Here is a 288,358-nt window from a genome sequence, read left to right on the forward strand (position 1 = left end):
TAAATGAACATATTTAAATGCCTAGGACCAGAACTGATCAGCCTTTGCAATGCCGTAGACAGGGTGCCAGCTTTGGAGCAATGCCCCAGGCCACCTGGACTCATGGGACAGTCCCTCCTGTGTAGCCACACAACTTGCATGAGGTCTCATATGGGACAGCCCAGGTCATAGCAGCCCAGCCCTGGCACATGAAGATCTCATTACAGGGACATTATATATTTATATTATTCCTCCTTACATAGATGTAAATTGCTTTGGGACAGGTGTAGTCACCTGCCACCTCTTCAGTGAGCCAAGGTCCTGCAGGGTGAAATTGGGATGGTATGGATTATTTTTGGGTCTGACTTCTGAGCCCATGTTACAGCTGCCACCCACCAGGCAGGGAACTGCAGATGAAAAGTGCCCTTTGAGCAAAGTGAAAATAAAGAGAAAGCAGTGCTGTTACTGTAGATTACATTTCTCTCTGTTGCTAGCCATGTGACAGACAGACTGTGTTTCTCTATTTGTACCTGGAACGCTCCAATTTCTCCCGATAGTCTTAAAACCTTATTTTTAAATCTTTCTTTTGACACTTATGGTGTGACTTGATTTGATAAATAAAACCTTCTGGTGCTGTTGTTCAGGTCTGAGATTAAACACTTGATGGTCTACATAAGGAAATGTTTTTGATGGGTGAATTTAATAGCTATTGGTTACTAGCCGGGCTAAGTTAATTGCAGAGAGTGCAATTCACAGGTGAATTGCAGTAGGACCACATAGCCAAGTCCGTGAACAAAAAAAGACCCCTCACTATGGATTGTCTCTGCTGAACATCATGTTTCATGCTGTTTGTGATAATTTGATGGCATTTTATTTATAAGAACAGAACAAGCAAAGTTACTTTTCCAGTAACTCAGAAACGACACAGACTAATTTTTCAAATTTATTGTGGAAGATATTTTTTATTGCTCTGGAGCAATGAGAGCCGTATCTGAGTCATCCTTCTTGCTGATCATGTCTAGTTGGTGAATAATACTGCAGTCTACCGTGCAAATTTTACATCTCAAAGCTCTTAATACTTACATCTCCAAGTATTTAAGGCACGCCGGTTGGTACACTTATCTCCTCGTTACAGATGTGGAAACTGAGGCATCTGGACAAGCGGTGTGCACAGCATCACCCAGCAGAGCTGCAGCAGAGTGAGGGTATAAATGCAGGATTGGACCACTTCCCATTTCAGCTTGCTGCTTGAGTTTGTTACTTTATTCATGGTGTTAATAATTATTTGCATGAGAGTAGTCACCTAAAGGCCCAAAAATGGACATATCTCCATGTGTCCTTCATGTGTCCTGTCTGGCCGCAGTCTGCATCCCAAGAGGCTTCTGATGGTGTAGAAAAAGTAGACAAGAGAAAGCAGAGGAGTGATGCACTCAGTTTTGTCTCTTGAGAGCTGGGTATATGATCCTGTGTTCTTATATCCTGCAACAGCAATCAAGCCAATAGATCATATATTCCAGCTCTTGGCCTTCTTGGTTAATGTAAGAATAGTGGGGTTTATTTCATTATGTGAACCTTTTCAACTGTTCATTTACCAAATTTCTATGCATTATGGCTTGTGTTGCCCTTTGTATACCAACTCTGCCGTCCCTTCCATGCAAGATTTGCCTTGTACTTATGAGGTTAGTTGACAAAGTAGAAATTATCCATAGCCCAGCAATGCTGAAACACACGTGCATGCACAACCCCATTTAAACTCAGGCTGGGAAGGTTAAATGCTATGCAGTCTGTATCACTGAGATACAGTAAATTCCTTTGCAGAAGTATGAGCTTGTCTGATTCTGCAAAAAAAATGTAACAGCATCAGAAACATGACATGCAAAGGTCAAGGCAACATTGATCCATGAGAACTATCTGCTACAGTCAGCTCTCTCCTTATGTCGGTTTCGATGAAGATAATTTATACTTTTAAATAGACATACATATGCATACATAAATTTCTATATAGTTTTGAGGCTTGTTACATACTGTAGTTGTTGCTCTTGACGTATGTTGGTGATAAAGATCTTTAAATCCCTGCGTGTTTTGGGTCTACTTCAGATACTGAATCTCACCCTAGATATGATCAGCCTGATGCAACTGCACTGATGCAGGTCATCTAATTTCTTAAATCAACTTTGAGAGTGGGTAGACTGAGAATAAGAGGAGAGAGGGGTGACCTGTCCCCTATCACATGAAGAAGGAATAAGTGATCGTGCAGCGGACCCAAGGAGTCCCAACTCTTATTGAGCTTTTGACCATTTTTGACCACCTTTTGTAAGATCCACTATGAACTTAGATTTTTACTTTCATATTGATTTCCCTGGACTTGGTCCCCTACTTTTAAAACTACTGAAGTGGTAAAATACCACCTGGCATTAAGGACAAACTTGCCTGTTGAAATGAATGCTCTTGATCAGAGATCACTTAAACTAACAACATTACATCATGTCACCCTTGTTAACCAATTTGCTTACCTCTGTTTGCAAAGACAAGGCAGGATAATGCTTATGGAAATTCCTGCGTTATAAATAATATGGGATGATTATAACTGTATAGATCTTGGCGAAAGGTCTTGCTTAAGAAACCCCATACTCAGTCAATTCCTGGAGATTTTCAACACAAATAATAGCTTACAGCATGTAATCGGCTTCCTGGCCTCTTGCCTGAACCATTCACAGTTTCTGTTCTGCTCATGGACTTCTGCATTTATAAGCACTTTCTTTTATCTAACCCTGAGAGTCCATCATGTTTTATTTACCCTTCTTTTAGCTCAACCTATGCATTTCGAGCTACACAAAAATCAATAAGTGCGTTGCTAATTTTATCTGGGGGAAAAAAAAAAAGAAAATTTACTAGAGAAGTAAATGCAGTTGTTTTTGAAGGCTGTTTTTTGAGGGGTTTTGTTTTGTTTGGGGGAGGAGGGTTTAGCTATCCAAACTCACTTGCTTTTTTTCTTTTGGCAATCAATGATTGGCACAAACATGGATTTTAAACATCTATGTATTTATGTTACAGAGCCAATATTTTTGCAACCATCTTGATTTGTACCTACCTTTTATAACAGATGCAAAATTAAAAGATAGCTTGGTTTTCTAGAGCAATTTGTCAATGGAACCTTGGAAAAGGTAGACAATTCCTAGGCTGGCTATAGGGAAGTCTCAGAGGGCCTAATCACATCCTCTAATGGAGTGGGGGGGGAGAAACGAGGTCTTGATATATACCCTTAATGCCGTTCCAAATGCTCAGAGATGTTAAGTAGATTGCAGCCATACTCTGTGCGTCTTTCCCCATATGCAGTGGCAGGTTTTTTTATATTGACACCATTTGCCAAGCAATGAGAAGATCCCAGCATGTCTGTGCTTATGTCTCTGCCTTTCCCTTCAGCATAAGTTCCACCTTCCCATTATTCTTGTTTGTCTACATCTGTGACATGGTATATTTCAAAAAAGATATGTATATATTTTCCTCATGTGTGTACCTAGAGAATAGTGAATGAACATGCAGCATAAATTTAAAAAATAAGTAAATTAAATAAATATTCCAGAGCAATCAGTCTGCCAGCAGAATCTTTCAAAAGCACTAAAGATATTCAGGGGAGAAATAAGTCTCAGTCCATTTGATTCACTCTTAAGAAAAGGGGGGAAAAAAAAAAATCATTTGCTCTTAATTCTGAATGGAAATGTGCTTTGGACCAGATCCTGCAAGATGCTGAGCTCTGAGTGTTAGCCTTTGGACACCTTCTGCAATGCAATAAGCACCTTCATCCTCTAGTGAATTTGGGGGGAATTGAGCATCCTCAGCACTTCGCAGGATTGTGCCTTTTGTCAGCAGGGCTTGGGTGCTTATTTGGAAAGAGATACTTCATGTGCTGGCATGATAATAACTAGATCTAGGAGTATCCCCCTGGAAGCAGGTACTTGCTTTAGATCTCGTAGACATTGTCTTAATTGTACACTAAATCAGCAGTAGATGGAAGACAGTTCAGCCAAAGGCGGCAGAGCAGGCTGCCCTGGTCTCTGGTGATACCGTGTATTATCTACCCCAACCAAATGCTTTCTAAATAAGGTTCATGTTTTGTGCCATAAACTCTGCTGGATTGTTACTCGGAGTGATCTGTTAATGCATCTTTAAGCTAGATTCCCTGTATTTCCTTTCTTCCTTCTTTTTCTTCTTTTTTTTTGGTGGATAATAATCAACTTGGAGAGGGTTTTTAAAAGGAGAAAAGGTTATTTCACTGGCATCAATTTTTGCATTAAATGTGCACTTGGCCAAATGCCAAAATATTTAATATCTTTGCCATCTGTCCCAGCTGAATACAATTTAAGATTTATTGATTTTTCTTTTCTGTGTTTTTTTTTTTAATTTTGGCTTGAGACAAGGTTAAGACTTTAAATTAAAAAAAAAAAAGAAGTGGTATTTTTTTTTTTTCCTCCAATGGCATCATAATCTTTGGCTAAGACCAAGCTGGCTTTTGACACGCAGCTAGTGCCAACTGTCTGGGGTTATAAATGATCTTTTTGGAAATTATTTTTTCCCTGGACACCTATGACTGTGCACATCATACCTGTTTGTGTCAGGAAGAGAGGTTCCTTCAGTCACTGGGAGATCTCATTAGAAATGTTCATTAATGTGGTAGGAATTGCAGTCTGTGCTGTTTTCAAACAGATCTGGAGCTTTCCAGTCCATCCTCCTCCTCCTCCAAGTTAAGGACAGCACCAGGGAGGCAATTCTGGAGCACAAGGAAATCTCAGTGGAGGTGCTCCACTGACCATCAGCTCTCCAGAGGAAGAACTGAGCTGGTTTGTGTGTGGCACGCTGCAAAAGAGGTTCCTAGGTGATGATAGGGATCTCTGGGCAGGAGCCCAACAGTGCTAATAACGAAATGCTTCAGCATTTGCTTGGAAGCTTCCTTCTGAGTGGTGTGGAAGAAGGGGAAGGTGGCATTTCCTAACGAGGCAAAAGGCAAGCCCAGAGGCAGCCTTTGCTGAGCCATGGGGCTGATGACCAGGCTTGCACCCTATAGCTGCAAGCCTGCACTGTGTAACTTAGCATTAATGGCTAGATTGCCACTTTTCTCCATCGTCTTTTCAGCAAATCCTTACCAAAGGACACAGAGAGAGAGACAAAATCTTCTTAAGCCACTGTAGTGATCAAGGTTCAGTCAAGGGCCAGACCCTCTCATTTTATCCTAGCTTGCTATTTGTTTTAATGACCTTCTGCTTTAGTAAGTTCTGCAGCTTGAGTTCAGCCACAGAAATTAATGGGAGCATTCAGAGGAGTTTGATTAGCTTCACAGTTTTATTCACATAACCCTGAGTATCACCCAAGGAAAATACTAGGTACGTTTGTAAGCAATTATCTGTATGGTGTCCACTCCCCTTCCCATCTCCGTAATGTAACCTGATTCACTTCCACAGGAACTCATGTTATTCAGCTAAAGTGCTCTTCCAGGAGCCCGACTAACACCACAGTGCTGTGCTATGGTGTTGTCATGTTCTTGTACCATTTCATTATTGTTTTAACCTTATTATGCTATGAGAACCTTTGCGTGGTTTAGTGCGCTGGATAAGTGGTGCAGGTCACTAATGTACCTCTAATCTGGTAATAGATAATTAATAACGATTACAGCTTCGCCATATGATCCCACTCCCCTTTGTGAACATTCCAAGTCACTTTATACCCTTTTGCCAACCATCTGTTCACATGCTCCGGTGTAAATGATGCCTTTTCCCACATCACCCCTACTGACCTTCACTTCCACTGATCATATGATCCGTCCATGGGTCCATCATGAGGATTGCACAGGCCTAATGTGGTCTGTGCTCCTGTTCTTGAAGTAGACAGACTAATCTGCAGTTCGTCATTTCTTGAAGCATATGCCATTCAGATTGTGCGAACAGAAAGGACCAACTTGCTGGCTTTGTAAATGAAGTCAGATGCTTGTTTGCAGTGCCATCCCTCTTTTGACTTCAACTGAGCTGTGCTAGGTCGCGTACACTGATCCAGCTCTGACGACTGTTCCTCCACCAGGCTGAAACCAGCAGCCTGCAGGAATCACTGTTTCCCACATATTTGGAAATTCAATAAGGTCATCTGTAGCATAGATTCTTGCACAAGGGCAAGTAAGACTTTTCCATCAGCGTAAATGTGTGTAGCACTAATACTAACAAACTTATCAAGCTGCGCATTGACAACCCAATCCCCTGTGGCAAGAAACACATGGCATCGTTTCCCTGGACAGAACTGAGCCATATTTGTTTTTCACCATTACTGCAACAGGAGGATTTCTTTAAAAAATATTTATTTTCTATTTTCCTTTTTTTTTTCCCCTACAAAACATTTCCCTAGGCACAAATTAAAAATAACTGCAGTGTTTTCTGATTGTTAGGAGAACTCTGAGCTGGAGCTTTATAACTAAGATGGGTCTTTACCATAAATCAGAGGAGCCCAGCCTTTACTGCAGGGCAAGCCATTTCTTCTGGACAGAGTCAGAAAAGGGCAATTTCTCCCTGAAAACCACATATATGCTGCTTGCCTAGCTCTCCCAGAGCACTCTAGATTTACTGAGCATGCAGAGCATATTAACTCTGCTCCTGCATGTACATCCAGCAATTTGCAGGCACATAGCTCTTCACTCAGGGGAATCCCCGTGAAGGGGCATGGCTGGAAGCAGGAATGCCATCGCTGCAAGATTTTGTGCCTAGCTAGGGGAGGCAAGCTGAGTGCTTTGCTCCACACATGGCTCCAGCACCAGTGCTGCTTGCCACCTCTCCCCCAAAGGCTCCTGGTTTGGTCAGTGGTGGGTGCGCATTAGCAGCCTGATATGGAAGGTGCTGGTGCCCCTGCTAGGAAAGAAGGGAATGAACTGAAGGCGGGGTGAGCTGTCCTGGCAGGTTGCTGTCTTTCTCCTCCATCACCATATTTGTGCCAGTCACAGGTGCAGTGAAAACAAAAGGCTGGGGGAGAAAGCACTACAAAGCTGCATCAGCAGCGTGGTTCATCCACCCTCCAGGCAGCCACAGAGGTGCCATGGGGAGCATCTCCCAGACCCACACACCCAGGCACCCACCAGTGAAATATCTGGACATATGAAACACCCATCCCTCACTTTCAGGTTTTTAGCCCTAACTGACTGTAGTAGATGCAGACAAAAGCAACAGTGTTGCAGCCTGCCACAGCTTTATCCATCCAGTGATGATGCTTTATTTCTGTTTTGGAACCATGGAAAGAGACGCATCCTTTCCACTTTATTTATAAATTCCCAAATGAGCATAATGCTAATTTTAAGTGTCCACTGGAATTTCTCTGAACCAAGAGCTGAGATGCTGTGGATTGCATTTTATGTGTTAGTGTTCAGACGGCCTATTGCTAAGTTAGTCCTTAAATAATAAATTGTCAGTGTTGCTATGAAGAATTCTTCACCTGCCCAACAGACAGGAGCTGCTCATGCACTACCAGTGCAGGCTATCCCTCTGCTTGCTGTCACAGGAGAGACTGGTTCTAAGGCCTTTTTTCTCTGGTCTGAGAGAAAATCCTGATCTTTGCAACTTAAGATACTATACTAAGCTTATATTTTGGTGTGGAAAGGGTTTTTGGACACTGGAATGGGGCCACCTATCAACCTTGCAAGTTCTGGATTTTTCAGTGCCAAGTCCATGTGCTTAGTTTATCACATGGAGCTTAGCCTCTGCACTTTGGGGGGGGGGGGGGGGGGGGGGAAGATAAATTTGATATCTTGTATTGATTTCAACCAGAAGTAAATACAGCACACCAGATTCTCTGCTGGTTTATACCTCCTCAATGCAATCTCCTGAAGGTCCAATAAGATTGCTTGGGATGTCACTCAGGCTAGAATATGGCCCTTTAATATTTGTACAAAATAAAAAAGAAAAAACCTTTTCATTATTTAATATCCATTCTGGAGTTTGCTTTTCCAAATGTGCAAATACAAATCAATAAATGCTCTTTACAGATGTTCTGAGATGTCTCTGAGTCAGAGAAACTCCACAGGCTCCCCACAGAGGAAAAACTGCCTCCATCTTTGGCAACAACCATAGGAAAGCAGAGGGGGAACAGCAATTCTTTATTCTCCTTTCTGCTTGCAAGCATTGCCTATAAAGCATAGGCAGGAAATTCTAGGGAGATTTTATAAAGTAATCCAACATGGATAGTTCCATTTAGTTTCCATAGAAAGTATGTAGGAAATGTTCTAGTAAATTCCATTGAGATTTCTGAGGGTAATGTATCACAGCAAATGGCCTTTTTAAAGTTTAGCAGACAGGCAAGAGGCAAGAGAGCACGTATTCCTTACGTTACAAATGAGGCCGGGGTCATATGTGTTTACAAATCAGCCCTTTATTAAAATCCTCTTTAATAGGGTTTTCCTTAGCACAGCTCCTGTTGAGATTAACAGACCTGGACACGAGAGGCAGCAGTAACAGCAGCGCTTTAACTTACTGCTTATGTGACTCTCATCGAGTCTGGAGAGACCAACTTCCACCAGCAGTAATGAGCCGAGCAGGAGGGCTCCTTCCCTAATACCGCTCTAACGTCCTGGTAACCCCATTGATCCCATCTTGGCTCACACTATAACATGCTGCTATTAAAAGTTCTAATTTGAAACCTCAAGATATGGTCAAGGATGTGAGGGCCAGGCTGTGGAGTCTCACCATTGGCTCCCGTTGAGTGTGTTTAGATGTCACACAGACTGTGTCTTCAGAACGTACAGGTTTTGTCCCATGTCCCAGCTCTTACCAAGCTGCAGCCTTTTTTCTTCCTCCCCCTGGAGATCTGAGACCAAGGTCCTTGGTGCTGGTGCATCCCTGTTTGCAGAGCACACTGCCATTGACTCTGTTTTTCTGCATGAGCTGAGTAGGTAGCTCCTGAGATCCTGACTCTTTCACATGCAGAAGGAGATAATTTAGCCCCCAATTAATTCTTTTATTCCAGAAGAGCACCAGGGAGGGTGACCCAATCAGCAGAGTATTCAGGAGACCTGTGTTTGTTCCCCATATCTCCTGCTGGATGATATTGTTCAAGACACACCCTTTTACCATGTCCCATGCGTGAAACTCAGTTAATGACACTGACCTTGCAGAGAAAGTGTTGTGAGAGCAGCAGTATCGGAGACCTAGTGGGGTTTTTTTTGTGATTGTGATCATTTAAACCGTGTCAACGTAGTAGCTGTCAACCAGCTACCAGGGAGCATGGGAGGCACCAGCTGCCTCCAACATGACTGTAGGTTGGCATTCAGTGAATGAAGAGGCCACCCATGCTGGTGTAATCCAAGTTTTATATGCCCTCAGACTTGCCCTCATTTATCAGTCTGTAAATTATTCCCTGCTCTGTTATCTTTGCATTTGGCTCATCAAAGCTTTGGACAAGTGTCTCACAAGGATGTAAAAACACACAAAAGCCGCTCACTGCCCCTACTTGCATTTACCCCCATGTCTTTTGGACATATGTTTGTACAACTCCCACTGCCCATCAGTTTGTGATCTGCTGAGGGGGTGTGCAGGGCCTCAGGCAGCTGTCATCTTCAAACTCCCCCTGTGTCACACCAGTACCTGCCCCCGTGTATCCACCTGCCCAGCTCAGCCTTGGCAATGCGGTTCCATGGAAGCCAATGGCAGATACCCACTCTGTGCCCAGGGATGAATTTGGCCCATTATTTACAAATAATTTAAAGCAATCCTGTAAATGTTTGTGTGCCCGAAGGTCTGGGGATGATTTACAGCTCTCTCAAATTGTGTAGACCCTTGATCCGGCAGTGTCATTCACAGTAATGGGATGTCTCAGCTGTCCAAACAGAGACATGTTTTAAATGTTAAAAATGTTCTGTGATCGATTTTCTCTGTTTATAGTAAATGCCTTGATTAGATTCTCTTGTAGGTGCATCAAAGGCAGACTCCCACACACAGTCTTCCCATATCATGAAATCTAGTTCTTTCTTTGTTCTACTTTTTATTTTTCCCTCCCTTAAATGAATTTAGTGCTTGAGAAAGGTGACTGATTGATGGCCTTGAGGACTGAGGCTTTCTGAAGCAGCGTCTAGGAACACTGTTCTGCTGCCTGACCTCCAGGCAAAGGGGTGATCTCTGAAGGCAGAGGAGCACGTGAGACATGGATCCCCTTGGGACGTAATGCGTACCCAAGCCTGCCCTATCCTGGCCTCAAAGTTAAGGTGTTTAGCTTTATGTCTTAATAAAAGGCAGTCAAATGTCATCTCTGTTTTACATAGAGAGCTGAGACTATGAGAAACCAGGTGATTTGCTGGAACTGGGAGAAATTGCAGAGTAGAGGTGGGAAGGACAAAAGATGCTCCAGTTGGGTACTTTAATCTCAGTTTTTTCCTTCCTCAGATCTCTGCATTTCTATTTAAAAAAAAAAAAAAAAAGGCAAGACAGGTTAAGGTATTTTCATGAAGTCTGCTCTGAACTGGATTGAGACCATCAATTCATTTCACATCCATCACTAACCAGCCATTAAACGCAATGGCTTTCATTCTCCCTATTGACCTGGTCTGTAATCAGACCAGAGACCTTGAAATGTGAACAACGCTCTATCCTATTAACAGACCCCTGAGCCGTCCAATCCCCCTGATAGTCATGTCCTTCTTTCTTTCTTTTTTTTTTTTAAATTTTTAATGGAAATGGCTCCACTTTAATCCATGTCTCTCTATTGATCAGGAGATCAAGTCTATTTGATGTGCACTGTGTAAGATAGTATGACGTTGAGAACATCTTGTGACTTAGTATGAAAGGGTCAGTCTACCTTTTACTAATTAACCTCCTCTTTTTAATATTAGTTAATTTGCACCTCACCCTTCTGAATTTTACTTCTTTCCCCTCTTCAGTAGAGATTATCAGCCTTCCTTCCCCACCTCACAAACTCTTCTTTCTCATGAGCCTTTTCACTGGCATATCTGGATATTTCATCTACAATGCTGTGATATCATGGACATTAAAACAAGTAACGTAAGCCTGTTATTTCTCTTGAGAATATCAGAGATATGTATAGCATGCAGTGGCAGAACAGAGAGTGGACAGAAAGAAAATTTCACTACATTTTTATTCTTCAGGTTTGGATGGTTAATTGGTGACAAGACAGAATTTCTCCCAGAACCACATAGTATAGGAGAGGGGAATGGTCTTGTCAGAAAATGCTCTTGTATTCATTTGACTTGGAGTCAAGGGGGTTAGAGGAGCTGTGTTAGGCTCAGAAGATGATTTCACACCAGAGACCAGATCACATGGAGAGCTCTCAGCACTCTGCCCAATTTTCCTTTCATGTACACCAGTTTACATATTAGTCTGCCAATACCACATTGACCTAGAACCTACATGAGAGAAGGCCCAGACCTTTTCACTGGCCAATGTGTTAATACTACATTTTTGATCGTCACTGTAGTGTATTGTGCACCTTCTTTCCAGCAAAGTTCAGCTCTCGGATGCCTATCACAGCTGTCCTGCAGAACTGCCAGTTTTCTTTATTAGATGAGAGATATTATCCCAGTTGAGCTCTGGGGGTTTCCTGCCCTGTCACGGGATCAAGTTGTTTCTACTCATGTCTCTGATTATAGAAATCACTCTGCTTCTCTACTAAATGATGGCTACTGTCCTTTCATACCCTTAAAAATAAATATGAGACATCAGTGATCCTCATTATTTAATTTCCAAGGACTATACATCGATTGTTGAATAAAGCTGTCAAGGGTGAATTAACAACTCATCTCCACTGTTACAAACCTACAAATTAAGTTGAAAGGGACCTTAGCTTTTGGATAGCATTCCAGCATCAACTGTCTTCTAAAGCAAACCTCTCTGTACCATCACAGCTGGTGACCTCTGCACTGTTCTTGTTTTGTTTGGATCATGTTTAACCCCAATTTGTGCTGAAGCAAAGCCAGGCAAAAGCCTTTCTGGATATTTGCAATCTGAGTACAGTGGTGGACAGACCCAGGTGGTAACTTCAGGCATGGAGAAGGGTTAGGAAACACATAATAAGCCCCAGTCAGATAGATGCAAATCTCTTAAGAGCCGAGACTAGTTCTAAAGAAGTACACAGTTAATGTGAGAATTAAGTCAGGGTCATGATGAAGCAGAAGGAATCTACTGCATGTTTGACTGCATTTGTGTGTGTGCCTGGAAGCGCTGCTCATATTCTGTAATATCTCTTTGCAATATGTATTTTGAATACTGCATTTAAACCCATTAAGTGTGAGAAGCAGTTATACACTGTAGCTAAATCAAGAAATTAACTCCTATTGAACAACTTCTTCCCATTAATTTATTTGTTTAGCGAAGTTTGGGCTAATGAAAGGACACGAGTTGGCTGTTCCTTATTTTGAGGAACTTTAATCAAGTAAAGATATGCAGCACAGTTTCTCCTTTGATACTTGCCCACCTCCGTGTGTTTGTGCTGTTCTGGGCTAACAATGTCTCAAAAGACCTCAGAAACCAAATGAGAGCAGCATTAACTCACCGCTGTCTGGAAGTACATTGCAATCTCCTCTCTGGTAACAAATTCTCGACATCTCATTGTCATGTCAGACCTCTGTTAATTTGTCTGATGTTTCTCTCTATGCTTCTCCCCAGCATGCATCTTCTCTCCTTGTTTCATTTGCTAAACATCATCAGGACTATATTTCATTTGTAGACCGCACAGCGTGGCGTTCTACGTGCCAGCATCACCCGCAATGTCTTTACAGATGAGCAAAAAGAGAGGCAAAATTATGCTGAAGTTATACAGTGTCACTCAGCAAGATCATAGGAGATGTAGAAGGAGAAATAGGTCTTTGGTTCACTATGACCAGGTGGACGTATGATAAAGCAAATGCATTTTGATCAGAATAAAATCAGAATTGGTGGGTGGATTTCCTTGTAGGAACTAACAGACACGGGTTCATCTGTATCTTTCTCCCCCCAAGCACACACTGGTTGAGCAGGAATAGAGTCACATTATAATTTGGCTGCATTTGCAGTCATTTGCTGCTAATTTTTTATTTTTTTATTTTTTTTTCCTAAACCTGAGCACTTGGCTTAGTTTGCTGGTGGGTCAAGGCACAAGGAGCCAGAATAACTGAAGTGGGGAAAGCACAGGTAGTGTGTCTAAATGGCAAATAGCTTCCGAGTTGTTGAAGATGCTGTCACTCAGGTGTCTCATCCTGATGGCTGCCTTGGGCCATTGTGCTGCCTGCAGGGCTGTGCTGAGTGCCCACGGGGACTTGGCAATGTGTCTTCCCTCCTCGAGCAGGAAGGAGGTTTGGGTTTACAGGCGGTACTGAGGCAGGAGAATAAGTTGACTAATAGTAAATAGAGACAAATATGCTGCTTTAAAGGAGAGCTCTGGAAATTATGGTGCAGCCAGACTATCACAAGGCATTGGCTGAGTGTGTTTAAGGTGTTACTGCCTCTGTAGCTGCCACTGCCCCACTGGAAGGGTACTGGTTGCCTATGGGACTTTTCACCAGGGCCATGCAGGGACACAAAAATAGAGTGTGCTTGTACAGTCGGATATAACACCTCACCTGAGAAGGTCCATAACTGTTTTTAATTAATTTAACTGCTGGTGAAGGTCTGTCCACATCCTTAGGGCAGACCTAGTGTATGGCAGCCCAGCACAGCAGGGTCACAAGAGGATGCTACCTCTGAATCAGCTTCAGGTGGGATGTAGGATGTGCCTTGTCCTTGTGTACAGGGAGTTTGATTGTGTGTAAGTTCTCTGAACCTTGGGTTTATTCAGCTTGACTGGAAATCTTGTGAGAACAGGCTTTACTTGTGAGATGTTGAGCAGCACTCTCATCCCTGGCTGCACGATGTCTTTTTAAGCACGACATCCTACTGTGCCAGGACAAGATTTGAAGGGCGTGCTTCCAAACGGCCTCACAACTGGGAAATGCTCATGTAGCAGGGCTATGTTACAAGCCAGTCATTCTCTTCCAACAGGAGCTTTCTTCCTGAAATTAGTCCCCTCTGTGTTATGTACCTGTCCTACTACATGACAGCGTTATGCAATGGGCCTCGTCACTATTTATTGTCTGTGACTGAACGTCTTGTGTGTGGCTGGGCTGGAACTTGTTTTTTTGCTGATGCTAGGAAACCATGATGCTTTGTTCTAGTATTTTATTTCTCAGCCTGTCTTCATTGCTCGGGCTGCCCTTTACTGCATATCCCCCTTTGTTCCCTAAGGGTCACTGAGGCATGGTGAGAAGGCCAGAAGTTTTGTGCAATTTAAAATGTCACATCAAAGTAAGGAATTCATCCTAGCCCTGAGACACAGGCTTGAGACTGCTTATACTTCATTCTTGATTATCTCTTAGGTCAAGGTCCCTGCTAGCAGGAATAGCATTTAGAAAGCTCCTTGGGCTCTGCCTCTGCCACTGACCTTCTCTGCAGCCTGAGGCAAGTCACTTCATTCTTCAGGATTTCTGCTTCCCCTTCCACCTTTCCTTCATGTGCTTGAACAGTGTGTGCTTGAGGCCAGGCAGTATTTCTAAGCACATATATCTTGCCTTGAGCGACAGAGCCCTGATTTCATTTGGGGCCTGAGCTACTGTAGCACAGAAGAATGAACTCATTCCCACCTCTGTTTCTCCCGCAAAGTGTTTTGGTACCAGAATGAAGTGGCATTTAATGAGCAAGCAACACTGTCTTGCAGTCAATGTCAAGGGAGAATGAGGGACAAGATGTGTCTACTCACCAGGTATGCCTTTCAGTTCATGCACGCCAACTCTGTATTTCTGGAAATAAAGGAGCAAGATTCTTGTCTGGAATCCCAAGGTGTTCATATAGCAGCAGAGCCTGTAGTCCGTGGATACGTTTGAGCACCTTGCAGTAACAGTTGGAGCAGTAATAGGCATCAAAGTATGCTGGGGGAAGAAGGATTAATAGAACCCAGTGGGAGACAAGTTGCATCATTATCTGCTGATGACATGATTAGGACATTTCAACAGAAGCATAGGTGTGTTCCAGGGGGGGCTCATCATCTGGCTTAAGCTCTAACCATCATTCAATCATAAAATATTTTCAGGTATTGGCAGGTGGAAAATAGAAATTTTTTTAAGGAAAGCCTTGAAGATAGTTTGAGCACTCTTAGAGGACAGTTGATACAGAGGGAGGTCATACTAATTGTTGAAATTAAGGTGATCTGAAGCCAATTGGAGGAACGCTCACAGTCCCGTACTGAAGTCCCTTTTATCATAGCAAGACCCAGTAAGTCCTGCTCACAAAGCATTAGACCATGTGCCAGCTCATGCAGCCATCTCTGAAAAGGATGCTTCAAGACACACAGTGCATTATAAATTGATGCCCGTATGAACATGCATTCCCACTCCCTGCAGTAAATGTAAACCCTGTTTTGCTAAGAATTCCTGGCAAGATTCCTCTATTTCCTTCCTGAAACCAAACAAGAAGTCAGGGGACTTACAGCAGTGCAAAAAAATATATTATATTCGCCTTATTTCAACAGTCCTTCCCAAAGTCACACACTCTGTATCCCCTAATGTTGAGAGGAGGAATAATATACATTTACCTAATGCGATCAGTGGAAGTTACACATTTTAATAGGCAGTGAAATGAGAACAGGAATTGTGCAAAGTCAGACCTATATTACAAAGAGGTTAAATATTGTGATAGCTTAACCAAAACAACACTGACAAAACCCAGACGTCCGACTTACATCTGACTGAAGTAATTCAGCAGACTGGAACAAGTCTAGGTTTGACTTTTTTTTTTTTTTTTTGTCCTGGAGCAGTACAATTTGTAAGTAAAAAACAGAGCAGTTCTCTGGAAGAGTGGCCACCCCTTTCCCTCCATGGAAGCTAATGGCTCATCTACCAATTCAGCAGGAGTCAGAAGATAGTCATCTTACTGTAATATCTTTTGTCTTTCTCCACCGACACCTCATTGATGGGCAATTTTTCTAAACAACAGCAAAATTGCAGTGCCTGCTTCTCTGTCAATAAATTCCATTATTTCACATGAAGGTTGGTAGCATAGCTAGAAAATGCTGAAGTGATTACATTGAGGAACTACAGATCTGTGGTCTGAGCAGTCTATAAATCTATGGACAAAGTTTGATAAAGCACATTGATACTTTATCTGACAAGAGCCTGTCTAGATTTATGGGGCTCAAAGCTGCTCATACTGTCATCCTTGATTCAATTAATGCAAAAGCACTTCCCATCTTCACACTTCCTTCTTGTTGGGCAAAATGTGATCTTGACATTCTTCCCCCACTTTAATGAGCAAAATATAAAGTGATGGAATCAGCCAAAGAATAATAGCATAGCTCTGGAGCTGGTAGGATAATGCAATCAAGTGCTTTCAGGTTAATGTGCTGCGATCCATTGAGGATTTGCTTCAGTGTTGGGGTGCCATCAGTTTTTCCGTTAATCTTTTGTAGTCCTAATGATGAGCATCAAAATCAGATGAAATTGTGGCAGATTTAAAAAAATGTTGTACTTAACTTTTTCATTTGTTTTAAAGTTGCTAGGATTGAGGCACAGAGAGAGAGAGAGAGAAAGAGTAGTTTACACTTCAGTGCATCTGGGATGTAGCTTGGGGGAGAGAGTCTTTGGTTACGATACCAGGGGCCAGTTCTGTTGCTATCCTGCTCTTGTTTTCTGGAAGTAACAGTGTGATGGAAAAACAGATTTGGTGCAAGGACTGTACTGCATGTAGCTTTTGAGGAACTATTGTTAAAATCTTGGTTTTTCTGTGGAAAAAGGACTTCTGTCTGATAAGTATGTCACAGCGTGGTTTGGTGAAGTATAGGGTTATAGCAGCCTGTCTCCTGCTCTCACTTTACGACAGATAGTTGCAATAATGTACTCCTGTAAGGGGCTCTGGCTTTGTCTTGATTTGGTTTATTGCAGGAATAGTGTCTCTTTAATGCTTGCTGTTGTACTGATGTTTCAGGCCCACTTTTACATCCCTTAAAGTTCCAGAATCCTGCTGGTGTGAGAATTCAGGACTGTTTTCCTGTTGGGATGCAGTTAAAGGAGTGCTAGAGTTGGAGATACTATCTGGCATTGGTGTGCATTGCAGTTTTCTGTAGAGGTAGTATCTTGCCATGGAGAAATCATGTCAAGCAATTGGCCTGCTAGATTAGGATGGTTTGCTGTGAATTCTGCCCAAGAAGGAGGGAGTTTCTCCTGACCATGCCTCGCTGAAGTTTGAGGACTGAAGTGACACTTGAAGTTGCACAGGCTTCATAATGACCCCTGGGGCAGGGACAGATTCACCCTATAGCATTGTTGCCCTATTGTGGAGATTGCTTGCTTTCCCCTGACATCGTGTAACTCCTCTGTGCTCCCTGACAGGAATACAATTTACTGCAATTTACTATAAATCCTCATAAAAGCCCTTCTCTTGTGACACACTCAGTCAGAAACCCTAAAAATGACTGACAGGCTCTTCATAAATATTTATGATCTCTAAAAAAAGATTGAAAGAAAGAAAAGTTAAATTCTTCCCTCAGTGAAGTTTGACGGTGGAGACTTTTCTGCAACGGCCAGGTCTATCCTTTCTCTGGCATGAGCTGCAGGAGCTGGGGTTGGCACAAGAGAAATGGCCTCACCCTGCCCAGCAGAGCTGGCTCTGCTCGGGGTGACCCTCATCCCCTGATGCACGTAGGTGCAGAGAGCCCAGCCAGCGGAGCTGCATCCCCACATACAGCCCTCCAGGAAGGCAGCCCTGCTGCTGCTGTGCTCGCTGCATAAAATCCAGAGGAAGCATGGTGAGACTTAGAAATGAAGAGGCCTTTAAAGACCTAAAAAATTGCCCAAAATAAGTAAAGCTGCTTTTCTGACTGCCTTTGCAGAGGGCTGCTGCACTTAGTCATTTCTACTCTTTTTGCCATGGGGAAGACAATCATGATCCAAAGAGGATCCTTCAAGGCCAGGTCTCCCAAGAATAATCAGCCACAGGCATTTGAGCCCATCCATTAAATCCTGTGGGGCTGATCAAGAGTTTATATCCGTTTTATTTTGCTACTTTGACTTCTGCTCTCGATCCGTTTATAAATAGTTATGACGTTTGGTAGAAAAAAAGCAGAATAGGTTTGAATGGAACAAAGTATCGGTCTTCGCAATGCACAGTCAAGGAGAGGAAATTTGAATACCACTAAATTACGAGAATGTTCCTCAGATGAAACTGTCTCCCAATCATAAGTCATGTGACGATAAATTTCAGTTGAGTGACAACAATATTAACAAACTGAAAAAAAGATTGATGTGCATCACAGGTCCATGAATGCAAAATAAAAGGGAAAGGCTTGCTAGCCTGTGATAGGCAAAGTATAAATATGTATCACTTGGTTCTAAAGTGAGTTATGATTACATTTTCCTACTTGTACCTGAAATCTGTAGAGGTTATTCATCTTATCCCTATATCAGCCATGACAGTTATAGCCATGCGGTGCATACGGCATAGATACCTGTTCAGCAGATAAATCAGCAAGCATGAAGGGACCTGTTGTTATCAATTTGATCTTCAGAATAAATATACAAATATGTGTACAGTATTGTTGTCACTGAGAACAATTTCCCTTCTTCTTGCCGATACATTTTTAAGAGGTTGTTCCAAGAGCCACTTTCCGACAATGCCAGAAGGAGATGGAGGGAAGCAGAGATCAGGCAGGAGAACTAGATTTATGGACTGTTGTCTATTTTCTTTTTTTTTAAAAAAAAAAAAAAACCCACCACACTTCTTTCTAGCATCACTTGTCCTCAGAGTACAATGCTGGCTGGATGCAGTGAGTGAGGGTAGGGAAGAGAGGCAATGGGGACAGTTACGGTCAGTGAACATCTGTAAAAGGAAACCATTCCTGATGAGGCCGAGAGTGGTATTGCCTCTCAACTAAAGAGCTAAAGGTTTTATGGTGCAGCAGAGACTGTAGTTTAATCCTGATTTACCACGGCAGTTCAGCGAGGAGAAGAGACTCATACAGGACTCAGCCAGGCGACTCGGATGCTGCCAGGACCTGCTCGCTGTGCACAGAGCAGAGAAGCTGGGGAGGGGGAGACGGGTTATTTCTTCTCCTTCTCTTGTAAGTCAGAGCGCAGCACCAGGCACAGGGATGTGGAAACGCTGGGACCATGCCACTGCATCACACTGAGCTGCACCTGAGTACGGGGGATATCGGGTCATGTTCGGATCTGAGCGCAGGATTTAGAGGAATGGTGCCCTGGAGGAGTCCTCCCTCAATGGGCACCATTTTGGCCAGACCACTTATCTCCATCGTTCCAGGGGCTAGTCCTGAGGATGGGGCAGGAGACAGCACTTCACAGCCCCAGCTTCAGTCAGCTGTAGCATCCTCACCAAGGTACCGAGTGAGGCAGTATGGTAGCAGAGACAGCAGCCTCTCCCAGCATTGGGGTACAGGAAGATCCCAGCAAAATGGGAAGGCAGCGAGAGTCACTCCAGTGCTATAAAAAGGCATCTGCGTGTGCACCTTGAGCTGAATCCTATGGCCCAAGCTATAAAGGTTCGCCCAGCTAGAAATGCTGATGAGTACTAAAATTAAGATGTTGAATTCACTCTCTGCCTTCCTTGTGATGATCGCTGTGTGCATTACTCCAGTTTTATGGATGAGGAGATGGAGTCTCTCCACATTCACCTGCTTAAAATCTCAGCAAGATGCAAAAGCAGCAGCAGCCACGCAGCTACTCCCTTGCCCTCATTTCATACATGGTACCAAATATCCATGAAGCTGATGACAATATGAAATAGTTACTGTCCTTGACAGCTACATTCTGCTCTCTTACTTTTTCTAAGTCTGGAGGGAAGAAGAGTTATTCTATACAGTTACAATTTCCAGGTAAGGCTGGAATGCAATCTCCTGGTGACGTCTGCCTCGGTAGCCCAGGGGGAAAAGTCTTTTGCTGAACTGTTTTGTTTTTTAAACACTGCCTCTTCTGGGGAGGCTTTTGTTACTTAATTAGTACCGATCATTTGGCTCGAAACACAACTGTGCTCAAGGTCCCCAGCACGGATAGAGTCCCAGATTTGCCAAGAGGTAAAAAATATTGTTTCCAAATAAAGTATTACTTGGATAGGTCTTTGATGGTTACAAATCATAACCTTCAGGCTCCATCCTATCTTACAGAACTTATCATCTCGACTTCCCTGTCAGGCAGCCTTGTATTATAAGGCTGTAACGCTCACAGACACCAGGCTGTTGCCTCAGATACACTGTGGCTTGGTACACACCCAGGTTATGAAGTTTTCTGACCCTCTGTCCTTGAGCTACAAAACCAAGACTGCGCCTTCCTTTTTACCAGCTGCAAATATTTCTTGAAGTATGACAAGGCTTTGATTTTTATTTCCCTGGGGAAACATCAGGGTTTACTCAGGAAAGCAGAGGTTAATAAAGATGTGTTTGATTGGGAAATGAGAAGGCAACATGGAAGTGCTGGGGAGCCAGGGGTCTGAGAGATGAGGGAAGCAGCAAACTTAACTCTGAAGATGGCTGAGGACGTCACCTGCAAGGCGTGCGAGATGCTGCATGCTGAGTGTGTTTAACGACATGTAGGGAGAGTAGATGAATTGTGTTGTTTTTTCTAAAATATGATACTTTAATGAAAAACAACTTCTGTCCTTCAGCCGTGAGAGCTATTCCTATTCTTGAACTGTGAAGGAGGAGGAGTGAGCAGGAAAATGCCATATGAAATTGTTAAGCTAAATTCAGAGACGGTACATTCTGGCCAACAAGGAAGATGTAACCGTATATCACAGCATTCTGTTAATGAGGATTCATTTTTAGCCCAACTTGTCTGTAATGAAAAACCCTAACGTTTAATTTCCATACAGCTAGAATTAAGGCTGACTGTAACATCAGTGTTCTCTACACATTAGGGTTTTGCTATGGTGTAAATCTACTCTGCTCAAATAGCAATATAGGAGCCATCTCCCTACCATAATAAGTGGGTAATGCTGACTCATAACTCATTATACTGCATAATTCCAGACCACAAATGTGCAGCTTCCATTGTTGGGGATACTGTTGCTAAAAATGTTGCTGTAGTAAAAGATCTGTGAAAAGAGACAATTTGTCACAAATCCAGACTTCTCCATTTGTATTGAGGTGGTGGTAAAAAGGATGTAGGTAGATACACCTGTTTTGTATCCACAAAAATTGGAAAAATTCTATTTTCCCCTGAATTTATTTCCAACTATATTAGTGACTTGCATTGCCATGGCAATTTAGGCACCTATTTTGTGTTCTCCAGTACCAAAATACCTTTGAAAATGTGGACCTTAGACATTACAGTGATCGTTTTGCAGTTAAAGCTAAGGCAATCCACTGCCGAATGAGATACAAAGGACAAATCTTGCGTCCCTGTGACACTCGAGCATACCTTAAATTGCTACTTTCACTCACCTGCAGGGTTCTTTTGCATCAGTGTAAAAACAAGAACCAAAACGATTGCAAATGAAAAGGGCAGAAGCTGACATGCATATTGATATAGATGAGTGAAAGTTGCAGAACAATACATCATTAGATGTGTCTCCATTTCATTCCCTGCCAAATGAAGACACCGTTTTCTTCAAAGGAGGGCTGTGGGGTTTATCTCCTGAATGTCTGGGAAGTGCCCAGAGGGTCTTGGATGGAAAATGCAGAGGATCATAAAGTACTGTTGCACTAGGGCTGCCTGGAGAAATTAGGAATCCTAATGTTAATTAGAGCTGCGTGAATAATTCATAACAGAACGTTTATTAAAAGAATGCTGCTACTTTTTTTCTGTTTGCAAATTGTCCATAAGCAGATGGTGATTTTTCTGGATTGCGTTCATTATTCAAATCTATTTGCTAAATTATTTGGGGGAGTAAGCTCTGCTATGTGTCTCATTCAGGAGGAGTTAGCTGGGTGTATTTAATGGTCAGAATTCACTATGACCGTGTTAGTTTTCGTTGGACATACTGATCACCTGGTGAGTTCCTGACTGGATGTGTTAACACTTAGAATAGGGGCTCCAGCACGAATACTCATACACTGTATTACGGCTTCTTGTGCTCCCCCATCTGTGTGCCACATCAACCCGCTGTCTCTCTGTTCAGAGCTTGCCTTTGCACAGAATTATTTAGAAATGTTTAAATCAGAATAATTATTCCTGAATAGCAGTCTCTGTGAGCACTTATTCTATAATAAGAGTGCTGTGTACCAGTTTAGTTTAATCTGCTTGAAAGTGAGCTAAACTAAACAGGAATAAGGCATGCCAACTGCCAAAGAAAAGATACCACAGAATTTAAATTCACAGCCTATCTCTTGCTTTTAAACACAAAATACCTTTTCTGGGTCAAAGAGGCCCCTGAGCAATGAAGTCATGGAAGCTGGAGTATTTCAGCAGGGGAGGGAGTGTTCCATAAATACCCTGTTCAATGCACCCACCGTTAGAGAGGAGACACTCAAAGGGACCTTGACTTTGACCCCAAGCAGTTGGTCTTTGGTTATCCGAATTAATTCCCATGTGCATACAAACCCTTTGGCTCAAGTACTCCCTCTGTTTTGGGGTTGTGCAGCTCCAAGCACAACGGCGCCCAGTCCCTGATGCGCAGTGGGGTTAATCACGTAGCATCATGTAGCAAGGGCAGAATTAAGATTAGACATCAGCATCCTACAACCACCTCCATACCTTCATTTCTAACCTCTGAATAATATTAACACATCAGTGGAAACAAACAGAAAGAAATAGAAAGACTATCAAAACATTGGTGGATAAATATTCCTTCTGCACTTCAAACTGTTGCTTACAGCTAGTATTTTTTGGGTAATGATCTGCTTCTAGATTTTCTCTGAGATGAATATTCCGTCTCTTTGACACTGTCTCAGCCTTATCTCTGCTCATGTTTTTCTTTCCTTAAATCTCTTTCTTTACCTTTAAAATGCTCTTTCCCCGAGCAGTTACAGACATATCATCACCATTGTGCTCCGAACAACCTGGGAAGCAGAGGGAGGTTGCTCATAGCACACGCCACACCCTGGATGCAATCCTGGATGCTGGTGACCCTCTGCCTTAAGCACCACCGTGTGCGGTGGCACTGCATCCACCCACGGTAGAGGTAGAATTAGAACAGAAACTAGCAGCAGGACACTACTTTTTTTAAAGGAGCTTAAAAAATAATAAGTTTAAAAAATGGAGAAACTTGTCCAAAAAGGTCTTTAAAGTCTCAAAAGTATGGATTTCATTTCTCAGGCTCGGCAGGAAGGCTCCCTGTGCAACCACAGATGAGATTTTCACAAGTGCTTAAAGCAGTTGCATTTCAGTAAGAGCCAGGCATCTGACTGCCACAGTGATAACGGGTGGGATACTTCTTGTCAAACCCTAGCTGCTTAAGTTTGGTACCAGCTTTACCTGGTGAGCTGAGGGTTTTTTTACAGCCAAAGGAGGGAGAGAGGCATCATCAGGTGGACACCTCAGCTAGAAGAGATTAGTTGCCCTCTCCTGCAACAACAAACCTGTACTAGATTCCTTAGTGAGGCCAAGAGGAAAGATGTCATGAAAACAGGAAAGGCTGCCTGGAAAAGTGTAGAAAAAGTGCTGGACATACGCATACATAAGAGGAAGAAATTCTTCCCTGTGAGGGTGGTGAGGCACTGGCACAGGTTGCCCAGAGAAGCTGTGGCTGCCCCCTCCCTGGAAGCGTTCAAGGTCAGGTTGGACGGGGCTTTGGGCAACCTGGGCTAGTGGAAGGTGTCCCTCCCTGTGGCAGGGGCGTGGGACTGGATGATCTTTAAGGTCCTTTCCAACCCAAACCATTCTGTATGATTCTATGATTAATTTAGTTCATTAAGAACAGTCTATCCCTTCTGAGCTTCCCATGGGCTGCAAGGAGGGGGAGTAATTAAGAAGAGTATGGGAAGCACAGAGTAACTCACCAATACTTCTGTAGCAGTCTTTAGTGGAGACAAAATTGTGTAGATACTGGGGGGGTTTGCAGGAGGTAAAATAAAAATTGTTTTTAGAGATAAGATGTCATAAATGATATTTGAACTAACAAACTTGAGAGCAACAAATTGTCAAATTACTAGGGGGACACTGACAATTAGAGAACAGGCGTTTTAATATGTGACAGGTCAGATATTAAGTGCAAAACAAGCCATGCTACTCTCACCGACAGCTCGGTCAAGGGCTGCACTCCACCACTGGCACCTGACCCTTTCGCATCCCATCACTGGCATCTTCTTCCCTCACTCCACACCCACACTCCTTTATCCTTAAGTTGTGCCTCTGCACAGGCTTGGGATAACTTCCTCTAGCACTCATTGGTTGCACTAGTCCTGACAGCTTTGCATCTCACAAAGGCTTAACAAGTGTTTAATTCAAAGTTTTTGGTACATCCCGGTGCCCTGATCCCCCTGCCTCAGTTTCCCTGGAGAGAGACAGTGCCAGTTCAGGCTTCTGTTTTGGGTCAGGGCACAGGAGTACGGTCCTCACTCAGTGAAGAACGAGGCAGCAAGGATTCTTGGCTCAGGTATACGCTTGGTATCCTGTTCCCTCCATTCCTACAAGGTGCTCAGCTCATCCCTTTCTGTGCAGTGGGTGACTGACTGACACGCTGAAGCCCCATGAAAGTGTCGGTGTAAAGCATCAGCATGATGCAAAGCTTCGTGTCAACTCTTCAGACAGAGAAGAAACATTCCACCCAGAGGCACCTCACACGGTTGAGAAAATGTCTCCCCAGAGACAACTTGAAGCCGAGCAGAGCCATGGCTCTCCCTGTCCGCATATTTTCATGAAGGTGTTTTCAGATTGCAACAGGGAGTTAAAAATGAAGTTCTGCAGGTCACTTGCCAACCTTCCCACAACCAAGTCTATAAAGAGTAGCAGCTAATGTTTCTTCTGTGCTTGTGTTTCCCAGGAAGGGTATGTTAATATAGCCTGTCTTTATTATCCTATCTGAAAAGATATTTCATTTTACCAGTTTTTACTACACAATCTCAATAACTGGAACTTGTTTAAAGGCTCACTGCTCCAGGAAAATGCATTACATCTTGGCTTTTAAATCCGCCAGCTCCCATTTATTGGTATTAATAATACATTGGGAAAGCTGTTCTTTTTATTTTATTTTGGTCCTCTGAATTATTTCTTTTTTGGTAGCTCTAAAATCAAATATTTAAAAAAGAAAATGTTTTCAAACAGCATTTCTGTATCCTAGAGGTAACCACGTTCTGTGTGTCATTAAGGAGCCATTTGCAGTGCTTAGGAAGGGGGAAAGGTGGAAAAAAAAAAAGTAGCAAAACTGTCTCATAATCATTTATGAGCCCAAAGTGTCCAGGGAAAAACTTTTTAATAATAAACAAAATACCTAAATTAGTTTCCATTTAAAGTTTAGGTGTCTTTAATTTATAAACGCTATTTAAGCAGAGAAATGTTGATGAGGGCTACAGTAATTACTTGCACAAGTGGAAATGCAAAACTTTGGTGCTTCTACACAGCTCATTCTACTTCTGTTAACTCCACTGAGTTTTTTTTAAGCTCAGCTCACCCAGGGAATTGCTGCCTGCATGTTTATGTATTTACTGTAGAAGATACTTTTTTTTTTCTTTTTTTTTTTTTTTGCTAAGCTAGTATAGGCTTTTTAATCTTTCACTCGTTTCAGCATTACTGTTGTGAAGGAGGATATTAACGGTCAGGCACTTCTCTCGGGAACGCTGGTGTAAAATCAGAGTAAATGGGCTGAAGTCAGTGGAATTTCTCCACTTCTTAAGTATAGCCGCATGTGACTACAGCCCCCAGCACTTGAAGGATCTGGTAACCTAGGATCACCTCGTGTTTACCTTCATCTCTCTCCTACTGCACTAATCAAAATGGGAAAGAGGAAGTTTGGCCAATAACAATTTTTTTTCTTATGCTGTATAAATGCAATCCCTGCATTATTATATTGAAGCTGGGAACCTCTAAGCAATTACTTCCCAGCACATTAGTGTCCATGTTCTAAATGCTAAAGTGTTTATTCAGTGCATTGCAGGATCAGGTTATTGCTGAGTCTGTCCATCATGCCAAGAAATTATTGCTATAAGTGCTTTAAGAGCATGGCCAGTACAATGGAGATATAACCAAGCTGAAGGACTGCAGTCCTCCTGCTCGATGTAGGGAGGTCAGGCATGTCTTTATTTAGAGGGAAAAAAAAAAAAAAAGGCTGCAAAAGTGTTCAGATGCACAAAATCTCATCATCAAACACACATTGCTGTAGGAACTGAAAGAAAAAAAAAAAGACACAACTTTATACTGAAATTGAGTGGAAATTGGAATAGTGAAGGAAATATGCTTTCTTTTTCAATTCCAGATGCTCATGCAGTCTTTTGCCTGGGATTAAGAGGTCACTTATTGCAGCCTTAAAGGATAAGGACTGGGCTAGATAGGAGAATCAGCATCTGTTTATTCTGTAAATGTTTGAATATGAATCAGGTCTTCCTTTTCAGAGCTTTGCTTATTACTTTTATTTACCAGGATAATATCAGAAGTCTAATTAATTCTTCCCACCTCTTTCAATTCTCAGTGTCTCAGTGCTTCAGCAAAGCTGGAACCCTTTGGAGCTTTCTATCTATTGAATAAAATATCCTTGTTTATAAGGATGGCTATGTCTTTATCTTTTCAGCTGAGATTGCCTTAAAATGTACTGGTGCAGAGCACACAGATAATGCTGGGGGAATAATCATTTCTCTTTTTTTGCATTTGGTTATCAACTGGTGGTTTATTTCTGTAATCGCCTTTATCAGAGTCCTTGCTACACAGTGGTTAATATTCAGGAATGATTCTTCTCTCTTTCAAAAGTTAGAAATATCAGCCTCTGTGAGACAAACTGAGGTCCAGGGCTGTTAAGTGGCTTCTCCAAAATCACACAGGGAAGGATTTTAAGGCTGGGATTCTGCAGACCTAAATGTGATGTTCAAAAACTGGTGTCTAGTCCTCAAGTACTTCTGCAGAGCATTTCTGGGGTGAATTGCCACTCTCTGGAGGTATTTCTGGAGACAGCTCTTAGACCTGCAACCCTAAAAGGGCTAAAGTCAGGTGTAGTAAGTCCCAGTCTACATATCTGGGCTTCTGCTGCAGTGGCTAAGCCAGAGGACCTGATTTGAGCTAAAATGCAGGTCTGCACTAACACGCCTTTGCAATTGCCTGATTTTGCCCTGTTTCAGCCCATTTCCAATCACCACCTCCCAGAGACAAGATGGGAGGAGAGTGGTTTCCTAGGACAAAGGTGACAGCCAGCATTTCACCAAGCCTGCAGCAGAGACTGGTGACTCCTGTGCTGCATTGGGATGGTGCCAAGGGTCACCCCGGGGCTGTGCACATCCCCGGGAGGAGGAGGGCAGTGTGCTTGATGCTCACAGTGATGCACCCTGCCTTCCCAGATCAGGTACCACTGCAACCTTGAGCTTCCCCATGCTGAGATGACAGCCCCCCCCTCTAAAGCCTTGTCTGTTTTGACTGTGAGCTCTTTAAGTTGGGTGTCTCTTGTAATACTTGCACGTACCACCCTAGAAAGGTGCCACAAAAACAGCCCTTATCTTGATGAGGGACTCAGTGTGCTGCTTGAGTACATTGTAATAATAATATCATTAGAAAAGTTCTTCATATCATCCAGCCCAAGGACAAATGAGATCTCCCTCTGTGCTAATTCAACAAGGATTTTGTTTATTCTTTATTTCTGTTGGTGATACTTGTATTACTGGAGTTTGTTCTGTTTGCTCACAGCACACACTCTGCTGCTAAAGCCTTTCTTTTTGTGTTTGACCTAAATGTTTCCAGTTTTTAAAATGTTTAAGTAATTCCTAGTGACTCCTCTTAGCTTTTAAGCAAAGCTTCTTCCTTGTTATGTCTCTGGTACCGCCAAAATACTTGTTCAGTAAAAATAGCTTGTGATAACATTGTGACACAAGGATGTGCGTGAGGGGACCAGCCATTTCTTAAACATATCACAAGAAGTTCTGTGTTGATTATGCATTCATTATTGATAATTATTAATTATATGCTGGTTATTACAGCATGCTCTTGTTTTATTGGCATGCTATGCATTTTATAAAGGCAAAAGCCGTTCTAAGAGAAATGGGTGACATTAGCTCAGCACAATGATTAATAACTTTATGATAATGATGTATATCTACTTATCAGTGAGCTCTGAAACACACAAGAAAGTCCTATGCAAGTTCATTCACACCCTGGTATGTGAAGGGGTGACGTTGCGTCCTGGTTTTGGGTGGGATAGAGCTTTGCCACTCCGACTGGGCCACTTCTAGAGCCAAAAGAAGGAGACGATAATTAGTCCCTGTTAATCAGTGGAGGTTGTCTGGGCTTGGGCCTCTTGGATTTTTGCGATGTGATTTTACACTTGGATTTTTGAGGGACTCTTAAAGATATGCCTAACCATACACAGTCAACTGGGCTTCCTCGAGCAGGCTTGATGTCCAAGAAATGCAAAGTAGGGAAAATTGTGTCCCTTACGTGGTCTCTAAAGGTTGACAACTAAACAGGAGTCACCTCTGAAAATCTTGACCCTTCTTCACCCGCATCCCTTCAAGCCCTTCAGTGATGGAAACAACCTGGGAGCACAGCCTCAGCTTTAGCGCAGCTTCTTCTCCCCTGCCCATCCAGAGCACTGGGGGCACGGGGGCAATCCACACCCACCCAGTTGTGCCACTGACAGATGCACTTTGGTGAACGAAGTCACTCAGTATTTACAACAGCATCTGAACCCTTCCCCTAATGTTTCTTTAACTTTGGCTCTGCTGAGCCAGTATCTGCTTTGATTTGCAACCTCGGTGCTACATGTGAATGTACAGTCAGGAACCCCTTGTTGGCAAATATGAGATGTTGATAGTTTCTGAAATCTATATTCCATCCTTGAAATAACAAGACAACAAATTTTTTACATCTTGAGGGAAAAAAAGTGACAGAGGAGGAGATCAAGGTACATGCAAGCAGGTGTCCCTGTCCCTCCATCCAGGATTCAATCATTTCCCCAAGCAGGATGACATAATTGGGATGATGGAAATGTCCTATTTCCCAGAGAGGGGACAGGAGGGAGGGGGCACCTCAGCATTGGGACTGGATTGATTTCCCTCTGCTGGAGCAATTACACTTCTGAAGTGGCAAAAAATAAATAATAATAAATGAGTAATAAACACCCCATTTGAATCTTTAAATGAGTATCGGATTTTAATTATAAAGGTTTAATTTTCAGAATGGAAAAGCTACTTTTGCACAATTACTGCATGCAACTTTTAATTAACTTTCAAGAACTTTTTCTTTAAAAAAAAAATCTAATTAATAATACTTAGGGAACTATTAGCATAAAATAAGTCATGGAAAGAGGTAGGGAAGTATAAAACATATATTGTGCAAAATTACTTGGGAGAAAGAGACTTGCTAATTCTCAAAACAAAGCCAAAGCTTCCAGCTTTCCTAATTCTGGCCTATAAGGAGCTTTTTGCTGAATGAAAGCATGAGAAAGACATGAGAATCATAGGATTTAGAATAGAAAATACTGCTGTTGCAGAGACCTGTAAGACTAGGAGAGATGATCTGTTTCACTCGCTAAAGTTCCTTTATTTTGGGGAAATATGACACTGGTAGATAAGACAGATCCAGGGAGACGGTGAATGAAGGGGTAAAGAATGGGTTGGGAACCCACACGATTGCTCCCCAAAGAGCCCTAAACCCAGCTGCAAAGAGAGGGAATGGAGCCAAGCCTCCTCGGCTGGGCAGGAAAATGCAGGCGAGGAGGCATTATGCTTGTTTGTAACCTGCCAGGAGGATGGGGATGGAGGGGAGCTGCAAAATCACGTGCAAAAGCAGAGTAAAGGAGGCACTGCACAGAAGGAAGGCTTGAGGGGACTCCAAAGGTCTGTATATGCAAAGCGGGCTGAGCAGAGCAGGCTCGGAGCAGGAGGGGGTACAGGGATATGATGTTCTGGAGCAGAAGTATATTACTGCAGGAACCAAGAGGGAAATTAAGTTAGGGTACAAGGACACAAGGGGGGGGCAGCCTGTGGTAAAACTTGTTGCTTCAGTAATGGAACAACAGCGAATGAGAGTCACTTCACAATAATATTTTGCCCAGGCCTTGTTCCAGCTGGGTTTTAAATTAACCAGTAGATACAGCTGTCAGCGTTTCTTTTATGAAATTGCTCCAGCACAAGAAATCCTCTATGGTCTAAACAGTGTGTTCTGAAATATCTGTGTTTGAGTCTATAAAGGAGGTTGAGCCTGTCTAATCTAGCACTCTGAAACATGGCTTTGACTCAACTAAATGTACCCTGAATTAAACTGAAACTTAAGAATTCTGGACATAGTGTCCTTTATAGCCATTTCAGTCAAGAACGAGCTTCCACCTCCATCTCCTTTCAAGAAGGGGAGGAAGGATGCAAAACCAAAGACTTGTAGCATTTGTTTTGACTGAGGATGGGGGGAAAACTGATGTTTGCAGCCCCTTCTCCTAATGAGCTCTCTGGCCAATATAGTTGAAAAATCAATGAGCAGGAACAAAGCACCTGGAACAGAAACAGTAAAACTTTGGATTGGGGACCTGCCTGAAGACCCCAAGGGCAAAACCACTCTGCTCTTTGCAGGCTGCTTTTGCAGAAAGCCAGTGGGTTGTGCCCAGGCTGCTCCCAGAGAGCATCTGGGAGCCAGAACATGGGCTGAATCCTCTGCCTTCCTCCTCCTCCTTGCCTGGGCAGCAGGGAGACATCCTCTGGGCAGAGCACCGACACGCCTGAGCAAGCCTCTTGCTGTCATACCACGCCGAGGTAGACCAGGTCCTGTATCACCTGGTTGGTGTTGTCTGGGTTTTTCCGAAGCAGGGCTGACACATCTGCTGGCTGGACTAGACCATGGTGACCACTGGTTGGTACAGGTTATATTGTTGGGACTCCACAGTCTTTGGCTAAGAGTTTTCTTTACTGTGATGATGTCGGTGTTTTTATACCGTCACTCCTGTAATGCATCCCATATGTATCTAGCATTTAGATGAAACATTTGTTGTAGTGTCCAGGATCCAGATTTCCCTTCTTTTTTCTTCTCTGCTCTTGTATTTTAGAGGGTCTGTCTTTGACGTCCAGTAGGAGAACAGGACTGTAGGCTCAAGGTTCTGTTGTGCTACAGCCCCACAGGGAGACAGGATCTCCGCCTGGCACTCTGTGCCCACACCAAAGGAGCAGCACGTTCCCCAGGAACTTAAACATGCAGCAAGCCCTAAGGGCTCACCCACAGCCCCAATAGCTGAACTAACTTTAAACCATTTACCTTGGGTTTTGTTGGCAGCTTTTTGGATTGTTTCACCACTTGTATTGAGGGCCAGAACCCAAAGGGGATAATTTTGAGCTCACTCAGGTGTGTCTCCCCCTTTCCATGCAAGCTGCAGTCAAGAGAAGTGACCACAGTGTGTGGATGCCCTACAACCGGAAAGGGGAGAAAGATAAGGGAGGCAAAGAGAGGAAAGCATCGACTTGAGCAAATTCACCTTTAAATCAGTATAAAAAATGGTGTGGTCCAGAGCCCCCGGGTGCATGGGTCATGTGCTGGACTGCACTTATCTCCACTCCTCTAGCGGGCTAGAAACTAGAAGATATGCTTTCTCTGGAGCTATGAAAACATGTCATAAAATCTGTTCCTTTTGTATTCCAAGTAATTTTACTTTGCAAGAAAAAAAAAAACCCCTAAGCTCTTGAAAAACAACTGCCACAACAACAACAACAAAAAAAGAAAAGAAAAAAAAAGTAACACCCAAACGAGTTTAGATTCTCACATCCCTGCTAGGATGTTCCAAATATAACCACAAAACACAGTTCTTAAGCCCATATTTATTACTATACAAATCTAGTTTAAAAACAGCTCTACAGGGGTTTGTGTTTAGCTGTAGCACTAGATCAGAGTAAAAAGGACATCTTGTTCCAGGCAGAACTGTAATGCTGCACTGACCTCCAGTGGAAGCTGAAGAAATACTCCAATTGCAGAGGCTTCTTCGCAGCCCTCTGGAGCCAAAATTTGTCTTGTTTCAGAGCTTTATGGGGGCATCAAATTCTTATGGGGATCAGGGAATTTATTGCAGATTACTGTATACTTAGGATAAATATGCTAAAATACTATAAGGGGATTTGTTTGGAATAACGTTTCCAGTCTAAGTTTAGCCTCATCAAATTTAAACTTAAATATGCAGGTATTAAACAGAGCTTTCCAAAATCAATCAGCTTGAGGGGTTTTTAATTGATGGAAGTGCAATTTTCCTCCACTTTTCCATTGCAGAGAATTTTCAAAGATGGTTAATTTCAGTTTTGCCATTAGAAAAACCTCTTCTTTTGGCTTGGTCACCTAACTAAGAAACTCTAATATTAGTCACTACGTGACATTTCCTCTCAGCACTTAGTAGGCGATTTTCAAGGTCAGACAAAGGTGATCAAACAACGGAGTGGCACTTCTCAATCTGTATGTGCATGATTGATTGCTCCAATCAGATATTAGAGCAGCACCGCTCGACATTGTGTCCTTTGATGTCCCGATCAAAGAAAAAGAAGTACATAGTATGCCCAAAATATTCTCCTGAGTGCCCTAATTTCACAATCCCAAGGTCAGCTGAAGGAAAACGTGGCATCTTTTTTTCTGGCAATCTCTAGCCATGGTGGCTCCACGTCTGTTGTGCTAGGAGCTGTACGTATGCAGAATAAAAAGTCTGTCACTGACACAAATAACTCACAGTCTGAATATTAGAAAAACGGTTTCAGTTTTAAAAGACAACCTTTCGTGAAAAAAAGTCCCTTTCCCCTGAAACAGCTAGAGGGCCCTTCCAGGTTGTTCACGAGTTTTCTCTGAAGAGCAATTAGAGAACTATTGTTCAAAGTGTGCTCAACAAGGAGGCAATGAGGACTTCAAAGAAAAGAGGCAGAGATTGATAAAGCCACTCCAGAAACAAGCAGGGGGGAGTCAGACAGGCAAGGGGACCTGAAAGGAGAAGTAGAACAAGAGAATGGAAGGCAGTGCTCTGGGGCTTTTTTTTGTTGTTGCTTTTTTTTAAAGCAAGATAAAAATATTTCCACCCAAAATATTCAAATAAGGGGGGGAAGTTTTGGCTTTGGGTTGTTTAACCTTATTTAACCTTTTCTAAATCCTTCATCCCAACCATCCTTTAAACTTAGGCCAAATCTTAAATTGAAATTGCAATTGGACAAGATGAAGAATTTGATTTCCTAAGCAGCCCCCCAGGTCCTTCATGGTATTTGCTCTGCACCCATCTACACACCCTATGTGTGATAAGAAGTAAGAGGCAGGCATGCAAGAGGCAAAAAGGCTGTGTATCGTTTACCATCTTACACCCCACCATGCCAGCAAGATCTTGTTTTGACTCAGAATCATGTAACTTAGCACTTGGGCTCCCAGGACATAAGCATTTTTTAAAATCTCACTCATTTTGCATGCCCTGCCTAGACTATAATTCGCCTGAAGCAAGTACCATTGTGTTATGTGTTTATATGCTGCCTATTACAATAGGATTCTGCTCCATGACTTGGGCTCTTGGTTACTGCTCTACATTAACATACAGGTCCTCAGGGTGTACGTACACATGACCACACCCGTCCACACACACAAGGAAAACTCAAAATTTCCTTGCTGCGCTGGCAGAAGCAGAGGTATATTTCCTTGGTTTAGATTTTGGAAGTGTATTTTCTGATATTTCAAAGCAAAGCAATCAGATACAAACTTGATTCAGGAAAACTGACAGCAAGGAAAATTTCAGCCCAAATTTTCCTGAAGTTTGGCAAAACTATATTTAACTGACAAAAGTGTTTTTATAATGAGAGGTGTCAGCAATTCCAATAAGTACATATAACCTATTGTGAATACGATTTCAGATATATGCCAAACTAGATACACAGTGATTTTGGTTTTGCCAAAGACTCTGATCCACCTCTAACAGAGTCTTCAAGGGATTTTATTTTTTTTTCCCCCCACTGGTATTACACAAGCAATAAAAAATTTCATATGAGATTCTTGATATTAGTAATATCACAGAGCAAAAGAGTAACGCACAGCAGGTGGAGAGACGCTGCATATGTAATATACTGCATGCTTACTGGGATTTTTTTTGTTCAACAGGCAGCTTTTGTATTGCAATAGGGTCAGTCCAGCTGTGACTTTTCACAGAAATCCTCCCCATATGGCTAGAGCAGCCTGAAACACCTTCTCTTTCACTCTGGATATAAAACCAGCTGCACTAGAAAAGCCCCGTCGCTGGATGAAGTCCCATTGAATGCTGTAAAAAGGAGGTACTTGTGAATGTCTTTGGAAGCTGCCAAGTTTTAATGCCTGTGGTGTATTATATCCTTGGGAATGCATGAAAAATGTCAGTTAGTGAAGCAAAGAAATGGGATCTTTAAAGAAGAAGAGGCAAAAAAGAAACAGAAGAAAAAGATCTAATTTACCTTCTAATGATGATTCTTTGTGAAGCTCCAGGGATCCACAATTTCTATTTGAAGATAGAAACGCATAAGCAGCATCATTTGGGGCAAAATTTACCTCCACCCAGAGCTGTGGTGTAAGGTAGAGGTAATCTTTCTGTTTTGATCACCAGCATGGCACCTGGGGAGACCCAAGTGCGGTGGGTCCGTGGCGTGACTTTGCTCAGGGTGCTGCTTCTGCCACCTGCTACATGTGCAGCCCCTGGCACGACGGGGGTGCTTGTCTCAGGAGGCAGCTCCATGCAAAGGCATCGCCTCGACTTCTACTCGCTTCTCAAACAGGAAAACCTTTCTGTTTTTAATCTGTTGCCACTCTCCTAGTTTCTACTTGCACGCTCATTGTAATGCAGTAAGTGTAGCAGGTTTCTATAATCTATCATATCTTAATTAAAAGGTCTGCAGCTTTCACTTGGACTTTGTTCATTTTGGTTTAGTATTACCAAACTAAAGCGATTGGACATTATTGAAAAAACATGTCTTGATGGCACTGAACCAAGACTCCTGACAAAAATGTTGGCAGAAAACTTCACAAGTGTGACTGTTCATCATGCTTTGCAATAGTTATTTATTTCAAAATGTCAGAATTTTCCACAGACCAGAAATTCCCATTCCTTTCTGTCTCTATTACAAAGTACCTCAGCCTACACTCCCCTACACCCAAATGCTCAGGCGCAGAGTCTGTAGGAATGCATAGATCAGCAAGACGTGCCAAGAGCTACTGAAAGGATAAACAAAGTTACTCAAATTATTCTTACAAAGCAGAAAAATATGGATGTAATTTTATAAAATTATTTGCTGAGTGTTGAACAATGAGATGAGCCCTCCAGCCCAAGTATATAACATCTCAATTATGCAAACCCTGGATTCATTATTCCCACTTTGATGTCATACTGCATACAAGTATATTGCTGTAATTCCTCCTATCACATGGCATTATGTTTTAGTTTGTTATGGAAAATGGTATTTTGGGTGTAGAAATTTAACCTGTCAATTAGCAGGAGTGTATGTTTTGATAATGTGGCAGAAGACTAAGAAATACTTTCTCCTTCTCAAAAGGCATGTGACTTTTTTTTCTTAAATATTTTTTCATCTGCTTTAGTACTTTAAAATCCAAACTGTGTTTATTTCCAGGGCCCCAGTTACCTCTATCACATTAGGTAATAGCATATACCTTATTTTACACCAGTTCACAGTCTTCAAACTCAAGGGTGGACTTTTTTTAAGAAATCTCTTGTTAAAGTTTCAGCGTTGATGCAGAGCTAGCTGAATGGTATTCCTACAGTCTGCGCTACGTGGTCAGACTGGACTATCAAGGCAGCCCTTTGCAGTCTTAAGAGCAGTTCTGGGAACTGGCAGACGTGTTCACAGCTGCAGTGACCTATAGGCAAACAGCAGAGACTATTTGTAGGAAACAAATTTCACTTGCATTCACATCAGAAATCTAATTGAAAGGATTAGATCATCCCATCAGAGAGCTAAAACAATATCCTGCCATGGATGCCCAATCAAGAGCAATCAACACAGCTCTGAATTTTGTGACTGCTTATAACAAACTGCCCATAAACAAGCTGCAGACCTAGGCAGGAACTTCAGATAACAAATGAATTTGAGCAAATCTCAGCAACAGCTCCTGGACAACTTGTGAACAGAGAGGAAACTAAATTAATCAGATAAATGATTTGCTCAGCTCTGGTAGAAAATGTCAAACACTTCAAAACTAACCTTTTGGCAGCAGGATTGCTCTTCCCGGATCTATTTAAGATTTCTGCCTTTTGCATTTGTCAACAGAGCTAGGAAGCAAGTGTGTTTCAATAAGGGTAAATGTGCCATTCTTAACACGTAGGCACAGACCCTCTGACTACCTGCAGTAAGCGTCCAAACTCCACCATGCAGACAGCACGGGCTAGAAAGCCAAATGCTGTTTCCTGGGCTAAGGGGAAATGTTTTTGAGCAGCTTGTAGCTAAGCCTGAGCAGAATATTTCTATCAGAACTGATTTTTCTCCAAAAAGCTTTTTGACTGCTGTTTTTTCTAAGGGATATTTCAATGAGATTTATCTGTTCTATGGAAATATTAATTTTGTATTTAGCAATTAGGCACAAAATTAATTTTCCTTGCTGAAAGTTAGTGTATTTATATTCTGAAAGGTTGTTGCAGTGCCAAGAGCAGCGATAGCCCAGCTGGCTTGTGTTACCTTCAGTAGCAGGGCTCCCCAGCTAAGCCTCGGCTTCCACGCTGCCGTGTGCTGGACCCTGGGTGCCCTCCCACCCCTGGCACGAAGCGCCAGTGTGCCCTGTAGGGCTGGTTGCCCATCCAGAAAGTTTTTCTGTTGGTGGTTGGTCTTCTTCCTCCAGAGCCAAACCACATCTCTTGTAAAACAGCATTGCAACACTTTCAGCTGGAATGATTGTGGCTTTCAGCCAAAAGAAAAAACTACCAGAAAACTTTTCTGTATTGACACAGACGCTGGGGGGAGCGTGGGGCGACAGACGTTTTGCAAAAGGAGATGAAGCATTTATTAGTACAACATAGTGGCACATCTTGCTTCATTTCAAACCTCCTAATGGCCGGGAGCAGCATTGCCCCTCTTGCAGAGGATCAGTGTAAAGTCCCTGCAGCGGCCAACTCCTGCTCCTCCCTGGTGCCTGGGATGAGCACAGCCCGGGAGCACACGCGGTATTTGACGCACAGGCTTAAGTTGGGCTGAAGCGAGCGCTTTGCTGAATCGGAGCGTGGATTCTCACCCGCGTGGTCCGCAGCCTTTCACTGCTCTGGGTGGATTCTCCACGACCGCAGGTGAGGAGACCTCGTTACACCCTGCGCACTGCCAGTTCTGCGGCGTATTGATTAGTCATGGGTACGTTTGGAGCGGAGTTGTCTCTTTACTAGGTTGAAGTACAGGGTGTTCGATGTTTATTGTGTTCTTAACAAAGTCTCTTATCAGCAAGTTTGAAGTTTGTTGCTATCTTCTAGCGTCTTAGACTAATCACAGTAATGAAGGCATTGAACGGAGCCCTTCTCAGGTGGCATTTACCATTGTTTGCTGCAGATAACATAAAGCTTTCTGATTACAGTCGGCTTTTATCACTTCAGAGCAAATCTACTCCACTGAAATGTGCTAATAAAACCCACGGAAGCAACAAACTGGAAAGAAGTGTTACAGCAATAAAGGAACATGAGGGAAAATGTACAGCTTTTGCCGCTGTTATCATTTTCAATTTATTAAGATCTAACCATTTTTGTAATATGGAACTATTGCTGGGGGTTAATTTAATCTTCTCTAATACCAGGCTCAGGTCAGTTTTCAGTGTCAATTTAGATGTAATGCATATTTCTGCATTAGAATTGGAGAAACACCCTCTGTGGCCCCATGACCATATGCTTTCAACAATCCAAGTGTAAATGTCCAGCACTTTACACGTCCATTTTATGAGATTATCTCCAGCCTTTAAACACGCAAGTCCCAATAAAAACACTTGGCGTTGTGGCTCCAAGGACAGAGTGGGCTACTTGCTGCAATAGAGAAGCACTGAGTTATGACCTGTAGCAACCCATTCTCCTGCCGCCTGTGCTCCACTCAGCCATCCGTCCCGTATTTATCTACTGCCTTCCACTGTAAAGGGTCCCAGAAGCAGATTAGAAAACTGCTGGGCTAAATCCTGAGATCTTCATTCCATCTTTGCTGAAGATAGCAGTTGTTTTGCGTGTATAAGGGTAATGTAAAATCCAGTAAAGATTTTATGCTGCCACTGGGGAGGCTAAAGACAGCAGCCAGGGCAGCAACCTACATAAAACATAGAGGGGAGAAAACTGGATCCAAATAATTTGGGTCAATGCAGGAGAAGGACCATCGATGTTGAATTTCTTCACTGAAAGGGCTATCAAGCACTGGAACAGGCCGCCCAGGGAAGTGATTTAGTCACCATCCCTGGAGGTATTCAAAAGATGTGTAGATGTGGAGCTTAAGGACATGGGTCAGTGGGACTTGGCAGTGTTAGGTTTATGGCTGACTTGATGATTTTAAAGGTCTTTTCCAACCTAAATGATTCTGTGGTATCTACATGTAGGAGACAAGGATATATAGAGACCTCATTTCTATAATCACACAACATAAATAGTATCAAACTTTGTGTTGTCTTTGTATGAGATACACTGAACTGCCTAAGATTTCAATACGTGTCTTTGTTCAAGTTACCTCTTGCAAATCAAGGACATCAAACCTCTTCCATATCCTACCCCCCTGATGGATACCTGGTTCAGTCTAGTCCTGTCCTATGGTCTCTTTTGTGGTTGTCTCTTCTGAAAGATTCAGCTCCTGCTTTTTCTCTTTTTGATGTGCTTCCATGCAGTTAACGCAGTCATCTCACAACAAGAGCTGGAGTGGAAAAGCAAGTTAGTAGAATACACTTCCTTTCTTTGGAGCCTTGTAGGCCTCTAGATTTCATTGAACATTGTTCAGCTTCTGTGGTTAGAGACTGCACGTGCTTGGATCTGTTAACATCCTCATGCCCACATACACGTTCCCTTAGAGTGGATGATTTTAAGAAGGGAGAAGGAATGGGGATTAAAGAGGAGGCAACAGATTTAACACAGGCATGAGACCATCCAAGAGACCAAGTCTCTTAAGACTTACAAGAGGCTTAAGAAGAGGGCTGAGCAAGAAGTGCTGACTGGTAGGAAACACCAAGTGCAAAGACTTGATGTGTCACAGTGCTGCCCCATGTGCCTGAAGGTATTCAAAGGACAGAGTGGTCCCACTGTCCCAGTCCTTATTCGATCCCCACCCTGCCTGTGCCCAAGTAGTTTATAAGCTCCAGTATGCTAAGCCTGACATAACTGGCTCCCTCTCCTCTAATGGAGCAGATAGAGAAATTGAATCTTGAAAGGATCTAGTGGTTTAACAAGGTTATGTAAGATAGAAAGGACAGAGATTGAATTTAAGTCTAAAGAACTCACATTCTTCTCGTCCTCTTTCTGGACTCTAATGAGAGCCCCAAACGTGGAGCCATGGATGCCAGTGTTACTAAATGGAAAGACAACGTATCAGTATTTTGTCAAAACCCTTGCACAGGGATCACACATAGTTCTGGCACCTCTGAGAGAGGCCATGCAGGAACTAGCAGCCAATTAATGAGACTTTCGAGTCAGTGGGTAAATTAGATGTCAGCAGAGAGGCTTCAAGCTTCATAAAGGGCTTGGGGTGAATGAGAAAGGTGGATGCAGAATTGCAACACAGCAGGGAGGGATGAAAGGTGTGCTACCCCCTCCCTCACCACCACAGCTCCTGGCACAAGCATCTATGTCCCTGTGCTGTTTAATCCCAGGAAATGCTGCAAGATGCTGTTTGTGTGGCTGGTGTGATAACGAACGATGTACTGTGCAGGGCTGAACTAAGTTACATTGGATTGTATTACACTGAAGTGGGGTGAGGAAAATACCAATCATCTATGAATCTCAATGATTGAGGGTGGGAGAGAGCGTGGAATGGCAGAGCCTTTAGATGCTCTGCCTGTGAGGTTGTGTGTCTTGTTTAGAGCAGGCTAAAAGGCATTTCTTTTTGTTGTATCAAGATTTCCTCTTAAACTCATTCCAGTAGCTTTCCTGTGTTTGCCTCAAGCCACCAGACAGATATCAGGGGTTGTTCCTGACAGAACAACTTTATCCTCCCTTTTGCAAGTGCCTCAATACTGCAGATGATATTGTGTGGGGTGGGGAAGGGCTGCTCAGTGGGGCTGAAAATGCTCAAGCAGCCATAGAATCCTAGAATCACAGGGTGGTTTGGGTTGGAAGGGACCTTAAAGATCATCCAGTTCCAACCCCCCTGCCACGGGCAGGGACACCTTCCACTAGCCCAGGTTGCCCAAAGCCCCGTCCAACCCGGCCTTGAACCCTTCCAGGGAGGGGGCAGCCACAGCTTCTCTGGGCAACCTGTGCCAGGGCCTCCCCACCCTCACAGGGAAGAATTTCTTACTTATATCTAATCTAAATCTCCCCTCTGTCAGTTTAAAACTGCTACCTGTCATCCTATCCCTACACCCCCTGATCAAGAGTCTCTCCCCACCTTTGCTGTAGCCCCTTTAAGTACTGGAAGGCTTCTATAAGGTCTCCCCAGAGCTTTTCTTCTCCAGGCTGAACAACCCCAACTCTCTCAGTCCCACAAGAGGAATCCCAGGTACAGACCAAGTATAGGCAAAAAGTCAGAGATGGACTTAATTAATTCATCCTCAACTCTGTGTTACAAAACACAAAGCCCAGGAAGGCGTGGGGGGACCGGGCGCAGAGGGCAAAGCAGGTAGGGCAGATGTGTCCCTTCACTTCTGTACTCTCTCAGTTCCCCAGAAAGAAGCAGTTCAGGAGTTGCATTGTGAGCAACTAATGAGATTAATGCAAATGGGTATACTAAGTTATACAACATATATATGCCCTTCACACAATGACGGACACCTTCTGCTACAGTTTATTTTTCTAGCAATCATCAGTAGCACTAATAATAATTAAATCTTAAAGGCTGTAATGAATAATACATAGCAGCATTCTGTTAGCAAAACAAAAACACTTTAAAAGATTTTCTCCTAAGCTAACATCAGTGCTTATTTCTTGCAATGATTTATTTTTTGTGATGTATTAAGCACCTTTAAAGTTTGCAGTATTGAAACATAGATAGTACTGAGTCACTGATGCACAAAGTCCTGGAAACAATTTAAAGAAAAGCAGGTGCCACTAAGCTGATCATTTTTATTTGTGCGTGTAACCGGGAGAGACAAGCAGCAGTCACAGCTCAAGTTGGCGCAATGGACAGGAGTGTAGGGGGCTGGGAGGGGACTGAGTGTAGCAGGGTTGGAAGCTTTCTGTCTGACCTTGGACACATCGATTAGGGATGAAATTCATCTCTTCCTGAAGTTGGGCATCCAGCTGAGGCTAATCAGTGAGGATTCTCAAAGCCAAGGAAAGGACAGCACTGCAGAGAACAGCATCTTCCAGGAGAGCTTCGGTGGCTGAGGTTAGATGAAGTGATTTGGGCCAGCGTTATCTGTGTAGGTATCTAACAGCATCATTCAGGCCCAACAACTGCTGCTTGGCACAAGCCCTACTGCCACTGCAGTCCTGCAAGCAAATACAAATCCTTTGGCCAAGAGAGCATCCCCTGTTCCTGGAACTGCAAATGACAGCGTGTTCCCTCTTACTGTTGCGTGTGCGGAGCTGGAGGAGCAGAATGACTATGTCAGATGTCCCTACTTACACCAGTGTGTAATGATTTGGTCACTCTCAGAGAAGCCTCCAAAGGATCATCATCACTTACAAAGTGGGTCTGTAACACAGTCATTACTCAAGGAATAGAATGTCTGAAGGTTGAGAATATGGTAGATCTGACCCTAAAAGTGTATGAGTGTCTGTCCCCCAGCTGCATTGGACACTCAGGCACTGCAAATTCATATGACAATGTTCATGTTACCACTGGACTCACTCAAACTTAAATATCTTGTCTCTAGTATGCAATATAAGTAGGCAGTATAGGATGTAAGACACCTGGTAAATGAAAGGGTGAAAAGCCCTGGCCATATTTTCTTTTCAGGTACTGAAGGGGTTAATGCATCGCATACCTCAGTGTCAGGGTCACCATTAGCCGGGGTCCTTACTTCTCCAGGCGGGAACAGAAACGACGCAACACCAATGTGATGATCAGGTCGTCCATCTTTTTTTTATATTTATATTCTACTAAGTTCCGTACACGCACTCATCTATCTTCTAATAGGCTACAGGTCATCTACACGTGCTGTTCACGCGCCTCTACAAGCATTTGCATTGGTTAATTGCAATTAGCACATAAAGCCCAAAACTTGCCAAAACTCCCTTATCTCATACCCTGTTTTGCTCAGACTTGTGTGCTTTTGCTGAACACAGGTGTTTCTCACTTATCTGCTGTCTTGTGTGTTTTTGCCAGCCTTATTTTGCTGGCCTTGTCTTCGTCCTTGCATTCTTCTGTCTGCACTAACTTTCTCCCAGCGCGGCCCAGACTCCTACACCTCAGTTGCATGTGGATGTCCTGCTACTTTATAAGTTGGAAATACCCCAATTCTAAGCAACCATTGGATTCAAGTCCTACAAGGGTGACAAGTCTGGCTCTCTGCTATGCACTGTACCCATCGCCAAAAGACTAACCAGCAAGGTCCGGGGGTGGTTGGTTTACTCGTTGGATTCTACCAAATGAGTAAACCAACTGCAGAAGAGAGCCGTGCTAGTCAGATCAAGAGGAATGGATTTGGAGCTGGCAGCAAATGAATTGCAAAAATAGATGACCTTACATAGCATATTCAGAAATTTCTAAGAAGAGAACGCCTTGCAGGAGTCGTGATGCCAAAAACAGCAGAACAGAGGCAAATCTGATGCAGGACTGGAGAAAAAGATTGGAGGTCTTTGTGCAGATATCAGCGAGGCCAAGCTTGTAAGCCCCATCAAGCTGCTATAGAAATGCCAATTTGGAGACAGAGCTGGTACAAGAGAGGACAGCCTCGACAGCGCTAACACGTCTTCACTGCTTGTGCAACCACTTAGAGACTCTACAGCCAAGCTCTCTGCTGGATTTACACTGCCAGGAGGTTTCACAGAGTCAACCAAAAGAAAACATTAATGTGAACCTGATCTGAAGAGCAGAGAAGGGACGATTTTCCTCTCTGATACTAGATCAGACAATAGAATAGCCTACCAAAAGGAGCAACTGGTTTAATCAGTATAATCAGATATCACAGGGATAAGCGCAAGATAAATAACCTGATACCACAGCTACGAGCACGGCATGAATAACACAATACCCTAGCAATGAGCTCAACATAAATAACCCAATACCACAGCAGTGAGCTCAGTATAAATAATCCAATACCATGGTGATTAGCTTAGCATGAACACTGCGATACCACAGCAATTAGCCTGGCATAAATAACCCAAAATCCCGGCAATCAGCATGGCATGAATAATCGTATCCCATACCAGCAACCACAGCATAACTAAGGCAGAAAGAGGACGGGTAGAAGAGCACTGATATGTGTTTATTAATACAGTTAGAGGTTTATACAGCAGCTTTGGAGCACTCCCAGTTCTTCCCCATGCAGCCAGCAAAGTTAACCCCTGCAGCCACCTACAAAATCAGATTCATGGGCTGTGCGCACCCTATTTCTGGAGGGGATGAAAACCTGTAGAGGAAATGAGGTGGATTTGGGGTATTTTTAAGGAGGTGGGATGAACCCAGGCCTGCAGACAGTATTCTCAAAGGCACTTGCTAGTTCTCCAATTCTGCTCCCACCAAAGCCAGTGCAACTGAAAAACCTCCTGTGGGAGCGACTGCCCCAGAGCTGAGCATCCTCTGGCTCTTCCCAGCAGCCCACAAGCCCCCTCACAGCTCCCCAACGTGCTGAGCGCAGGCAGAGGGGAAGGATGGTGCAGTGGGGCTGAAGCTCAGTGCTTCCTTCTGGGGGTCCCTACTGCCGTGCTGCCCCGAATCCCACTCCCCAGCCCTGCCAGCACTCCCAAGTCCTCCTCCAATTATGAATTTGGCAGCATTACCACCCAGAGTCCACTTAACGTATGAATGCTGAATTGAGATGTGAGTCACAAATACATCTTTTTATGCACTCTTAAAAACCAGAAACATAATTACTAAGGTCAATATATAATGTTTATTTCCTTTATAATAGACATTATAATTTCACTTTAGGGAAAAGAAACTGTATGCATAAAAATAATGACAAATATTAAAGTAACCAAAATAATGGAACCAGATCACTCTACTAATCCTAAATTTAAATGCATTAACGATCCCTGTAACATTAAAGGTCTGATAAGCCAAATTAGGTTTCTTGTAAGCATAATTAATCTTCTTTTTCAATGAAGATATTACAAGGGAGTTAATTTGAATCCCAAAGGCATTTCTAAAATTGAATTATATAGATAAAGCAAATATTTGACCTTTTACTGATAATTACTATAAAAAATCAACATGCAAATGAAGCTTATGAAAACCTCTCCTGAAAATGGTATTATTGGGGTGATAAAATTCTCTTTAACCAAAACCTAATAATTTAATGACTCAAAAGACAGGTAGCCCCTACCTTCATCTGTAATTTGGGAGTATTAACTTACAATAGCGGGGCCTGTGTTTATTAACAAATAATTGAATCGAATAAAACACAGACGATTATGTCAAATGCACAGATTATCTGGTTTCATTCATAGGTCATTAAATTTAAAAGACTGCTAGTTTTGGTTCACCTTCTCTTCTGAAATGATTTTTTTAGTGTCATTAAATGATGGTAATATTTATTGATTTAAATTGCCCTCTGACTGGAAGGTGCTTTTTCATGGTACTGAATTAGGATATTTTTTCAGAAAATTTCCACTCAATTCAATGGAAACAGCATTCACCCCTTTATCACAAATTGAAGCTTCTAAAATCTCACACAGCTGGAGACTCATTGCTGGATGAGTTTAGGAAGGATTGAGGCTCTTCCAAGGGTCTCTGATGGTGAGCGTGGTGCCCACAGGGTGGGATTTGCAGAGTGAGGCAGACTGGTGAGGATCTGCAGGATTAAACCGAAGGTCATCAAGCAAATAACAAGATCACTCAGGGAAAGCCTTTTTTGCCAAGGTTTTGAGTTAAAATGGAGGTTGCTAATGACCAGGACCACGTTTCCATGTGTTTGCACAGCCTTGCACGGCTGCCAGGTGTTGGTCTATTGATTATTGCTGCTTATAATCATATATGCCTGCACGGGCTCTGTAGTGCAGTAGGATAAATAAGGAGCAGTTTCTTGGAAATCTCTGACATTCATCTAAATTCCTGTTCCCTTTTGCCAATTTCAGAGTGTAGCTGCTGCTTGCCAAAAGGAGCATTTTCGTACAAGGACTAAGGTCTCATTGCATGAGCCATCTAAACACTTCAATTTTACTGTCATCACAGGCATGATGGCTTCATCCTTTTGTCCTTGCAGTTGTCTGAGCAAGATGGCCTTCCTTGTTGAGGTTCCCCAGCCTTGGTGCTTGGTGAGCAAGCTGGTATGAGCAAGGCTAGACCAAGAGAAGCAGTAAGTGTGCTTTGTTTTTTAGGAGCAGAGAAAAAACACTGAACTTCTCACAGCTGGGTCACTATTGTTGGCCAGGGTTTTTATTAGCTGGAAAAAGAAAGTACCAGAATAGATCCTTGTCACTAAAGTCTCAGCTGATATAACAACTAGGTTGAAATGAAACCTCAGTGTCACCTATAAAACCAGCAAGCTTCCTATTAGCCAACTTTTTGGTACGTGGGCAGGCCAGGAAGTAAAGGAAAATTTTTCTCATACTTAGTGTTGCTCCGTTCAGCCCAAATTTGAGGCCCAACAAAATGCTGGAACAGAACTAAAGCTCATATTGTAACCATTCTGCACCTGTTTTCCTGCTAAATTAAGGACTTCAGTCTTCAGACCTGTCAATCAAGAACCTCTCACAAGCAGAAAATTCACTTCAAAAATGTATAAAGAAAAAGAAATGCTCTGCTGACCCTGGCTGCACACCAGCTCAAGACAATGCATATTGTTATGAGCGTGGAAGTATTTCCAGTCGACGCCGAGGTGTATTGTGATGAGATCGCTCTGAAGCGATGCTGGCCTATTTGGGCTGAATGTGCAGTGAGTAAATGAGCTGCTGTTTCTGAGGCCAGTGAAAGGAATTTTACAGCTCTAACAGTAAGCAGTGTCACATCAAGGAAAGAGTGGTTGTACAGCCATGACTCCTAGAGTTTATTTCCAGCTGTGCCACTGATTTATCAGCCAACTCTGAGTCACTTAAATGTTGAGTTTCTCAAACATGATCTTGTAATTTGGCCCCTCCTTGATTTTTATTGTTGTTGAGTCAAGCACAAGTACCCAGCGAGACACTCCAACAGCTCTCAATATAGATGCTGCTCTGCTGACATGGTGCTTGGTGGGAATTTCTTTCCAGGAGAGTAGCTAGACCAAACAGGCTTTTGCAAAATGTTACCTCCAGATTTATTCTCATCATGCTTATGCGGCTCCAAGAGCCCTGATCCCTGCTCAGAAACTCCAGGCGTTACTGTAATACCAACAGGAGGCTTTGAACGTGCATCTTCAACGTTCTTGAACAGGTCAGTGTTAGGACTGAGTTATCAAGAAAGTCAAAGGAGCAAGTGAAGCTTAGATAGACCTAAGCTCTTTTTAAACTAGCTAGCTCAGGTGTCTGCAGCAGTCTAGCAGCACAGCTTGGGTCTCAGTTCAAGGTATAAAAGCCACCTACGATACAGTCAGCACCAAGCAGGCTAGCCAACAGCAAGCCAAGAGGCGGTGCAGTCACTTTGGGGTTGCTGGTTGGCCTTGCTGTCAAGTACTTCAGAGCCTGGGAGACAAGGCTCCTCAATCCTTTAGGCTCTTTTGAAATATCTGCCTAGGAACACAGAAGAACCTGCTTTTGTTCAGATCTGGTTTTGACTCGAATAGTGATGATGGAAGATGCTCTCCACTACCAATTTTAATCTGTTCAAGGTCATCGGAAGTCTGCAGAGAAGCATCATTCCTTTACCGAGAGACTTTTCCGAGACAACATTAGCCAGTCTATTCTATCTCAAGCCCCATGCCTTTAGATATAATTGCTTTATTAAATGTCACAAATGCTCATTTGACTTAGATGGTCTCTCTCTCTCTCTCTCTCTCAAAAAGAGAAAATGTTAATTTAGACACAGAAAATGGCCCATTTGCTGCTGAATTCAAGGCAAATACCCTGTCTCTGACTCAAAACACTGCCTCTTCTGTTGGAGTGTTTGCAGTAAGGGACATTTAAATGGCCTGAAACAAAGTCATTTTCTTTGTCATTATTACACTGGAGTTTTCTATCTCTCTGATTAGATTAGAATTGAATCTGGTTGAAAGAAATTGAATTTGTACATTTCCCTAATCATACAATCTTCAAACACTGAACTTTCTAGTACCAATTAGACTGTCCTGATCGGAACGAACCTTCAGAGATGTCCCTATTGATGGGAACAAGGAATGAAAAGCTGTTGATGAAAGTGATGATCGATTGATAAACTACCACCTGCATAAACACTCTCGTGCTCTTTTCAGGCGATTGCATTCATGGCATCTTCAGAGCTTCTCTGAAGATGGTGACTACTGAAAAACATGCTGTTCTGATCTGTATTTGTAGAAAATCCACATCCTTTATTCTCGTGGTCATGATCAGGGTGGACTTGCTGTGTCATGATATCCCTGACTTGCACTTGGTCAAATTCTGGTATTTTCACCTGGCCGGGCTGAGCAGTGGGAAGCAGGTTTAGCATATTGGGTCTTGTAAATCCCTTCTGCAAGCAGCTAACTGTCCTTGTGCTTTGTGTGCCTCTAGAAACTTCATTCAGGATTCTCTTGGACACTCATATCTAAGCACTGCAATACACATTTGTTGTAACACTTTAGTTTCTGGATGTAGGACTCTGTTTCCATCTGTCCCTGTTTCCAAACTGAGAAAAACCCAACATTTTTTTACCCCCATGTATGCCAATTGCCTGTCTTTTTGCAATAGAAACCATCTCTAACTTCAGACTTAACCCAGCTAAAGATGGCAAAGGGCAACTCAGTGACGTATCCTCCAAGAAGAAGCAGTGATTATATATGTGTGCACGTGTGAGCATGTCACACACAATGAAAAATTATCCTGAAAGATCAGTACCACTTCTCAGACTGTAGCCCCTGTCAGCTGTGACCCCACTATGGTGGGCATCACTGAGCACAGGAGAAAGCACCAGGGAGAGCTGAGGATAGGAGCAGGGGGGGAAAAGGAAAAATTGTTACATATTAGGGAGTTATCGATGGGAAGTTAATGGCAGGTATTCAAGGCAAAGGAGATGGCTTCTGACAGCCAACCAGAGTTAAATGATTGCTGAAGTGACATTAAATTAAGCTGTTTTTGACACAGATGTATTTACCTCTATGTAAGCAGAGAATCACCTCGCTGGGGCTGGGGTTTTCTTCAGGTGAAGAGCGGAGATATTAAGACAGTCTGCTCAAATGGAATGTGTTTTTATATTGAGAAGGGTTGTTTCAAGGAAACATCTATCAAAAGGGGAAACAAGGTTTCGGCAAGCAGAAGCACTGTTAGATCAAAACCCGAGAGATGAAGTGCAGGATCATTGTTAGTGGAAGAGTGAAAATAAAATAGGAGAACTCCAACTTTGAAACATTTGGCTTCATTACTCTTCATTTCTCAAACAATCAGAAGTGCCTCAGGTCATCTTCACACAGGTTTGTTTTTTTTTTTTCTCCTGTTTTGAACATTATTCCACAGGGGCATTCTCTGCACTACATCATGTTTGTGCTGCCTTGTAAACCAACATACTGTGGGAAAGGCTTTCTGTTCCCCAGAGATGAGACGTAGTGCTGTCTGGCCTGGCTCTTTGGCAGTGTATAGCACAGCAGTAGTATTTAAAAAATAATAATTAACTGTCCACATAAAATGAGCAGCTAGGCTCCATCTATAAACAACAGAGGGAAAGGTATTTCAAGGGTGTGACTCACCATGAGATATGTCTACGGTAAGAGTGCTCAACAGACCTGTCCTCATCTCCACGGACTATAGAGGAGCATAGATGAGTGGGATAGTGGTAGATGGCAATAATCAGATAAAATGAATCCATTCAAAGTGGCTAATCCTTTCCAGGTGGCTTAGGGGATGAATGGAAGTCCACAAAATTGGAGTTTCAGCAAGAAACCGGTGAGACTGCTGAACATCCTTTAACTTTATAGTTCATGGAGGAACAGGGACACCTTTAGAAAAACAGTGTGATGTGGTCTGGCAATGCCTCATGGGGCAGGACACATCTCTGACCCTCCGGGAAGATGTGGTCTGGCAATGCCTCGCGGGGCAGGACACATCTCTCACCCTCCGGGAAGCCCAAGAACAGGCTGGGTCAGCCCAGGTCTCACAGGAGACTGCTGAAGCAGGCAGCATCAGAGCATCTAGTGGCAAAACTCCTGGTTTCCATTTGTATATTCAGGCTCACCAGTGCCCCAAGACTTCGTCCCATGGATTCTACACAGAGGATGGAAGGTTGCAGCCTATGCTCTGCCTGATGCAGCAACCCAATGTTTAGCAGGCACCAAGAGGGAATTCTACCCAGCTTTCTGCATAGAGGCTTCTAGCACTCTTTCTCCTTGTGGTCCCTCTTGCGGGACTGCAACAATGCCCGTCAGAGGGAAGTCAAGAATGGCTTGTCCCACATCATACCTCAGTGACACGTATCAAATGATTTGCATGAACAGTGACTGCCCTCAAGACAGAAATACAGTGACACTCATTTTTCACATCAAACAGTGGCTTTGCAGAGGCTCCAGCTCAGAAGCTAATGAATTGGTTGGTCAAGGAAGTTATTTTTTTCCGGCTGTTGGCAGTAGTTATTTTGCCTTTAATTGTGCATTCACATGCCTGTGTCTGATAGCAGTGGCTACTGTAGAAAAATGTAGTTTCATGATTAATAAATGGTCCCTTAAAAAAACCCACTTTGTTTTAGATACCAGGAACCCCCTGAGCCGCTGTTGTCAGCTTTGCAAAGTCTGGTATTCACCAACATATTCAGCATCCTCCTGAATAATGATAATTCATCTGTGTTCACTTCACTAAACTATCATATTTTATGGAAGAAGTTAATTAAATGGTGATTTGCACTTCCGCTGAACATTAAACATTTAATGCAGATGCTCCAGTCATTGCCTGAGCTCTAAAGTGGGAAATGGCTTCAAAACTTCATATTTCCTTAAGAGGTTTAATGATGCTAGATCAGGCTATTTGCATACATACATATACAGGCATATTTTATACCAGCATTTATTGCAAACAAACCCAGCTTTCTTCTTACCATGTTCTCAAGAATATGAGGCAGGACATACAGATTGCAACTGAAGGGTTCTCTCTGGATGATTTGCCCCTGCCACCATTAAATTAATGGGCTCATTAATGAAAGATTTTCTAGGAAGGCATTAGAAAGGAACAGTTACCTACAGCAGGTTGCCTCTCCCATAATTTAGAAGAAGTTAATTGGTAATAAATTAAGAATTCTAAAAATTATTTCTTGTACAGCAGGAGTGGGGCTTATACGTGTTACCTTCAGCTGGAGTGTCACAGTAAATCCTTTGCAAAGTAAATAATTGTTGGGATGGGGGAGGAAGAAGAAATTAATATTAATGTGCATTGAATGGGATGCTACAGAGGTGAAATGTGAGGCAGCCTTTGAATGGTGTGCAATGAGTGTTCTTGCTTTCTGAAATACGAATCTTTGTAAGAGGTAGTAACATAAAACACAAGATACTGCTGGGTGTCTTCCATCCTTCATGCTCAGGGTGGCCCTGATAAATTATACCGCTGTTGTCCAAATGGTCCTGTCTGTGTCGCAGGTCACATTGAGGACCAGGCTTTCACTTGCTAAGCAAATGTATGGCTGTCAAACCTTACCTGCGTTTGTTTTTGCAGGACTGCAGTGATCATTTGTTTGCAAGAGGGGCTTAGAAGTGGGCCCTCACTTTACAGAACTTAGTATTTTTTTCCCTATTACCCCTCAAAAAAAAAAAAAAACCCAAACCAAAACAAAAAAGCCAAAAAGGAACTGCTTCTGTTTTGGAATGCAATGCGTAAAAGTGGAATAATTTCTGGGGTTTTTTTGAAGTCATATGTTTTCAAGTGAGGGAGAGATGGAGAGAGAGAAGAGATGTTTCAACACATCTTCAAAAGCAAAGAAGTTTCATTTTCTCCACCCCCAGTAACCATTTAAAAAAGAAAAAGACAAACTTTTCCTTTAAGTTGTTCCATTAATACCATTGTATCTTCTAAGTGCCAAATTGCTTGGGTCTTTCCCTCCTCCCAAATTTGTACAACCTCAGTTTGAAATATAAGAAGCTCTGATTTGTCATTCTACCCCAGGATTTTCAGATCTAAACTTCTTTTAGCTATTACACAATAATCTCTTTCTCAAAAAAAAGGGCTTAAAGCAGTTATTGTTGCATATAACAAATGCACTTAGAGTACCAGTTATGCTTTAATGTACATTAATTTTAGATTTGCTGGACCTTTTCCAACTAAGTCTGTGCCTAGAATTTTTTTTAGACTATGAAAAATTATTCACAGATATGCCATGCATTAAGTTAGTAAATGAATATAGGTTTGAATTCAATTTGTTTTAGCAAACTACTGTTATAAAGAGTCTAGTGTAGCGTGAATTATTATCCAGATTTATGCTTAGCATCTGACAAAATGTTAAGCTAGTTTTTCAAGTATCCACTAATTCTAAATAAAGGCGGAACTGTGCCATTCCTGCGTGGCAGTTCCCAATGCCAGCTTCACACTCCATCACATTTTTAACTTGATGGTGTTCCTACCATTGATATCTTCCATTTCCAGGTGCTTCAGCAGAGGCAGGATTTATTCAGAGCTTGATCCGTGCTGGCTAGTCTGTTTGGACAGAGGTGTGTGACTTTTCAGTATCAAATCAACTCAAAAGTGTGTTCTCCTCTGCTCCTTCTGTGTCCTACACGTGCTTCGGGGAAAAGGGCCTGATCCTGGGTGATTCTGGGCACACAAACATAGCTCTAAAGCTCAGTATTTCTCGGGATAAAAAGCTCTGCAGCATTTTTGGCTGGGGGAGGAGAGCAGCTCCTGCCAGGCGATGGCCCATAGCAATCATATCAGACTGGACCGAGAGAGACGCTTCCCCCAAGAGACACGGGAGAAACAAAGGAGCTGGTGGGTATTCCCAGGCATTTAGGGAAGGAAGGAGGGGAAGATACCACAGCTACTTCCCCTTCAGGGATGTTATCTAGTGTAAGAAACACTGTGTCTGACCAGACCCTTCCTCCTCATCAGGCAACGAAAAGAAAATGTGGGAGAACATTCCCTTCTCAGCAAGGGAGGATGCTTTTGCCTCCTAGAACTCAGTCTGGTATCAGTCTAAATCCAGGGGGGCTTAGGTGGCCTTTGCTTTGAATGTGGATCTTTTAACCCAATCCCTGGCATGTCTGCACTATCTATTTGCACGCTATCAATGAATGTGAGCTTTAAGCTTGACAAAATTGGGATGGGATGTGTCAGATGCAGAGCTAGAGGATGGGGACAGAGTTGCTGTCTATCACAGGCTTTGGGAGGAGTGACAAGACTAGCTCTTCATTGCCACATGAAGACAGGGCAGCTGACAGGAGGTGTCCAAAGGACTTTAAAAAATGATGGCTAAGGTTCATATCCTCTTCCAGATCAAGTTACATGAGCAAAGCTGGCTTACTCTCCTACTAGTCATGGCAGTTCAAGTGGTAGAAGACAGTCCTCATAGTTATCAGCTTCAGTCCCTGCTTGAGACCTATAAGGAGAAAAATGGTAGATTTACAATAGAGCTGTACTCAGGCCTTATGCACAGGACCGTATCTTGATCTCCAGAAGGGAGTCAGGCAGCAGCATAACACATCCCACACACCATTCACACTGCTCTTGTGGTGGGCCTGAACATCTGATTAAACATTCTCCAGGCTGAGCTCCAGTCTCACCCTGGAAAGAAGCCACCAGCACATCACACCAGCATTGCGAGATTTACAAGGAGCAGATGAAGTCGAGTCCTACAATAGTTCATTATAATTAACAAAGCTGGAATTGCACTGGGCTTTGAGCTGTATATCAATGCTAAATATCTCATTACCAGTGTAAAATATTTATGTCTCATGGTCTTTATCACAAATGCAGGCTCACAGTTAGTGTGTCCTGGTCCAGAAGATGAATTCTAAGGAGTAAATGAACTGCTTGGATTAAAAGGCTGGCAGCCCCGCAGGATAAAATTCCTTACTGCACATGACCTCAGTGATGGAGGGAGAAAAGACAGCAACGAGTGCACAGCCTGGGGCTGCAGAATTATGGACCATGTAGGCTAACGTTCTCCACTTTTCCCCCTTGCTGTCTCCTTAGGGCCAGATCAATCCCTGGGCTGCCACAGCTGACAGCAATTTGTTCTTTTACTTCCTCAAGGGCTGACAGGCACTTCTGGGTCCAGCTTGAGAAGCGGCAGCAATTGCTGGTGCACACGTGTCCATGAGTCTGGAGACCTTCTCTGTAGCACAGCCTGCTCTCTCTCCCACCTGAGCATCTTGGGGGATTTCCAGGTGTTGAGAGCGGGAGATAAGACTGATTGACTTCCCCTGATCAGAGTGCATCCCAGAGGGCTGGGGGTGTGCACCACCCAGGAGCTTTGGTGAGTTCCCTTAGGGTCTCCTTTGCTCTCTCTGCTGGGAAGGATGCAGCTCTGCAAGCACAGCCTTCCTCTGGCCACATCAGCACCCCGTGCGCTCATCCCCAGCTAGGGCAAGGCTTCAGAGCCACGTGTAAAGGAGAAGTAAAAGTTAATCTTTGTTACTCTTTTTAATCTTTTCTCTGGAGAACAAGGGTCAAGTCCTGGGCAAAGGCTGCAGCTCATTTTTGTTGACTCAGCACTGCTTCACTGAGGTCTTGAATAATTCGGAGGTGTGAATACTGTGCTGAGACTTGGAAGAGATGCTTCCCTCCCTGCCACAGGCTATCTGCACATCTAGGCAAGTCTCAGAAGCCTGACTCCCTTCTCCTCCTGCAAATGAAGGCAACTGAACATCCTTGTTTCTGCCTATGCCCGGCCTGTTTGTGTGGGGCTGAGCAGGTGCTGCCTTGTTCAGCGACAGGAGCAGGCGAGCCCTGATCTCCACCGGGACCTCCAGGCTCCGCTCTAGTATGAATAAACAATTTTCCCCTCTACTGCCTCTTACTCCAAATTTGTAAATAATTCCCAGACTCGCAACGAAGCTCAGGCGTGGAGGCTGAGCCACCCCAGAGACGCAGCAGAAGTGCAGCACACAGGCAAGGGTCTTAATACAGGGAATGAGCAGAGGAGCCCTTGTTCCTCCTGTTGCCCGTCCATCCAACAGGCAGAGATGTGCTGGGCTAGTGTCACACTCTCCGTGGTCCCCTCCAGCCCGCAGGTCCCCCTGCACCATCCCCTGTTCCCTGGCCTTGTAGGGAATTAATGTGCTGGCTGGGAGAGGGCGTGCACTGGAGGAGGGATGAAGGAGGGATGAAACGGTACTGCCAGCGGTTTTTAGCCATATCGACTCCCATTAGTGGGAGTATTGGTGTGATGGATCCCAACCCAGCTGGAGGAGAGCCAGGGGGATGGATTGCTTTGCTCACGCTAGCTGTCACAAGTGAGGTGCTAAACTGTTCGACTCGGCAGTGTTTAGTTTCCAAAAACTGGTACAGCTGTTGCCAACATACTCCAAAAAATGGGGCAATTTTTTAAATTCCAATTAGCGGGTGAACAGGTTTTGACAGAGGAAGTTGGGAGCATGGAGGCGCATTCTGTATACTTAGGACATCTATTTGGGAGATTAGCACCTCCTAGTAAATAGGTATTAACTAAAATCTGCCTGAATTATGCTTCTAATTACTATTTCATTTGCAGCAGTGTTGTATTTATTACAATAAGCTTCTTGTGTATTTATTGTATTATGTATTGGAGTGAGACGCTGGATGTTGAATGTATGTGCTAAATGCAAGGGCTCATAAGCATTACAGTGAGTATAACTGCAAAACCTTTGATAGGCGTCAAGTCATTTTATACAAACCTCGGAACCTTTCTCTTGCATAAAACCAAGAAATAGTCTAGGTGCCCGCCTTCATTTCCATCTTTATACATATTGCTCAGTCATCTTTGCTTATTATTTCTCTCTCTCATTTTTTAGCCTGTTGCCCAAAATGACAATCCTAACTTTTTTTCCCGATAATCTCTCTCTTTTGGAGTACAATTAGTAGTTAGATCACCCTGTGCTTTTGCTGGAAGTCCTGGAGGTATCACTTTGCTGCTATTTTTTTGGGTGGACTTTTCCCCTCCATTTTCTGCTGACTCAGCTAGGCTGCATCAATCCACATTTCTGGGCTTGCTCCTGTTTTTTAAGGTGATGACAACCTCCAAAGTGACCTAAGAAACAGCTGTGGATGGAGATCTACCTCTGAGGAGCCCGTTCCAGATTTCATACTATAATATATTGAGTCTTTACATAAACTCTACAGAGCCAGGACAGCTATAAATTATAGTTAGATGATTGTGCGTTTAATGTTTCTCATAAACATATAAAGTTTGTCTCCAGAAAGCTATAATGATGGAAAGCAAATTGAAGCCAGGAAGTGTCTTGTTAGTATGTGATGGAAATGTTAATCAGGAGTCTTTAAGGAGGATGTAATTAATTCCTCACACACTGCTGTGTGAGGTTCTTGGGGCCAATCAGGAAGGAAAGGGCAAATCAGGGGTAGATGGGGGTGAGGAAAGGTGATTCTTCTGTGGGAGGGGTGTTTGTCTGGGTGGTTTTCCCCATTTTATGGGTACTGTGGTTGACTTGGAGTAAGGACCTACCTGAAACCTGTCTTCAGTTCATGGAAATAGGTAAGTCATGTCATTGCTTTCTGCTTCCTCATCAGAGAGTTGAGGGTATTCATATGCACTCTGTTAGCAAAACTGTGTGACAGATACTGATAAAACAAGTAAATAATTTGAAAGTTCTTACTAAGTCAGGTTCTGCTGAATACCTGGTCCTCCCTCTTCTCTTCTCTTTTAAGTCCCTCTCCCAACTGCTCTTACACCTGTATTTTGTTTTGCTTGTGTGCTCTGCCCTATATTGACTAGAGTCTGGGTCAGACAGAGTCTCTGATCTTGTCTGTGAGATACAAACTAAATTCCTGGTGCTATAGAAATGTCTTATAATAGCAATAATTTTGTGTGCCATTAGCTCCTATTCTTATGGTGCATTCTCTACGCTTTGATCACAACGACCAAGCTCCCTGTGCTACAGGCAGTATGGTGCCTCTGATGCCCAGCGGTGCTGAGCTGGGCACGCATGTGTGCCTCTGCAGAGATACCTGTAACTCGCTCTGGAAAGCAGCTCTGCTACGTGCACGGAAAGTGGGATGGTGATTTCGTTCCCCCTTTGGAGTGGGTAGAGTAGCGCGTCTGGTTTCGGTGTGACCCTGGAGGAAAGATGCAAGTGCATGCAGCTGCTCCAGAGATCTCAGCTAGGGCTTGTCTTGGTCTGGGCAGCCTCTTTCAGAGTCTGAACTAAAAGGCTGCTGTGTTTTTCTCCAAATGAGCTTTATTTGTTTCTATTTCTAGTCCGTTCAAAGCAGAGCTTCACCTTGTATTCTGAAAATAGTTGTTGTGTTTTAAATGTCCCTCTGTATGGAACCTCTTGCATTTTTCCAGTGCAAAAGGCTTTCCATCTGAATGGAAAAAAAAGTTTGAGTTTATTCCCTTGGACTTAAGCACTTCTGTTAGTTACCACTTCTGGTTTGAATCCAAATTTCATCCTTGTTATTGCACTTTTCACACTCTGCCTGAGGCCTCAGCATTATAACAGAACAAAAATTCCCAGTCCTTGGGGATCTCTCTTGACTATGACTCTTCCAAAGTCTGGGACTCTCCCACCCCAACAGATTTGCAAGTACAGACAGACTTTATTTTACCGGCTAATATTGCAGAAAAGAATAAAACATGCAAACCAGTGAGACTGTAAACCAAACCCATTAAACCTGATTATTGTCAATTTGTGCCTAGTACCTGCAGCTTGTGGAAAGTTCCCGCCTGTGGTTAACTAGCAGTTGTTGTTGTTTATGTGTTTATTAACTTGTACCCAACATGTGCTTAATGGCTCTTCTGCTCATTTTTTTAGCTGTGGTTTTAATCTCTGTTTTTGTAAGACATTCTGGCCACAGCAGTCGCAAACTGTCTCTTCCCTGTAAGGTCTGCTGACCTTTTTGTAAGAGGTCCCTTTTCTGTCAGGTTTTGAACTTTTGTCCTCCTCTCCAGCACTGCTTTTGAATGATGAACTTTAAGGTAGAATACAATAGTGGGGAAAATGCCTACAACAAGAAGTCCTGGCTCAGGGCTAGTCAAGGTGGGATCAAGGCCAGACCTGTTGGAGAGAGCTGCTAGATCCAAGCATGATCTGGGCAATGGGGGAAAATACTCCAGCTGCTCCAGAGCCAGCTGCGTGTGCTGCTCTACCCATGGGAGAAGACCAGTTTGGCTTTGTTTTTAAGCTGGGTCTTCTAGCACCTGAAATTATTTATATGATGACTCTGGATGTGGGACTCCAGGAAGACATCTCCTTCAAGGATAATTTGGAAGGATTCAGATCCCTTTTCCTTGAGGTCATTGCCTGAAACCCCTGCTCAGCTGTCACCTATGCCTAGAGGTGCCTGAACCCTGTGTTTTGGGGCCCTTGTGTTTCCAGAGATCTCTTTCAGTAGAAAAATATTTCTGTGCTTACCCTGTCTCTACATCCAATTGTATCCAGGAACTAAGCCCTTATTTAAGTCTGAGGTGGCTGGTGTTTTTATTGCATGCATAATGAAGCTCGGAAAAATTGGTATTCCCACAAAATGGGAATTTCCTCTGTAGTCAGAGGAAAAAGTTCAGAGTGTGGCTCTCCTGGGAGAATCGGTGTCCTAGTGCAAGGAAGGAGTGTAGGATTTGTTTTGCAAAGAGAGCAAAGGACCTGCTGGCGCACAAACCAGACCTGGGCACTCAGACCTGAGGGTTTGCTAGTAGCTGTCTGCTTTCTGATAACTCTGATATTGGGAATACCCTAACTTTAGCCCATGGGCTGTCTCTCAGCTCTGCTCTTAAGTTAGGGTTCAGTGGTCCTCCCCCAGGCTGCCCAGCCAAACCTGGGAGGTCCCAACCCTCTCCTGTAGCAAGCCTTTCATGGTAATTGCAATAGCTGCTCTTTTTAACTAGAAAACCAGCGTTTCTGCTCACGTTTTAAACTGAGTCAGTAAGAAATGCAAACTATTACTTCAGTGACTGCCTTTCTCTTACGGGGCTGGGGGAGTGTTACCTTTACTTAGCTGGTAGAACAGATATATTCCATAACTCTTCAGGGAATTAATATTCATATTATTAAGTTTAACATATTGCTCTCAGTTCCACATCTTTTTGGTTTAACAAGCAATTGTAGATTCAAAATTATGAGCCTGGTTGAAAATGCTGCACCTCTCTTTGGGATCTGGGGACTGAGTTTTACCAATTAAAGTGGAAATATGTTTGAACTGCACAGTGGAAAATCAACATCCAAATTAGTAGCATGTAAGATTAAAAATACTACAGTAGGAGGACCTCACCGGAGACCAGTGTAACCCCCACCTCAGTGAGGTTGTCTGGGGAAGCTGGTTTTGCTCCCTTCACATAATGTTTGTCCTTGGGGAAGCTCATGGCTCTGACAGGGACAGAGCATCGTTCCTGGACAGTGCTGCAGCCTGTGTAACTCTGGAGGAGAAACACTTCTATGGGGTCAGTGCAATGGGACCACAGTGGCAGAGGGCCAGGTGCAGGTGGACAGAAATGGCAAACCTCCAGTACCTCTTGCCAATATCTGCAGCCAATCCTGATTTAGGGGTTTTGGTTGATAATTTTTTCCAAGCAAGCATGTCTTGGGAGAGATGTCCCACAGATGGAAGGCCCGAAGGTCCAGATCCTCACTTTGTTATGAGGCAGCTGAAGGTTTCTGCCAGAGGCATTCCCAAAAAACCCATTTCTGGGCTTTCTTTCTAGCCTTCCAATTTAATAGGTGTCTTCATACCTCCTGTCCGCTGCTGAAATACAATGTGTGATATGCTGGGAACTCTTTAAACCAATGAGCTGGTGATTAGAAAACCTCTCCCACACTTATGTTGGAAGACACCAAGGTTCAGGTGCTCCTTTAACACCAGCTCAACTCCTCCTCCCTCCCCGGGAATGATTGCCCCTTTGGAAGGTTGTTCTACCCAGCAGGATGGAAAAATACACCTCGATCACCTTCCTTCTCTGAGATTATTTTCTAATATGTTTACATTTTTTCAGCCCTCTGTCTCTGTATGAAGTTCTTTTCAAGAATGCAGTACAAAGATAAGCTTGTCAGGGAAAGCTGCAGTAACATCAGGTTATTTATTGGAATGGGCAGCAATAATCAATAATAGATGATTTGGAAGAAGTTTAAAGGTTTTTAATGAACAACTTATCAGGAACCTGCTTCTGGAACATATTTGTTGGGATTTTTCTACCTTAATCCCAAGCAGTGGCTGATTTTTTTTTTTTTTTTTTCTAATCTCTGGAAAGTACTCAGTGATTTGAATGTGATAGGAACAACTGAGAGACTACTTTTTTATTTCAATTTTTTAAAAAAATAAAATAAAATCTTTGAATGAAGCAACCTGTAAGCTGGGTTTGCTTTGCCCTGGGTTATTGTGTGGTACTGAATTTCACAGCTAAAGTCCACATTGCATTTCTAAAATATTTTTCCATCTGTGAGCATGGAGTTGTTACTCCTTCAGCGTCTGGGTGTCAGTGCTGCTGTGAGCTCTTCTGTCCTGCTTTTGCTAACCTTGAACGACTTTCATTTCTGAAGCTGATATACTCGGTCCCTTCCATCTCACCACCCATATGTATGCAACTGCATAAATAAAGAAATAATAAGCCTCCACACCATTAAATTCAGGGAACTGATGCATTTCAAATGCGGAAAACAGAAACAACTGAAAGTCTTGCTAATTTTTACACTAATTTACACCAGAGGGAATAAGAAGTCTCTTAAATCAGATGCTAATTTTGTTTACTTAACTTCCTAGTCAGCACAATGACCTTTCATCCACAAGTAGGAACAAATTAGTGCAGAAGTTCTTTGTGGGAGACAGGAGAACTTGCCTCAACCTGATACTGAATAATACCCAATTAAATGTACTTCTAAACAACTCTGCCTTCCCTCCTAGAAGGAAGTTTCAGATAAAAGAACAAAATGATATGCCTTTTATTTGCCACTTTACAAAATCTCTTCACGTAATGCAAACAACCCTAACCCTAGTGTGTCTGATAGAGGATTTGCAACGCTCTCGGTTATTGGTAAGAGGATAAGAAGCTTATTACTGTTTATTGGGGGAGGATAAAAGATCCCCTGTTCCCCTTGCTAGGAGGGAAATGGATTTCCGTGTTTATCAACAATCAGGGAAAGGTGGGTGGGAGGGAGATATTTGGGTAACAAAGCTGTAAACCACCAAAAAAAATATTTTTCTGGTAGGTGGAAGAAAGGGAGTTCTTCATATTTGGTAATGGGATAAGAGACATTGAGCACACTCTTTGGTGAGATAAGGAGCTTACGCTGAAGTGGAAATGCTTTTTGGTATCAATAGAGAGATCCAGAGGCCTCCTAATGATTGGGAGGCAGCTAAGTGGCTACCCAGGGATTTGCGAAGGGAACAGGGGGACTCTTGGTGTGGCAACACCTCTGGAGTGTACGTGGCTGCGGTGGAGAGAGACCAGCCACCTGCAGCTCTTTGTGCTTGGACGGATGTTTCCCCAGAGGCTGTGGATGGGGAATGAGCCTGTGAGTCACAGCTATAAGAAAGCAAATAGATGGCAGGTGCCAGCTGTGCCTTCGGTCACCACAGGTGTGGCGTGGTGCCAGTTGGGGGGCTTGAAAGATATTTGAGATAGAGGCATCTCCAGCATCATCTCTTCTGCCACCTCCTCCTGTGTCCAGACCACAAGGTCTCTTCTCCAAGGAAATCTGAGCTGCTTGTGCTCAGTGTGGGAGATGATGATGAGGCAGGAGGAAAAGCAGAAGTCTAGACCCACACTGTGTGTTCGAAGGGATGTCTGTCCCTTCCTCACTCTGGAGACGATGTTTCATTTCTCTAGCCATGCTCTTGTTGTTGGGTTGATGTAAATTTAATATCCTTGGGTTATAATGACAGAAAACCAAACAATTTCCAGGCATTTGTCACACAATAAAGGAAAAAGACAATGCGGCAGCAGGCAGAACATTTGATTCACTGAGCTGTAAAGGCAGCTGCCTGCAACACCACGTTCAAGTGCTCGTCGAGAAGAAAATTGAGCGAAGCAGCCTGGGGGAGGAGGAGGAGGGAGAAGAGTGTGATGGTGGGCCCCAACACTGCTTGGTGCATCAAGTGCTGAGACACTGCAGGGGCTGGGTGGGCATCAGAGGAAGTTAAAAGTCAAATGTATCTAAATGTTAAATCTGTGGCACAAGTCTTGTTTAAAATAGGCTCCTTCTATGGCTGGAGGTTGGCAGCATATTTCAGATATAAATGGCTTTCTGCTGCAGCTAGAGTGGCGGAGGGGTGGCCTCTAAACCAGCACCTGGTCTGTGCTAGTGGCACACGATGTCTCGAGCGTCTCTGGCACCGGCTCTCCAGCTGCAGCCGCCGTTTCCCATGTAAGTCGTGGCGTGCGCCTGGTTCGCAAGGAGCAAGAAATAGTGATGGGGCACCTGCGAGCAAGCCTGCTGCACTGGGGTCACCGGGAAGCCTTTGGGTTTTCTTCCCCAAATGCCCCAGATTGGGGCGTGTGGCTCAGGCTGGGCCAGGTGTGGGGTCGGCTGGATCTCCTCGGCTCGGCTGTGGCTTGTGCTTCTGTGTCGAGGCACAGCTGGAGCAAAACCCCATCAAAACTCCTTCACAGGCTCAGGGCAGCAAACTGCTCTTCTCTATCTTGCATGTGGCAATGAAACAGGAACTGCTGGCACTGGCTAGAAGCAATAATTTAGAATTCTTTTAATTTTCTTTTTCCAAAGAAACTGAGGATATTAGCTATGCAGTCCTAGGGACTCTTGATGAGAACAAATACCTAATTTCTCTCTTAGCTCTTTTGTAAATTTCCACCTCTGCCAACTAAAGCGTCTTCTGTGGTTCTTCTCCTTCCAGGAGCCATGAGAGGACCCAGGTCACAGCAGCAGCCTGGACTTGTCAGGACCCCAAGCACAGCTCTGATGGTCAGGCCAGCTCCTATTTTCCCTTCAGAGTGACTTTATCCATAAGCATGTATACTGTTATAGCAGTATGATTCCTGTAGCTGTGCTTCTCTAAGGACAGAAAAGAGACAAGGCTTGTGAGGAAGTTAATACAACTTTTTTAACCTGCTAATGCCACCAAGGGGAAGGAAAAGATGCTATGCAGCATACAAACCTTTCTTCAAACATGTAGTGCTATGCAGATGAGACTGTGCCATCTATCCCCAAAACTTCCTTATTTTAGAGCTTTGTATCAATCTTACACCCTTACCAGTCTGTGCTGATGTGACTGCCTCAGGCTAAAACATCCCAGGAAACTTCAGAGAAAAGCAGTGAGAGAAAAGAGATCCTTTCTTTGCTTTCCTTTTAAATCAGCTCTTTAACCTAGTAACTCTAATATTTCTTTTTGGTTGGTTTTTTGTAGTGGTTTTTTTAGTTTGAGCAAGGACTTTCAAGGTAGTAATGGTTCTCTGTGAAAGGAAAAAAGAAAAATAGACAAGAGTGCCATAATTTTTTATTATTTTTTTAAAAGTCAGTTTTCACATGCTTGTTAGTTTTTGGCAGTTTCATAGGCTGTCACTTAAATTAATTTTTCAGAAGTAACCACTAATTGTCTCTATTTTCTGGAGACTGTGAGGTACAGTGCTCAGAGCTGAGTGCTCTGCAACCAGGAGCAACTTGCATTTCCCAGCAAAGTAGGTTTAGGCTGACTTGTGACTTGGGAAACAGAAACTACAGACACAAGTGCAGCATGGGGGCGGGTTTCAGCTTTGGGTAACCCCCTCAGTTCCTGCAAAACAAAACTGGGCTTAAATCACAGAATCATTCAGGTTGGAAAAGACCCTTGGGATCATCGAGTCCAACCATCAGCCCTACTCTACAAAGTTCTCCCCTACACCACATCCCCCAACAGCTCATCGAAACGACCCTTAAACACATCCAGGGATGGTGACTCCACCCCCTCCCTGGGCAGCCTGTTCCACTGTCTGACAAATGAACCATGGTGAGGGGGAGTGAACTTGCCCTTAAGCTTGTGGCAGAGAAGTGTGAGCAGTGTGGGATCTTGTACTAAGCATATTTTGCTATATATCTTCTACTGCATGGCTCCTTTTTGGTCCCAGAGGGTGAAGTCCCACTGCCAGGTGATCTGTCCTCTGCTCTGGAAGCTGCTTCTCCCATTAGGACCTGAGGACCACGAGTTAAGGTACAGAGGGATATTATTTTGCAACCAGCGCTAGCTAATCCTATTGTATTTCTATCTCCTTTCTCCGGTGTCGGGATGAAGAGCCTGGGAGCCGTCTGTCCGTGCGCTGCACAGGTCACTAGGCTTCTTCCCTGGAGAAATGTCCGCTTAATCCTCTCTATTGCAGTAGGGCCAAGAAGCCAGCACAGCCCAGGACTCCTGCTGCTGTGCAGTGTGTGGCAGCCCTCAGCCCAGAGGGTTCAGACTGGAGGATTAAATCCATATTCATGGCTCTCCCTCCCGCCACGCTGCAGATCCGGGACTTGGGACTTGGGCTGCCTCCCTCGCAGATGGGAAGGCTAGCAGGATGCTCCTCGGGTCCAGATCCAGAGCTCAGGTCTTTTCAGATAAGGATTTAGGTTTGGGCTTCTCTCCAGTTGGGTACAGGCAACAGATTTGTGTGTTGCTTAGCCTCCCCTTGACAAACCCTCCAGCTCGGAGGATAAGCTCCAAGCCCAACTGGTTATCAAAGGAATCCAGATGCCAGCTAGCCGAGTGTGCTTTCTGGCAAGGACCAGCATTGCGCGTTGGCCTCTCCAAAGGACTGTAGAGTGGAGTGGCAGTGGTGAAGCTGCCCCAGGGGGGCTGGCAGTAGACCAGGCTGCCCGTGCATTTATTTATTGGCAGTGGAAACTCACGCACTAAGTCCATTGAGGTGCACAAGCCATTTTCCTCATGGATATTGCTCTGTGAATTGGGTGGGGTTGTTTATTTTTTAGAGCTGTGAAACATTGGCTTTAGGTAGGAGCAGAGAAAGAGGATGGAAACATGTCCTCTCTGAGCTCAGTTCCCTGTTGCTGCATGCCAAAGTTTTATGCTAAAACTCCCCCAAATCTCTAGGTTTTTGGTCTCCACACCAGGGCCTGAGGACCTGTGGTGGATCTGTGCTCGTCTGTCAGGACCTCAGTGAAGGGTGAAACAAGATGGGGGAACCTCCTGCTCCAACCAAGAGTGGGAGAGGGGAAGCACCTTGTATTTATTGCTTGTCACATAAATAAGAGCAATGTTTTGTGCGTTATTTTCCCCACTCACAAATCCTTGCAAGGGCCATGGTTCATCCTAGCCTCTGTGCTTGAAGCCTCTTTACCACCCCACCAGGAGTGTGACCAGCTGTAGATCCAAACCCTGCTCACCCGGGGGACCCGGGCACACATTGCCCACCCAGAATAAATCACTGGGACCCCCCCTTAGCCAGCTACTGCCCCAACCATGCGCCCGTGGTGAGAGGCTGCTGGTGAGGCTCTCCCTGCCCTTGGCCCACGGATGGCAGGGGAGTTCTTGTACCCCCTTTCCAGATGAATCTTTCTCTCTGGAGCTTAACTCCAGCAAAGGAATGATTTGCTCTTACAGCCTGTTAATGAATTTCTGAAATAAGGAATTAATTACCGTCTGTCTAAATTAGAGTTGTCCTATCCTTTGAGATCCATCTTTTTGATTCTAATTAATTTTAAAAATTACTTTTAGAGTCTTCAGTAGAGATTCTAATTTATTTTACTCTAATATTATTTCTCTGATAAGCAATTTAATTTTTAGATCAGAATCCGCCTAATCTCAAATTTGTCACACAAACTCTGCTTTCTAAGATACTGTTTACAGCTTTTTGGAGATGATAGATCACGATGCACAAAACATTCTTTCTTCTTTTTCCTTTTTAAACACCTGAATGTGTGTGTTCAAAGGAGATTAATTGAAACTCTTCACTGTGCTATGTTTAGGAAAGATCCTTAATATTTTAGAACCAAAAACAAATATTAGTTATAAAGCTTCTCTAATTGCACTTTTTCATGGAGAAAAATGCATGTCTAATTTGCTTTTTTTAAAAGAACATTTGCTTTATGGGTATTTGCTAGAGTTTGACAGTTATTTAACTGGCTGTTTTTATTAACTCATGTTCTCAGCATCAAGTGCAATGGCAGCTGGGGAAAATTCAAATATCAATTTTATGTTCTTATCAAAGCTGCCATCCCACAGGCTACAATAAACCATGTAGCAAACTTCATTCTGATTCCTGAATTTGTCCTGTTTGAGTTTTGGACTTCGGATCATTATTTTTGTTTATTGTGGGGATTGCAACACCTCAGCTGATGCTGCAGCTCCTGAGGTACCAACTGCTTCCCTCCCCCGTGTCTTCAGGCCACAAAGAAAAGGCTGGGGAGGGTGAGTGCTCAGCCGCCGGTATTTCTTGTCCTCTGCGGGGTGGCTGTAATGACACAGGGCCATGGCGAGGAAAGGACGTGTGTGTTTGTGAGGCCTCGGGATCAGGGAAGGTCAGCTGGTATAAAAGGCTGGGTCTCTGTTGTGATGGATGGTGTGTAGGCACACAGCCCTCTCCTCACCAGAGGAAACGACCAACCCGAGTAAAGTATTGAAAAGACACTGCAGCCTCGCCCCCACTATGGGCAATTCTTTTTTTTTTTTTTTCTTTTTTCTGTCAGACATGCTTAAAATTTGGTAGAAGGCTTAAAAATATGTTAGCAAGGCACAGAGACATAACCTGAAGCCTTACGATGTCTACCAAAATTCTTGCAAGCAAAGCCCTAGAGAGTCTTGGAAGTCTTTCTGTTGTTCTCAGGAGGGGAATGTGGATTCTCCTCGTATGCCTCATCTGTGGAGAAGACCACTGCTGCAGAGCACCCTGCTCAGCTGCTTCTCTGCAGCCCCTCAGGGTACGCTGCAGACCATTTTTTTGCCCTGGCACGTGTTGAGGAGCACTAGTGCATGAAGCGGACGCAGTTGCTTGGCTGTGCATCTGCTGGGTGTGTAGGGCATCCTGTAAGAACCTAACTTCCTGCATTTGTATGCAAGCTAGAAAAGAAACTCCTTAGTCATTTTGGACAATTTTATATTATAGTTTGTTTGGGTTTTTAAGCTCCTTCTATTTGTACTTTTTAATTCCCACCTGTGTGTGGTATGGATCTTGGATTCTAAGAATCCCAGATGCTTAGCAGATGGTTAGCTTGAAAAAATAATCAGAGAGGCAGCAAAATTCTGTGTTCATGAGCTCCTATTTATTTCAATCTGGTGTTTTGCCTCACAACAAGACTAATAAGCAATTACTCTAGCATCTCAAATGCTTATGCAGTGTAAATGCATCTGTCAACCAGATTCAACATCATCAATAAAGCTGCCAAAGCTGTTCATAATTCAATGATATATGCTTTGAGCATCTTTTTTGAATATAATTTAAAGATTGCAGTCCTATGATTCTGACATTATTTTCTATGTGTTTAAAATACCTCCAGCTGGAAAGATCCGTGTATGCATCACATAATCACCTCTGTCCGTGTGGACCACTAGAAACTGTGCCATTTGGCTTGCGTGCCGGTCTTACTTTCTGGCTAGTCTCTGACAGGGCTCCCACAAGGGCTGCTGGGGCTGCGAGAGTCTTTCTGGGATTTGCAGTATTTCTTTCCTCCTTTCTCTTCTGGTGAAATTCACCCCTGTGCAGAACTTCATCAAACTGCTCTAAGTCTTATGTGCTGCGCATGAAGGGAACTTGTTAACAGTGAAATTGTACTCTGCAACACCCGGGGGAAATTTATTTTTTTTTTAAATATCTTTTACAGCCAGATGTCACTAGGAAACAAGCTGATGTGATCAGCCTCTACATGTATGTATATACACATCTTAATTGTTCTTCTGGATTTCAACCCAATTTGACAGAGATGTCCTAAATATGTTTTCATTAATGCATGTGAACAAATCATGGGTGCGCTTCTGCAAACTGGTACCTTAGCTTTAAAATTACTTAAGACTAGAATCCAGCACAGGCATTGAGGGTCCCCCATGCTGCTCTCCCACCACCTCACACCTCCCTCTTCTTCCCTCTCCCTACCACTGCAGCCTCCTTCCTTCGCTCTGCACCTTGCTGCATGCCCACAAACATCACGTATCGTTATACCCCATCAATGCCTGTGCAGGCAGAGCCATGCTGCAGAAAGGTGTAATATTCATGGCTCAGCTGAAGAAAGAGCAGCCCCACAAGCTGAGCTGTTCATTAGATCCCAATGTGTCCATGTGGGAAAGACGTTTATGAATGTCCCAGCTGTGGGAAAAGCTTCAATCAGATCTTGTAGTCTGCCTTAAGACAAAATCCATGGGAAATGGTCCTTCATTAATGTCAGCGCTGGTGGGGCAATGCTTCCAACTTAAGCCACACTGAGAAAATACAGAGTGTTTTGTATGGTAAATGTGTCAGTTGGTCCCTGCAGGCCGCTGGTCTGGTGTGGGGGGACCAAGACCTGCCTGGGGTCCCAGCTTTAACTCCTGGCTGCTGCCACAGCAGGTGAACTTGTAGTTACCCATTGGCCATGGCGAGTTCCTGTTGTGCCAGGCACCATGCAGATGTGGAGATAAGCATCGTCCTCCTCTGTGCTAATGCTTGTACCAATGTGAACTAACAGGTGGAGAAATCTGGGGGGTGGAGGGGAGCCCGTTGCTGCCGGCAGGCTTTTGAGCGAGCTGGCTGTGAGCACAACTGGTAGCTGTGCACAGCCAAACCTGGTTTGCCACCTGCCTACCCGTTATTTTCTGATCGTGCTCATCCAGTTCAGGGAGTTTCAGCATCCAGAGAGTCATCAGCTCTCATTCCTGGATGAGATGAGGAGGGAGCATCAATTTTGCTTTGCCAAAAGGCCTCCCTGGGAAGCGCCGTGCTCCGCTTGCTGCAGGAAGGATTTCGCACGCTGCTCGTGCTGTGTCCGGAGGAGCTGGAGAGCTGCAGTTGAACTCCCCTGTCCCAGCGGTGCTGCGTGCCCGCTGTGGGCGCCATGCCCAGCAGCTCTCAGGGGCCGGTGCCAGCGAGGCTGGTAATTACTGCTGAGCAGGGTTTGTCACGCTCATGCCTTGGGGCTGCTCCTGCAGCCTCTCCTGGTGCTGAGCTTCCCAGCCCCCACCACCGGAGCTGGCATCTCACCAGGGCTGGATGGACCTTGCTCTGCTTTCCACCTAGGTCTTCCCTCTGAGGGACAGAACCAACCTTTTTATCATGTATAATGGGATTATTGTCATTTCCATGTTTACCAGCTTTCCTTCAGATGTCTGTGCATGGTGGTTTTCTGTCAGGGTGCTCTCGACTCTTCTTTTTCCAAGTGTGGTGCACATGTTTTCCAGCTTCAAGTAGAGCAGCTAATCAATTGCAAGAAAGTGATGCTCGCTGGAGTTTGGCTCTGTCTTATCTCTGCTGCCAAATTCACACAGACCCTCTTGGCCATAGGTTTTTATTGCAGCTCCGAGGAGGGATTGACTGTTCCTCCCATCAGGATCATTTTGTATGAGTCGAAATCCTCCGTTCACTTTGCACACTGAGCATGCTAATTTACTCTGCCTCTGTTTTCCAGCTACCCACCGGTGTGAGTTTCTCTTTCTTTTGGTTTGCATTGTGCCTTATGCCACAGTTAATGGAATACAGATTTCTGAGCAAAGAGAGATCCCAATGATTTTTTTAATTTTTTTTTTTTGTAGTCTCTGTGTGAATAAGAATCTGAGTCTATCAATGCAAGAGGCAATCCTGCACAGTTTAATTTCTCTGCTCTCTCAACTGTGTCAGTTCCTGAAGGGACAAAAAAAAAAAAAAAGAAGATAGTTAAAGCAACACACTAGGAACAGTAGTCCAAGGTTAGAAAAAGGAAGTGTTTTGAAATTGGTTCTTTGGAAAAGATATGTCTCAACTTCAGGCAAGACAGACCAGGGAGAGTGTGAAGGTCTGAAGGGGGAAGGCTTGGCGCAGGACACCTGCATGGCTCACATCCACAGATGATGCTCTGTGCTGCCCTGGTCGTGTTGCACGTGCACTACAGGACGTGATAGGTGTCTGTGTGTCTTCCCTCCTGGCCAGAAACCTCAGCCAAGGGCTGAGCCTGCCCGACTCTAGTCCCCAACCTGTGTATTCAAGCACTTTCTGGGGAGGATCGTGTCTCTCCTTGGCCCTCTGCCCCACCAAAAATCTGCAGGCAAAGAAGGTGGGGAGGGCAGGGCAGGTTTTAAGGTTACCACCACTGCAGAGGCGGTTGTGGGGTTTACTCAGGAATAATAGGGGCTGTCTAATGTACAGCTGTGTTATCCCCATTGCCAGCCCTGTAAAGCTTTCCTTTTTTAAGAGATTTTGGAGTGACCGCATGTCAATCTTATCCCATGTCAACAGAAAAACATCCTGGCTGAGGTTTATGCTAAAGTGAACGTATTTTGTTCTAATGTTAATTCCCTCATTGGCCCTCAGGAACAAGTCAAATTGCTTTGACTGACCTTAGGTTGGGTTTTGAGTTTTTCATTCCTAGATCCTCCAAAAATTAAGTGCTCATCTGATGAATGCTGGGAAGATGTCAGCTGGATTGTGTGCGCAGCTCAGCACTGGGCTGGGTTTTGGGGGTGTTTTTTGGTCTGTTTCCCTGACGTTTTGTAAATAGTTTCCATCACTGCTGGAGATGAGTCCTCCTGTTTCTACATGCACATGTGTTTGAATTGGTCCTTTAGAGTCTTCAGTAAAAATGGACTTAAAATCCAAGTTTGTCAGGAGCATCCTCTGCCTCTCTCTGTGAAACCAGTGAAGTCACCAGCCATAAACAGTGAATCTGGACTTTTACCATCAGACTCATAAGGAATTACAGGATCACTTCGGATTGCATATTTTTGCACAGGAGATCACATTGCATAATTTGATTTCATTTTATGCTTTCACAGCTAAGACTTTTTTTTTAAGAATAAGTGAAAAAGTGAAGGTGGCTTCCCCCTCCCAGCAAGCTCTGTTCAGCTGAGCTCTCAGCTGTTAAACTCAGCCTGGTTTTAGAGCCAAGAGGTACAAGGGAAAAAGATGACAGAAAAATTTAAAACACTTCATGAAGTATTTTACAGAAGAGTGATGTGGCATATATAGCCTGGTTAATAGTGTGGTATAAGTGTTTTACTGGCACTTGTAAGCGATGCAATTTTCACACAAGCTCATGCTAATAAAACCTTTAAGCGACACCATATTACTATGGTGTCTTGAGCCAAATCCTGTTGCCATCACTCCTGCGACTGATCCCCAGGGAGCTGGTGGGGCTCTCTGGGGAGGGAGCCAAGCCAAAGCCCCGAGAGGTTTCCACAGCTACACGCTAGCACTGTGCCAGCCAATGGGCATGGTGGGCTGGGCAGGTCCCCCACCCCATAAGTGGTGCAGCTGTAAAGCTTTGTTTTTCCCTAGGCTGGAATATGCTCTTGCACAAGATGGTGGTTCTTTGCGTTGAGGCAAAGTGTGTGGTTTCTGTAGAAATATCAAGTCAAGTAGGCTTGGAGGTTGCAGTCTCTGGTGGAGGAGCTGCAGCAAGGGTGGTGGCCACGCAATGCCTAAGGTGGCCACTCACTGCAGCATGGGATGGCCCAGAGGGTGTATTTAGACTAGAGAAGTTCCAGGGTTCACCTCTCCGTGTGGGAGAGTGTGGAGGTGGCTGGTGAGACTCCACTCTTTGTCTCGCTGAGGTTGCTGCCGGGAGGTCTTCCAGGGCACACGTCAGCCGGTAGAACACTGCTGACAAACTCCTGCAGGAGCTGCAAAATCACTCCTGAAAAGTGGAGCCCAGAGGGAAAACCAGCACAATGCAAAAGACCTTGAGGGTCCACGGAGAGCAGATCATTACAAAGCATCTCTGGCTGCATAAAATTTTCATGGTGTTTCTCAGTTTCTCTGTGTCAAGTCTCAGTGTAATTTCTACACTGTTTGTGGAGGTTACCAGGCCAGCTCACTTCATATTGATCTTTCTCTCTGCATTATCATCAGATGTAACTAAAAACAATCAAGGAGAGAGTGTATGCAAGCCCGCATTCAAGCGGACATAAATACAAATATTCTTCTTGTTCTGCAGGCTGAATTCCATCAAACAAATTGGTTTTGGGCTGGAAGTTAGCCCTGTTTCTACTTAAAGTCACATTTTTCCAGCAGAAGAGGTAGAAATGTCAGGTTTCAGGACCATATGCATCTCTGCCTTTACACCAACAAAAAACAATCAGGCTCCAATCAAAACTTGTCCCCTGTTATCTTGACAGTTGCTGACGATGATGGATGGAGACAGGTTTAGAAGATCAAATGCGAGACAATCTGTACTGCATTTCAAACCACCTTAGGCTTTTAAGTGCCAATATGACATCTGGTGGACTCAATAACACAAACTGCACTCTAAAACACCTCCCTGTCCCCATCAACCCTTATTTACCATTGTTATAAATTAATAGATTTCTCCAAGATATTTTAACTTATCCCACACACACATTTTGTGTGTTACTCTGCTAGGGATAGGCCACTGAGAAATTATAACTGCATGGTGCTTTTTTTCCCTTAACCACCAGTGGCTTGCTATTTTTTATTATCTTTTTTGCCTGGAGGAGTTCTAGAACAAAGTAACTTTTAAAATCACAGTATTTCTTTAATGCAATGTCTGGAGATAAGTTTATTGTGCTTTTACGGGATATAAGTAAACACATTTCTTAAATATATTCCCATCTACAAAAAAAAAAATCCTGTTGTGGCTTTAGGCAAGCAGAATACTGGTGGAGACTGTCAGAGCACCAGTGTGTACCACAGGCAAGACTGGTATGGGTTGGTGGGATGGTACAATCTCTTTCTACATTTTTTTTTCATGCCTTGAGCGCAGGAGAATATGGGCAGGGCTGCAGGAGGGGATGCTGCTGTATCTGTTTGCCAAATAGTACCTTGGGATCACAATGTGGATTTCACAGCAAGTGACACTGAAGGGAAATCATGAGCAAATGGGCTCAAATTATGCTCAGGGGAAGCGGAGAACTTGCCTCTCCCATTTGCAGCAAGATCGGTGCACAATGCAGTTATTTAATTTCATATTACATGACTGCTGGAGAATGCATAATTTACTCTGATGACTTGAGGCAAATCAGGTTGGTTTTTCATGTCTTTGACATCATTTTTCAAGGCTGCCAACATCATTTGCTGCCTTAAGGGCTAGCACGGTTCAGAGCTGAGCACTCAGATACCTGCCCTGGCTACACCTCGCGGGAGTGCTGGGCACAGCAGTGGGATGCTCGCCCCGGGTCAAACTGCAGCCGGGATAGGAGGAGAGGGGCACAGGATGGACCTGGCACACCTTAAATTGGTGTAGAGCCAAGCAAAGTGTCAGGGTGTGATTTCTCGGAGTTGTGCCAGCACTATGCAGCACAGGTATCTTAATGAAGCCCTAACGAACTGCTGCTTCAGTGCGCTTCTCCCTGCTGAACCACGAGCGGGTGGCGGAGGGCAGCGGGGATGGGGCGGCTCCTGCACTTCGCAATATCCGTAATGAACCACCTCACATCTTCTAACCCCTAGAAAGTTTCTTTCTATATATACACCATCTTTATATAGCGTAAAAATTTTTCCCTGTCAACTGAGATACGCTGTGGAGGTGTGATGAAAAGCTCAGCCTCACCTAGTTAGTTTACACAGCCCATCTCCACCACAGAAATCGTGGCTGAAGCTCTTGTATCCACATCTTCCCCTTCACCTGTGAGTGCGTGGGACATACACCAGCTAGCATATACTTTTTTGTTTGGTTGGTTTTTTTTGTTCTTTAACATCTTTATATCTGCCCTGGTGGGTGCCCAAGAGTCTTCCAGGGTTAATGTGTGGGTGGGCGCATCCCCAGCACATGGGGGCAGGGAGAGAGGAAAATGCGGTGTTGCAGCCTGGCCCTGCTCAGGGGTGGGATGTTAAGATAAGGAAACCCAACCCTGTGGCTTTCCACAAAACCTTTCTGTCCCCTCATGAAGCCCCGTGGCTCTGGGAAAGTGCCATATTTCTTTGTGCTGAGCAGAAGGGGAGACCATAAAGAGTGAGACATGGCCTGTAGGCAGTTAAAATTTTGCACATTTCTGAGCATTAATATCATGATTACACTGTCTAAATAATGTCCAGGCTCTGGCCGCTGTATTACCTATCCTAAACATGATTTACTGCTGTAATAAATTAGCCCCTAGGCCAAAGAATCAAAAATAATTGGCCTTATATCTTGGTCTCCATTTTATCCTTTTCCTTTTTCCTTTCCACATGTCTTCTTTCTCTCCCTCTTAGTCATTCTCTGACATTTTTTTTTTTCCCCTTTATTTCTTCTCAGGGGCCACTTTCTGGTTCTTTTCCACTCCTCATGCTCTTCTAGGGATTAACAGACCTGGTTTCTTGTCCTTCATTTTCTCCTCCAGCCGTTTTGAGCTGTCATGCCCATGAGTGGTACCCCAACCACAGAGCAGGAGGTTTCGCCTTCCCCCCGGTGCAGGGTGACCCAGTGCTGGCCATAGCCCATCCTGGGGAGCTGGAGGAGAACCCCTCATCCACCGTGGCTGCTGTGGTCCTGTGCAAGGGAGGTGATGGAGGTGCTGAGGGCTGCACTGCAGCGGAGCTTGGGAAGGGCATCAGTGTCACAGCTGGATTTTGAATGGGCTTTAAAATGAGCTACACATCTTATTGCTCTAAAATAATAGTAGATGACCTCCAAGCATGAAATACAGTGAGGCAGGGGGCTGGGGTAGCCTTGATGGCCTGTGAATTTTCTGCATCTTTTTTGTGTGCTTGTTTTATGCGTTAAACCCGAAGGCTTTTGACACCATGCTTAGCAGCATGTATCCTTAGACATTTGACCTTCCAGTGTCACCATATCCCCACTGCATAGAAAGCCATCTGCTCCCAGTGTAACTGGCCAAGGAGTCGGGCATCCAGCCCTCGGGCAGGAGAGGGTAAAGGTGTGTGTGTTGGGGGAGAGGTGGATCAGTAAGGGCAGGTCTGGTGAAAAGGCTCAAAGCCTTGGTGAATGTGGCCTTCGGGGTTTTGCCCAGAAACTTTGGCCCCACGACATGCTTCAAAAGCTGTTGCAGCACAGAAGATGTGAACAGGAGTGGCTAATACAGGCAAGAGTACACGCATATGTGTGTGTATATATACGTACGGATACCAGGAGGGCTGGAGAGAGCGGGCCTCCACCTAGGAGAGGGGATGTGCCACGTGAGCCCCATCGCTGCAGGTGTCTGGTGATGTTGCACCATGAACCCCTTTGGGCTCACCACCAGCGCTGCCCACATGTATCGCGCAGCTCTGAGACGGTTTATTCAACAGCGGAGTTTAAGTGGGAACAACCTGACTGCTCTTGCTGTTTAGCTGCTCTGAGCAATCCCAGCTAGAACAGCTTGAAAGAGTGGAGGTTTGGGTTTTTTTGCTTTCATTTAAATACATGGGCATTTTCTTTTTTCTTTTTTTTTTTTTTTTGAGCTGCTAATGTTCGTTTTGCGTGTGGGCACGTGATGCCATTCCTGTTTCAGAATGCACACAGTGGAGTGCAAAAATAAAGATTGCATCTCATGCATAATGCATGCCCCAGCAACCCGCTTCAACAAATTACCCAAGTAGATTCCTCCGACGGGGCTGGGGGGAAGGAGGGGAAAAAAAAATATTGTAACAAGTATCTTTCTAAAGAAATGACAAGATAAACACATAAAAAATAGGCATGCAGAGCTTTTCTCAAGAGGGGTCAATTCAAAAATTAAAGATAAAGATTATGTGGTTGCCAAGTGTGGAGCAGCAGGTCTGAGCACAGGATGGGGCTGGGGCAGCAGCGGGTCCCATAGCCCCTGGGTAGATGGGGAGAGCCCAGAGCTGCCTGCAGAGGGGTCTAAGGGCTTGAATTTTGTGCTGTTGGGAACTTACTAGGGGAGTGATTTCCTGGGTAGATAGGTAGGAAAAGGGGTTACTTGTTGATTTATTTATCGCTTTCAATTTGCTGGTTTGCAAAGACATGCTGCAACTCTGCGCTGATGCTTGAAGCTAGATTTTTGTGTTGCTTCTCTGGAGACAGGAGCAAGCTGTGCAAAACATAGATTTTATGTGTGGGAGGATGGTGAGGAAGGGGAGAGAAAGGTGGGAATAGGCCACTAAAGTAACTTGAAATCTTTTTTGTTTCCTTGGTGTCACCAGCCCAGGAGCAGCTTTGACTTCTCCCACTGTTGCCAGTTGCTGCTTTGCAGCCTGGAGAAGCCGGAGGATGCAGCTTCTCCCTGCAAGGGGCGTTTTCTGCAAACGTGCTATAGCCTTTCCCTCTGCAAAAAGGCATAAAGTCAGTGACCAAGCCCCTTCCCCATGTGTGCATCCTTCATTCCCTGCTAAATCCGACTCACTGCAGGACGGAGAGGCAGCAGCCCCCTGCCCCTCTCCCAGAGCACCTCCCTCCACAGCAGCGACCGTGGTCAGTGCAGTGTGAAACCTGGATGCTGAGCTGTGGGCTCGGTGTCAAACTTTGTGGTGGAGAAAAATGGCATTTTAGGAGCCGGTGGGGTTTGGTTTGCTTTTGTTCTATGCTGGAGGGTGAGGGGGTTGGCCCTGTTGCCCAAGCAGAGGCAAGTGGTTTGGTGCTGGACTGCCTGCAGCACCCTGCCGAGGACGAGGCACCCCTGAGCGCTTTTCCCCCTGGAAGCCAAAGCCTGTTGAGAGAGGCTGGGCGGGGGGGGGGGTTGCCTCGAGGGGAGCGGTACCACAGGCAAAGGGCAGCACCAAAACTTCAGGAAGGATTACACGTGCTGATCCACGGGTGTTATCGTCAGGGTGCAATTATTGTTATCACAGAATCATCTAGGTTGGAAAGGACCTTGAAGATCATCTAGTCCAACCGCTAACCCAGCACTGACAGTTCCCAACTCCACCAGATCCCTCAGCGCTATGTCGACCCGACTCTTCAACCCCTCCAGGGATGGGGACTCCACCACCTCCCTGGGCAGCCCATTCCAATGCCCAACAACCCCTTCTGGAAAGAAATGCTTCCTAATATCCAGTCTAAACCTTCCCTGGCGCAACTTGAGGCCATTCCCTCTTGTCTTATCGCCCATTACTTGGTTGAAGAGACTCATCCTCCCTCTCTGCACCCTCCTTTCAGGGAGTTGCAGAGGGCCATGAGGTCTCCCCTCAGCCTCCTCTTCTCCAGACTAAACCCCCCCAGTTCCCTCAGCTGCTCCCCATCAGACCTGTGCTCCAGACCCTGCACCAGCTCCGTTGCCCTTCTCTGGACATGCTCGAGTCATTCAATGGCCTTTTTGGAGTGAGGGGCCCAAAACTGAACACAGTCAGCGAGGTGCAGCCTCACCAGTGCTGAGTACAGGGGTAAGATCCCCTCCCTGTCCCTGCTGGCCACGCTATTGCTGATACAAGCCAGGATGCCATTGTCCTTCTTGGCCACCTGGGCACACTGCTGGCTCATGTTCAGATTCAATGCAGGGCACACTTTGAGACTGGGATTTATTTTTTTTTTTTTTTAATTTGAGTAATAAATAGTCAGTAAGCCCAAGCTCCAAATCTCATCTTTTTAATGCCATTCACACTAGTGAGCCCAGGCCTGATCCAGCAAGGTGTGTTTGGGTTTCTTTCAGCTTCCCATGAGCTGATGTACGAGATGGGCAGGAGCACAAGCCCAGCACAGCAGCAGCTTCATGCTGGAGGATTTGCGGCCGCAGGTACGTGCTGGGTTCTGCAGAGCTTCGTCCACCACCAGCTCGCAGGGCCATGGACCTGCTGCCCTGCCAGCACAACCTGCTCTTGCCATCTAGGGGCTGTCCCCAAAAACATCGGGGTGGACCTGGGGAGCCGAGGCGGAGTGGGAAGGGGCCACCCCGAAAGGGTCCGGATGGAGCCAAGGTGGAGGTGGATGAGGTCAGGAAGGGAAAGAGGGGAGGAGAAATGTATGGAGGGGTATCTGTGCTATTCAAGCAGCTTTTTTGCAAGTTGTTACATAAAACAGTCGCCAGGCCTTGCAGAGCACGCTGCTGGCGGGTGAAGGTCAGTGCTGGAGTTTATCAGCCTGAAAGGCCCAGCCGGAGCGTGGCACCCGCCGTGCGACACGGCTGCGTGTGTCTGCAATGTGCAGAGGCCAAACGCCCCCCGCCAGCAGCAGAACCCACACGCAGAGGTACAAATCCCCGCGCACAGGCACCTAAAGGGGGTGCTGGGGTGCACCGAAGGGCTTTCATATGAGTAGCAGTACGGGCTCGTTCGCACTGGAGGGGTTTGAGCTCGCGGGAGATCTTGCTCACAGCAAAGCCACGCGGCTGCGTCCAGGTTCGTGCTTTAACCCACGGCACACGCCGGCCCGGGGTGGAAAAGCTCTGGGCGCACACGGCTTCACGCAGCTTGTGTCTGTGGGTGACTGGGGCTCGGGCTTCCGCTGCTTGTAAATCAGGATTTTGGTGTCGATAGAATTCCAAAGAGTGTTGCTGCTTTCTTTTTATATTTTTCTTTCCATATTGTCATTTCTGTTGAATTTGGAAGTGATGACAGGATTTGCTTTCCGTCTAGTTCAGGAGTGTTTAAAATAAACCCAAAATGTAAAGACGGCGGGTTGCCCTCTGCTTGGCTTGTCAGGGCACAGCTGGCAGCGAGCGCTGTGCCCCGTCCCCACAATAACTACCCCGTCCCTCTCCCAGGAGCCCTGTGAGGACTCAGCCCTCTCCGCCCCAGCAGCCGGCAAAGCTTCACCAGCTCCCTCGTAAAAATGAAACTGGCAGCTTTTGTCGAGATTAAAATACCACACAGGGCTGCTGCGCTTTTGTTTTTAAACGCTTGAATGCATTAGCATTGATTTATTCTTAATACAACCAACCACCTGTGATTTTTGAATATTATTTCTATTTGTTCTCTTTGGCAGAGGTAATTACAATGTTGTTCTTAAGCTGCGACCGCAGGCTCCCAGCCGTGCTGCCCTGGAGGGATGGCACCGGGTACGTGTGGGTATCGGTGGTACGCTGCTCTGCCCCCAATGGCACGAAATAGTTCCTTTATTCAGTGCTCCTATGTAGCTATATATGTTCTAGGGGGCCTAAAGAGAAGGAAAAAGCCTTTTTTTTTTTTTTTTTTTCGTTTCCTTAATCATCTCAACTGGCCTTCAGCATCCTACAGGAGAAAGACTGTTTACTGCCTGCAAGCCTGGGAAAACAGCAGAGGTTCAAGGTCACAGGTAAAGACAACAGACCCACAGGTCTCCCCTTACCTACTCGAATGCTCATTCCTGAACTACCCTCCCAGTAATGTTCCAAATCACCTTGTACAGATAATGAAAGTACAGGCAGGACTCACTAAGCAAATGAACCCCTCCTTTAATTCCATTTGCTTACGCTGCTTATTTTTCTCTGGCATAATTATTTTTAAAGGAAAATTTAATTTTGGTTAATGGGAACAAGGTTTAACACTCCATAAGCTTTGTCTTCTGCAGCCCTCCATCTGGTAAGCTTTTTTCCTTTTTTGTAATTATTTTTAAACCGGCCCAGTAAATTGTGTGTGTTTAAGAGGCACTTCTCATTAAGATGAAATACTTTGATCTCGCAGGATCATCTGTTTTTAAAGAGGTAATGATATATTACATTTTTTTCCCTCCAGTTAACCAAATCTCGCTAGTGAATACGTCCCCTTGACCTGCCCAGCACACGCTCTGCTGTGAACTGGATGCAGCAATCGGAGCTGAGAGGAAAGAAGGGGTCAGGAGAAGAGCTCTGAGAAGGCACAGCAGAGACCATTAAGAAGTAACTGGCAAATCATGTCAGGAAAGGGAAACCTTTAATTTATTTATTTTTAAGTACAGATGGGGGGGGGGGGGGGGAGAGAAGGCTGCAAGACCAAGAGACATGGCTGTACTATATATAGATGTACAGCTGTTTCCTTCAGGTGTTGTAACTCAAAAACGTAAGATGATTAATTTTGAAAGTTGAAATGTATAGCAGATTCTGATTACATCTGAGTGTCTATAATTTAGCTACTTAGTAAAATTAACTTGACGTTTTTAGTGAGCTGTGAGGACAATAATGTGTGAAGAGCCTGAAGAACAAGTTTGACTGCATGCTCTTCCCTTACCTCCCCCTTTTCCAATTTGCAAAGTTTATTTTTAACTTTTCCACTTTTTCTGACTTCTTTCCTCTAATCCAGACAAATGAGTTTGCCTCCCCCTGCTGTCAGCTAAGGGCAACGACGCTTTGTTACTGAGTTTTCCTTTCCCGTGATGGAGGAGAGGTGCGAGTACTCGGCCAGCCCAGGTAAGGACCGTGGGTTGGGATCTCCAGGGAAGGGCCATTGCTGTGAACTTGCAAAAAAACAAGTCCTAGCAGGGACCAAAGCGGCACCCTGACAGTGCATGGCTTTATGTTGGTGCTCTTTAATAAAAACTCATGTGCACGAGGGTTGTGTGGGAGAATGGAATGTGACAAACCAGCCCGTCTGCGACCTGTGCGCTACCTCGTGCACAGGGGAGTGCAGGTCTGCCCAAAGGGAGGATGCAGCAGCTCCCACCATTTAATATCAAGCTGGAATTTAGAAGCAAAGTGAGTTAGAGCATCACTGTGGTATTCAGAGTTAGCTGAATATCACCAAACTGTTGGGAAACACAAGCTTTAGTGGAAGGAGGGGAGCTATTCGGGCTTGTCTTAGCCTTGGTGTGTTGTGTCTGTACTACCTGACCTGCCAGAACGGCTCCTGGCTGACTCCCTGGGGTAAGAGTTAGCTAGTTATCATCTAATCTGTCCGTCCATCTCCACAGCCGTGTTTCAGTGAGCACAAATTCATTTTTTGTGAAAGCCTCTCGCACAGTGGTTATTCCCTAGAGTGCAATATCCAAGGACCCAATATAACCACAATCCTGCACTGAGATTTCCCAGGCCTGGTGCTAACCTTCTGGGATGATGAGGGTGAGTTCATCATGAGGGGGACATCATCAATTTGGGGGGGGGGGGGAAATAACCACACTGTGAAATTCATTTAGTTCACCAAAGCCATGATTGTACCATAACATCTACTTTTGTAACCAAAAAAATCACTTTAAATTCTGGTCTTGTGAGGGTTAAACAAAGCTCTTTTCCCAGTTGATTGTGCCACTGAGGGCAGGTGGCAGGGAGTCAGCTCTGCTGAGGAACCGAGTGCTGGGGCAGCTCAAACCAGAGGCAAAACTGAAAAGGCACCAGGGGGGCTGGGTGGAGCACAAGAAGTCATGTTTTATGCTGGTGTTCTCTGGCCTTGCCAAAATATCACTATTACATGTATCAATGCGGGAGATAAAAACTCAGAGTAAAAGATCTTTTTAAATTTAAGAAACATTCTTCAGAGCTTTTAGCAGAAAATGTATTTCCAAACTGCTCAGCTGTGTCCCTTCCGGGGCCTTCGGCACTCTCGGGGAGGGAGGGGGGCTGGGGGGACACTAACATTTTGCCAACAACACCAGGGCTTTCGATTGTGGCTTCTTGAAAGCAGGTTTCCCACATCCCCACTTAGCCAGGACAAGCACTTCTGCCCTACGAACGCTGCAAGGAGGGCTGGATTCATTTTAGTTGAACTCAGGAAACAAACACTTCTTTGTTCAGTAAGCGCTCAAAGTCTGATGTTTTAAACAAAATTACACAAACATGTTTGTGACTATTTTTCATTTTAATTGTCTGATTCTAAGTAACATTTTCAGACCTAGCATCAATCTAAGTTTCTAATAGGGCAATAAGAAAGCTCAGCATCAGGCAGCTTCCAGAAAAATCTTCCAGATATGTTTAAAATGCTTTAAAATATTGAACATTTCTCACATTGCTACAAAACAATGACAACTGGCAGAATTATTTTTTTTTTAACCTACATTCTTTTAGCAGTAGAGAAACAGCTTGGAAGGTGGATCACATTCTTCATTCTTTCAGGACCTGTTTGACTATAACAACAAATAGTTTTATAACATGACAAGTACAAATATAAAATTTCAAATGAGCCAACTTTAAAAAAATCTGGATTTTTCTTCAATACCTCCAGTACCTTGCTTCTGTAATAAATATTAAAAACCATCTTTTACATTACAGAAAAAGTTAAATAAGTTATTTACCAAAAGATGTTTTTTTGTCTTTTTTTTTTTTGGTCAAAGGCTGATTCCTTTAAAAGAGCTGAACAAACATTTTTACATCAATAAATAGTAAGGCATATAGAAACAAACAACAATCACAGGAACAGTCTCTATTAGTCAAACTTTCTCCTTCAGAGAATCCTTTTTTTGCTGGTATAGGAAGGTGATTTTTGATTCTCAGCTGGTGGCACCTGGTTAGAAAAGCAATAATTATTACTATCTTACAGTACTTCAAATGCAGACAATTTGTCCCTACCCCTGGGTCATAATGCTGCAAAAGGATCTACAAATACAAGCTTCTGTGTTCAGATCTTCAAATTAAACTGATTAAGACTTCTTTAAGCAGAAAGACTTTTTTATATCATCACTTTCTAACTCAGGTAGGGCTGAGACAAGAGTACAGCATCTACCTTGGGAAGTGTTCAAGGCAGCACTGCTGATGGGGGTAAGGGAGAAGAGAGTCTCAGAAAAGGTTAGAGGAAAATTTAAGGAGGGGAAATGTACAATCATCCAGAGTGGAGGGGTGTGAGAAGGATGGGATTCAGGAGTCAAGAAGTGTATTACATCTCTGGGAGTAAAATCTGAACCTTCTGGGAGAAATCAAATCTGAACAGTGATCACTTAAACACTCAAACTAATTCAATACACTGCATTAGCAAAGAGCTGTTTGCAAAAGCTTTGCCTGTTGGGTCTATATTTAAAAAAAAGCACCACCACTTATTAACACATACACAAGCTTTAAATAAGGGTGCCTTTTGTGAACTTATTCCGTACACAGGTTATTGGACTGTGATCTGCTGAAAATAAACTACTGGAGAAGATGACAGACATGAATATTCATCTAGGGAAAGCATCAGAAAGGAGAGGGTTTAGCTGTTTACGTGGTCAGTCATAGAACTCTAATTCAAACATCAAACATTGCAGAATATTTATCATACTAAACTGCTGTCAGACTTGGTTAGGCGGCAAACATAAAGAAAATCAGACTAATTCTGCAAAATACTACTGACACAGCAACACGTATTTCTAATGAGTATATACCAAGGAATTAAATGCAAGCAAAAATTTTACTTACTTCCAGGTTTCCTCTAGCCTTCTTCAAGACATCATGAGTTAAAACCACTGGAAAGAAAGAGAAGATTAAAAAGAATACTGCAGTCTTTCTCCATTCCCTGTATTTGAGTTTTATGACCACATATGAAATAAAATATGAACTCACAGCTACAGGATGGGCCACGACCAGACAATCACACCCAGCCCCCTACCACCACTTCAACTTTCTTACTCACCAAAGCCCAGAACTGTTATTCCTGCCCGAGCCCTGCTCAGCAGCTCATGCTGATGTACAAACCTCCAGCTGCAACAACCAAGATTAAAGGGCAACACTGCACGAGCAGACAGCGTTAGGGAAGGGCAGGAGGAGCTGCTCAGGACCACAGGGCAGGTCGGAAGCAGTGCCACCACTGGAATGCCATTTCCTACCCCTGGCCTATGTTCCATGAAACACATCATCTGCTTTTCAAATCTAAACATCAGGGAAGTGGTTTTAAAGTTCTTTTACCATACCACAAACGATACATGTGAAAACACACATAGCTCATCACTGCATTTAACATCACAGATATGAACACCCCCCGAGATACTGATCACCTGGTTCACTTGATCTAAGTCATCAAAGGAAGACTTTCTGTTAATTTTAAGGGGAGATGGTGCATGCTCTAACTACAGTTTGATCTATCAGGTAGCCTACTTGGGCTGGGGGGGGCAGGCAGGTAGCTGGAGAGGGAGAAAAATTGTGCAGTGGAGAGGTTATGGGGGACGATGGGCTGGGAAGAGGACAGATGGCAAAAGAAGTCAGCCAGATCCTCCAGCAGTTCAAGGACAAAGCAACCTATATATGCTTAGGGGAAGTCATGTCAGTGGCTTGCTCTGAAGGGTTCCAAGTTTTCTCTATTCATCCAGCTAGCTTGCCTCTGTGGGGACAGCACAAGACCTGTGAAGGGAGGAGGGGATGCTTCTAAACAAAACTGATATTTAGAAATGTCAGGTTAAATATGTGATTCTCTAATCTGTGTCAGCTCCATAACTGCTGAAAAATACCATTCACAAGTACCAATTTAATATTCCAGTCTCAAAAATAAACAATTTAGCCATAATAAAAGATTTTTCATTACAATAATAAGAACCCAACAACTCCAAGGGTATAGCTGTCATGAGATAATTATACCCTTGGCAGCTTACTGCAATTTGGCACTGCATTGTTACATGTTCAGAGGTTCAGATGAGGTTTATAAGCAATGAGTTCTCTCGCCAGAGAAAGCACACAGAAGACCGAGCCACAAGAATGTTCCAGTCTCTGCCTCCAAATATATTTAGGACTGCTCAACTAAGTAACAGAGGGAACCTGAATATCCTCAGTGGAGTGGCCAGCTAACAGGATGTTTGGAGAATGAAGGCAGGCAAGGTCACCTACTGCAATGCCTTTGCTTTCTAACTAGCAAAAGGAGAAAGGAGGAAATACCAAACACAAGTGTAAGCATCCTAACAAAATCCAGCAGCTTCATATGATCCACCAGTTTTGTTGTATGCTTGGTCAGGAATTTGTGTACAGATGCAATTTAGAGACATTTCTGAAATTGCTCTTTAAGGCAAAGGTAACTTGACATCCATAATTCCCATAATCAATGAAACTTACAGAAAATCGTATCTAGCTCTTTCTGTGCTCTCTGCTCATAAAGAACTCTGCTAGTAAATTCATTTCACCTGGCAAACTAGATTTTTCTAAATCAAAAATATTAAATTCAGTACATGAAGAGAATTTAGAGGATGTGACACTAACAGCAAAGCTCCTGCTAGCCAGGCAGTACTTTGCATTAAGGAGATTTCAGAAAATGCAGGCTTCATTTTATTAGGACCTAGTTCAGATGAGGTTGAATGCCCTGGAAAGGAGCGAGCAAAACAAGGGGCAGATGTACTGTTTTCCTTCTGAAATATGGGTGGGTGGAGTGGCTGTGGTGATAACATTGTGGCCATAAGGGTAAAATCTCTGTTACAGATTTATGCTCTGCCCAGCCCTACTGAAATTATCGAGTATGTCTGAGATGGCACCGGGACCAGGAACTGACCAAACTAAACCAGTAAATCGACCCCAGGGATTTTATTTGGACAGACATAATAGAACAGCTTTGATTTTTATATGACAAGCCCAAACTGAGCTGTTTAAAACCTGAACAAAACATAATTTTGAATTTAATATAAGTAACTTGTACATCATTTAATGTAACAATTCTGAAAGAAGTGACCAAAAAACAGCCCATAAATGCTTAAAAAAATAAATCTGCAGATAGAAGATAGATGTGCCTTAGAAATAAAAATTACAGGCTATTGAGCAAAAAAATATTTATTCCTCTACATTGCATTTAAACAACTTGAGTAACTTATAGTATTATGGACATTTTCATAACTTTGTATGATGTGTAACATTTTACAGTCTTAGATGAACTACTGATACAAGTCATTTAGTCCCACCTCTCAAGAGAAGGCAAGGATAGATTTTTAAGAAAATTAAATCCTCCTCCCACAATACACATCCTGTCATAGCATGAAGGTAGAGAACTGGTTAGCTCCATTCAAATCTCTTCTGATGAGCGATGAAATCAGAAGAGATGGATCTCTTCAAACAGACACCTGGCTTAACACAGCTACAATATAGCCCATGTCCCACTTGTTTTCATGTTTCGCTAATTTTCTAGATACAGCTGCTAAGGGTAAAATATCTTTTCACAGCATGTCCCAATTTTTCTTAAAAAATGATTCATGGCAAGCTTTTGTTTCCCTTGTTCTGAGCCTTCTGATCTCTTGCACTTCTCAGTCTGGTGTAGAGTGACAAATCTCCTTTGCTGCTGCTTTGGCTTTTCCCAGTATTCAGCCATCTAGTGCCATTCACACAACAGACAGGCACCTCAGAAAATCTAAAAGCTTAATTCCACATTTATCAAGACGGAGGCAAAATCACGATTTTGAGAAGGACAATGTCAAAAACTTTGGCTGGAATGGTCTATAGCAACAGTAACTTTGCCTTTGCAGGGAACTGCTGTAGGACAGGAAAGTTGGGGAATGGCAGTACTGAAATGGAATAACTCAAGCAATTAGTGGCAATTAGTGGCAGCTGCATGGATTGACACATTCAGTGGGTTGTGTAGAACCATGAACTGCTGTTCATGATATTCTATGCAGCCTTTTGTAGTTGGGGAACTAACTTCCATTTGAATGAAGCTCCACCAGTTCTGTACAGTCTGAACCTCCTGAACTGTTTGTCACTAACAACTGAGAGTGCACAAGGAAACACCAGCCAGAGCACCTGCAAAAGAACAGGTGCCTATACTCGTTTTGCTGTTTCTCCAAGTTTAGAGGTGGTCACAGACTACAAAAATAAAATAAGAACTAGTAATAAAGCATACACTTACACTGGTCAATGATGACTTTCTCCATGTTTTCCTTCAGCTGGTTTGTGGAATGTAAGCGTTTCACTATGCTGTGTAACTTCTTCTCTTGCTCAGACAGTTTCTTACGTAATCTAAATATTTCTGCTTTCATTCCTTCATCCTAAATTTAGAGAATAAAATATTATATTATATAAAAAGTACTTTGTACATTGTGAATTGCTAAATACTTTTGTACAAAAGCCCTCAAGCTTCCTTAGAGTATAAACAACTTGAAGGAGTGAAACATCCCTGAGTGCCTGTCCTTCCACACTCCCATCCCCGATGACATATGATTCTGTGACAGCTGCCAAGAGACAACTACAATTCTTAGCTGGCTTTTAGTGCAATTAATTTTTCTGTTAGTCTGAGAAAAGTCTTAACACCAGTGCCTATTTTTGTTTCTAAACTTCTGTTCCTCCTCCCCCCCCGCCCCCCCAAACTAGAAAATATAAGGCAGGGCAGTGCTATGGGATCAGCAAGTATCCTGTCTGCCAGGTTCAGAACTTCCAGCTTCCTTCGCCAGTGTTCTGGCAATAGATGATACTGCCTCTGTCAAAGGGCTAAAAGGCACTGTACAAATGACCGGGACAGTTTTATTGCACAATTATTTGACAGTACCATTATTTAAGGTTCAGTTTTCACCACCATTTCCAACTAACTTATGGTTGGTATCTTTTAAAACAAGACTATGAGTAGCCCTGACAGAGTCTGCCAGTATCACTGATCTGGATCCTCATGCAAACTTAAGCTTGTACATTTTTCTTCTTGTTGTGCCACTTGTCAAATAATAGTATCTTCTGGAATTCGCCCCTAGCATTTAGCTCTTCAGAAGAGCTGATTACTCACAACTCCTGTGGGGCTGAAGAGAAGGCAGTGAGTGCTCAGTATCTTTTAGAATCAAGCTTCAAGAGATATTCTTTCATATACTGCAATTAAGATATCAGAAGCAATCTAACGTCCTTAAGATCTCAGGATGTTGGATAAAAAAAACCTCTAGAAAAGATTCTATTAGACTCTAATTAGGTGCCATCCTGGGAACTCAGATCCCCCACATGTTAAGGTCAGATTTTGAGAACTGATCCAGATCAAGAAGGTTTAGATCAGGATGACAGTAAAGCATTAGATGCATCACACATACACTGAAAAACCCGTGTGTGAGTGTATGTTCAGATACTGCAATCCAGGCCAACATATGGCTGTCTATATAGAATATACACATAAGGATAAAAATGGAAGTACACACACTTGTCAAGACATCCCAAACAGGGAGCTGAAACATCAGTGAAGTATATTAGACAGCACAGTTCGGTCTTACTGCTTTTGTCTTTTTACACATTTAAGGATGCTTGAAGCCAACAACAAAAATGTTATTAAAATAATATATAAAATGTTTGCTTTCCTAAAGTTGTTTTTTTCCCAGCAATATCCTGCCTCACTTAAGAAACATACAAAAATCTCAGTGAAAACACTTTAGATTTATTTTAAAGCTAGAGTTTGAAACAGTTTCATTACCAAGTGGTGGTATTATGACAGTATAGATAATTCATTCCTCATTCAGTTTACTTCCATTCATTTGCATAGTGCAATCCTTTTTAGTTAAAATGTTATAAAACTTGTCTCTGGGTTTTGTCACACTTTAAAAAAAGCATCCTATTTTACAGCTTAGGCATCAAAAACATAAAAGGAAAATGTAGCTCAGATTACAAAGTTGCTGAAGTTCCTGTTGTTACTAGTATATACATAATCAAATTGAATTTGATTCTGTAACAGAAGTCCAAATCTTTTCTTGTTGAAATGGAACATTTGCCACCTGCCTAGGTTTCCTGAATATCATGTAACAGGTTACAGAGCACATCTTTAATATCAAGTATTTTGTGAATGAACACCCCAGTATACAACATGACCAGGATAGAAAGCCAGCACACATTCAGCCTTTGCTTTCAGTGATGAGAGCTAACTAAATCCATGTGTCCAGAGCCTGGGCATCCTGGGTTCATGATTTTCAAAAGATTTTCCTCAAATTACATGCTCCTAACCGGTGCATCTTCCTTGACATATTTCAACACTTAAAAAAAAAAAAAACCAAAACAAAAACAAAACAACGAAAAACCCCCAAAATGAAACATTAACAGTACCTGAGTGCCATGAGTAGTACCATGTACAGCTTTCAGTGGAAGGGAAACTCTCCACAGAAGTTTCAGTAAACGTGCAGCCTCTTCTAAAATCTGCTGTACTGTGTGAATATTTGCAGAAAAGCTATGCAGTGATGCCTGGTCTGGTACCTATATCATAGGATTAGAGACATTATATTTGATGCTTAAAACATTATGAAAATGTAATCTTAATTAATGGTTTAAATGAGTTGGTACGATTTCATATTTAAGATGATGTACACAGCTATTGTGTGCCACAAAAGCTAATTTATTAGTTTACAAAGACTGCTGAATTATGCATTATCTGAGAATTTCAGGGAGGGAGGGGATTCATCCTAATCAATAACCATGATTAATAATAGATTATATTTACTAGATTTGCTGTGCCACACGGCAATAGTTGGCAACTCTCTTCTTTCTCCATTTGCATTTTGTGTCATGTTATTTGAAAGTCAAATGATTACAGACATCAATTTAAGCAATATAGATGTTTCTTCCTTAGCAGACCCTTTAAACTGTTCCATTTAATGCTAAAATAACTATCAGGACACACATAAAATGTTTTCCTCTGCTGACAGATGAGAAAACCAAATTGAAGAAATTGCATAAATGTGAAATAAAGGAGAGAAAGAATGCAAGGGAAGCAAATGAATTACCAAAGCAATGGTGATACAGAAGGGGGAAGGGTAATGAAAGAAAAGCATTCACAGTTCCTGCCCCATGCAGCATATCATTTGAATACTTATTTAGTATTGTTATCTAACCAGAATCCTCCTGTCACATAAAACATCCCATTTGCTAAGTAGTCTGAAACTTCAGTGATGTAAAGCTTGATAGGAAACTGCAAATTGTGAAACTTACTGCTTTCATCTTTACACCAACAAAACAAGTTAAAAACTTAGAGAGATTACTTTTTCAGTCATTATCAGTATCTTAACTAGGTCATTTGAAAATATATGATACTTCAGAGAGTCTTAAGTGTCATTCAGACACCATTTTACTGTGAGCACACATGTGATACCACAAAAAGAATTTCATAATTGTTGAAGACTGCATCTTCCAACAGCTTTACTAATTATAACTAGAAAAATAAGTAGCACAAAATTATCCATGCAGTTAAGACCTTCTGGTTTTTGAAGAGCAGTGAGCATGGTTTTTTATAACATTTATATTATCATAAAATCATAGGGGTGAAAAGGACCTTCATTAGTCACCTAGTTTTCTTTCCCACTCCAAGGCAGGAGAGCATTACATGTAATTTTTCAAATATTCACATAATCTGTTCTTACAAGCACCTCCAGTAACAGTGTCTCTGAGCAGCCTCCATTCCAGTGTTTCATTATTTTTACCACTGGTGTGTTGTTTAAAATGCCTGATCCAAGCCTCTCCTGTTGTGGTTTGAGTTTCTTAGTTCCTTATTAGGTGCCACAGACATGTACAGATCATTCCTTCCCCTCTTGTGGAAGCTTATAAGGCAGGTCTTATTCAGTCCACCCCAAATATGCTATCATTAACTGTATCCAGAAGTTAACAATATTAAATAAGAAAAAATTAGCATAAGTAAACACTAGTAGTTCTCCTGCTTCTAGAGGAAAAGGATGACATGTCTCCTGATTCTAGAGGAAAATCACTGACATTCAATACAAGGCAAACATTATACTGGTTTATGAATTATTATGTTTAAGACTACAGCAAAAGGACCATGACATCGCTGTGTCACACATGATGCAGAAAGGATGAGACACTATGTCTTAGGAGACAATATTTGATCATTAATGAGATATTCAAGTTTCTAGACCAGCTACTGTTATTGCTAAAGTGTTCAACTGATACCAGGAAGTGGAAAAATATTAAAAAGCTTCCCTAATATGAAACAACTTTCATTAGCATACATCAATCATTAATGTACAGTTATCACCTGGTGTTACTAAAGGGCTGAATACAAATAAGTGGGGAACTTTTTCAGCTGTGTATCAGATTTCTTTTAACTGTCTTGTAATGAAGGCTTGGGATAAACCCAGGAAATACAAGAAAAATCTCCTTAATTATTTTTATCCTTAGGTTACTGATACATACCCCTAGTTTAAGCCCTTTCTAAAGCATTTTAGAGTTTTATCTGGGGTTTTGGGGTTTTTTTGTTGTTTTTGTTTGGCTTTATCATTTCCAGTGTAACAAACACCGATTTCCATAGTAAAAGCAAGTAGTTTCACCTCATTTGAAGTTGCAAGTAAAAGCGAGATTGCTTATTAAAGGACTAGAATTAACTAATTTATCCATAGCCTCATTAACCCAGAATCACAAATAGGTGCCTGCATCTAGATGAAACTTGGACTGTCAAGGTTGAGGTGTTCTGACAGTTATTCAGTTAATGGTGCCTGCTGCACCGTTAACCTAGTTCTTTGTTTTTGTAAGCTATACATTTTGCACGTCTAGGTAAAATTCACCATCCTTTAACAGCTTGCACTGTTTACCTTTATTCCAGGCTCTTGCAGTTTCGTACCAGTGACCTCTCTTAAAGAAATCTCCATTTCTGCTAAAACCTGTTGCCCTTCTGAAATCTGTTTCCGTAGAGCATTATAATCCTCAATCAGGCCAAGAACGTGGCGTCCATTTTTGTCTGCCCACATCCGATGTCCAGGCACAAGACGAGGGGTACACGCCGTACTGGAAGATGAAGTGCTACCGCAGTGTGAAGCGCTCTCTAAATCGTCTTTAGAGGCTGAATGCGAACCTGGGACAGAAAAAGAGTTTAATTTTTTTCATCCTTACATGTAGAATTAATTGACACTAGACTTCCTCTAAACAGCAAGACTGGGATACCGATAACATGCACGTTCAAGATACTTCTGGATGTACCTGTTTGCGCTAGAGAAATACAACGTCCATGCTTCTGCAGCTCACAAATGTTTCTGCTGGCAGCAGGGCATTTGCAAAGATTTTCTATATATAAAAATGAGACAAGGAAGAGCCTATCAGTAGAAGTTAACGTGCATTAAAAAAAAACTTTCTAGCTTTATTTCTGTTCCTTTTTTTGGCTGATGCTGCACTTGGACTCAGGAAGGAGGGAAACACAGCTAATTTTCTAGTACCACACCATGTATCTTCCAGTATTTACCTACATTTATCTTTTTAGCACCTATCCAAAGTACTAGATATCTCCCAAAATCAAGTCATAGTAGAAAATCTAAAATACATCCTGATTAAGATATATTTTAATCAACAAACGTAAGCTTCCCATTAACTCCACAGAAAGTATGACACTCTCCAGGGCTATACCATACTAAAGATCATACACCCCCCCCCCCTTTAGACCTTCCAAATTCTGTAAGTACCTATGAGTAAAGACTAACCACAGTACATCTAAAAAACTAACAAATTCAGCTGTTGACATTCCAAGGAGTCTTTCTGGTTCGTATTAAACCAAGCTATTACAACATTTTCTTAAAGAAATACAAGCTTCTCCAGCTCCTATCTACTCTACCTGATGCAAATCAAAAGCAACATCTAGGATTCTAGATAGAAACTAATCAGGAACAAATGTAATTTGGGGATACTGGTGGTACAGATTCCCCACAATAGCTGTTCCACACCTACTTGATCATGACTGGCCATAAGGAATCATCCCATATGGAGCACATGACAGTAGTGTTCAAGTATAAAGTGCACAGACAATGGTAGCGACTGTTTTTTGCGAAGCTATTTGCTACATTCAACATCTTTATTACTTGTACAAAGTACCACAGAGTTAGTTATGCTCATTATGTACTTCACCTGAAGTGTGATTCTGATTGGACACGATGGACCCACAAAGGAAGGTGGTAAAACACCCTGTTGTGCCTCGCGAGCTCTCACACTAACCCTCTGGCTGGTGCTGCTTGCTCTGTGTGCTGCGTAAGATTTAGCTACTAGGCACGTTCAGGTGAAGTGTATGGACCCAAAAAGCATTATTATTATTATTGATTCCCATAACACAATGTACAGGCGGCAGGAGAGGTGGCTTTATGCTGGAAGTATGGAAAGCTGTTATTATGCAGAGTACTTTAGCAGCAAGGAAGAACATTCTTGTGCCCTCTGTATCCCATGTACATCTGTATTGGGACAATAATCTAACCCTGAGCATAAACACTACATTTTCCCTGATTTGCTAAAACAGTATTACTTAACAGTGATTGAAATAAAGGTAAAATATTCCTCAAGGTCAAAAAGGGGACAACTGATTTATACAAAGACCATTTAGTGCACTTATTGATCATTCCTGAGTAATACATACTCACCCTTAGAAAATGCTACAGAGCTCTGCATTAAAAAAAGAAATCCCAGGTAAGCAATATTTATGGCAATTTAATGTAGGCATCCTTCCATACCAGAGACTGTCTGCAAATGCTTTTCTTGAATGAAAAGGAAGTGACAGTTGGAGGCTTTAAGACGGTGCAGTGTGCATTTCACCTCCCCATGCACTAATAGCTCTAACGGGAAAGGGATCTGAAAGGCTGATGGGCAGCTCCCAAACCTACAGCTGATGTTGTGTAAGGTCTTAACAGCATCTTTAAAGAACAAGGCACAGGTTCTACGGTATAACAAAAGCATGTATGACACAGTACCATTCATTCCTGCAGACTGCTGAGATTCTTGTTTGAAAAGATAGTTGATATTTACAGCTGACACTGATCCCACTTCCTCTCTCTTTTCTTTTAAAAGCTGTTTCTCTAATTTTTCATGCAAAGACTTGTTTGTCTCTATGCTTCTTTCAAGCTGCACTCGCAAACTCTGTATTTCAGTCAAGAGTTCATGTAAGTCAAGTGGATTATTCTGATCTTTTCGGAATTCTTCTGATGCATCACATCTGGGATCTGAGACAATTTCAAAAGAAACACTTAACATCTTTAACAATTAAAATAATATTAGCCATTATCAGAATGCTGAGCAAGTAAATTATAGTCAGTGTTATCCTCAATATTAAGAATTAACTACAAACAGCATTAAGATAATGGTTTGACAAAAAAAGCATGTCTTAATTGCTTCTACCCTCAAAAGATTTAAAGAGCCGAAAATTATTTTTCACTTTGTCCATAAAAGCTAATAAGTCTCATGCCAAAAGCAAAAAAATATAATAAAAAGAAAATTAAAAGTATTTACAGAATTTGAAGTGCATTAATGCACAGTCTGGGGAAAGAAAAAGAAATGGGTAATCTTGGAGTGCGGAGGAGGGATGGAGTAGAATTGGGAGTTTAATTTTATACACAGAAGAAAAAAGAAAATAGTGATCACCTGGCAACCAGAGGAACAAATCTGAACCTGAAAAAAAGCAAGGGGTGTGTTCGTCTTTTCATAGAAGGAGGTCAGTACACAAACAATTCCATGTATTCTTTCATGCTGAAATCAAACTGTTCTCCAGACAGTGGGAAGGGGCTCAACTACATGAGGAGGGTGCTGCTACTCTCTAATTACATTACCCGTTCTGCAAGGAGACTTACTGCCATCCCGGAGTCAACTTTGGCTTAAAGCCTTATGCCAACAGGGCTCTTCTGCTGCAGCTAGGCATGAAATAGTGACTGCAGGGCATATTACTTAAAGTAGCAGGAAGAAAAAAACCAAACTTTTACATGAACTTCCCACGGAAGATTTGCTGGATCCTGTAACAGGTATGCAGCAATGACCAGCATTCCACTTTTTTACGTGACCCTACCAACAGCCGTGTGGTGGTACAGCTTCCGTAAAAGGGGTAGGAAGAACTCAACTCAGTCTCATTCCTACCCCTCACCTTTAGTGACAGAAAAGCAGACAGGAAATTATTAAATGTCTCATTCAGAAAGCAGTGCCAGCACTTCTCCCCAGCCCTAGGGAGAAGACACTACCCTCATATTCAGACAAGAGAAAGCACAAGCTACCTGAGTAAGCACTACCTGCAAGGATGCAGCAGCATGTATTTAGATGACAAGTAAATATCTAAGATCCCCATGAAGCTTATCCAGCCTGAGCCACTGAATCTTTAATATTTGTTTTCAGCTTAGCTAAAAAGATAAAGGAAACTTGGGTGTGCCCAGTCAGAACATATCACACATCTCAACCTCGCAGTTACACTCCTAAGTAAAAAGCAGCATTTTATCATCAAGTTGTCAGTTCTACTTTGCATAGCAGACACAAGCAGAAACAAAGAAACACTGACCTAGCCCTACTATCCTTTGACAAGATCATATTCAGAGAGGGAAGGGTTGCAAGGGCTAAGGGTATAGAAACAGTTGTGTATTCATACCTGTCCTCTTCCTCCTTGCTTCTTCCAACTTTTCATAAACCTTCATCTCAGTTCGGAGTGACTGCAGTAACTTCTCATTCTCAGAGAGCTGACGCTGCTTTACATTAATTTCTGTTTGCAACCTGTTAAGTCCCAATAAATGGCTGTTAAAAGTTAAATTCTTATATTTTGTTTCAAAATCTAAAATCCATTCCCCTTTCCTCCATAATTCTTCCCTTGCCTTTTGAATAGATCTATGCACCTTATTAATGTTAATGGCTATGGCTAAACACATGCTTGTCACATTGACAATTTTCTTCTCTAAATGAATGTCTAAATGTGGACAGAATCAATACCTGTTTAATTCATTACGACTGCTGTAAATTTGACATGTCAGATATCTGGTTTCATCTTCCTTTTGGCCAATTTGTTTTTGCAACCTTTCATTTTCTCTCTTGATGCATTCATAATCCTCATGAAGATGCTCGATGATTGCATTCTTTTTAGAAAGAGATTCTCTTAACTTTTCATTTTCCTTTTGTTTATCTGAAACAAGAAGAAACACAAGGCATTTGCAATGTCCACAACCCACTAAAGCTATGCTTTTTAACAAAACCAGATTTTTCAGAGACTGTCAGAAAACAACAGCTGCTCTTGTGAGTCTTAGGATTTCAGTATTGCAATTTGCTAATGACTTTTGCTAGATCCATTTTCTGTAACATGCAACATTTAACCCCCAGGACTCACAAAGGCTCAATAAAAACCTGTGTACAGCCTTATATGCCAAATGTCCCCAACACCTCTTGGAATTTGGTCAGAAGGATAGTATTCAACAACTAGAGGCAGCAGGATCTCAAGGCAGGCCCATGAATTTTGCTAATCCTCACAAAATAATGGATTTGACTTCCCTTTAGAAAGAAAAGAACTCAGGGGGATTGTTCTAGGGCATGTTGCAGCCATGTTCCTCTTTGTGTCACAGAAATCCCTCTGTCCTCTCCTTCCCAGCCCTATTCATCTGCCGAATGTATCATATCAGTCCTCCTTTCCTTGGTACAAGCTGTTTCCCCAGACTGGTTTTGTGACAAGGAATTGCTGATAGGGGCAACTGAGCATTTTGAGACAGCTGCAATCAGAGAGGCTTATGGGGACCCCAAGTTTTTTGTGACCCTACATTTAGCACTGGAAAAGGAGGCGGCAACCTTGGCAAAGAAACAGCAGGGAGGAAACATTCCATCTCCCAACAGTTAGAAAATCATTCCCTCATCTTCAGTAGTCTTGCTGAAAGCGTATGAAAATGGTAATCCCCACGTGCTGTTAGAAATGCACGTCACCAGCCTCTCACTACTGAAGGGCAAAGCTAAGACTACAGACAGAAAGCACCTGAGACCAAAACATGCAGGAGGTATCCCAAGAGGCTTTACTTTCTCTAGTGCACCCAGGAATAAAAGGAAAAGAAGGTCACAAACTCCAGAGATACCGACGTTATTTTAAAACACAACGGCAACAATGCTCTATTCATTATGGCTCTTATAAAAAAGAAACCCTGATATTATCAGATCATATTGTTAACCATGGAAACAAATAAAAGTGTGAATATATTAATTTGAAAAGTAGAACTTGAACAAACTGATAAGCACCAAGATGCACCAAAACAGATGAGAGAATACATGACTCTGGAAGAAGCACCAGTGCTTTTACACAGTCTGAAAATACAGAGACTTAGAACCTAATTGTGGCTTAAACTGCTTTTAAGAACCTAGTTGGCAACTTGTTGGTTTTCTTGGGGGAAAAAAAAGAAGAAAGACTTTAAAATTCTCTCTTCACAGGTGTGAAAATGAGGAAAGTTTAAAATTAATCTCAGAGATTACAATTACTTCCAAATGGATTCCCTCAGTTCTGTCCTCTTCTAAAGTGTTTCCAAAAAGAAGATGATTTGGTCTGTCCATTCAAACCTCTGTAGCAGACTTCAGAACCTAAGTGTAATTAGTTTGCTTCTCTTTGCAACTCTTCTGTACCGAATGGTTTCATTTTCAGCAATAATGCTACTCTATGGCTTTTTTTTTTTAAGAGGTCCTCAGAATGGACACATGGGAAAAAAGGAGCAAGAAAATGGTGATAAAAGACAGAGGGGGAAGAGGAAAAAGAATGTATAAAAAGAAGGGAATGCAAAAAGAAGAATGGAGAAACGGAAGTGAGTATCAAATGGAAAATGCTAGAAATAAACAGAAAGAAGGAGCATTACTGCTACTCCTTTATCATTGTCAACCCCAGTTTGAATGCTTACGGTTGAGCATGGAATGTCAGGGATAGGAAGAATGGTTGTCAGTTTAATGAATGGACTGTTAACATTTTATTGTTTTCTGATCTGGAATGAGTTGCAGTCTACTCCTGTAAAGCAGTTTTACATTTTTACCTCTGGATCCTTTTGCTAGCATTGCATTCAGAACTTGATTTTGCTTCCTCAGGAAATGTATTTCAGAAGTCAGGGAATTATGCTGCTCTGAGCCATGGATAAAAATGTTTGCAGAACCTATAAATATATACATAAAAGATGATTTATGAGTCATCTCTAGGTCATTAAAGATTAAACTTTCCAGACAAGAACAATTTAAAAAATTGTAGAAAAACATGTTATGAAAGATATTTCTCCCGTATATATTTTGAAGGTTATCCCTACAGACTAAAAGGCAGTTCAGGTTAATGCCAAGTAATCCAAAGCCCTGCATCACAAGTACCTCTCATTGCTGGGCAACCATTACCAAAATTGCCAAATTATCCCTGGCAGTCTTTACCTATCAACTAATATTCCAACAGGACAAAAATGCAGGAGTATTTTGTGACATTGCTATTCTTTAAAAATAATGCAAACTGTAGGAAGGTTTACCACATATTTCAGTCTTGCTGAATACTCTTGTATTTAATGACACCATTGCAGGGGATCATTAGATACTACCAATTAATCCATGGTGGTTAATGCAGGAAGTAACATAAATAGTCTGGTAATAGATTTGTTACCATGCCATGACCACAGGGATAAAGATTCATCCCTCTTAAATTCTTGTATCTAAAATTTAGATACCTGAGCCAGTGTTATCAGCCATCAATAGCCATGGGGAGAAATGGGCACCTCCAGAGAGTGACTCACCCAACGCATCCTCTACCCCCCTCTCTGTGGATGAGATTCCCTGTCCTCCGCAGAGATGTACTTCACCCAGAGCTTCTCATGGAGGCACTGGAGAAACTGGCACAGACTTAGATGTCTAACTTTTAGAAACTTACAGGTGATGAATCCTACTCTGAGGGTCTTACTGCGCTAGTCCTATGAATATAAGTGTTAAATGGTGTATCCAGTCAGTCAAATTCCAGCCTAGGTAATCCTCATAATGTACTGTATTTATGCTACTCATCCCACAGCAATGTGCAATGTTACAGTACAGCCTGAAAAGTGCCACATTCCGCTCTCAAGGTGGCTGCCTCTGAAATGCAAGTCAAGTGATTGTTATTGCCCTTTATAACCTGCTTATAGTCAGTAAAACACTTCAGGACCCACCAGAATTAACATTACTATTAGAAGTATTTCTCAGCTGATTGGTTATCCCAGTATGTCTCAAGCATTAAAGCTTGAGATAACTACATGAGTGTCAACTATTTGGTTAATAGAGAAATAACCAGCTGGCAAAAAAATTAGCTGAATGTATGAGGAGTATGCCTTTCAGCTCTGGCAGTTCAATTCAATTTGACGTGCTGCACTTCCTCTGAGTAATCTCATTTTATTGTAATCCCAATTGAAGCTTTTACCCACTACCTAACTGGGATGTAGTGTGCCATGATATGCACCTCTTGTCGTTACTGAAAGACTCAAAGGCTCTAGAAGCCTGGCACTAATGGCATTTTACTATCTATATGTTAAAGAGTTGAGGTAGCTATGTGAACTCAAAAGGCTTTTTCCTTTCAGATTTTAACAAAGCAATTCAACTTGAAGTGGCAAGGCTTGATGGTCTCATCTTGATTCTAATTTAATTTATTGCCCATCACCCAGCTTTATCCTATTTGAAAAGTTATGCTATCACAGTTCTACTGAAAGGCTTTAGAACGTAACTATTAGTTATCTTACATAATAAGGGATAATGTAGAGCCAGTGGTAATAAGGCCACAATCCTGCAATTTGACCCACTACTGAGACTACTACTTCTGTGCAGAGCCCTGCTGACATCAATTACGCTCTCCATAGATGCAAAGGTCCATCTAACCAGAGTAAAGTGAAGCATCAGGGCCTACAATTGCAATACACTTGAGTTTTCATTATGTTTTCTGCTGAAAAAGCGAGTGCTAAGGAAGCGTACCTTCAAGGTTTCAAAGGAAACACTGACTGAAAGATAGGCACTATTGAAAATCACAGCAGAGGAAGGAAATATTCATTCCCAGGTAAAGCAAAATAAAGGTATACTAAAGCTGAAGATAAGTCTGAGTAAATACATTGGTTACTTATGGGTTAAAAATGCAAACAAAACCCCCTTCATGTTAACTGCCGTTAATAACATTTGAAACCCATGAAACTCAAAATTAAACCTTTGATTTTATTTTGAAGCCTAACATTTGAAATGATGGAAGCAATTATTTTAGTTCTACTTGCACTGCAAACCTCAGCTCTAGAGTAACGATGTAGTCATTACCAGCACTTGAGTCATTTATAGAATACTAGAAGCCCAAAGGCATTTAAACACTTAGAGAATCTAAATACCAAAAATAGCATGGCAAAAATAGTGGGCATATGTGTATACATATTTCCATGTAATATTTACCAGACAAGAATAATTCTATGCATTAACTTTGGTTGAACAAACAACTCAATATCACATGAATTTAACAGGCTCATCAACAATTAAATATGCTACAACCTGGTTTTGTTTTTTAAAGGAAAACAAACTAAGGATATTAAGGAAAAAAATTGTTTTGAAGTATTGTCTCCCAAAGCTAAAATCCACTTCAACTTCACTTAGGAACTTCTTTTTACACTCAAAGTCAAAAAAAGACCATCTATTAGGAAAAAAAAGTAGCATCATTACAAGAAGAGAGAATATGCATATTTGATAACGTGAAAGAGATCTTCAAAACAGAGAAACAGGAAGCACGAAAGAACATAATAACAAAAAGGAGCTGCTCTAACAGGTAGTTGCTTTTTTCCTTTCTTTTCCAAATTTCTCCTCCATGCATTGGTAGACGTACTAAGGCAACAAGAAGACAGATGGAAGGCATAAGACAGTTTATAAAGAAAATATACTTTCACTGCATTAATGTATGCCCTTGCCAGAATCTTTATGAAGCTGTAAAAGAGTTGGAAGTGTTTCAGTGTGGTTATTTCATGAGAACAGTATGCCTTTCCAGCAGCGTAAATACTTCATGAATGAAATGGATGCTTTTTATACACCTTTCCATCACTGTAAATTATTCCTGAAAGCAAACTGCCATTTGCAGGTAGTCTCCATTTAAACAACAACAGAAATGGATCATGGGGATGACGTAAAACATAATGAATCTAATGTCAATATTAGTGAAACTGAGTAAAAGGAAAGCATGTATGTATTTATTGCCTGTTTCCAGTCTGAGTAATATTGCATATTAATCAACTGTCCTATGGGGGGAAATGTGGGAAGGAGAGCAAGAACAAAGTAAAGTGTAGGAAAGTATGCCTGGTATGGTGTGCTTGAAAGGTGCCACAAAAGTATCCTTAATGAAAGCCTTGTGACTTTCATTGCCTACCTCCTTGTGAAAAGTTTTGAACGCACCACAGAGCTTGGCTTTCAAAGATCTTAAACACTATTAGAGAGCAGTGACTCTGAATTTGCATACCTATTTTTAGTATTTTTCATGCACTGCTTTATATTAGAGTTTGGAATGAAAACCAACTCTATGTTAAAATTTCCATCAGTTTCTGTCAGGTATTTCTCATTAAAAACTCACGATGTCATTTTGTGTAGAACACATTTATCACACCAATCCATTCAAGTGACAAGCGGAACACCGTGGCCTAGGCTCTGTCTTACAGATATTTCGTCCCTGTGTATAAACACAAGCTGGCTTTAAAGCAGTCAGAAAATTTCAGAGAAGACACCTCAACAGTCCTGTTAGCAGTGGTGCTGTACTGACCACTCCAGGAGTAGGTATGGGAAAGCTAATTCCATAAAATTCCTACTTTGGATCAATAGCAGCAATGTGATTTAGAGCAAAGCACCACCTCCTATATTCATACTGGGCCCAAGTCCCACTGAAATTACATTGATAACATGGGCTTCCTCTTCTGCAACTGTCCCTGGCTGGACGTGGCAGAGAATTAAGAGGATGACATCCTAAAATCCAAGACCGTTACAACAATAATGATATCCCAAAGGCACAAAAGAAAGAAAAAAAAAGAAAAAGAAAAAAAGAAAGCAGGCTGTTTGCCAATAACAGAACTAGAAGGGTCTTTCAATTCTCTGTATGAAATTTGATGACAGCATCACCAGATGTCATAAAACTACCTGGTAGCCCCGCTCTCTTCGCAATATGTGCAGTTGCAGGTCTGAGGCTGTGTGTGCCCGTATCCCATAAAAGATTTGTGCACTGGATACGCTTCAAGCAATGGACTCAAGGAAAGGAAGAGGCATATTAGATCTGTATTTACGCCACCCTACAAGCAGCGTGGACAAGCTGTGTCTGCTGATGGAGCTCAAGATGCAGCAGTACTCAGAGAAAGACACATCATTTTCCAGCTGTAAATGGGTGGGATTTAGTCAAAAAAAAGCACACAAAACATCTCCAGCAGCATTTGATCCCTCAGGCTTTAAAGCAGGAAAGGTGAATTTAATTTGTCATGAAAGAAATTTTTACCTTGATCTAGTTCCTTGTCTGTTACTTGTCTCTCAAGCTGCTTCCTCAGTCTCTCATTAGTTTTTATGGAGTATTCTAAACGTTGTCTCAGGATTCTAATTTCTTGCAGATGCTCCATTAATAACTCTAAATAAACCAAAAGACCACTACTTATTTAAATGATTGTATTCCTTTACACTATGTTCTCCTGTCAAATCTAATGTATGTTAATACTAAAAAAATTATACAGAGCTGTTCAAAATGGCAGACATTAAATATCTGACTCCACAACAGTCTTTTTTCATATAGTTCCCAAACCGTTCATTTAGTGAAAACGTCTACCCTACATTTTAACTTAAACAATGGTCCAGTTTTAAGACTCTTTAAATTTCTTCTTCCTACAAAACTGTAGTAGATAACAATTTTATCTAGTTAAAACATTCCCCGTACTGGGAAATGAATCCAAAATTCTGCAATGCAGCTTCACATTCAGGCTCAACGCACCAATAGTATACATTTTTCCTTATAACAATAGGAAGCTTACCACAGTAACTCAGATATAAATGTGACTTTGACTTACACAATGCATACCATAATAAATTTGTTCTATCAAGTTTCATTACCGTACCTTTTCCTTCTTGCTTTGCCATTCTACAATTTTTCTTCCATTGGCTGTAAGTTTCAGCTTTACTCAGGAACTTATCTGTTCTGACTGTCACTATCTTATTTGTCAGTTTATCCATGTCATACACTCCTGGTTTACCCTGCAATATTTTTCTCTTGAACAGTACGTGCTATCTCAGCTATTAAATTTTCATCGCTGCCTATAACAAACTACTGCAAGCATCACTTGTGCTCAGTGAAACTATCCAGGTCAAACATGACACCACTTATTAATTATGCAGCACTTACAATTCTCAAGGAAACACAACACTGGCTTTTATAAAATTAGAAAATCTCTCTTTTTCAATGTAATAATCTCTTGACAACTGTCTATTTTCCCCTTATAACTTGTCTATTTAAAGATCGTCTGGAGTACTGTAAAAGATGATAGTCTAAAACAACAAAGACACAAAATAACACAGTTAATTTTGTTTCAAATGGGAGGTAGTTCAAATCGTTGTCATCTCTGTATGCCTTATTACTGAAATTGCAATGATTATGCAAGATACTGGAAAGCTGAAGCAGACAAACATTCTTCATTATTTCTTAATTAGTTCCCTTGTGTCTTTTTTATCACATTTTCCCAATATCTAGCGAATCTTCAGTGGGAAAAAAATTACCTGGGGGAAACTTGTTTGGCAGAAGCGCCAGTGTGCCATGCTGTCCTTCTAGGTCATGCCTGTGCTCAGGTGATGCAAGAGACGACTTTTCTGACAAATCAAAGTCAGACAAGCTATGAAGAGCAGATGGTACAGGTGATTCATCCTTCAGTTGCTGGTACATCGTGGTGTTCTTTTCATTATCCCTTTTGTGCCAAACAAAACATTTTAAAACATAAAAATTATTTTATTACTTTGGAAGCACGAACAGAGAGCATGGTGTCAAATTTACAGGACACAGGTAAAGCAAGTGAATTTATGCGACAGACCATGACAAACCACTACGCATCAGCGGTATATATCAAGACTGAAATTCAGACCTCACTGAAGTCAGCAGGAACGAGCAACGGACCTCCAGCCTAGTGGTCACGTTCCAGCACTAGGCAGTCACCTTCGCGTTAAGGGGACCTCAGGCTGCCTTGAACAGGCAGCTGAGGATTTCTGTAGCACAGAAGAATCCCAGGCTGGCATAAAACCAACATATGCAGCATAACAACACCTGCTCTCTTCACCTTCAGCATAAGGGTGTTTTGAGAATGAACTTCAACGCACTGTACTTCAGTGATCCTGAGCCAGCCCCCAAGGTCGCAGAAACAGAAAGGTAGTGGATTATCCCTCCTACCAGCTGCAATTAGGATAACATCTAAACATACACAACCGTGCATTATGGCACACGTTTTGTTTGTTCATGAAAGGAACAATCCTGGCAGCATGATGCTTCCTCTCAGTATCTCGGCTGTTTGATGAGAAGTGGGGAAAAAAGCCTTAGTGTGTCTTCTATGGATATTTTATTAACAAAATGGATATTGATGAAACAAGCAGCATAAGCAAAGCCCTCAAAAAGTAAAACAGTGGAAAACACAGAGCATCCTTATCAACTTGTCAAGCGTATGTTTGATAAACATCCAATCGCACTCTTACCTTTGAGCTAATTCATAAAGAATAGTAACTTCTGTACCTATTGATTCTCCTGCAAAGCAGAAATATCTGATTAAAAACAGATACTGAGAATTATAATTTTTTCCCCCTTCCTCTTAAACTATTTAAATATAGAATGGTAAATTAATGAGAAATTAGAGAAGTCAACAGATACTCAACACACTGTGTGTTAGTGTCAAATGCTGTACATGAGCCAAACTATTTATAGCCCAGCAACAAAGCAATAGATTTCTCTGGAGTTCAGAAAAATTACTAGGTACCACAGGTGCCAGATTTTACAGCCTTGATGTTTTAGTTAGCATACAGATGTAAAATACTGTGCTATATGGCAAAAGAATTAGGGGTACATGCCATTACTTCTTCAATAAAAATTACATAAAACCAATTCCATCACACTTGGATTTTGTCCACCCAGTGTCAGGCTAACCAGTTATCCTTAATAAAGGGACATACACAGGATTTTGTCTGCAGCATTCTCAGTGGTAGAGTATGTGAGCGCAAGTACAATTCAGTGCAAGAGACCTGGACTCAGACACTAATTTGAATAAAGAAATATGAGTTTCATGGTGTCACCTTGGCTCCCCCTGTTTTAAAATTTTTGTGCAATTAAGCAAAAGTGGCAGGCAAGAGTTGCACAGCTGAAATTTCAGGGGAATGAACTGAAGGTCAGGATGGAAATGCAGAGACAGACGGTTGTTTATGCTTCTTCTTTACAGTCAATTCTTAGTACGCTGGATGTTCTTTATAACCCTACAAACATCATTTTATTTTAATGTGTGATTCAATGCAACACCATTGTGTTAGATATATTGAATTGTCTCGGTTGTCAGTGACTTTTCATAGTATATAGGATACCATCTGTTGGTTTAAAGGCATTTAATGTTTATTCACTACACAGTCTTCTCATTTGTAATGCAAGGAATCTCTGTAGCCACTGAAATCATTGAATACACTCAATCTTTTATTACACTGTATGACATACTAGCCGTAATACCTTTTTCTCATATACAACTCCTTTATATGAGCAATCGAAACTGCAACATGCTGCCACTATCTTTAATGAAAGGCAGAATACAGTTCATCGTATGGCTGGGCCCTGAGTGTTTCTGAACAAAGTGATCTTCTAGTGCCAATTTCAGGAAGACGTCAGGGTCTTGCCCTGTTGGGGTCCCTATTTTGGGCCATCTCAAGTGTTTTGCTGAAGATGTCAGTTTTGCAGCTGACACCTGTGGAAGTATTGCTAGTTGTTTGGGTCAGAAAGAGCAACAATTGCGATGACAGGAAAGTCTTTCTGGCTGAATTTCACTCATGTTAGCATTCCTTTTCTATCACTTTGCTGCTAACTTTCTTCCAACTATGGACTGAAGGCAATATGCATGATAGACCCTTCAGGTGACAGAAGTTGATTTTGATGCTCATTTTACAAAACATGGTTACATTTTAGCTCTCTATTATGAAAGACAGCATGCTTTTCTGCACTAGCTAGACTATTTGGCAGCAAGATGCAGATCTCTTAAGAAAATAATGAGAAATGTTAGGAATAATACATCTGATATGGTCCTACTTCTTAAGATGTTTAAGGCTTTGCCTTTCCAACTTAATGCTTTGCCAAACACCAGGTGGGGAAACCGGGATAAACAGTCAAAGGACAAGAGCATTTTCAGATGTGTAAGCTCCCATTTTTCAGACAATATGTCAGTTCTCACTGATAATTAAAAGGGCTTTGCTTACTGGTACACATTACAGTGTCCTTTCCTGAGTAACAGTCCATTCAGCACTCAGCTTTCTCTAACACCAGGACAACTGGTTGACTTTTAGGACCCCTGCTCAGGAGGCTCTTGTTCTACTATTATGCCCTACAGAAACCATCAAATACACACTGATTTGCAATACCAGCCTCTCAAATTCATGAGCTACTCAAAATTCTGAAAGGAATTATTCTCTGCAATCTAAACAAATAGATCTTCCCTTTCTTCTCCCCCATTTTAATTTTCTACGTGCACCATTTGGGTGGGTTTCTCCATAAAGCCTACGGCTCTTTTTCTTGATGCATCCAGTGACAGATGATTTTACACCTGCATACAATTTAACTTGTGTTATTTCCACAGGAATATCACTCATGTGCAAATCAGCATGGCATTATCTTCCAACTGTCCAATGCAGGAGTCCTTGCACTGGCCATAGAAAATTTCCTAGATGGACTACTATATGATGATTTCCTCTTTCACTCTAACAGCACAGCCCAGATCTCTGCACTGCATTTACCCTTCTTGAAAATGACTGTGTTTTAGGGGAAAAACTTCAGGAATCTGTAATTTTTTTCTTTTTAGTTAAACACAGATTGTGTTAAAAAACAACTGAGAGCTATGCCCATGAGAACCCTTCAATGGAGATATCTGGTGCTTAGGCTCAACAGAAAATCCTGAAGCCTACTTGTAACTAAACTTTTACTAAACTACAACTGCTATATTTTGAACAGTTAAAATATGTATGTGCTAAGACAAACAACTCAAAATGGAAGGTGTCAATACAGAGGACAGCTACAAAAGCAAAATCCAGTCTTGTTGGAGCACTGAAGTTTTACCTTCTCAGACAGATCTCCCTATAAATCATTTAAAAGCAACCAAGAGGAAGTAAAGCTTCCTTTTCATTAAAAAGAAAAAAACCCAAACCTTCAAATTTCAAGAACGTTAATGTATCTCAGACAATAAGCACAAAATACTGCTACTTACCATAGAGGAATTTCCTTTCTAGCTTCTCAAACAATAGTGCACTTTGATTCAGTTGCTCACGGAAGCCTTCAGCAACATAATAATCTACATCACTGGCTTGAAGCAGTTCCTCAAAAGCTTTAATAAGGCTCGTCAGATGTTGATGGTAGGCAACACAACCACTGCGGATCTCTTTCATTTGTTGGCGTTGAACAGACAGTTCTCGAGCTTGTGAATGAACTAATGAATCATATCTGAGGGAATGAAATTATCTTTAAAGTAATTTTCTGACCATAAATAACATTTAAATATAAATAAAAAGTGAATTAAACTTATATTCCTAAGCTATAATTTTATGTGACTCAATTTTCTTTTAAAATGCTTTTACAGCCTCAGTGAGAAATGTATTGTCTCTAACTGTTGAGTTTTGTATTTATGGGCATAACTTGTGGGTTATTATCCTTCACTTAACTGCTTCATTTATAAGACGGGCAGAAACTAAGGTGATGACTTGTTTGTCTGGTTGGAAATAACCCAGATGGCATGAAAAAGTGCCAAATTAAAGTACTTAAGAGCGAATATATGAAAACAATTTTTAAGAATACACATATTTTTCTTGACTGGTTGTTTTTTTGTTGGGGTTTTTTTTTTCTTTTTTTATTATTCACTAGGGAAGAACAGACAGAGCTGTCCCTTCTTCTGAAACTTTATGTATTTCCTGCCAGGAGCACAATATTGCACTTTCTGAGCTGATGGTTTCACCCAGTCTCAAAATTCTGCATGTCTCTGCATGTTTATTAGCAGTGACATGACCACTGACACTGCAGTGACCAAACTCTTGCACTCCACAAGCCAAGATATAAATTTCAACTCAGATCAACTGAATTTATTCTGCACTTGCAAATACAGACATTCCCTTTATACTGACACTGTCTGTATCACAGATAGACTTCTTTCTACAGAATCATAACACTAGTGGAGAGGAAAAGGGAGAGGATCTGAAAAGATACAGGGAATCAAACAAAATACGGGGCATAAACAAAATCTATGATGGTGTGGGTTGTTACAGAATTTTTATTGTCATTTGTATAGGAACAGATGCATAACTCTGTTTTGGGTCTGTCACTCGTGACTCATGCAGTTGTCCTAGACAGAGGCCATAAAAACTTTGCAGCAATCCATACTGTCTCATGCCTTAATTTACAGTTAGATCTTCCTTTGTAAAATGGATGAGGTATATTTTCAAGGTATGTAAATTTATATGTACTATGTAGCACAATTGTGTTTTATGATAGTAATACTGAGAGATACACAATAGTCCACGTTGGTGGTTGCTCAGTGCTTCCAACTACTTCTACCCAAGCATTCCAAAAGCAGCCAAGAGACTGAATAACTTACTTTCTTACTCCTTCTGCCATTCTATAGGCCCTCAAGACAATAACAATATTAGAGCGGGGAAAAAAACAGCAGGGGGGGGAGTTTAAAACAGGTTTGGTCTTAGGGATCCCATTCTATGTCTGTGATTTGTATATATGCTAGCCAAAATGCTGCCCCCAGTCTTACCATACAAAACCCAAGACTGATACTTGCCAGCCTCCCATAAATGATTTTTCAGCTTATGAGCTTATGCTATAAAATTTCTTTCATTAACTTCTAGATATATCTACTTTCACATCCTTCAAAAGAAGGCATTATGGCACTCAACTGCAAAATAAGTTATAACTAGAGCATAAACTTCTGATTTTACACATGAAGTCTGGTCACACAAACAGAAGGGCTAGCATCAATCTGCCAGCCAACTGCCCACAGAAACATTTCTATCTTAAATGGGATGTACCATTTTCTTACACTTGTCACCTGAAAAAAACTGCAAGTGATGCAAAGCTGTAATACTTTAATTACAGAGGTCAGCTCATCTCACAGAGTAACCTGAGGAGATCTGACTTGGATGTCTTGCAGCAAAGACTTGTGGACCTGAGGTGTGGGGAGAGACACGGGTATCTGACACAGAATCGTTACTGAGGATGATACGAGCTTATCAGGAGCAGTTCTGTTGAGAGAAATGCTGTTTTGCACTTCAAGGCGTCTTTTAACTAAACATTTCAGTTGCTTTATGCTAATGTTAGTGAAATTTAGCCTTTGCTATAACAACATGCTCCTATGCGAATAAAATTATCTTCATATTACCTTCCTATGTTATTTTGTATTGCTGTTTACAAAAAGGAACCTGAATCAGTAACAGCTTTACTCACTTGAATGGTGATGTTTCTCTCAGTTTGTTCTGAAGATGATACACTTCATCAAGATGCATATTTGCCATTTGTTCTTTTTCAAGTTCTGCCTCATTTGCTGATAGTAGTTCCTTAAGGTTTTGTGCTGTCCATGTATCAGGTGCTTTGGAAGAGTCTGAATTCCTGTCTTCAGTGTGGATCTCGTAATCCATCAGCTGATGGACACTAGAAAATGTTTTGATTTCTTGCATAGCTGTATCTTGCACTTGTGTAACACGTCCTTCCATGGGCAAGGCTGTGTCACTCAAAACTATATTGGAAATACCACTTGATAAAAGCTGGTCAGAGGTCTGTAAATGAAACACGAACATTTTGTACTTTTCAAGCTCAGACTTCATATTCTTAATTCTTTGTTTCAATTCTTCTCTATCATCTATGACTTCACAGTCATCAAGTGCATCTGTACTTGTTACACTCAATTTGAGAGAACGCAGGCACTTGGAACCTGAATATGCAGTGGCTGAGTCAATGTCCTCATGTTCCATGGAATAAAACTCTTCATTTATCTCTTTTAATGAATGCTGGATATTCACGTTGCTAATCTTATGATGATTTTGCATTTCTGAAAAACAGGAGGCTTGCGTGTGAATGTTAATATTTCTTTATCTGACATTCTGTTCTTAACAGCACTAGAATGAATTAATTTACTTCTGTAATAACCAAATAAAAATGCAGAATAATTACGAACCACACAGTATTAGTTTTGGACTTTTGGCCTCCTTCTATAATTCACCCATTAATTCAACTTGCACATCAAATATTTCAAGCCCCTTATCACCTTTCAAATAAACAATACTCAAAATACACCCGCTTTCTTTTCCCAAATGATTGAAAATTACTTTTGCTATATGCAGTCCTGAATCAGACACTGATGAAGCCCAGACCTTTCTAGCCACACAGATGATAACCTCAAACATAAGGCACTGAGATTTAAAAGTAGAATCTATGACTTTAAATGGTTCTTTCTAAAACTTCTAATTAAATATTCCTTTTCTCCTCACTTCAAAAATCTATACAAAACCAATTGGAGCATAAAGTCAGTGGAATTTTAAAAAGATTATCAACAAAATAGTAAAATTTGAAAAAGGGGCTTTAATAACTTCTTTTTAAAATGTGTTCTAAACAAAATCCATAAAAATGTTCGGTGTTAAAGGTTTTACTGGCACTCATTTGGCATGCACATCACACCCTGTAGTTAACTTTGCCATTCATAAGTAATGCAATCACCCCAGATTCAGACCAATAAAAACTATATATTCCTACATCTATTCTATGTTTATAGTTCTGTGTATGTTGAGGGCTGTATGTGTAAGTATCTAGGAAAATGGTTATTTTTAGGTTACCAGTAAATTAAATTTTCCCCTTCTATTAGTTCTGCAAAAGATTACTACGAATTAGAACTTCCCTTTTGGGAGTCATTCATTGATCCTGCAGAGGTCTTAATACTTTCAAATTGGTTTCCATGGAGAATTCAAATGCCCAGGTTCAAGCTCTAAATCAGTACAAAATCTCGGGGGGGGCAGCTCTACATGATGGCCCAAGTCAAGCCCAAGTACAAGAAAATAAAAACAAATATAACCTAAAAGCTGGAAAAAAACTGAAGCTACAATACTGGGATATCAACATATTTGAAATTAAGGCTAGATGATGTTCTCTGCAGTACACAGATTGCTGCACACCATTACGTATGTCATTCGAAAGGTGACAGAACCACAGGACAAATATTTCCAAGAAAATGCCCGTGTATGAATTCAAGTAGACACATTGAATAAGGGAATGCAACACTTAAGTTTATTAGCTTCTCCTTCTCTAGGAGTTGGTTGCTGCAGTAACACAGATGTCAGAGAAGGTTGAGGACTGAGATGGAAAAAAGCCAGATACTAGATGAACTCAAACTCTGCAATCCTGATTTCATGCAAATGTTCCAGATAACAAAAAGAGGAAATAAAAACATATATTAGGGAATAAATATTTCCAATTAGAATAGTGGTTATAGTATTTAATGAAACACTGCCCTTTAATTAAAAGAGAACTAACAAGCTCTCTGTCCACACACACAAAGGGCACACACAGAGCACGACCCTCAAACCAACTGACCAGCTTCAATGAAACTACTTACACAAATAAAATTAATGATGTGACAAAGGATTACAAAACTGCCATATCCTCTCTACTCTATACACAACATGTTCACCAGGCTATTCCAGCCTTCCTGAAAAAGACTAATGGGTGATGCAGAAACACGTAATACACAGTATTAAGCCTATTTACATTTTCATTAAATGATTCCATTACGTTTCAACCTAGTTGAATGCCTTCAAATAATTCAGATAAGCAAAATTCTATCATTCAATTGCTTCATTTCAATAGTTCATAACTAGATGCAGAAGCAATAAGTAACAAACATTTAATTCAGAGTAGAGTTCAGAAGTGAGGACATTAGCAATAGAGATCAGAGTTAGGCATACAACTCATTATTTTTACTGGAAACCAGACTCATAAATCCCTGTGGCCCTTCTGAAAGCATAACCCTTAAAAGACCAACTTGGATTCTTAGAGCAATTAATCCATACTATCCAAGAAAACAAGATTTAAAACCCACAAATAATGCCAAAGGAGACAATTGCCTGCAGTAACTTACAATTTCGCACAATTCAGAAGAAACCAGAGTTCTAAATTTTTTTTTTTTAAATACTATACCATATAAATGCTCTACCTTGATAGTTTTGCTGATTTTTGTCCATCATATATTCATTCTTGCCTCCTGTACCCAGATCAACATCTTGCAACTCCACCTGGATTTCACCATTATCCAGTTTGAGCAATGAGTCAACTGGAGAATAGTGGCGGAAGGTATAACATAAGTCAGTAAGTGATTGCAAAAATTTAAGTCGAATAGTTAAAAAAATCCCCCACACCACCAAAAAAATAAACAAAAAAACCCCACCTCACAAATCCAAACCTGATTCTCTAACAATTTGGAACGGGAAAAATCATCTAAGCAAGAACAACTATTGAAAATGTAATAGAAACATCACTGGTCATATGGAACAGTGTTTGCACATATCCTCATAATTAGTTCAGGTATTTTAAAAATAACTACTAAGAATGTGAATTGCAAAGGATTCCTACCAACAAACGAAGATAAACATTTGCAAGTCTCCTTTGCAATGCAACAGTTAATCATTTTTTACTGCATTTTAAAGTGTTTTATGTTAAGCTTAGAGAAAAGACTAAAAAGTTTCTCCAATATGAGTATTGATCATAAACTAATCTTCTGCAACGTCCCATTGCATCAAGTCTCAGAATTACTAAGTGTGCAGTACAACTGCTATCCAGGGTAAAGAAATCAGTGTGGAAAGGAAATCACAGGACTGCGTTCCTAACAGGTTCTGATTCATTTCAGGATTCAATTCAAAAGTACTGCCCTTCTCAGAATTCTCCATGGATTCTGCACCTACCAAAATTAATTGCTGCAGTCCTAGCAGCTTAAGTATTTACAATAAAGTTGTGCCATATCTGTCTCTTACCACAATAATGTTATCATTAACTAAGTCTCTGCAACCTCTGCATTTGACAGTGGCTCACTTACTACTTGATTGAATCTTATTTCTTATATTTATACCTCCTCTCTCCCTCATCTATCCTTTAGATCTCCACTCAGTTTTTAATCTAACTGCTAAGCTCATTTTTATTTTTTTTTTTACCACTCCAAATCTTTATATAATACCCATTGTTCTCTGCCTTACAATTTGTCATACTTTGATGATCCAGACACTTTGTCAACAACTGATTTTATATTAAGCCAGCCACACTGGAAACAGACACAGATGACTTGACTGATCAGTAGAATATTGGAAAAACTTTTTTAGGCAGCATTAACAAATACAGTATTTTTATACTCTCCTGTCTCCATTACAGACAGTTTTCATTAGACTTGGCATCCTATAAAGGAAATTTTTCATTTACCTAAACATCGACATATACATGTGCATGTGTGGGCACCCTGTGAAACTGTCATTTATTATATACTTTATGCCACGTACACACAGCACTTTCTATTCCATATAAAGCTGCTTTACATTCTAGCGGCAAAGATAAAAGAAAAAAAAGGTGTTTTTCACGACCTAGACATATTTGCCTACCCAAGAAAATCATAAGATTAAGCAGCATTGTACAGACGTAAAAATGAGCTGGTTTTACTTTCTACTACAAGAAAAGAAGCCACTATTTCAAGCAGTATTACAAGTCATTATGTCTGCTCTTTATTTACCTCTCACTGATGTGCTTTCCTGCACAGGCTTTTCTTGAAGGTTTTCAGTTACAGACTCAGTCAATAATAACTCTCCGTTTGTTTGTGGCTGAAATTGTTTGGTTTGTATTTCACATGCTTTCAGACCTTCAGAAGGTGCTCTGGTACAACGCCGTAGGTTTGAATCTGACTTCTGCATACAGGAGTTCAGAGACACATTTCCTAATGGTCTGGATGATTTTAAGAGAACGGGCAGACGGGACTTCTTGGGCAGGTATGCAGAATCAGTCTGAAAAAGGCATGGAATAAAATGGGGAGCTGGTGGCTCACATGTAACAGTCAAGTAAAAGAAGTATAAGCACACTCCAGGAAAAATAAAAATTTTCCTGTAAGATCAGTCAGCTGTCACATTAGTTTTGAAAATAAGATTGCAATACCCTTGCATCATGAAAAGCAAACATTCAGAGAGAAAAAAAACCTATCCCACTGGTTCAATTTTCTATAACTGCTGCTTATGCATCCACAGGCACACAGTGAACAGCTTCCAGTTCATGAAGCAAGACAGCAAATTCACCATTGATTAGCAAAGGCTTTTAATCAGTAGGCGTATTAGTTAACTCTGAGTTTGTGCCCTAGGAAAATAGTTTCTCAAACTGACCTCTCTTAACTGCTACTTCCCACTCTCCTCTTTTATATCATGTCTGACAGTCCAGTAACTGTTTCCTTTAAATCCTTTTTTTTAATTGAGGATCCTCCTAATTTTTCACTAATTCCTCAATGTTTTTCCTTTCTTTTTTTTTTTGTCTCCACCCACCAGACCCTACTTCATACCAGCCCTCTTTCATACCTTTGAGAAAATCAACATAGTTTTGCATCAGCCACAGAGGAAATTTATTCTAGCACAGAGAAATTCTTTATGAACAAGAATAGCTTCTTCACCCATACACTCTATAAATTGCTTCCGCAGGATTCCCATTTCCTACTGTAACAGGCATTCCATCATTGGAGTTGTGGGGAGAAGTTAAATTTCTTGCTACATTTTAGCCTCTCACCTTTTGAAGACTGCATAAAATAAATGTTTCCATGTTTAAACCACAGAGCATAAAATAGTGCTCTCTCCAAAAAGATAAGAACATGCTATACGTTGATGAGAGTTATGGAATTGTGTGCAATAATAATAAAAATCAATAATGGCATGTTCAGATAGATTTAGTTTATTTTTTTGCTGTTCATTTGCTCCACCAGTGTCATAAGTCTCGTAATTTCTTTTACCACCCAATGTATTCTGAAATACCTTTCCACATTCATTTCTTAGCAATTATAGTCCTTACACAATGTAAAATAATAAAAAGCAAGTTCCATTTTCCTAATGACATACTCAATTCCTTTTGTACATACATGAATACAATATCATCTGCAGGCTGAAAAATAAATCCAGGCGGAATGAACTTCCTGCTAGTTTTACTAAACTGCACTAATAACATCAAACAATTTCCAGCTGTCTCAGGGCTGTTGTAGAGACATATACGTCACCCAGATTATCCAAAGTCCAGTTCAGCTGGATACATGAAATTATTTATAAAAGACATTCAGAAGCAAAAGATACACTGCATTAGTCCAAACAAGAAAGCTTTTAAAGTCATTGACTCAGAGATTGCATTGAGGTTGCAGCTGATTAAACTAGAGAGGACTCTGGAAACTAATGAATCAAAACAGTGCACTGAAACTCCAGAAACAGAGGAACTTGAAAAAAAAGATTTGCAGAAAGAACTCTAGGTAACCCTGTGGAGGGCAGACAGGCCTTTATGTGCCTTCAGAGAGATTGTCCTTCATTCCTGAGAAGTAAGACCAGCAACTCAAAGACATCATTAGAGTTCTTAAGCAAGCCATCACAAGTAGATCTTCATTAATAGACCAGCTAGGCCCTCAAACCCCTTCCCCCTCTACTACCCATCTTTACTCTTCCTGACTTCCACCTGTCCTCATCTCTTCATGTGCTCCTGGAGTCAGCTGCCCTGGATAGCACCAGCACGAACAGATGAGAAAGCACAGCCTCTCCTTTGTCTCAACCATCCCAAAGATGCAGGAACAGCTACCACAGCAGCCAGCCTGCCAAACACGACCACCCAAATGCCTAATAGACTAAGAACATTAACAACAGCCCAAGAACTTTTTCATTATTATCCTCTTTCCTCCCCAAACATATTTTTTTTCGAAGTAGAAAATTTATTGCCAATAGGGAAAGCTTAAAAGACTAAGAATGTACCCAAAGATACTCTGACAGATTTTGATGACATGTAAATTGTTTGGTGAAACAAGACATAGTTTTTGTGACTGACTTAGGTTTTGGTTTTTCACGGGTATCATAACCTATTGCTAAGACTGGCATGAATTTGCTAGGATGGTTGCCAGGGACCAACCATGCATATCAAAATCTCTTCCTTAAAATCCCAAACTAAACTGAGATGCTTATGCCTGTACAGAACAAAGTCTTGTCAACATCTCTTGGTTTACAAGACTCTTCCTTCAGAAAAATTAATCCAACAAGAACAAGGCAGAATAAAAGAGAATTGTTCCCAATTGTTATTTCACAGAAATCTCTTGATCGCTAAAGTCATGGAAACCATTCTTTGCAGAAGGTGCTACAACATTCTCTATTAGCAGTGCACAAAATCAAAAGCAGTACTCTCCTTTATCTGATCTGCAAGAGCTAAGATCTTCAAAGAGTTTTCAACTTCGCTTCTGTAACTGCTACTGAAACAATACATATGAACTCTTTAGGAGACACTGTTTTCCCACCTCTTTGGGATCACAGACTGCCTGCATACAAAAGGCTTGAAAACTTACCTGGCACAAGCAAATTATGTCACTACATTTAGGTTCCAAACAAATATGAAGAAATGCCCCCACAGTTTATAGAGTACTACTGGTCATACTTCTCTAGAAGCAAGATAGTGATAAGCCTAAAATTAAGATTTGAGTTTGTTGAAATCTACCACTAACTCTTCACCAGCATGCTCTCAGACATTATGCAAGTCTTCAATTTTCTAAAACACATTTGCCATTTAGACTTAATAAGCTATCAGTTCAGAATTCCCTGGTTCTGCATGTTACAAACATCTATGCAGAGATATAAGGTTGTACAAAATCAGATCATTATGCTATAAACTATCTCTTTTTCCAAAAACTACAATATTTACTAGTATCTGGTCCCGGTGAGGATTGAAATTCAATTAATTAATGTTCCAAAGCACACTGAAGTATGTGATGAAAAGCTCTGAACATTAAGAACAATTATCTAAAATATATTTGGCTTGCATCTCTTTTTCTAATTTTAAAAATTACACAAAAGCGAGATTTAATATTAGAAATGAAACATATTTTTTCCTTTTATACATCTATTCCCTAAGTACCAAAAAGAGAATCTTAAATAAACTTACATCATTTGTTCTCTTTGTAAGAAAAAGTCTTTCATGCTGTTCACCCTTCTTATACACATTTTCTTGCTGATGTTCTCGTTCTGCATTTAATCTTGGAAATTCTGGTTTTTCTTCTGAGGCTCCTTTTTTGCCTTCATGTTTGAATCTCATGGCATTACTCTCTAAAGTAATTGTTTGTGTAGCTGCATCTTTCAATTCCACTTTCAGCAACTCAATATCCTTATTAATCTGTGGCATTGCATCTGGATAAAGCTTCTCTCTCCCATCAAAAGTTGATTTCAATTCTACTTGCTGCTTTAAGAATTTATTGACCTGCTTGAAATGTTTGAGTTCATCTCTTAGTTGAATAATCATTTGCCTAAGATCTTTTTCATCCTTTTTCTCTATATCTTCACTTGAACATTCTTGCTCAGTTGTGTTCAGATGATCTAACAGTTCATTTACAATTTTCATTTGTTCTTGTCTGCTATATACAGGAAGGAGGAAAGAAAAGGCATGAATTTTATTTTTATTTAAGCAAATAAGAATACCTTCTAAGAAACACTTCTGCAATGTCTTGACATATTTGGAATTCCCAGGAGATTCTGTTTTACTCACTAATGAATTGCTAATGAACAGTTTTAGGAAACCTTTTCACATATAATGTGTTACATCATAAATTGCTTTTCTCCTACGTATGACTGCATATGCTCTACTGCCCCTTTCCCCATTCATGAACAGATACTAAACCTCTGGTAACTAAATCAATTGCTTACATAACATAGCAATAGAAGAAACAGGAAGGGATTTTCAAGAGTTTACTCTCTGATTTAACTACCTTAAAAATAAAATCCTACCAAAACCACAGGAGACTCTAGATGTCAAGTTTTTCTGAAAATCTATCCCTTCATGTATTTCTAATGTAACTGGGAAGATGGAAACTGAGAAAACAGCCAAAAGCCTGCAAAACAGCTCATTACAGACCACCAAACTCTCCCACAGATAACTAGCAGTCCACGGACAGCAGTCTGGAAAGCAAGGTTTTAAGTGAAAATTAAGCCAAATAAGAGACATTTAAAGCATAAGCAAGCCCTCAAATTCTACAGATGATTTCATACATCCACCAGAGAGCTGTTCGTGCCACTAAACATGTAAACCAGCATTTAAAACACCTGCATTTGTATAGCTAACATTTGAAATGGTAGACGCTAACTAGGCTTTTTATGTCTTTCTCTGGCATCTAATGTCATTAGTGAGGATTCAGTTATGCAAAGTACAGGCTCATCACCAGTCAATCTGGTCATTTATACTTGAACATAGAAAAGATTACACACTATAGTGCTAAAGATGATGGTCCCAGTAATACTCATTAGCAGACTTTTAAGTAAAGTTAAATAAAACAATGCTACCTATTCATCTTCGAGGAGATTACTATCTCCTCATTTACTAGTGCTTTGACAACTAAGACCATTTATGCCTTTTGGAGAGTTTTAAATAATAATGTGAAAATAAGGAATTGCTTTGCATAAAGTCAAGTGCAGTGCATGCTGAACACAGAAAACAGGATCTGACTTGTGTCCCCACAAGATACTCTGCTACCAGCACTGCTGAGCACAATGTATATGAAAGGTCATTCCCATTACTCTCCAGAAACCACTACAGCTCGCTGAAGGAACAGCACTGACGGGAACTGAAAAAAGTCACATAACACCGTACATAGTCATTACAGTGCGGAGAGAACTAGGAAAGGAAAAGGAAAGATCTCCTGCAGCAGGTGGCTGAGCTGCAGGAGGTGATGAGAGGCTGCGTAGCATCAGGGAGGCTGAGGAGGAGTCAGATGGCTGGTTCCAAGCACAGTCTGCAGTAGGCCCACGGCCACACAGTCAACACTCCCCCACCGGCACACAGGGAAGGGAGGGGGGGTCAATAATGCAGAGGAATGGAAGCTGCAACAGCAAGGAGCTGCAGGAGGGAGAGACTTCCCCCAGCGCCTGAGGTGCCCTTGCACAACCGCTTCACTGCTCTGTGGACGGAAGAGGAAAGACCTGTCCCATCAGCAGAGGCACCAGGGCTGAGCACGGCAGCCCAGTGTGCCCTCTGTATGACAACCAGAGCAACTAGGGAACGGCGATGGGTGATAGTCGTGGGCGACTCTTCTGAGAGGTGCGGAGACACCATCTGCCAACTGAGGTGCTCTCTGGAGAGGTGTGCTGCTTGCCAGGGGCTCCTGTCAGGGCTGTCATGGAGAGGCTGCCGAGCCTCGTACAGCCCACTGACTGTTACAGCTGCTGTTGTTTCACGTGGGCACCAGTGATCCAGCCAGGAGCAGTCTGAGGAGTATCAGGAGGGATGACAGAGCCCTGGGAGCAGCCAGACGGGACTCTGGAGCACAGGTAGTTTTTTCAACAGTCCTCCCAGTCAAAGGGAAGGGGTTTGAAAGGACCGGTTGAATCTGGTGAATCAACAATTGGTTACAGGACTGATGCCTCAGCCAGGGGTTCGGCTACTTCAACCATGGGACTCGCTTTGGGAAACCTGGTCTGCTGGGGGCTGATGGGGTCCATCTGTCAGAGAAGGGGAAGAGCATCTTCTGCCATAGCCTGCGAGGCTGGTCAAGGAGGCTTTAAACTAAAGTTGCCAAGGAAGGGGAACCTCACTCCATGCCACTCCTACCAGCTTGATGCCAGTGCCAGCAATAGATGCCCAGAGCTTGGAGAGGGATCACAGGGCAGCAGGAGAGCCCCCGAAGAGCACCACAAAGGAATTTCAGCCAGTCAGCTTCACAGGGTCCAACTTAAATGCCTCTATACAAATGCACATAGCATGGACAATAAACACGAGAAGCTAGAGATGTGCAAATGCCTGCAGGGCTGTGATCTTATTGGCGCCACAGAGATGTGGTGGGATGGCTCCTATGACTGGAGTGTTGGAATGGAAGGATACGGGCTCTTTAGGAAGGACAGGCAGGGGAGATGAGGAGGGGGGGGTTGCCCTCTATGACCAGCTGGAGTGACCAGAGTTCTGTCTGGGGATGGATGAGAAGCCAACCAAGAGCTTATGGGTCAGGATTAAAGGGAAGGCAGGGACAGGAGACATTATAGTGGGGGTCTGCTACCAGCCACCCAACCAGGGAGACCGAGCAGATGAAGCCCTCTACAGACAGACAAGAGCAGCCTCACATTCAGAAGCCCTGGTCCTTATGGGGGACTTCAACCACTCCGATACCTGTTGGAGACACAACACAGCAGGGCATAGGCAATCCAGGAGGTTCCTGCAATGCATTGATGACAACTTCCTTCTCCGAGTGATAGAGAAGCCAATGAGGAGAGGTGCTATGCTGGACCTTGTTCTCACCAACAAGGAGGACATGCACCTGCTCGAGCAGCTCCAGAGGAGGCCACGAAGATGCTCGGGGGGCTGGAGCACCTCCCCTATGAGGACAGGCTGAGAGCATTGGGGGTGTTCAGCTGGAGAAGAGAAGGGTCTGGGGAGACTTTAGAGTGGCCTTCCAGTACTTAAAGGGGCTACAGGAAAGGTGGGAGGGACTCTTTATCAGGGAGGGTAGGGATAGGATGACAGGTAGCAGTTTTAAACTGAAAGAGGATAGATTTAGATTAGATATAAGGAAGAAATTCTTTACTGTGAAGGTGGTGAGGCCCTGGCACAGGTTGCCCAGAGAAGCTGTGGCTGCCCCCTCCCTGGAAGGGTTCAAGGCCGGGTTGGACGGGGCTTTGGGCAACCTGGGCTACTGGAAGGTGTCCCTGCCTGTGGCGGGGGGGTTGGAACTGGATGATCTTTAAGGTCCCTTCCAACCCAAACCAGCCTGTGATTCTAGGATTCTATTCTATGATGATCTCCACTGAAGCTCTAAACCAGTTTTCAAGCAGGAGATTAAGTGGTTTAAGCATGAAATTTCAGGAAAGAACTAGTCAGGGTGTGGTTTTCCTGTACACCCTATTCTTGCTTGGTATTGTCCAGTTCCTATGGAAATGAGCATTTCAGCTGGGAATTGATCAAACCATAGTGTAACACACACACCTGAAAATCACTGGTTACACTAGGGCTTATACAGATTTAGTTACACAAGTGTTTTCTCCTGTATGAAAAGTGACCTAAGTACTTAAAACATGGTTCATCTCAGCACAGTCCTACAAGTGGTTACACTGGAATAACCAGTCAACTGCAGGACATGGGCCCAGACTCCTTAAACTGCTGCCAGAGGTCAAACCTCTGTCCAAGCAGTTCAGATGAAATGGCAAAGGCCACAGCGCGTACAGTAACGTCCACTAAAAATTAACTCTGTAAAACAGTCATTGTAACTCCAATTCCTCCATCCTCAGTTCCTTACACATATAATTTTTACAGCAGTACAGTATCATACTCTCCATCATACCACCTTCCACTGGCTTGTGTTCTCAGATATTTTATTTTTTAAAAAAAGTACCACCTATTATCATCTGAGCCCTTTACACTGCTAGACCCCATCCTGAAAACAATCAGTCCCTACAGTAAAGCTCCATCTAGCAGTAACTTTGGAGAGTTTTTTTCTTGTAATGGGTTTTTCATAAGGATTTCTACTGATAGTATGTTTCCTAATTACTTAATTGCATGATAGACTAAAATGGCTCTGAAGGCGCCTTGCCAATCTCTCAGGTAAATTAGACAGTGCCATTATCTAAATTCACTTTAGCAAAATCACTTTATTCTCTTCTCAAATAGAAACACTGTCAAAAGCAGTACATATCCCTCATACTTACGTAGATTCCAGTACAGATGTTCTATTTTCTCTTAAAAGAGATGTGAGCAAGTTCTCTTCTGTTTCATGTTCACCCATTTCTATTCTGCCAAACTGTTTGCCAGTTGTATCGTGTTCAAACTGAGGCTTATTTGGACTCCTGTAATGTCTATCTTTGCAGAAGCTCTCTGAATAGCCTGATGGAGTTATCTGTTAAAAAATTGCAAACATTTTTCTTATTACACAGGTATGTAATGTTCTATTAAATTCAGGGACATAATCTTTTTGTAATCTGGTTTAGTAATTCCTGATGCTCTTTATCTACATTAAGAAGCATCCACAGACATTTCACTTACTTTTTATTAATAGAAAAACTAATTAACATCTATTTCATATGATTAATTCATAGTGATCAGTTGTTTAGTAAGTAGTAAGTAGATTTCCCTGAAGGTCTTTATCTGTGAAGAGGTATGAAACTTCTGGAATGTTGCCTGAAGATTGCAGCTAACTTTTTATTAGTTCACCTTTGAATCATCTGCCTTTACAGTACAAACTCTGTCCTGGGATCTCCAGATGCAAGCCCTGATGGCCAGGACAGGATACAACTTGAAGTATTTACAAACTGCCAACTTTTTGTATGCAACACCGCAGATGTGCCTTAGGAAATTTCTACATGGGATCTCTCCAGTAATTCAACCCCCATTTAAAACAATGAAAGTCTTCTGACATGAGAATTCCAACTGGGCCCATTTCGATACAATTTCCATCAGTAGACATCAGCAGCGAGAGATTAAGATGTTTAAGAGTCAAGAGAACCTTTACAATACAATGCTTACCTGCTTATCCACCTCACAAGGAAAATCCAAAGATACTTGAAGGCATACCTAGTAAACAGAGCAACACAGAAATTATGAATTTTAAAGAACAGAAGATCATTATTCTTCAACATTACTAACCAAAATGCCCTGTTTCGTGTCATATTTTAGCATATTATGAATTTTAAACCAGAAATGTTCAACTTTATCTGTACCCCACGACCCTTTAAGATTCCTTGCAACCTGAATTATTTTATGATTCCATAATGCTTTATATTACATCATTTTTGAATGATGGAGTAAGAGGACAGCAGATTCCTGTATATATGACAATGTAGTCGACAAGTTGCCAAGATATGAAATGTTTCAACCCTGAAGAAGGATCTACAGTAATTTTTCTTCAATCATAACAGCAAGTGAATCTTATACAATTTGTACTACAGGCCTGACTGCAATGAAGGCTGAAGATCAGTGAGTGTGTATGTAAAGAAACACAGTTCCAAGGGAATTTCCGTCATCCCCATTAAGGAAGATCATAAGTACTCGAACAAGAGAAAACAAGGACCAGAACGAAAGCTGTCTTGACTGCAAAACCCTAGCAGCAGAAAAATACAGGAAAAAGCTTTCAGAAACTCTTTAGGATAACAATTAGTTGAAAGCAAAATCAGATACCAAGAAAAGTATGCTTTGTTTGCAAAAGACTTTGTGTTCTAAGAAAATAAGAATCTTCGAGTGCATGCAGAGAAAAGAGTACTGTAACAGCATGTACCCAGATTGGAGTCCTACCTGACTGACCCTCTCAGAAAATTGACTGTTCTGCATCTTCCTGTCATTGTCACCATCTTCAGTCTGCATCACAGGCTCCTCTGTTATTTCAAGACACTACACAAAGTATGGAATGATGTGAAAACGTAGCACAAAAAAAATACTGTGGTATGAAACATGCACAAATATGTCTTAAAAGAAAAATAAAAAAAGCCTGTAATACAAAGTAACAAACACTGAATTAGATTTCTTCAACAAAACCAAAGAAAATTTAATATCAAACCCAGAAATGACTCAAATATAGTGGAAATTTACCTTATACATTCCTTCATTTATTTAACTCTTTCTTCTCAGAATTCACAAAAAATATAAAAATCACTTAACCTCTTCTGACAAAGAACCTCTCTATTTTCAGTCATGTTCTCCTTGTGCCTAATTTATTTTCCAGTTCCCAGAATTTATTTTCATTTGCAACACAACTTAGGCTCTTCCCCAGCATCCAAGAAATAGATGCTTTTAAAACAAAGCACAATAGCTTGCTATACACTAAAAAGATTTACTGTAACACTGAAGGATACAATCTGCTGTGTCTTGCCTAACTTTGCCATTTTGTAGCAAATGGTGCCAAATAATTTTTTTCTCCCTGTTTTCCACAGAACCCAATCCATCTCCCATCACTTATATTTCCTGAGCAAAGAGGAGGAGGAAGACTCAGCTTTTTTAGTAGCAGAACCCAAGTTCCTGACATCAGCATTACGGACAGTGAGACCAGAATCCCTTTGGTTTGCTGGATGTTACATCCCAGCAACAGATCTGCAAGCAAGGGACGAGACGCACACGCTGCTCTCAACAGCAGCAAAGACCACAGCGAGCAAGCTGCACTTACACACGGTTCACAGAAAATATTTTCAGTTTACTTACAACTCACTTCCTTTACTCAGTTTGCTCTGGAGGTAAGGACAGAATTTAGCCTTGCCTATGTCAGTTTAATACTGATCATAAGAAAATCTCTTATTTACAAAGAATTATTATATTCAGTAGCCGCATTGTGGTACAGCCTGTCAGCCAACAGCATGAGTACAAGGACAGTCCTTCATCCCACTTTGGGATCCACCACAAGCGACCTGCAGTTACCACGTGCCACCACTCCCCTGTGATAAGACCAGATTGGACATTAATATCATCTTGGTTTATAGCAACATTTCCCAATCTAATAGAAAATGAACGTTACTAATAGAAAATGAAAGTTATTTAAGATTTTTGCTGCTAAAATCTCATTAAATAGTAGAAAAGTGCAAAAGCAAAGGTAAATATCAACAATGCTATGCCTAATATGCCTAAACCATAGGTAGGATACAGCACTGACACACAGGATTCAAACTGCATTGGGTAAAAATTTTAGTCTTAAAGCTTTGTGGCAATAATATAGCACTGCTGCGTGTAACAGTCATGTTTTGGTGTCACTTGGGCTAAAGAAAAATTACCTTAAGACAAGAAAAGCAGAATCTTGAGCTTAATTACCAAAAATTGAGATTATAGGTACAGAGACTCAGAAGACAGACTGGAAGGAAAGGAACTGGTGTCTAGGGGTCATGGCTGTCATATTTATAGCTTCGATGGATACAGAGCACAGTGCTGAAACTTACAGCATGAAAAGAGAAACCTCTTTCCCCAGTACCACATGCTGGAACGTCCTGGCTCACAGCATGTCCGTCCAATCGCAGACAAACAGGATTCTGCAATGAGCATTTTTTTTGCTTCCCATGAACCCTGGGAATTGAATGCATGTGTGGGGTCTGATTTTTTTTAATTGAGTATGCACAGAATGTATGCATATCTATATGAAATAAATGAGAAAAGCCTTTTTATCTTCCAATCCCTAGCAGTATAAGCAACTCTAATGGTTTTAAGTATGAATTTTAAAAGGCAGAAACCGGATGGTGCAGCATATTAATACATTTGCCTTTTACTCTTAGAAATCTCTATTGAAAACTAACTTCAAGTCATATTTGAATTATTTTGGTATTTTCACTCAGACTTGGTTTTCTAGGATAACACAAAGTAAAGACAATCTGAAAACCGGAGGAAGACAGAGAGGATTGTGGTATATAGCAAGGGCATGCATTATAAAAAGATCACTTTATTGTAATCTTAGGATGCCAAAAGTCCAATAATGCTAGCTATTATAAAAAAAAAAAATGTTAAGGTTTAATATTCCATATGTAGATTCAGGACAAACCCTGCATTTGTGTATTAAAAATAAACTTACTTGCACATATAACTTATCCACCCAATGCAACTACCTTTTATGACTCAACATTTTTTAGTACTTAGCTTTTCCCAGGCAAGTGTTTGGTTTAATAAGTGATGATTCTTAGAATGAAACTATTACATAAGACCGATAGGTTATAGAACACTATTACAACAAACGACTGCAGTTTGAGCCTGGTTCTATGGCCCTATGTCTGAGAGGCTGAAAAGAAACTTTCTGTGCTCCAAGGAATACAACCTAATGTTCAACAAAATATTAAAAGAAAATAAGTGTCTTAAGGCCAGAAAAAAAGTCTACCAAGAATAAGCTGCTTGTTTAAAGTATTTCCTTGGAGACTGAAAACCTTGAGAATGTTTTTCCTAAATGAACCACTGCTATGCTTGGTTTGCAAAGATCCCTGGAGCCCTGAAGGCTGAAATCACTGAGGCTGCTTCTCTCAGAGAAAGCAGATGTTCAGAGGACAGTACAAAAACAACCTTTTTCTCTCCTCCTTCTCCCTCCCTTCTGAACATGAAGCCAAGAAACAGAGTACTAGGGGCTGGGGCTGTCAGACCTTTGGGAGATGCCCTGCAGAGGCACCAACATGCAGATTTATCAGATTTGTGCTCCAGCTTTGTAAAGGAAAAGAAAGATGGGTTCATTTTAAGAACCCGAGGACACATCTTCCTGTGTCTGTCCAAATTCCCCTTATACCACATACGTTAGTGTCATCTCTGCACTACCTGCCAACAAATTCTAGCCCAAAACACACACAAAAAATAGAACTTAGGGGGTTTTGTCAATGGTTATTAATATGCAAAACACATTGTTGTCACAATCCATAATCCAAAATCCAGGTTGCCATTTATTGCTCAAGACTGATAAAATAGTACCTTTTAAACTAAAAACTTTTAATTTCAGATCCTTTCACTTTTGAGCTCCATAATACTATTATCATTCTGGCCCAGGTTAAAATACCATATTTTACTTCGCTCTTTCCTTTACCAGAATTTTGAGGTTTATTTATATTTTATAAGCTTCGCTCTTTGTCATTGTACATCTAATTTCATGATTTCATGTTGACAGCTTCTTAAGTAAGTAGCCCCATATGTACTTTTCATGCCGAGACAAATGCAGGAGCATACAGTATCTTGTCATGATGATCTTAGTACCAAAGGAATTCGTGTCCTGTGCTAACTATGGCATCCGTGGGGGTGCAGCACCCTCTGCAGGATGACGAGCCAAATTGCTAAAAATATTAATCTATAGAAAGTGCATGCACTCTGAAACAGATTGCCCACAAGCTTTTCATGCAAACCTATTACAGTAATGTTGTAAATTCATTATTTTAATAAAAGCCATGGGGCCCCTAAAGGTCAAGCTGTAATTTAAAACATATTTCAATTAAAAGTTGCACGAGTACGTCTTAAAAATGAAAAAGCAAGATTTTGTGACTTTCAATGATTGCTCCCAGCACATCTGCAGCACATACAGTAAAAGACATGACCCTTTTTCCAGAGTCCTGCAGAAAAATCATCAATATCACAGTTCCAGTTCTTGAATTAGACAATCCCTACATGTAACTGATTCAAACTATCCCAAATTTTCTGTTTGAGTTCAACTCAGAAATTCGAGACAGAAGATACCAACACCATCATTATTCCTTTTTGTATTTTTTCCATCCTATTCAATATGTTGTGCACAACAACAATGTAACTGAAAGCAAAAACCACAACAGAATATAAAGAAAAGTACTACCAGCCACATTTCAAGTGATACTTCATAACAAGCTAGAAGGTTCGCTAGAATCTACCATGGCCTCCTGAACATCTTTCATCATTCACACATAAGACGACACATGGGGACCCAAAACCCAAAATACTTCTCAGAGGAAGTATTTTGCCGAGACCTCTTCTTCTCCACAGCTAAAACCAGTCTTAGCTTTGGGTAAAAGAATGAAACACCCAACGCTGATTACTTCCTCGCACCTCTCAGCAATCTACCACAATGCCAGCCACTTCTTCATGTATTTCTATATTCTATATGAAGGAACAGCCTGTGTTTAAGTGAGCTGAGGTGCTGCTCTCCTTTTTTGGCTACAGTGAACCCTAGTTGTTTTGCAGATGCAAAGATACAAACTAAGCTCTTACAGAATTAGACACAGCGTGAGAATGACTCTTGAACAGTAGATAAGCAGACTTCCAGTAACAACTAAAATGTTATATAAGATATTGCTTGCTTTGTAAAATTAACTATTTCCTCCCCTTTCAATTGCCAAAACAAATAGATCACAGCCCCAATTAATATTTTAATGTGTATGTTGTTTCCTTAAAATCAACTTGACACATCACTGAGCACTTGCATTGAGCTGATTCTCTGTTGCACTAACATCTTAAAGTTGTTTACATCATTAATTTAAAAAGATATTATAAGGAATTAGCAAGCTAAGCCCTGAGGGTTTTACACTCATTCTGCACTGATGTAAATCACTCCACAAGGTATATTAGATGTGAGAGTCAGATCCACTACTTTAACACAGAAAACCTACCTCACTGTAGTTTAATACTTTTAGTGCTTCCTTCCCTTGAGAATTTGTTGTACAAAGTCCAAGCTGTTTTTTCTTAAGTTCTTGATTAATTGACTGCAGATCCTTAACCATCAAGAGAAGGTCAGTAACCTAAATAACCAAAGGAAGAACAAGCAAAACTGGTAACATCCATACTAGTATGAACACAAATGATGATATATAAATCTCCAGCTAAATCTAAACTGCAGAGTTGGAAAGCCCAAGCTTCTGTGTCTGCTCATGAGGCAATTTCTCTGTGTATGAAAACATGACTATATATTTGTGAGTTAATGTGCAAGAAATCTTAACTTGTAAGGCTGCAGTTTCCAGCCACGTTATTAAGTTGAGCTATCAAGTTTCACTCAGTAGCAAGAAGAAACCTGAGGGCACCTCACACCAACAGGCTGATTTGAGAAGAAACACTTTAGTGCAAGGGAAACCAGCATTACAGGGAAAGAGCAGCATTCAGAAACAACCCATTCTTCTATCTCAAACATCCTTTATAAGCCACTGTCTTTCCAAGTAGTTTCACAGATACAAACTCTGAATGGACAATCATGTTCAGAACTCTTGAACAGACATTACTGTCACAGACTCATGTAAGTATATCAAGAAGGCCATGTTTGTAGAAGAAAGTGAAATCTTATTAGACCAATTAATATATTTACAAAAAACAGATCAGCTTTCAGGTATACAAACCCCTTTTCATGTAAGAAATGGTTTATAAAAATCTTTTGTTAAAGATCATCCCTGAACGTACAAAAGCGAATATATTCAGAGATAAAGTGGTATAACCCCAGAATGGACTGGGACACAATCTGGGGCTTTTTTTATTGACACCTGTTCAGTGCCAGGCAAACTTCTTGCCTTCAGATTACCTAGCTCCATATTTTGGACACCTGCCTACGTTCAGCTGGCCATGAGAAATATAAAACTTCACTTATGTTCATTCCCAAACAACCATATTCAAAATAGTTCCTTATCATAAATTGGTGCATAGATCAGAGGTCACTGCACAGGATAAGGAGTCAGAAGAACTAGTTTCTGAACTCCAATACTGATGTATTGTAGGACAATGGTCTGCACATTTAGTCTCTGTGAATTTCAGTTCTTCCTCTGTAGAATGCAGACAACACTAACTTACCTCAGGGTTATTTTGTAACATACCACATTTACCAAAAGATTTGCAAATCCTGGGACTGAGGTGCTATACAGAGGTGTAAGTTATTGACACCACTACCATGTTCATGATAAATAAAGGTGCATGAAATATACACCGTAGGATACTTAATGCAAAAACTTTTCTTTGGAGTTGGTATACTTCATGATGACTAAAATATGGTATCGAGTCTGAAACTTGAATCCAGGTGCCTAACTATCATAAAACCTTTGCAGCAAGCCACCTATCTTTCAGCTGATTCTGAAGCTCATGTGGTATAACAAAAACCAAATAGTTCATAAAAGGTGGATCACAAACCACAGAGATAAGAACTTCAAATCCTTTCGAACTACCCAACTGTACCTAAATAAACCTTTTTGTGAGAGATACACAAACTAGAAATGAAGCAGAATCAAGCCATTAGAAATAGTAAATAATAAAAAAGATCAATACCTTTTTCTTAAGTTCTTCAAGAGTCAGATGATCTATCTGTAGGCTTAAATGATCTTGCTCTCCTAAACAGATACTCATATACGATGTTTGATCTCCACAGAAAGACAGTGTTTCATCTGTCAAAATAACCAAGGACAGGAATTATTTGAGAAACTCTATTTGCAGGAAAACACAGCATAAAACCCAAAGACAGGACTTTTTGAATAAGAACCTAGCAGTAAGTCTGTGGGAGGCCAGTTAAAATGTTTCATCCCCCAAAATAAGCTTTGTTTAATTGAACAAATTTCATCCTGATATTTCTTTGTGCTTCTGACATGTAGACATGCTGAATTTTCTGTGCCTGTATTTTCTGTGGTTATCAGCATGAGTTGTGAATTCTGAATTATAATTTGCATATTTAGCATTACAATTAGAAATCATTTTTAGGAAGGATAAGTAAGGCATGAATAGTTATTCTGTTTTAACTATATTTTTATTAACATGAACTCAAGGTCTCAAGGCAAAAAGCTGGGTTAGAGAAAGTTATTAAATTTATTTTGCTTTTGGGTCAAAAGATTGCACTAATTGAATTGAAAATAACTACTTATTAATTTCCTCTGTAACTGCAGAAATTATTTGTTATGTTTCAATAAACACCTGTTCATTTACAATATAGATGACAGTTAATTCTATTTCATTAGATAGGGAGAAAGCAGGACAAAGAAGAGACATCCAAACCCTACTCCCAGCTCTGACACTGATCACAGGGCTGCTGCAGGGACCCAAAGCTTCACAAATGATTACTAATTTTCAGAGCCTTCATTCCTATCAGCCTCGCCCTCAACACAACTGCTCTTGAGAACCCAGGAGTACAAGACCCTTTGGCCTACCCTGGTTGTTCATCATCTCTCTGCTTTTGAGGTTGGAAATTCTGAAACGGCAGCAGTTTACCTTTTGTCACTTATCATAGCTGTCAAGGGAGTGATGCTAAAATTGAAAATCTAAGTTGAAAGGGGTAAGTGAACAGGCTTTATTGTTATTTATATATCCCCTATGGAATAAAACAGATATATCTGTACATATGCAGTAAACTATATTTAACAACGTCCACTTACATGATTCTTTTCTGTATCTAAGTACATACTAAAAACACCTCCAAAGAAGTACAATAAAAAAGCTAGAAGGTAAGTTATATTTAAAAGCTCTACAATTTCTGAATTACAAAATAACAAAGCCTCTGGCTCTTTTTTCTTTCTCTGGAAATACTTCTTCTGTTAGGAGAAGTCTAGCCAGTTCCTGAGACACAAGCTCTTTACCAAAGTATTGTAAAATAATTCTATTCCATGGTCAGAAAATGATCCCATGGCCACAGATTTATTCAAAGCCAGGAATCTCTGGCTTCTGCAGAAAACAGTAAATTCTATGGGTACAAAACTGTAGGCAGCTTGAAATGATCACTGCAGTAGAATTGCCATAGAATTACTAACATTTTGCTGCATGGAAAGAGAAAAGCTGTCCCTCTGTATATGCCCTGATTGCTCAAAGACATTCTGTTACAAATCCCCCAAATAATTTTCAGTATAGAAAGCTGAAAAGAAGTCTTTTCACAACTTTTTCTACTCTCAAACATTTCTCCATCACAGCAAACTGACTGCAATAAAGACAGTTTTCTTTTGTGCAAGAAGATCAAGAAAAGGGATGGGCTGCACATGTATACAGACCTTGTCGGTTTTTAATGTCCTTAATCTGATCTTCTAAGACCTTCTGCAGATTCCGATTAGCTAAAATGTCTTCTTCTAGTTGTTTTCGCAACATGAAAATGTTGTTTAGTTCCGTCTGCAGGCTATTTATACTTAGGAGAAAAAAAAAATCTTCAAGATTCAATTCAAAACATTTTGTTGTGCACCTCAGCATCTTTTATACATCCGGGCTTCCTCAAAGAACCCATTTCACATTAGCCATCGCTGCTGTTCATCACACAGTTACATCATTTTGATGCATAAGCACAAACAAATCCCTGCCTAGAAAGACAAGACTAAACGTTTACATATATGGCCTTTTCTTGCTCTGTTGAGCTGTGCTGCTTGTAAATCAAATTAAACATGACAGATATATTCTGCCAGCCAACTTCTGTGTAATTCTTTTTAAGGATAATCAAAATTACTAACTTCTGAAAAGTATGCTAGAAAAATATCATTATCACATAATACTGATGGCTCTGTATATTCCATTATACAGTGACCGTGAAACTTTGTTCCCTTGCTACAGAACTGTACTATCTAATCTAATGCTCCACTTAGGAAAAAAAATTTAAAGTCGCCTTTCGTTGAAAGTACGACCCAGACACATCTAACTGGCTTATTTCTCCATTTATCCAACAGTCTGTAAAAAGACCTTTTAAGGTCTAAATTGTCTCAATTATATCAATGGGGTGTAAATACCAAAACTTAGAAATGATAATTTGTCAAGGTGAATTAATTCTTTAAGCAGTTTTCTTCCAAGGTGACCACTGAAGCTCTTTCTTTAGCATCAGTCACTGCCCCTCAGGCCCCGTGGCGTCAGCACCTCGAGCTGTTCCTTGCTAGACCTTCCCCATACCCTTCACAAACGTTGACAAGACAGTTCTGATCAGTCCATAAAAAGACTTAAGTACACTGAAAACCGATTGTCATAAAATGAAAGTAATTGGATTGAATAACAAATAAATAACAAGGTGTTAGAAAACTCATTGTATTATGTATTTTCACATTTACTTCGCCCAGAACCTCAGTTTTTTAAGATAAATTAAGCTGCTGTGGAATTTCCAATCCACTGCACTAAATGCCAGAGAATTCAAGAATCTTTAACAAAAATTTAAGTCCATCATACAAGAGACTATACAGGAACATACAGCACATCCTACTCGCATGAGAATAACAGCATATTGTAGAAACATGTTAATTAAAAGGCAGCATGTATGAAAAGACCCTCTGTCTTCTGACAAGTGTGCTGTTGTCAGTGTTTCCTACAGAATCGCTTTAACCAATTCTTCCTCATTCAAGAGTGTTTTTGAAGAGAGAGGTCTCTTAAATGGTCAGCAAAAAATTAAGATAAAAACAAACCAACACATTACTAGAAGCTAAGTAAGCACGTTTTCTCCTTTTCACAAGTTAAAGGTTTTATAAGAAAAAAGCACTGATTCCCTGTTTGGAGAGACAAGAAATGCCTCGGTCCTGACATTCAGTAGCTTATTTTGAAAAATAACCATCCAGATTGCTTAAAATAAATAATGCCTAAAAGAAGATATGTCAGCAAGAGAACAGAGGTTTGCCTAAAATCCATGTCACTGCTGATGGCAATTACACAAATGAGGAAGCTGAATTTATTTGCAGGGATTGTTTATCAGCTCCCCAGAACTCTGGGGGTTCAAGTCTTCCTTGACGAGATTTACAGCACATCTCAGCCCACAAAACTAGAGGTGGAGAAATAAAAAGTCCTGACTCCAACTTCCAGCTCTATGGTTGAATCTCTAAGCATCCTCTGCAAATCGCTGCATGACATGTAGTACGCTCTGTGCGTGCTGTAACTCCGTATCAAGAAAACAGAACTAATGATCCTGATCCTACAGAAGTTAACTGCAAAACTCCTATTACCCTAATGGTTATAACTACAGTTATAATTTTCCTCCTTTGAAAGATATTTTAAGAAAAACCAGTATCAGAGCTATGTTTCTTTGTTGTCATGACTATACAGAGTGTTGACAATCGCCTTAACCACAGAACATGTTCCAATGTCAGGTCACACCCTCCGTATGAAATATTAAAATAAATTGGCTTCTTCCTTCATTTGGTGATTGTTCAACAGCGAATTCGCAAAAGCCATTGCTCGTTTCCAAGAGATAAGAAATAATCTCCATAATCTGACTTCTATCGCTATTTCTAATGAAAAAGATTCTAGTATCTAAAACAGCTTCTGAGCTGTGGCCAAGGACAAGATGGCATGACTATTAATTCGCTTAATTCAAATACCAGAACTCATCTACTCTACTGCTATTCATTTTATGGTTTCCCAACTATAGTGGTCTATAAACCAACTGCAAAATACAAACACACATTCCCACAAAGTTGGCAGGTATAAGCATTGCCTTCAGGCCTGAAGAGTCAGAAGCTAGCTCAAATGCTGTCAATACCTAAATATTTGTAATTATAACCATAGAAGTAAATTTTTTATAAAACATTTACATTTATTTTACTTAAAGGCTAAAAATTTTCTTTATTTTATCATAATGTCTCCTCCTCATCTGCCAAGCAATTATAGGATACAAAGTAGGCCACAGATTTCTTTCTAAAATGTTGTGTTCTTCGATTTTAAGAGGTTAAAAAACACTTGCTCCTGCCATGCTTCTGATTGCTTTACATTGAAAGCATACTATGCAAACTTCAATTATTCTGTTTTGTTTAACCTTCTCCAAAATCTCACTGGCTTATGTTCTCATCAAAATTCTCACAGTGTCACTTTTAAGATAAGCATTATCTGTATCTTAGGAGTAAACCATGGCAAATCGTTCAGCACCCAGAAGTTCACTGCAATTTGATTTTTCCCCTATATTCCAACACAGGACACGTAACTCCTGAAAATATAGCTGATTACTTTGATACCTAAATGGAAATCTGGCTCATCTGAGATTCCAGTCCAAACAAATATTTTCAGAAATACTTAAGTAATTTAGATAATATAACCTCACTTACAGAAATATTTATCTTCTAAGGAGACTACTACAGCTAGTTTATGCTTTATGAACAATTGGCCAGTACAAAATAATCAGCACTCCAGTTAAGCTGCACCTTTTTTTCACAACTTCTGACTTTTGCCCTTTTGAGTTTAGATTATCCACCAAAATAGAAAAAGTACTTACCTATCTGATTCTTTGAAGGTCTTCACTAGAGTAGAATAAATATTTTGTTCTTTTCTTAAAGCAAGGATCAGCTTTTCATATTCAGCTTCCTTATTTTCCTAAATTAAAACAAGAACATGTTAAACTTACAATGTAGTTTTTAAGTTTGCACATCCACAACTATGTGCATACCCGTGTCCTGAAGATAACGTGAACAAAGCAGAAATCAAAATTTGCTGAACAGGACTACCCACCTCCAAAGCCTAATATGAATCTGGAAACTATTCATGATACCTAAAACCAGCTATTACTAAAGGAGGCAAATACTCTTTCACTATTTACCTACCATAAGTGAGTCACATATCTAAACAGTGGTTCATCATTTTTATCACAGTCTAAAAAGCTTTCCCCCTCCCCAACCCCAGGCATCCTCACTTCCAAAGCTTACAACTCAACAACGTGGCAGGTAGCTACTTCAGAGGAGGGGAAGGGAGAGAAGGGAAAACAGACAAGTCCAAGCTTCAAGCACACATTTTACAACATTGTCCCAACAGTCCTCTCAGTGTTCTGGATAAAATTGGCTTGCTTTGGGGGAGAGGTTTCTATAAATTCTGTCCCATTTCTGAACAAAATGAACTGTATCAAGCCGACAAATAAAGGATGAGTATGTCAGATACCTACTCATTGAGTCAGCTTTCTGCACACTCAGCTGGGTCACTACAAGCTGCTGCTTCACTTGTGCAAAGAAAAGAAAATTGTTTACCTGCAGTCTTGCTCACAGAAAGTATATTATTATTACTAGAATAAATCCAGACTCTTATGCTACATTCTCAGTACGGATCCACTAATTTCCCAAGACTTTTTTCTCTCCAAAACAACCACACAGACACTTTTTCAGCAGGAGGCAAAAAAATGCAGCTATTTAAAGGAGTATTTGCTTACACTTATTACATAAAAATATCTAAGGTATCAGCTGTCTCAGAAGAGAAAATAACTGGGGTATCTATAGCAAATACAGATGTATTAATGTCAGATATATATTCATTCTGCCTCTGTTTGAGAAGAATAGTAAGCCTTGTTGCTTCTCTCAGTTTTGATTTTCAACTGAAAACTGAAATGAAGAACAAAAACAGCGCCACAGCTAACAGGGAATCTCATCTAAGGGAACTCTCAAGAGATACTAAATCATTAGTGAACAGATCATTAACAAGAAAGAAATCTACACCCAGGAGTTTTAAGCAGCTGTTATTACTCCAATTGCAATTCCTAAGGAAGGAATTGCAACAAAAATTCAGCTACAGTAGAATCTCGTTAATTCACACTAACGATGCAAAGACTCTGTTAATTTGAAAAACTCAGTATTCTGCAAAGTAAACAGTACAAAAGCAAGGACAACTGTTGTTTGCTTTTAATTATTTACACTCATACTTCACAGTATGCTAGCAAATACGTTAAATAATATTTTGCAAGTGTAATCAAGTTTTGATCAAATTACTCCCATTAAGGTAACTGCGTGTCAGATCTTACTGCAGAAAGAGTAGCTTCTATGACCTAACACTACAGATTCTTTGAAGAAGTGACCTTGTGTTTGTACATGTGCATCATATTCAGCTACCCTCATTCCTAATGGTAGCTGTATTCTAACATATGTTTCCAGGTTCAATTTATACATTAAAGTGCAATTTATACATTAAATACTATTCTGCATATGAAGTACAAAATACTGGGCTTCATATCAAGTTTGTTATCTAGATGAGCAGAGGAGGAGCACACAGCAATGACTTCTGCTGACTTGAGTACTGAGAAAAACAAAGGCAAACAGATGGAGGTGGGTGATCCAGAGTCCATTAATAAAAAAATCTCACAAAAAAACCCATGTAAAAAGTACATCTTACAGCCTAATTTGGAGTCGTATCAATGTGTTGGAATCTCAGCCTTTCAAAAACAATCACTAAACATAAAACACACAGATTGCAATTTAACTTGGAAAAAGTTTGATCACAATGACACTTATCAATGACGCAGAAAGCAACAGGAAGAAATAAATCTTTTGACTTAATTTAGTTGGTTAACAGTCTGTTAAAAGTTCTAGTGAACTCTTCCATATGTCTGATACAAGCCTTGCAATTATTACTGAAGACACTACGGAACTCTATCCTAATTAAAAGCTCTTTCTGAAGCACTGGCAAAGTAATGTCACCCTGAAGAGTTTACGGTACACAAATTAGATAACGGTTGTCACCAATTGTTCAGGGTCTATGGCTGCTGTATTAACAAAGCAGTGTTATACACAGAACCATGCTCTGGTTTCCTATGTTTCTTTAGAGTTCACATGTTAATTTAGTTCTACCTTTGCACCAAAATCTCAGTAAGCTCATGAAATCCTCCCAACTCTTTTTTTTTTTTTTTTCCACATAACAGGAAACATGAGCGGTTTCTTAATTCCAAATGTCACAGACTATACACAAATTATTAAATTCTAAATTCAACTAGTTAGATAGAGGTTAGCAAAATCATGAAGAAGTGTTCTTGATTTTTGAGAATCTTTCATGAATAATGAGGATGAGAAGATACAGCATGAACATCATTTTTTTTTTGTACATTATTACTGTCATTTCTAAATAAAGCGTAGGAGTGAATTATTCCAATCAACTCCCCAACGGTACACAAAACATAAGGCAGCTCTGTAACTTAAATAGACCATAATGCTGTGGGAGTTAATGAAACATTAAACCTCTTGACACATGGTGTGAGGGAAAATGTGTTAGAGGAGATAGCTGCAAGACATCCAGGACCATATTGCAGTGAAAGATTTATATTCCCATGAAAGGAGGCAATCTAATACATTAAAGTCTATATTTAAGTCTGAAATACTATTGCTAAGCAGCAGCGGTGGAAAACATAACTTATTTTCATTAAAGGTTTCTCAAATTGTAAGCAATGAAAGTAAAAGGTTTATACCTCCACAATAAATAACTTATTGGCAAAGTCACAAGACTATCCAGTTGCCTCACTGAATTCTCTCTTGCTTATAACGACCATCAGGATTTCAAAAATCTCTTAAGGTTAGAGGATGACTGACTGAGAGAAGGCCATAACCTAACCTCATCACCAATCCATCCACCCATCCACCAGTACCAGAACTTGGTAATTCCTTCTAACATTGCAGTAAACTTTATGTATGGTCTACCATAAATGAAACTACCGCTAATAAGATTAAAATTGTTACAGACCACTGAGTCATATATCTAAAGATAAAAATTACTATAGCAAAAGACTTTGTTGATGACTTTTAGAAGATGTCATGTCAACCACAGAAAATGTCACAAAGCCGCTGGCTCTGAGGAACTTATGGCCCTTCTTGCTGATATGTGAGGCAAGACTAGTGGACTATATACAGATCTCCAAATACCACTTCATCAGACTAACTCCTTTAAGATGGAATTTCTGCTAATACAGAAATGGTGAGACACACCAACCACATCCATTCCCATCACCAGGCCATGCTCAGTGTACAGGTAAAAAGCATCATGTTTAAATTGTGTGAAGACATAGATATTGACAAAAAGGGTTGCTGTTTTCAACTATAAGCTAATCTCATCAAACCAGAAATTGAACTATCACCCCGTTTGTGTTCACAACATCAATTTCAAGAGACTGAAAGCAACAACTACAATGTACTGATCGCTATTTAAATGACAGGATATTTGTATTAAAACCCATCAACTTCATCACTTTCCCCTAATCAAGACTCAGCAACAATCTCGGCAGCTAAGACATGTCTGCAGTAATGCAACAATTGCACCAGTTCCAATTCTCACGACACCCATCAACTGCAATGCTGTGGCGACATCAGTAACTCCCATGCATTGACTGTAATTTCTCCAGCTGCAGCAAGTTACATCACAACTATTCTTCAGTTCCCTGATTGCACAGCATTAACTCCCTAAATACAGGCGTAATTATAACCAAAGTCAAATCATGTGCTGATCATACAGGAATTAGAAAGTGACTTGTGTCTGCAGAAACATCACACTTGCCTTGCAGTGTATGAGCTAACTACATTTCCTACTCCACCCTCAAGTGGTATATAAGTTCCCCCTCCCAAAAACAGACATCACAGAGAGGCTACATAACAGCAGATCCGATAATTATTTTTTACACTTAGAGAAATCATTTTAGAATTAAAACTTCTATCACTGTGGCCCCTTACTGCAGTGTATGCTGTGTGCGAGATTACACACGCAGCACAGCAGAACCCAGAAGCACAGCTCGAGGACTGAGCAAGAGCTGCTTTTCTCAATTTTGCTGCTTTTCTCAATAATAAAATAAACCACAAAGGTCTAAAAATCTGTGTTAGAAATATATTTACCTAACCAATGCTCCAACAAAAAGCTTTTTGTAAACATAGGAGTATTGGTTGTGAGAGAAGAGCATTAAAGCACAAAATCAACTAAAGTTTCCAAAATTATATGGAGTCCACTGCATTTGTAAATTCCTTGGCTCTAAAATATATTTCATTCCGAGACTTCACAGATACCAGAATCAGCAGTTGCATGACTAACCTAATTATTAGTGCCCTCGCACACTCTCTAGCCCATGACAGTGGCTCAAGAATCCAAACTCTAATTAGAAACTGTCATTTATCTTTTCTGGCCTGGCCAAGGCACCCAGCAGAGCTTTGGATGTTGGTTTCTTTAAAATTTATCATTACATTAAAATAAAGTAAAAAGGTATGATGAAAGAGAGAAAGTTCTGCATCTCTCAATTCCGTTTCTTCAACTTTAAAGATCAGTGAGGCTAGAAGAGCTTGGTTTCTGTTCTCTCTGGTGGGGAGGATCCAGCTGTGCGTTTGTTGAGAGTTGGTGCAGCACTGTAAAGTCATCAAAGAGTCCAAGGCAGGCAATGAGAGCAGAGCTCTGGATAATCTGTGTCCAAAAACTTCTGATTAATATGCCAAAGTGGGTTCTTACCGGAGATATCTTACACAGAGGTTGAGCTGAGAGGACAATGGGTTGTGATTAGGTATTGTTCACAATCACTAAGTGAATCAGCAATAGAGAATAGATTGTGATTAGAAGGTGGGTACTGGGTCATTACCATGCATGGCTTCGCTTGCCACTATTCTCTCTCCTGGTTATACACCTGTACTGGAATTGGGTGTACAGAGGAAAGTTAGTGTTTGATTTTCATTAATTCTGTATGATTCTCCATCACTCTTCGGTCCCTTTGTGACAGAAGTTACGTGCATGCACTGCAGTTTGTTTTACAGAGGCAGAATTTCTATTCAACCTTTCACAGACTTTATTTTCTCTGCATGTATATTCATATATACTTTGATATACTCTGCACTTGTACCCTGCAAACAGCAATGCAGCTCCTTTACTCTGAGCTTGTCATATAACCCGTGACTCAACGTCTGCTTCCATCTACCTTGTTTAGTAATAGTGCCCACAACATATTAACCATCTCATCACTAGTGTTCAGAACGTGACACAAGAAATAGCACTCGTGTTTCCTTTGCCATTGGCTCACTTCATTTTAAACTTCTTGAGAAAAATCTCATTAATGACAGATATATTATTAAAGAAACAAAATAGTTTTCTCCATCATTAGTACATACTAGTCTAATTCTTTTTACTTTGCCTGATGCTTTTGGAGACTAACATATTAGGCTGCAAACAACACAAAAAGACAAGAAATGTACCTTCAAAAGCAGCTTACTTGTTCAATAATCTTACTCAATAATAAAAAAATGCACTGATGGAGTCAGCAAGTGATTCAAAAAACTTAGCAGCACCTGAATTTTTCTTTATTTTGCTAGTACAGAAGTGGGAGGTGAAGGTGGGAAGAACTAACTCTACATTTTAAGACTTTGAATTTTGACCTCTGATTTCAGGTACTAAGAAGTCTTTTCAATTTATGGCATCAAATAAAATAATGGCATATATTGTCCACCTTTTTTCATATATATATACACACACATTTCTGTACTATTTCCTTTCTTCTTTGCTTTAAAGTAGTTTTCTCCTTGCCCTAGACGTATCTTCACACCCACCTATATTTTTTATCCTCACATTCCATATATCTCTTGTGGTCACTAGCTCTGTGCAATCTTTCCCCTTATCTATCAGAAGTACACAAACTCTCCTCTGCACCTCTCTTCAGAAACACAGATACCCTCCCACTCAGGGAGATATGTCTGCCCTAATGACCACAAAACTCTACCTCTTTATGGCAAGCAAAATATTTCACATGCTTTCTGAGAGTAAAGAGTTTAGTGATGCCATATAAACCCATCAGAGTACAACACTATGTACTCTAATGATGCCAGACCAGTACCACCACAGTCATACAAATCATATGACAACTATGAATAAAGCCATTGTTAACTTTTTAATAAAACAGAACATTTTCATATGGTACTGATATGAAGGAAAACCAGCCCCTTACAAAGTATATGAGTCCACACCTTTGAAGCCAAAGTCAAAATTCTCTTCAATTCGAAGTCAAGGTATTCATCTGCAAATGATCAGAGGTATGAAAAACTCACCTCTAACTCTCTGACTATCTTGATGATTGACTGTTGAGACTGTGCAGCACATTTTTCCTTTACTAAGCCTTCATTTTTCAGTTCAAGTTCTTCATTGGCTCTTAGAAGGTTCTTGTACTTATTCAGGAGCTCCTGCAATTCTGCATCCTTCTCTTTAACTGTTCCATCAAGTTTCTTAACAGAAGAAAACAATGAGACAGTTTTACAAAATTTACTCTACTGTTATACTGTAAAATAGACAAACAAACAAAATTCAGAAGAATATCCAAGGATGATCCAGTGCATGTTCTTTACATACCTCACAAAAGAAGAGCTCAATTTAAGATAATAGAAGCAAAAAAAAGATAGAACAGAAGCTTTCCCCAGCTATACAGTCTTTTAAGTATTAAAAAATAAGTCAAGGCATGCACCTTGGTCTCCAGGTATAGAGTACCTCAGCTATTACTCTTTGCATTGCTGGTTGAATACCGTCAGTACGTTTCAGGGTTATACCTCCAGTCATAAAAAAACTGAGCAGGGGTCCATTAACATTCAGGCAGCTCCCTTCTCACATATGTCATTTTGAATGGGCTCCAAAAAAAGATTAAATATTTCAGTATCTATACCTATTCCTCAACTTCTAGTTTCTGTACAATAAACTGAAAATCATAGGCACTTCAGAGCTTTTAAAATATCTTACCACAACAGTGAAAATTCTACATAAGTATTAGTAAAGCTTCCTTCCTCTTCTGTCCACACGCTTCATAAAAACCTAACAAGAAATCTTGTTGAATGCCACACACTCTATAATTACATGTCTGTTCTGCAAATACAGTATTATAAAAATTGAAGGATTATCATCAAAATCAACAGTAATTCCAAACACAAATGTGATTTTGTAATAATTCCTCATACAAAATCAAATTATAACTTTCCATTTTTCATTTCAACTTAAGTCTACCTACCTGAAGCAGTAGATCCTTTTGATTGACATTGTCTGTTAGCTGCTTGATAACTAGTTCTTGGCTCTGCAATTTCTGATTGCCTTCACTCAAAAGAATATTGTAATGATGTTCAACTGCTTTTTCTTTCTCAGTCATTTCACCATGTAATTTCTCTAGTTGATTTCTAAGGTCCTATCAAAAGAATGAAACTGAATGTTTAGCAAATCAACTTTAAAAAAAGTTTAAGCCTAACAACCCACATCATCAGCTTAACTTTCCATTGCTTTAAATTACTCATATCACCGAATAGTCTGGAGAATGCATTTAAGCCAGTGTCTTTCTCTTGGCATCAATGAATACAATTAAAGAAAGAAAACTTATAGATGAGGTGTCAGTATTGTCTTCTAAAAATCTAGGTTGTTATTGTTGAAATGCTTCCCATACAGAATGACTGGCCTGGAAGGCTGTGGGGAGTATCATGCACGTAGATGTTGTCGCTGTCAGAATGAACACTCACTTTAGAGTTAATTTACGTCCTTGCTAGGAATAGAAGGAAATTGGTTATGGGTGATTCAGTTTCTCATTTGCTCTTTTTCTCATCACACCATGGAAATTCTTGCACTAACTTGTACTACTAGTTACTTTTGCACCAAACAAAAGGTCAGAAATGTTAAAACATTTTCTTTTGACAAGAGCACAAACTTCAAATGACCAATCAGGTCAGTCTCATGATTAGAAGTTGCGCAGAACTTGATCTTGATTCTGGCTCTGTTAATTACTTCCTACAGCTCCAAGATTAGTTGCATCATCTCCACAGCTCCCCATCAGAGAAACACAGACTTGTCCATTTTAAAAGCTTCTAAAACACAGAAACAATCTCTTTCAATAGCCTTATGCAGTAGCAAGTCCGAAGGACTCTGAGATCTATTAGGATCAGCATGGACTCCTGCAATGTAAAAAGCAGTATCTCCTTGCTTGCAGATCACACACTTGATGCACACCACAATTATAGCTTTCTCCTCTGCCTTCCTATAGATGCAGTGCCACTGCACTTGAAAATCCCCCATCTAAAAATGTAGCTAAGGTTTCAAAGTCTGACCACCTGATAAAGCCTTGGGTTCCAAGCAATAACATCAAACAATTCCTATTCCTTACATTTTGCTATGAACTGGGATAATCACTATATCAATGGAAATATATATGCAATTACTAGCATGTAACTGTTCCTAGTTACAGAGCTGAAAACATGCAAGAGCACAGGGCAGTAGAAAAATTCGTAACATGTCTTCTCTATCCTTCCAACTTCTCTCCCACCACCACTGTTTGTGTCACTTCAAACTTTTTGCTGATTTGTTGAAAGTTTCAACACTGTCAATTGAAGGAGGCATAGCTTGCATATACACCAGCCTCATTTTAAAAGCTTTCACTCTGCAAGAACATCTAGAGCATTTACTGCATGGATCATGTGGAAAAACGGAAGTAGAAACTTGTAACAAAGGAGCTGTTGTCTAAAATTAAACAATTAAAATTTACAATAGACTTTATACTACCTAAACTTCTCTTCAGACCCAAAGAAGCAGGTAATATAGCCTACATTTTAAAATAAATGTTTTCCATTTGTTCCCAAAAAGGGCCCATTTGTGAAGTATCATAAGCCCTTTAAATAGTTTGCACATATGGTAGTCACCTATAAACTTTACACTTGCCTCCACTAGGATTTAAAATTCAATAGTTATTTGTTATTCTAAGTACAAAGAAACAGCACTAGTGACACTTTAATTGCAGTCTCTTTACAAACTGTTTTATGTCCTTTGCTTGACTTAATTACCTTGCTTCATGCAGGTTCACATCAATTCCTTAACATCATTTTGCTACTTCAGTTTTACTTCCGTTTATTTTGCACATTAAATACAAATTGTCATTTGCATTGCCTTTTGGTTTACTTGCTTAATTTTAGTTAGCTTCATTACTAGGAGTCAGCTAAGAAATCCCTAATAGCTCCCCAAAAAAATCTTCAAATGTTATTCAAAGAATGAATAAGCTTGGACTTCAGTTCTGCAACCTAATAAATGTAATTTTCTTCAGGACCAAAAGAACTACTTGCTTGACTAAGAAAACTGAAGAACTGTAGAATCAGGTCCAGGTTTTGTCTCCCAAATATGTTTCTATTTCTTCCTAACTACTAACTATAAATATAAACTGCAGTGTAGTGCATATAAACTGCAGTGGAGTGCAGCTCTTTTGGAAGTAGTGTAATGGTCTGATAACTGCAAAGTCTTTTGGCTTCGAGTTATGGAGCTCTTCAAGTGAGCCACATTAAGCCTATTCATACACAACACGTGAATTGGAAGCAAAGGATCAACTGCAGTGTTATGATTTTCACTGCATTGCAAAGTTCACTCCTTAGCTTTCTACTTTTACATTGTTTTTATACTATTACATCACCGAGAAGCTTTAAGTGAATACATTACCCATAAGGTAATTAAACTGATGTCAAAGGAAGACTTTTGACCTCTCCTATAACTTCAAGTGACCAATAATCTGTGACTTCTCTTTATCAAAACCATAAACAGCTTTAAGAACAAAAGACAGTAGACATGCACGGATAGAAAAGATGCTGCTGCAATAACAGTACTACACCCCCTATTATCTAATCTCAGTCGCCTTGGTGTACAACACTGCTCGGGTACAGAAACTATGCTTCTGCCTTTAAAGCAGCACGAACATTTATGGCTAGGCTTGCGGAAGGAGGTGAGAAAGCATACAATTGTGGAAAAAGCAAGAAAGCCTGCAAGAGACTTGCAATTTGCAGATAGTTTGCCTCTACTATTTCTGCCCCAGAGTTCCCTAAACCCTTCGCAAAACAAGCTAGAGTTGAGACTGAAAATTATCTTCTTTGCATGAGCTAGAATTCTGCAACACACAAAACTATCCATCACTGTAGCAGGTTGCTTGAACTCATTGACCACTCAAATTGTCTGGGAGAAAATCTATTGGTTTCTATACATTGAGTTGCAAGGATAATGTAGTACCTACAGTTCTCAGAGCATAAACTTTGCAATTCTTTCTGCCAACCTTTTTCCCCAAGAGACTTTCTTATGATTAATGATAGTTGAACTAAGAAAAATGAATGTGAAACACTATAATGTAGAAGACCGGAGCAGATGCCTCCCCCTCCTTGTCAGATGGAAAACAGGTTGGTGAATAATTAAGTTGTGAAGTTCCAAAAACTCCATCTCAGGCTAAACTACAGGTAGGAAAACTAAATAATAAATTCTGCCTAATGAGTTATTCTGCATCTCCCCAACCAACTGATCAAATATGAATACCTAGTAAATACACTCTAATTGTCTACATTTAGGCCTGGAGAGAGAATGGATACTTAAAGTGTTTAATCATGTAAATTTGAATAAACTCTTTGATCAAGAAGCACTGAATCTGTTATAGACACAGTAACATGGTGGACACAAGCAACATTAAGGATGAGTTGATGTTTATTCTTCATCAATTATATGTAAGAATATATGCCCAAAGCTTCTTGTTTCAAAGACCTTAAAGTGATGCTGAACTACTGCTTAACAGCAGCTTCTGGAAGCTACAGAACTCAGAGTTCTCGCTTTTAAAGTTGACCTAGTAAAAAGCCAGGGCACCTGGCCACCCAGGGACCTTGTTCAAGAACATCTACACCCATTGCTCCAGAAGACTCTTAAGAAGTGCTTTGATGACCAGCTCACATGTAGCAGTCTTAACTAATTTAGTTTAACCTTCTTCCATTCCAGGACAGTAATGCCCAAATCCTCTCCAGACAAACCAGGTTTACAACAGGGCAGAAGTACTTTTTCTGGATCTCTAAGATTCTGGGGGTTTTGTTGGGGTTTTTTTTGGTGTTTTTTTTTTTTTAAACTAGATTTATGCAAAAGTTTGGATTATCCCAATCACAGTATATGAAAAGTCATTGAAAATTTCCCTGTGAGGAGCTAAGACAGCTATTCATTACAGATGTTGAGGGCATTTTCCACAGTTTATTACACATTCTTGCTAGTTTTATTCTAACAAAATAGAAACACTGATAAATAGGTATCTTAGAGCATAAATAGAACAGAATTTTTAAGGCTGTCTCAAAAAGTTTTCATCAGATCACTGAAGTGGTTTTCTATTTGTCAAAGAGCAAAATATCACAGCATTTTCTTTACTCCCACATATCTACTACTTAATGGGCAACATTTCACAGGCGATGTTGCTATATCCAAATGTACTGGCAACTCTGAAATTGAAGCAGCTGTTCTGCAAGGAGTAGGAAATAGGTTAGGGATATAATTTTTATAAGACTGCTCATCTTTTGGCAGGAATGCTTTTCCCCAAGGAGCTAGTCATTTACATGAAAAACTTGGACATAATGGAGTCAAATAGGCTTCTGTAACACAAGTAACATTGAATCCCCTGGCAACTCCCTACTTGGTCCTATTTTTCCTGTCCTTCCTATACAGAGTTATATTCTAGCTCCCCTGAAAGATGAAAAAAGTTCTGAATAGAGAAGACAGTTAAATATAAAATACTTTAAATCAATAAAACATGTTCTTTATGGCTGTTTTACTGACAGGAGTGATCTGTTCTTTCTCTCCTTAACCTCAACACCCTGAAGAAATTTCAAAGCACACCAAAGATAGAGACTTTGTGACGGCAGCCTAACCACAGTTGACAAGCAACCAAAAATGCAAGTTAAATTGGGGGCAGAGAGGGGGAGAACAACTTATTTGTTTGTAGGTGAAGAGATCCCTCTACTGGTTTTAAGTGATATTGCAGGAACAGCAATTTCTACATATACCTGCTTTAAAGGTCCTTATTTAATAATTGAACAAAAACATCCACTGAATAAAGACAAGCTCATTTAATCTTTTATGTAATTTAATATAGCAGGAGACTAATCCCTAACTGAAGAGGACCGGACTTTGCCTACACACAGGACTCTACTCATTATGCAAATGTTGCCCTAATGGAAGCAATTGTGAGATGACTTTAGAAAAATCCACAAGACATACAGGTGAGAAGTATGTTCATGTCAAACACTGAGAAGAAGGTGCATCCTTTTTTCAAAGGAAGAAGAGGAGAAACCTGATCATTCCCTTTGTTGCATGAGCTGTGCGTGCTGGAAGCAAAAGTGCTTATCTAAATGCCTACAGCAAGGTAAAAAACCCTAAACAGAATATGAAGCAAGCAAAATTAATGAACAGATACAGCGCATCATTTTTATGTGGAATTGTTATCAACTAATCCCGTGCTTTGGGAATTTTACAAGCAGAAATTATTACATATACAGGGTTTACAGTGACCCTGCTATGATAGCAAAAAGCAAGCTGAAGTTTGGCTTAAGGTTGCAACAACTGGCTACTTCTGTTGTGCATTAAAACTTAGAAGAAAGTTTAATTTAAGTACTGTCATTTAAGATAATGTATAGACATGTAACAAGACAAACACAGCAGAAATAAAACATACACTGTTGTGCACATTAATATTCTCCCATCAGAAAAACTGAAGCCAATAGATACCATTTATCACTTAAAATGGCTAATGATTTTTTCTAGGAACTAAGACTATCAAAATTATATTTATTTTAAAATACTTTTCTGTGCAGACTATGTGCCAGAATTTTCCTCAATCTTCTTGGCCACATTCTTTTGAACGGTGGCTTTAGGCAAATGCGTTTAACCTTTCCAAAAATTATTCAAATTAAAAGGCTAAATTTATTAGAAAAGGCCTCACTAGAAGTGCTAAATTATTTTTAAACTTTATGAAATAAAAGAAAAAAGTGATAATAACATTAATGGTTTTGTCACTTCTGCTCTTCTGTAGTTGTGCTTCATCCAGCTCCTTCTCCATTTTCTCTCTTTCTAAATTCAAATCATTTAGCTCTTGATCAGTCCTTTTAATCCTCCTTTGTAGTTTACGATTCTCAGCATCCTTTGTAAGGTTTTCTGAACGCAGCTCTGCTAAGAGGGTCTCTTTTTCCATCAAGAGAGCTTGATAATCCTCAGCACCCTGAAACATAAAGCAGCATTCAAGTTCTATAAGGGTATTTCGTAGAGACTGGAAGTCTTTATGCCTGTTGCATCCAAACCCAGTTCCCCGGCACCTCTTTCCAGTATTTCAAAGTTGTGGTGCAAAAATACAGTGAAATGACAGTTATTCACACAACAGGGGAAAATCTTACACTGAAAATTTTCTCAACTCATGTAACAGCTTTCAGTGACATCCAGCACAGGATAAGATTCTTGAATAACAAAGAATTAGATAAAGGTTGACCTGCAAAGGAGTCCATAATGCAAATGGGATCATATTATTATTATTGGTTCCCAAAGCTGTTATTACAGAAAGCTTTCTACTTTTGGGTCAATTTGAATCCAGACTAGGTCAAGGAGTTACCAAGTCATAAGCATATCTTTTTTATATGAAATAGTAAGTCTGACTTGTGTTCTTCCCCGTCACATACTGTTACAACTGGCCTCAAAGTTCACAACAGGGATGACAGGAGTAGTGGGCTACGCAGCATGATCTACTCACAGAACTGCCTTCAACTCAAGTTTGTAGCTAAGTAGCAGATCAATGAGGAGAAAGGTTTGCTCTGTCACCCACCGTGCAATATGGATTCTATGGACAGGAGGGAGTAGTTGCACACTTTTTAAATCTAGAACTTTTCAAAAATAATCAAGCTCTCAAAAATGAAAGGGTTAAAATTAGAGTAATATTTCAAAGCAGGACTTCCATGGTACGAAAAACCAAACATAAGCTATAGATTCACACACAGGCCAAAATGACCTGAAGAAGAAATAGGACATACTTTTCTCAATAGCACACACTTAAAATTTGGGCTTAAGTGAAATAAATGGCTTTTGAAGAAATGGAGGTGCTCTGTGAGAAGTAAACATTACTACTCCATTAGACTCTGAAATCAAAAAACAGTACAGTCAGTCACAAAAGCTTTATGTGTGTACACTTCAGATGCAAGCGTATCAACAACCTCTTCCATTCCTGCTGAGCTAACAGACCAAGCGAATGTACAATCATCATAATGGAAGATTCATCACTGCCTCTAATCAGTATTAGTTAATTTTATCAGACTTAGTTTTAGGTAAGTCTGAAAACATTACAAGAGACATTATGTTGTCTATTTTAATATCAAATTCTTACTCTCTCCCATTTTACATTTTAAGACCTTTATAACGCACAAATTGTCATCATGAAGTACTTTCTCCTCCACACACATGAAAGCATTACTAAATCACATTTTCACAAACAACATTCCACTATTTTATAAACAGTGGTTTCACATTGATTATATAAACAAATCCAAACAAGCGTCTCATACCCAGTTCAACTCTGCTAACAGGAAGAGTGTGCTGTTACCATGCTTTTGGAAGAAAAGCCAAAACATTCTTAGGTCAACAAAGAAAGCTTGACATCATCTCAGCTCCATAACTATTTCTGTCTTTATTTTTAACTCATTTGGCTTTTAGACATTTCTCCCTTAATTCTCAGTTGTTATAGAAGAAAAAACTCAAGGAATCAGATAAGTAATCTGACATTTTCACAGTCTATCATTTAAATAATTTAATTTGGGCAATTTTTTTTCAAAGTAAGAAGAATTAAACATTTAAACTAATTTTCATTCCTCCACTTTCAAAGACACAAAGGACTACCCACTGTGTGGAATTATGGATAGAGGAAGCCATGTTAATTGCTTGCTTCTTACCTTGAATTTTTGGATGTGTGCTTTGTGAGTTGCCTCTCTTGCCTTAGCCAATGAAGCATTTAGATCTTCAATTTCTGAACCAAGCTCCTCGTTCTTTAAGTAAAGTAAAATGAATACTATGTAGAAAGAGTTATTTCCAAGTGATGGTGATTCAGTAACAGCTATCCCATCTCATTATCCATTCATCCAACTACACAAAACAAATACTTTAAAGAACAAAAACACCAAATACATCATAATAAATCTTGTATAAAGAAATTCTTGTTCTTATAGAACACTCACTAGACTGCCTATTGTTCAAGTTAAATATTTCCCATTCTTCCACAAAATCTGAATTTCAGCTGACGTTGACCTCTCCCATTTTAGCTGTCTTTACGACAGTTCCACTTACTCAGCAACATAAAATACTTCTCATACCTTTTAAGCAGTGTTCAGAGCTGTTAAAAAAAATCAGTGTACAACTGAAAACATTTTTCCTCAAAGTTCTTAAGGGAGAAAGTATCAATTAAGTATCTTTTTCCTCTATCGTCCAGTCCAAGACCCCAAACTTTAGATAAACAGAACTGCTTACAGATATGACAGCAGTGATTAAGGACCCACTAGAAGCTTCCTAATGGTTACAGTGAGATCAGTCAAGCCCTGCCACGTACACAACGCACACATTACCCTCCCAATGATAGTTCAACAAAACAGCAAGATCATAATCAACATACCTCTTTTTCCTTTGCTTTTAATGCAACAGTTAGCCCTTGAATGGTTTTATCCCTTTTCAAACCATTCTTCTTTTCAACAGCAAGCTCATTTTCTCTCTCTTGTAGCTCTTCTTGAAGTGACTAAATTAGATTATGTGAAAGTTGCATTAACTTCCCACTAAGAGATACTGTAACTGCACATTAATAAGTACATTCTCTCAGAGTTCGTATATCTTATTACTGAGATTACTAATATAAAATATAGTCCCAAAATGCAAGTCATCATCTTAAAGATGTGCCTGGAATACAGTATAAGAAGCCTCATCTCGTGGGCTGGCCATGAGTATCAGCTTCAATATTTGATGAGCGTGCCTATCAGCTTTACTGAAAGTTGCTTCAAAAACAAGGGGACCCTGCCAGTCATCCAGCATGAAAGAGAAGTTACCAGAGGACTTGCCTTGCTTCCTTTCAAGTCAAGGCCTCTCTGTATCCTTGAATGCATAACAACATGCACTGTAAGTGGTCGAGAAAACAGAAACAAAACTAGAACTTACCTGAATTTTTTTTTCAAAGAAATTTCTCTCATTTTTAAGCTCCATTCTAATAGCCTGTAAGAACAAAACAGTTGTTATGATCAAGTAAATTCATTCTAAACACAAATGTAACTCATTAAGCATTAAAATTAAGCAAAATGTGCTCAAAAACTTTTGGGGTGGAGGGGGAAAACTTCGTATATGCCTTTTGGCAGAAATATATTGAATCAGTTGCTTCCTGGAAGTCTACAAATCTACCTGGATACAGCATGAACCTGTCCAAATTAAGAAGGAAAAAAAAAACAGCAGACAAACCAAAAAAACCCACACAACACATTTTCCCATGAGACAGGACAACTGTACTTGCTGAGTTAATAAAAATGCATTTTTATATGACATTTATCTATGTCAGCAAGATGCTTTTAGCAAGGGAGATTTTAATTAGCACTTTCCCTTGGGGAGGTTACAGATTTATTTTTTTAAAAAAGTAATCATAAAACCAGAGTTGTGCAGAGGTATTCATCAGATTTTTCTCTCCAATATTGCACCCCAAAATGATCATACAGTCAGTGCACTTCCTATGAAATGAGTACAGATGACCCTGTTTTCACCTTGACACACAAATACTTCTGTGAAACCAGGGTAGATTTTCCTGACACATATTGACTTAACTGCAAGAAGACCCAGAACTGAAAAATTTTAGTTCCATAAAGTCCAAACGCAGAAGGTTCTCTTGTCTATGCTTGACATCAACAAAAGAAAGTGTGTAGATACTGATCAATATTAAGCTCCAAAACAAAAGGGAAGAAAATCTTTCAGAAGCATGACAGCCTCCATGACTTTCTAATTCTGCCAGCTTTACATTATTGTTTGAAAAACCAATGGGGGGGGGGGGCGGAGGAAGACAAGCCTTAAGACCAGTTTCTACATTTCAGCTTTCAGAATATCTGTCTTCCTGTTTAAGAGCAACATGAAATAAAACTGACTCTTAGCACCTTCTGTAAGCTGAAGGCTAGACTTTCACTTTATTTAATGAGATTTTTTTATGCCTACCTCCCTTACCACAGCTTTTTCTCCAGACCATCACAGTAAAGATACTTCCCAAAAACAAACTCTCAAGTCACATTTGTAACTTCTAAAGAAGTTACGTCATCTATTGTGGGATCTATTAACATCTAGCATTTTTTATATATACTTCTGTAAAGCAATTGCACAGTATCAATAATACAGGCATAAAGTCAATAGGAAAGATAACCTTTCATTGAATGAATGGTAAGAATGGATAATATGGATGAACACTCACCACCAAACCACAATATAACCAATGAATGTTAAGGAAATGGACAAGGGAGAGAGGGAGGGAATAACCAATTTTAAAGAATTGGCTTAAGTCACTCACATACTGTCATGCACAAAACCTTTAAAATCCTACACCACATGAGATAATATATAACTGTTCAGTTTCCTCACCTCTATCTCACTATCTTTTTCATGCCTCAAAGAAATGGTAAGTTCTCTGAATTTTTCTGCTGATAAGTTCCCATCATAAGATCCACTCTGAGACTTTTCCTCTTCAAGGTGTTGAATTATAGCTTCTTTATTTTTCAATGACAGATTCAGTTGCTCTATAAGTCTAAAATTAAAAGATTTTTAATATTAATCTTAGATCATCTACCACCAATTCTCCAGTCATTGCAGTAAATCTTGCAGACAACTTTCCTAGGTGAAGACTCCAAACGATACTTGAAAAACTTAGGGCAGTGCTTTCACAGCCCCTTCTCTCTCCAGAGAAACCAGAAAAGGGCCATAACTCTACAGGAAGCAACAAACAGGCTTGAGCTATCTGCAAAGTGCTCATTCTTATTTTCCTCCAGTGCCATTTCAAATGTCAACACTTAAGCTTCAATATTTTAGTTACATTGTCCTTCATAGCACACACAAAAAGCTTATCAATCTATTCCACTTAGCACATACAACAGCATATCCTTATGTGCCATCACTAAGTGCCCCTCAAGTACATAGTTTCATCTATATTTGTACCTAAGCTGGTTCTCATTTCACATAAGCAAAAATAAAAAAGTTAAGTCAGCACTACCTTCTTTGGTCAATACACATCGTGGCACTTCCAGTATTCCAACTGATAAAAACAACAATGCTTGAGTTTTCTGACTGACGTTAAGGGTTATAAGTGAACACTTCCTGGCATAAGATGCCAGCTGTGATTCTCTCAGTGTTTTGTAGATCAGATGATGAAAATATCTTTTTAACACAATATGAATTCCAGATGTGCTACTCCCAAACAAGTTTAAAGCATTGCACATTAATATTTGATTCAGTTCAAGAAGTCAAATATTCTCCTCTTCCATTTGCACTGTTTTTCTGGTCCTGTGAATACTCACACTGATCTACCAGCGTGTAATTATAGAAGATCCTGTTAACACCAGATCACAAGGCGGGACGTGGGGAAAAAAAAAAAAAAACAACAACAAAACTTTCTTCTTCAATACTCCACACGGCCTTCACTTCAGTGATTCATTTCTGTCAATTTGTTTCCACACCTTAAGCACTGTTTTCACACAAGCTATAGAGCTGGCAACTAAAGTACCTCTGAAAGGCCTGGTTTTATAACTCCTTCCCAGCTCAAGTCACTCAGAAGAGCAACTGTATTCAACACAGATGACTAACAGACAGAAAGAGGAAGACAGGAAAGGGAAAAGGGAAAGGAAGGAGATAACTTGAGAGCCAGGTTATAATTACTGTCATGGCACATAAGGTGCAGTATCAATTAGAACAGTTTCATAATTTTATGCCACTGTAGATTTCAGATTTGCAGTTTTCAATATGTATGCTTTTACAAAAACTGTCTGGAAAACACTGCAAACCTTGCATTGGTCCTACTGTAATATAAAACCTATGAAATTAAAGCCTCAGGCCAACATAACTTTCTGTTACTAGAGCAGGCCAGTTATTCAGTTACTCAGAGAGCAGCTACCTGCAGGGTTCAGTCACAAACAGACAGGGAAGGATACTCCAAAGTGTAAGGAATCATAACAATCTTTTGATCTCCACTCCGGGCTCACATGCCCAAATCCAACTAAGCTTTACTGGAAGGCTTGCCAGGCATGTATTTTACCTTAGTATCTAAAAAAAATAAAAAATCCTCCAAAGTATTGAGATTTGAGTTTATACATTTTCCCCACCTAACGTTATTGAACAACAAACACCTTTCCAACTACCTGCCAAACAAAGCAAAGCACAATCAAACCCACGAAGCTCAAACACACTACATTTCTCTTCCCATTAGATTTACCAACCCCAACAGATACATCACTGGGACTGAAGAGTACACAAACACCGTGAAAGCAGTAAGGGAACACAAATGGTAGAGACAAGTTCTATTCAGCAATGGTTCAAGAAAGCAGCAAGCAGGAGATAAGTCAAAGTTACAAAGATGCTTTAAAGTAGGACATGCTCATGTCACACACATACTGTTTCTTTTACACTTTCAGACAACTTTTAAAGATGATTTTTCTATCATGCAACATGTAAGCTCGTTGCTGTGTTGCTATTCATTTAGCAGCTGAATAGATAAAATGGCCAGTAACACTCACTCATGTATCTGAGGGTAGGATCAAACTATTAAAACCTATATCCATGTCGACTCTTTGCACTTTAGCAATAAAGAATTCCAGTAGTTAGAGACATCACCAGCAAGAGTTCTGACCTGTCTTTCTCAGCTCTGGTAATCATATCCACATCCTTTGCAGGAGCATTCATAATTGAAGAAAGTTTCTGCTCAGCAGCTATTCTCAGAGCTTTCTCCTTCTCTGTCATTGCAATGGCTTTTTCCACATCTTCTTGGGCAGCTTTAAGATTCTGTAATTAAAACACACAATCCTGACGCCTCTAAGAACAAAATGCTCACAAAAATGTTCACATACTGAAGTTGTTTCTACCAAACATATGTTGGTATGTTTAATTTAGCAACTTTCACCAAGTAGTTCAAGCACTTTGCAAATGCTTCTGAACACTTTGTATCTGCATTTTCAAGATTAATCCATTTCTGTGGTATATAAAGGGAAGTTTGTTTCCAAGGAATAAAACAAATACCCTAACTGACAGCAGAACTAGAAATGAAAGCGCCCCTATGCTATGGCTTTAGATTTAGCTATTTGTGGGGCTTTGTCCCACTGTCCTCCCACTATCACAATAAATAGCTACACTTAAAGAGGTTAAAGAAAGGCTTTTTTATTCAACCAGAGATAAAATAAATATTCACAGGCTCACTGTAGCTAACAGGAACTCTTCCCAACATCATTTATATTTTGCAAGAATTGATAAAGTATGAACCAGACATTTTTCTCTTGAACAGCAATGGAAACAAGAGGTGACACCCAGAGATTCCAGTCAACTTCCTCTAGGTGACCCAACTCATGGAAATGCAGAACACCAATAGAACATACTTGTCATATACTACATAAAATTTGTTTCAGGTCTTCATTTTTAATTGTAAGCTTCCCTGCTGTGCTCACTGAATTTTGCTTTCTATGAAATAAAAGCCCCACTGTAGCCTAACAAGTAATTCTCCCTTCTTTTTCAAGCCTATATTAAAAAGACTATCTCTTTGGGGGAGGGTGAGGAAAAGATCCTTCACCACTTGACTTCACCACTCAAGCCCTCTCCTGAAAAGCTGTTCTGTCAGCATCCATCTTTAAATCAAAAACTCTGAAGGAAATTGATCTCTGTTAGCATTATCTGGATCTATGTAATTATATGGTGCTACCTAAACAAGTGACTAATACTACTCTGCAGTGTTTACATTCATAAACAAAATTAATGTCAGAGGACAACACTATATTCAGGCTACAGAAAATACTGTACCACCATGGAATTAGAATATTTGCCCATCTACCTGCCAGATCTGGGAAACACCAGTCTGACTGGCTGTTTTGGTACAGAGTAAGTAGTTTAGGAACTTCTCTACCTATTCAAAGCATGAAGAATGCTTTGAGAAATCCCAATTCCACTACTGAAAAAAAGGTCATGGAGATTCCCCCCTGCTCCTCCTCCCTGAAGGAGCTCACTGCTTTAGGAATAGTGTTAAATCATCCTGATAGAAAATACCATCAGGAGTTGGCTACCAATACCTTCCATGACCAATTCAGTCTTTAGGGATGGGAAAGCAAATACTGGAATATACCCACTTGTATTTACTGTTCTATTTGCTATTCTATTTCTGTTTACTTACAGAAAGAGCACCAGACATCCATCCCCCTCACAAACACAAAATCCCACACCTCCAGACAAGTGTATATCATGATGCAAAACAATCATGAGCTTATGTATTTCTAGAACTTGACACAAACATTTCCACCACAGACCACTCACTACCAAATTTGTTCTTTACAAGAAACTGAACTTCTTGCTTCTGAGGAAGCATGTTATTCATAGAAATAAATATTCTTTTTGCCTTTACACTACAAAATGAGGAAACCATGAAGCAATTCCCTTGTAAAGATACCAGCAATGGCTCAACAATAAATATAGGCATAAACTGTCTCAACCACAGACAGCAAGGAATAAAAAAAAGACATTGTTAAGAAGAACTCTGTGGAACAAGAGAATGTTATGCAAAAAGGTGATACAGTGACAGCAGAAGCCAACAATATTTGGCAGATAAAGGTCAACCTAACAACAGGGTGTAAGGCATGCAGGCAGAATGCTGGTTCACCCAGCCAGAAGCTGCCATAAGTAGGTGGCCCCTCTCAGCCTGTAACGAGCACACAAGAGGGGAGACGTACAAAGCTACAGAATCTCAGACTGATACTGCAATACTGCTGTCCCCTATAAAGATGGGAAATTACAGGAGTGCTTACAGAGTGGTTCCAGCTATTTACAAAGCTGAGACCTTATCGGTAGAAGTGTTCAAAATCCAGCCCCTCTTCCTCTAAATAGAGATTGCAGTTCTGAAAATGTAGCCTCCTCACACTGGGATTAAGGAATCAAAGGTTTGTGCTGAATGTACCTAAATACCACCAACAGGTACAAATTTCCTGAAGAACTGCTATCCTCATATTGCTCCCTTTCATTGTTTTTTTCCTTTTATTTTTTCCTTGTTTCACACTGACTATTTTTCCAGGCAAGCTGAAACAATTTCAAAAACACAGGTAGATCACAGTATCAAATCTCAGACGACAGAACAAAAACAGCACTGATATCTCACTGTTTCTAACTATTCCTTTGGCCACTCACCGCTTCCAGAAAGTTTATTCGGCTAGTCAGGATTTCTTCCATTTCTTGCATCTTCTTTTGTGCCTCTTCTTTCACACGCTGTATTTCAGCATCACCACCCTGGGCCAAGCTTTCAACTGCCTTACTGAAAGACCATAATATAGACAGAAATCCCATTGCATATCAGAGTGGAAAACATTCAAAGTGCAAGTGGCTGATAGATTATGCACAAGCAAGTGCCTTCCACTTTATCTGTACCTGCCCTTAAAGGTTAAATACAAACATCTACTCACTATATAGCAGTTTTGGCGGTATAGTCCGGGAGTTCCACACATGAACCTTGTCACAGTGGATAAGCAAGCACTTGGTATGTATAATGGAAAAGTGTAATATTTCCTTCATATTTTTAAAGCTTCCAAAAGTATCAAGACTTTTGTAATGTATTTTCTACAGCAAGCAGCACTGGAATAAACTGAAGATACGTAGCTGCTGAGGTCTCTCCAACTGCCTTTTCAGTAATTGTTAATACCTTGTAAGAAAAGAACAGCTAGTGTTTCCTTACTAAACAAAGGATGATCATTTGTTTATGATTTCCCCCTGAATTTTGCTTCTTATTATGAACTTGTGCAAGGTTCCATTCAAAGTCCAGCAATACCCTTTGACAGTTACCTGGAGAGACCAAACAAATTAACCTGGTCCTCAGGATCTACTTGAAACTAGGCCCCTCTGAACTACTGAAAAAGACCAACTGGTGACAATTCAATGCCATGGGAGGTAGAGCACACAAAGAAAATTCCATTGAGACTGAGGCCCATGTGGCAGTCAGTAGCTGCCAGTCACTGCCAGCCTGGATTAGTTTTGAACCAGGCATCTAGAAGGAAGCAGTTTAACAGACTGTCAGCCCTATTCACTCCCCAAGGCATATTCCACCTTGCCCACACCATAAGACAAGGTAGCACTACATAATTTTTAAATAATACTTATTTAGAAAAGAGGTCCTAACAGAAAAGCAGACATTTTAAATGTATTCATTTTTATATCATTAAAACCCACAAGATTCATTCTAGATTAGTTCTGAACTGCTTTCTCAGCCTTACTGAGAAGTGGTTTGTGTAATATCTTCTCAATCCTGTGCTGTAAAAAAAGTCCACCTCTTCACCTGTTAAGACAACTAAGTTCTTAGCATAAAGTCTACAATAGGAATGCTAAGCCATTCACAACTAGGAAGTCATTTATTTACCTGAAAAATACAGTAGAATGAAGGATAATATCAAAGTCGCACCATCCAGTATAACTACATTAACATCACTGTGCATTTAAGAATTCACACATGTAATTTCTGTAATGAATGAAGCAATTTCTTGATAAGTGCCCTTAAAATACTACTTTGGTATCCTTATATTCCTAAAACATTAGGAGTAAAATGAAGAGAAGCAAAATCTTGGAAATCCTAAGTAACAGACATCAAGAAATACACGGGTACTTACGAGGCTTTGATAAGTAGTTTCTCTCTCTCTTGCAGATCACGCTTCAGACTTTCTATCTCAACTTTCAGCTCAATGTTCTAGGACAAAAGAATGAAAGTGTCTGGAGAGAATTCAGAGGTCACCCTACCCAAAAGTTATTGCCAATGTGTAGATACTTTTTGTCTAGACCAACAAATATAAAGTATCATTGGGCTAAGAATAGCATAGAGACATTTTAGGTTTTAAAGGACGTATTTTGCAAAGTTCTAGACTTTCAGAAATCTCAAAAAGCTTTTAGAACTACCGTATTCAAGCAACACAAACCCCCTACACACACACTCAACTACTATAATGGGGAGTACTGCAGATCAGCTTGGGAGTTTCTAGGGCTTCCATGCACAGTTTTAATTTATCTACGAGATATTTCCTTTTCTTTTAGAAACCTGATTGTATCAACTATTGAAGCATTTAATAATCTTTAAATTATTTTGTCATAGCCTGGGAAAACTACTCTAAGTACAAAGAACTACTTGGTCTGCAAGTTGACAGATACCATTTCAACACATTAGCAATTACAAGAAAGACATCAGTGTAGAAGACCAGGACAGAAGACCAATCAGCAATATTCAGTTGAAACCATGACCTAGCTAAACATAAATTTATGTACTTAACTGCTGTGACAAGCATCAACAGAGACTTAAATTTCTATCCTATTTCAGAAAAGAGAACCGATGCAAGCATCTGCATTACCAAAATTACTTGTTTTCCCTTCTAGAACACAGGTACCACCAAAAGGCATAAGAAATGCTTCCTATCATCTGCAAATGCAAAATAACAAGGATGCAAGGCAGACTACCCAACTCAAATCCTTCCTACAACTTATAAAGATACCAGTTTCGTCTACAGACTGACACAGGAATCAAACAGATTTCCTGAATTCTGTACAAATACACATTCTTTCAATTTAGAGCAATAAAACTAGAAGCTATACACAACCCTAACACAACTTTATCTACGTGCTTCAGAGGAAGCAGCTTTGAGCTGGACAGCCCAAACAACCTCCAAGTAGCTGTACTGACATCTGATAAACCCAGGAAAGAACAGAGGGGTGAAATGAACTGCCCAATAGTAGAAAGCAGAAAAACTACATACCAAATTCAGGAGAAGCATGCTGCTTCTTCTATTCCCCATATGATTTCAGTAGGACAGCTACCAAAGATTCATAACCACTTATAATGGTAGTTTTAATTTAGTTATTACCAAAAAGGATTAGGCCAGACTTAAATAAAGTTATCATACCAAAATTCCAACAACAAAAAAGACTCAAAAGTTAAGTAAAACAGGAAACATCCCCACAAAACAAACTCTTCAAGAAGATATACAGTTCTATTAAATTATTCTAGACGCATACGATTTTGTATATTTCTTCAGTGGGACCATCAAACTTCTGCTGCATTCGCTCCTCCAGAAAGTATATACGAAGCTTCAGGTTGAAGTTCTCTTTTTTCAGATCAGTGATTTGCTGTGAAATAAGAAAGAAAATGAGCAAATTATGTCATGCTTTTCAAACCAAGTAAAATAAAGAGTGAAAACTACTATCATTTGGTTTTGCTCTCCACAGTGCAAGATTAGAATTCAACCCACTGGACATAGTTAAACATATACATATGTGTGGGTGATATACACACACACATACATATTTTCAAATGGCATGACAGCCAAGTCAAAATGAAACATCCTTCCCTCCAAGACAGTGTCACCCAGGGACCTGCAAATACTCCAAGCCCTTCAACATGGTTCTATCTTCTACAGCATCAGCACCTATCACAGAACATATTTTTCTCCCACCATCCCAGCCATAACATTTTTTTTTCCCATCTCCATGCCTCACCCAAACAAGAAGAAATCCCACTCCAGCCTACCCCTTCTGAATGTGTTGGGATTTGTTCTTCAGTTCTTAAGATATGTACGCACACTGGCATACACACAAACTTTGTGTGTGTGTTTATAAGATGTTATCATTTAGCTTGTGGTTATTTTTAGCCATGCAAAACTCTGAAACACTAGCACTTAAGCAAATAACAATTACAAAATAGTATTGTTTAAAAATATATAATACATGCTGTTGTGCAGACAGCGCTCTTTAGAATATTCCTTAAGTACTAAAACATTGACTCTACACAAAAAGAATCCAAGAGTTTTTTAAAATCTAAAAACATTAAGTAGTTCTTTCCTCTATTTTATAGAACTTGAACAAAATACAAGATGTCATGTTGAAACAGAAGTATTTTCTTAGCAAAAGCTTGGGATGATAGCCTTATTCATGGGAAGGAAAGCACAAGCACGCAAAGCACGGGGGCCCAATCGAACACCAATAAAACCTTTATCCCATGCCATATTTCATAGTGCAATTCTCTGGGAAAAAATTACTTATGATTTTTAACCTTCCCCGTAGAAGCAGTAACATAGTTGATGGCTTCATTAATGAAAGGAGTCTCCCTCTAAATTTTTTTTAGGAGACTAAGCATAAAACATTCATCCAAATAAGACTTGCGTCCCCTGCCATCTGCTTTCTGCAAAAGGAAATCTAATATGTTACAGAGCTGCTAATAAAATATTTATGTAGGCTTTTCCAGAACAGTATAGTACCACTTGTAAAAATTATTAGCTATACAATTCTTAAAATATCTGGCTTGTGAAACCCAAGATTATTTTCTGTAGCTGCACTCAGAACTTGCATCTGCAAACAATTCTTCAGTTTAATAATCTCTGCTCAGCAAGATGCCTTGTCATTATTCACACAAGTAAATATCATCTAAGCAACTAAAATACGCTTGACTACATAAACTCTGTGGTCCATTCACACATCCTGAAGAAGCCTGTCTTTAGAAGCAGTAGCAATACATATATTTAACTTTATCTTTGTTTCCCTACAATTCCAATTGGATGATCGCGAATAGTAGTAGATATAAACTTGAACTATGCAAGTAATGGCTTAAAGCATGATACCTCATAAGTATCACAGGGTATATCTTGAGTAACTGGAATGACTATTTTGGAACATTCAAACAGATGTAAGCATGAAAACAATGCAACTTCGTAGTTCAAGTCAGAGCCCAATGCAGAATATGGCTCAAAACCAAAATCCTTATTCAGAGTAAGCAAAGAAATTAAAGATTTCTGAAACAAAGCAAGGCTGTGCTAGATCCTGCATGTCTTGCTGGCAAATTCAGTTCAATGTTCAACTGGTGAGAACAGGCCTTAAAGCGTTTGGTTTGGTTTGGGGGTTGTTTGGTGTTTTTTTAAGCTGTCAGTAGATCATTCCTAACAGTTAGTCTCTGTTTATTCATTCAGAAAAAGTTCAAGGGCCAAAGACACTGAAATTGTATCAGTTGAACTTCTAGTTAGTCTTCACCCATTCAATATGTCTGAGTCAAAATGAAAAAACAATTTCAAAAGAACTCAGCATACCTTAATTCTACTCACATGTATTTCAGTGGCAATAGAATTAAACCAAAGAGCTTAAGGGTACTATTTTCAAAAGGCAAGCAAAACAGACTACACAATCATAAACCAAGAAGTGAAACAAATGTTGTCTCTGACATTCAGTTTCTCAGAGGAAAGTTAATTCAGGCAGACTACAATTAAAAAGTTATAGCTTAATAAAAGACAACACGTAAAATGTGAACAAGTTCACACTGCAGAGAGATTTTAATGGCAATCCTCTCGACTTGCACATTTAAAGACTTGGTCTTAATTCCTTTATGCATTTTGATTTCTGTATTTAAAAAAGGAATGAAAGAAGAGAAACAGCACACACTTCTTGAGAAACCAGGACAATGCAACACACTCTACACAGAATATTCCACACCACGAACAGCATGGTAGCAAATACCACTTGCCGAGCTTGGTTTAGCTCCTTTCCAAGTCATAGAGCCACTTTTATGCAAAATGGCATCTGTCAGCAGACGCTGTGGTTTCACAGCGCAGCACAGTTTTTGCCAGCAGAGGCCATTTTACAAGACAGCAAAACTCTAAGTGAGTTTGGGAAGACAAGAAAAAACACACAAATATTATTACTTAGTTCCCTAACTTGATACCAATCACACTTTCTATTCACGAACATCTAATAAATCCTAACAAGGTTCTCAATTAGAGATGCCTTCCACTTTGCCCACATAATCACATTTTCTATCACAAGGTGGTTCCTCCCCATATTGCAAGAAAGTGGGACACACCGTAAATACTAAAAAAAAAAAATCTACACCTCTAATATTATCTAGCTCAGCATCTTCTCCACGTCTAAACATAAATGGACCTTTCCTACATGGATCTACCCTTTAGCCTGTTCAGGAGTCACTAGATCCATCCTGTTCTCTCTGAGCTGCAAGGCAAGGAACCCACTCTTTTTATTACTTCCTCATATCCTCTATAAATAACATAGCCTCAAAGATCAGCAAACTCATGCAGTAATATATATATGTACAACCCATCTCCAAGCAGGACATATCAGGAACTTTACCTGCTAATTTAGATTTTTTTTTTCCAAGTGGGCTAAGAACAGCCTTACGATGTCAGTCCAAAAGCGCACCTAAACATGGCTACAACCGAATGCTTGGTGAATAGTAAAAGGATGAGGAAAGTAAACACTCCCCTTCTTAAGTCTAGCCTTCCAGCTACCAGCAATCTTAAAGACTCAAAAACAGAAGTTATAGAAATATCTCTGTGTTTAATGGATTCTTCTTCCTTTACTTGAATGGATTTTTGAGCTTCATTATACTATTGGCATCCATAAGACCCTATGTAAGTTTTACAGCTGAGTTTAACATAAGGGGTCTGTACGTACCAGGAAGCCAGAGATCTGTGGGGAGACCCTTTCTCCTCTACATCACACAGAGCAAACAACAGATTTTTCCCTCCCTTCTACAACTTTTTCCCCTGTGCAAACAAACACTGCAGATAATGAATCACTTGCAGAATGTATATTCTAGACTGAGGTCTTTGGCACGTATCACAGTAAAAGATTTTCAGCGTATACTAATGCCAGGGCAGTGTCTTTCTACCCCATCAATACACAAAAGCAAAAGAGAAAGTGAAATAGATACAGACTGTAAAAAACATCCTTCACCAAGGCTTTCCAAAACAAGCTTTAAATTCTGAGCAAAGAGCATAGCTTGCTCCTCAGAGGGATATAAGGCCACAAGAAACTGAAAAAGTTTAGAAGAAACACTCATTTCAAACATAACAATGCTACAAAAGGTAACAGCAGTTACAGAAGCACCCTAAGAACTGCGGACACTTGAACACATCCTGAAGATGACATGCCACAGCCTTTATCTGTAGCAATCACCTCGGAGATTTTTGATTGCCTTCCCCTCTACAGTTTCTTCACACAACCATAAGCACTTGAGTTAAACAATTTAAAACTTTTTACAGGGAAGTTCTCCTGCAACCCCAACCAAATCATCATTCAGCAGTTATAAACTATTGGCTTCTTCAATTTAAATAACCAATACAATTAATATATTAAAAAAAAATAAATCTAATGTTTTCCTTTATATTCTAGTACATGCCAAAGCCAGCTTTATCTACAGAATTGTCACAATGATACTAGACCTTTACAACAAAAGTATTCCAAGCACAGTCATACATAATTATAAAGGTAAAAGGTATTATACAGCAGTCAATTAATTAAAAAGCCAAATCCTCTATTAGTCTAAAAGAAAATAAACTTGGTGTTTCCCTGAAATAAATCAACTGCAGACTTGCAAATCAAGTTCTTCTGTTTTCTGGTGATTGCACGAACTTTTGAGCAGAGGGTGCCAATTTTTGTTTCATAACTTAAGAGCAGAAGTTGGCTAGTCTCAACCACAAATTTTTGCCTCTGTTTTTAACAGCAATACTTAAGAAATGGAGGTTCAAAGCACAGATAGCCAGCTGGTCACACTTCAACAGATCTGTGTTGATTGACACAAGGAAGAACCTGACCCAGAGGGTCAACACTTTAGCCAGCATGTTAGAAATACCGTGGCTGTAAATCTGTCACCAAGTCTTATATTAAAAATCTGCTTACATTTTCATAGTCCTTCATGGTCCGAGCTCTAGTTGGTGAGACTGTATCTTCTGCCACATCTGGTAACACTAGACATTTAAGAAGACAGAACACGTTCAGACAGAAGAATCTCTAAGCTAGGCTTCAATCTGGAAACAGCAAAGGCATATGCTAATCTAAACATAATAAAAGTACAAGGGGCATTTTTTGGCCCCTTGTTTACATTACGTGTTAGTGCTACTAAGTAGTTAGTATCTAGATTTCTTTCTGATCACAGTAAGTTGTCTATTACTTAAGCTCCCAAATTCCTGTACCATCTGTTTAAACCAAGATGTAGACTGAAATGAAGCTCTGCAAGGTGCACTTTCAAGAATAAGTCCTCAGAGCAAATATCAAGGACTCCCGTATTAGAATTAAGTCCTACTAAACTATTGAAAAGCAGTTCAAATCTTCCACTACCTCAGCGGTCATGGGACAGGCCTCCACCTTACACTCAGGGAAACCACGGACAGAGGAAATGGCCAGTATCTATGTTCCTAAAATGTAATCCCTCCTGAATCTACACGTACTTAAACTTCAGTTTGGACACACATTCTGTAACAGCCACATTTAACAGGGCTGCATAACTTTTTTCCACTCAAATCTGTGAGAGTAAACTCTTAATCAGAATAACAAGGCTGCATAAAACATATAGCACATCATCTTAAATAGAAAGAAGAGGTAGCTGAGGACTCAGACTAACTAAACTAACTCTCACATTAACTAAAAGAAAATATTTCATTTAAAGTACTTCCAAAATTGTTATGCAACTATGTAGAGCAGTTTTGAAAATAACCCAAAGAATGCCAGCCAGTGGTTTTCAAACCTTCACACTCTAATTCATTTCACAAGACAACTTTCCTAGAGCACACGCAGAATACAGTAACATTATTTTGTGGCATGGGTATGTTTCTCATATTTGCTTCCTTTCGTGAGCAAACAGATCTTCTTGTTAAACCATCTAATTTGTCTTAGTTAACTACCTACGTCATCAGTACAACAAACTCAGCCAAGTTATGCTGCTGGATACATGCGTGCATAAAGAAAAATCAAAAACACACCCCAAATTTACAGAGTGGAACACAGAACAGTTAATAACACAGAAGGCTTCAAAATAGTGCTATTCAGCCATTTTACTTTAAAATAAGTGTTTCAAGCAAGTTTCTCACACCTGAAGATTAACATAGTTACATGATCATCATAGAGAAAAACATACTGGGCTGCAGCTTCTGTTCAACAGGAACTAGATAGGAAGGCGTCTTAATGCACAAATAATTAAAAGATACTGAGTCCAGACCAGGTCTTCAGGCAGGAAGTAACTGAATAGCTGAACTGGAAAACCTGATGATACGCAGCATACAACTTCCCCAAAAATAACCAGAATTTGAAACTAGTATTGCCTTGCTGGATATTCTACGTATCTTAAGTACATGCTCCACAAAACCGCTGATCATCTTATATAAGACTCGGAGCCATAATGACCACAGGCAACGTAGCAGACAGTAGTAATTGCAGCAGCTGCCGGCGTTTTAAAAAGACATAACTTACACAGAGCTGCATCACTTAAAGACATTTTCTGCCTTTTTTTCTTCAGGTACCAAGTTTTTTCCTCAGGTTCGAGAGCCGCACGAAGCGCCGAGCCCCCGGCAGAGGCGGGCGGGGCTCCGCCGCCAGCCGGGACGGCGCGGTGAGGGGCCGGGCCCCCCCGAGCCGGGCGGGGAGCCGCCGTGCCGGGCTGCCGGGGCCGCAGGGGCCTGACCGCGCCTCCCCGCACCGCACCGCGGGGCTCCCGCTCGCTATCCGGCCTTACCTTCGCCGCCGGCCGCGCCGGGCCGGGGGTCCCCGCGGGAGACGTCTGGCAGCTGGGAGACGCTGAGGAAAGAGGAGGACAGCGCTGAGGAGCCGAAAGCCCGGGAGAAAGGGGGGGGGGGGGGGGGCGGCGGGTCCAGCCGCCCCACATGCACCCGCGAGGAGGGGGACGGCGGGCCCCTCAGCCCAGCGCCCGCGGTGGGGCCAGGCCCCGCCCAACGGCCCCGCCCGCCTACCTGCCCTCAAACGCCACTGGCAGCGTCAGGTCTTCCCCCGGCAGCGAGTCCATAGCGGCGCCAGGCCGCGGGTCCCGCCGGCGGCCAGAGCTCCAGCTCCTTTGTGCGCGGCTTTGGCGGCTTCGCTGGAATTCAAACGGCCGCAATCGCTTCCGCCATCTTTGCGCCGGCGGAGGTGAAGCCGCTGAAGCCACAGCGGAAGAGCGTACAAGGCGGGCACAATGGAAACTGAAGGGGAGCCGCCATGTTTGCTCTGGGCGGTGGCTGAAGTTGGGGGGGGTAGGCGCCATGTTGGCTGAGGGCAGAGTGGGGCGGGGTATGGTGGGCACTCCCAGCTGGGCACAGGGGGAGAAAGCTGTCGGGCGCCATCTTGAGTGAGGGAAGCAACGGCGACGTCCGCCAGCCGCCATCTTTTATCAAAGGAAGATAGGCGACGCGCAGCTGCCATCTTTGCTGAGGGCAAGCTGAGCGCGCTTGTGGAGTCTATGGAGAGGCGCCTGAAGGGCCCGGCCGGGGCGGGGGACGGGGCTGCGAGCGGGGCCGGTCGGCGGCGAGGAGGAGCGGCCCCCGCCTCGCCTCGGTGCCTTCGGGCCCTGCTCCAAGAAACACACATTTGGAATAGGCTTTTGCTGGGGTGCGCCGGGACCCCGGGCTCCAGCCAGGCCTGGCAGAGCCGCTGGAGCTGATTGTTTCCATGTCCTCCGCGGCGCCACGCTGCCATCAGGCTTGGAAAGAGAAATAATTACGCTTTAGTTTCAAATTCTGGTCACTGTTCTTTGTAACTGGCAGAGGTGAAAATCCAGGAAGCCAGCTGCTGTCATAATCCGTCCTGCATTGTAACAAGCTGATTTTGAAACCATCTAAGTGTTGCAGCTCTCCGGCTTTTTCGGGGAGAAAATGCAATGATGCTGAACATTTCAGAACATCGGCAGTTGGAAATCTTAAAATGAATTAAATACTGTCACTGCTTCCCCTCCCAGGCACCGCTGTCCCTGCGGGTGAGCACAGAGGAGGGCCTGGCCTGGCCTGATGGCACTGGGAGCAGGTGGAGCTCCAAACCCTGCCATGCTTCTCACGCTCTTCACCCACTTTTTTAATTCATTATTGGAAACCTGTGAGTAGGATTGAAATACTTTACTGCAATATTTACAACCTCAACCGGCACATCGTACTAAGACTTACTCTCAGCATTACCTGTAACGTGAGGAAGCTCCGTTCCAGCAAGACACTTGCCTGGCTCTCACCCGCAGGAGTAACCATGGGCTTAAGCGTTAGATTTGGTTTCCTCTTCGGTACTGAGTGTGTCAGGTTTCACTTGCTTGCTGTCTCAAGGGGATTCTTACCTGACCAGGAAATAGGCCACAGATAAGGGCTGACCATGGCCCATGTTTATTTTGTGGTTTTATTATTCCAGATTGTCACGGTGCCCTCTTAGCTCCATTTTCTCCATGTACCTGCACCACCTCTGCTTCCTGTTCAGAACAGATGAAAGTTGTAAGCCTGTAAAATGCCCTAGAATGGTGGTAGTGGCCATTGCAGCCATGTCTATGGTCATGGTGGGCTTCCCATCCTGGCTTCTGTCTTTCAGTTTTATGTGTACAAGTGCACGATGGAGCAGCTGTTCGTGCTCAGACTGCCAGGAAATGTCAGGCACTACTTAGCACGACTAAATTCTTAATCTCACCTCCTATCCAACTGAACATGACTCATGCTTTGCATTTGGGGTCTGATGACCCTAAGAGATGTTTGGTCCCTTCAACTCCTCCATGGCCCTTGAGAGACATTTGTCACCTTATGTGACTGGGTCCCCTTTTGCAATGGCCTCACTTTCTGCCAAGCTGAAGTTAAGTTTGCAAAATCAGGTCTGCCACATGGCACCAAGATCTGATCAGACAGTCTGAAACGTGGCTTCACTTGTTTACAGAGCAGATCTTCATAAAATGAATGAATCCACATACTGAAAGGATGATACCAATTTGCTCTTGTTTAAGGTTACAGTAAGGCATTACATATTTGATGCATGCCATTAAATCAGCATCCATCAGCCACAAGTACAGCACAAATCATTCACTGCTTGCGTGCTATGGGCTGGCACGGCACCTCTGTGTCTGCAGAGCCATGGTTTATGTCCCAACATACTATCTTTCGAAAGGAAATCAGCAGGGCCCGCCTTGTTAAGTTTATCACTTCATGAAATGGTTATCTGATGGACAAAGTCATGTAGATATATACATGTATATACAGACTGACATGAAGGAAAATTTCCCTGGGTTGCTGCACTGCCCAATGTTTTAAAGTCTGCAGCAGCACCAAGAACCTGCAAAGGGCAGAAAGGGCTGGGAAACGTATTGTTTGGGAGCAGTTAACAACTTGCATTCTGATAATCTGTTTAATGTTGTTTAACCTTATCTTAACATTTGGGGAGATTATGCTAAATCCTTGTACTAGGAAACCATATTGGAATGACACTTTCCTACTTTACAAGGCAGCCCGAGATCCTTACCACCTCAGAAACAAAGTACTAAAGGGAGTCTGGGAAAAGAAATACTTATGGTGAGTGTAGCGGCATGGCTGAGTTGACCACAAACTCCCAGGGAGCAGGATGAAAGCAGCTGCTCGGTGTGCTGGGTCTGAAGTGCGATGGTGGCACGAGGAGGACGGATGTCACCGTCAGCTGAGCACGGGTCCCCCTTGCCGCCCTGTTCTCAAGTCCCTGCTCTGGGAACCAGGTTGAGCATTCAGTTATGTCTCCTCCTGTTACAGTTCAGAGCAAAATTCCTCCAAAGCGAAGTCATACACAATCAAACTGTTCTGCTAATGCAAATCAGGTCTCAAGAAACTCAAGAATTTCACCAGTGTGGTCCTTGTATAGCTCTGGCTCAGTTAAACATTTGAACAAACGCTTAAGTTTCAAGCGCTCGCTTAATTGATGCTGACTTAACATCTCCTCAAGTTCTTTACTTAACAAGGGCCAAAGAGTTAGACATAACATTCAGCAAAAAAGACTAGCCTTTAGCATTTGTATTTGCTTCTGCGCCAAAAAAATCAATTTCCTAACACCGACAAGTGAAAAAAAAATGCAAGTTTTCCATAGGTCCTTTTGCAGAGACTATCAGAATTGTTCAAAACTATTGACACTGCAGATGTGGATTTCAGAGTATCTGAAAATATAAATTTCCTTTGAAAGACCCATTGTGGTCATGAAGAAAAATCTGATACAATATCCTTTTCCAATTTCTAGCTTTGCTCTGTAGGTTTCATTTTTAATGACTGCATACATCTCTGACAAAATATATCCATGTGAATATTACAGACAATACTGCGGAAATACACATTGACTGTCTGGCCACCAAACATGTTAATGAAAGTAGCTGAAAGCTGGAATGGTTAATAAGGAGACACAAGAGATCATGGGGCTCATTTTTTAGATGGATTATCTGACACAGAATGTCAACTGTACTTATGAATATCTGATGTTAAAAAACATTTTTGTGCCATAGTTCTCATCTCACATACAGGGGTATAATGAAGGAATAATTCTCTTGGAACAAATGTCACTACTGGGATGAGAATCAGATTCAACCCTTTAGGTTTCAATCCAGCTCCAGTTGCTATCAGTGAAAAGACTCCTGCTGAACTTTAATGAACAAAAAACAAATGCAAAAATCCAAGTGGCATAGATACAAATTATATACATTTATTTTTATTCATTTTAAATAACATTCTTCTGTATAAATTCTGACATATATTCAAATCATACACTTTTTTTTTTTTTTTTAGAAATGCATTTGTAAGCATAGCATATGCTTAGGAGACTCCTTATTTGGATGTGTAGTAAGACTGATGGGTTTCAGTTGGGAGCAAGTACAACTTTTAAGGCCCACATTTTTCTTATTTTAATCCTTCCCTCTGACACATGAAGAGCAGAGTCCTGTGGGAGCTCATTTTTAAACTTCACTTTAAAGAGAAATGTATTTTTAGGATTCAATCTTATATCCTTTATTTAAAGGAGACTGTGCAAACTTTCTGCCACATTTACATTGCAAGTAACATTTGAGTTAAAGATGCCGTATAGCAGCAGTTAACTGGCCCAGGGTACCTGAAGGATGCTGAATACATCCCCTCCTCTTTCAGAAATGGCTTCCAGCGTGCTAAGTTTGCTCAGCCCGGTCCAAGGGAATTATTGTTCCAGTGGATGACATCTCCTGACAGCTCCCCAGGGCTCGCACTCCACGCAGTTATTTCTAGCTACAGTGGTTCATAAGATTCAAGATCATCATTCACATTAACCCAACCACTTTTTTGCACGTCTGTTGCATTCTGTGCTCACCAAATGCTCTCCTAAGTTGCGAGCCATCCAGGCTGCCCCATACCTTTGACACATCATTGCTTTTTGCCCTTTATCTGCTCCATTATATCCTCTTGCTTTCAGTTACTTGACTGTGGAACTGAACTCACCCCATCCAGACCAGCTGGCTCCACAGGGCCTTCACGACCTTGAGGATCGTGCCTTGAGAGCTGGCTTCCCACATTCACCCAGCCCTCGCCTGCCTTGTCGTACGTTCTCTCTGCTCTGCAGCTACCGTACCACGCCATCGGCTGCCTTTCTCCATGGCAGCCACACAGCAGCACGCCCAGTTAGAAGGTGATGCATGGTGGCCCTTCAGGAATGCTACAGGTATCTGTATTGCCACATCAGCCCTAGAAGTCACCTAGATGCCCCCCGCCCTTGTCTTGCCAGCTTCCCAGCTGGGCCTCAATGCAGCCCTGTAAGTCCATGTCTGGTTTAGCTACCCATACCCCAACGTGGCCTAGGGCAAACCTCAGCATCTGGGAAGCTTCATGACAAGTTATAACACATGGCAGGTCAGTGGTCCTGGTGGCCTTTAGTACCCTGGCACAGATGTTTGAGCTCTGCACCCCCTCAAATTACAGGGCCAGCCTAAGGCGATTGGACATATAACTAGCTCAGCTTCTTCCTCACCTCCTGTGGTGCCCAGGGGACAGCCGCATGATTGATGGAGAGCGCAAGGAGGACCTAATCTCGCATCACTAAAGTCAAACATGAAGCTGTTTATTCTTTCTTTGCTGAGGCATCGACCTCCTTTTATAAAGGTTGTTCCTCTGTGCCAAAGGCCTGGTTGGCTGGAGATGGCTGGTATTTTCCTGCCGAGTCATTCTGCCACCTGACAAGCATTGTCCCAGTGCCACTTCCTTGCTGAAGAACATCCTGCGCTTTCCTCTGCTGTCCAAACCCGGGCAGCCTGGTCCCCTCTGCCCAGCCAAGCTTCACATCACATTTGTGGGGGCCATCCAGATCCCTTCATCCCGATGTGCGACCCACGGACAACAGCATAGCTGGTCTGCTCTCCTTTGCAGACTGACTGTAAGGCATCCTGACCTCCTCCTCTTTTCAAACCCGAGGCATTTAGAGCAATTTGGAGGTCAGAAGCAGCACAGATGCAAACACCTCCTGTGCTGCGGACTAGGAGGGTTCAGCATCTGAACTCACGCCCTGGTTTTGCAGACAGTCATTATTTGTACAGCAAGAGAAAAATCAAAGCCTATTCCTGTTACACAGTAGCCTACAGTCATACAAAGATTTGCGGAAGAGGTGTTTTGTGGCAAAGATTAAAAGATCTCCTAAAATATTTTGGAAACATTAAAGTGAACAATCTGTCCTTCACTTTGCCTGCTAGCATTAGTCCCAGAAGCTAACACTTCCTAAATTACCTTTCCCCACCCTATGAAGTGACCAAGTGCAAGTGTATCGCTAAATCAGCACTGCTAAATAGTTACAATTTTTAGCAAACTTTCTATTTTGTCACCACTCTGCTCTTTAAAAGTTTGATGAGTAACTCAAGGATTAGCAACATCCAGATTTTCTCCTCCAGTCCTCCCCCGTTTTATAACTAAAAGTAACATTGCTCTGAATGACATCAGCCAAATTTATTACCTAAACTACGGGGCCTCACGCAGGCCCATAGCAGGCAACAGGAGCTCTCCATCAGCTCAGGCCTACGTGCAATTCTGCATTCTGCCGTGGCTGGTTTCCCTTGGTCATCCTCAGGCATTTTCCTTCTTACTTGCCATGCCCCATCTTTAAATCAGGCAGCAAGTTTTTGAGGCAGAAATGGCATCTTTGTGCATGTGTTTAAAGCACCTATTCCCCCCCTCCCCAGTCTCCAATGATAAGAAAAGCCTCCATGCAGCACCAGAAAGCAAATAAATAATCACCACATTCTTCCTACCATTTCTCATCTTGAGAAATATTTCCTTTTGCCTGGCTCTGAGGATGCATCAGTCAGCTCCTGCTGACCTTTAGCAGGTACTTCATTTATCCTCAGCATCAATCGCTTGCAAAGCACCAACACGCACAGCAATGCAGCTTTAGTTCTGAGGTTGATCATGAGTTAGGTGAAATATGTGTTTCACGCCCTGCTTAAATGTAATGGTATTGATTTTCACGGGTCAGACCTGGCAGCTCCCTGGCACAGGGAGGGCACGGTGCCTGCCTCGAGGCACACTGCAGGTACCAAGCGAGGAGCTCCATGCTGCGGCCTCCCCGTGCTGTGCTGCCCATTAAGTTGTTATCCCTCTGCTAACAGTCTGTCAGCCTCCCACAAAAATCAGGGGAATCTGTAAAACCTAAAGTCCCCTGTAGGTTTTTTTGACAGATGATTCCCCACCACCACCTTGTGCTACATAAAATTTCCTGAAAGCATCCATGCACTTTTAGCTTCTAAGCTTAGAAGCACAGATTGGCTCCTGCGACTCTTCGGCTGAAAGCCATTTCCACCCAAATCCAGGAGATTTTTGCTTTTGCCCTTCAAGAGGCCAGGAGGCTGCGATCAGCCCCCTGGCACGTCCCCCCCATCACCATATCACAGCACGGGGGAGAAGGCAGCGAGATCCACTCACATCATGAGGAGCCGCTTCGGAAAAACTCGGCCATCGAGATCAGGCTCTCAATGCATTCATGACAGTGTATTTGTGTTTTGTATAAAGATTTAAAAGCAAGTAACAGAATGGTACATCCGACTTTTTGAACCTACTAGGGCCTAGTCATGGCGACACTGGTATTCACTCTCTATTTAAAGAAATGGAAAATTTGACAGATGCAAGTAGGGAGCACTCACATTTTCTCTAAAAAAGAAAGTTATTCAATGACACTAGAAGAAAAGCTTTAAGCAGTCGGTGTTTGCCAGAGTCCCAGCTCCAACAATATTGCCATCTAATTTACAGTATTTTAAACAATCCTCATTTTTTTTCTTTTTAAACAACGCCACTAACCGCTGTACAATTAAAATCTAGATGATAAAATATGACTTGGGGAATAGGGGAGGTTGGAGAGGGGCTCATGGTTTTGTTGTTGGGGTTTTTTTGGTTGGTTGGTTGTCTTTTTTACAAATAATTACAAATACAATTCCAAGAAGATATATTACATTTTATATACAGAACACACCATTTCTATCAGGGTAGGGTATTAAGCCTAGCTTTTATTTTTACACGGCAACCCTGAGATGTCTTGTCGTCTTCCCTTGCACAGAAACTATACAAGTTCATTAACTCCTTCTAGAAAAAAAAAATGGATTGCTATGTGTTAATAGCATCATCACCCTGTATAAATATTCAGAAAGGGAAAAGCTTAGTCTTTTCCCTAAGTCCAATGTTTTAATGAATTTATTTTCCTGTTTTCTTGCTTAGTGGAAACTGATAATGGTGACTTTTTTCAAGTGTGCAACTCACTCCTCTACTTGCCTTTTGGTAGTACAGTCAACAATTATTTCCCTTTTTTTGTCCTCCTTTTCAAACAAATTTGTATCAGGAACTAATATGAAGCCTTTACAAAGGTCTATCTCCTGAAAACCCACTGTTAATTCATGAGCTACTTTTCAAACTAAAGGACGCAGACATCAGTTAGGTTGGTTGGAAATCAAGTAGCTTCTGATTAATCATGGGGTACTGCATTCTCCACCCCACAACCTCTTCATTAAAAAAAAAAATATTTCCAGATCAGCATAATCAAGTCCTTAACAGTGAATTCTATGGATCTTTATGGACAACAGGACACTGGATGCATTTCACCATATTACCTGAAACTCGGATGTACTACACTTTTTTCTGTTCACCTGCAAGCTACAGCATGCCCAGCATAAGAGTATCTGAAGAGCAAATTCCTCTGCGTGGAGCCTTGGCACAGATCCTGATACCCCTTCAACAAGCCCCGTAACTTTTTTAAGCCAACTTTGGAATAGCTGGATCACTTCTTCTAAGCTTTATAATTATGCATGGGAGTCGTCAGCGTTAGCTGTCCATTCGGTGCGACTTCGTTCCCATCGTCTTCCAACAGCCCCGAAACATCAGCGTTGGGTATGCTGTCATGGTAGCTGCTAAAACTGATGTTGTCCTCTTTGAGTTCAATGGTCCAAAAAGGAGCGTTAAGTTTTCTGTTTTGATACTCACGGTACATGTAGACAGCACCCACAAAGCCCATTAGTAGGACCACAACAATGATGATAACTGTCAAAATAATTATGTTAAACTGAGTCCATGAAACATCTGCAAAAGCAGAGGTACTATTGTCAGAGGAACTTAAAGGAAATATAGTCTGTATGGTTGTTGGTGACAAGGTACTGTTTATCACTGCTGTTGAAAATGATGTTGCCTTGCTGGCATTTGGAGCAGAAGTTGTAAACTCCCTTGTTTCTGGGCCAAGAGTGGCTTCTACAAAACAAATAAAAAACAATCAATAAAAATATGCTAAGATGGAATCAAACACAAACATAAGAGATCTGACATTTTTTTCACAGTTATTATGGCAATTAAGTCTATGCTGTTAAAGCTAGTATTTTTTCAAAATAGTTTACAAAAACGGTTAGCCAGGGTTGGGTTTGCTATTTATAAATAATTCTGTGTGCTAAGTGCTTATTGACTGTAGCATTCCTATAAAAAAATCTGGTGATGGATGGATAGGTGCAGTAGCCAAGATTCAGTGTTAGATACATGAGTTCATGATAGAAGCAAGCCACCCAGTCCAGCTCATATTCAGCCCATGAAAATGCGGCCCTACCAAGCTCAGCAAGAGTTTGGACTTTGAACCTAACAAAGGCAGAGTTTTGCTTGTTGTCTACATGGACTGCACCATCAGGACACAGCGACTCCAGGAGCTTAAAGCTTTCACAGTACACTAGATGTAGGATTTTGTTCACATTATTATTATTTCTGCCTTACCTGTGCAAGATGATCAAAATCAAAAAAATGAACCATGAGCTGTCACAGTGTTTAGCAACAGGTTTCAATATTTACATTGCTTTACACAAAAGGGCAAAATAATCCCAGTTCTGCTTTTGAATGATGAAGTCATACATAAAACTCACGGACACCCCCACTCTGTATAACCAGAAGCAGAAGGGAGCCAAATCACAACAAAAAAAAAAGACTGCGGATGTTCTTATGAAGCTTTTGAACACAGCAGAAGCCAGTTTGGATCCCGTTTTGGTTTCAGTGGCTGGCATATGTCCGCATATGAAGGACAGGAACATGGGAACTATCAGACCGTGCCACAAGCTCCGTCTCCTCTGCAGCCTGTTCTCAGGCACAAAATAGCCAAGAACCTGCCATGCTTCCAGCAGACGTGGGATAACTCCCTTCCCGCGCCTAGGAGTCAGCGAGAAGTTAACACTGGAGATCCCTCATAAGTGGGATGCAAATTCATTACTCCTTCTTCAAACCAGTTAAGCTACAGGCCTCAGAAAGCACCATAGAGCCTGAGTATTAGGCTCCCAAATCTAAGTAATAAACCATTTTCTTCACAGGAATAACCTGACAGTTTAGATTCTCAAGTCCAGGCAGCAGGAACCCTACAGAAGCTGAACCTCGATCAACCCAAATGTTCTCTTCACCTATTGCTCCACAGGACTCTCTGCACCCTCTTTCCCACTCTCTTCCATTTCTCCTTCTGCTATCAGAAATGCAACTTCATTTTAAACCCACTCACAGCTGCAGCAATTACAGCTGATGGTGCTGTGCTGTATTGATCCAGCTCTCCTGAAGAGAATGTCTACTAATTATGACTGAGGAGGAGAGTCACTTCCGAAGGACTAATTTTGCACTAAGTTGCATCTCCAATGGCAACAGGAGCTGGAAATATTCAGCGCGTCTCCTGCCATGGGCCCTCAGGGAAACTCCCACGAGTTAACTTTGGGCTGTCACATTCCCAGTTCAGGCAATGAAGAAAAACTCCTCTGAAGGGGCCATCACACACCTAATTTAGGCTCGTGCTCAGAGTCCCTCCCTGCAGCAGCTCCTCTATTCTCTCTGCAGGTCCTGCCTTAGGTTGATAAGGATACTCAGGATGCTGAATGCCAGGAAACATTTCTCTATGGGATAACAGGCAGAATTTTGCAGTAGGAAGCAAAATGACAGGAACAAGAGGTTTCTGGATACAGCTCTGGGAGAAGGGCATGAGGAATTCAGTCATCCTTTCCAAATTCCTTCATCAACACTCAATTCTTGGCAAACCCTGCCAGGAGCTATAATTAGAAAAAAACAGAACAGAGACAATGGCTGATTCACCAGCAAGGAAACAGGACTTTTCTGGGCTTTATTTGTGAGTCAGCATCAGCTAAGTGCTGGCAAGGGGGACATGGGTGAAAACATTTCCTGGAACTGATGGTAACGTCACGGCGAAACAGTGCCATGCTCTGACAATCCGTGGATCATGGCTTTTGGGCTGTGGCACGGCGATGCCTGTTTCCGCTCCCCAGGGCCGTGCCAGCCCTCCAGATGTCCTGAAGCAGCTCCTTGAGAGCGGCAGCTGTTCAGTCAATGGGCCGCTTTGGCAGCTCTGATGTGTCATATCCAGCTGCCTGATGGAAATGCAGTCTCTGCAAAGCTTCTGCTACCTCCTGCAATGAATGAGCACCAGCAGGAGCCGGGGCCGCGCCAGCAGCCCACGCGCCAGCTCTCGGAGAAGGCTGCGATGCTCGGCTGGGTGGCACAGTGCCACGCTGCATCACTAAGTCCTTGCTGCTGTGCCTCACCGTCGCAGCAGGAACACCATCCACCCAGGGGTCGAAAACCCTGACTTTGGTCATCCCACATGTCCTCTGAATAGGCTCTCCATCAGCCTTGAAAGCGTCAAAATCCTGGTCAGGTTTAAGGCTCTGAACAGCCCCTGTGGATACTCAAGGTTGGGTTTAGCTTTGCCCAGGCTGTACAAAACACGCTGTCTTATTTCAACCGTGACCACTTAAATAGAGTCTGATTGATGATTTCACTCTAGAAGCCATTCAAAACCAGGGCACTCAGATGCACTAGCGGTTTATGAAAGCCTTAACCTAAAACTAGTTAATGCAGAGTACCTCAGCATATCAATTTTTAGGCAAATTGTGTGTAAGAAACTGGAAAGAAACTGTACGCCTTTTTAATTGCTTAATAAAAAAAGGGAAAAAACAAGTGTCAAGGAAACAGGAAAGATAGAAGAGCATGTCCCAGTCCCTTTGAAAGGGGACAGTCTTTCCCCACATCGGGAATTGGCTACAACAATGCCATTAAAATAAAACATAATGGTGAAAACTGCAAGTATACAAGCAAAGCCATACATATAGATTTTAATGGAGCAAGGTCATGTAGCTCTTTGCACAAAGGCAGAGCTGTGCAGGGGGAGATAATGGATGACCTGATGCAAAAGTGCCGTTTCCAGCCCTGTAACGGCACAGTTACAGCTAATGAGCATTCAACTTTTTTGTATTGATCATCTCCCGTGCAGAGAAGGACTCTGTGATTACACCTCCAGAGAGCAGCATGGGAGTGAAAACCACATTAGCTCCTAATGGAAGATCTGAATTAAATCTCTGTTGGCAACAAGGATGAATTTGGGCCCAGATGCTTTCCTGAACTCTGGGTTCTCTTATCTAATACATAACACTGGTCATGTTTTCATGCACGGAGCTGGAGATCCACCTTGTGGACCAATCTCCTGATAACCGCTGAAGAAGCAACTTAAGAACCATTTTCTCTCATTTTACTACGAGTCCTCCTGCTGCCTAGTAGCCTCTCTAAGTACCAGAGCTAGTCTGGATCTGAGATGCTACATGCAGTGTCTCAGATGGGGACTGAAGACTGATAAGAGAACCCCAGAGCAGGTACCAGTAAATCCTTCCACTGACTTGCCGTGCAAGTTTGGATCTCACCTCTCTGAGCTTTGGCTTCCCCATTTAGAAAGAAAAAAAAAAAACCACCACCTAAACTTGGTCCAAATATTTATTGTTTGCAGAGTCTGAGGAGTGACAAAACCTATTAAAAACACTCTTTCTAAGGAACTATACAGTGCTATTGAATGGACTAGTCAATAAGGACAACTCGCTGGGCACTAAGAGTTCAAGTATATCAGGCAATGGAAATCTGAAAACCTACATTTAAATACACTGCAAATAGTTTTTGTTTTCCAGCTTGTTCACTAGAGGTGCCTGCCACAGTCTCGAAATCAGGGTGGTTGCAGAGCTAACTCTAAAACCCACATTTCAAGGCCAGTAGCCACCAATGTGTTATAAAGGTCTGTCTTCCTTCCCTGTACCAACAGGCCAGATGAATCTAAACCAATCTGAGCAATTAACACTATTCCCTCCCCTGCCTTCAGGCAGCCTGTGCCCACCTGAGCTGCACAGCAAGCTTCGACACTGATTGAGGAGCCTGTTTTACCTTTCTTGGTGCAGTTGGTCCCCTCGGGGTCTCGGACGTAGCCATCCTCACACTCCTCGCAGTGGAACCCGGCGGTGTGGTACAGGCAGCCGATGCACTCCCCGCTCTCCGGCCTGCACACGCTGGGGGACTGCGCTGGGTCCACGTTCCCGTTGCATTTACACCTTACGCAGATGCTGTCGGAGTTGTAGTAGCCGTTGTCGCACTGGTTGCAGTTCAGACCAGTGTACCCCGTTTTGCATTTGTCACACCTTGGGGCAGTTTCGCCAGGCTCTAAAGAATACAGAAAGCAAACCAGGTATTGCAGAGAAACACCCGCTGTGGGATTTGTTCTGTGGGACCTGACCACAAGTCACTATGACAAAAATCAGCAGCCACTGAGTATTGAACAATCTCAAATTTGAATCTGAAAATAAAAATTTTGAATATTTTCTCTGCTCCTAGGGAAAAAAAACCACCTTTGGGGGTTTCTGATGCCTTGTACCAGCATCACAGAGCACGCTCAGCACGTTGCTAAGCAAATAGATTATTACTCTTGAACATTTCCATCTCAAACAGCCAATTTCAGAAAACAGCTGGAACCATATCGGGGATGCTAGCAATCTGCAAGAACTTTTTGGCCCATACAATGCCTGAGATGGCTTGATTGCAAAACTGATTTAGGAAGTATCCAAAAAAGTTTTACGTATGTTTATTGCTGCTATGACTTCTCTCAGTTACATGAAAATAGAGCAGGAAGATTGGGGAATGTCTGCTTGGAGTCCCATGGAGGTGTTCAGAAGAGTGCTCACAGAGGTGTGGATGGCTACATGGCACAGCTGGGCATCTCCTGTACCTCTCCTGGCTGCCACAAGCTCAGCAGTTTCTCTCTGAAAAACTCCGCAGGTTCTTCAGAGCGGGCTGCAGCCTGTAGCGAAGCACTTCTGATGCCCTCCACTGCACAGATGCTCTCACAAGAGACAACACAAGCCCCAGGGAGGCACTGTGGCAGACGCCACTTCCAGCAAGGTGCCCTGGTTCCCACAGACAGGAGATTCACAGGCTATAAAACGCCTCGCTGGGCTGATGCACTCTGAGTGGCAATTTAATTGAAAAGAGCTACATTCATTATCTGAGGAATTAGACCAAAACGAAAGCCTTACGTATTCGGCAGGTGCCGGTCGATGCCACGGTGGAGCACGGGCAGCGATGGCAGGTGTGGGCAGGGTGGGCGCTCCTGTAGAAACCCTCCTTGCAGAGCTCGCAGTGGTTTCCCTCGGTGTTCTCCTGGCAGTGCAGGCAGGTGCCTGGGGGAATGGACAGGAGCACAAGCAGCCGTTCAGCAGCAGGAACTGGAGCAGAACATTTGGAGCAAGAATCTGCGTGGAGCACTCTCAATTATCAGAGCTCACAGGTGATTTTGGATACCCTCCGGCCAGAACACGCTCCTGGCCTCTTATGACCTTCTGATGATCATCCCCCCCCTCCATACACACACAAATAATGTGAAAAAGTAGGTAGCCCCAGCAGAGAGGCCCACAGCTCATCACTTTAAAAGGTCAGTGCAGGTAAACACATGCTATCAATATTAAACGGTCCTCCAGGAAAGGGGTTTCAGTTTGCATCTGTGCCAGTGAGCCAGGATCTTGATGCTTCAAAATCCCCCACTCCCACGAGGGGTCCCTCCAGTCTATGCCTTTGCCCTTTCTTGTGTGCAGCCTCTTCCTGCACCAGAGTTGGTGGTCAGGGGTAAGGAAGTGCCACCGTCCTGCTCTGGGGGCAGATGGCTCCATCCCACCAGCGTGGGGGCAGTGGCACAGGCACAAGGTAGCAGCAATTCCTGATCTTCCCGGAGAAACAGAGGGGACTGGGGGTTCATGTGAGCCACCTCCCCTTTCTGGGTTAGCCCCTGAATCAAAAAATCAGCGTGCTATGTCTTAGCAGAGGCTACGTCTTAATGGCCCTCTAAATTGCATTCTGATACTATTGTGACCAGAGAAAGAAAAATCTCCCTAGTTATAAAAACGCAGCCTCTATCAAAAGCCCATCCATCAACAAGAACACCCTGTAACTCAGCAGGCTCCTCGTGGAGGTGGCAGTGACCTGAGGGAAGCTTATATGATTAAATCCCATGTGCAAGGCTCTGAAAAGGCAACAGCCACCTTCTGACAAACCAGGGCAGCACAGAGCAGTTTATTAACTGCATATATAAGCACAGACAGGAGATTCACTGAGCTAATCCAGCAGTGCTGCGGGGGCATGGAAAAGTCTCATATCAACATTAACCACAGAAAAAATCCTGAATTAGGTTAATGCTGGCTGTTAAAAAAAACACAGCAGATTTTCTTATTAATATTGGAACAGTTTGGCTCCCTTGCGAGCTCCACATGCTGCACGGCTCCTACTCTTTCCAGAGCGATGACTCTGCAGCCGAGCATCCCCGAGCAAGCCCCGCGCGCCCTCGCAGCCGCCCCTCGTGCCGAGGACAGGAAGCAAACCCTGGCAGCTGCTGCTTTTGGGAAGCGGCTGATTCACGCGCGTGGTGGGGCTGGCAGCACCCCGATGACTAAGGACACTTGCTTGGCGTCAGCTCCCACACACTGTTTGCTCTTCACCCAACAGCTTGTCAGACACGAGCCAGTGGTTTTTGCGGGAGAGGTGTCAGGGTTAGAGGGCAAAATGATCTGCTGGGCTCGGTTTCTTCAGTAGCAAAACCTCAATCAGCTGCTTCAGCAGGATGCCTGGGACAGGCTGGCGCGTGGCAGGTTAATTTGCCCAATCAGCAGCAAGGGTGCCTTGAACCATGCTCTGCAGGTGTTAATGGTGGTAGGAATCTGGAATCACACCCGCATTTCCTGTACAGTCTTGGTCATTTCAGGACCAATGTCTTTCCCATCGGCGGAAATTACTCGCATTTATCTACACCAACTCTGCAAAATGGCTGTGTTTCCAGTGAGTCAGCAAGTTGCTCAGCCATGCAAACCATGTATGGGCTTGCAATCAGGTATCACTGTGGAAAGCCTTAATAATTAATAGCACTTCCCATCCTGATAATGCCCTCAGGAAGGATCGGACCTCACAGTACCCCAACTGGGAAGAAGCTACCCAACTCAACGCACAAACACAACACGGGGCACAAGGGTCGTGTCAAAGGAAGCGCTGTCGCCTGGGGAGCTCTGGCTGCCCAATTTCCAGCCCAATAATTTTAAATATTCCTCCTGGGCAGAGCAATGCTGAGCGAGGCCATGTGGAGACAGTTGCAGAGCCGGCAGAGGGAGCCCGAAGTACAGAATTAATGCAAAAGAAACCTTGAAAATGTGACAAAGACTACACAGAGTTGATGTAAAGCTGGGGAGGTCACACAAAGTGCAGTCTCTAGAGCAGGCTGAGTGCACTGCGTTACTTATTAGACGTCAGATCTAATTTTTAATCAACTGTTCTCTGTGCTGGTTTTGTTGGGTTCCCCCACCCCCAGCAGCAAATAAAGCAGATGGAGGAAAATTTTTAAAAAGGGATTTCTGTCAAATCAACAATAGGTCATTAGCCAAAAAGAGGGTTTTTCTTTGCAATGCTGCAGTCAGCACTGGACAACCCCAGCAGAACAGTTGCCTGAACAGCCCTATCCTGGAGGCAAGGTCTGTGCTGTTTTTTTTTTTTTTCAAAACTAAGAGAGGGGGAAACGTTGAAGGAGAAAAAGGAAGAGCAGATTATCTTACTCCTTCACAAAACCCACACACCCAGCTCCAAATCAGTAACACAGCTGATATGTGCACAGCTTTAGGTACAATCTTACATCCTCCAATATTGGTAGGACATAAGCTCATGAAGTTCCGTACAGGAATGGATGATGGATGCAGTAATTCATCCCCGGGGAGTGCAGATCTGGTGCCTGCTGCTACCCCGAGCAGGATCAGGGCATTGGCTGGGCACAGTCAGCACTGTGGCCACCCGTTCCTCTGCTGCAAACACACAGGCCCTGAGGGAACAGACACCGGTGCAGAAATTGCCCAGAAATACCTTATTTGCTGAGCTCTGCCTTGCTGCCAGCTATGCAAAAACTCTGCAACACTTTTTAAAATTATTACTCCTTTCTAAGCTCCTGGATAAATATTACAGAACTGCATTTCAGCCTGGAAGTTTTGATGAGAATTTGGATTTTGAAGTGTGAGTTTTGTTGCTAAAGTGAGGAGTGCGCAGGCAGTCACATAACATTGCTCCTGCGGGATCTCTCCTTTCAGTGGAGATGGGAAAGCAATCAGGGCCCCCCTGCCCTCCCATAAGCGATTCAAGCACAGGTGCTTCGACATTTGCACTCCATCAACGTCTGCACGAGAGAGATAGTCAAAGAAATGATGAAGGAAAATGAATGAGGCAAATTTTATAAAAAGTGGGCAATATTAATTAAGTGTTGCCAGTTTTTTCCAGCACTAATCATGTTATCTGTGGCAATAAAAGTCACATTACGTCAGTGCCAGTACAGTATATGTTTCCAGGTAAACAGCAGTTAAACAAAAGCTCCTGAAAAGCCCGTGTTGTGTATTTTGGTAAGTGCAGAGAACAATAGAGCACTGATTTCCAGTAGAGACTGCAGAATAAAGGCTCTGCACTGCTGCCTGGGGTAAATAACACAGCCTTTATTGACTTCCTTGAGAAGAGGACTAGCTCCAACCTCGCCCCGCATTTTAATTTCAGTTTTAAGGTAAAGATTCTGAGTACTCAAGGCATAAAGATGTAGATGAAGAGGATGAGCGCAGAGGTCTGCCAAATGAAAATGGCAAAAACCAGAGACAGAGGAGTCAAGTGAAGTCTGCACCCACCGTGGTCCCAAGAGGAAGGTTACCTGTTAAGCTGTCGCAGGTTTTGGAGTGGTTGTTGCACTGGCACGGCTCGCAGGTGGTTTCGTTGAACCTGTAGTATCCATCACTGCACCGGTCACACTTCAGGCCCGTGACACCAACTTTACACTGGCATTGCCCAGAGCTGCACAGAGAAAAACAAACAGTGAAATCTGGATGTGCTGGAAGGCATCCAAAGTACAAACCTGTGGTCAGTGGCTTGGACTCCCTTTCCAGAGCGGGGAACTCTGCGCAGAAACGCCTCCTGGAAGTGGGACATGAAACCCATGGGCAACCACTTCCAAAAAGTGATGGGGAGTTCAAGAACAGCTGAGTCTCTGCAAAACCAGTTGCCCTGACAGCAATTTACAGCTGGACATCAGAAATCATCACTTGTTCTTGTTTTGGCCCAAAGCCATCCCCATCATCAGCCCCCAGCAGATGCTTCGACAGCCCCTCTCCAGTCCCAGCTTCACCAAGCACGGGCCCCAGGCCCTGCAGGACACTGGGACGCCTGTGATGGCTACACCTAAACAATAAAAGAGCACCCACATGGATAATCACCTCCCCTCCACATCGGTGCTGAGCGGCACCTCCTGGATTTTCGGGCAAGCGGACAATTCCCTGCTCACCACCTGCCTTCCCAGCTCCCCCGAGAGCCGGCACAGCAGCTCCAGTGTCTCGCTCAGGTTTCTGCCTGGGCAGGCGTCAGCCACCTGCACTCCCTCCATGATCCTGTTTATCCCTTCCACGCAACATCTCCACAGCCGCCCAGGCAAAGCCCCTCTCTCCAGTCGACTTCTCCTGCCCAGTAAGAGCCAAGCAAAGACAAGAGAGGGTTTTTGCTTCCCCAGCGGTTTCCACTACGGCTAACCCCAGTCAGGAGCCTGTTTACTTGGGCACCAAGTCTGACTGCACCGCGGGTGGAGCTCTGCACAGTTAAAGTAGAGGGTATTGGTGTTAGCTGGCATGAGCAAATACCAGCAGGCTATAAAAAGCAAAGGTTACCCTCATTCCTTTGGCTTTCCATGCCAGTCTCTCCACATAGAGGCTTCAAATCCATCACTGTCCTAAGCGCCTTTATATACCAGCAGCATTTAGGCTCAGCTCTTGGAAGAAGCACAGGAATGGATAAAATGCTCTTTCCCATCAACCCCCCGGCACGGCGGCTGCCGGCCGTGGCTCATCCCACCTGCACACGTAGGAACTGTTAATGCCTGAGCCAAGGGCGAGAGCCACAGAAATGCCTCTCCACATCTCCCACAGCCCTGGGGCGACCTGCAGGAAACCTCAACCCCTGCGTGCTGCACAGGGAACCCAAATAAATCTGATTCGGTCTCCTCCAGGAGAAGGATTTATTTGCAGCTGCAGGATTTATTTGCAGCCAAGGCAGGTACCATCCACAGAGCACCCCTTGCACACCGCTGATGCACCCTCCTCTTAGCTCTCCCCCTGTATAACCTCCACCCCATTCATACACTTTTTTAATTCAGTATTTCAGGGTTCGGTGTGCCTGCACAAAGATAATCTATTGTTCTCCCTCACTCCTCCTGGGGAAGAGTGAGCAATGCACAATTTGCTTCTAAAAGCCCCTAGAAAAATCTGCTGATTAAAACTAATAGAGGCTGAGGCTCCAAATGGCTTGATGCACTGTTGATGTGTTGTTTTTATTTAAAATGCAGTAGATTGGAACGTTTTTGGGAAGACATTGCTTCTGTTAAAAATTAACATAATTTAGTATTTCTGTTATTCGTTTGCTTGCCAAAGGAAGACGAAATACTCAAAGGCACACGAAAATACGGAACTCAGCCCAAGTGGCTACACAATTAAATAGCTCCAGAATATGAAACTTCAAGCATATTTAATGGACTGATTACGAGAAGGAAAAAGAAATACGATGTTTTCTTGCTCTCCAGACCATTATCTGGAATTGCTGCAGGCAGATGCAGCATTCAAAGGGATGCTGTTAAGCAGCTCAGTATGTTTGACTTTTAAAGTGCTTTTCACAAGACCTAACATTAATCCAAATGTTGTCACAGTGTTTAAAATAAGAGCAAACAAAAAGCAGTTTGTTTTTATTTGCTTCTGACTGCTACCAGACAGATATTCCTGTAAGCGGGCAGGGGACAGGCAGAGCCAAGAAAGGAAAAGCAACTAATTTGGGGAGGAACTGATATTTCTGATATTTAGCCTGAAAACACATCTTCTGGGGATGTGCCCTATGAGTAGGACTTTACAGGACCAAGCACTAGAGCTGTATAACCTTCACCCTCCCAGGTTTCCTCCTGGAATCCAGGGTGCTCCATTTTACTCTCTCCTGTCCCTCGATCAAGCCTTTATCTTAATGACACCATCCTCTTCCTCCCAGCTGGCACCCTTCCATCCAGACTCCCACTTCATTTCTTTAAAGGAGGTTTATTTCCTCGATGACTCTGCTAAATCTCAATGCAGCATTTTGGGGCAGTGTCCCTTGATTTTACTTGTTAGTTTAAAAATAACAGGAAAGAAAGCTATTTAAAAAAAAAAAAAGTTTTGGAAAGTTTGGTTTTAATGCCTCTCAAGCAGACCTTTTCTCAACATGTTACACATGGCACAGAGCCAAGTTCTGCATGTGCAAGAATTAAATCACTCAGCAAATATAAAGCTTTGCCTGTGGTCATTGCTTCCATAGAATAAAGCCCCCTTACAACACTCCTTTTCATAGCTCCAGCCCAGTAAAGACTGTCAGACACTTTTTAAAGCAAAGGTCAATGATATAAATGCATTGAAACCACCAAAAAAAAAAAAAAGTCCTGTTAACAGACCGATTGTGCCCATAAAAATCCAGAAACTTGAAAGAAAAGACCCACAGTTTAATACTTGCACAGTGAGAACTGAACTGGATTTTGAGTATCAGCCAGGAATTTCTTTTTTGGGGGAAGTGGGGGGGAAGGAGGGGGAAGGGAAGAGGGAAACATTTTGATGCAGCAACATCAGTTGCTCAACTCCATTTCAGATGGTTATTAACTCCACTGAAGCCAGCCAATTTTTAGCTCTCACAAAAGAATTGATGGAAGGATGTGTTGGGACAAAATCAGACTTCCAGTAACACAAGTCTCCTGCCAGCCTTGGTTTCTAATAGATTTTTACAAATATACTTGCTTTAAAGACCATGTAGGTAGTGTATATCACCATCACATCATCCATCAACTTTATATACATTTCCTAATGATTAAAAACATCACCAGTACGAGAGATCCTGGCAGCCGGAGCAGGCAGCAATTAGCCAGCCAGGGGGGACAGGGGCAGAGCACATGCAAGGCTCGGATCCGACACCAAGTGATCCGACCCTCCAGGGGTGAGGGCTACAGGCGAGGTGTGGGACCCCCCAAACCAGGAGCTCATGCATCCAGTCGCCCTCAGACCTTGGGCTCCAAGTTATGCCTTAGGATCCGCTGCCTCGACGCCTGCCCAGTGATAGCCTGGGGCTGGACAGCACCCGCCGGCAGGATGCGGCCACCCCGGGCAGCAGCAGGCCAGCAGACACCGAGGAGGGGGCTGCAAATACAAGCAAAATATTGGGCAAGGGGAACAGCCTACACCCCAAAATGTGTCTGCAAAAGGCAAGTCTGATTTCACTTCCACCCCCCACTGCCCCCTTCCACTCCGCCCAAGGGGAACAGCCACAGGATGCTGGAAATCCCATCACTCGCCAAGTGATTTGTGCCACTAGTGGCAACAAAATGTTCCCTGTGGTGGGATTTTACACAGGACTGCAGCTTTACAGCTACAGAAGCTACAGGGATACAACAGAGACACCCCTCCCTGTGCATTACTGTGGCTACTGTTAAACAGAAGGATTGCAGATAGCTTTGACCTCACTTGAAAGTGTCCTAGGAGGAAAGCGAGGAAAGCACGGAAAACAGGTAACACCTCCAAAATCCTGCCTCACTCCTGGCCTGAAGCTGCAGAGCATCCTGCAGATAATTTTCTACCAGGTCTTGATGGCCGGGGAAGGACACACTGACGGGATGGGCTCCGCCTGGGAGCTCGGGCAATGCCCTAACCTTGCCCCGCTCAGCACAGGACAGCTTGGGAACTCGAGGCCTCGCCACAAGGGAAAAAAAAAGGTATTAAAATATCTGTGATCTGAGACAGATCACAATGGTCGCAATGTGCAGTTGCATCTGCAATGGCTCTCCACTTCTCCTCCACAGAAACATCATTAAGTTAGCAGGGACATGACAGACACGAGATGGATGGGAAGACAGAGGACCATAGCCTTAAGGACTGTTTGGAGGCATGCTGTGCACGGTTTAATGGTGTAACAGAAAACCCTTAGCAAGCTCTAATCGTTTATTTTCTTCTTTTTTTTTCCAAGGAGGAGGGAAGGGAGAAATTCATTTTGAATGTTTTCCCAGCTGCCAGAAAAACCTGGATGCCCAGCTGCTGTGGAGACTCCAGGGGCTGCCTGACCAAGTCGAAGCCAGCCAAAACGGTACAGCACCAAGCTTTTGTGCCTTTATTTTTAAAACATATAAGACTGGTAAGGTGTTGGAGCAGAGTCAGAGAAGGAGGGAGCTCCCACGGGTCTCAACGCAGGGCAGACCATGCGGATGAGCCACACAAAAGCCCCCACGGCTTTGAAGGAGAGCTTTGCCAAATACATTTACTGTCTTCACCTTGAAGCCCAGAGCGTATGTACGCACACCTCACACCACAGCATCTCCCAGAACCATCCCCAGAAGAGCCTGTGAGGAACCACACTGCCCTGGGAAAGCGGAAAGCAAGAGCTACAGCCTTCCCTGCCCCAGCAGCATCTCCAGCTTCGCCTGCCTCCCCATCCCCTCCCAGCCACCACCTTCAAATCCTCGGATTACAGATATGCCCATCATTCATCCCAGCAGGGCCCGGAGGTGTTCCTGTAACATACACAATTAACAGCAACAGCAGCGCTCCGTATGAATGAGGAAAACCGTGTTGCTGAACTACGAGCATCTGTAAAACAACCCTCATGAAAAGGCTTTGTCACACTTTGATAGAATAAGACAAAAGGATGCTGCACAAGATTAGGAGGATTCAGAAAAGATGTCGCTAAAAATGGTGTGTTTCTCCAGCGAGCCCAGCTTCTTTTGTGCTGATTTTCTGTGATGTCTGACAGCAGCCAGGGAATAAATCTCTCTTTAAATTTTTCTGGGCAATGTAGGAAAGTTAACATTTGAAAGCTAAACGCTCCAAGACACTTCCGTGGAAAACCAACACTGTTAACACTCATCCTGAGCAAACAGAGAACCCTCGTAACCCATGTGTTGATTTTCCTTTAGGTCAATTAATTTGAATATCAGCACGTGGGGAAGCAGAGAGCAGGAAAAAGCCCCACGTAGCACGTCGTTGGGTTTCACCTCCCCGCTCCCTCAGCTCGAACCAAAGCCACCGTCAGCCGAAACGCTTTGGTGGAAGGGTTAGTGCGACCACGGCCAAGCCCTGCGCCCGCCGCCCTGCTCAGAGCTGCCTTTGTGGAAGGCAGAAGAAGCGGGGCTTTATTGCGGCAAACATTGGGCCATTGTGCGCCACATTCCTCGCTTTGTGCCGGGGGACAGCATCTGTTTATATGGCAGCCCTCGACGGAGCGGGGACACTTCACAGCTCTGAAAGGCCATTCTGTAAATGTCAAAGGGCCACCTTGTCTGGCCACCGCCGCCTCCACGGCCCCGTCTCCCCCGCCAAGGATGCCCCGCGTTGCTGGGAAAGCCGGGGAACTCCAGCCCGGGGCTATGCTGTCTCCTCTGGGTGCCCTCCCAGCACCACCCTCCAGGACTTTGGTGGCTCAGGAGGGAGGAAGCGATGGGAAGACCACGATGGCCCTGAAGAGGGAGGTTGGATGGAGTCCTCTATGGTTTGGCATGAGGAAGAGCAGCAAAAGCCTAACTAACTGCAAAATGTCAGCCCCAAACGGTGCATCCTGACTTCCCAGAGCATCCCCTAGAGATCACGGCAATATGGGGATGGGACAGACAACCTCAACGCAGAGGAGGACACATCAATGGGGAAGGCAGGGAGATGGGGCTGGTCCCCACTCGACACACCGGTTTTGCCCAGTGTAGTCCCTCCATCCTCCAGATCTCTACAGATGCCTCTTCTTGGGCAGCAGAAAAAGGCACAGGCAGCAAGCACTGCCTGAAGTCAGGCTGGGCACCACCTTCCCCAAACCAGAATTCAGCCATAAGAGCTTAAAAAGTTGAGCCAATATTTTTTTTTGAGGGCAGTCAATGCTTACTAGAGCAGCAAGTCTGCAACAGACAACACAGGAATGGGAAAGCCTGCTGGAAAAATCAACAAAATAACAGGATTTCTGAGAAGCTCAATTACTGTAGGGGAGATGATAACAATCTACCTTTCCCTGCCGCTGTGTCCAGTCACTCATTCATTTCCCATCCCTGTCTGCAACCAGATAAAAATGGGTGCAGGTACAATATTTACCTGCTTGTGGGGGAAGAGAGGAGGAGAGCTAATCGGATGTAAAGGATGAGAGTCTGTAACAGCAGAGAGATTTAGATAATTAAAGCACACAGAAAAATATGCTCTAACGGGGTATTCTTCTGCTTTTATGACGTCCACATGTAACAATTTCCGCTACAAAAAAAAAAAAAAATCTGTTCTCTGCAGAGTGATGCTGACAAGGCATTACTGGGAGATAATGAGCCACTGCTTGTGCTCAGCCAATCTATAAAAGGGAGAGCAGTCTTTTTAAAATAGGGGAAAAGGTGGGGGAGACTGTGGTTTGGTTGGGTTTTTTTTTAAGAAAATAAGTCCTTGAGGAGTTGGGCTCCCAAGGCCTCATCTCCAAAGGGGAGCAGTGCCCAATGTGGTTTACTGGACTGATAAAATACAGTAGGATGGAAATACAGTTCCCACGCAAAGAAGAGACATTTCAGAAGTGTGATGACACTCTAAAGACAGAAAATGAAGATTTTCTGAATGCAAAATGAGAACTCCACTGCCTTCCCCCACATAACCTCCTGGAATTGGAATGGGCAGAAGCCCTGGGGGTCCCTCTCATCTCAAACCATTGCCACGAGCACCCTTCCTGCACAGGCTGGTCAAGCTCCACAAAAACCTTGAATTTCAATGGATCTGTATTTCCTGACTAACAAAAAAGCCCTCAAATTCTGCCCCATGTAGCTTCATACTGCATGATGCTCAAGGTGTGCCTAGTCTGTGACCCAGCTGGGTGCTTCCCAAGGCCACCAGGACCCCTGTTCCTTACCGCTTCCCCCCTCCAGGGGCTCTTTGCATCTTTTCACATCCCACCACCTCTGCAAACCCAGCGTGCGGCTCTCCCTGCCCAGCTCCCCGAGCTCCTTCAGAAACCCCAGCCCTTATTCAACGTCCTTAACAAAGAACACTGTCCAGTGCTGCTGACCTTACTCTCACCAGCAATGCTCTTGCAAATCCGTATGAGTAAGGGTCACAAGATCAGCCTCTCCAAAGAGAAGCCCACTACAAAGAAGGCTTACAGGGCTGGAGACTGCCCAGCTCACAGCACTCCTCTTTCAGCCCCGCAGCATCCCTGCTCCAGGGGACAGCCATGTATAAATGCTCTCAGGGACACTCTGCCTTAATTCTTTTTAATACAAACACAAAGCATGAGATCCCCTTGAGGGGGCAAAACGTCTCTGAATTAACACTTTTCCATTTATATGCATGCTTTATTTTTTTTTTCCTTTTTTTTTTTTTTTTTTAAAAATGGAAATGAGTGACAGGAGCTCTCTCTAACATGACTTATGCTGAGCCTGCAGCACAAACCATGCATGAACCAGGATCACACACTGCAGAGCTGTCTCCTCAGCCAGCAGTGAGGAAAGGCTGCTCAGTTAGTGAAGGAGCAGAGAGCTGCACTCTTGGGCAGTGTGTTTCAGTGCTGGACATGAACCAAAGCTGATGTCACCTCCTCTGCTTCCCATCACCCTTCTGCTTGTGGGGAAACTGAGGCACAGACAAGGGGAGCAACTTAAATTGATTCACAGACCCCAGTTTAACATGCACCTGTTTTCCTTAGGGAACAATGACAGTGTATCATGTGTGTTTAGTTTAGAGCTTTTTAAGGGAACTGAAAAAACCTAACCCAGATTAGATGGTTAATCCAGGTTTAGCTAAACCACATGGGAATTCTTAAATTCCCAACGTGCCTTCAGCTCTCCTCTTGCTCACTAGCACAATGGTGCAACAGAAGTTGAAGGCTGCATCACCTTGTCTTCCCTAGAACCAGGGTAAGTTAGTTTAAAACACAAAACCTCCCAGGGAAATAGGGATTCGAGGGCTGAACCCTTCTGCTGGGCAGAAGCATCTCATAGCACCTTCTCTGCTTTGCAGCCCTCCTCCTCCGTTCACATCCCAAATTGTGGGGTGCAAGAGCACCCACATGGGCTAAACACGCAGTCCCTGCGGCTGTGGGGCCACGCTTTGGAGAAAAGCCACAACATCCTACACGCTGGGCTAGGAAAACCTCGAATGAATGCCTTGCAAGAGGTACATCAAAGCAGTAACACCTCTCCCTCCCTGCACCAAGGGGCAGGGCTGGGCAGGGAAGCCCTGTGCCAGCACGCAGCACACTGGGTCACCCTGGGCCACCCTTGGCCAGTTTTTACCCATGTTTGCAGGCCAGTGTGGGGTTGGCCAGTGCTGCTAGCAAGGTTGAAATAAATAAATTAAAAAATAATTGAGAGTCATTTGAAATCTCCTGCTCACCAGCTGCGTACCACACAGTGCCTCTTTCAGGCTGGGCTCTGCCTGGGCGCAGTCTTGCTCCTTTAAATGAATCAGCCAGAGGACAGGTTTACACAGGAAAATTATTTCCGCGTGCGTTTCAATAGCTGTGCCTGTGCAGCTCCTCGTGTCGGTGCATGACTGCTGCTTTGCAGCAGAGAGAGGCTTCCCCGGATCCAAACCCCACTCCCCTCGCCCCGGGCAGTGTCCCGCCACATCCTGGGGCTGCCGTGGGGAGCGGCCGCTGTGCCGGCTCTCGCCCCGCCACCAGTCAGCTGGGGACACGAGTGGCATTTTGGGCAAAGCCACACTGCAGGAGGCGGAGGGCTGGGGTGTGCCGGGCACTGCAGAAACACTGTGAGGAGCCCCTGGCCAGGAGGGCTGGGGACCACAGTCCCCCCCCAGACTGTCTTTCCTGTCTCTGGCTTGGCTCCTTGCCCAGCCGTAGGGAGCAGGAGATGAGAGTTCAGGCACAGGACTCTGCTCACATAAAAAAAAAAAAGAAAAATAAATGCACAGGGGTGCAAGCCTGGGAGATGTGGGCTGACCAGCCTGGGCGTGGTGACCTTCTCCAGCATCATCACCTTCACCTTTGCCTCCTCCACCAGGTAGGGACGTTCTTGCTTCCTCAGAGGACAGACAGGTGGACAATGCAGCTTTCAACACAACGTGTCCAAAAGATGGTGTGAGATGCAGCTGGTGGGGGGGCAGCTCCCAGTTAGGGCCATGTCGCCATGGGCTGGGGCCACCACCAGCCACCCTCCCCTCCCAGGCACTGTCCCCAGGGGCTCTGCAGCAGGAGCACAGCCCTTCCAGCTCAGCCCCTGCGCCCACATGAGTCACTGTCCTCCTTCTCCACTACTCTGACCTTGACCCTTGAAACTTCAGCTTCTTTCTCCACCCTTCCTCTACGGACTATGAACACTTCCAGGCCACAGCTATCTTTAGCAAGCATCTACACACCATCCAACCCAGTGAAATGTGGTTTTATCTGAGGTTTCTAGGCGTTACCGCAACAGGGACAACACACTCCCCCCTCTCAGAGATGTGTCAGCCCTCTCCGCGCAGCCCAGGATTGCATCCAGCCCCGCAGCAGGCTCCAAATTCAACTAAACACAGCTTTTCATCTAACAAAAATCACCCAAACCAGAACACGGAAATCCTCTGCCACCCCAGAGGGGGATCTGTGTGGATCTCCCCAGATAATCAAATTTAAAACACCACCAAAACAGACCTTTGATTAGCAGCCGTGGAGTCCATTCGTAGCGACAACATGTCAGGTCAATGTTCACTCCCAAAATCAACTGTCTGCCTCAGGAAAGGGATTTTTTTATTTTTATTTGATGGTCTGCATCTGAGGTCTCATTAATAGTGTACTTGGGTGTGCCATCTGGCCGGCCATAGAGCACGCCTAGAAATAATACTAATAATCATCATATGGTGGTGCTTTAAAAGGCCATTTTACAAAAGCCTGGGGAAGCTGGTTGAAAGCTCTCAGGCACGTTTTGTGTGCCCCGAGAGCTCAGCCTTCAGGCAGTCTGCCTCTCAAATCAGACGCTGTCAAAAAGGGTCAGAGTCCAAAATTACGCTGCTGTTTTACTTAGAGACTCATCTGAACAGCGGTTGCTTTTTTCTTAAGCCAGCACACAGGAATTGACTTGTGCAAGTTAGAGCTGGACTGGTGCTTTAAAAAAAAATAAAAAAATACAGCTTACAGTATTTTGAATGTCATCGGAACAGAAGCTGGTTGCTGGTGCTGGGCAACGCTTGCATGTCTCATCCCAAGCAGGGCTTGCCCCGAGGGACACGCACCACTCATCCAGGGACTCGGCAGCAGGTAGACCCAGGGCTCCAGACCCAACATTTCCAGAACAAAAGCCAAAAATCTCATTCCTGGATTCACACACACATCTCCTTGCAATGCAGATGAGGCTCTCCCGCCCGTCGGGACAGACCCAACGCAGGGACACAGCCCAGGCCCCTGCCCCGCCAGATTTTGCATCCCTCGTTTTCCCATACACATCCCTGTGCAGGAGGCTGCCCATCTCGCAGCCATACTGCTGCCCCCAGCCCCACAACACAGACAACTGACCTAATTTTCTTCTTTTTAAACACCCAGAGGTCATCTCAGTCTGCAGCAAACCTCACTGAGCAGGGAAGAGAAACACAGAGCAATCTCTGTTAACATCAGTTCCCCTCTCCAACCTTCCTCCAAATTTTGCCCTGAGTTGCCTCTTCAAAATGCCCAAGGATCCACACCTCCCACATCCCTCAAGGCTGTAAATGGTGACGAAGAGGAGAAGCTAGGGAGGTCCCCTGCCATTTCTGGGTCCATACACGTTGGGGTTGGGTGTGATGGCTCACTACGTGCATGAACTCCACCTCATTCTCCTTCATGACTTGGAGCATCTCACCTGAAGTTCCCAAGGGCGTTTCTTGGCTCGCTCCACGCAGCGAGACGTGGGGAGACGTCACCCACGTTCACGCTTTGCCTGCTGCCTGGTGACTCAGTTGGGGCGAGAACACTCCCTCCCAGTCAACCCAGTTGCTCCAGCACTGTCTCCCTCCTCTCCCAGCCCTTAATGATAAGATTTGCCCCATCTGCCTTTCTGCCCAATTTGCATTTCCTGTAGATCTGACCTAACTCAGATTTTCTAGTCTGTGGCAAACCCTGATGCTTCCAGGCACATCTTCCCATACCTATAACAGCCACTAAAAAAAGTGAAAAACTCTCACTCTCCACCCCCAAGAATCACCTTTTTTAGTAAGAAGGTCACTCTAGTCAACTGGAGCATTGCTTTTAGGTTCTGATTTTTCAGAGCTTATGCAAGCAGAAAAACACAACATTGAAACAAAAAGGAAGGACATAAACAGAGAATTTCGGTGTTTGGAAAAAAAAATAATTATAAAATAATTACAAACAGCATGGCCCTGCAGAACATTTCGATTCTGACTCAGCCCCAGCCTTGGCAGGAAAGTGCAGGTGCTCGACTCACGCCGAGCCTGGACCAAACCCTAAAAGACAACAAGGCTGATGCCAGCACAAGGCAGCCAGTGCAGCAGAAGCCCAACACACCCGCACGCAGGTACCGCTTCCCTTGCGGGGCCCTGGAGAAGGGTCAGGGGCTCCGGGAGAGCCTTTGCTGCTCCTTTCTGGTGGCAGCAGGAGCAGGGAACCCGGGAGGGCTGGAAGTCGTTGCAGGGTGATTTGTTGGGGGGTATCCTCCAAGGAGAGACCTTGCAACTCACTGCCCTGTGAGCACGAGAAGGGGAGCCAAAGGGTCAGGCTGCTGCTCAGACCGTTCTTTGCAGGAATACAGACACCCTCAACTCAGCAACACAGCTCTAATGACTGACGGATCGCTGGCTGGAAAAAAAATAATTGCGCCTGGCTTATAAAAGGCAAGATGTGAGGGTGGGTAAGGTGAAATGAAGAGGAACACATTCATTATACAAGACCTCAAAGCATCAGCTACGGTGACTTTTTTAACACAGCGAAGGAGAGGAGGCAGCAGGGTTAAACACCAGGCGAGGCAGGAGCCGCTCGGCAAGGGCAGAGCACAAAGCTTCACTTGCCTCTGGTGTAACAAATATCCCTTTGGAAAACAAACCTCTGCAAAGCTCCTCTGCTCCCCTCCTGAACTCAAGCGTGAAGGCAGTCCCGTCTGATAGGGACTTAGAGGAGAGGTTCTGCTTCCATACAACTCACAAATACAAGTTAACTCCCTTGTGGGCTGCTGGGGCTTTTGCCACAGCTATGGATATTTTTATAATCCAGATCTTGAAAGAGAGGAAGAATATGCTTCATGAATTTTTATAAGGCCAGCTTCCTTCCTGCTTTTTCTTTTCTTTTATTTTATTTTTTTTAATACTAGCACCAGATGACAAGATCCACTCTTGCCTGATCTGCATCCCAAATCCTGAAATACCCCCAGATCCCAATGTCGTGCACACAGTCCCCACCCCAGGGAGGCTCAGCAAAACGCCGCCTTTACTCACTCATCACACTGGGCGCTGCTGGAGCCGGCAGGGCTGCAGCCGCAGGGACGGCACCGCTGGCTCCTCTGCTCCGGGTAGAAACCCTGGGCGCAGCTCTCGCACCGCAGCCCCGCGTAGCCATCGAGGCAGGGGCACTGCCCCGTCGTGCTGTTGCATTCGGCCGCGCTGGTGCTCCCCACGGCGCTGCAGTTGCACAGGACTCCTGCAAGGAGAAAGAGAAGCTGAAACCAGTTGTGCTGGGGGGCACGGCACCGAGCAAGACCCCGAGTGGGGCCAGCGTCACGGCTGCCCCCCCTTTGCTAACCCCATGTTGGAAATAGCATCGCTGAAAGGATGGTATTTGCTTTAAAATATTGAGGTGGTAAAGAAAATGTTGGGAGCACCCTGGGGTTTGAATCCTTCATGGTTCATGTTTCAAATTTCTCTTCAAAAAAGAGCTAGAAGATTATGGGTTTAACTACTTAAATACATATATATGTAGCTGTATATAATGCCTGTACGTATTATATACACACACACATGGTTATGTGACTCCAGGAGCTGACAAGTGCTAGCTGTTGTAATTAGGATAAACTCAGCAACAGGTGGCAAAATCACTAATTATAAGATCCTCCATTTCACACCATTGGAACAGCCCTGATTTACCAACAGGCTGGTTGTTACAACACAGGACATACACAATACACACCTACATGACGATGAGATGCTCCTGGAGAACAGACACGGAATGCCCTGACCAGGAGCCAGGGTTGCTCCAGGCATTTGGGCCGATGGCAGAGGTCCCCGCTGCAGCAGCCCAAGCTCCCCTGAAAATCTGCCCTCAGGGGAGCACTGACCATGTGAAAGCTGCTTTAAAAACTGGGGCGGCGGGGCTGGGGGCAGGATGGAGACCTGCCTGCTGCCCTTCACCACCTAAACCACAACAGGCCACCTTCACACTCCCCCCCAGGACCCACACGTGTGCTTTGGGGACGCTCATTTACAGGGGTTATGGAAAGCATGCACTGAGCAGACACCTTTGTAAGAGTGAAGCAAATCTTTTGATCAAGTGATGAATTCCCAGTCCCCTCGCACATTATTTCTCATAATATTTTAAAGCACCAAATGCACTGAAGAGAACAACCTCTCCCCGGCAATTTGTTTCTGCCAAGAGCTTTATCTCTGTTCCTTCATTGCAAAATATTTAGTGCCTTAATAATTTAAAGTATTTTTCTGCCAAGAGTGAATTATAAACAAGGATTATTTGCAGAAATAGTGCATAAAGCATTGGGGGCTTTATGCAACCGCTGGTATTTGTTATTCCCTGAGAAAAGCCGGTATTCAGGGCACTTCATGAGAGGGGTGGGGCCAGGTCCCCATCCCAAGAAAACTTGACTTAAAGCTCAAATCACATCAAGAAGATCCAACACTAATGCTCTAAGACAGCAGGAATATTTCACATGATTATTTAACATTTATATTGCACACTCGTGCCCCAATCCAATAGAAAGGACCTCAGCAGGTGCCTGGATCGAACCACACTTAAAACCCAGTGACTGAATAAAGATTAATTTCTGAATACGTCAGTAATCTGCTGAAGTCAGACCACACTGAAGACCTCAGAGCATCTTTGGAAACACAAGCCATAAGGTCCCCTGCGTCACAGCAGCATTGTAAAGGCTCCCCGGTGTCCGTCCTTCCCGGGGAGCAGCCCTCGCCCTGGGCACATTCGCTGGTGGGCTGGAGCAGAACGGGGAGGCAGATTATAGAGCAGTTTGCCAAAAACACATTAAATGAACATAAAACCACCATTATAGGTTGATTTTCCAAGGCACGCTACAAGCCAAGTGGGAGGAAAGATCGCCCTCTCCCCAAAAAGGGACCCTACAGACGCCGCAGGACCTCTCTAACCAACAGCCAGCCAGGCTGCAGCACCCGGCTCTTCAATAGCCCCCAGCGCTTTTACTTCTCACCTGTTTTCTTCCAACACACAAAGAAGTACCAGTTATTTATCTTTGTTACTCTATCAGTACATGCACAGTATCCCCACAGAAGTCATTTTGTACCTATACACCTGTGAAATTGCACTTAAATTTTCTTCAATCTAAACTAGCAAATAGGACAAACACCTCAAGATCTGCAATTATCTACTTCAGCAGCCACTTCACATAATGAACCAAATTCCCATCTCAATTATCCAAGCGGAACCTTATCGATTTGGGCACTTGGGCTTCTCCCAGCCAGCACGAGCTGTGAAAACTTGTTGAACAAAAGCACTTCGGAGTTTGTCAAACACGCTTCAAAACAAATTTACCTTTCAAAGCTCATTACACGTAGCGCCATTAAACTTGCTAGACTTGATTAAGAAAAGAAAACAAGCATGGTATCAGTTCTAACGGCGACGTGAGGCACTGAGGGCAGGTCCAGCACCGCAGCAACGAGCTGCTCTGCACGGAGACCACCCTTGTGCTCCAGGAACATCACAGCCAGAGCCACCACCGGCTGCACGCCGAGTCCATCCCGACGCTCCAGCAGCATCAGCCGAAAGCTGAACTTCTTTGGCTGGAAAGTGATGGGTGCTACAAGTCAAATTCCCATTCAAAATGCTGCCATCCTGCTGCACACATGCGATGGGAGAGAGTCCCTCCACACCGATGGGGACCATCCACAAGCACTGCCCCGCTCCTGCCCTCTCCAGCCAGCCAGCACTGATGGACGTGGCTTGCCAGGAGCCATCAGAGCCCAAAAGGGCACAGGGGCACAGCCAGTACCTGGACACATTGCTGTGAAAATTAAGTAGCCTTATGCACCGCAAGAGCCTGAAAGGCCCTTAGTGAGGCAGGGCTGTGCTGTAGCAGGTTTGATGAACTTGACTGATGAACTTGGGTTTTGTGGCCATGCTTGCACTAAGGGAAAAAGGACGCCTGTCCCCAAATATATTATACTGACAGGAGAGGGGAGAACTGATGTTGACAGCATACCACCTTCCAAGAAAATCAGCCATGGCAAAAAAGGAAAAACCAGAAGTCAGAGAAGAGCTGCGTATATTGGCAAGAGCCCATGCTTCTTTTGTCCTTTATCGAAGGGCCTCAATCATCCAACAAAAGGGTCCGGCCATTGCCAAACCGTGGTGCAGCTCATTGGGAACATCATCACAGCTTACAGGAGCCCCACACATGCCGGGCAGCAACGGGAGGCGAAGACAGGATCCGTCCGGACCCTGCTGCCTTATCTGAGGGATGCAAACATGAACAGCCTTGCTGCAAAAAACAGCTGACTTTGGGTTGATCTTGGCAATGGTACCAGCTATCAAACTGGGTTTTCCTTCCAGCAGCAGTACCATTTGTGCACTGAGACACTTTTGGAAAGATGTATGCTTTCCAAAAACACACACAGACACTTCCCAATGTCTCCCCCCGCCCCCCAGTCTTTGCCCATCAAAATTGCACAAAGTCAGGTCAAAACCTGGAGGTGGATCAGCCTCAACAGCCAAACTCAATGGCAACGCAGACCCCACCAGCTCTGCACACACCGGTTCCCCGGGAGAGCAAGAAATACTTCAATAATCCGAAATAACACAGGCAAAAAGCAGCTTTTTGTTCGCAGGCTGGTGGAGCGCCGGCTCCAGCTGCCTCGGCAGTGACCGGGGAGGCTGGTTCTGCTGCCGGTGGGGGTGCAGAGCTGAGCCTGGCTGCTGAGGGAGCGACGAAATCACCTCCAAGGGCACGATAAGGCACAACAGGGCAGATACAGAAGACATCTCCCAAAAGGGTCGTTTCCTTGTAGGCCCTGCCTCCTGTAGACCCCCCCAGAGATTTTTGGGGAGACATGGTGGCCCACTTCAGGGGAGCATGGTCCCCCCTATGCACCCCCAAGCCACCCTTATTGCACCCAGCTCAGCTCACACATTTGCCTGGCTGATGCAACCTGAAAACACCCTAAAGCCCCTTTGGTTGGGCAGCGGAGGAGAACCGACAGCAGCATTAAAATCCACTGCCCAGCACAGCATCAAGGTTTGACGTGATGAAGTACCAGACTATGAAAACCTGAGGCTTAATTTAAAAGAGACTTTGTTGTCCCGATGGCAGCCGGGTTGGAGAAGGTGAGCATAGTCCACAGTCAGAAAAGGAAAGCGATAATGAACATCTACCTCAGGCTCTGGGAACACAGCAAAGATGATGAGCACTACAGAAGAAGATTAGGGAACATTATCCTGGCTCCTGGCCAGAGCCTGGGTTTTTGGAGCCTTTATTCAGTTTTCTCAAGCAAATGTTTTGCTTTTGAAGGTAACCTTCAAAAACACCTTACTGAGAGCTTTTGCAAGCGCAAAGGAACAAACACAGGTGGATGAACCCCAGAGCTGCCCCGTGCTGGGCTGCTCAGCTGTGATTGGAGATACTGTGTTGAGGTTGGGATGACACCATCAGCAATGGAAGCCAAGGGCAAAAAACCTCGCAGGGATGGGGCACTGACCCAGGCTTCGACTCCTGGCTCTCCCCAACTTGCTGTAGTCACTCACCTTTGCTCTGCCTCAGTTTCCCCACCCACAGGGTGTCCACCCACCCCCCAAGGCCTCTGAGCCCTGCTCATCTCTGCATCTGCTTCCCATTTCCAAAACATCGAGGTTTCCCTTCCTTCCCCATAAAGCACCATGCAACTGCTCAAAGCACTTGGGTGTCAGTGATAAAAACCACCACCTTTGCTCGTGACGGTGTTGACAGGCTTTAATTAATTAACAGCCCGATGACGTTTTGAGAAGCCGGAATAGAGGCACTATAAAAGTGCATATCACTGCCACATGTTACTCCTTCAAGAAAAAAAAAAACAAACCACCACTCCCTTCATGAGCAGCATTTTAACGTTTACTTTTCATTGCTTAGAGTCAGGTAGAGTAAGAGAAAAGGTTTACAGTTTGCTACAGCAAGGGACATGCTGCTGTATGGGCAGATTTAATACATAATTTCAGTTCGCTGCAACCCTGAATTGATTAATTATTATGCAACAGTCATGGGTTACTAATAAACTAGAGAATAGTTATTTCTATTTTTTATTATACTGGCTACAGGCCGCGGATGGAAGTGGCACAAATACAACCAAGAACGTGCCTGGTTTGCAGGACCCAGGGAGCGCGGTGCCCTGCGACCCCTCGGCACGGCCGCGGGCTCCCCGGCTCAGCAGCGCCAGCCCCTCCAGCCCACACCCCCGGCGGGGATCTCATTCCCCAAATCCCAGCCCGATGCAAAGCCCTACCCTGCAAACCCCAGCGACATCCCAGCCTGAGCCAGGTCTGGTGTGACACCGCGTCCCTTCACCTCCCATCCCCTCCTAGTCCTTAAGTAGGGCTCGTTCTGGTGTAAAAATAATTTCTCGATTATTTTTTCACATCCTTTCAGACCTATGGTGTTTTAAGTCTTTGCACGTATTTTAAGCATGATTCCTTTTCCCATTCAAGCCACTTAGTGAATTATTTAAAAACAGGTGAAATATTTACAAATGGCAAAAAAAGAAAACACTGTGAAACACACAAAGATGTCTATATGAAACCGTATTTGCTGGGGACATCCCGAAACAGTGCAAATCCTGAATGAAGCCACCTACTCACTGGGAAGCAGCATGGAAAATCCAAGATGCGCATTTTTTTGTTAGAAGAACGCACAGCTGAAAGAGCAAGCTGTGAAGTCAGAGATGCTATTTATTGTCCTGATTCAGAAACATCCCCAGGGAGACAACCATTTTCTATTCTATAGACTAAATGAAGGAGAAAAAAAAAAAAAAATATATATATATATAACCTGGAGGTAGTTAGGTTTTTGGGTGCTAGTACTGGCCTGACAGTGCCGAGAGCCAGAGGTACAGCCCAGTGCTGCAGGGCTGAAGCCAACAGCCCCACGTGAACCATGCAAACACAGCTCAGTGAGAACCTCACCTCCCAAATACCCCATCAGGTATCCTGCAGGATTTAAAACAGCAGTAACAACGCCAGGCTGGCAGCATCTCCTGCGGTTTGATGGTAGAGGCAAAGCCAGATGTCCTCACCCCCTCCCTTCCATCATCTGCACCCTAATTCCTGCCCCTGCACCTGTGGCTCGGGGTGAGCAGCCCAAAAGCTCACCCAGTTCAAGGCTAGAGGCACTGGCTTCTTGATTACCAAATGCTTGTAGTTACACTGGGTTTATACCAACGTAATCCCATTTCACACCAGTCTGCCCTCCCAAATATAAAACAGCACCGACTCAATATCCCATCCTCCCACAGAGAGGATGAAGCTAGTGTGTTCCCCACACACAACAGCATCCCATTCCTGGAAAGACTCCATTTTGGTATTAATTTAGCAGTTTGTACACACACACACACCCCCCGCCCCCATTTGGGAATATTTTATTCCCAAATTCAAGCCCTATCTTCTTTCCCTTCTCCCTCATTTCCCCTTCTCAATCCCTCTCAAGGCACCATTTCTGACAACACAGGAATAAAGGGATCAGGCAGCAGGTTTAAAAATCTATCCAAGGCCATTTCCTTTCCCCTTGTAATTAAATTGTGGAACTCATCGTCAGGGGATGTTCTAGGAGCCAGAAATACCTATGGCTTCAAAGGAGGACTGGATAAGCTCATGGAGGACAGGTCCACTGGTAGTTGTTAAACACAGGGATCTGGAGGAAGCATCCTGATGGGAAAGTCCCTGAAACACTGGCTGCAAAAAATCAGGATTATGTCCTGTCCTCCTGGCATCTTCGTCTGGCCAGTCTCGGATGGGTGAAGCTTTGCTCTGACCCAGCCTGGTAGTTTTGATTTTCTCCTTGTTTCCATGCTCAGGGACGGCTGCAGCTCCAGTCCTCCCCTCAAACACAAATCCCCCTTAAAGAGTCAGGCACAGCTATTTCCAGTGGGATTTTTTTCTTATTACAGCCAAAGGCACAGCTGTGCTGTACCGCTGTTCCTTCCCCCTCACCTCTCTTTCCCTTACCCCCAAGAAGATATTTCATCCCCTCGGTACAATTCACCCGTGTGCTAAACCTCCCCCAGCAGCTGGACAAGGGTCAGGACAGGGGGTCCCAGCACAGGATAACGAGAGCATCAGTGAGCCTCGCCACAAGCTGCTGTCTGTTAAAAGAGAAGGTCCTGTTTAACTCAGCCCTTGTAAAGCAATTTACTGAGCTCCAGCTCATCCCCTCCACATCTCCAATGCCACCACCTCAATGCATCAACTCTTTTTGACCAAAACTGGTTTTTGCATTCAACTCCATCACTCCTCACTTGGGTAGCTGGGTGCAACCAAACTGACACCATGAATGCAGTAGATTTACTCCAATATAAGGATGCTTTTGGCTCCAACCACTGCAGGCAACACACCTTCAGCCCATGGCTTGTGGCTGATCTGAAAGGGTACAGGCTGGTTGAGCTCTCCTGCAGGGAGCTGAGGAACATCTGCCATGGACTAAAAGCTCCTGTAAGAACAGGATCAGAGATGAGCTGATGCTCTGTAACTTCTTAAAGAGAGGTGTGCTGCCAAGTCCTAGGCTCCATTCGCATCTAGGCAGCACTCAGCACAAAGTAATAGTCAACTCTTGCATTACGAAGGTGCATTAAAGCACTCAGACCTGTAATTCACTCTCACTTGAGGCTACAATGCAAAGCCAAAGTAGTAGGAAGAGGATCTTTGCCTACCCCCAAAAAATTTATATACATATATATGTCTTGTTATTTTGCATTCACTTTATTACTGAGTGCCTCAGGTTCAGGGCACTTACGGACTCCATCAAGCTCAGGGTGCTGCAGAGTCGTGCATGCTGCTGGTGAAGAGAACATCATCGCTCACATTAATGCTGTTAAAGCTTTACACGAGTCACTTGTGTTCTTCCATAAAAGGACTGTATGGGTCAACAGGCAGGAAAAGACACGGATTTCTCAATGCTTATACATCACTTGTAATATCATTAAAAGATTAAACAAATTTGTTGAGGAGAAATAAATCAGATTAAGTCTCTCTTATCACTTCGAAAGAAATACAAAGCCAAGGCCCCAACTCTCGGGGTCACCAGCAGCCACACCAGCACTTTTGATCAGCACGAAGCAGGCAGACTTGGGGTTTCAGCCAAACTCTAGCTCAGCCCTGAACATGACACCCCTCTGCCTTTTCTTTGCATTTTCAAAGGGATGCAGCATCACTCCCCACTTTGGTTCACAGCCCTCCCACCTTACCAGCCATGAGCAAAGCCACTGCCCTGCTCCTTTGGCTAACCACAGCCAGGACTCTCAGACCTTCAACAAATGCAAAGGCTGCTTACTCCTGGGATTAGTTATTTTTATTTCTTTCCTGCACCTGCAATCAAACATACAGGCTTTTAGTTTCTGAGGAGTTCCTGAAAGCTCTTCCATGTTGCACCAAAAAATTTTGTTGCTTTCCCTTCCTTTTTGATGCTAAACAAGTTAGCAACCTGCGCAGCAAGCTTTGAATCACTCATTCCCCAGGAAAAGTGCGTCAAAGAAGTCAGACTCACAGGTGTAAAGCTGTCTTGGGAGACTAAAGGATCAAACACCGTAAACATAAGCAAAAAAGAGTAAAACACAGATTCTCATTAACCTCTTATTCCTCTGGCACTGGGAGACCTCCAGCTCATGGCACCACCGGGACTGACAGCAGGGCAAAATACCCGAGGTAAAATCTCCCATCAGCGAGACAAGAAGATGTCAGGAGAAGCAGGAGTGGTCCAGTAGTTATTAAGAACCAGGTTATAATGCAGAAAGCTGTGCAGGAGGGATTACACAGCTGCACTGAAGAATTATTCCTATATAACAATAAGTTTCCATATGCAGACAAACCCTCTGAGTCTCTTACTAAGCAGACTGCACATAAAGAAAAATGTGGCCCTAAAATGTTTATGATACAAGAAGCTACAGTAACTTCAAATAGACCAAGTAAATGCTTGAGGATTAAAATTTCAACAGTTAAAAAATGGATCCAAGCCTTTTAATTAATTTGAAAATAGTTTTGTTGGCATTTTACTTTAGTTGGTTAGATTTTCCCACTAATATTTCCACAAACGTCTGCAACCATATAAATATTCCTTGTTTCTGTTTGAAAATCTCCGTATTTTTTACCACCCAGCGTGTGACACAGCCAGCCCAACTCGGGGTTTAGAGATAAACAGGATGAAATGTAACTTTGGCAAATACCTCCACAACAGCACACAGCAGCCCTGGCAGCTCGTACCCTCCTTACAGACGTACTTTCTGCAGCACCTCTCAGGAAATTTAATCATTTTGTCAGCAAAATGCTTTCGTTCGAAGATCAAGACACCTCACACGGGACAGGGCTGGGAATTTATTAGCAGACTTCAATTTTAGTATCTATCGACCATGCCCTAGCAGAGAAAGGGATTAAAAAAAGCTGCATGAATAATATGAACTATAATCATCTGTTGAAGTCTCCATGTGCTCAGATCCCTGCAAAAAGTAATTAAAATCACAAACTTTGCTCTGTGCTTTGGGGAACTGCAGCCAATGAACGAACACGTTAATTTATACAGGAGCTTTAAAGGCGCTACGGAGAAAAACCCTGAGCAAGAATCGTCCTTTCAACTGTTTATATTTGGGCTATAAAGTTGTGTTGCATGAATAACCAGCAAGAAAACAGGGGTTAGGAGATGAGTTGGAGGAGGAGCTCGGATGAACCCCGCTTTTATCACCTCCCGCCCTGCCCAGCGAGGCTCCCAGCACGCAGCCAGGGCTGGTACTTGCCTGGGCGAGGGAAGGGGTCAGGTTATGGCTCCGGCTGGCTCCTCCAGCCCAGCTCCAGGCTCCTGCATGGGCTTGCACATACGTGAAAACCCAAGTTACTTTGCCTTCGCTGCTGCTGCTTTCCTACTGAAGAAAGACAACTGCAGGGCAGACGCCCCCCAGGGCGGACCCTGCAGGGCAGGATTTAGGAGCGTTAATTGGATATGATGGGGAAACTCTGCCCTTGCTGCTCAGCAGTCAGGGAAGCCACAGGTCTGCAGGGTCATCCAGGGGAGCATCTCCCAAGCCACCACACTCACCCATCTGGAGATGACAGCAATGACCACCCCTTGCTCCCACTTCTACAGCTGAGAGAAACGGGAGAGCCAGGCCCTCCCCGTCACTGACCCTGCTCTGCAGGAGAGCCCAGAGAGAAATCACCCTGATGAGGAGAAGTCCCTCGCTCCTTATTTTTGGCCCAGATGTGGCTGGAGCAAAAGAAGGAGGAAACTCCCCAGGTACGTTTGCATTTCAAGCAGATCAGCAGTGCACAAGCCAAGACACTACCATGACATTAGATCTTTGAATAGAAGGCTAATAAAGCCTTTTTAAGCCTGCAACTTTCTATATTAAAAGAATTAATCTATTTTCTTTTCCTCAACGCTACTATAAATCAGCTAAAGCCCCACACAGTGCTCATGCTGAGATAAAACGGGCAGGTGACACCAGCCCAGGCTCAGAGCCATGCAGAAGGAGGTTTGCCCTGGCCCTGGGGACGTACTCAATTCCTTCCTCAGTTTTCAAAAGCCAGAAATGTTTAGATGCTTCTCTGCAGTGAATGTCCAAACCTTTCAAGAGCTGCCTCCCTACAGCCCTGAGATGTGCTGATGTGCCGTGACATCCCAGGGGGAAACGCCGCATCACCGTAAGTTAAGCACAGAAAAGGATTTGTGCATCCTGCTCACGCAGCGACAAGCTGCAGACTCCTCCGGGTGACATCTCGGAGAGGGTACGGTAAAGCCTTTTGTTTAAATAACAGTTGGGTTCGCTACTCAAGCTTGTCGCAGTAGAGATAAGCAAAACTTTCTGTTCCTAACGCACTCGACAGCATCTACTTGCCCAGCTGCGGCCGGAGGCAGCCCTGGCACCAGCCACCGATCCTCCTTTGCAGCCACCCAGCCGAGAGCAGATAGATGCTCCAACAGGACAACCCTGCCTGCACAGCCACCCTCCTCCTCCTCCCCCCCAGAAAAGCTGTTGCAGATGTCTCTCCTGAGCAATTCACACCCCAACAGCATCAGCACTCCCCCAACACCTTTTGCAGGCTCCCAAGGTCAGGTAGCAGGAACAGCCAGGTGTGGAGTTTAAGACACCCCCCTCTGTCCCCTTCCCTAGGGATTAGTTGACCCAATCCATTGGTGCTGGTCCTGGACCTGCAGAATCGGGCTCACACACCACTAAAAAGGGGTCACAAGGTGCTACACTGGGGCAACGGGGTGGCCCCTCCAGCATTGCAACTGGTGCTGCTGCAAGGCGAGCAGTGGGGGATAAAGCAGCTGAACAAGGCAAAGTTAACGGGAAAGAAATATAAAAGCAAAGAGCGGGATATAAAATGCAAAAGCCAGCAAGCTGGCGGGAGGGGGGGAAAGGGAAATCAGTTCTGCAACACCCATCTTCCACCACTACAAAGACAATTCTGCACGAAACCATCTGATCGCTGCCTGGCCAAATACGCCGGAAAGCTCAGCTCAGCGTTTGGCAAGCCGCGCTAGCCTTCGTGCCCAGCTACACTAACTGCTGAACCAGCAGGACCCGCCTGACCCTGCCGAAAGCCCTGTGATGCTGCCGGGTCTGTACAGGAGAGCTTCATCCTCGAGCCACCTTCTTCTGGCATTAATTTACTGTGACTGATTCAGACACTGTTGATGCTGGTACGAACCAGCGCAAAGCACTCAGGTGTCCTCAGCCAAGGCTCCCAAGGGCTCTGTCTTATTAAAAGCATCCTAACAAGTTCCCATCCATCACCTGCCCACCCAGGATGGTGGGTGAAGCCACTGGCCTCACCCCACAGCACTGAACAGGTCTCCTGCTGAGAAGCAGGGACCTCCAGCAGAGGATGGAGAACGGGCAGTGGTAACTTCTTAAACCATCACAGCTGGTCTTGCTCTAGATGACTCCTGTAGAGGAGAGAACTTTCCTACCAAGAACCATCAACGAAGGTAAATCTTCATGCAGGTGGCCACACAGGAACCGGGATATGAGTTTTGACCATCTGAGCAGCAATATAGAAGATCTGAAGACTGCGTTCTCTGCCTTTGCTCGTTTATGTCAGGACAAGGCTCACCCACCAGCCATGGTATGGAGATGGTACCAGTGCAGGGGTGAAGAGCCCAGTCTGGAGACTCATACCGTGGGCTGCTGCCTTGCTCCTCCTTCCTGACTCCTCCAAGACAATGATCAACCCCTTATAACGGACCAGCTCACCACCAGCGGCTCCTCCCAGCTCCCCTGGCACAGCAGCCACTCACCACACTGCGGCTGCCATCACCCACAGAAACCCCACCGACAGTGTGAAACAAGGCTGTCCTTCCCCAGCTGGACACGGGGATGTTCACCTCACAGATTCATAGAACATGTAGCATTTGTTTATTTTGATTTTTTTCTTTTTTTAAAAGCAGTTACCACTGCAAACAAGGCAGCTCCACACAACAGCAGCATTGTAGCTAGATGAGCCACGTTGACAGTGAGTCCTTGCTGGACGCTTCTGCCTTTTCCCTGCACACCCGCCATGCCAACAAGATCATCCCACTCCTCCGAGGCTGGGACACAACTCCTGGCCTCACCTTCTTCCCCTTCGTGTTACCAGCTCTGACCATCACCCAGTGAACATCAAGACACATTAAGGCAGCATCCTGCTGGCAGGAGAGGTGTGTGCTGGGATGTTAAACAATACAAGTTATTTCTCCTTGCTTGAATTAACAAATAAAAACTTCCTCACAAGGAATTCCAAGAAGATGCAGATTACAGCCACTAGATACCTTAAATATATAGCAATTAAGAAAGGAATCACCAGAGACGTGCACTCTCCATGTCTCTGTTACTAAGATGGTTACAAACTGAAAGGCAAAAAGGGCAAATCTTCTTCAACCCCAAAACCTCAGCACATAGAGGAGGACTCCTTTGCTCCACTAAGGAAGCCAGGGCTTGCCAACCCCACTTTATCCAAGAGCTTTTTTGCACAAACACAGTGGTTGTTGCTTGTTCATCCCACCCCAGACTGCCCACGCTGCCAGGGCTCCGCTCCCAAGGAAGCTGCGCAGGCTGCAAAGCAGGGACTTCATCTGGCTTGCAAGGAAATAATCTGCCCAGCTACAGGAGCTGCCTCCTGCCTGCACATTTGTCTGACACAATTAAGTTACTTAAAACCAAAATACACTGCTTGCAGGGCGTGCAGCCTTCCAGAGCCTTTTCCCCTCTGGACCTTGCCTGCTGACAACTCTGCAGATGCAATAGCTCCTCTTCTCCCAAGTCACCGCAATTAACTCCTCATGCTCTCAGTGTCAAATTCATCTTCGGCGGGAAGGGATGCGACCTCCAACCTCCTCCTTCCAGACCACCCTGGACCCAGCTCAGCACCAAGCATCCACCAAACTACCCAGCCCAAGAGCTGCGTGGGTGCAGGCGAGCAGGGCCATCGCTGCCCCAGGTCCACAGGTGTTCTCACACTGCCTTTGAGAAGAGAACGGCCAAGTTCAGGCTGCTGTAAAGCCACTTTTTGCTTAGTACAGAAATCATAGAATAGGTGATAATGCATCTGCTTCAGCACCATCAGCTGCATGCATGGGAGGTGAGCTGCTGGGGACCGTCACTGCCTACATCCTTCCACATAGGTACAACACGGTACGAGCTGCAGAGCTTGGAGCTCTGGGGAGGCTTCCCGGTGAGGCTGCAAACACACATGGCTGATCTCACTGCAAAATGCAGCTTTTTTTGATAGCAAAGACATAACCCAATTTCTTTACACCAGATGTAGCCATGGTGTAACCGGGTGCTTCATGGACGTAGTAGAGGGAGCTGCAGCTTTCCCTCACCACCGACACCAGGCAGAGCTACCAAAGCTCAGTCCGAGGTAGGATGGGTGTGGTAAGAAGTCATCCTTTCCTTCTCTCTCATTTAAAGCAGTCACTCTTATACTGGGAGGGAAGACAGAACAACAGCGTGGAGATGCTAACATCAACGGCACAGGTGTGCAATCAAACCAGAATTCAACATGAAAATGCTGGGAACCGCGTCCTCCCCCGGCGAGGCGTTGGCGAGAGGCGAGGAGCGCTCTGCAACTCCTGGAAGCAGCAGATGCTCCCTCGGATGGCTGCCACGGCCACCCCGCCAGCTCTGGGGCACACACAACCTCTGGAGAAGGCCTTCACCTTTTGGGGCAGCACAAGTATCACGCCCAGGTTTCTCTCCGAGCGAGAGAAGCACTTTTTGAACTGCTCTAATAACTCCCCAAGATGAGAGACACATTCAAAGGGAGACTTTGGACATCCACGAGAAGTGGAAGACGGACCAAGGGGGTTCACGCTGCTGTAAGACAAGAAGCAAGGTCAGACCCTGAGCCCCACCTCAGGGCAGGACCCACCTCTCCAACACACCCCATGGACGACGGGACCAGGCAGACGTGTCTGCTCTGTGTCACCAGATAACCCCCCAGCTGCACGGGCACTTCCATGGTGGACCACAACACCCCCTCTCCGCCCAGCGCCCCGCTCCTCCAGAGCGGACATCCCTCCCATGGCAGTTAAGATGAACAAAAGCCAACAACGGTGGAAGCAACTCTTGAAATCCTTTCAAGACAAAATTGCACATTTTCTCAGCTGTTTTAGCATAAAGTGATGCTCTCCGCAGATACAGGGCAGGGAGCCATCGTGCACAGCTCTGCACGCAGGCAGCAAGAGGCATTTTTACAACTTTTTTTGCTTTTTTTAAGGAGGAAGAGAGGGCAGACTTGCTTTAGAGGGTTTTAGGCTATTTTATGTTTAAGCCTGTGGAGAAAATCTGGAATGAAAACTTTCATCAGTAACTCCAGCAGGTGCCCAGGGCAGTTCCTTTTAAAATTCAGCTCCTCCACTGGAGGAGCAAAAGGACAGACCCGTTAACAAAGGCTTCTTTTATCCACCGTGTTAATAAACACTTACTGAAAGTGTTAATAAAAAGAAGCTTTACAGAGCCTGAGCTAAGACCCCCATCCATCTCAGCTCATTGCATTTTCAAGCTTGGAGATGAAGTAAAGCCCCAGCATCACAGGTTTCATTCCCAATACGCTTCCCTAATTTTTCTCCTACTCTAAATAAACATATTTAAATGCAGACTTTTATTCATCACAAACAGCAAAGTATCTTTCTTCCTCTCTCATTCACTTTAAAGACCATGCAGAAGAAGGGAGAGGGGACTTGAAGAGAAGAAAACCTTTTGGGAGTCTGAAGCCAGCAGGTCCCGATGCTCTCATTGCTCCCGAGCTTGGTTCCAAGCTTAATAAAGGTATTTTGTCTCCTTGCTTAATAAGCAGAATTACCATAGTAGAAACTCCAGCGGGGCAGAGGGATAGCACGAAGCATGAGTCATCACAACTGGTTTCAAGCAGGTTTTGCCATTTGGGTCCGGTTTCAAGGTTATGATGACATAGTGCTACGGGCTAAATTGGAGTTACCGTAACTCTCGCCAGACAAGGAGTTGTAAGTTATAACGTGCTGCAAGCAGGGAGAGCTGCTGGGAAGAGAGGTTTCCTGCCCTGTGTTTTATTCCCTTATTTTCTAATGCAGCCTTGTGCTTGCCCTGCTACACTTTGCACAGGACACAGTGATGTATTTACCTCCAGCTTACATCAGGTGACTTAACTCCCTCTTTGAGAACTTGATTCACCTTTGCTTTCATCTAGCACCAGCCAAACTGGGTTACAGATCTGGTCGTGAGACAAAATTTGCTGGCAAATCCACGGAGGAGAAGTTGACCTTTCAAAGAGGGAACTGATAGGGGCCAGGGTACGTCATGGAAAAAGACACCTGGATGGAGAAAGCTGTCACTTTATCACTGGAAATGGGGAACTGCAGCAGATCTGCTGTCAGCTGCTGGGGACCTGCTGAGCGGGAGCAGACAGCGGCAGGGGACATCTCAGTGCATCTAAGCTGTACTCCAGACCTTTCTCCATCAACTGCAGTGACGGCAGAAATTTAGAGAGCATAAATCCCCCCCCGCACAGAGCAGGGGCAGAGTCCACTCACAGGGAGCTTCTGAGGGCAGCTGCCAGCCCCTGCCTCCTGCTCACCTTTGCTTTAAACCCCTGAGCCCTGCAGCAGATTAACGACTTCAATCAGGGCTGCACACCAGCTTTTAATTTCTCTCTCCTCAGTCACCGTGCTGCTGCCGACACTGACGGACGCTGTAGCTCCACCCAGTCCTGGCCCCTGCCTCAGCCACAAGGTATTGCCTGTATTTATTTCTAGCAACAGCTCACCTTCAAAAGGAAAATGTTTCCATTAAACAGCAGAAGTTCAGCAACCATAAACAATGACTTAAAGTCTAAGCCAATTCTCTGAAACCTCCACAATAAATACCAGGCCATCCAGTGGAGCACAACAGGCAACAACCCTGTCCCACAGAACACCCAAATCCTCTTTAAATAGGCAAAACCATTAAAACCATGACGGGAAGGATGGGGGCAGCCAGGCACAAGGGTTTCAGGCATCCTGTGCAGCGCTCCCCATCTCACCCACAGGTCCTAAGCTAAGACTAAGTCTGAGCCAAGATCCAAACCCAAACTGCTGATTTGCAGGGTCAGAGCCGAGCCCCCCAGCAGCACCACACCACTCATGTCTTACAACTGGGATGGCATCACCAAGGGAGAATCACCCTTGGCAAAGGCACCACACTCAGTTTTGCATTGGCAAAAACAAGCCTGATCCCAAGTCAAAGAGATGCTCAAAACCACAGAGCTTCCTCTGTAGCCAGTGGGTCAGCTAGAAGAGGTTTGTTGATATTTCAATCTTGACCATTTCCCAGTTTTTGAGGGCTTTATAATAACTGTTTTGGCACTGCAGGAGGAAGAGCGGGGCCTCCTCTTCCACAGGCTCTGCAGCCAAAGAGAAACTCTGCAAAAGGAGCAGCCCAGTCCCACCCACAAAGGGGCATCCAAAATCCTACCAAATCCAGGGGAGCGGCGGGTACCCGACACAACCCTGGCAATGCACAGGGAGGCTCTAGTTCAATAGGGCCAATATGCACACACTGTTAAAGATATTACCCGGTATTACATGTATATATAGATGGGAGAGGTATCAGCTCTAAGGCAAAGGCCATCTAGGCACGTACATACGTGACAGTGGACACACAGGAGGTCCCTAAGAGAGATCACCAAGTGAGGGTGGTGGAGCAGAGAGAGGAAAGCATCGATTCCCCAGTCCACAAGCTTGAACACACATCTATACACCTAATGGAAAGCTTTTAAGAGGTTTGTAAACCAAAAAACAGTGACAGCCATGGCTCCAGGAACCCCCTGATGCCAAACTGGAGTGCTGGGGGGAACGGCCCTCTCCTGGGCACAGCAGGACCACTGCTCCATCCATCCCATCCCAAAGCTCACCACCTTCTGCAAGGAAGCCTGCATCGCCTTCGTACCCAACTGCTCTTTCAGAGATCAGTCCATTTCTTGTTTATTTTTCATTTTAAATGGATTAGACAGGCACAGAAGCCTCCCTCAAAAAGAAACAACCAAGATGTGAAAAGGATGGGAAGATCCAACTGCGAGGCGTCAGCGCTAATCCGCGTCAAAGGGCACGCTGTTGACAACTTACTGTAAACTTCCAGGAGGAAAAAAAAAGATGCTCAGAATAAAATAGTTAAGTACTGATAAATGTTTGTCATTCATTATCTGGAGTCAAGCTTGGATTTCTCAACCACAGCCAAGCCAAAGCAAGCATGTTAATAATAAAACATCTTTTACAGGGAGCTACACGCCGGGCGTGCAGCCTGCCCTTGAAGGGAGAAAGGCTAGAGGCAGGTGGAGGCTCTGTTTGCTTTTCTCCGATAACAGGTATTTAGTTCTCTACGTCACTTCGCTTTATCGTAGCCTGAAACCCGGCCGAGCAGCCCGGCTCCACCTCCCCATCTGCTCCCTGCGCCAGCTGGCCCCGCGGCAGAGGGGACGTTGTTTGTGCAAGACGCGGCGATGCCACACAGCCCACCGGCTCCCCCTGAACCCAAACTGCTCCCCCAGCCTTGCCCGGGAATTCGGGGGCATTGCTGGAAAACCCAGCAAGACAGATCTTAACACAATGCAGTGGTTCACGGGGAGGGGAGTGCTGGGAGATGGCGTGGCTGCGCTCGTGTCCAAGTCACCCGGGGAGCTTAAAAACAAGGCAAATCCCCCCAAATCCTTCCTCAAGCACTGGGACCAGGAAGAAACCCAACTGGTCACAGCAGGGAAGGGCAGAGCATGAGCTGGGGAGTCTCCAGTGAAGACATCTCCTGTATTGGCACAAAGTGAACAAACACCCAGCCCAGGCAAGAGCCAACAGGTCAGCGTGCTCCACTTCAATTCAAATAACCTTTTTGTTTTGATAAAACAACCTGGAGCAGATTCTCCACCTTCTCTGGATGTCCTGGGGTCCTCACTGGAGCCCAGCCCAGCTCCCCACACCCCTCGGGCTGCAGTTTGGGGTAGGAAGGGGCGCATGGACACGACCCCCCCCTCCGCAGGCTCTGCCAGCTGCGGGCATTGCGCAAGGCACTGTGCCCTCTTTCCCCATCCAACAGCACCACGAAGGTGTGGGTGCCTCTGCCCCATTACTCACGCGTCTGCAATCGAGACATGTTTCAGGGAAGCAACGCGGTTTGTAGGAGCCGTATCCAAAAATCCGGCCTGTTCCCTTGGTGCCTGATGCAGTTCAATCCTCCTGATTTTCCCCCTAGATAACTGGCTCGCTGCAGTGCTCAGGTTAGCACATCTCCATCTTGGGGCAGGGGAGGAACTGCTTTGTTCCCAGTGACAAAAGGCAAGAGTTATAGCTGATATAAAAATATATTAAAAATATTATATATAATATATATGCATATTTATATACAACTTATTTGAAATAGAAGACAGCAGGAAAACAGAATTACTGAAATTTCTAATAGACCAGGGAGCTTTGAAAAATTTGGAGGGAGGGAACAAAATGTCAAGTTTAAACTGTTTTCAATGGAAAAGTCCATTAAAGCAAAAGGGACCTTTTGCAGAAGGATACCCATTTTGCTGATTTTGACAAAAAGCCCTGTTCAGAGGAGGGAAAAAAACCTCTCTTCAAAGGTTTTCAACTAGCATTGCTTTGTACCCTTACAGTGCTGTTCATGAAAGCATCCTCGCAAACCTGTTATTGCTGGAGCATGGTGTGCCCAGGGAGAAGGTGTGTCTGGCCACACGCTGGGTGCGGGCAGGGGTTTGGAGACAGCTCTTGCCTGTGCCATGAAAATGAGCAGGTGCTATAAAAGGTGGGGGGGAAAAAAACGTATTTTACAAAAATCAACTTCCCCTCACTCTGTTCTGCCCCCGGGGAGGGGAAATGCTGATCCTCCAGCTCACAGATGGTCCTCCTGGAACAACCTCCTGGTTTCCACCCTGTTGGCCACATCTGGTGATGGGGCAGGATTTTGGAGATGAAGGACATCAGACTCCCTCCCCAGCAGCAGTACCAGGAGCACTGCACATGCCGCGCACGCCACAGGATGTGCCACAGGATGCGGTGGGTATTGCCCGGGATGAAACCTCGCCTTCACCCACCGGTGCCTCCCCAACCACGACCACATCTCACGCCGCAGAGGAGGAAGCTGCGGGTCAAGCACACACCTCCCCAGCAATTAAAGTCATTTTCTTAATATCGACCGGTCCCAGCCATCCTGTGACAGGCCACAGAAAATATTAATTATACCCCCTCCAATTTAGACCGGTTTCTTTCTCATTCAAGTGTCGCTGGACCTGAATCACAGCCAAGCTGGGATTCAGCAATTGCACACGAGGAAGGATTGAGCATCATCTAAATGGTTGTTTTTCCACCTCATATCTCCGCAAAACTTCAAACAACAACACACACAGCAATGAATTTAGAGTAATGCCACCAATGAAACGCTCAAATTAATAGCAATAAAGTGTAAATGCTCCACGTGATAGCGGCAGAGCCATGCTTGGGAAAACGATCTGCGAAAGCTTAAAAACCAGCACAAGATGAGACCACTGGGGAAAAAAAAGCAACAAAACAAACAGTCCATTTCAATATCCTTTTCATAAGGCACTGAAATGAACCCAGGAGCACATCAGGGAATAATCATTTAGCACAGATCAAACAGCAGAACTAGCACATTAAAAATACATGCAGCATTAATCAGCTACGCAGAGTTATATGCCATCATTTCCATAAATAATACAGGATCAAAGCAGCCCAAGCAGCACTATCAGTTAATATAGTCAGCTAGTCAGTCAAAATAGAGTAAAGCTGCCTGAAAACTGCAGCAGTATAATTTGCCAGGAATAAAGCAGATTCATCTGAGAAGTGGCATGACCAGTTAAACGGGTAAAGGTTACCGGCAGCCTCTTAATTATACAGAGGTGATGCCACAAAAGAAAAAAAAAAAAGGAAAGAAAGGGTTAATGCAGCTTCAAAAAAATTATTTTTTTTTCTTGTAAAAGCTTGGAGAGTATCAATGTATATCTTGTCTAGTTATAACCCCCCTGAACAGCCAAGGTGCAGGGAAGAGGTGGGAGGACTTGACCCCACTGGGAGTGTCCCCAGTGGCACCAGTCCCATGTCGGGGTTGGCTGGTGATGGCTGGAGCAGGGGCAAGCATGGGGGTGCAGACTAAACCAGAGCCCCTTCCCCGGAGTCAGGGCAGCGCCGGGGGCTCCCCTTTGCCCAGGAGAAATATCCCAGCTGCAGAAACCATCCGGCCTGCTCGGGGTGAAGGCTCACCACCAGCAGCCTGTAAATATACACACATCTATCCATGCATATAAATGCCTGTGTCATTAAGCCTTTTGCTGAAAGGCTGCAGAGCCATTTAGCTGGCTGATTTTTAAAACAGGCATGTGGAGCAGTGTGAGCTATAAATAGCAGAGATGCTTGCCTCGTCATGTTTCTGGAGGCTTATCTATAAGGACAGTGGGCAACTGAATTAAAAATGGTAAAAAGAGTGACTTGGGCTTCTCTCTGGTTTCAAGGCGAAGCTGCCTGAATAGAAAAACCTTCGAGGTTTTGCTTTTTCCTTTTTTCTGGCAAAAAGCAAACGCCCATCTCTCATGCTCAGACTCTGAATCGGTTACATTTACAAGGCAAATTTTAATTCATACAGCAGGTGTTCAGAGAAAAAAAAAAAAATCCTACTTTAAGCAGCACAAGACCAAACTAAGGCTTCACATTAGTTCATGCAGTTCCAGGGAAGCTCCTCATTTACTGAAATAGGGCCCATGTGTGTATGAAACAGAGCCAGAGACCCCAAAAATCTGTTCTAGAGGAGGGGGGAATAGAAGTCCTGAAGCAGGTTGAGCAGAACTATTGCCAAATATGAGAGCTGGCAGCCTGTCCAGCATCACGACCCCACTGTTTTGTGTGACGAAGGGCGATAGGAATTTTGCATGGGAAGATCCGGATGAGCATCAGCCAGAGGAGGAATTCAGCCTCCAACAAAAGAGCCACTCTGGGCAGCTCAAAGCATCCCCGGCCGATTAGCGCTCCAGCAGCATGTTTAGACGGTCTATTCTTCGCAGGCAGCTAGGCGCAATCCAGAAAAACCACATGAACCGAGCACCCCTCCTCTGCACGCGGGGCCTTTATTAAATAGCTGGTGAAAACAAGGGGAGACAGCCAGGCTGTCCCCGACCCACTCAGCCGTGGGACCCCAGCCTCTTGGGATGTAGGAGAAGCTGGACCACTTTTCCAGCATCCCTGGCTGTGAAGCAGCAGGGAGAGGAGCCATGGGGGTGTGAGTGACCCCATCAAAAGAGGCGACATCCTCCACCGCTCCTCTGGGAGAGGAGGCTGAGGAGGAGCCAGGACCAGCACTGTTGGGAAGTTCCTATTGAATTAGGGGGGAAAAAAAAGTTCTGTCTAAACAAATGAGGTTCAATTATTCCAAGTCCAGAATGTCTTGTTCAAAATGCTTCCAGACTGACAAGCTTTAATGCAATAAAAGACCCTTCCAGACAAGCCCTGCCAGGATTTTGGGAGAGTTTCCCCCGGGCAGACACCCAGCAGTCCCCAACTCAACACTGGGGATGGATTTAGCCCCAAGCACAACGAGGTCATCAATTTTATGGGACAGCCTCAAGGCTCAGGACCCTCAAGCTTACTAGACACATAAGCAGAAGCAGAGCAAGAACAACTATTCCATTTCAGTCTGACCCAACCCAAAAGTCAAATTAAAAAAAGCAAATAATTTCCTGTGAACCAGAAATCCTGGTTTTCAGCCAGTTTAATGAGACTGAATTGCAACTGGTTCTGTTTTCCTGGGGTGGTGGAGACACACGACCCCCCAAGGCAGGACAGATGGCTAGATTGCAATCTAGCCTTTAGCTCATAAAACATATTAATATCCCCAACCAATTATAAAGTGCCAGACTCTGCCCCCCCAGCCCCCTGCTCCCACCAAGCGGTGCCGCGCTGCTCCAGGCAGCTCTGTTGAGCTCAGACACACAGCACGAGCCGGGGCAGCAAAGCCGGTGGGTTTCCAGGACCTCTGAAGCAAGTCCGAGCCCTTGCTGCAACTTCATTTAAAAGCTCAGTGAAGTCTCAGGTGCAGTCTACATGCTGCACAGCAACCCAGCTCCTTCACATTTTTTTTTTGGTTTTATTTCAAGTGCTTGTCAGAGGTAAAGCAGAAGGAGCCTTCCCTTCCAGCCAGACGGCTGCAAGAGAAATCCCTGCCTTCAGCACCCAGCATAGGCATGAGTTTATTTCTAATGATAGCAGATGCATCACGCCACTGCTAAGATATTGGATGCTTCTTGGAAGCACCAGCGAGCACCTCGGATCTGCAACAGCACTTCCTGACAGTCAGCTGGACTTCGCTCTGCAAATATTAGCAGCAGCACAATGACTTAGCCCTGCATATTTATAGGCCATGGGCTCTTGTCAAAAAAAACTCTGAAATCTTTCCCCTGACTTCAGCAGACTCACGTCCGGGGCCTCTGTTCCTTGAGGACAGCTTGTTCTGTGCTTCTCTGCCCACAGCCACGGGGTGTGGGAAGTCCTGGATGCCCCTGTCCTCGTGCTGCTCACCCGCACACAGCTGGTGGGGACAGACTCGGGTACAGATGCCCACTGTCACCACCACCCATCTGAGTAGAGCCCAAGATGCTGCAGCCACCTCCAAGGCTGCACTGGAGTAGCACAAGGACCACAGTCCCCTCCAGGATGGAGTTACTCACCCCCCGAGGTTACACCTTGCCATAGCCCATGAGCTGAGCTCTGCTGCCAGCCCAGCACCACTGCTCCTTACTTGCAGTAGTACCTTCCCCTCTGGCACAGCCCAGTGCACACCAGGTTGAGGACAGGACCAAGGCCAAGGTGCCTCTCCAGGATCAGGCAGCCCTGGGAGGATGCTCCAGGGGCAAAACCAGCCACTGGCTGGGAAACCCACGCTGACCCACACATTTCCCAGCTGTTCAGACAGCCACAACCCTTGCACCCCATGCAAACCGCAGTCTGTGTTGCAAGAGTCGTCCCCCCCGGTCATATTCAGGCACCCTGACCGCTGGGTGCTGCCCCTGGGGACCACCACCACCCTTGCAGAATGCGGCGGGCCGCTGGCTCCACGAGCGGGGCTGGGACACCGCCTGCCCACCACAGAGCTGCAGGCAAGCCACTTTATTCAGTGTTTCAGCAACTTTGCCTCCCCGCAGGCTGGTGTTTGGGTAATACCAAGACAGATAAATAACTTCAACACACCACACAGTAGTTGTCCTATTTTACATAAAGTATTTTCCATTAGCAGCTCAGTGATGTGATGATTTCCAAATCTCAGCTATCATTTAAAAAAAAAAAGCAAAACCCCAGCACCGTTCCCCTGCGGAGGGAAGCTACAAACAAGACCTTGGATGCTGTGTAGATCCTCCCAGAAATATCCTGATTTTCACGAGCATCACTAAGTCCAAGACTCTCAAAATCTTGAGTCAGGACAGTTGGATGCATCTGATTCAAGAATGACTCAGACGGGAGCGTGGAGGCAGGGAGGAAGGCAACGGAATGACATTTTCCGCTGTGGACAACATCCCTTTATTTTAAGCTCAAAGATACAAACCCCACAATTTATTACTTGATTGAAAAAGGGCTCTCTCTGCCCTGGCTGCTCTCTTTCTCATCCCAACTAACAAGATCATCCTCCTTATTGAGTTACAGATGTGAAGGCTGAGAATTCCATAGAATCACAGAATGGTTTCGGTTGGGAGGGACCTTAAAGATCATCCAGTTCCACCCCCCCTGCCATGGGCAGGGACACCTTCCACTAGCCCAGGTTGCCCAAAGCCCCGTCCAACCCGGCCTTGAACCCTTCCAGGGAGGGGGCAGTCACAGCTTCTCTGGGCAACCTGTGCCAGGGCCTCACCACCCTCACAGGGAAGAATTTCTTCCTTATATCTAATCCAAATCTACCCTCTGTCAGTTTAAAACCATCACCCCTCGTCCTATCCCTACACCCCACTGATCAAGGGTCCCTCCCACCTTTCCTGTAGCCCCCTTTAAGTCCTGGGAGGCTGCTCTAAGGTCTCCCCGGAGCCTTCTCTTCTCCAGCTGAACCCCCCAACTCTCTCAGCCTGTCCTCACAGGGGGGTGCTCCAGCCCCTGACCATCTCCGTGGCCTCCTCTGGCCTCGCTCCAGCAGGTCCGTGTCCTTCTGACGTTGGTGCCCCCAGAGCTGGACACACACTGCAGGGGGGTCTCACAAGAGCAGAGGGGGGGAATCCCCCCCCCTCGACCTGCTGGCCACACTGCTCTGGATGCAGCCCAGGGTACAGTTGGCTTTCTTGGCTTCGAGCGCACATTGCCAGGAAAGAAATTTCCATTTCTTTAAAAAATTTAAATCCCTCTGACATCCTGAAAGCAAGCTATCTCGGTAACCACACTGAACACAATCCCAAGCCCTCAAACGAGGAAAGCTTAAGATGCCTCCCCAAGTGCTGAGCTGTAGGACAGCCCCAGCTCACCCTCCCCGGCTCCCCCCACGTTGGGTCAGAGGCAGGGCAGGGGCATTCAGGCAGGTGCCTGCGTACAAGCCCAGTGCTGAAGGGCAGGACCTGCACTTGCACCTGAAGAGACGGAGGGTTTTAAGGCTGCAGAGGTCCCTTGCAAACATTTATTCACACCTACTGCTCAGCCCCAGCCTTGGAAACCCAACCAGCTGCACGGGCGTTAAACATTTATGTGCATCCCTGTAAAGAGTCCTGTGTCACGCTGAGCACGGGGGAAAAGCTGATGACAGGCAAACCTGACTGGGAAGACCTCTACGGAAGGGTGTAATGGCTGGACGGGAAGAGGGATGGAGTCACCCAGAGCTGAAAAAGGGACCAGTCCTGCCAAGATGTCCCAAAACTGCCTTCAGCAACTTGGCTGTTTCTGTCCCACCAGGATTTGAGAGCTCCCAACCCCCCAAGGACCACAGCCCCAGTGTGGCAGGGTCTGGGTGTTGACAGCTCCATGTCTTGGACCAAAGTTTTTGCCCTACAATACTGTCAGTGTTGTAGGGACCCCTCCAAGACCTGTCCCCATAGTACCTCTTGCACACACAGGGTGTGCAGACCTTTCTCCACACACCCTATGCAAAAGCAAAACCCTCCACCTCTCCAGCTGGATGATGAAGAAATGAAGTCAGTGCTCACGACCAGGTCCACTCCTTGCCCTGCTGCCTCCCCTGCACTCAGCCAAATAGTCAGGCCATCCCCATTGCCCTGGGGATTTGCCAGGCTCCTCTTTATAAGCTAAACCCATCAGCTAATCCCACCCAAAGCCGAGCCACCACCCATTGGGGTGCTCTGGCTACACCTCCTCCATCTGGGCTGCGAGCACCCCAGCAAGAGATGGCCCCATGCCAGAGGCTTAGGGCCCATCAAACATCATTGCACACCCTGACTCAGCTTTCACCCATTTCCATAGCATCACGGGACACCTTCCCGTGGTTAACTGCTCCGAGCCACCGGGCCACCTGCATTTCCTGCCCTGTGGTTGCAGCAGAAGTTGCTCGTTGTCCCCTCCCAGGAGGTGCAGAGGTGAGGAGCCAGACTCAGGGTCACATCTGGGACTTGGCAACCCAGGAAGCCAGATGGAACACTACAGAAACGGTGGGGAGGAGAGAAGGCAACAGCTTTCAAGATCTGAAACACTTAGTACAGTCTAAAAAGGCCTCCAGAGTTTGGGTACAGCTCTTCTGCTGACCCAGCCACGGCATGGGCACAGCAAGGCTGTGCAAGGAGGTTTGGACTTTTAAGCCCACCCACCTGCAGCGAATGGGGCTGGAGGAGAGTCAGAATAAAATGTCCTTCAAAGAGACCCATATTGTTCAACACCACCCTACAGAAATGGGTGGAACAGAGGAGTTTTGTTCTTTAGGCAGGGAAAGTCCAGCCAGGACTATGCTGGCCACAGCAGCCGCATCTCTGCTCCAACATCGAGCATCCAACCAAACAGCAGCTGTCCCCAAGTCAGCTTCCCCAGCAAAGCTCCAGATTTGCTTTAAAAACAGACTATTGCATAAAAAAGGAAGAGGCAGAGTCTCCATGGCGGGTGTTAGAGGATTTGGTGATAAGGCAGGGGATACTTCTAAGCTTGTCTCCACAAACATGAGGATTAGCAATTTACTTCTCCTAAAAACAAAATCGGGGATTTTAACATGATCACAGCCTTGGAAAGAAAAATAAACATCGTGAAACTGGGAAAGGGAAGAGAATGCGAGTGGAGCAAGCAGGCAGCTCAGTGGTAGCTGAAGTGCTTCTTAAATCAGAATGAGAAAAACACATTGAAGTTGGAATTTAAATCTTGGTAGTGCTGAACAAACACTGGATGTGAAGATTCTCACACCAATTTCTTATCACTAGGAATGCCATCAGCATTAAAGGAAGCCTATCTAATAGCATGCATGAGAAAAGGCCCATTTGTTTTATGCAATAAAGCATATAATGAATTAATTACCTTTTGAATTGAAAAAGTAATGTTGAAAACATGATTGAATTAAAGCAAAAGGAGAGTTTCAGCTAAACCCATGGCACCCACTACATTTACTGTGCCTTCGGTGCTTAATGCCCTTTGAGAGCAAACCTCTGTGCAAGACTCCAGTGACACTCGGCAGACAGAGCAACACAGAAAAGGCCCCCACAACACCCACAGAGAGCAGCTCCCACGCAGACCACAGCTGTACCACCCACCCGTACCCCCCCCGCAAGCTCCCACGTCACTCAGGGGGATGCTGCCGAGCCCAGCATTTCCTCCCGCTGCCACCTCATCCCCCCCCAGACATCCTAAACCCCACCTGACCCACGAGCACGCCAGCAATCCCCCCTCAGCCAGGGTTAAGCTCAACCTGCCACACTAACGAATAACAAATTAGCCGTTTGAGGAGACATAATCTGCCTATGCCTTCCTACCCTGCCCATCACCGCAGAGTAAAGGCACCAGAGAGCAATTTTGAGATCAAGCGGCTGTGGCCATTAATAATTAGCACTTTAAAACTTCAAAGGGTGATGCTAGCCTCCACAATAACAACGCAGCACACCCAGGGATGGTGGGGAAGAGTTCTCATCATCGGCGCTCCCATTTCCCAAGTGAGACCCAAAACGCAGAGGTGAGGGCAGCCCGTGGGGGGATCCATGGTGGCGCTGGGATTCGACACAAAACCTCCCGACTTGCACCCCTGACACCTCCTGTGGCAGCAGACATAAAGGACGTTATGTGAGCTCATACTGGACATCCGAGAGCATCCCAAAGCTGCTGCTAAACCAGTCACACCTCATGCCTTGCAATACCCTCGCATGACATGTGTCACTTGGCCCCTATGAGAGGGATGCTCTTGATGAAACCCTTGGAGCCCAAGATGGGAGAGGTGATGCCTTCTGACACCGACAGAAAAAAACACAACACACAAGGTCAGACAGGGAAAATATGTGCTCCACACAACTCAGAGCAGGTACGTGCATCCCCCATTTGGCACCCAGAGGGTTGCACCGCACTGCCCACGCCAGGCGAGTGGCTGAGCCGATGAAGTCTGCTCATGGCACGATAGAGAAAATTGCTTTTGCTTTAAGAAAACTGAACCCCTCCTATCTTTATCAGCAATTCCTAATCTTAAACCATTCTGTCTCTTCCGGAGAAAGTAAAGACAGAAACCTCAATGGAAAAAAGGAATTAAAGTCTGAAAACAAGAGACTTCAGATCTTCAGCTGATTATATTTCTAGCCAAATAAAACAGGTTGATTAATCCACTTGTTCAGACTGCTAAAGCTACCAGAACAGCAGAATATATCCCTTTCACATTAGAAGAAGCTCAACACACTTAAACCAAACACCTTCCAGGCAAGGAGAAAAAATAAATACAAAAAAAAAAAAGGAACGAATCAGTGCTATAGCATTTGTGTGTGTCTGAACATAAAGCTTTGGAGAGCAAAGCAGAGTGCTCCAGTACAATAAGTGGACAAAGCTCCATCCACGGACTCCAGCAGAGTTTTGTCTACTTATATATTAAGTAAACTGGAGTCTCAGCTTCGAAGACCATCAGTGTTTTCATCTCCTGGCACCGTCACTCAGCACTACACCCAGCGAAAGCTTCACCTGAAAGCACAGCCCTCCAGCCTGCCCTTCACCTCTTCCCTCCTCACGCTCTTGATGGATAATTCCATTTATTCCCATTGCCATAACGGGTCCTCAGCTCGGTACGAGCCCCCCAGCTGCGACAGGGGCAGCATCAGGCCTCAAGTGGGCTGCACCCAGACGCCTGTTTCCCAGAATAGGAAAAGCCCACGGCTCTCTTCTCCCCTCGCGCACCCGTTGGGTCCCACACTAGCGTGGGCTCTTCCCAACACCCGCCAAGCTGCAAACGTGCCTCCAGATACCGGTGAGGACATGGGCTCCAGCAACCAGTTACTGCTGTCCCCGTTCTGCTGCCGGCACGTGGCGGTGGGACACCAGGGAAAGCTTTGATGCTCACAGAGCAACTCTGCCGCCAAGGTACCACCCGGCGCTGCTCGAGGCCAGTGTCACCTTGTCGGACCCTGCCCCGATGCAGCGGTGATGGGAAGGAGGCGCCTTCACCTCCTGCGTGGGGAGCTCGGGGCACGCCGGGGGCGGCTGCCGTGAAGGATGCTTTGGGGAGCCAAGGCCAGCACTCACCCCGCCGCTCCCCAGAACCACCAGTAACCCTATAACAGCACCGACACCGCCTGGGCACCCCTGCACCGCCCCCCCAGCCCCCCACCCGAGCCCTGAGTGGGGGTCACTGCCCCCCGCCTCCAAGCCCCAGCCCAGCGCCGGGCACATGGGGCTGGTGAGATGCTCCCGGGGGTCCCACGCCGCTGGGGTCCCCCCGCTCCTGCCCCGCACGGGGGTCGCTGCAGCCGGAGGGGACCCGGGGAGCCACCGCCCCCTGCGAAGCCACCCCCGGCCTCGCCTTTGTCCGCCCGGCGGAGGGAGGGGGGGGGGCAGCCCCATCCCGCTCCCCGCCACAGCCGCCGGCCCCGCTGCCGACGTCCCCCCGTCATGGACACGCGTGGGCCGCTCACCTGCGGGGCCGCTGCCCGCGGCCGCCTCCTCCTCTTCTTCTTCTTCCTCCTCCACCGCCGCCGCCACCTCCTCCTCCTCCTCCTCCTCCTCGGGGGGCGGCGGTGGCGGCGGCTGAGCGCTGCCCCGGGCGGGCGCGGCGGTGGCGCGGGACCGCGCGGGCGGCGCGGGGCCGGGGCTGCCCTCAGCGGGGCCGCCGCTGCCGCTGCCGGGCTCGGGGGGCGGCGCGGCGCTGGAGGGCAGCCCGGCGGCGGCGGCCAGGAGGGCGGCGAGGCAGAGCAGGGCGAGCCCGGGCGCGGTCCTCGGCCGGCGCCTCATGCTGCGGCGCGGCGCTCCGCCATTCACTCCTCATTCATTCATTCACCCACCGAGAGGGGCCGGCGAGCGGCGCCGGGCGGCGGCGGCTCCCTCCCGCCGCCTCAGCCGGCCATGCCGCGCCGCTGCCGCTCCCAGCGCCCCGCAGGCGGCTCGCGCCGCGCCCCGGCCCGGCTGACAGCGCCCCGCCCCGCCCCGCGCCTGCCGCCGCCAATCAGCGCCGCGCACGCCCCCCCCGGCGGCCGCTTCGGAGCGCGCTGGGCGCGGCGCAGCCAATCGGCGGCCGCCGGGGGCGGGCGGAGGGGCGGGGCGAAGCGCCGGGGGCGGGGCCGGGGCGGGGCGGTGCGGCATTGTGAGGGCGGGGGCAGCGGGGGGGCACCGCCCCCGCCGGGGGGGGCGGTCCCCGCCTTCCTTTTTTTATGTGTCTAGGTAGAGCCTCTATTTTTTAATATACAATTTCGAAAAATTTATATTTTTATTATTTTTAATATTTTTATTGTTAATTTTTTTATTTTTTTAATTTTTAATTAAATCCGCCTTTCCACCCCCCCCCCGCCTCAATTTTGCAAAACAATGAGGAAGGCGCCGGGCTGCGCAGCGGGACACAAAGCGGGTCGGCAGCCGGGTCCATCCCTGCCGGAGCGACCCTCCCTCCACCCCCCGCTGCAGGGCTCTGGAGGGGGTCACCGCCCCCTCGGCACGACCCCCCCCCTCAGCCCCCTCTATCCATCCCCCCCTCGCCCACCTCCAGCACCTCCACGTCCCGTCCCCACGCCCGCAGCGATGCCGTTCCCCTTTGTGCTGCTCATCTTCGCGGCTGGGAGCTCTTTCCCACCCAGCACGATGCAACCCGGGGACCAGCCATAAGGACAATGAAACCTGGGGGGAGCATCCAGGCTGCCCCCCACCCCCGGTGCTGCTGGGGCCGGACACTGGTTGTGACCTTGGCCAAATCCCCCTGTCCCAGAGGAGCGATCGGCAGCGCTGGGAGGAAGCACAGTGACACATATATTAATTATTCACGGTACCAACCAGCGATCGCTGGTTCACGCGTTGAAGCAAGACGCGGGTGTACGCCGCCGGCCCTGTGCGGTGGGGAAAAGCTGCTCGGAGCAACACAAAGGCACGTGGCTGCACGCCGGGGTGTGCCGGAGCAGCCGGGTGGGCCGCAGGGAGCCGTATGGGAGCAGCCGTCCCTCTGTATCCCACCGTGGGAAGGTGCGGGGCGGGATGGTGCAGAGCGCCGGGGACACCCTGCCCGTAGGTGGGTGCCACTGCCAGGCGAGTGTTGGCATCGTCTCTGGTTCCTGCAGGAGCCAGCGGATGCTGACAAGTGTCTCTTCGGGATTAGACAGCCCCACCTTCACCCACCTCATGCTCCAGGCTGCAAGTTCTTCTCTAGCACAATATTTAGGGGTCGTCTACAAGGGAAACGCTGCCTGACATAGCTGCTGTGGGCTAATTATTCTGCAATAACTCATTACTCTTCCCCCATATCCATCCCCTTCTCAGAAATAAATGGGACCTTATTCCTGCATAATAATATAATTATTATTCCCCAGCAGCTATGCTGCACCATTTCCCCCACTGAGACAAACACTCCTGAGATTTGTTTTTTATAATCATCGTCAGCCTGTCATTCCCCACCGGGACCGAAGAGTCCCTCCGACCAGGGGGAATACAGCTGGCAGAGAGGGAGGATGGTTTGCTGATCAAGCCTCTCCGCCAGCAATTCACACAAGGTTATTGTCTACGAGAACAGGAAGGAAGAAGTCAAGCGGAGCAACGATTGCTAAGGAAAGAGTTACCTGGAACAAAGAAATTCCTTGGTTTTAAATAAAAGCTGCGCAGCCTCAGCAGCCAAAGGGATGGACCCTGAGCCCATCTCCCAGCTCAGGGCTGCTCCCCACAGAGGCACGAGAGCCCGCACAGTGCAGGCTGACAGATCTGCTCATCTGATTTCCAAAATATCATATTCTCCCTTTCTGCTTGGGAGGAGCAGTGAAGCATGTCACAACCTTCCATCTCTTTACGCTCAGGCAGCCCCGTGCTGTCACCCCGGCACAGGAGGGAGACAGGAAGATCCTGCCTGGGTCAGATGTCCTTGGGGCAGCCTTGTCCCCACAGGATCCATGAAAGAGGACTGGCCACCCCTTGGAGATGGGATCACATGCCAGAAGGAGTCTCTGCCTTCTGCCCAGCTGGCTTATTTCAGCGCTGACTTATCATGAGAATCATTATAAAGAGCTGCAAAAATAAAATGGACTGTCTCTGCCACATCAGTGGTACACACAACGCAGAGCCATCGTGGTAACACCACATCTGGGTGGCAGCAGGGGTAGAAACCCCAAGGGGTGAATTCGCATGTTGGTGGAAATCACCGCCAGCCCCCAAAGCTGCCAGCTGGCGCGGCAAGGGCCGGGCAAATGCTGGGACAAAGGCTGGAGAAAGGCCATGGAAGATGCTGGGCGAAGGGGATGGAGGATGCGGGTGTCATGTCCCAGGCCCTGCACAGGGACAGCTTCAGCAGGACTCACCGCTCCCCCTGTTGATGTCAAATATAGTTGCAAGTGCCCCACAGCCCTGAGCACCCAAACCATCCCCAGCCAGACCCCGAAAAAAACAAGCGCCCAAAAAGCCGCCTGCTGCTTTCAAGGGCATTGAGCTGGGGATGCCAAGGGCGCAGAGCAGACCTGTGCTGGCACCGCGCCACCAAAATTTCCGTGCTTCTCTTCTTTTTATGTTTTCATTTTGCAGTAAGAAGGTGCGAAATGCACGTCTGAGCAGGATGGATCCTCGGGGAAGGAGGAGGGCTGACACAGAGCCCAGGTTGTGAGCAGGCAGCCCAGCCTCTGTGCCTGCTTTCTTTGTAGGTTTTAAGGGTATCAACATCCTCCCCAGAATTGTTCCTATTCCATCAAATCAGCAAGATTTTCTTCCCCAGTGGAAAGTTTCTATCAGATATTTAGCAACCAGCTCTTTCTCTGACCTATTTGCAAGCCCCAAGCCACTCTCTCCACCACCCACTGCTTGAAAGCTTTGATAATTCGATGAGATGTTAATTGTGACAACCAGAATAACTCACAATACAAAAATTTCTTTTTTTTCTTAATTATCATTACTTGCAATGCAGGAGTAACGAATCCTCTCCTCAGACTTAGTTTTCAAAGCACCCAGCAGCATTTTTCTGCACAACTCCCATTAAGTCAACACGTATTAAGTGGTTTCTGATAATCCTGTGTGCTCTGGGGTAGGCAGAGCCCAGAAACAACGGGGCTGCACAAATCTGCCACGGGGACCGAGGAGCAAAGCGAAAGTCACAGCCTGGCCAGTGCGTGTAGGTGCTAGCATAGGGCTGCTTAAAAAGCACGCTGCAGAAGGGCACTGACAGTTTTAAGCATGTCAGGATCATCTTTTGAGGCAAAATTATGCTCTAAATGCAAAGGGTTATTCATGAGACCCCATGTGCTTTATCAGGGCACACAGCCTGTGAGTCTGAGCTGCACATGATGCTGGAAACTTTTCCACTTTCATTTAAGAGCCCGACCCAGTGGGAGTTTACAGGACCCTGAGGAGAGTACCCTCCACTCCCGTTGCAGAGCTCTGTCAAGCATTGCCCTGATTTAGGGGAGATCAGCATATTCTTTAGGCTGCACTTCCTCAGTGAACTTTTTCATTATTCCACATGCATATTTATCATTTGTTTAAATTATCAAATAAAGAGTGGTTTAGTCAAAAGCCGCAGGAGCATCCCTGCAAACCTGTGCACAAGATGTAGGGACTGACTTAAAACACAAGAAGTCATGGCTTTATTTTCACTGTTGGAGGAAACAGCATGTGTGTTGGGAAGCAAATAATTTTCTAAAATCTTTCTGTTTTCATGACCAGGCCAACACTAGCAACAAGAAGATGACAGTTAGAGTGCAGAGCTCAGTGTCTTCATCCCTTTCTCCACATATTTTAAAAATAAAACACCTTCTATGTGGTTGTTCTGAAATGGCAGCCTTGCCTTAGCTGAAATGTACGCCTTGCCTACATTTATCCTCTGATTTGAATATAAATGAAAGTGAACGAATTAAAAACAGAGCCTGGAGAGTCATCTCTGCAGGCGCGTGGCTGGTGGTGGAGGGGCTCGGTGGGCAGAGGCCAGGAGCCACATCTCGGTGCGCGGGAAGAGCATCTGCAGCATCACCGAGCCTCTGTGAGGTGACAAATTCCTCCTTCTGTGGGGTCCAGTTGCCTCTTAACGCTGTTCTCATGGGGAATTTACCTTCGTACACGTCTCTGAAACACTGATGTTGCTTTAAAAGTGCCTTTGGCTGACTGCTCTGGGCATGAGGCTCCGGTAGCCCCGTCACCCAGTGCTGAGCATCCCTCCCTCCTCATCCCCAGCTCCTGGGCGCAGCGAGGAAGGGGCATCCCTTTGCCCCGGCCATGAGCCACCCCGCAGCCTCCACAGGCCTCCCACATCTTTTTGATTTGCGTAAAGCAACTGCAGCGATGAAATAACAAACGTCTGGCGTCTTGCTTGCAACTTCCCAGACAGCAGCAAAAGTCACATCCCCGGACAACGGGGCTGCAAAACGCCGCATGCCACAGCGGCCACTGCTCCTACCGTGAGCATAAACAAACCCGGCGTTAGCACAGGTCTGTCGTCATTTCAAATAAATGCAATTAGCAGCCAGACCTCCCTCTCTTGCAGGGGGTGAACGCTGGCAGCAGGGAGCGGGACGCGGTGGTGGTACGTGCACTGCTAATAGGTCCCATTTCTGCACACTCTTAAAGAGCGGCTTAACTTTAAGCACACCAAGGTCATGCAAATGTAAAGCTAAGCTCCTTTTCACACAAAATATGTCCTACAAATGCAAAAGAGTGAATAAATTGGCTAGTGTGTATGTTTATCACTGCTCTCCAAGAGGTTGGATGGAAAGGGCTGCACACGCTCTGCGTTGCTGACTCTGATCACTCAGAAACTACAATTTCTCTTCCATGGGCAATTGTGGCACTTTCAAACATGTTTTCTTCTCCAAATCCTATCGTCGATGCCAAGTTACCTGGAGAAGGTTTTCATAAGCACTGATTGGGAAGGGCTGCGTTTGCCGTGTTAATTGAAACCCAGCAGCAGAGTTGGGTGCCGGGGGTGCAGCTGGGGCGCAGCGTTGCCCTGCCAGGGTGCAATGTGGGAACCAGCAGTTCACACACGTGGAAGATTGAAATGATAGCAATCTGAGTGGTAACATCAAAACTAAACTGAGCAATTTGTTGAAATGAAATGCTTTGGAAAAAAATTATCCTCTGAAGGTCAAAACGAATGGTGCAGATTTTTTTCCCCGTCAATAATTTCCTACGTGTTCCCACAAAATGGTTTGATTGCAGCAAAACTGCGCTCGCCAATAACAATCACTTCCACCGAAACCCTTTCTAGCCTTCCTGCTGCCAGAAGAGCTTTGCCTGTAGCCAAGCTTCCTGCGGAGCTGCAAATGGGGGCAAGATCCCTGGGGCTAGTCTGTCCCTGGGGGTGCTGGCCCGGGTGCACCCCCCAGACACGGTCCCGGGGAAGCTGGGTACGGCTGCAGTCACACCCGCGTGCAGCTGCTCCGGGCTCCCACACACAGATTTTCCTTCCCTTTCCCCTCTTGCACACACCTCTCATGAGCACACACGTGTGCACACCCCCTCCCCTCTCTCACACACCCAGTCTCCATCCCAAGGTGGGACAGGCAGCCCCCCACACGCACATTTTCCCACACCAGACACACACAGACAGGCTGTCTTTGTTGCACACCACAACCAATTCCCTCTTCACCATGCACGCCTTGTCTCACACACAGATGTTTTTTCATCCCTCCAACAAAGCCTGAAACAAGCCTCTGGATATTTTGTCTCCGATGCAGCCCCTGTAGCCCCCAGCATCGCCCTGGACCCCTCTCCCCAGTCCCTGGCTCCGGGGATGCTGCACTCATGACTTCGAGGGGCATCACTCCATAGCAGGTGCTTTCTGATCCCCTTTCTATTTCTAACTATTCTGCAAATGTGGGGCACAAAACAGAGACAACCCTGACACTTGGTAGGAGCAGAGGAGCATCCCTTCAAGTAAGATTTAGAAAAGCGGTGTGGGAAGAGTTTCTATAGTGCACATCCACAGAAGAGAGGAGAAAATCCTCTCGTCATTTGACGGGCGATCGCAGAGGCAAGTCCTTGAGCGTGAGACACTGAGCTACTAGGGATTATACAGTTCCTTTGAAAAAGGGCCAGATCCCTTTAGCAAATCTCCCGTTATTACCCACCCTAAAGCACTGGTAACACTTTCAATCTCTCCTGCTTTCTGCCACAGACATACATTTTGCCTTTCACTCCAGGGCTCGGGTTTTTTTCGTTGAATATTGAAAGCGCATTATTGCCTGGGACGTGGGGTGGGAGGGGATAAGGGATTGAGGGGCCTGTCCAAATTAAACAGCTATTCCTACATTACCTAATGCAGGGGACTGGCCACACTGAGCCACGTGCTCTCCCCAGAGCCCAAGCTCCCTCCCAGAACACTCAAGGCCAATTTTGGTATTTGACTGTTTTCACATGTTTGTTTTAATGAATCCCCAGGAGGCTCCGTCCTGGCTGGGGCTCGTCCCAGCTCGCGGCAGGGACCTGTGCTGCAGCACTGCACAAGGAGCGGGGCTGGGGGATGCGGCTGGAGTTGGGATCAGGCTGGACCAAAGCCCAACTAAGCGCAGCATTTGGGATGAGACACCATCAGCGTTTGACCACTTCAGCTGCCAAATCCTGCATCCCCTGCAGGATTTAGGGAAGTCTTGGTGTGAATGCAGGACAGAAGGTCCTCAGTAGTCACGAGACGTGCAGGTGGGACGTTTAGTGGCCATTTCTGCTCTAACTCTGGACCATCCATCATCTGACAAAGCAAACCTCTTATTTCTGCTTCTCCCTCAAGTCCTTGGGACTGAGCTTCATTGCTACAAGGAGAAGCCACAACCAGGCACCACCACATCCCAAAACCCAACTGTGCCCAACAGCTCTCAGCTGCCAGGAACTAGGGACGCAGGCGAGCGGGTGGATGTAAGGACCTGGGAGCAGGCAGCGGGATCTGCTGAGCAGGTGGGAACAGGGCCAGGCGTGGCAGCGAGAGCGGGAGCGCAGAGGAAGGGGCCTTCCTATTGTCCAGAACAAAAGACCAGATGTGCGCCCAGGGTAGAGAAAATCCCACCCTCTGAAAGCCAGATCTGGCATTTCCACTCGGAAGGGCCTCAAGGCTGTCATTATGAGTATGTTCTACACCAGCACAGCTAAACCCCTTCTTCAACAGATTTCATTAATTCAGGACAGCTACTCATCCACCCACTTACAGTGAGTTATTCTGACTGGCCGTACCCTGGCCAGCCGCTCCACACCTGCAGATGTTTGTGTCAAGGGAGTTGCTTTTGCTTGTCTATGATTTTTTTTTTTTCTCAAAAGCCAATAAGCAAAATATAATCCATGATGGATTTTTTTTCCTTTCTTTTCTTGACTACATCCTTGTTCCAGAGTTAACATTCTTCATTAGCCCTGCTCAGAAGCCTGGTGGATAAGCCCAAACATATGTGCTAATGCATCCTTTTGCATGCCACTGCAACGCTGAGTGTATCCATACACTAATTTTAACCCAATGATCTCCACATTAAGCCCTAGCTATTAAATGTTAGCTTGTGCCTTAGCTAACACAGGTCTTTCAGAAAAAACACCAGTCTTCATTTCAAGACACCAAGAATGAAAAAAACAGTTTTCCTTTGGATTTGTTCCAAAATATTGGACCTGTTGGGGTTTTTTTAAACAATGAAGGTGATTAATATCCAGTTTGACTACATCTGGCTCTTGCTTCCAGCCATCCGTTTGTGTTTTTTCCCCCCTGCTAGATTACAGAACCTGCAATGTCCGCTCTTTTCTCCCTGTGAAGGTATTTATACACTGTCATCAAGTCACCTCTCAACCTCTTTTTTTAATAATGCAAACAGATGGAGGTCTTTAAGTTCCCCCCCCCCCCCCCCCCCCCCCGTAAGGCTGTTTCTCCAGTCCTTCAATCATTTTTGTAGCTCTTTTCAACACTCCCCAACACCCTCTCTTAAATGCAGACACCTGAATTGGATGCAAAATTCCCAAATCAGTCTCCCCAGTCCCATAAAAAGGTAAAATCCTCTCCCAGCTCCTACTCACTGTTTCCCCTCTCACACATCCAAGAATCTTGTTCAGCCTTTTGGCTAAACCATCACACATTGCCAGGAAGCTTCCATTGATCTGGTGCTCCACTACAAACCCCCTTGAGTCCTTATAGAGAACCAAACCAGCCCAAAGTACCCCCTTTGCTAAGGCTGGAGCTCCTTCTTCCTTCCTAGGTGTTCCTCATTGAACTGGTCTGATTTCACCTGTATTCAGGCCATAAGAGCATCTTTTGGTCTTTTACTGTAAGTGCATGGTTTGCTGATTGCTGGATACTGACACAGAACCTGGGAAAAGGGAAATTTTTTTTGCCTTGCATGTTACAATTTCCCTGTTGTCCCTTTTCTCCTGTTCCCTGTCATCACCAGTCTTGGGTTTTGGTGCTCAGGGGTGGCAGACATCCATCCACGGCTGGGCTCAAGTCCAAAGACTCTTGCAGAGCAGAGGATCGAGCCAGCTGGCCACAGCTGGGTCATACCCAGGTGCCATCTGAGCTGACATTACTTTGACCTTGCGCTGGGCAGCACGGTGACAGCACTGGGCAGCACGGCTGGCAGCCAGGGTAGCCCCAGCCTCACGCCATTTCCCTGGCCAGGTTTCAAAACAGATCAGCACTGACAAAAGGGAGAGATTTTCAGCACAGGCACCCAGTGTGGCCAAGCTCTTCTGAACAACGTAGCTGCCAGCATCACACCCAGAGCTCCTGGAAACTGAAATATCTGAAACTCTGCTCCTCCCATTCTTTTCCTTTCCCAGTTCAGCATTGCAGCTATAACACATACACACACTTTTCCATCTGGGAACAACTGTCCATCAGTATCCTCTGGGCTGCAAGCAGCACGGTCACTTATAAGCAGTATTATGGAACAGTTTTAAAGAAATCTAAATAACATGCTGGAAGAAAATGCTTCTTGCTGGAGAGCTGCTAACAATTCCCTCCTCTTCAACCAGCAGGTGATTTCTCTGTGGCAAATACCGCTTTTGTGGGAGGAAGATTACCAGCCAGGATGTTTTTTCCACTGGGAAATAGCTAAATTCTCAGCAAGCGATGTGAGGCTTGGCCTGCGTCCATCCCCCTGCTGTGGCTGGGCCGCGGGGTGGGCAGGGGGAGGCAGACGGAGATGACAGCAGCCGATCGCAACCGCTGCATGTCAGTGTTGCTCCACGCAGCGCGCACAGCTGTGCAACATCTGCCTCCCTCACTGCAGCCAATCTGCTCTCACCTAAAGCACTGCGTTACTGGGGGACACGGGGCTCCGAGGACGATGTGACAGCACTTCCCGGACAGAGGGACAGTCCTGTTTGTGTGGCACAACTGGGCAATGGTGCTGGCCTCAAGGTGGGGGGGATTGCATCCCTGGTGCAGGAGATAGTGTCTGGCCATCAAGCAGGTACCCAGAGGACCATGGCCCTGGGCTGGAGGGACACATCTCACCCTCCTCCTGAGCCCTATGCAAAACACAGTGGCCCCCAAAATCCCACCATAGGGTCTAGCTCAGCACGGCTTCAAGGATAAGGGATCACCTATAGAAACTCCTGGGTTCTATAGGGGTCAGGTTCAGAAGTCAAAGCCAGCATAAGGCTGGGCAGGCGTGCTCCGGACATCGCCCTTGTTCCCAGTGCTGTGCTGGTGTAACCCTGTTGAACAGCAGTGCCAGGACCCGCGGGCCCGCTGCTGGGCTCCCCAGGGCAGCATCCTCCCCTCACAGCTCAGCCGATGCCTGCAGCAGAAGGGATGCTGTGCAGAGCATCCCCCTGGGAGTCCGCATGGCTGCCCACGAAAACCCTCCAGTAATGTAGAAGAGAGACAAAATCCCTACATGATGAATAATTATTGACAGAGTTAGCGGTGTGGGGTACACCAACCTCCACACCAGCCTCATGCAGCTTTCGATGAATTCAGTAGTAACTCATGCTTTTGACTCCCCCCCATCCCCCCCTGGTCCTGCCGGAGAAGAAATCTATAATTTGGGGCCTGGATTTTCCATTGCCTTGGTAATGTGTTTCCGTGTTGTGTCCATCACCTCGAAGAAATATATACTAAAGGCGTGAGGAGAAAGGTGAAAAGTGACATGACTGCCAGAGGAAACACATTGTCTGGGAACCTAACGTGCTTCCCACCTGCAGACTCAGGTCTATGATTAACCATGCAGGTGGCCAGGGCGGACCCATGGTTTCATGAAAAGGGAAACAGAAGATAACCATTTTGCTCTGATTTAGTGGAATAACAGTACTGATGGTGCCTCATGCCAGGGTAGAAGGGAGGCTGGATTTATATAGTAGGAATCCAGCTGTCCAGAAGTGAACAAAGCTCTTGCTGATTTTGGGGGCAGAGGTGGGTGCTGAATTCAAAGGCTATAGATTTGTTGTCTGCATGCCTGAGTCCTACAAACAGCCAGGAAGGCTTGTCCAGGTGTTTCACCAGGCATGACGTGAGCTGGTTCAGCTCACAAGATGTCCTCTTCCTCCATTCAGAAAATCCAGCACTGGGCTCTGAAGGAGAGGCCAACCTCTAGATCAGCAGTGCTTCTCCATGCATTGTTTCCTGATCTCCAAAAAAGGAGGGGGCAGGAGATTTTCCAGACTTATGAGGAGGTCCTGAGGATTTATTTGTCAAATCTTTCAGTGGTAACATTTCTCTAATACCTGCCCCACCAGATCTCCAGTGCCTGCAGGTGAGATCAGCCCCTGCAGTGAGCTCCTGGGAGCCGTCTGGACAGCGCGAGACTGCAGCCACCACACCAGGGACATTGGCCAAGGGACATGGACAGGGATTCCGGGGAATGAGCAGGAGATATCAGCTAAATAGCTTTGGGCTTTTTCGTGTGTAAATTTAGTTCTAGTATTAGAGCTTGTTATATGACATCATTTGCTGCAGAGAAAGAATGGCAGTTGCTGTAGAAATTGCCCCAGAAAGTGTCATGATGCCCCACCATGCTCTCAGCCACACAGGCTGTGCTAGAGGAGGGTTAATCAGCAATTTTTTTTTTTAAAACCCATTTGCTAGAGCAGTATCCACAAAACGCTGCTGTGCTCCAGGGAGATGACAGGCCAAATCCTGGCTCAATTCAGGCCTGAGCCCAACTGGGAGCAATCAAGCTGGAGTTGTGAAGGCAGCAGTAATTCGTGACCCTGTTCTGGTCGGCTCAAGAGGCTCCATGACCTGCTAGGGAGGCGCCAGGGCAAATTACTCACACCGCAAGTATGAGCAAGAGGGGAAGGACAGCCGTGTAGGGCTGCATCACTGAGCTAGACATTGAAGGCAGAGACAAGGAAAGCCCGTGGAGATGCTGGGAGAGCCCCTCAGCACATGCAGGGCCCCCTGCATCGTGCAGCCCCGGCAGCACCCAGCACCCAGACCCTCACAAGCAACTGCATAATGGGCAAGACTGAAAAAAATTAAGTCCTGGGCATGTAGTCCTGCAAGCCTTGCTCACCTGGACCCTTGATGAGCTTGACCTGCATGAATCCTGCAAGCATCAGCTGTGCAGTTAGGAATTAATTTGCAGACTGCCTCACAGGTGTGAAAAAGCAAACAGGAGGCCCCATCCTGACAGCTGCTGGAGTACCGGAGTGTTTTTGAGGATCAAACCCACATTCTGTCTGCAGCTTGGCTCACTGTGCTCTCTCAGCTGGATCTGAGCTTCCCCTCCCCAGCTTTGTACTACACGGATGTTTCTGTGCAGCCAGGAGATTTGCTTGGTGACTCTAACATAAACTTGGGAAATATTCCCTCAGCCAGGAAGTTATATAAAGTGCATTCCCTATAATGCACGATTTCTCTGTTGGTGCCATCATGCCTATGCAAGGAATATCCATGGTGATGGTGCCCACAGCATCTCGCCTGTACCGCCTGCAAATAGCAGAAATGCAGCTCTGATTTACATAGGTGCAGGTGCTTGGAAAACCCACTTAAACAGAGTCATTATTCTGTTGGACAACGCAAGCGTGTCAAAATGAAAATTCCAGAAGATCACAGCCATTTCACAGAAATATCATGTCAGGGACAGAAAGAGAACCACATTGCTCCTACCGAGTCACAATATCCTCTTCTCAAACTTTTGGAATGAGTTATTTCGAAACAATTTTTAATATCTAATATTAGAATATAAAATAAATCATCATGAAAACAAAAATGTTTTCAATTATTAAAATCTGTTTGACCAAGAACAAAATATTTTTTTCAGCCCAACTCTCACAGAGAATTTTGAAACTTTCCAATGTCTCTCCCGGCTGGAAGAAAAGTCCTCGCCAGATCTCAGCTACCCAACTGGTCTGTCCACAGCAGACACAGAGAAGTTGTGTGAACACAGCCAACAGAGCGTTGCATTGAAATCCTCTGGCTCTGCTACCAAGACTTCACCCTGCGAAGGCTGAGGTACGATGAAATTCACGCTTTTTATGAGAATCAGCACAGGCCACGTGAGTTATGTTACTCTTCAGAGCTCATGAGGCACCGAGGTCTTGGATGGGTGGCAGCACAAGGGTCATCATCAGCTGTTCACCTGAAGAGGAGGTCCTGGCTCAGAAGTGACTTTTACTGTTATAAAACATCTCCAGTACCTTGTGCTTGAAGCAAAACCTCCTAAAATGTGGATTCTTCCTGATGCTGTCCCAAATTTCCTCTGTGACTTCAGAAAATCGTTTAATCTGGATGCCCAACCACGTGGTGAACCGGGCTGGAGGAGAGAGAAGGGGATGTTATTTCCAAAGAGTGAGTGGGCGCTGTGAATGTGCTGGGGCACAGGATTAGCCCCTTTGCCAGCCAAAACTCTCATCAGGGTCACTAACATGAAAAGCAGTCCCACAATGCCAAGAACCTTGGCTTCATGGACAAGTAGGAAGACTGCCTGTGTTCATGGAGTAAAAAGTGCATGGATGGCATTCCCAAGATTTTTCCACGTTATTATTATTTACTTTGTGCATCCACGTAATTAGGGCTTGCAAGGAAAAAAGTGAAAAAGGATCCCAAGGCATACAAAGTACACCAAGAATATATACAGGTATATGGCTCAGCTGCCAGCCCGGCAGAGCGAGTGTATGGCCAAGCCACCAATGAAGGGGAGCAGAAAGACAGCTCGTGTGTCTGGTGACCCACTTTGGCCACGAGAGCCATGAAAACAAGATGGTATCTCTCCTGTCACTCTGTTTTTCTGCCATGCCAAGGAGTGCACAGCACTTTCTCCCGCCTCGGCCCTTCCCCATGTCTTCTGCCTGTGTCTAAGGCAAGAACAGCAGCCCTGCCTTCTACGGGGGTGTTGTTATTGAACACCCTGAGTACAGGACTTGCTATGAGTTATTTGATTATTACATTCAAGTGGTTGAGGGACTCAAGCCATCGAGTTGGTGATGGTTGAGCTATCCCCAAGGAAAGAAGGAAGCAGAGATTTCTCTTTTTAAAACCAGGGCTTTGTCTTTCTGCTTAATGCGAACACAGGGCTCTGCCATTCCCCTGGATCTGAGGCTCCCTGGTGGGTTACAAGCTCAGGATGTTCACTGCCCAAAGAACAGCAGCTTCCTTCCCAAATACACACACCCAGAGAGAAATCCCCCCTTTCTGCAATAACAGGCTCCTTCGCTCGCCCTGCAGTACATACATGCATTAATTCACCCAGAGCCACAGTCTAGCCACATGTTTCTGAGCAAATCCAGCCTCCCCCATCAGCAGCCAGTGTTTCCAGCACTCTCTTATACATTTTCCTCTGCTGCGGACAGGATCGCATGTTGTTTCCCAGCTCTTTTGGAACGGTCTCCCCATGGTTACCTTCTCCTTCTCTGCCTTCCCCAGCTGCTCCCACCGCGCTGCTCCCATCCTCATCCCCTGCAAAGAGCACTGCTGGAGAGAGGCACCAGCCAAAGAGCTCCACCAATTTTTTCCTCAGCCTCAGAAGCAGAAACTTTTGTTGTTAAATCTCTTGAAATAATAACTGAAACTTTTTAAACACCATAGGAGGAAAAGACCCGTTTCAAGATCTAAGCAACATCAGGCCAAATAATACAGAGGGGCAGGAGAGGGTTACTGTGCCCAAAGGGCAAATGAAGGGGGAAAGGCAGGGGAACACAAAGGAAAATGCTTCATTAACTCCTCCTGAGGTTATCTGCTCAGTTTAAAAGCTAATGCCTCCTCCAAAACAGTACAATGCATCAGCTTGCTGCCCAGTTCATTACAGAGCCATTCCCTGCAACCAGGAACACTTCTCCTGGGGCCTCTCTTGGGGCTGTCTGTGACCAGAGCCACCGGCCACCCCGCAGCCAAGCCAATGATCTGCCCCTCTGTTATGCTTGTAATGTTTTCTGAAATCACCCAGCTTTACGATCCTGTTCCCCATTATCTAGGAACAGATCTGAAACTGAGTGGCTGCAGTTTACAGGGGGATATTTTTCTTGTGCTTCCGCAAGTCCTTGAGATTTTTCACTAGACCGAGCTGTTTAGTTGAGCATGGCGACAAGTCTTGGTGTGGCAGCATTGGAGAGAAGAGGGTCTTATGAGAACTGAGGTGTTCCAGGGAATAAAACCCCCTGGATGGAGTCCCCTGAGGCTGACGGCGGCCTCCCTCTTTGACAGGGACATGGCTGCACAGCATCTCTGCCACTTGGCTGTACCCAGCAGGCACCAGATACCCCAGCACAGGGTTTTGTTACAGCTCCAGGCAGCTCGTTCCTGCAGGGTCCTGTCTCAGAGCCCATTTCTTCCTTGTCTCTCAGAGCCCATTTCTTCCTTGTCTCTCAGACAGCTGTTTACATTTTTGTTTGCGTGAATAATCTCAAATATGAAGGCTTTGCTTTGCTTTTCACCCCATTAGATAATATTAATTACTTTAGGGAGCCAAGTAGCTTGGAAAAAGGGCAGGAAAAAAACCTCTCTGGAAAAGTTGCGGGCCTTGCAAGTATTTAAAGGGCCATCTGCATCTCCTCCAAAACTGTGAAGACAAACGAGAGCAGCAGTAGCGCATATTTATTCAGTAGACATCACGGCAACATTTATGCTCCTGTCTCAGCCAAGAACTAGCACCAGAAATGTAAGGCTTGTTATTCCTCAAGCTCTCATCTCTGTTGGGAATGTAGCAGAGAGGTTGCTTGGACGCATGGCACGACCCGACCTCTGGAAGGAGTCACCTGGATTTTTGGGTCAAATGCCAGCTCTGCTCTCTGCCTCCTCCCTCCACATGCATCTCACCTTGTGGCTTCCCCTTTAGAGCTGCTGCATGTCTTCTCCTCGTAGGTTTTTGGGTTGGCTGGCAATCAGGAAAATGCTTGACTTAAGCAAACAAGCAGTATCCTCTGGTGGGCAGGGATGCAAACAGAAATGCAGATTTCTGATCCTTACCTACTGCCTCATACGCACGGATTCCCCTCTGTGCATCTCTCGTCGGGGATTTAGGTATCATCCCTGAGAGAAACGTCTCCTCACTTCACATCTGGACACAAATATTTGTTAGGCATAGTAAGGAAAGACTGAAATCCATTTTAACATGTGCAGTGAGACAGGCTGTTTAAGAACAATAATAAATAACAATAAGTTTATTAATAAATCATCTGTTTCAAGCAAACATCTTCTCTAGGCAGTCATTCCTGCCTACTGCCTCTCTGATATTAAGCAGGGCTACTTAGGCCTGGCCCTGATTTTTCGTTTGGATACCAGCCAGCAAAGCCTCCAGGTGGATGATGCTGATTTACAGCCCATCTACCTTTGCCGCTATATTTACACTGGGTTGGGGTTTTTTTGTGAATTACCTTTCAGGGCAGTCATCAGTTTTGAAATATAGGAAGAAAATAGCAGCAATCGGAGGAAATCTAAACTGAAATTCAGTCACAAATCTTGTATGTTAATTCCTGTTCCATCCCTCTACTTCCCCAGCACTTGCCTTGGGAAGTCATGCCTATTACTGGCATGATTTTCACCAGAAATATTATATTGCTATAAATGTCAGACATTTGAAGAACAATACTATCTATTAGCATGTAAAAGAGTATTATTGTCTGCAAGTTATTAGGTTCAAAGGCAGCATTGTACTTGGCAAATTGCCGTCTGCAGCTCCCAGCACACACATCTCCTAGTACCCGGCTCCCGGAGCTGATGGCTCAGAGTAAGGAGAGAGAGAGGTTCTCACCCAGCCAGAAACACAGTGCTTAACAAAAGGAGAAAATTAAGTAGGAAAACTATGCAAATGTCTTAAATACACTTCTGTTATTCTTTCATGTAACTATTAACTTTCCCTTTGAAAGTAACCTCAACTTCCAGATCTTTCCTTCTCCTCCTATATTAAAATGATACTAAAATGAGAGAGACCCTCATCTAACCTAAATCCTCTGCTGCTAAGAGGAAGCTGCTCGGTCCCCAGGAAGGAGCCAGTTTGAACCATCGGACCATCTGACCATTGACTTGTGGGGTATGGTGCTCTCACACCCCAGATGTTCTCCGTCTCACAGGTGGTAGATCACCTCCGGTTGCTTCTCCAGCAGCGACTTGTAGCTGTTTTCCATCCCCAGCACCTCTCAGGAGCTCGGGGTGGGGTAACGCAGAGCTCAGGGTGTCGCATTTATGCTGCAGAGTGTATGCAAAGGGGCTTTGAACTTGGGTAGAAATGGCATCTTGGCATGCTCTGGAGTGCCATGTATAAATAGTGCTCAACTCCTACAGCCCTGCTGTCACCCATTAAGCTCAAAGCATTAATTAAAGAAGTGTGAGTCATGCTTTGTCTTGCAGAAAGGAGGCTCTATTTCCCTGGCCAGTAACTCCACAAGATCTCAGCTCTATGGGCATCTCTGCTCCTGGGCCACCCAACTCGCCCTGACCCTTCCTGCAGCCCCATTCCTCCTCAGCTCCCATCTGCTTCTTCCCACTCAACTCATTTGACGGAGGGAGTTGTATTTGTGGGTGTTGTGCCCACACTTTAGACTTGAAATTTGACTGTAAGATGCATAAATAGAAGGCAAAATCCTTGCTGTGCAAAGCATGACAGTAAGCACCCAGCACCAGCGTTGGCAACTGGATGTCTTGGGTGGGAGCAGATGCCCCAGAAGAAATCACAGGGTTTGCTGCCAACTCTGGCCATGTTCCTGTTAGAAACAAATAATTGTGGGGAAGGATATATGGCTGGGTACAAAACTATATGCCTAGATGCAGTGATTTATCCAAAAAATCACAGCAGCACAGACACCCCACAGAGCTGCACTGGCCCCTCTCTGCACCTCGCAGCAAAGCGCGTGAATTTGGGCAGAGCACAGCTTCAACACTGGTGGCAAAGTTTGTGCCCATGAGCATCTGGATTAGAAAAGGGCAATAACCCCAGTGCCTTGGCAGCAGTAGGCTCTGAAGCAGAGGAACTGAACCGGCTTTGAGGAAGGGACTTGGGGGAAGCCAACACAGAGCAGGTGGTTAGAAACTACATTAACAACCCCGTTAACAAGCACTGCAGATTAGCCCAAACAACGGCTCATCAGCATTCAGTCCAAAGGCCACAGGCTGCAAAGGGAAGAGAATAGAGGAACAACAAGAAGGAGGGGAGATGAAAAGAAAGCAGAGATGGGAATTGGGTTTAATAATATTGTTTCCTAATTACAGCACAGCACAGCGAGCAGATGCAGCCTGCTTTGACGTTTACAATTCAGCAAAGGACGTGCTGAAAACACGGTGAGCAAACTGCTAACACGAGGGAGAAGGCAGCAGCACCTGCGGCGGCAGCGGTGGTGCAACGTGGGGGGAGCAGGCGTCCGAGCATCTGACTTGGGGATCATGCCACCCCATATGAGCTATTGCTGCTGCCTAGCACCCTGCTGGTGTTTCTTTTGATGATACAAAATGCAATTTAAGGGTTTCTCCTGAACTTGGTCAGGAGGTGTGCTGGTGAGGTTTGCAGGGAAGAGGTGGCATCTTCCTCAGGGCAACTCATGCACGTATCACCTGCTGGGGAGAGACATGTTTCTCCACAGCTCTGTGCAGTGGGGCTGGGCACACCTCTTAACAACTGCAGATCCATCCTCCCAGCACAGCGGGAGCCTGTTGCTTTCCTCATTACATCCTGAAACTTCTATGACGAGAATTCAGTATCATTACCCCAATATGAGAAACCAGGATGAATTATTGCACAACCCAGCAGGCAGCACAGCTGGGACTGTGGGGCAGACCCCTGAGCCTGCCCCTCATGCTAACAGCTGCCTCACAGCAAACCGGGCAAGGATGGGCACGTATGGGGCAGGTCTGGTCCTTCCCCAGCACATGGGGATGCCCAGGCCCCATTTCTCTGAGCAGCGTGTGTATAGGAAGGAGACCTCAAACTCCTGAAAAACTTTCCCCCAGCTTGGCACGGCATGTGTAAGCCCCCTACACTCATTCGAGCTGTACGCAGAAATCCACAGGATGAGGAACACTAATGCATGTTTTGGTCCCAGTCCAAAATAAACGCCGGCTATAATAACCCTCATGGGAAAGCCAAACAGAGGACCCCTTTGTTAGGGACAACTCAGCACGTTACGCTTCATTTGGGCCAACAGCACTTCCAGCACGAGGCTCGGGGCACCATCTGCTTGATGTGGGCAAGGTGGGCTGAGGCCAGAAACCAGAGAGAAAGGGGAATCTCGGGACAGGGAGCTTCGGATGATGCCTCTTGTGTCAGCCTGGCCCATCAAGACTCAAAAAATCTTGGAAGAAGAGGGACTGGCAGGTATGTTGGGCCCATTATGGTCTCTGCTGGAGGTAATGGTTTCGAATGGGTCAGGGAGCAGCAATGGTGTCTCCTGTCCCACTCTCCTTTTGTGCATGTGTATGAAGAGTTCCTGCTTCAGAATCCTCTGTCTCTGGCTAATTCACGTTTGGTTCCCCTCAAAAATAGAGACAAAGGAACAACAGCATTGGATGAAACCCTATAGCTCTTTGCTAAGCCCAGCACAATCTCTGGTCATTTGTGGAAGCTTCTTGGTATGAGTGTGATGAAATATCCTGACCTGAGGGGGACAGAAGGGAGGGATGACCTGCAAGCTCCTGCCAGAGCTCCAGCAAGAGTCTGTGGATGCAAGGTGGTAACAGAGCCCACACCCCATGTCCTGCACCTGGCAGAGGTGCTGATGAGTGGTGCTGGCCCCAGCTGGGACATCATCTGTATGCTGGCCGGGGTGGGAGGGGCTCCAGGAGGCAGGGAGATATCTCAGCTACTCTCCTCTCTGAGGTGTGTGCCAAGTAGAGGATGTCATTGTTGTCCCAGATGCCAGGTAGGGCCATGTAGTTGAGGTGAAATGAGCTCTGTGTGTTGCAGGGAATGGTTGTGTTTGTGGGGAGCATGATGCAGGGGCTGCTGGGGTGAGGAATGCCTGCTGCCCCCAACCTAGGGGGTGCGATAACGTATCTCCTTTGGTGGGATCACTGAGTGTGGGCTTTTTAGGAGGTAACTGCCGACATGTAACAACAGGCTGGTCCTGAGTGTTTTATCCCAGTGCCTGGTGGGCTGGGGCAGTGATAACCCTGGGTGCTCCAGGTGTCTGTCTGGGTTAACTGTAATTTGCTGTCTGAAACCCAAGACAGTACCTGGGGGTTTTAATCTCTGTGTAGAGTCAGAAACAGCCTTTCTGGAGCAGGTTCACACCAGTTGCAGTTTATGCCCTTCCAGGGAGTGGTCCCTGAGGTTTGCCCACCCGACAGAAGAAGTGGTAGTGGTCCTGGGAGTGAGCTGGCCCAGGAGCAAATATCCATACTGGGCACCCCACATCGCATCAGGTCTGTCTGTTGTGTGTTGGACTCGGGTTTGCTGGGGAAAGCCTTGTTGACTTCCAAAGCAATAAAAGGAGAGGGCATGAAGCACGTAGGGAGTGACTGTGATGGGCTTGCAGCTCAAGCTCCTGCGAAGTTAATGTTCCTCAGCTTATGGGTGAGGTCTCTGGTGTTATCAAAGTAGAAACCTAGATATGTTTCAATCTTATGGGGAAAAGCAGTCAGAGGTTTATTTTTCCAACAGCTCGCTTATGATGTACAGTCATCTAGCAAAGCAATTTTTATTTTTTTTTCTTCTTATTTATGAGTGCTGAGGGAGTGCAGTGCTGCAGAAAAACTCTTATTTGCAGCCAGGATGCCATCGTTGTTGCTGGCAATTGCTGCTGATGGTGGGGTTCCTGCTTCTCCTCTCTGCAACCCTGGTAGCTGGGAGTGGGGGTTTCTGCAGCAGGCAGGGAGTTCAGACTCTCCACACGTTGCTGTCTTCGTTGGCATATGTGAAAATTTCATTGGCTTCTCAATGGTGATTAGACCACTGAATCATGTTGTTCAATATTGAAGCTGTGGCTCAAGAAGAGAGTAATGCTTACGCTGGTTTCGGGAGAAAAGTAGGGGAGAGAGGGGTTACTGCTGTTTTCTAGTAGATATGGCTGCCCGTGGCTCTTTATCGGGTGGAGCTGGCACATAACAGGCCAGCTGTGAGGAGCCGTAGGAAATCTGTCTGCAGCTCAGGGATGTGAATGGTGCACATGAGGATTGGGGCTCAGGCCCTGAAACTGCAGCTTCCCAGCAGCTGATTTGAGCAGCAGAGCAGCGTTCAGCATCTGCGGGTGTGTTGTGCTCCTCAGCAGCTCTGGGGAATGATGAGGTTTGTTTCCTTTATGCTTGTAAAATGCTCTGCTAGCCTGGAAAAGGAAGAATTGGAGATGTGCAAATAATTAATTACTAATTAATTGGTAGATTGGTCACAGGATACAGCCAGAGGCTAAGCAGTTCCTGCAGAGACCATGGAGAGTGCTGCAATCTGTGTGGGGTCTGCGTGGTGGGTGCTGCGATGTCGCTGTGCCTGAAGCTGCAGCAATAGGAAATACCTGGGAGAGAAAAGAGAGGGGTTTTGGGAGCTGGAAAGACGAACAGATGGTACTGGGGATGAGGGGATGACAGAGTACCCTTCAGGAGGATGAAAGCCTCTGTCATGGGCATCCTGAATCCACCAGTGAGGATCGAATTTCCCAAGGGGAGCATTAAACAGAGCCCCCATGGCTGCTGTAACAGAGGAAGGAGTGGAGACTCTTCAGGGGAGAGCCAAAGCTGTGAGTGATGATTAGAGGTAAATTGCCACCAGCTGAGTTGAGCTGGAGGTGGGTGTAACACCTGTTTCTGAGTAGTCACAGAGTGAGATGTGTCCTGGGGAGGTTGGCTTCTCTGGCAGCCCTGCTCCAGCCATCATCTTCCCCCCCAGCAGGACTATCTGGGGTAAGTGTGGAGGTTTTTGCTGTGGAAACTGGCGTGGGGGTACCCTGGCTGGGTTGAAACTGGGGTAACATGCACTGGTGCCAGTATGGGCCCTTCTCCAAAAACAGGGGGTTAGTGAAGGGCTCAGGCTAACAGGTCTGCAGCGGGCAAGGAGGCAGAGGTGCAGGCTGGTGGTTGGAGCACCCTTCTGCCCTGGCTGAGGGATTTGCTGTGGGGTTGTAGGGAGTTTTCTTCCTCTGTGGGAATGCCCATTCCTTTTACACCTCTGAGACTGGGTCAGTGGTTGCTGGTGCCACTAAGTGTAGCGATGGCTTCTCTGTCACCTTCACCGGTCTGTTTGCTTTATTTATTGAAATCCTTGATGTTGAATGAGCTGTCAGGCATTAAGTTAAATCAATACCAAATAGGTGGTGAAGATACAAACTTGAGGCATTCCCAAATTTCTTTTTTCCCCTTTAACTGCCCCACTGGCCCCTTGGCTGTGCTGGCACTGATGGCTGCAGGGCTGACCCATGATGGGGCTGAGCAATGCTTTTCCACCAGTTATTTTAAATCCCCATGGCTCCTGGCCTCATTGCTGGTGGAGGAGGATGGAGGGGATGGCCCTCGGGGTCATCGGGCAGCAGCTGGCATTGCTCCTGTTTGACAGAAATCACCTTCCAGATGGGCCTTTGGCTCTGGTTTAACTACATCAGTCCTGAAAAGATTTATCAGTGAAATATGCCCAGTTCCTACTTTCTCAAGCCCTCTGAGGATAGCGGTTGCTTGGGTCTTGAGGGATGTCCTCAGTGTCTGAAACAACAATAAAAGGTGTCGCATCAATGCAGAAAGAGTTAATGCTCTTGTGTTGAGGTTGAGTTGAGGCTGCTCACATCAACCTAAACAAGGAGGTCTTCCTGTCAGGAGCAGTGATGCAGCTTCTTCAATATCAACATGGGAAAGTGATAAGGGGAGGCCCTCTTCCCGTCCAGCTAATGAGCTGCAGTAATGAGAGCTTGGCCTCAGTCTGCTCTCCAGGCTGAGAGCGAGGGCAGGAATTAAAGCAGCCAGGCCCGGGGCAGCTCGTGCAGCTGGGTGGTCCTGCCCTGGCAGGGAGCGTGTGCCAGTGGTGCTGAGCCTCCTCCATGCTCCAGCGTGGATGTGGATGAGAAGGGAGTGGGGATTTTGGAGGGGAATAGGGGGTCCGCATGGGCAAACCAAGCCCTTCCGCTGGAGGGTGGCACATGGGGGAACCCAGCAGCAGTTCCACATGCAGCTGGCGAGTAGCTCATGCCACCACTCCCTGAGACTGGCTGGTCCCCAGCAGACATACCTGCTTTGGGGGATTTTTTGTTTGTTTTGCCTTGTAGAAGTTCAATTTGCTGCTTTTCCAGTGAGGCTCTTAAGCTGTGGTGGGTATAAATCTCAGGAACGCCCATGCAGACCCAGGTGAAATGTGTCCCTCAGCAACTGCATCGCGTGGTGCAGCATCAGCTCAGCTTGGGGGTGGCGGTGGCTCCTGAAATCTGCCATGTCCCTGGTCGGGGATGCAAGGAACCAACTAATGTTGGTTGTTTTTTTTAATTTGTGCTCGGTTCTGACAGACATCTCAGTGGATAGTAACTAAGGTTGTAAAGAGGTCCTGCCTGTACTGGTAAAAGAGCACTGACCCTGCGTGATGCCTGGGACATGTTGAGGTCCCATTAATGTGCTCAGTGAGGTTTGGAAAACTAAGCTCCAGTCTAAACATGTGAGTGATTGATTGTGATGTCTCGTTTGGTTGATTCCTGGGTGAAGCTCAGAAAAGAGCCACCTGTGTCCTCGTGATGGGATCTCAGTGCTGTGTACGCAAGAGAGGAGCTGCTGGGTGGATCTATCTCTCCATACGTAGCTGCCTGCTGCTGTTCCATTTGTTATGGCACATCACGTGCATCTCGTCAGGCCTGTTACCTTTCCTTCTGTGTGATCAAAGAGGACGGTGCCTGAATCTGGGGAGCAAGAAATGCCCCAAGGGGTTTGGACCAGAGCCCCCAGCAGGAGATGCTGTTTAGGGAGATCATTTTAAGGAAATCGCATGTGAACTCACCTCCTCCCTTGGCAAACTGCCAGTGGTTTTCCCAAACTCGCAAAACGTGTGTGGCATCGGCCAGCAGATGAGGCACAGGCTTGTTCCTCTGTGTGCTTTTACCCCTGTGCACTGGAGATGGCAGCAGAGCACTCCTGGCTCCCATGCATCTCAGGTGTTTAAATGTGCTTTTTCTCCCTTTGTGTCAGACTGCTAGAAAGTTGGGGTATTGATGGCTTTTTGAAGTGCTTGGAGTGCTTGTGATGTGCTAGTCAAAATATGGATTGGCTCTTATGTCTTAACCATTCATCAAATTGCGTTTCCATTGATTTTCCTGGGATTGTTGTTTTTCTGAAATTCCAAGTCCAATAGCCTCAAAGCCAGAGGCAGCTATTAAATCATCTGGCCTTACCTAGTAGGCAACACAAGCCATACAGCTCTGCCCTTTGGGCTCTGTACTGAGCTGACATTTCATTAAAGAAGGTTTCTCTTTGCCTAGAGTCCGTGTTATTTTGGGAATGGAAAGCTACCCAGTGACTTCCCTTGCAGGCTTTGCTGCTTTAAGTGTCTCACACTCAATCGTGACTATAACTGAAATGTGCAGACTTTGTTGTTTTTAATCCTGTGTTTCTTGGTTGGGTTGGTGGGAGCTCACAGCAGATGGTTGAGTGAAAATCTTCTGGCCCGTAACAGAACCAGTGAAGGGCAGGAAAAAAGGGGTCAGGTGTGGGATGTCCTCAGGGTTGTCCGGCAGCACCCTCCCTGGCGGTTGTCCGGCAGCACCCTCCCTGGCGGTTGTCCGGCAGCACCCTCCCTGGCGGTTGTCCGGCAGCACCCTCCCTGGCTTCTCTAAACCTGGTGGCCATTGCTGGAGACAGAACACTGAATTAGAGATCTCTTAGGTCCAGCTTTTGCGGTTGTGCTGCAGTGAATGATCGCAGCTGCAATCTGGCAGCCTGTCCGGCCCAATGATGGGGAAAACATCCCCTGGAAGCACCTATAAATTTGAGATTGCATACTCGGTACAATGTGCTGATTGCAGTGGTATATCGCCTAGCAGGTGAGGAACTACATGCAGGAGGCCCAAGACCCAGTAGACCCAGTATCTGTCATCTCTTGTAGAGATGTATTTAATTCGCTTCTAGGTAGTGCTGTGAATTAAACTCCCTGCCTAAGTGACAGATTTGGGGGAGTCTAACAACCATCAGCATTATCGATCTCCTACCCTAGTACACTTACACTGCTGAGTGAAGAGAGCAATATTTCTATTTGAAAACAAATTTTAATTTAAATCAAGAGCCAGTCCAATAAGAGATGAAGTGTCTTTGTAAGTTGAAATGATAAAAGTGAAAACAAGCAATCTTTCTTTGTGGTACAGCATTCCTTTTTGGTTTGAAAGGATCTAGTGTTTCATAGGACTTATTTGGGGAGGGACAAGAATAACTTTTTGGTTCGGTACTTGGCTAAAGCAGTGTTTGTTTTGATTTGTGTTTTTTTTAAAACAAACTTTTAAATAGTTTTTGGCTTGAGTTTTTATTGGAAATCCAATCCCCTTACACATAGATTTTTTTTTTTTAATTGTTTCTATGAAAACCAGCATTGAGTGGAAGAATGTTGTTCTAAGCTGTAGAACGCTTACAGCTCAGCTCAGCCGACTTCAGCCGTCCATCTGTGCACCACTTCGAAGTGCTCCAAGAAGGTAACTGAGGAAAAACAATTTATTTCAGTAGGTCTGAATGCATGATGTAGAGATCTGTGCTTTCAGTGTGGGAGGGGGCTAAATATTGAAAACTTCTGCAATGTCTCACTTAAGCTGGACCACAAGAGGGCAACCCGAGGCCACAAATCCTCTGCTCATGCCTGGGAGAAGCTGGTAGGAGCACCGGGAAGGGATGACAGGCTGGAAAACCCAGCCACCATCTCCATGGTGTGGAGTGGGACCTGCTAGAGGAGGGTGTTTTGTGGGTGTCTGCACGACTGCATGCAGCAGTGCTAATTGCAGGTAGTTCTCTCAATGGAGAGCAACTTGATGGTATTTGTTAAACTCCTGCCAGGTGCTTCTCCAGCTTGTGGATCAAGGCAGAGGTTGCTGCTATCAGTGCAGGTTAGTGCTGTGGGAATCTGCCCTGTTAATTAATGTTTGCCAACATCCAAAGCAGCAAAGTGGCTGAAATTAAAGGTGTGAGATGCATTTCCTAGAAGAATTTAGGCGCTGTTGCTGCGGGTCTTGAGGTTTCTGTGCAGTCAAGATGTTTTACCCCATCCACTGCAGAATAGCCATGAAGGCTCCAGTCCATACGCAGAAGGCAGCGACACGGGGCCCCTGGCCAGCCTACAGCCCACCTTGCCCAAATGGCATTGCAGCAGTGGAAAAATGCAGTCGGGTATTCAGTAAAAGCCCTCCCTGCGAAGGGTGGCCAAATGCTGAAGTGAGGCCTGGAGACATGGTGGAGCACCCCAGGCTGGTTGATGCTGCGTGGAGCTGGATGCGGTACCCTGCTGTCCTGGAGGCATCTGCTGCTTCATGGCACCCTCCTTCTGCACTTGGACAGCAGGTGATGCCACATGAATGCAGCAGAATATTGAGCTGAAATTGAGAGTCCAGAAATAATTCCCAGCTCATCAGTGCCAATGTGAGTGGAAATGACCCTGTGGAACCAGACAATGGTTTTAAACTCTTCTGGCATCACTCTGGAAGTGGGTGGAGTAGGGTGAAAAATACCTTAAAACTGGTATAAAATGGTTGGATTTTCAGAGGGGGGGTTTTGGAATAAAGTGTGTCCACTTGTGGAGGGATGAGCAATCCCTGTGCAACAGCCACACTCCTGCTGGGAAGGGGATTCCCTACTGGGAGGAGATTGCTGCCTGGCAGCCCCTGGGCATGCCAAGCTGAGCTGTGCCAGGGCTGCTGTGTTCATGACCTGACTCGGAACAAGGGCTTATTTAAACAGTAGCAGGAGCTCAGTTAAAACGGAGACACTTTCAATTTAAAAGTACGTAATGGCAGGAAAAACAACCCGTGACGAGTTAAAGAACTGAGTCAGGCCAGCGAAGGCCAGTCCTGAAATAGACCTCGAATGGGGCTCGTTGAAAATGCTTCCATCAGAACAGTTTCCTGATGGAGAATTTGGCATTTCTACTCAAAGAAATCTTTCAAGAAAAGCATCTGCTTCTGTGGAAAATTTCATCTTTTTGGGTTGGAAAAATGGAGCATGTGAAAACTGAAATCTTTCAGTCCAGCGATGCGTCGTGCCAGTTTCAGGCAGACTCCACCTCTGTGTTGAGCTTCACTTCTCATTCCTGTGGTGCCCTACTCATCTTTACAGGAGGGAAGCCCCCCTAATTATTAACTCTACCTGTCCCCATCTCCCCGTTTTTCTTAGCAACTGTCATGCACACTGTTAAAGCCTCCCCCTCAGTGGGGAGGACCGTGGGGTCAGCTTTTGGAGCAGTATGTGTGGCAGCTCCCCTGGGGACACCAAATGCTCTCTGCTGATTCCACACCCTGTCCCTTCTGACATGGGCTTCTGGGAAACCCATCTTCATCTCATGCTGATGATTTGTGCGTCCTGGGAGGTGGCTGTGACTGGACAGCCAGGAAAGACAACTCATTTTACTGGGCTTATTTGTGACTTTACTGAATTATTTTGCAGCAAATTGTTCACTTTCCAGGTGCTTTTGTATCTCCTTGTTGGTGCCTTCCTCATTTCTGTTCTTACCCCTGACCACCCAACTCCTGATGGAAATCTAACATAGCAGATGGAGAAGTTGCCTACCCAGATCCATGCAACAGGGTCAGAGTTAGTCCTACAACCTGTGTTTGTTGAGTCAGGATGTGTTGCCCTGCAGAGCAAGCATTGTTGGACTTTATTGTGCCTTCCTTCAGCAGCAGGGAGAACTTACTCTTCAAAAAACACTCAAGAAAATGGGAAGGGATGGGAGGGAGCAGCATTACTGGGTAAAAGATCAGGGTGAGACCTGAGACTGAGTGTTGAGGAGGAGGGCTCAGAAGAGGCCTCTGTGTTACGAGTTGTAGTGCCTAGGACAAACACGATGAAAAGGAGGGAGATCAGTTTATGCCAGAGATGGAAATAAACAGTTTAATTAAAGCATGTAAATGGTTTAAAACCTGTTAACTGTGTGACTGCCCTTCATAGCAGCTCTTGTTGCCCTGCTATTGAAAGCTAAGGTTGCTTCTGGAGGCAAGGTGTTGAGCTCCAGCAGTGCACAGTGTTTGCTGTGTTTGGCAGTTCCTGTGTTTCCCAAGCTATCTTGTACTGGTATGTTGAGCTGGAAAAACCATAGGGCATGGGGTGTTTTGTTTTTAATGGAAGTTCTGCTTCTGCATTCAACTGGGCCCAAGAAGATGAAGCAGTCTTAAAGGTGTTAGAGGCCCAGAAGACAGTCTGGATGTCACAGAAGTGTTGGTGTAAGGTTTGGGCAGGGCAGGGTTGACTTGCTTTTCTGCCACGATTCTCTCCATCTGTACAAAAGGCCAAACTGTAAAAATGAGGTACATCTAGACCTGGATGAGACCTCCAGAGGAGAGGCTGGTGCTTTCGGGTTCTCATTCCAGTTCTCACTGTCACTTCTGCCTCTTTTTCCCTTCCTAGTCACTGACGTGGGCAGACTATGCTCATCTGACGGTGCTAGGATGTGCCACACGCCTAAGACTCTGCAATGCTTTGAGGACCTTGGGCAGAAGGACTTGCAGAAATGTTGAAAAGAAATAATCATATTGCAGGATAGTCATTATAATGTGGAGTAATGCAGGTCTGAAACCTTAACCTGATACAGAAGTGCTTCTGTCTATTTTTTAAACATTGCCTTCAACACTTTTCCAAGGCTGGAAAAACTACAGTACACTTGCTAAAACAGATACTTACATTCGTACTTAAGTGCCCGGTCTTGAAAATAGCGGGGGGAAATGTCTTAAATACTATGTTTTCCAGAGACCGCATCAGCAGCAGGCTGGTGGAGGCTCTCTGCAGTCGGCAGAGGGAGTGCCTCACGTTTGTGTCCCATCACCTGGAGAGCTGTGCCGAGAGGATTGCTTTAATTCCTAGCAGCCCTATGCATGCAAAAAAGCTTCCTAGAAAGGGGGTTTTGTGCATGCACGTGGTTGTCCAAGGCCTGAGCATTGTCATAAGATGGTCTCACTGCTGATGTGAGCAAGGGGCTGAGTTGAAAACCCGCCTGGACCCTGGGACGAGTGTGCTTTTCCCACGTGAACTTTATGAAAGGACTTCTCAGTCCATTTAAGAAAACAAAAAAGTGTTAGGAGCAGAGGCTTGGCCAAAGCTTGGGGTCCCGTCGTGGAGACTGGAGGGAACAGAAAAGCCTCAGTGGAGAGTATTTTCTAAAAAAAACAACCCAGGTACAGGCCAGGCTTGTGTTTCTGTGCTAGCGCAGGGTCTATTTACCAACCTTCCTCTGCCTGTAGAGAAGCAGGGAGGCATTTTAAAGAGAAAATAGGAAAGAGCCCTCTGTCCCAAGAGGTGGTGTGTCCTGTTTCCTGGTGTCTTAGGCCTGTTAAAGCACAGGCACAGTGCTGCAGACTGGCTGATGTATTATTTAACATGAAGGCTCCTGTGACAGCTGCTGTCCGAGCCAGTGCTGGCCCCAGGGCAAGAGCAGCAGAGATGCAGAGCCCTGTGTGCAGCTCTCCTCTGTCCCCACGGGATGTTCCAGGCCTGTTTGCAGGAGGCAAGGTCTCATGCAGGACCTAGGGGGTCTTCCCTCTCCTTCCCTCAGTGTGGGCCTGGGTCTGTATTATGACAAATGCATTCAGTCAATTGTATTTGTGCCAAATTTCCCCATAGCTCTTGGGAATAGATGTGCTATTGGTAAAAGCAGCCTGTTGTCTTCTGAGTGGCCAAAGGATCCACTAATACTGGGGAGCTACTGATTCTTCATCCATTGCCAGGAGTTCTGAGAAATGAAACCAAGACAGAAGGTACCAGCTTAACAAACTGGTGATGTCCCAGTTGATTTTTATCTGCATCTACCTCCCGCGGCCTCAGAGCACTGATTTCCCCCACCCCACACCCCACGCAAGGCAGTCCTGAGGTCAGGCTCTGTTGTGCTGGGGGCCGTGCTCCCCTTGACAGTCTGCAGCATACAAAGGGCTGATGAGAAAGGGATTCAATCCAGTGTATTGGCATTCGTGTGTGGTGGTTGTATTAAAAGTACTTGCTGTCAGCCTAGCCATCACTTATAATTGGCTTTTATTTTTCCGTGCGCCTCCTGGCAACAGCAGCTCTTCCCAGGCTGTTAGTGGGGTGCTGGGGCTGGGAAGGCTGCTCTGCATGAGAGGTATGTGGAAACAGTCAGAATTGTCTCAGGAAGGGTAACGTGGCCCCTTCCTGCCTGTCTCTATGTTTGCCTGAGAATCCCACCAGAAGCTTTCCCTCTGCAGACTCGCTGTCAAGCACTGGCAAAGGTCATCTATGTGATGGCTGGGTGGCTTTTGACGCACTGGGGAAAGTGCATCGTGTTTGGGGTGGGCAGTGTGCAATCACGTGGTTATGGTGCAATAACCAACTTATTGTGCAATCCCTTGGTTATTTTGGGGAAGGCAGAGGGAGGCTGGGTTTTGTTGCGGTGTTGCATGGCCATGCTCACCAGAGAAGAGTGCTCAACATAATGTGTTTAGGCCTGGAATTAGCTTCTTTGATTATGGTGCTCTTATGCATCTCAGATACATAAAAAGCAACAAAAGCATGGAGAACAGGTGAGTTCAGAGCATATTTACAGTAATGGTACTGTACGGTGCAGGCAGGGGTTGGCAGAACCTCTTGCAGTTGCAATCTCAAATGGTAAAAGTATAGATCCCTTTGGCTCAGGGCTAGTGAGCAGCACATGGGAGTAAATTTGCCTCTCAGAGGTGGCTTGGCCAGGTGGGTGCCACTGATTTGCACAGTGAACTTTGCGTCACCTGAGCCAGCTACATGTTTTCTGTTTCGAGGAAATAAATTAAGTTTTGGAATATCCTAAAATATAAATCTTCTACAAGTTCTGAGGTGCTGTAAAGAACTTTTTTTATTTTTTTTTTTTTAGTCTTACCCCTAATTTTGGAGCACCTAAACTTGCAAACTCTTAAAAGTCAGACCAAGATTTCCTTGAAATAATCCCCATAAGCATTTGAGATGTTGCTGTTGTCTAGTCTATGTATCCTAGATATTACCAGTTCCATCTGATTGAATTATGTTTGCAAATTGAATAATCTAATGACCTAATTTCTGAAGGAGGCCTGCTATTTATTAACTGTGATGTAAATTCTACCAGCATCAGAATAAAGAACATTGGGCTTTTGAATTTCTGCTATTTTTAAAGATCCAAATCTCTAGGGCAATTAATCATTTTCCTGACATATTGAATTCAGTCATGTGTTATAGCAACAAAACTTCATATGGGCAGTTTATGATGCAACATTAACTTGTCAGCAAGAAGGACAATTCATGACTGTCTATGAGTAGCAAGTGGCAGGCATTTGGACAACTGTCCTATAGTTCTGCAAGCATCAGCAAATTTTGTTGGCAAAGCCTGTGTAGGCAGAGCATAATATAAGCTTTTGCTCATATATATTAAAAAAACAACAAAAAATATAATCCCCTGCCAGGAGTTTCCACTTATTTCCATAACGAGAGCTGGAGGGTCTGTAAAAGCTGGCCTCATAAAAAGAAATTACATTGGATGAATTTTTCCTTTACAAAGAAGATGGAAGAAATTTGAGTTTGTTTGGATGCACGAGTCTTCCTAAACCATAATTTATTAGCTATGTTACTGCAATAAGGCAGGCTCTCCTTTACAGACAGGGACTGCATGAACAAAGGGATGGTGCCTGCAGTCAAAGTGTACAATGATAAGGGCACAGGCAAAATGAGCACGGGAGCACCAAGAGCAACAGAGCAAACTGTGGTTTTCAGAAGCAATGGCCTTGGCACACCAGCAGCCTGGCTGTTTTCGGGGGGGTTTGAGATATCAGAGAAAAGAGCTGCAAAAGCTTTGAGGGAGGAGAGGGGTACGCTTTGCTGCTGTTTGTGGTGGGGCTCTGAAACGTCCCTGAGAGCGCAGGGAAGTGGCTTTGCCTTGGTGCAGTAGAGACAATCAGAAGATAAATGCGAAAGGAAAAATTACACGGGGGAAAGGCAAACAGATTAAAAGAAATCTTTACGGTACTGTTCCAGGCAGATACGTGCTGAGGCAAAACTGTCTGCCAAGGCCAGAGGAAAGGCGGTTGCAGAAATCTGTCTATGAGCTAACGTGTGGACCTGAATGGGGATTTTGGCAGGGTGGAGACGGGGATTTTGGCAGGGTGGGGGAATACGAGAGGCCATGTTCTTGGAGTGGTAAACCCTGCGCAGTTATTGCGCTTGGGTCTAGTCTGGGAGCAGGGAGCAAGCCGAGTGAGTCAAAGCAATGGCCAAGTTGTTGGCAGGAGGGGCAGGGAAGGTGGTGGTTCAGAGCAATCAAAGATACAGTGGGGAGGCTTTCTGGGATTGGCGGGGAGAGATGAAGAATTTTAACTGGAATAAGGCTTGGTTGAAGACTCTGTGTACCAGAGGACATAGGTGAGAAAGCAGTGACAGGTAAAGTAGCCTAAAATTGCTTGATGTGTTCCACAAGGCAAGAAGATACTGAGGATTAAATGTTGATGGAGGTGGTTGTGAATTGTTCTTCCGCTCATAAGCGGGTTTGGACTCAGCCTTAATACGGGAGTGAGATGATGAACTAGGGAAAGCGTGGGGGTAGTGCTGGCCTTCAGACTGCTTCCACATGAATGGTTGAGGTTTGAATGGGATATGTGGGCCGTATGTATGGCATGTCCTGGCTGCTCCTCCCTGACCACAGATCACACCCTTTTTCCATCTGAGGGATGCTGGCCTCATTCTTCTAGTTGGGAGCAGAGATACTTAAACTACTTAGAAGCTCTTTTATCCAGCTTAAACCTATAGCAGCAACTTATGATGGAAAGCATAAGCTACATACCATTTGGAGATGAGCACATATGGCCTCCAGTATCTTCACATACCTCCCAGAACACAGTAATTTTGTTTGTCTCAGATCAGTTGATCGCTGTAATGTGTTAAAGACTGACTTATGAAGGACACAAAAGCAAATTATTCTGATCAAAGGAGACAGAGGGAGTATAATAAGAGATCAGGTCAGCTGAGTTGGGAGCTGCTCAGTGCTCTGAGACTCAAAAAGGAACGACAGAAAAAACTAGAAACTAGATCAAACAAATAGGCATGCCTCCAAAAAATAGTACAAGGAAGAATCATTGTGAGTAAGACCAAACAGGCAGCTATACTTCTGCCTACTGCAGAGGGAAGCTGATGTTAAAAGATGCCAGAACATTTCATGACTTCAGCATGTCCATCCAAACCTGCACGATGGCAGTTTGCAATTTCAGTTAATATTTTACAGGCATTGATGATGGTGTGGGGTCACACTAGATGTTCTCAGATAATTGGCTGGCATAAAATTGACCCTGAAGTACCCAGTATAGTGCCAAAGAGGTTTTTGAGCACTAGTTTGTTTTTGGCTCCCTTTGAGGACTCCTGGGGATGAGTGAGGTTACACAGAACTGAAAGGGCAAACCTAGTACTTGGCTTTAAAAAGTGTAGTGGGGGGAAAGAAACCAGGAACTACAGAGCAGAGTAACTTACCTCTGGTTTCTGGAACAAGGGAATGGCTTTCCCGAAGGGATAACAAGGCTTTGTCAAAAATTAAACCTGTTAAATCATCAAGTTTGCTTCAGTGATGTGGCAGGCGGGTTTGTGGATGGGGAGGAACAGTAAATGAAGATGATGTAGGTAAGTTTTTTGATGTTTTAGTACTTGATGTTCTTGTAAACAAGCTAGAAAAACATGGCATAGATTGTGGCACCCTGTGTATCAGTAGTTCATTTTTACAAATTACTAATCCTTCTCAGACTATCACCAAGATGGAGGTATAAAGAAGCTCCCAGACTCCAAGGAGATCAAGAATGGTGCAGTGGTGCTTTGTCTGGATGTTAGGACCACTTCCTATATGCATTAATGAACCGCATGATAGGATAGGACATAGACTTACAAAAGTTGCAGGTAACAGCAAAGTGGAAAGGCTTCAACCATGCTGGAAAATGGGATTCAGCTTGATCTTGAGAGAATCCCTCCTAGAGGAGAAAGAAACCCTGCATGTTTCTCTAAACAAGAGTGAATATATGTGGGAACAGTCCACTATATTTTTGCAGGATGGAAGAATTCACCCCTGCAATCCGGCCGAAAATAATCCAACGTTTCTGTGAATCACAAACTGCGCACAGGTCAAAAATATCATACTACTGTAAAAAGGGAAGGGAGATTAAGCACCATACTGAAAGGCATAGACCAGAGCGCTGTTTCTATGAAGCCCCCTCCTGCTCTACATGCTTGGGCAAGGCCTCCGTAGACCGTCCCAACTTTGAACTTGTGCTGAAGGAAAATGGGGCGAACTAAGTCAGTCCTGGGGCAAACAAAGAGAATGACCAGAGGTGTTATCTTTGCCAGAAGGTCCCCAGAAATTGCCAGGAGATGGGAGGGGAGATAAAGGGAAGGTACCACATTCAAAATTGGGAAGAGTTTATAGGAGATCCCTAGATGAATAGGCTTTTTTAGCTCTCCTGCTGTTGTTTGGTGGGAGTGTTGGGACAGGAGGAAACTGTAATATGGCAGCCAGGGCTCATTCTGCTTCTGCTTGGCCAGGGAGGGGACAGTGGTGTCTTCACCTGCTTGTCCTCCAATGCACTGCTGGCAATGCCTAGGACATAATTCCCTGCATCTGTTGCTCGGGAACTTCTCCAGATCCTTCCAGGTTGTGATGAAGTGGCTTTGCCCTGCTCTTTTCCAAGAGACAGAGTAACTTGTGATAGATATACACCCACTGAGAGACAAGTTAATCTGTATAATGTCAGTGGTTGTCATGTGGTGTTAACAGTACAAAAACAGATTCCAATGCAAATGCAGTTCAGGGAAGCAAACCAGCTGATCCCATAGTGCTAGCTTCTTTCAAATGTAAATCTAGATGCCACTTTTGGTTTTTGGGAAGCTGAACTTCAGTGCAAAATTTATCAGTTTGAGCTTACCTTTGCTCAAATCCAATAAATGGCCATGGGTTGAAATATTTGTTCTGAGTTAGGAAAAACATGTTTTTTCTGAAGTTCGGTGGTTTTCAGGTAAGCATCACAAGTAAAAATCCCTGTTTCAGTGGTACCTGTGAGGCTTTTCAAATCTACCCTTTTAGTCACAGAGACAAGCAAGGGTAAATGTCGAGTGATGGATTTTAGAACAGTAATAATTCTTTCTCTCAGTGAGTGTTTTCTTTGTGCACTAGCAGTTTATTGTCTTGTGAAACCTGAAATGGATTAGATTGCATTTTTTTTTCTTTTTTCTTTTTTGAGGTCTTACCTAAACAAGGCCTGATTCAAAGCAGCCCATGCTGTATTATTAAATATAATAACTCAGATAAGACCACTTCCCTCACCCGCAGGTTAGTATGGTGTGCCTGTTGTTGCCAGTTAGTGAGATCTGTTCTGAGCATTTTCTGAGCAGAATGAGAGAAAAAATTTTACCTCAGAAAGCTCTTCTGAGACAGCTCCATGGGTTTTCCAGGGAAATGCTGCATTTCAATTCTGCTGGGAAGAAAAAGCAGTCCTCCACTAAAAGAAGAATCAAATTATGGTCTCCTTTAGAATTAACTGTTCTGCTAGAGCCCAGGATAGGGGCACACTGATGTGCATATCCTCTCACAGGAGAAGATATTACTCTTTATTTTCATGTCTGTTTAACAATATGAGTAGAGATGCCACCCTGGCACTGCAGAGTGTCATCAAAGGTCTGCTTCCAGCCAGCTTTGCGGTGATGTGGTTCTCGTGATGCTCCTGCCAAGTGTTTAGTGATGTCAGAGCACCTGGAATCTTGTGCCTTTATCTGAGATTGCAATGTTAGCTTATATGGGGTGCGGGCTGGCTGCTACTCAGTAACAGGCGGCAAAACACAAATGCTGTGCCTTATGTAGTAAAATATTGTGTGCAAAAGTTAGTGCCACGTGTATCTGCTGAAATGTCTTTTTGCACAGCGTCAAACACAAAACCTCTCAAAGCCCCAATGAAGTCTTGCTCTACAAAGCCAGGGCAAACCAAGTAAGTGTAGGGAGTTTATATTTTAACACAGATGAACTATTTCAGCCTTTGGTATTTCTCCAAGTAGATGCCAGCTACTTAGAAAAAGAGGAGCTTGCTTATTCCTGCATTCCTCTCTTGTCCTGTGCCTCAAATTCCAGTGCACTGATGGCACAGCCAGAAGTGCCCTGGCTGATTTTTAGCAAAGACAGCAATATATCCTCCTGTCTACGTATCTAACATTACCCGCACATCATCTTCCACCTCCTCCACCTCCCATCCCCAAGTGCACAAACGTCAACCCTGTCACCTCTGAAGTCTGGAGCCTTATTTTTCATGATCAGATTCACACTGAAGGGAGTGAGTTTGCACCAAAATGCCTGACTTCCTTGTTGCTCCTGGTTTGTAGCCAGAAGGCCTCAAAAAGCCATCTTGCTGCATGCCAGGCAGCCAACAGAAAACCTCCTGTCAGCCCACTTGACTCCAGAGGGAGGGTTCATCCAGCAAATTCCTTAAAGTTACCTGTAAAAAGCAATTAAACAAGGTGGCCAGAACTGTATGGTTTTCTAATGTTTTGCACTTCACCATGCACTAGTCGATGTTGGCTGCACAGCAGACCTTGGTTTTGTCAGAAGCTTCCCCCCACCTCTGTCTCTGCCTTAGCAGATGACTGTTCCCTGCAAGTGTCCAGCTGGCTGTCTTAGATGGGATCACAGGGGCTCTAGTTTTTCTCTAATTCTTTTCCTGCTTGCCAGTCTTTTGACAGAGGCCTTCTAGGCTTGAGTAGGAGGATCTCCATCTTGGGGAGCTGGGCTTTGCTCATTAAAGCCTATTTCTTTCCATGGCTGGCTAATGGTGAGCAGAAGGGCTGAATCCATGGCAGAAGACAACATGTTTTAAAGTGACAATTGCTTCAAGTTCAAGCCACTTGTTTGCACATGATTGCTTTCCTGGTGGATGTCTTTTCTTGAACCTGCCTTTTTAATTTTTTATCTCTGGTGAATGGTCTTGGAGCATTCCTTAGCTGTAGCATGTGAATCCCACAAAATCCCTTGATCCCCCCTGTCTAGTTTCAGACTTGTTTATGGAACAGAGTCTGTGTAGGTATTAGTGGCTGAATTAGCAGTGGAGAAGGAGAAATGTATCAGTGTCAGACTGGATTTTCAGTAATACTTGGCATAGGTCAAAAAAAAATCATGTCCTCATGATTGTTCAGAGGATGTTCCAGCCTGGATCTGGAGGCAGAGTAGGGCTGATCTGGGTAGCCTTAAATATGAAAAGTAAAATTTTAGCTATATCTTGGCCAGTTATCCATGTTGGCTTGGTGTGGGACCTGATGGCACAGCTATCTGTCCAGTTGGCTTCTGTTGTCTGACAATGGTGGAAGTTTCCTCTAGTCTTGCACCCTTTCCCCTCTATGTATGTGAAGCCTGTGGAGAAATGCAGTGTTAACTGATTCATTGATGGTTATCAGAGCTGTTTTTCTTTTATTTAATCCAGACTTTTCAGCCTCACTCTGTCTAATGGAACAGAATGTGACCACGAATAGCTAGTGCCTTGTAAGAGAGATGATGTGCTTGGGAATAAGTGAGTTTCTGCATCATCTGCCAAGGGCTGTTGACGCAGTACTGCTGATGTGTCCTACTGATGGATCCCATGCTTTTCTGTCCAGACTGTGGTACAGCTCCACATTACATTCAGACCTGCCAATAAAATAACTAGGAGGCAAGCTAATGCAGGGGGAGGGGAAACCTCTTGTGATTTGGTGAGTGACAACACACCCAAAAGTTGTGCTGCTGCTTGAGCGTGCCATGGAATGGTGGTGGAGTCTGAAATGTCAGCGAGTCTATGGCCTGCTGCAGGTGGTGTGATGACTTGGGAGAGCTGTTTAGTTGATTTGGCTTAACTCCCTGATGCAGCAGAGAGGTCTGAAATGCTCTCCTGTGAGCAGAGATGACAAGTCTATTCATGTTGTGATGGGACTTAACTAGAACTCCCCGCCGTTGTGGTTCTGTTTTAATTATCCTGAATCTTGATGCCATATGTTAATTTCTGAGTTTGCGTTACTCTAGAAGAGCCCAGCATTCCCCTATAGGTTCTCACTTCATTAATGTATTGTCAGCCTATAACAGAGCATTCTCTGGTATTAAAGCGACTCCAGGACCAAGACAAAATTCCTTGTGGATGCCAGCAGGACGAAGACAAGAGCCACAAGAGTCCACAGCCACCTTCCTGTTGAGCAAGTCTCAGATCAGACATGGTCACCTCTCTGCAAACCCTTTCCCCGTCCTTTTCCTCTCTGTTTAAAAGAATGTTGTGACTACTCTGGATAGAGGAAAGTTCCTGCACACCTCACTTCTGTGTGTGTGACGTTTCCATGAAGTTAGTTTCAGCTTGGTGTATTTTGGGATTCTGGGTCAGAAGCAGTAGGGCATCACCACCAAAGGCCCCTGTTAGCAAGGGCTTTGTCAGCTATAATAGAGGGATGCCTTAGGTGGCTCTACCCCTCCCACCCCAACCTTCTTCTGCACAAATTCTCTTTTCTTCTCAAGTTGAAAGAGCTGCCTGATGAGTGCTGTGGGGATTACCTGGTTGTGGGTATGAGCTTGGTGATATTTTGAGCAGGAGCATGTGAGGGCTGGGTGCGGCGGTGCCGGGGTGCAGGCTGTTTGCCCGGGAGATGTATTGGGCCTGTGTAACTGTGCAAGGACCTTGCCATGTTACACAGCAGCTTTGTGGCTGAGCAAAAATAAATGAGCGACTTATCCCACTGCCAAGGACCGTCAGTGGGAGGTCAGTGTTTGATATTTCCACACCCAAAAAAGCAGCCCCAAGCTAGAATTACAGTACAAAATGCCCATTCAGACCTCTCCAGCCTTCTGTTTTCATTGACTTCCATCCCCTGCTTGTACACACAGAGTCCCTTCCTTTCCAAAAGAAAACAGTATTGCTGATAAGGGACACTTATCTCGGCAAGTCATTACAGAACAAGTGAGCTTTTGTGTTTGCATCTGATTCCTGTCACAATGTTAACAAACTCCTAGTATGGAAGCTTTATTTCCACTCTAAAGATGGCCCTTAGGGTACTATGTGAGGTGCATTATATGTCTCATAAATACTTCCCACAGATGTTTCTTCCTTCCTTAAGAAGTTTTTTTTTTTTTTCTTTTTTAAGATTTCAGCCTTTCATTTGTTCAGTAAAGGACTTTTAAACAATGATCCTTGGCTACACTGCACATGGATATTTATCCTTCCCGTACTCTCTGCTGAAATATTACTGGCCTTTGTTCCTTTCAAAGAATTAGTGCTGGAGTTTTTTCTCCCATCGCAGTGGGTTCCCATTAAAAACTAAACACTTATCCACAGCTTCAGTAGTTCAAATTTAATGTGTTATTTCCAATTGCAAATGTTGGGGCACAGCACATGCCACAGGTAGGTATTGTGGTACTGTGATATGGGGGTTCCTCATGATGGAATCTCTGCCCTAGAAAGGCTTTTTGATTTAAGTAAGGTGCTCAGCACCTTCCAAGGTAGTCCCCAACACAGAGGACTTTATGGAAGAAGAAGGTTTTTCAGGGCAATTTCTGAACTATGTCAGCCTTCTGTAATTCTGTGAGCTTTCTGTTGAAGAAGGTGCTTTCCAGGTGCCAAGGAAATAACTTCCTCACCCAGCTGGGGGAAGTGCATCATATAAAAGTGTCACTAAGAACAAGTTTCAGGGACGGATGTGGCTTTCCTATGGACTTCTAGTGAGATAACAGCCATGGTCAGAGGGTGCAGCATCTGCCCGTATGGCTTGCAGAGTGTGTGCGCCGTAACCTGAGGCAGGGCAGAGCAGTCCAGTCCTGCAGCTCTCCCCAGTAACTCTTCTGCAGTCGCATGGTGCAAAAGCAAAGTCTGTTCATGTTGAATGACAAGTTGGTTGAAGCACTGGAATAAGAGGGTGGAGACAGCTCTACCAGCATGGTGTTGAAAGAGCTACTCTATCTTCCCTCCTGCAGCCAAAATCTGATGCAATTCTAATTTTGATTATTTACGCCAAACAAACTGGAATGGGCTGTAACTATACTTGACAAACTAATAAAAATGAGCTGGTTGGAAAATGTTCTCCGATAGGAATTTTTTTTTTTGTGGGGAAAACTCAAACCCAGATTATTCCAACTCTTCTGTGTCACTTTGTGGTGCTCTTGCCATTCTTCAACAGATCTCCTTGCTTGCACCGAGTGTTCCCCAACACGCTCCTATCTGAGTTCGTGTGTCATGGGAGCCCCAAGCAGCAGTGTTGTGTGGGATGCTTTGTGCCTGGGAATGTGCTTGTTGAGGACAGAGAGATTTTGAATAACTGATTGCAACTTCCCATGAGATACAACTTCCCATGAGATATTTCCTGGTTTGGGTTTTGTTCAGAAATTTTTGATGTTCCTTTGGAAGGAAAGGTCACATGACTCTTAATCAGAAATCTAATTTTCCACTGAAGAAGTTCAAATGGATTTTCTTTTCTGTTTTGTTTTCCTTTGCTTGCCACCTTTTAATTAAAACAGCCCAGTTTAAAACAAACTACTCTTTAAAGTAAAGTCCTGTTGACATACCCAATACATTGCCCATCTTTAATCCTTTTTAAACAAAGATTAAGTCTATGGCCCTTTCCAGACACCTACCCAAATACATGAGCCTTGCAGTATGCTCAAGGGTTCAGTCATCGGGAAGTTTTGGTCAAAGGAGAATTTCTAAATCCATCAGTAAAGTGTCCTCAGTCAAAGGAAGTGAGATCATTAAGTCATTTAGAGGTGTAGGAGGCTTAGTGCCTACTTGGGGACCTCCTCCTTGAATTGTGCTGCCTCTAGCAATATACAAAAGGCAAAAAAGTCTTGAACTGCTGTGTGCCCTGTGAGTGTGCACACCTGGTTGCTTAGTCCTGTAGAGCACTTTGTATAAAGTGTGTATCTAAAGGTCTGAAAGATTTAACTAGCATCCTCTTGTACTGATCATTTTCCCTGAGATGTATTTAAAAGCATGAATAATTTTAAACATTTAAGTGGTCTTCAGAGGGATTACTTGCATGTTATGGCATGTAGGCTGTAGCCTGCCGAGCTCTTCGTGAAGAGTTATGTATCTTTTGGCCTTGCATTGGAAAAGAGAAATTCAAAGTGTAGTAAATGACAGAGCTGGGACTAGGTCCCAGATGACTCTGTTTTGCTCACTCTCAGTCTCTTATCCAGACTGGTGCCTGCCTGTTGCCCTTTTCTGTCTGTAGCTAATTCCTGCTGCTAATCAAACTTCATAGTAGTGAACCTGGAAGAAGCTGACTCTTAGAAATAGTAATATTATGAGATGTTGGGTTTCTGTTGTCCTCTGCTAGACTGTTTTACTCCTATCTCTGCATCCCCGTTGTGTTCTAATCCCTTTCTCAGCAAGGGCAGCTCACCTTCTGACTGCAGTGGGAGCAGGACTTGTTTTGTGAGCATGGTTCTTGAGGTGCTGGTTGGATCTCAGTGGATGACTAGTGCTGAAAGCCAGGGGTGCGCAGCTGCAGCTTGCACAGTTCAGCAGAATAACTTTGCTTTTAAAAAACAAAACAAAATCCCCCAAAGGTCTGATACTTTTGAAACAACTCTTTTACTAATTTTGACTATTCTGGGAGAAACAGCTTTAACACCCTTGTACATGCTGTACTGCATTAGCTGTAATGACTCTTTACTGTCATATAATCTAATTGCAGAAATGGACCAAATTCTGCCAATGGCATGAAGCCAGAGCACAGAACTCCAGAGCCCTAATCTCCCCAGCTTTATATCCTCCCCTCTTGCATCTACTTTTTTCATCTCCGATGAATAGAAGGCTTCATCTTTTTAAACTCCAGCAGGACAACACACATGTGGACTGCCTCTACCACAAACTCCTCAGTAACACTCTCACTGTTTGGGGGAAGTAAATATGCGAATTTCAAAAGTCTTTCTGTGTGGAGAATCTGTTTGGATTTGCACAGGAAGTGGGGAGCAGGCATATAGGTAGCAATATTAATGAAGTTTATAATAAAGACTTCATTCAAGACTTTCAAAGAAAATATAACTCTTATGGGACCCACAGTTTATCTGCCAAGTCCGAGAATCTGGTTGGAATTTAAAATATATATTTAAAGGTCTCTAAGAAGAAGATTAGAGGACAGAACAGCCTGAGAAGGGCACAGGGGAAATTACTGCTAGAAGAGGAGACTGGTCCTTGGGGGGCTGAGCTCTGCAGTAGGGTGCATGAGCCATCAGAGAATCAATGCTTCTCTTGGCTGTAGAGTAGCAGGAAGAGGAGGCTAGTACAAATCCAATTACCACCTTAAATTGTTGTGCCATGTTGAAGCGGTGGAGCACATACAAAAGTCCTCCTTTGGTTGATGGACACACATGTTTTTGCAAGACCTTGAGTTCAGACCCTTTCCTCCTTTCTCCCCATGTGGGAGTTGGCTGTGTTGGCTCATTTGCTGCCTTAAAAATGCTGTTAAATAGTTTTGGTTCATATCCTTCATTTCCTTGAGGGTCCCAAGGTTGCTTGTTGTGGAATTGGGAGAAAAGAGCATGCATCAGTCAGGTAAACTGGTCAGAAAGGGTACACTAAGGGAGGAGGGTATCTCTAGGCAGGAGGTAGCCAAAGGCAGCAGCTTGGCATTTATTACAGGTCTTTTCCAGCCCTAAAATCCCTGATGTGTCTAAATCCTTACTCTGAGGAGAGGAGAATCAATCTGAGAAACCTTTTGCTGCTTATTTGGGGAAAATGTATCCCCTGATAAGAGCACAGAGGTGTCCGATCATCCTGCCTAATGTGAAGTGGCATGTTTTGATGATCTGGGAGGACCACAGCTCAAGAGGGTTTGTTCCCTCCCAGCCTTGTTTTTCTCCTGGGGACAGTAATCTGTTCCCTAATCTGAGCTGGAGGGTGGTCAGAGACCAAGGCCTGCTCGCCCATCCCTTGTGCTCAACAGAGCCATGGTTCTCTTTGCTCAGGTGCCATACAGATGTAATACTCGTGTCTCCTTTGCAATGCATACCTGTGGCTTTCTTGGAGTCTCTCTGGAAGTCCTGTTCTGGGGTTTGGGGTTGGTCTGTGTGTTTGTGTCGTATAAAAGGCAATGTATTTTTTGGTATTATGGGACAGATCTTGTTTACTTCTTGTCCAAGCTAATAAGTGCAGACCTGTGAAAGCTCACTTTTCAACTTGGCTTTTTACAGTAAAAGGAATACACATGTACTATAGCCAGACGTCTGGGCAATGCATGTGAGATGTCAGATGTGCCTGTACCAGGATGGTCCCTGCCCAGAAAGCTTTAACAGATGATGTGCAAATGCACAGTTTATGACAATTCTACTCTCACCTGGCAATGATCCCCTCTGTGTGTTGCCCCTGTGCTTTGGACTCCTAGTGCAAGCAAAGTAGTGTAGTTTCAAAGTCAAATGGCAAGAGCACAAAGCTGTGCATTGATTTTAATCTTGTTTAGAAAAATCAGCAATGCTAATTTGGAGTGAAGGCAGTCTCTGTCCCCAGGTCAAAGACCCTGAGAATGTAGGAGGACTCATAGTGTAGATCTGTCCAGCCTCGTGCTTCTGTCCCTAGCAAGAGGAGCTAGGGAGGAGGGTAATGGCAATAATTTTTCCCCTGTGTATGCTTTTGCAGTGACTTCAGTCAAGGGGTTTTCTTAGCTGGTGATGGTGCCTTTTGGATTTAACACCCACTGACAGATTTTTCCAGTTGCTTTCCACAATGTCCTGTAACAATGGGTTTCACAGTTTAATTGCATGCTGTGCTTCACTGTGGGGCTGCTTCCTATTCTGACTGCCTTCATTTTGCCAGAGCTATGCCTGATTTGCAGACCTGTATCAATGTCATCAAGCTGGTTAGTCTGTATAGTGGATGTGACACTTCAGGTACATTGATAACAGTTTAATGTAGGGGGAAGGATCCTGTGAATGTTGGCTGCATTGAGCTCACAATGTTTCTTTCATGCAGTATCTCTATTCTACCTATTTTGCCACGTTTTCACCTTTGTTGGGTCCTGGCCAGGTGTCACTGTTTAATGCAGTGGCTTTGTTGACATGTTACTGATAATCCTCTTTTCTTCTACCAGCCTCAAGCCTCACTGTTAGCAGAACAAATCTGTATTTCCACTACAGAGGGATTTGCAGGAAAATTCTAGCTCTGTTTAAGCCAACGACAAAACTCTTGGGGTTTCAGAGTGATCTCTCTGCCATATTTGCATATGATCACAAGACTGTTTCAGTAGCAGCAGGAATAACTACCTGGAGAACAGGATCAGGCTTACTCAGAGAATTTGTCAGGCTTTAAATAGTAACAACAAAGTGGGGCTCCTGTTCTTCTGGTTTTGGTGAGGAGGCCTCAAACAGCACAATCCAAAGTATATTCTGAGCTCCTGTCCTTTCCTGACCTTCTTTTCACTGAAGAGCACAGTCTTACAGTTTAGGTCAATGCAAGACCAAGTATCAGTGTTTACAGAACAAAAATAAACCAAGGATTTTTGCTTCAGCATCAAATGAACAGAAAGGATTTCCAGAAAAACATAACTTGGAAATAGATAATAAAATTAGCAAGGAGGCTGCTCTCAGGAGCAAGTCTACAGGGAGAAGTCAGGATTATTTTTTTTTTAAGGCTAAAATAAACTTTAAAAATGCCCATCCTGTTGAAGATGGAGTTTTTTTGGTGACTCTAGTGGCTGAAACACCCAAAAGAGGGTGGATATTTTGGCATGAGGGACAAACAGAGGCTAACAGGGGCAGCAAACTTGTGACTCCCTCCATGTATAAACTGAAGGTGATTCATACAGGTTTTTATTTTAATAGCAAGGCCACCAAGCCAGCTGAAATACATCTGAGGTGAATGCCATGGAATAAAAGGATCAGCTCAGGACAGCAGAGCGGTGACCGGATGCCAACACCCCGTGGTAGGCACCAAGAGTAGAGGCTTGTCCTACCAGTGGTCAGGTTGCCAGGCACAAAGGAAAGAACGGGCAACTGCTGCTGCTTTGGCAGGGAGGGAACAAAAACAAGCACTAAACACTCTGGTCTTTTGGATTTTCATCACTTTTGTCTATGTTCTGTTAAATTTCCACAGGCCTAAAAACTGGAAACAACCTGAGGCCCTTTTCTCCCCCACATCCCCAAACCCAACTACTTTTATTATTTGTCTGGGGAGAAAGGAAGCTATTTCAGTAGGAAACAGTTATTTTAAGACAATCTAGAAAAGACAATGGCTTTTAGCCAAATTAATAACATAATGCAACTAAAATGTGCTTTTCATGTAACGCTTCCAGTGCTAACACAATAACAAAGTGCAGTGAATTTATGGAGCTGCTGGTCATTAGTCTGAGTGCAAGTGTACTCCCTGCTCAGCTGCTTCACCCCTCTCTGCCTCTCGCAGCTCAGGGTGTCAGGCTGGAGCAGAGTTATTGTTTCTCCGTTGGCTTTAATTCTAGCCAGCAGAAAGGCAAGTGAATCCATATTTGAAGGCGTATCTTGAGGCTTTGGACCTGCTGAAAACCAGCAGTTTTCCTCTGGAAAACTGAACATAACTGAGAGCCTCGTGCATAGAAAATAATTTCTGTTTTCTTAAAAATAATATTTTAAAAAATCGTATTTACTTCAGTGGACACATCTGTACTACTAACTGTTGATAAACAATATCCAAGATGTATGGCGTTAGGGAGAAGCAGTTGTATCAAGGGCTGTGTGGCTGGCATACAGATGAGCTCTGACAATTATGCTGATCCAAATTTCAACCAATTTTTGAGGGATCTCTTTGTCTCACAAAACCGTATGAAAAAAGCACAAGAATTTTGAGGTAAAATTAATATTAAAGACTAGAGATTGAACCTGAATCTGCCCAGCTGTTCTGCCTGGACACAGGCTGATTTTGTTCATATCTAAATAAGATTTAAGGTCCAGTTTCCTGGCTTTTTTGTGTGGTTTTTTTCTTAAATATATATAAATGAAGAAGGTGTTTATTGCTGAAGGAAATGCAGTGGGAAGAGCACAATTTTTTTTGGCTTTCTGTCTGGTCTCCACAACAGGGAGAGACTGTGAAAAATACAAACAAATCTTTATTTCTGGACTAATTGCTCAAAGCCAGGAGCTTGCAACAAGCTGAGAATAATTTGATGCAAAATACAGTTCTGTCACCCTGTTTTCACACTCCTCATTGCTCCATACACCTCTGTTCCCTCTTTCCTGTTAGTTCTTCCCATAGCCCTGTCCAGGCTATTGAAACCTGTAAACTCATCCAAAAACTACTGAAAGACACAAAGCTTTCTTTTGACTTAATGAACTTTAGGTACGTAAAGCCTAAACTAACACAGCCTTGCTCCCAACCCATCTGTGGAAACAAATTCAGACACAAATTCAAATGCTGGTTTGGAAGCACTTTTGACCGTTTATAGAATACTCTGAAATCCTCAGAATTTTGTTTTTATCCTTACTGCTACAGAAAAGTCTTCAGTAATAGAGGAAGATGGTGGTTGATTTGATTTGGTTTGGGAATCTACCTTTTGCCTGGATTTTCAAAGGCTGGACTCGCAGATGGTGCAGATGCAGGTTCCCACTGCATGAGAGAACTTTGAGTTGGATGCCAACCACCCCCCCAGAACCTCTCCTGCTTCACTTAACTAATTGCACTGGGGGGAATGAAAAACAGCGTGTTTCCTCCCTGTCAAAACGTTGTCTTGTGTATTTGGCCTCTATGTTCGGTCTTGCTGCAGTGATTCCAGCCAGTCCTGCTGTCTCTCACCAAATAGGAGGGTCACAAAAGCAGACTCTCCTTCAGCTGAGGACAGTCTTTGCAAATGCTTCCACAGTCTGACCTCCATCAGAGAGACAGTGAATGCTTAACCTAGTGGAAGTGGTGTAATTTCATAATCAGTTTTCCTTTAAATGCATCTGTTATGAGTTATCTGTGTACATTAAGGATATCTTCATCAGTTTAATAACAGGGGTGGAGACCCACATATAATTTCAGGTACAGAACAAGGGTGAGGGCAGATGGGAATTTTCCAAACAGCCCCTCTAAATCTTCATCTCAAGTTCGTGGCACAGAAACGACTCTGAAGAAGGAGGGCAGTCTTAATATCGGGTGTTATATGGGACAGGCTTAGAGAGTCATTTGGGCACTGCAGAGGTAACAGAAATATCCCCCTGTGATTCTGTTCCCTTGCATCTTCCTCCAGCCTCCTCCCAACCCATGTACGAAGTCATCTCCAACAAGAGCACTGGAAGCACCAAGTGGGAGTTTGAGTTTGAAATCTAGATCTATTTTTTTCCTCTCTTCCTAAAGCCTGATCTTCTGCCAAATACTATAGATCTCTTTGGCTTCAGGGATTCAAGACTGGGAACCACTTTGTGTTTTACAATCATTTTTCTAAATGATGCTTTAAGAGATATTTTTGCTTCTGCTCTATTAGTTTAATGCATTAATTTGGCACAGAGGAGGCGGAGCCCATAATATCCTGTTCCTGAGGAAGGAGTGATGGGTAACACTGTGAGCCACTGTTCCAAGCATGGGCTTATTTACTTTAATTAGAAAGTGCACTTGTTAAGTCCTCAATTAATTAGGTAGAGCAGCACCTATTGAGAGCAGATGAAAGAGCTACTGTGTGAGAGGAAGAAGGGAGGGGGAGATGTGAAGGCTGAAAAGAGAAAGATAATGCCAGTGCTGGAAAGTAAACGGTGTTAGAGAAGCCAGAAAGAGATCACAGGTACAGCTCTGTTGGACCCTAAATTGTAGTCACTGTTCATAAATTGGCTTCAGGTATGGTTGCTGGTGCGGATTTTGTGGGATTATTTGGAGTCAAACTGCAGTTTTAAAGCAGATCATTGACTGGGGACTTCAAGACTGATTTACTCTAAGGTCCTGCTCTATGTCCTGCACAACTCACCATGTTCTAGAGGCTGTAGGTCAGTCAGGAATATATTGATAACCTATAGTCTTTTGTAGGGCAAAACCCACAGCAGAGTAAGTGCAGTAGTTTGTTTTAGAGAGGAAATACTTCATTCTAGTTTAAAAGACATTTGAATGTTTGTCGCTGTTTCACTTCCCTTTCTCTCCTTTTGCATTTTTCTTTGAATTAATATATCCAGAATTTCAAAGCAAACAAGTTGAAGTCACAGCTCTGAAAGAAAATTTTCATGTTATGATTCCAGAAACACACTATTAATACCAGATGTTTAAAAAGTCGTAAATACGTTCCCCGAAACTAAGGAGACTTAAATGATACGTCATGTATAGTTCTTTCCTTCTGACTTCTGAAGGTCTGTAGAATTCATGTCTCAGGTCTGTAGAATGCTTACACAGAATAGAGGTTTTGGGGTTTTTAAGCAGAAGTTGAATTTCTTGCACAAGATTCCAAGAGCTGGGGTTTTAAGCAATATGCCAAGCATCATGAGACTTTTGATAAAATCAGACAGGGTTGCCAATTTTAAACTTAAACCCATCTCCCCATCTAGAGGTTCACTTGAACCTCAGCCCAGAACCAGTGGAATAATTTTGTGAAGCTGGGCTGAGCCTTGGGACTGACCCTTTGCCTGGCAGCCCAATGTTTGCTATAAATGTTTGTGGTCGTTTTAAACAACGTAGCTAATCAAGAATCTATTTAGTGGGTAGCTGCAATACTCTCCAAAAAGTTCTGTGTTGACAGATCAATACTCTGGTGCTGTAGATGGATAATAGGTTTTCTGTGATCCTCGGTGAACATGAGGCTTTTCTAAACTTCTCCTGGAATGTATATGCAGGAATGTTTCAGAGGCTTCTGATGAAATTTTATGCTCTAGTGATGACTACGTAGCAATTTCCAGGGAATTGTAATAACATAATAAGCCAGTCTCTTCAGAGGTTGAGGGAATCTTTCCTCAGCATTTCTGAGGTTCACTGTAATTCCCTGTCTTTTCCATGTAGCAGTGCAAGTGTGGTTCCATGATGGATAAAGGCAGTGTTCGTGGTGGGCAGCAGGAACACTGTGAGCTGTTGTAAGCCTTTTCCCAAAACCTTGGAATATTCCTAACAAATACATTTGTGTAATGGTACAGGATTAGGTAATGGCAATCTTTGGAGCCTGACTCTGCTTAACATTCATTTCACTCATATTCCACTCTGCAGTTGCCTCTGAAAGCAGAAGCTTGGTGCAAAGCAGGAGCTTTTGGCAACTGAGCCAGTGAAACAACTACTATGAAAATATGATCATCTGAAGGAGAGGAATAGGGTTTGTATGTGTTAAAGCAGAAGGTTAATAGAAATCTTTGGAGATGCGCTTTCTGTTCCTGAGTGTACGAGGGGCTTGCAGCGCTATTCCTGCTGCTATTCTTTCATTTCTTTCTTGGCTTTGTGAATGTTAAAACAAAATCTGCACACACAGATCTGAGGAGTACCTGCTGTCTGTCTCTGCTTCTGTGCTTGGTCCAGCTGCTTTCACTCTCGTTGCTTTTTATGCCCATGTGCTAATTGATGCTTCAGTCCCTAAAATACTGTTCTCCCTTTTATTGACTCTGTTCCCATCAGTCTGTCCTGAAGCCTTTTCTTTCTCTCTCTCTCTCTTTTTTTTTCTTTCCAATATGCAATTTAACCTTAAATAATAATTGTGACTTTAAATATAACTCCTGTACAACTCTGTAAATCATCCTGGGAGGTTTTGTATGACAGAGACAACTTCTGAACCATAATGACTGAGGTTTCTGAGGCAGCATAGGCATTCGAATACAAACCTTTCATTAATTTTAATGAGGACCAGAAATCTGTGTGTACATCTCCAAAATTGCTTCAAAATACTTAACTGTTAATGTGTGAACAATCCTGTCACCTCTTTGATACCACAGTCTCCTGAGCTGATGCTGCTCTTCTGGAGAGTAATATCAAATGTCAAAACAAGGTTTGCTTCCTTTCTGGAAGAGGAACCTGTCATGTGGACTTACTGAGTGGCTTTGATGTCTCCACTAAAACACAAGAGAGATGCAAACAAACATGACTTTTGGGTGCTTCAGCCCAACAGCATTTCTTGGGCTTCAGACATCAGCTTTGCCTCAGGAATTGACTCTAAACTGAAGCCAAAGCAACAGGGAAATGCTCTTGCTGCTAATGCAGGTCTAGTCTTGTGTGTAAACAGTAAATATTCCCACCACAGACGCTTCTTCCAAGCTGCAGGCCCACCTGCACTGTGGAAAAATAACTCAGAAGATGTGTAACTTCAAAACTGGGCAAAGAGTTCTAGATGAATCACTTACATGCTAAAAGTTTTTCACTTTAGGTCGACCAAAGGTATTTGTGAATCTTGCCCGACTCTTAAGTACTTTTCTGCTGGAGAAGGAAAAGTTGAAGCAAACCCAGGAAGTTTTCTCCGGCATTTTCACGCTGAAATGCTACCTTTTTTCATTTCAGAATTTTTCTGAAACAAACTTTGAGAAGTGATCAGAAAGTTTTGGCTCATCATGAAATACTCGGGGCTCTATGGTACCCAGAGTATTGCCTGTTCTCAGCACCAGTGCTGGCTACAAGAACAGCCTGACTGTACTATAGACCTGGTGCAAACCACTAGAAATCTTTCCCATTGATATTTCCACGTTTCTGAAGGGGAAGCATTCATTTGATGAGACTAAATCGGTTTTACTCGAACAAATGCTTATGGAAAACAGACATTCTATAGGATGGCAGTACTGACTGATATGATCTTGAAACTAGTTTCCCAGACCTTCTCATTGCACCTTTGGCACCAAAGCAATGAAGCCTGGTGAGGTTCTGCCAAGCCCTATAGCAGCTAAAACCACGTACACATGCAATAACTTTGGCAATGAGAGGCAGAGAACTAACTCCATTTTAAACTCAGCATTCGATACAGTTAATTTTTGTAAATTACTCTTAAAGAAACCCTATTTTTTTTCTAGCAACGACTTAAAGGAAGCCTGTTTGGTTAATAATGAATGAATTGTAAAATCAGTTTAAAATTCCCTAGCGCTGTTCTCTGATTTGTCTGTATTGAGGGATTCAAACAGCAGGGGAATAGTTTGGTGGTTTTAGAGTGGTTTTATATTTTTGGTGTCATCCTGAAGAGTTGCCTGCATTGAAGTACCAAAGCTAGACCACTTGACTTGTGTAATTGGTCACAGCTAAATTCAGCTTGGACTTCAAATCTCAGATGTTGAATTTGTACACTGTGCAGCGTTTTCAGAGACAAAATAGCCATTCGTATTTTCTAAGATGAAGGAACTGTCATGCCTTCCTAAAATGATAATAAGCAGATTGAGAGGTTGGTTTTACATTGTTCGGAGCCATTTCACATTCAGCTTTGCTCAACTCTCATGTACCAGGCTGGGCTAGGGAGAAACTAAAATGAGTTTGTGTAGATTTGGCTATAGATTGTAGGGAGAAAAGTCTCACAAAGGTTATCCTGTTCTTTCTTCTTATTTTCAAAGGCCAGCGGCAATATCTGAAGATGTACTGCTCTAAAGACATTTTGATCAAAAGCTAGAAAATTAGGCCCATTAAAGTATTGATTGAGGCTCAGTACTGAAGTGACTGTTGTTGTCTTTAGAGGCACAGTGTGACTCTGCCCCTTTCTGCTGTGATATTCAAAGCGGAGCAAATTAGGAGTGCTGGCCCTTCTGCAGCAGAAATATCAGAATAGAGACAAATAACCCCAGGCAATGAGCTGCCAAGTAGTGGAAATGGAAAAATCCATCTTTATTTGTGCCAAAATGCTGGAGACCTTGAACGATGCCGCTGCGAGCAAGGCAGGCGTTTAGCACAGCCTTTGTGTAGCCCCACAATGGCTTGAGTGTGGACGCCGCTCATCTTCACCCCGAGGTGTCACATCAATCCTGTTACAGCTGGCTGCTCGACTTTCCCTCTGAAGAGAGAGATAATAGGTGAAAACAAAGTAGACAGATGAGTTTAAGAAGGGAAGTTGAAATTTGGGAAACATACTCACAGAGGGGCATTTGGCAGGTTCTGTCTTGGTTGGAGAGATGCCTCATGGTATCAGGTCCCTTCTGTGTTACCTCAGAAGTGGAGGTTTGTGCCTAGAAACATGTGGGTTGCTTCTTGGAGACATAATTGTCGGGGGGGGAGTATTAAGTGGGACGATCAGCCCTCCACTGCGCTCATCCCACGAGGCAAGGCCTCAGTGCAATATCTGCTAGCACTCCTTTGAACGTGACCGATCAAAAAAACAACGTCCCGTGCTGGCTGTGAATGCTGTTGGGCCTTTCTGGATTTGGGTGGGCGTTGCATTAGGCTGGACACATGTGACAAAGTCGGGTTTGAAGACCTGTGTCCGTGCTGCCACCAGGACCAGCCGAGGGCTGCTCGCCAGCCCCAACGCCTCAGGTGCTGCTGCTTGTGCTCTGGCTCTTGAGCTGCCTGAGGGGAACGCAACCAAAGCTCACTTTGATTCCTCTGCTGGGAGTAAAACCAACATTTGAGGATGTTCAAATTCTCGTTTCACAGAGACAAGCAAAAGGGGAAGGCTTTGGTCTGTCTAATAGCAGAGCTCAGCCAAGGTGCTCGGTTCAGGCCTGGTGGACCATGGTACCAGGCTGGTGGCCAGGCAAGGCAGATGTCTGCTTTTCCAGGTGGGTTACGTGGCAGCAGAGACAGGCAATGACACCCCACAGGGCTGAGGAGAGGGCTGTGGACTGCCCCCCTGCTCCCCTTGCTGCAGTCCCCTGCCCAGGTGCCGGTGATGTTGAGATGGGTGTAGAAAGAAGGGAAGGACAAGGAGGGCATGTCTGCAGATGGAGACGTGGGGAGCTACGTGAATGGGGCAGCACTGGCACTGGGAGCCTGGTGTCTTGTCCCCATCCAGCTGCTGGCAGGTGAGAGCAGCTCAGAGACTTCCCCCAGTTCTTTGGGATGACGTCTCTGGAGGTGCCCATCTCCACCCGAACCCATGGGAGGCTGAGTACGACTGCCTTGCAAAACCTCTTTTGCTTCAGCTGAAGAATGAGTGCCATGCTTTGAGGCAAAAAACTTTTATAAAAATACTTACTGCTATGAGACAGTGGGATTTGCACCATGCTGTTGTCCACCGTGCAGCCCAGCAGTGTCCTTCCTGCACACAGCAACCTCTTTTGCTCCCTGGCCCCGACGTGTGCCCAGGGATGTCACAGACAGTCATTCCTCTAGATCTGGCAGCAGAGCCATGGGTACTCGGGTTTGCTCGCTGGGAAGCACCAGCGTGTTGGCTGGGGGTCTCAAATAAACCCCCATCGGTGTGTGATGTGCCATGTTAGACTCCATCGGTTGTGCTTAATTACCCACCAAGGCACAAGGGGGCACCCATGGCTAAAGATTTAATTATTCATTAAGACCCGAGAGCCTTTATGTCCCGCACGGTTTCCTCTCGCCCCCCAGCAGCGCCGTGTCTGCGTCTTTCAGGGGGGGTGGCTGCAGTTGGGAGGGAAAAACAGGGGAATACGAAACCAGGTTTTGGTAAAGTGAGAAAATGTTCGGTTCCTTTTCATAGGGAATAGAGGAGGGGGAATCCTAAATTCCCGTTGACTGAAGGCTTAACTAAAGTCTGATAAAGTCATGAAATATGAAGGTAGGACCATTAAAACAATCTTTTTAGGCATTTTGCTGTACTTTTTTTTTTCTCCAGACAATATTTGAATCCTTTTTAATTCACGGTAAATTCAGCACCAACAGTTAGACTAACAGGAGATGGTCCTTTATAATTAAAGACAGGTTCATATTTTTGCAATTTAAGGATGGAATTAGATTTCTGGGATAAGAGTGAAGCTTTCTAGTGATTTTCTTCTTATGATTTATATGTAGTAACCTAGAATTTTATACAGTTTTTACAGTCATATAAGGACTTTAAAATACCCTTAAGTAAGCTGGTACTTCCCTGTGGATTGAGCTACTGTCTTAATTTCTCTGTTCATTTTCAAAACTGCTGACTAACGCTCAAAATTGCCAAACACCTTTATCCCCCTGTGTCCTTCAATAAGAAATACGGTGTTCTGCATTTCTAAAATGGAAAGTTGAATGGAGATTGTGGGTATCTTTTGCCACCTTCTCCCCTTTCTCCTCTCCAGACTGTGCTGCTTCCACACCTGCATCAGCGTGTCCTTCCAGCAATGCTACACACCCCTGTATGTCCTTACAACTGCAGCTTTAGGAGCTCCATACAGAAAAGGTGAATTGTACTGGGGAGCAATGCACTAGTAGTTCTTTCCTTCCCTGCACCAAGAATGGAAAGAGCTTTTTCCACTTTGGTCAGGAAAAGCCTGAGCACACAGATGGGCTGTGCAGCATACCCCAGGGGTCACGGAGCAGGAGGCAGGGACAGGAGCCCTGCAGTGAGGGTTTCCATGCAGGGAGCCTCCCCCTCCTCTTCCTCCCAGGCACAGACAGCTAGAGACTGCTGCTCTCCCACTGCTCTGACGGGTGTCTGCATGACAAGGTAAATGAGCCTGGAGAAAGTATTATGCAGGGAAGAAATCCTGGCACTTGCCAGTGAGAACTTTGCTAGCTGTAGAAGTTGGATGCCTGTAACCCCACAACCCTACCTCTCTGCTTTCTCACTATTGTTCTCACCTGGCACACAAGAAGCCCAGAAAAAGCAGAGGTTCCTAATTGCCCTTTTTTTAAAGCAAACCAGTCTGATTTCTGCTGAGTGAGCAGAAACTCTCATTAATTTGGAACAGGGAGGGAGGAATGTGTAATGGGCAAGGAAGCATGGATGAACTCCACGCTTGTCTCCACAGTAAATGAACCTGTGGTGAAGCCAAAAGCCCCGTCACAAGCTCTGGAGGAAGGTGCAGTTAATATCTGCAGCTTTATGGCATGCTTGCTGTCCACAGCACCAGAGCTTCTCCCCCTCGTGTCCACAGCAGCTTTGATTTTTGTGGTGGTGGAATGAATTCTAGGTTTATATTTTAGTGCCTTTTTTTTTTTTGATGGTGTTCTTTAAATATTCTGGCTACTGTGAATAAGTTTTTCCCTGGGAGAGTGGGTCAAAGCTAGAACTATCAGCTTCTATCAGACACTTTCCAAAAATAAATTGGCAAATTTGTGGTAACTCATTATCTTCAGCACATGGCTGATGTGTGTAAAGCCCTCCAGACTTGCATGCATACAGCCTAACGATGTTAAAACAGGGAATAACCACTGTGATATGATACTCTTGAGTGGCCTGAGAAAGTTATAATGTGTGTTTCTTTCAGCTCAGTGCACTAAAAAGAAAATGTGCTGGGCAGGGCTTGCTCAGCTTGTCCAAGTCTTAAGTTGTTTCTAAGATTGCTTTGTCCATAAGTAAGAGAAGTGAAGTAGGATGTGAAATTTGTGGCTTATGTGATCTGGGGCTAGTGTCCCCTCAGGGCTCTCTTTCCCCATTTTCTTAAAAATTTCAACTGTGAAGTCTTCAGTGCTGGGGATGTTTTCTTTGCACTTGTTCACCTTGAGCACAATGAGGGTCCCAGTTGGGTGCCTGGAGTTTCTATAACATGTCGAATAATAGAAGGAGGTTGGACATGAACAGATTTCTTTTGGTACAATATAGAGGGGACATATTTTGCTGAATACACACACATGCTCCAAGGAAACTAGTAACTTCTGTTGATGTGTATGGTATAAGAGGATGCTAAAAAAAAATAAATTTATTGCAGTTCAAAGGATGTGGGGAAAAGATTTATACAAGAGGAAAAGAGTTAACACAAGGATGCCGAAGAGAGGAAGAGGCATGTGTTCAAGCAACCATAGTTATTGCAAGTCCAGGAAGAAGGTGTAAGTTCTATTCTGAGCCTCTCAAATCCATTGTGAATGTCTCTTGCCATCCAGTGTGTTCTCTGAGCTTCAGTAAATCCTTGTCAGTGCTTGTTCTCAGATGGTTTAACCAGGAAGAAACTTGCAGATCCTGCAACTGCCAAGCCTCATACTGAGGAAACACCTGGGTCATGTCAGGCTGAAATGTAGAAAGTGAGACCAGCTGATATTCATAGAATCACAGAATGGTTTGGGTTGGGAGGGACCTTAAAGATTTCCAACCGCCCTGCCATGGGCAGGGACACCTTCCACTAGCCCAGGTTGCTCAAACCTGGCCTTGAACCCTTCCAGGGAGGGGGCAGCCACAGCTTCTCTGGGCAACCTGTGCCAGGGCCTCACCACCCTCACAGGGAAGAATTTCTTCCTTATATCTAATCTAAATCTACCCTCTGTCAGTTTAAAACCCTCACCCCTCATCCTATCCCTACACCCCCTGATCAGGTATCCCTCCCCCCTTTCCTGTAGCCCCTTTAAGTCCTGCGACGCTGCTCTAAGGTCTCCTCAGAGCCTTCTTTTCTCCAGGCTGAACAACCCAACTCTCTCAGCCTGTCCTCACAGGGGAGGTGCTCCAGCCCCCTGTTCATCCTTGTGGTCTCCTCTGGCCCTGCTCGAGCAGGTCCGTGTCCTTCTGATGTTGGTGCCCTCAGAGCTTGACCCAGCACTGCAGGGGGGGGTCTCACAAGAGCAGAGTAGAGGGGAGAATCCCCACTCTCGCCCTGCTGCCCACACTTCTGATGCAGCCCAGCACACGGTTGGCTTTCTGATATTCCAAGGTGAAACTCTGGATCTGTTTTGAGCTGATAGATAGCTGTTTCAGGGCATGCTCTGATGTCCCAGGACAGTCCCAGAACCAAACAGTGTGACACGCTGTTAGTTTTACCTTCATGCTGTGTCTAGTGAGGGCGAGGATCAGACAGCCTGGGAGGAGCAGTGCATCCAGCATGTGAGGTCCTGTGGTAGCACCACGGGCTGGCAGTCAAAGGCACAAAATGTGGAAAATTGAGCTGGATTTGCTGCTTTGTGTGAAAGTCTCTTTCGTTCCAAAGCCTGTGTTTGTCTGGTGGCTAAAGGGAGGGCAGAAAGCCAGGAGAGACCAGGGATCTTCTGAACCCAGCCAAGGCATTTATCAAGGCAGTTGTTGTCTTCATGCCACCCCGATCAAATCAGGGGGAGCATACAGTTGTTTTGGGAGTAATTTGTAAGGAGGGGAGAGAGAAGCACCTTGGCAACGATCTTGGAAATTACAGTCATCTTAGCTTGTGCCTAAGAACTAAGCTTTTGTGCCTATTACATGTAGGAGAAAAATGAGGTATCTCAATTCATAAAATTGTTAAAATGATGCCCAGTGTTTGTCAATCAATGCTTTAGAATCAGAAGAAAAAAAATAGGTGATGAATAGAAAAGATGGGTAAAGTGTTAGGATATTTTTGGGTGTAGGAAACCCTTTCCTGTGTATAGGAGAATTTCTGTGTGGTTCTGGGTGCAGATGTAGAGGGCTTTTGGAAAATCAAGCTGTTGAAACAATGGGGTTTGTTCTGGGATCACAAGTAGGGTTACAAAAGTGGAATCACCTTGAACCAGTCATTCACAAAATCGTTGGTGTTAGCATGTTAGCCTCCATCTGTGTTTACAAACTGAGATTAAGAGCTTTATTTCGTTATGTTAATGAAAGCTGTTTTTTAAGAGCCTTACAAATAGCAGAAGACCCAAAGCCCTTTGTCAAATGCAGGTCTGTGTCCAACATGACTTTAGAGTGGGCTGTTGCTCTCCTTTCCCCTCCTGGCTTTTATCTCAATATAAAATGGTGGTTTAGTTATCCAACACCCTGCACCAAATCTTTCTTTTTCATTTTCCTTGATATTTAAAAGTAAGTTGGGCAGGACATTAATGTGTTCCACCCCCTTAGTTTATTTAAAGCCCATCTTGCTCACATTTCAGTCAAGCTTAGTAGAAACTCTCCCCTTTGGAACAGGATCATAACATACTAACCTCAGGTGTTTCAGCTGAGATTTGATTGTTTGACTTTTCCCTGGATCCAGTGACCTAGTTCCTCTGTGCTCCCTCCCTGATGCGAGGAGAGTGAAGGACACTTGAAAGAGAAATCTTTGAAACTTGCCTGATTTTTTCAAAGGGTCCCTCCCAAACTGTTTGCACTGGCTTCTCCTTGTTTCTTACCTTCCCTTGCTCCTTGTGGGTCCACTCTGAGAAAGGACTGTGTAAATAGAAAATAATAATATAAATAAAAAAGAAAGAGTCTTTTTATTATAGTTGAGCTGGAAGAATTAATGTCAAATTCTTGCAGAGTAGGCACTGTAACAGCTATGGTTACTGAGCAACGAGCCCTGAGCTGGTTAGGCACCCTTTTGCTTGTCTGTCCTGGACACTGTAAAAGTCTCATCCAAATCCATCCTCCATTTCATGCCACAGGGCAGTCTGTTGTACTCTAGAAGCATAAAAGCATTCAGGAACCTAACTTTAAGAATTATTCCCAAACTCCCAAGCTTTGCAACTTGAAGCATTAAACCATCATTGTAAAATCTCATTTGAGAAAGGTGTTCAAGCCAGTGGGCACAGCAAGGGTTGGGAAAGCGTACTAAAACTCCAACCCAGTCCCTGAATCAAAGGCCAGTTTTCAGGGTTGGCTTTATGTCCCGGAACGGGAGCAGGTGGTGTCAGGATACGGGTCACTGGCTGAGCAGTGGCTCCGTGAGCCGCTGCCAGCAGCCAGGCACAGGTGAGGTATGGGCAGGACACGCTCCACCAGGCTCTCCCGGCTGCTCCGTGCAGGTACCAGAGAGCCTTCCCTGAGCCCCCCAGCTGCTCTTTCTGCTGGGAGTCAGGAAGCTTTGTGCTGGTTTCCAGTGGGGAGATACTTGGCAGTGCCAATTTCCAGATGGCCTAAGGTCATGCTCACAATGTCATAATAAAGGCAATAGGCTCGGGACTGCTTTCCTCTGCCTTCTGGCTTGCAACTTTGTTTAGTAGTTGTCTTTTCAAATCTGACTTTTTCATTTTTCCTTCAAGAAATACAAATTATTACCAACACATCTATTTTCTTTGAATGAGAAAAGGATACTCACAGTCCCAGGGCCTTAGGAAACCTCTACTATTGCCCATGTCTAAGAGTTAGTAGCAGAGCACTTCTGATCTGCAACCACTGCTCCCTATTTGAGAAGATGCAAGGACTAAACCAAACCACTGACACTTTGCATCAGCACAATCCATAGGCTGCCTCCCCGAGCACTGCACGCAGCTGCTCTGCTGGCTTTGGCACTTTAGGACAGGTAACACTGTTAAGATTTGCCTTTCTCTTTTGGGTGGCTGCTTGAAGTCTGTCCAGTACCACCTTGCAGTGCTGAGACAGACTTGCAGTCTTCTCCCAGGCACATGGAGATAGCCATGTTTGTTTCTCACCAGACTACTTAGCATCTGGTGATCTTGTTTTGCTAGAGAGTCCCTCAGGGACTTACAGGTACAGGTGACCTCAGTTCTCGGAACCTTTGGCACATCTGTGTTCAACCAGGTATTTTGCTCCTGACTAGAAATCACGGCAGGTTGGATTTGCCCTCCTAGATTCCCTCTTCCTTGCTCTGCTCCTCTGCTTGTTGCCTGGGAGTCCTGCTGCTTTGCTCAGACCGTGCTGGGAAATCTTAGATGCTGGCTTACTCAGAGAAGGCAACCAAAGCTGGCAAAACTGGTTGGCTGCGGTTGGCGTAGTCCATGTTCTGCTGCCTATTGCCAGCAGCATGCTCTCCCTGCCCAGTCTGCCATATTATTTACATTTCTGCTCAGTGTGTTCTTCTCTGGCACAAAGAACAAAGGCATGTTGGTATGGATGGGTGAGAATGCATAGCTTTGTTATTAAAATTGGGACTTTTCCTGCTTGGACTTTTGCATTGGAAATAGCATCCAGTGATTAATCTCTTCCTGGCTTTGTTCTTTTTATGACCACGGGATTGGCTCTTGGAGGACTTCCTGCTTTTTTGGAGGAGCTCTTGCAAGGTTGATTAATCTGTAGTAATAGTGGCTGGAGTCACCAGAGTTTCTATAGTGACCAGATGGAGATAAGAAAGTACGTGCTAGTGGTAGTTGCCGAAGATCCTGGATGCCAAAATTGCAAACTGTTTTTAAACAGACCAACCGAGCAAAAAGAGTTCTGTGGCTCCACAGTCAGCTTGGACCTGAACGTCCTCTTTGTTTGGCTGAACAAAAACCAGATAAACAAAACACTGAAGGCAATTAGCTTTGTTTGCTTGCCTTTGTCCCCTCTTCCCCCAAATCATTGTAAAATTAGGAATAACGCCAGTGAATTCTGTAGCTATTCAGTGGACTAAAGCTGGTGCACAGGAGATGAGAAACAAATAAATATAATACTGCTGTTTTCAATAACCAGCCCATTCAGTTTTAGCTTTTATTCCACTTTCTATGTTCCAGATTTAAAGAGATTTCTTTGATCACTCTTGTAAGTGAGAGTACCAAGCACTGCTGTAACCACGTATCTAGGTATTGGTACCACGCTTCTCCTGGGAAGGTCTCTGCTTTGCCCAACGCTGGCAGTCTCCTTTCTTTAGAAGTTTTACTGCAGCCTCTTGGTTGTGTCTGGGGTTGCAGATGTCACCTGTGAATCAAACAGCGTGTCAGCGAGGGGCTGTGCTGGGCACTGGGCCACGCTGCGTAGTGACAAATTTCCTGGATGTACATGCCATGAAGTTCACTACAGAAAAGGGTAATTCTGACCTCCCCCTTCTTACAAAAGCTTTTTGTCTACAGTGTGCACTGGCTAGGGAACAGCTCCCATCAAAGCTTGTCACATGAACACCACTGCATAAAACAGGGTGTGGAAACCCACAGGCTGCTGGAAGGGGACTGGTGCTGAAGCGACGCAGGTAACACCCGCGCTGTGCCGTGCACAAGGCAAAGGCAACAGAATCACAGAATCAACTAGGTTGGAAAGGACCTTGAAGATCATCTAGTCCAACCATTAACCCGACGCTGCCAGTTCCCATCTACACCATATCTCTCAGCGCTATGTCGAACGTCCTATGTCAACGTCCCTTGATGGAAAAAAAATGCAAGTGTGGGGATTTTCTGGGTGCAGGAAGCACCCGAGCTGATGTTAAGCCTGCCTGAACTTGCTTTCCCCATAGCCATGACCCTCACAGCACACAGCCCGAGCCTGCGGTGGAGCCCATCCAGCCCTTGGTCTTTCTGTACGTGGTCATTAACAGCCTCGTGGGAGAGGTGCAAGGTGCTGGGTGTGAGTGTGAAACATGTTCTCGCAGTCAGCTGTTTGCTCCTACAGGTCCTAAAAGCTCAGTGTGGGTTTTTGCATGAATACACTTGCTCCAGTCTAAATGAGGGCTTTGTGGTCCAACCTGTTGTTATTCGTAAAGAGGGCTGGGAACCGCTGCATGAGCGTGGCTACATGACTGCGGTGGAAGGTGACAGGCGTGCAGCGCCCTGGGGCAAATGCAGCCCAGGCTGAACAGCCTTCCCCATCCTCTCAGAAAGCATCTTGTGATTTCTGGGGACAAAGCTGGGGACTTCCCATGCTGATGAAATGAAAATGAATGAGAGTGTTTGGCTGGGTCGTTTCTGGTAGCGCCGCTTTGCCTCCCCAGCTCTGTATCGGTCTTTGCCTCTGACAATGACCAAGTCCTTGCTGCTGCCTGCGCCTCGTCTCCCTGGTTAATGGGCTCCTCCCTGCCTTTCCAAGGCTGTAGAGGGTCACAGTTTGAGGGGCTCTGTGTGAGCAGCGCAGTAGGACAGGCCATAAATCACTGATAGCTGTGGGGCTGCTGGGCCCCGTTAGCGGTGTGCTCAGCCAGTGCTACGTGGCAGTGCTCTCAGGCCGGGATCTCTCCAGAGGAACGGATGCTCAGTAGCCTCGTTGGGCTCCCTGGGAACACCCCAGCCGATGCTTTACCTTCTCTAACCCTTTTAGCATCGCTTTAGACATACAGCCTTTGATGTGACTGCAGCTGTTGGCGGCGTGGAGTCTGCCCAGAGGGCAGCGAGCTGCCCACAAGCACCATTCCTTCAGGATCTGCCAGCACAGCCTGAGAGCAAACAGGGTTGGGCTGGGGCAGACCAGTCCAGACATTTGCTAATTCCCAGGAGTGTCGCACCTCTATCTGCAAAGCTCTCTGGCAGTTGAAGGCTGCTTCCCTCCACCACCTCTGTCTGGTACCCAGGAGGATGGGGTGCACGCACGCGGGCTGGGAGCAGCACGGATGCGCTGTGCGTTAATGACACACAACACAGGAATTGAACCTCACAGCAGAGACGGGAGCTCTTTCGGGCCTGTTCTGGGATAGACAGATCTGGAAGGGATAACCTGTGCAACCCTACTCTGTGGGGGATAAACCCCCCCTAAACAAACCAGGTCAATACTGGTGGTGGGATGATGGCAACAACTGCCCCCACCTCGAGTCTGACAGGAGGAGATCAAGGCACATCTTCCTGCCCCAGTGTTAATGAGCTGTCCCTAGTTGAGGCTGGCTGATGTCAGTTTGCTACCTTCTCTTTGTGTGGTTATTTCTGGCCAAGGGAAGATTAAGCCTTTGGTGGGTATTTGGTATGTCAATAACTATAATTAAGCTTTTGTGGTTCTCTTGCAAACTCTGGAATCTGTAATTTTCCTCATAGTCCCCTTCTAGTATTGCTAGTGGGAGAGCGTGGTCTTTGTTGAACTAAAAAAAAAAAAAAAAGAAAATCGAAGCTATAAAATAAAATGCTGATCAGTACTGTTTACAAATATTTTAATTCAATGTTATTTCCCCTTTAAAGGAGCAGGAAAATAGAAAGCTTGGCATTTCTTGCTGTCTTGCCACTACTTTGGGGAAAGTTTTACCCAGAAACTAGTTTATTCCTGTTGTTTAATAATGGCATGTCAGGGAAAAAAAAAAAAAAAGTAAAAAACCAGCTCAGGATGAAGGGGAGAAGGATACAGAGATACTTTATTTTCTCCACAAGGTCCCTT

The 288,358-nt window shown here is 44.0% G+C and overlaps 2 protein-coding genes and 1 long non-coding RNA gene across 13 annotated transcripts; 1 reads left to right on the forward strand and 2 right to left on the reverse strand.

The window, feature by feature from the left end:
- Positions 1-63,417: 63,417 nt before the first annotated feature.
- Positions 63,418-90,606, forward strand: LOC141952852 (uncharacterized). 2 transcript variants are annotated; one of them, XR_012631787.1, is made up of 6 exons: positions 63,418-63,533; positions 78,468-78,535; positions 78,955-79,097; positions 79,498-79,604; positions 80,105-80,252; positions 90,556-90,606. It is a non-coding gene; the product is annotated as an uncharacterized LOC141952852 (long non-coding RNA). The 2 variants fall into 2 exon arrangements; XR_012631786.1 differs by having other exon boundaries at positions 78,955-79,604.
- CDK5RAP2 (CDK5 regulatory subunit associated protein 2) lies at positions 80,967-166,210 on the reverse strand. 10 transcript variants are annotated; one of them, XM_074890791.1, is made up of 40 exons: positions 165,963-166,123; positions 165,728-165,789; positions 163,900-163,967; positions 159,238-159,348; positions 157,848-157,924; positions 156,382-156,505; positions 153,854-154,005; positions 151,600-151,762; positions 150,151-150,204; positions 149,618-149,737; positions 148,905-148,997; positions 146,975-147,193; positions 141,179-141,349; positions 140,235-140,408; positions 133,703-133,800; positions 130,530-130,660; positions 128,830-128,945; positions 127,200-127,328; positions 122,422-122,517; positions 121,657-121,704; positions 120,843-121,030; positions 116,107-116,569; positions 112,688-112,955; positions 111,131-111,247; positions 108,376-108,976; positions 106,145-106,377; positions 103,395-103,443; positions 102,435-102,619; positions 101,173-101,298; positions 96,719-96,835; positions 94,662-94,851; positions 94,327-94,448; positions 93,342-93,368; positions 92,675-92,923; positions 90,930-91,013; positions 90,545-90,804; positions 88,056-88,202; positions 85,903-86,041; positions 82,512-82,558; positions 80,967-81,627 (listed from the first exon to the last, which is right to left on the reverse strand). In XM_074890791.1, the coding sequence occupies exons 1-40, from the start codon at positions 166,013-166,015 to the stop codon at positions 81,568-81,570; spliced, it is 5,931 nt and encodes a 1,976-aa protein (XP_074746892.1). In that variant the 5' UTR covers positions 166,016-166,123; the 3' UTR covers positions 80,967-81,567. The 10 variants fall into 10 exon arrangements, with proteins under 10 accessions (XP_074746892.1, XP_074746890.1, XP_074746900.1 ...); XM_074890789.1 differs by having other exon boundaries at positions 116,107-116,572; XM_074890799.1 differs by lacking the exon at positions 93,342-93,368 and having other exon boundaries at positions 116,107-116,572; positions 165,963-166,210.
- A 3,425-nt stretch (positions 166,211-169,635) lies between these two features.
- MEGF9 (multiple EGF like domains 9) lies at positions 169,636-231,820 on the reverse strand. Its single transcript, XM_074891181.1, has 12 exons — positions 231,750-231,820; positions 231,360-231,485; positions 230,526-230,622; positions 227,659-227,761; positions 227,040-227,318; positions 226,920-226,995; positions 225,699-225,874; positions 196,226-196,427; positions 183,487-183,626; positions 179,810-179,953; positions 178,668-178,940; positions 169,636-174,689 (listed from the first exon to the last, which is right to left on the reverse strand). Exons 1-12 carry the CDS (start codon positions 231,818-231,820, stop codon positions 174,235-174,237), a joined length of 2,142 nt encoding a protein of 713 aa, XP_074747282.1. The 3' UTR covers positions 169,636-174,234.
- Positions 231,821-288,358: the final 56,538 nt, after the last annotated feature.

The sequence above is a fragment of the Strix uralensis genome, chromosome 21 (genome assembly GCF_047716275.1).
Source record: "Strix uralensis isolate ZFMK-TIS-50842 chromosome 21, bStrUra1, whole genome shotgun sequence".
Lineage (NCBI taxonomy): Eukaryota > Metazoa > Chordata > Aves > Strigiformes > Strigidae > Strix > Strix uralensis.

What these genes read in the sequence shown, in the direction of transcription:
- CDK5RAP2 (XM_074890789.1), bottom strand. Translation starts at nt 166,015, where the DNA reads ATGGACTCGCTGCCGGGGGAAGACCTGACGCTGCCAGTGGCGTTTGAG. An exon ending in AAAAGGATCTACTGCTTCAG is followed by an intron (nt 140,409 to 141,178) that starts GTAGGTAGACTT and finishes TCTTCTGTTAAG; the next exon opens with AAACTTGATGGAACAGTTAA. An exon ending in GCTAGCAAAAGGATCCAGAG is followed by an intron (nt 94,852 to 96,718) that starts GTAAAAATGTAA and finishes TTCTTGTTTCAG; the next exon opens with ATAAACAAAAGGAAAATGAA.
- MEGF9 (XM_074891181.1), bottom strand. Translation starts at nt 231,820, where the DNA reads ATGGTGAAGAGGGAATTGGTTGTGGTGTGCAACAAAGACAGCCTGTCT. An exon ending in GGAGGGACTCTTCGGTCCCG is followed by an intron (nt 227,319 to 227,658) that starts GTGGGGAATGAC and finishes TGGCTCCTGCAG; the next exon opens with GAACCAGAGACGATGCCAAC. An exon ending in AACCTGCGACAGCTTAACAG is followed by an intron (nt 179,954 to 183,486) that starts GTAACCTTCCTC and finishes CCATTCCCCCAG; the next exon opens with GCACCTGCCTGCACTGCCAG.